Source organism: Nymphalis io, chromosome 2 (assembly GCF_905147045.1).
Source record: "Nymphalis io chromosome 2, ilAglIoxx1.1, whole genome shotgun sequence".
NCBI lineage: Eukaryota > Metazoa > Arthropoda > Insecta > Lepidoptera > Nymphalidae > Nymphalis > Nymphalis io.
The window spans coordinates 4,503,394-4,785,830 of NC_065889.1; the positions used below are offsets into that span (position 1 = coordinate 4,503,394).

At 32.1% G+C, this 282,437-nt stretch overlaps 21 protein-coding genes and 1 long non-coding RNA gene across 31 annotated transcripts; 7 read left to right on the forward strand and 15 right to left on the reverse strand.

Annotated features, from left to right (window-relative positions):
* Positions 1–403: 403 nt before the first annotated feature.
* LOC126779457 (ATP-binding cassette sub-family F member 1) lies at positions 404–11,141 on the reverse strand. Its single transcript, XM_050503436.1, has 17 exons — positions 10,783–11,141; positions 10,579–10,695; positions 9,900–9,998; positions 8,601–8,720; positions 8,079–8,186; positions 7,872–7,969; positions 7,338–7,521; positions 6,305–6,592; positions 6,145–6,221; positions 5,497–5,645; positions 5,234–5,317; positions 4,920–5,157; positions 3,980–4,160; positions 1,778–1,956; positions 1,194–1,427; positions 927–1,085; positions 404–534 (listed from the first exon to the last, which is right to left on the reverse strand). The coding sequence occupies exons 1-17, from the start codon at positions 11,015–11,017 to the stop codon at positions 433–435; spliced, it is 2,652 nt and encodes an 883-aa protein (XP_050359393.1). The 5' UTR covers positions 11,018–11,141; the 3' UTR covers positions 404–432.
* Positions 11,142–11,975: 834 nt separating this feature from the next.
* On the forward strand, positions 11,976–12,977 carry LOC126774651 (trypsin-like). The gene has a single exon (XM_050496180.1). The coding sequence runs from the start codon at positions 11,976–11,978 to the stop codon at positions 12,975–12,977; it is 1,002 nt and encodes a 333-aa protein (XP_050352137.1).
* A 1,925-nt stretch (positions 12,978–14,902) lies between these two features.
* On the forward strand, positions 14,903–21,823 carry LOC126779536 (uncharacterized). Of its 4 annotated transcripts, none has more exons than XM_050503628.1 (8): positions 14,903–15,109; positions 16,443–16,624; positions 16,906–17,019; positions 17,219–17,628; positions 17,717–17,851; positions 18,088–18,336; positions 18,416–20,236; positions 21,457–21,823. In XM_050503628.1, exons 1-7 carry the CDS (start codon positions 15,086–15,088, stop codon positions 18,544–18,546), a joined length of 1,245 nt encoding a protein of 414 aa, XP_050359585.1. In that variant the 5' UTR covers positions 14,903–15,085; the 3' UTR covers positions 18,547–20,236; positions 21,457–21,823. The 4 variants fall into 4 exon arrangements, with proteins under 4 accessions (XP_050359585.1, XP_050359595.1, XP_050359564.1 ...); XM_050503638.1 differs by having other exon boundaries at positions 14,903–15,001; positions 17,264–17,628; XM_050503607.1 differs by having other exon boundaries at positions 14,904–15,001.
* A 351-nt stretch (positions 21,824–22,174) lies between these two features.
* LOC126779761 (anaphase-promoting complex subunit 15-like) lies at positions 22,175–23,374 on the reverse strand. The gene is made up of 3 exons (XM_050503906.1): positions 23,056–23,374; positions 22,668–22,773; positions 22,175–22,447 (listed from the first exon to the last, which is right to left on the reverse strand). The coding sequence occupies exons 1-3, from the start codon at positions 23,173–23,175 to the stop codon at positions 22,269–22,271; spliced, it is 405 nt and encodes a 134-aa protein (XP_050359863.1). The 5' UTR covers positions 23,176–23,374; the 3' UTR covers positions 22,175–22,268.
* A 694-nt stretch (positions 23,375–24,068) lies between these two features.
* On the forward strand, positions 24,069–26,503 carry LOC126779590 (uncharacterized). 2 transcript variants are annotated; one of them, XM_050503719.1, is made up of 4 exons: positions 24,069–24,220; positions 24,603–24,753; positions 25,495–26,177; positions 26,250–26,503. In XM_050503719.1, exons 1-4 carry the CDS (start codon positions 24,182–24,184, stop codon positions 26,496–26,498), a joined length of 1,122 nt encoding a protein of 373 aa, XP_050359676.1. In that variant the 5' UTR covers positions 24,069–24,181; the 3' UTR covers positions 26,499–26,503. The 2 variants fall into 2 exon arrangements, with proteins under 2 accessions (XP_050359676.1, XP_050359685.1); XM_050503728.1 differs by having other exon boundaries at positions 24,210–24,357.
* A 10-nt stretch (positions 26,504–26,513) lies between these two features.
* On the forward strand, positions 26,514–29,789 carry LOC126779678 (DNA-3-methyladenine glycosylase 1-like). Its single transcript, XM_050503841.1, has one exon. It carries the CDS (start codon positions 29,167–29,169, stop codon positions 29,752–29,754), a length of 588 nt encoding a protein of 195 aa, XP_050359798.1. The 5' UTR covers positions 26,514–29,166; the 3' UTR covers positions 29,755–29,789.
* Positions 29,790–34,067: 4,278 nt separating this feature from the next.
* On the forward strand, positions 34,068–34,685 carry LOC126779739 (nucleoside diphosphate kinase). Its single transcript, XM_050503885.1, has one exon. The coding sequence runs from the start codon at positions 34,181–34,183 to the stop codon at positions 34,640–34,642; it is 462 nt and encodes a 153-aa protein (XP_050359842.1). The 5' UTR covers positions 34,068–34,180; the 3' UTR covers positions 34,643–34,685.
* A 129-nt stretch (positions 34,686–34,814) lies between these two features.
* On the reverse strand, positions 34,815–41,424 carry LOC126779519 (zinc finger protein 235-like). 2 transcript variants are annotated; one of them, XM_050503573.1, is made up of 11 exons: positions 41,291–41,424; positions 40,728–40,913; positions 40,290–40,599; positions 39,960–40,085; positions 39,443–39,586; positions 39,177–39,326; positions 38,048–38,351; positions 37,440–37,530; positions 37,058–37,134; positions 36,125–36,282; positions 34,815–35,763 (listed from the first exon to the last, which is right to left on the reverse strand). In XM_050503573.1, exons 2-11 carry the CDS (start codon positions 40,857–40,859, stop codon positions 35,633–35,635), a joined length of 1,623 nt encoding a protein of 540 aa, XP_050359530.1. In that variant the 5' UTR covers positions 40,860–40,913; positions 41,291–41,424; the 3' UTR covers positions 34,815–35,632. The 2 variants fall into 2 exon arrangements, with proteins under 2 accessions (XP_050359530.1, XP_050359539.1); XM_050503582.1 differs by lacking the exon at positions 41,291–41,424 and adding an exon at positions 41,032–41,181.
* A 2,527-nt stretch (positions 41,425–43,951) lies between these two features.
* On the reverse strand, positions 43,952–46,909 carry LOC126779573 (cyclic GMP-AMP synthase-like receptor). The gene is made up of 2 exons (XM_050503686.1): positions 46,792–46,909; positions 43,952–45,272 (listed from the first exon to the last, which is right to left on the reverse strand). Exon 2 carries the CDS (start codon positions 45,262–45,264, stop codon positions 44,113–44,115), a length of 1,152 nt encoding a protein of 383 aa, XP_050359643.1. The 5' UTR covers positions 45,265–45,272; positions 46,792–46,909; the 3' UTR covers positions 43,952–44,112.
* A 179-nt stretch (positions 46,910–47,088) lies between these two features.
* Positions 47,089–48,058, reverse strand: LOC126779778 (uncharacterized). Its single transcript, XR_007670401.1, has 4 exons — positions 47,996–48,058; positions 47,775–47,895; positions 47,457–47,492; positions 47,089–47,180 (listed from the first exon to the last, which is right to left on the reverse strand). It is a non-coding gene; the product is annotated as an uncharacterized LOC126779778 (long non-coding RNA).
* Positions 48,059–51,079: 3,021 nt separating this feature from the next.
* LOC126779750 (endothelial differentiation-related factor 1 homolog) lies at positions 51,080–51,872 on the reverse strand. The gene has a single exon (XM_050503896.1). It carries the CDS (start codon positions 51,766–51,768, stop codon positions 51,328–51,330), a length of 441 nt encoding a protein of 146 aa, XP_050359853.1. The 5' UTR covers positions 51,769–51,872; the 3' UTR covers positions 51,080–51,327.
* A 1,929-nt stretch (positions 51,873–53,801) lies between these two features.
* Positions 53,802–63,250, forward strand: LOC126779509 (probable nucleoporin Nup54). Its single transcript, XM_050503560.1, has 13 exons — positions 53,802–54,090; positions 54,192–54,311; positions 54,982–55,077; positions 55,369–55,598; positions 56,281–56,434; positions 56,744–56,900; positions 57,250–57,358; positions 57,482–57,665; positions 57,821–57,909; positions 58,067–58,234; positions 58,475–58,594; positions 62,688–62,775; positions 62,908–63,250. Exons 1-13 carry the CDS (start codon positions 54,030–54,032, stop codon positions 63,039–63,041), a joined length of 1,710 nt encoding a protein of 569 aa, XP_050359517.1. The 5' UTR covers positions 53,802–54,029; the 3' UTR covers positions 63,042–63,250.
* Positions 63,251–63,431: 181 nt separating this feature from the next.
* Positions 63,432–65,211, reverse strand: LOC126779557 (zinc finger protein GLIS3-like). The gene is made up of 4 exons (XM_050503662.1): positions 64,970–65,211; positions 64,657–64,883; positions 64,328–64,475; positions 63,432–64,189 (listed from the first exon to the last, which is right to left on the reverse strand). The coding sequence occupies exons 1-4, from the start codon at positions 65,096–65,098 to the stop codon at positions 63,467–63,469; spliced, it is 1,227 nt and encodes a 408-aa protein (XP_050359619.1). The 5' UTR covers positions 65,099–65,211; the 3' UTR covers positions 63,432–63,466.
* An 8,156-nt stretch (positions 65,212–73,367) lies between these two features.
* On the reverse strand, positions 73,368–98,449 carry LOC126779600 (uncharacterized). Its single transcript, XM_050503742.1, has 7 exons — positions 97,692–98,449; positions 79,756–79,871; positions 79,011–79,145; positions 77,768–77,921; positions 76,799–77,016; positions 76,262–76,375; positions 73,368–74,960 (listed from the first exon to the last, which is right to left on the reverse strand). The coding sequence occupies exons 1-7, from the start codon at positions 97,759–97,761 to the stop codon at positions 74,733–74,735; spliced, it is 1,035 nt and encodes a 344-aa protein (XP_050359699.1). The 5' UTR covers positions 97,762–98,449; the 3' UTR covers positions 73,368–74,732.
* A 292-nt stretch (positions 98,450–98,741) lies between these two features.
* Positions 98,742–106,863, reverse strand: LOC126779688 (NEDD8-conjugating enzyme Ubc12). Its single transcript, XM_050503852.1, has 4 exons — positions 106,688–106,863; positions 106,376–106,509; positions 105,401–105,568; positions 98,742–98,953 (listed from the first exon to the last, which is right to left on the reverse strand). The coding sequence occupies exons 1-4, from the start codon at positions 106,794–106,796 to the stop codon at positions 98,813–98,815; spliced, it is 552 nt and encodes a 183-aa protein (XP_050359809.1). The 5' UTR covers positions 106,797–106,863; the 3' UTR covers positions 98,742–98,812.
* A 434-nt stretch (positions 106,864–107,297) lies between these two features.
* LOC126779412 (daxx-like protein) lies at positions 107,298–114,859 on the forward strand. The gene is made up of 6 exons (XM_050503334.1): positions 107,298–107,535; positions 107,621–109,007; positions 109,695–109,860; positions 110,215–110,477; positions 111,633–111,816; positions 111,988–114,859. Exons 1-6 carry the CDS (start codon positions 107,470–107,472, stop codon positions 113,345–113,347), a joined length of 3,426 nt encoding a protein of 1,141 aa, XP_050359291.1. The 5' UTR covers positions 107,298–107,469; the 3' UTR covers positions 113,348–114,859.
* Positions 114,844–133,215, reverse strand: LOC126779400 (collagen alpha-1(I) chain-like). Of its 3 annotated transcripts, none has more exons than XM_050503326.1 (32): positions 132,555–133,215; positions 131,815–132,036; positions 131,521–131,680; positions 130,964–131,126; positions 129,580–129,928; positions 127,924–128,030; positions 127,430–127,552; positions 125,216–125,413; positions 125,062–125,136; positions 124,863–124,973; positions 124,500–124,760; positions 124,208–124,405; positions 124,016–124,132; positions 123,846–123,936; positions 123,659–123,756; positions 123,414–123,575; positions 123,215–123,259; positions 122,241–122,447; positions 121,846–122,097; positions 121,530–121,710; positions 120,962–121,104; positions 120,128–120,344; positions 119,737–119,897; positions 119,268–119,537; positions 118,802–118,963; positions 118,387–118,602; positions 117,031–117,289; positions 116,686–116,832; positions 116,196–116,350; positions 115,533–115,648; positions 115,345–115,447; positions 114,844–115,057 (listed from the first exon to the last, which is right to left on the reverse strand). In XM_050503326.1, the coding sequence occupies exons 1-32, from the start codon at positions 132,619–132,621 to the stop codon at positions 114,920–114,922; spliced, it is 5,274 nt and encodes a 1,757-aa protein (XP_050359283.1). In that variant the 5' UTR covers positions 132,622–133,215; the 3' UTR covers positions 114,844–114,919. The 3 variants fall into 3 exon arrangements, 2 of the variants coding, with proteins under 2 accessions (XP_050359283.1, XP_050359281.1); XM_050503324.1 differs by having other exon boundaries at positions 131,521–131,683; XR_007670351.1 differs by lacking the exons at positions 114,844–115,057; positions 115,345–115,447; positions 115,533–115,648 and having other exon boundaries at positions 116,243–116,350; positions 116,686–116,821; positions 117,017–117,289; positions 131,521–131,683.
* A 2,416-nt stretch (positions 133,216–135,631) lies between these two features.
* On the reverse strand, positions 135,632–146,560 carry LOC126779659 (probable maleylacetoacetate isomerase 1). The gene is made up of 5 exons (XM_050503818.1): positions 146,405–146,560; positions 145,945–146,131; positions 138,883–139,001; positions 137,350–137,567; positions 135,632–135,768 (listed from the first exon to the last, which is right to left on the reverse strand). Exons 1-5 carry the CDS (start codon positions 146,417–146,419, stop codon positions 135,654–135,656), a joined length of 654 nt encoding a protein of 217 aa, XP_050359775.1. The 5' UTR covers positions 146,420–146,560; the 3' UTR covers positions 135,632–135,653.
* A 782-nt stretch (positions 146,561–147,342) lies between these two features.
* LOC126779607 (uncharacterized) lies at positions 147,343–199,663 on the reverse strand. The gene is made up of 3 exons (XM_050503755.1): positions 199,460–199,663; positions 148,948–149,683; positions 147,343–147,807 (listed from the first exon to the last, which is right to left on the reverse strand). The coding sequence occupies exons 1-3, from the start codon at positions 199,466–199,468 to the stop codon at positions 147,596–147,598; spliced, it is 957 nt and encodes a 318-aa protein (XP_050359712.1). The 5' UTR covers positions 199,469–199,663; the 3' UTR covers positions 147,343–147,595.
* Positions 199,664–208,888: 9,225 nt separating this feature from the next.
* LOC126779623 (kynurenine formamidase) lies at positions 208,889–241,197 on the reverse strand. Of its 2 annotated transcripts, XM_050503776.1 has the most exons (5): positions 241,014–241,197; positions 225,890–226,025; positions 221,700–221,801; positions 215,581–215,794; positions 208,890–210,592 (listed from the first exon to the last, which is right to left on the reverse strand). In XM_050503776.1, the coding sequence occupies exons 2-5, from the start codon at positions 226,005–226,007 to the stop codon at positions 210,133–210,135; spliced, it is 894 nt and encodes a 297-aa protein (XP_050359733.1). In that variant the 5' UTR covers positions 226,008–226,025; positions 241,014–241,197; the 3' UTR covers positions 208,890–210,132. The 2 variants fall into 2 exon arrangements, with proteins under 2 accessions (XP_050359742.1, XP_050359733.1); XM_050503785.1 differs by lacking the exon at positions 241,014–241,197 and having other exon boundaries at positions 208,889–210,592.
* Positions 241,198–247,258: 6,061 nt separating this feature from the next.
* LOC126779548 (carbohydrate sulfotransferase 4-like) lies at positions 247,259–259,571 on the reverse strand. The gene is made up of 5 exons (XM_050503649.1): positions 258,511–259,571; positions 257,921–258,100; positions 256,315–256,531; positions 253,260–253,455; positions 247,259–252,502 (listed from the first exon to the last, which is right to left on the reverse strand). The coding sequence occupies exons 1-4, from the start codon at positions 259,233–259,235 to the stop codon at positions 253,345–253,347; spliced, it is 1,233 nt and encodes a 410-aa protein (XP_050359606.1). The 5' UTR covers positions 259,236–259,571; the 3' UTR covers positions 247,259–252,502; positions 253,260–253,344.
* Positions 259,572–264,113: 4,542 nt separating this feature from the next.
* LOC126779699 (tol-Pal system protein TolA-like) lies at positions 264,114–265,250 on the reverse strand. Of its 2 annotated transcripts, none has more exons than XM_050503863.1 (2): positions 265,102–265,250; positions 264,114–264,645 (listed from the first exon to the last, which is right to left on the reverse strand). In XM_050503863.1, exons 1-2 carry the CDS (start codon positions 265,139–265,141, stop codon positions 264,140–264,142), a joined length of 546 nt encoding a protein of 181 aa, XP_050359820.1. In that variant the 5' UTR covers positions 265,142–265,250; the 3' UTR covers positions 264,114–264,139. The 2 variants fall into 2 exon arrangements, 1 of the variants encoding a protein (XP_050359820.1); XR_007670377.1 differs by having other exon boundaries at positions 264,514–264,997; positions 265,102–265,240.
* Between the last annotated feature and the right edge of the window lie 17,187 nt (positions 265,251–282,437).

Below are 282,437 nucleotides of genomic sequence, written 5' to 3' on the forward strand. Positions count from 1 at the left end.
TCATAGGTCACCCCTTAATTTTTTAAGGTAATTAATTTTATATTTAAAGATAAGTTTCACTTTTAAGTGTATTTAAGTATATGTACATTACTTTTTAGTTTTTCCGAAATTAGTTGTTTTTCAATCATTTTTTAACTACCAATATGCACAAGTTATAATAAAATGTATAATGATATTAACAATTTATATTTATTTTCCTAAATATTCGACGTAAAAACAAATGTTGAATCAATACCGTATTTACACAGGCACTTGTGTTTTACAATATTAAAATTGCTTTCATTGACTTTATTATTTTTTCATCGATACTTAATAAAAAATAAATAAACACATTTATAAACAATAAAAGGACATATTATCGCCAGGAATCAACAAAAATATTTTATGTCTATAAGAAATAAAATTATGCAATAAACAAATGATTTATTTAATCTATTGCTGTACGGCCGCGTTAGCGATGATGGACGGCGAGTTGATGGTCTCTCCGAGGCTCTCCAGCAGCTCCTTACGATAATCGTCAAAGTCTCCATCGACCTGTACAAAATTTTAATTACGTAAAATAACTTTGCATAGATTTAGCTGCAAGTCTTAACATGATTTAGTACAAAATAGAAAAGAAACAAAAAATGTCTTTAAATTCAATGAAACTTGGGTTATTTTATCTTTAGTATAAAATATCGACAAAGGAGAAATAGTATTGTAATGATTATTTTAGACTAGAATGTAATTCTACTGCGGCATGGTTTGAACTCTAAAGGTAAAATGTCTATAAACATTAGCACTCTCTGTAATATTAGTTATTTCTTTCCGAGCATTAGATCTAATATTTAATGTCCTTTGTGCTTTTAATAACAGTGGCTCACTCACTCTTCAAACCGAAACACTCGAATTGTATGGTACCTTCCTAAGTTGATAATGATATTCACCTCGTTAATGGTCTGGTCTTCGATGACGTAGAGCGCGCAGTCCGTCTCCCGAATGAGTCTCTCGTCGTGCGATACGATGACGACGCCCCCCTTGTACTGGTTGATGGCCTCCGCCAGCGCGTCTATACTCTCTATGTCAAGATTGTTCGTCGGTTCGTCCTAGAGATTAATATCAATGATATATACATTTCATACAAAATCAAAATTAACTTTTTTATTTAAGCTCTCCAAACACTACCAAAGGAAAAAAAATTATAAATATCATACCAATATAACGACGTCAGGTGCCATAAGGGTGAGCTCGGCTAACGCAACTCTTGCCTTCTGTCCTCCGCTGAGATCCTTCATTTTGATCGTATGGGCGTGGCTCGCAAGGCCGAATGTGCCGAGGGCCTTCCTAGCCTTCTCGTACTGGAGGCCGAACAACCGCTGCAAGTACTCGACCGGCGATTCTTCCGCAGTCAAATGTTCACCAGAGTGCTGGTCGAAGCGACCTATCCTCTATAAAAATCAAAATTATAAATCCAGTGAAGTCCGCAATATCATTAGCGTGATTTATCAGATGTGTCGTGATGATGGGCATCTTCTTCTTGAAAAACCCTCGGAAGAAATTAATGTAATCCGTCGACTCAAAGAATATTGGAATGAATCGTTTATATATTATCATTCCTTTCATTGTTAAATATTCTTAAGTACATTACTAGTACATGTATAAAAATATCTTATAATCCATTATCATCAAATGTTCTAAAACTTTTGTAAGTAAATTACAACAAACTGTCGACAGCGATTACATAATTGATCAGCTATTACAATCGCCTTTTAGGAAAATGAACGTATAATTCACTTACCAGTCTATGATTTTTAATTAATTCGCCACGTATTGGGCTCAATTCTCCGACTAAAAGTTTCAGGAACGTGGACTTTCCAACACCATTGGGTCCCACGATAGCTATTCGAGAATTAAGATCGATACCGAAGTCCACTTGTTTGAATAGAGGCTTCTGTCCAGAGAAGTTGAAATCCACATCTAAACGAAAACAGTATACATTAAAATTGTATCTTTAATTTTTCCGAGGAGGTTTTTCTAAAGCTTGAAAAATATAATTAGAAATTTAAATAATATATATATATTTTTATAGAATAGGAAGGCGGACGAGCATATGGGCCACCTGATGGTAAGTGGTCACCAACGCCCATAGACATTAGCATGTTAGAAATGTTAACTATCGCTTACATCACCAATACGCCACCAACCTTGGGAACTAAGATGTTATGTCCCTTGTGCCTGTAATTACACTGGCTCACTCAACCTTCAAACCGGAACAATATCAAGTACTGCTGTTTTGCGGTAAAATATCTGATGAGTGGGTGGTACCTACCCAGACGATCATACACAAAGCTCCACCACCAGTAAATTATCATTAATGTTTTAGAACATAACATCTCATGTAAAAGGTTTAAGTTTAATTTGACCTCTAGGATACAACAGACGTTATAACATACTTTGTTCATGGAGAAAGACTTATTGGAACATCAGGGAGTGCACGCAGTTGATAATGAACACAAGAAAAGTTCACGCTACGATCAAATGTCATTCTCATCTATCTCTCTCGCGTACCGGTTAAGCATGTAACATTCGGCAATTGAATTTAGGTTGATTCTCTCATTGGACGTCCTAGCTAATGTCAGAGTTTTAATCCAATTAAATCGATATGGACTGAAGGGGTACGGCAGGTTACGTGGCACGAAATAAATAAAATAAGCAATGCAAAAAAAGCTTAACGATATATTGGAGACGAATAGACAGCCACAAATAAAAGAAATGTGTAAGCCAATGTGGTCAAGATATATCAATATATTATCAGAAATATTAAAAATGTAATACAACTATGTATTTTGAATTTGTAAGGATGATTAAGCCTAATGTAAATCAAAAAGTTATTAAATTATCAAAACTTTGTATATACTAATAATGTCCTCCAGACCGATTCCGGACACGGCGGCCAATCTCAAGATTGGAGAGATTAGCTAACTGCACAGGAGATATTATAGTGCACAAGTGTGTGCGAAAACACAGGTGCACTCTCTAGGGAATAACCTAACTCTCATAATCCGATGGGACGGCAATCCGACGCGACCGGAAAGAGTTCAGGTGCAGGACCAACGGCTTTACGTGCTTTTCGAGGCACGGGAGTGTAAACGCTTCCAACTTCAAAACCCAGGGCTGGTTGACTGAGAATTTTCTGACAGAAAAACCCAATAACTTTTTATTGGCCCGACCTGGGAATTGAACCCAGGACCTCTGGATCTGGGGCCTTACATCAAGCCACTAAACCAACGAGGCAGTCACTTTTTGTATATACATATATAGCAACATTTTTTTGTGTCATCTATAAATGCCTTGTAATCATGTACTATATTTCAATGCCAAAAGTAGTAAGGATAAATAATTCTTAAATATACATATTCCTTGTGATGGCTCTGTTATGTTATGTACTTTAAACAGTTCTTGATTAATATATATATATATATTATTTGAAAGTAAAAATTACACACACATATATATATATATATATATATATATATATATATATATGTGTGTAATTTTTACTTTCAAGGTACCACCTATAACAACCTTGCCGACCATGCTTTCACCATATAAAAATAAATACAATTTATAATTTCAGATCTTGCGCAATAATGTCAATTTGAGCAGAGAGTTGTTTCCTTATCTTTGCTCTTTCCGCCATTGAAAAAAGCTAGACATACTAATTGCACTATGAATAATTTATCTCATGGCATTACCCTAATTAATAATTTATTACACAAATTAAATAACATTTAAATTAAAAATAGTTAAAGATTTTAGTCAGTAAATAATGATATAAAGACAACTTAACATTTTTAGAGAATGTCATTGACCAATTCATTTCCATACAATGAGTCTTTCTCCAAGTTCTGTGTCAAAACATCGCGATATTTTTCTTGTCAGCTGTTTGTAAAAGTTGTAATGAAAGGAACATAACAATAAGAGTATTACTGGCACTCACTGAGTAACCCCAGTATGGGGGGCTGCAGCGGCGGCGGGTCGGGGAAGGAGAACTTGACGAGGTACTCCTTGGGGCGCTGCAGCAGCGCGACCGGCGCCGCGCCGTCGTCCGCCTCCTCGCGCTGGGACTTGCTGCGGTTCTTCTCCTGCTTGCGAGTGAGGGCCTCCTTCTGTTTCTTCTCCTGATGAGGTAGTATATATGTATTAGAGATGGAAACTAAGAAACGTTATATTCATGTATATAATGTAAAACATATTTGAATGTCGAAATTCGCCATACACTTTTTTAATATAATACAAATAATACGCAAATAAGTTACAACGTAAGGTATTAAGATATGCATAAAAAAAATACGACCGATGAAATAATTGGTAAATTTTCACCACACAGGAAATTTTCTCTCTTCCTATTTTTTTTATCTATGTAGCAAAATAAAAGTAATTACTATAATTCATAAAAAAGTATTCATGTATGATTTTTTGTATGTAATGGGTAATACGTAATGAAAGTATTACCCAATAATACTAGATAGATATTAATAAAGTATTGATAGCTTATATCCTAAAATGAATAGATAACAACATTCTACAACCATTTCCCCTTTTCCTATTCACTTATTTCTATTGTTAGAAAATACGTATAAACGCCTTAGAAGATATTTCCAAAAAAAAAAATTGTTGTAATCTATACATAACCAACCAAAGACAAAAAAGTTCTTCGTGCTCTGATTGTCAACCGATATTTTTTTTTTGTTATGTTTTCATATTTAATTTCGTATGTGTTCGTATTGCAGTTATTAACAAGTTTAAGTGCAATTAATAAAAAGAAAGTAATTAATCAAAAAAAAATATTTTGAATCATACAAATTCATATAATATTTTTATTAAAATTTTTAATAATGACTATGGTTGAACTATGATAATAATTAATCATCACTTACGGCTGCTTTTTTGGATTGTCCGTGCGCCTTCAAGTCCTTTAATCGTTTCTCTTGTTTCTCATATTCCTTGATCATTTCTTTACGTTTTTGTGCGTACATTTTTTTAAACATCGAATAATTACCCTTGTAATACAAAAGCTTTTGCTGATCCAAATGTATTATTTCATTGCATACATTGTCCAAGAACGATTGGTCGTGGGATACGACTAACAATGTTTTCTTCCATCCTTGTAAGTAACTACGAGTTATAAAAATAATATTATATTTTTCTTGTATATAATTCGAACGATATTAAATTAGAAAGTAATACTTACTTGTCCAACCAAATGACGGCGTTTAGATCTAAATGGTTTGTAGGTTCATCGAGTAGTAATAGTGTAGGTTCTATGTACAGTGCTCTGTAAAAATTAAGATATTTTTAGAATAATAAACATATTTATATAAAAACAGAATATAAAAACAGATTTGTGTGATATATATATATATATGTATACTGATAGAATGAATGAAATAACGCCTGAAATACATTATAAATGAGTAATAACTAAATATTGCTTGCAAAACTAAATATCGGCACCTGGCCAAGGAGACCCTCATACGCCAGCCCCCGGAGAAGTTCTTGGTGGGGCGGTCCTGCATCTCGCGACTGAAGCCCAGCCCCGCCAGGATGCGGCGCGCGCGCGGCTCGGCCGAGTCCGCGCCGATCGCCTTCAGCTCCGCGTACACCTGCGCACACGCACACGTTATATGGACACGAACGGTGAGTACATGTGCTAGCTTGTTTGTGGAACTAAATGGATAATATAAAAACCGCCTCCTTGTTCTTTTTTTTTTTTTTCTTTATTTAATTTAGGGACTTTTGTCCTACACAGGCACGTCAGTCCCATTGTGATGTTACATAAGTGATGTTACAAAATATGGAATCCCCTCCATTTATTGCTATTAGATAAAATTTCAAGAGCATCCTAGCAGATTCTGATAAAGGATCTGATAGAATGCTCTGAACTAATCCAACATCGAACAACCATACTTTTAAATTATTTAAGAGTCTCCTGTCTGTACTCTCTAAAACTTTACCTCGAGAAAGCTTTTCAACATGAAAATAAGTCGTATTATTGATTTGTGGCTGTTGCTCTTAAAGAGTTCTTAAAATAAACTATTGTCTAATAATGCCCTGGAAAAAAAACAACCAATAAGTTTTATTTATGTAACATAGTTATTTTACCTCATTTAACCTCTCCTGCTTTTTAAGATCTCCTTTCTCAATTTCAGTCTCCAGGTCCTTACATTCATTTAGAAGTTCTACAAAGTTGAATTAATATTTATAAATTAAGTATTAAAATAATAAAATGAAAATTAAATATATGTAATTTGATGTCACTCACCGGTTCTTTTAACATCAGACTCCAACAATGTATCGACAGCGCTCAAGTCGCTAGCTGTGACCTCTTGCTCGCAGAGCAGAATGTCAATATGAGGCGGCAGAGGGAACGCGCGTTGGGCCAAATGTCTCAAAAGCGTCGTCTTGCCGTGACCGTTCGGTCCGACGAGACCGTATCTACGACCATTCGCTACGAGCAACGTTGCGTTTACGAAAAGATCTTTTCCTTTAGCGCTTATTGAGAAATTTTCAACTTTAATATCGACTGCATTCTCTAAAGCTGCCATCTGACCTTGAAATTAAACACATTTGCATTTTTATTATTGTAAAATTTTATAAAAACCTACTTTCATATCAACTGCATTAAAATAATCTGTGTATATTCAATTATAAACATTGATTTACCTTGTAATTGATATTTGTTAACATATTAATATCTATATTTTCATAATTAACCAAGTTTTTGTTTTGAACATATGAGCACATGTTACCATTACTCTGACGTTTATACTAAGGGTTTGTGTTTATTTTATAATAAATCATACAAGCAATTTAAAAAAAGCTAAATACATATAATACTTGTGAAAGATCACTTTTTGTCTCAAATGCCTTATCACCAATAATTTCTTTTATTTCAGTATTTCTTGTATTAGTCATCTGCTTTTCTTTTTTCTTTTTTATGTCTGAGGACTTATCGTTTTATTCGTTATGGCTGTATATAGTATGTATTTATATCATATACTTATAATTTTGTATGTACTGATAATATAATTTATTTATGGATATATGTATAGTATGTGTATTTTATATTTACATTTAATAATTGGTTTAATATAAATATCCTATCTGTAATTACTTACACTCGGTTACCTGTGTGAAGAGATCGCTGTGTAGCGGTAAGGTCGCCATAATTGTACATTTATTTAGGCAATATACATGTTTTGTATTTTCTCTTTGTGGTGTGATGTACAATAAAGTATTAAAGTAAAGTATATTGAAATGTTTAATAATTACACACAAAACTAACTGCTACTAACCTGCAGATTTTTGTGCTTGACTAACTGTAAAATTGGCATCCAGTTCACTGTGCCCCTGTCCACCCTTTTTAGTGAGCATTTCCACCTGCTTCTCATATTCCTGTTGTTTCTTTAGTTTCTTCTTCTCTTTGTGACTCATTTTCTTCTCTACTACTTCTGATTTATCTTCAATAACTTTGGATATCTAAAATTATATTACATATTTTGTATTATGTGTATTTTATCTGAAGATCGAGCTCAGAGTCATTAGAGAGGCCTGATCGTCTCATCATCTCATTTCATCCAACAGTAGACGACAAAAGGATGATGATGATGATATTTTATATTTCAGAATTTCTTTATTACATATGTCAATAAATATTTCCTCATGATCCATTTAAAGAGATTAATTTAAACTAAAAATAAATTAAACTCTTAAACAACAAATTTGGGGAAATTATTGTTAAAAACTCTATTTTACATGTTAGCACTCAATTTCAATTAGCAAGATAATCACTTACATTTCTCTGTCATGTACATACTATAAAAATATACCTTATCATCTTGTTTTTCCTCAGGTTCTTCCTCCTTAATTTCAAATTTCTTTAATTCCTTTTCGATGTCGTCAATATTGTTTTTCTTTCTGTGTTTACCTTAAATTACATTATATATTGAGTTTCAATAAATATTTCAAAAATATTGTATTATTTAATAAATACTTTATAAAAAACTTTTATAAAGATAGTAAAGAAATGGAAATACCTTTACTTTTGACAATAGGTTTTAAAATATCTTCATCATCTTCGGATTCCATCTTTAATTCCTTGTCACTTTCCTCTTCAGGCCACTCTTCTTCTTTCTTGCCTTTACCTGTTTTAAGTAAATCCTGTTTTTATCAAATTGATAAGAAAACGGTATTCACATATCAAATACAATTTTTGGCATTGGCAATCTAGAGTCCAGATGACATTTTTCATTGACTGTGAACTTTTAATACAATATAAGCCCTTCTAATTGACAATTTTTCTTTAAATACAAAAAATAAATCATATTTTTATACATAATAAATAAATTGACACCGAAAATATGCTATTATGAAAATTAAAAATTCCTGTCTTCATTTCTTATACTTGGTAATATAGAAAGCCATAAACAAAAAAGAAGGTAAGATGGCCCTTTAAAAGTCAGTAAATTTTAAATGTAATCTATAAACTTAGAAAAAACCCATAATTATTCTGATGCATCTCATATTTCTAGCCTGTTATATATGGAAAGATTTATAACCTTTTTTGCTTTTGGACTTGACTGGTTGTGCATTACTGGACACATTGCTAACTGATTTTGAATCATCTTGATCCTCGTCATCTGATGATTCAGCTGCTATGGATTTTTTCTTATTTTTGCCTGAAAGAAATACAATTTATGTGATTTCATATGAATTATAGGACGTAATAACAAATTTAAGCACTTCTATTGACAATTGTGTTTTTTCAGTAAATGTAATAAATTTTCTCTTAACTAATGTCAACTAAGCCGAGATGGCCCTGTGGTAAGAACGCGTGAATCTTAGGGTCCGTTCACACAGACCGGCTCGGAGAGCATCGGCCTGCTTTTTTCTTTTCACACAGACCGGGTCGTATACGCTTGGAATTGGCCGGAGCGGAGCCGCCAACTATTTCACATCGACCGGCTGGAAGAGATCTGAAAGCGGGTGCGAGCGAGAAAGAGCACGCAAGCGGAGCCGGTCGGCTCCTTTTATTACTTCACACGAAGCGCGTTCAGGCATTTTTAATGACAAAAAAGGTGCAAATGCAAAAATAAACTTTACTACAATCACTCAAAACACTGTTTCCAACGTGATAAAAATCTGCTCTCCTCTCCGAGCCGGTCTGTGTGAACGGACCCTTAACCGATAATCGTGGGTTCAAACCCGGGCAAGCACCACTGAATTTTCATGTGCTTAATTTGTGATTATAATTCATCTCGTGCTTAACGGTGAAGGAAAACATCGTGAGGAAACCTGCATGTGTCTAATTTCACTGAAATTCTGCCACATGTGAATTCTACCAACCCGCATTGGAGCAGCGTGGTGGAATAAGCTCCAAACCTTCTCCTCAAAAATAGGAGAGGAGGCCTTTAGCCCAGCAGTGGGACATTCACAGGCTGTTACGGTAATGTCAACTATACAGACACGGCATGTAAAGCTGTTTGTCCTGCACCTCAACTCTTTCCGGTCGTATGGGATTGCCAATTATGAGAGCTAAGGAATAGAAAGTGCACCTGTGTTTGCACACACACTTGTGCACTATAATATCTCCTGTGCAGTTTGCTAAGCTCTCTTGAGATTAGCCACCATGGCCAAAATCAGTCTGGAGGACATTATTATTAGGAAAATATTGTAAAAAAACCTCCATCTGTTGAATGAAAAATTTCACCATATGCATTCCCTAACCCAGTTAAGTTTCAAAATTTCTCCAAAAAAGAAGAGGGGGGCATAGACCAGTAGCGCAATATTGTGTTGTTGTATTGGTGTGGTGGTTGCTTTAATTTTAAATGAAAACAGGTATGTACTTTCCCTCCTACCTTTTTTTTTGCTGACCGGCTTAGCAACTTCTTCATCTGAAGCTTCTTTGAGTTCAACGTCACTGTTTTCATCAGACCAATCGTCTTTCTTACCTTTTCCTTATAAAAAAAGATTCATATTAAATACACAAATTAAAATTTAGTAAATGGTGGAAGACTTTATCTAATAATATTTGTATTTTACAACCAGCGAAATAATAATTCATTTTTCATTATAACATGACTGAGAAGACATGTATAGAAGAGGTGTATATAATAGGTCCATAGATATACAACAAACAGAACATTAAACCTACCACCCGTAGGCTTTAGAAATTCACATCTCGATTTTGGGTGGGAAATGGGGTGGAAGGGTATGGAGGCTAAAGCCCCCCTAGTATACTAGTATTCATTAGTCTAAGGCAGAGTAGGTATCAATATCAATTAAGGTAAGGGGCTATTTCAGTCTAAAATGATAGAAAATGATAGTTCGGAGGTCACTAAACCTCAAAACTTTAATCATGAATATTTCGGTAACCATGGGTTGCCGCGTGGGTACAGGAGGGTTGTAACCATGGGTTGCCGCGTGGGTACAGGAGGGTTGTAACCATATACCGTGGCCCTCATCCCCACCTCCTACCCAAAATCGAATTTCTAGGGCGTATTAAACAGTAATTTATCAAAGTATTCAAACAGTTACCCTTCTTTTTCTTATTCTGTTTCGAGGCTGACTTTGATGCTGTACTAGTCGCATTACTAACAATCGACTTGTTTTCATCCTCTTCGTCATCAGATGGTTCAGCACCTTTCTTCTTAGCTATAACAGTAACAAAAATACTTAATAAATGGGAGTTTGTTACGTGTCATCTTAAATCTACTTTCATAACAAAACATCTTAACTAACCTTTCTTTTGAGACTTTTTAACAGGTTTCAACTCTTCTTCCTCGTCTGATATTTGAGTTTTATTTATAACTGGCGGTCCATCATCACTATCGCTCACTTCAATATTCACTTTACCTTTCTTTTTGCCTTTTCCTTTACTTTTTGAGGTTATAGCAGAAGTATCATTTGAAAGCTTATTCTCCTCCAAATCATCACCAAATTCTAGATTTTTTTTGTTCCCCTTCTTTTTTGACATTTTGATTATTAATTCTATAAACTAATACAACAATGAATAAGTATAAAATTTAAACCAATATGTTTGAGTGTGTAGGTAATTAACCAGCTGTAATAACTACACAATTTCGGTCTAGACAACACTCAACACTTGAACATTGACAAATTCCACAGACTCTACCAAGAAATGGTGGTCTGTGTACTACACAGAGTACGTAGCCACTTGAAAAATTCAAATAATTATTAGCAAGTTAGCAACCTCTGCCTTTCCTTTTTTTATTATCTCTGGATTGAGATTAGTTATTAAATAAATAAATTCTGCCATTTATGCAAGAAAAATATATAAGAACTCAATTAAGCAACGATTAAAAATCAGTGTACCTATTCAATGTTCCGTTACATACTACGCGTCAGTTTTGATATTCAAAATAATCAAATCAAAATACTAGCATTGAAATAAATAAGTGAATAAAATAAAAATACGAAATTGAAATATTTATTTAAATATTACTTACACTTATCCGGTTTCGTTTCATGCTATTTTAACCAAACGTTGCCTAAGATCGATATAAACGATAAATTATTTAGATTTTCAATAAGATATATAAGCAGAATAAATCAAACTATCCGATTTCCGTCAAATGTCAAGCTGTCAGATTGGTTTTAAAAATTAATACATTTTGGCGGGAGGCAGCGCAAAATACGGTCAGGCTTATCACTGATATAATTTTTGTAAAAACAATTTATAAACCAGATGTTAATAAAAGTATTAAGTCAATAGTTCTTATAGTTATTCAATAAATGTATTAAAATTCATTTTGTTTTGTTTGTAATATATAATACTTACAACTTAAAACCTCTTTAGCACGTAAGAACTGGCAATAGCAAGTTGACTGCATTAATTTTAAAGTATCTGAGAAAAAAGAAGGACTTAAAATAAAAGAACTAATCTGTCTATCATCTGGAAAAAAACTGAAATCATGAAGTACGGAGTAAATTATTTGATTTTCGTTTTATTTTTATTTAATTTTGCTCAAATATGTAACGGTGCATATGTAAAAAAAAGTGTAGAAGACAACCGAGACGACGATATCACAGACGAATCGTTAGAGATAGCTGGCGAAGCAGAAGTTAGTAATGTCACAAGCTGCACGAGAAGAAAAAATAGCCAAATGCATGAAATTAACAAGGCATCTGAAAATCAATTTCCATTTATGGTAGCAATCATGTCGCCTCGCAATGAATACGTGTGTGCAGGTTCCTTAATCTCTAATGGGTTAATACTTACCACCGCTCAATGCACTGAATCTACAAGTTACGTGTTAGTTAATACTACGAGTGATAAAAAAAATAATAACACTATCTCATTGCATATAATTAAAAACGAAAAATTTCCTACCTATACTGGAATCCACTCGATAAAAGATGTTGCTGTTATTTATACCGAAAAACATAACAATACAATTGCGTCAAAAATCAACATCAGCAATTACACTAGCTCGAATACTTTAAGCGGTATAGAAGCCCTTGGATTTGGCTTAAATGTTGACGTTGGCCATATAAGAGAACTTCAATATGTCGGTGTAGATGTAAGAGATGTTAGTGGTGACAAAATTAAAGGTTACATCGATTGTATTGATACAAAAGTCCCCACCTGTTTTAGAGATAAAGGAGGGCCTCTGATTTTTAACAATGAACTTATAGGCTTAATAACTACAGGCCAAAATGAATGTACAAATGAAATTTTTTCAACTTATGCTATAAACAAACAATTAGTAGAGGCTTTGCCAGCATTCACATTTAAAGCTTGGCTAGATGAAAAAATTGCCAAAAATGCTGAAAAAGAAGAAGAACTTTTGGAGACATATCCAATGAAACCTATAACGCGAAAGGCGTCAGTCCATGTCATGACTAGCGGAGGGGAATTAAAGAAAAGTACTGTCATGTCTATTTTGATGTTATTATGTTTAGAATTCGATTAACTTTTTCCTAATCTATTAAAAATATTTGTGATAGTTTTTTTATTAATAAAGAAAAAAACGAAAAAAATATTTTTTTATATTAAACTAATATTGCGTTCTCCGGGCACAAGGAATTTATAAAAAAAATTGGCCACATTAGATAAGTTTAGGCCATCGTTTAAGTTGACATGAAATCATAAATAGTCGCTTGTCAAGCGCTCGCTGGGGCAACCTTTAGGGCTCCCACACAAAACCCCGAATTCGCATCGCATCGCAAATATCTGCGAATTCGCACGAACGCACCGCAAGAATTTCCGATCTGCTTCGCATCGCACATTCCTGCGATATTACGACATCCTTGGTGACGCCATTTTAGTCCGCTCTGAGACAGCTTTAGAGAAAGACGCACGGCGCCTGCGCCGCCTTCTTTGTTTATAAAAAAATGGCGGAATATGATATAGATTTTTTTATTTAGATTTTTTTATCTTCTTCAGTTCTCAACGCATAGTACTTTTGAGTAAAATAGTTCCCATCAGAGTTCATAATCGTAATAAATGGATGAACCCAGAATCTTCTTTTTCTTTTATATCTATTTAACAATAACAGCAGTGCAATAATCTTTTTGCGATCCATCTTAAGCTTCCTAAAAACACGTCCAGTACGGCTGACTACACTTGAAGGAATGGTCGCCCTACCAAACGGTTTGCCGCACTAAATCGTATCGCAGAAATTCGCATCGCAAGTTCCTGCGATGCGAATTCACATCGCATCGCATCGCAGTTTTGTGTGGGAGCCCTTAGGGTTTGTACACAAAACTGCGATGCGACGCGATGCGAATTCGCAACGCAGAAAATTACGACACGAATTGCTGCGATGCGATTTCGTGCGGCAAGGCGTCTCCCAGGGTGACCATTCCTTCGACGACCGTTAACCGTACTAAACGTATTATGAATTGAAAACTAGGTCGTGACATGGATCGTAAAAAGAAGTGTGCACTTTTATTATTGCTTAGGAGATACAGGAAAAAGAAACAAAGATTTTGGGTTCTTCCATTTATTACTATTATGAATCCCGATGGAAACTATTTTCTTCAAAAATATAAAGCTTTGAAAACCGATGAAAAAAAATTTTTGGAGTATTTTAGAATGAGCATATCTTCATTCGAAGAGCTTTTAAGTTTATTTTCACCATATCTTCAGAAACAATCGTACAAGGGGAAAATTCCTGTTATGCCTCTGGAAATGATTGGCCTCACTATCCGGTAAGTAAAGTAAAACAATAATTGTTTACATTAGTTTTTATTGAGAAAAGAGTTTTTAAATATTACAATCCATAAAATTTACGAAAAATCAAAGTCTTCTTCAGTTGAAAGTGTGCTTAATATGCTTGAGTTAGAAAAATCATTACTGGGTGAGTAATTATTTTTAAAGTACACGTCTTGCCCACACGCTGTCCCTGAGCGAACTAAAATGGCGTCAACAAGTGTGACGCAACATCGCAGGAATGCGCGATGCGAATCAATTCGCAAGTTCTTGCGATGCCTAGAGGGAGCTCGCAGATTTTTGCGATGCGACGTCGCATCGCAGTTTTGTGTACAAGCCCTTATTACTAACCAAACCCTAACATTTACTAAGTAGGGCTTTGTGCAAGATCACCTGGGTAGATATCGCTCACTCTACACATATTATATAGCAGTATAATATCGTAGTACACATCTGGGATTCTGAAGCTTACCCATTTTAATATTATATAATTGTGTATTATTATGACTTAAATAATTAATTCAAATTATATCTTTGTTTATTGCGTAAAGAACTTTTAGTTTCGATTAGTGGAATTTACATTACTGATATTTTAATTCATAGAGCTCTCGAGCGAAATGAATAATCTCTCAAAGTGTCAAAAACTCAAATGACAATATCAAATGTCAATGGTTTTTTTTTTATTAAATATTGCCTCTCTTTGTATTGTCGTAATTTGTATTGTTATGCCTTTTGTGAAGTTAAAAATTATTGATGAATGATCTACCTTCTAATAATCTAAAAGTATGTGAAAAAGTTAAACATTAGTAACTCTTTGTAATCAATTATAAATTAATATAAGAAAATAATTTAAGTTTTGGGACTTAAATGAATTGCAATACTTCGAATGTCGTAAGTATTTCTAAATTAAAGTGAAAAAGAAATTAAATGATGTTACTATCACAAATGATTTCTAAAACAAGGTACTAAATCGAAGAATGTTTGTTACCAACGTTTTCAAAAAATACTTGAGTTTACAGACAAAAAAAACAGCCAACATACATTCATTTACTTTTTATTTACAATATGAAATAGAATTACTATATATTTACTTGGTGGTAAGCAAATGCCGAAGGTTTTGTGCAATCTCATCCAAATAGGTACCATCCACTTACAAGTATTCTACCACCAAGTAATACTTAGTATTTTTGTATTCCCGTTTGAAGAGTGAGTGAGCCAGTATAACTATAGCCACGGGGGTCATTAGTTCCCGAGGTTGGTATGGTAGGGTGGTTGGTTGGTTGGTGGTTGGCGATGTAAGAGATGGTTATTATTTTTAATAATGCCAATGTACACCTTGCCATTTTTCCGTCTGCCTACCTAATAAAAACCATATATACCTTGTACAAGTTAGCTTGATCTTTTTTACAGACAGGTTAGTTGGGAAACAGAAAATATCTATCTAAATATCAGCTAGATGGAAAACAGAAAATATCTATAAATAGTACTCCAAAAAATAATGTTTTATAATACTTGTAACTGTGACGAGATGGTGTGGTTGTATTATGTGTGAAATTCTTTATTGCACTACACATATAAAATATTGGGTAGATAAGCGACGGTGGGTCAATATTCATAATAAGTACCTATTTAATATTACAGGGCTATTTTTGGATCTCCCGCCAATTAAAATTTAAATAGGTGATTCAGACCATGAAAGTAAACAACTTTCCCAAAGAAACACGAGTCAAATTTTTTTTTCACTTTTAGTAATTCAAATTAGAATTCAATTTTTATTATTTTACCTTATTTTTCTAACAAGAGTTATACTAGCTAAAGAGACTCCTACCAAAAGGACCCCCGTTCGTAACAATAACTTAACAATGATCTTTAATAATGATTTTTTGTAATCGATATTTGTAACAGTTACTGCCTGTTATTCGAGTCCCATCTGTCCGACCGATGTAACATTGTACAAGCGTCTATTATTTTTAGTGTTCCTATTTAAATTTTACTTTGAAGCAATAAAAAGTCATAAAATTTTCGGATAACGCTTGAATCTTTAGGGACTTTTGTGTTATATGTATTTTTTTAATATTTTTACAATTTTCAAAATCTTTAAATTAAGAAAATAATATGTTCGTCATTGCAAAGTTATGTTGATCAGAAAAATCAAGCTAACTTGTACGGGTATAGTAAAATCAAATATTCCTTGCACTGCTGAAACACTTATTCTAAATTACAGAATGAGGGGATGAATATAAAACCATCTGCAAGAAAAAGTATTCACAGTAACTGTAATACATGTAATATTCATTGTCATAAAAACATGGGAGTGTATGGCTTGAAAGTACACAAGAAGCGAGAGGAAAAGTCTGAAGATACATTACAAGAACAAGGAGTAGACGAAATAGACAATGTCATGAGGTATTATTATCATATTTTAATAATACCTTAAAAATAAGAAAAATACTATTATATATAAACTCTTATTTTTATTACATTTCAAATAATAAAACTTAATGATTGTAACTCAGTATAAGCTACTATGCTTTCTATTTTAAATTGTATTAAATCTTCTTCGCCTTAATGATCAATGTAATTTTTTTATATATGGCAGGTACTTTTTAAAAAATTTAGTCGATTATGCATTTTATTATTATCTTGAGTACTAGATGATTGAAAATATGTTGTCAATTTATTTTTAGTAAGATGGCTCGACAAGCTAGTCCTATTCCTATGAGAAGAAACAACGATGAAAAATACAGAAGAAACTCATTCGGCATTGATAATGATGATTCTAGTGATGAATCAGATAATGAGTAAGTGCTATTGTAAAAGATGATCATAATCAACATACATTACCATCTCATGCTTACTTTAATTTGCTTTCAACATTAAAATGTCACCTTAATTAATATTATAACAACATTCAAATGTCACCTTAATTAATATTATAAAAGAAGTATATCCAAATTTTGTATGGCAGACAAGATGTGAGCTGGTAATGCCTGTTTTCAGAAATATATTATCCAAATCTTCTCCTGCAACATTTTCATATTCCAGTGAAGATTTATACACCAGTGCATTGCAAAATGAGCTTCAAAGAAGTAGAAATGAATCAAGCCATTCCATCAATAATATGTCACCATTTCGAATACAGAATATCAGTGCTGAGATACAGCACATAAAATATCGTACTTCCTTAGGACAAGATGTAAAAACTAATTCACTAAGAGAATCAAGCAATCAATTTGTTATAGCAATGATCATTTTACTTCTTGCTGTTATAATGTTTCTCTACAACCAATATGTTGTTGATCAGGCCATAACAAACAATGTATATGATAAGTTTACATTTGATAGGGATGTGACAGATTTGAAAGAAAAGTATAACATAAAAGAGAACTCTATCTTGCAAGTAAAAACAGGTGATTTTTTTGAAATACATATCACTATTAATAATTTCAATTTACTAACTTATTACACAAATTGACTTCTTAAATTTTTTATTTGCAGGTGTGGCAGCAATTTTCGATAACCAAGATACAGCATCTTTTATATTTGTGTACAACAGTGACAGTGTCAACTTCAATCCAATGAGATTTAACAATTTCGTAGAAGACATTGCTACCACTACTTCTAGATATTTACGTTAGTTTTAATATGTCAATTTAAAAAAAAAATAGCTATTTGCTTGCTTTACTTATATAATTTTTGATTGAATTTACTTCTACTACTTTATTTTTGACTTGCATCATTAACAGCAATTAATTTTGTGTCATAATTTTTTTTTATTTCACAAACTACAAACATAAAAATTGTGAAAGATTATTTCATAGGTACATGACCATAGTTCATATTATAACTAATAAGTTCCTTAATTACAGGTAATGAAAGTAAGGAAGTCCATGTGACTGTGGATACATCCAACCTAATGGAGCAAAGTACAAAAGATTTTATGAACCAATATCAAGATAAAGTAATTAGAACTGGTGTGATGCTTGTTAAAGATGTTGACACTGTCCCATCCCAGCTTGCTATGGCCTTTCACTATTATTGTGATGAATACAACCCTTTGGTCAAAAGAAGTGCTATATTCTTCACATTGAATTTAGCCAACTGTTCTATTATCTCTGGTAACAATAATGATTGAAAATGTGTTCTATTATACTTCATATATTTTAAATCGATCTAACATTTTTTTTTAATTTGCAGATAAAAAATCAAGTCATTATTATGTTGAAAAATGTCTAGCAAACAAATGGAATACTGTAGGTGAAGAAAAGATTGGACCTTTGTTGACCAGAGTGGTCAATATTGTTGTAGATGTAACCCAAACATTTTAATCCTTTAATTCTAATTGAGCATGAATTATTTTGTCATGTTCAAAAATTATGTTATTTGATCCAATAAGTATTGTTTTCTCGTTCATGAGGCATCTTCCATGTACATATTGTTCATTTCTACATAGTCTTTACATAGACTCAGTTACTTTAACAAACCAGGTACTTTGTGAATGCTCACTAATAAAAATATTTAATTTAACATGCATTGTTTTAAACATTGTCATTTGTAACAGAAATATTTTAGATTTGTGCAAAATCATCTAATTAAGATTTTTTAATAGCTAGTACTTGTGTTATTGTTTAAGGAAAGCTTTATTTCATAATATATGCTATTTACTATTGTGATAACAAAAAAATAATACTTTTTTTGTGATTAAAATAAATAATTTATTTTAATTGTATGCATGTTGAATTATAAAATATTTTAAATAAACATTTTATTTTGATTTCTATATACCTTATATGAATTGAATATTCTAAATAAACATCAATCAATAATGTAAACAATATATCTAAAAGCACATCTATATTAAATATATATTGTTAACAAGTACCACATAGCCGCCCAGCTGTATAGCCGCCATATATAATTTTACTCCCAATGATATTTATCTCTGTGATTTATTATGTCACCTATACCTTATTATGTCAATAATTCATTATTAATAATTTCGTTAATCATCATATTATTAAATTACGTTGTAAACCATAGTTTATTAGTTCATAAACTGACTTCCGATTATTTTTGTATAAAGTGGGACACGCCATATGCTCCTCTGGCGTGTCCTACCCACTGCATTCGTGTTAAGAATTCCTGGCACCACGTTACGCTGTCTATTATAAATTAAGTGTAATAATTTGACTGTTTTTCATTTCATAAAGCCCACAAGTGTTAACATCTCAGAAGTGGGATCGTGTTAAAAATGTCGGGACCATATGTAAACGGCTTGGGGCAACGTAAACGGAAAAATAGCGATTCAAGTTCGTCTGAAGATGAAAATAGAGCCTTTTTTTTCTCTAACGACACGCGTAGGGAAAACGTGCGCAAAAAAACGGCACGTTGCACCCAGTGATGCTGAAGTAATTCCGAAGTTCAGACCAGAAGATACCAACATTAACATTATCGGGTGGCTTCACAAAATAGACCAGCTAGGCGACATCTACGGATGGGATCAAACCGACCGAATGTTTATTATGCAATTACGGCTGCGAGGCTCTGCACGAGAATGGTACGACGACCTTGAAAATTATAACCTCTCTTGGGGTGAATGGAAGGAGATGCTGATGGTTGCATTTCCACGATCAACAGACTACGTGGAGAAGTTGGAACGCATATTGGCTAGAAAGAAAGAAGACAAAAAAACTATGAAGAAGTATTATCACGAAAAACTATCGTTACTAAAGAAATGCAGTATCATCGGTGGGGATGCAATCTCGTGTATAATACGGGGTTTTCCTCACGAATTAAGGGCTAACGCCAAAGCATATAGCTGCGATACTCCTGAACAACTATACTTTCGACGTCGATTCATCAGCTAAAGCCGAAGCTTCGTGTGTCGTTGGGCGGATCATGAGGCTCGAGACTGCAGGCAGCAGCAGCGTTGCGAGAACTGTTGGCGCCGTGAACATACAACGGCAGAACTGGTTTGGCGCCGGGAGCGCTGGGGCTTCGCGACAGCAACCACAAAAGGTTAGTCGAATAATGCACATTACCCACAATATTTATGCTGATATTTATAAAAGAATAGTAATAGTAAATGGGCACCAGCTTAGAGCATTTACACAGGTAGTAAAATGAATATTCTCTGTATATCGCAAGCCGAAAGATTGGAAATTATAATCAAGCCTAGTACTACTGTTATGCAAGGTTTTGGAGGAGTATGTGAATATTCACTCGGTTCAAGTTACTTAAGTGTGTTAATAGATTATACAATATTGTACGGGATAGTTGAACTAGCTAATTATATAACAACGGATATTGATTTATTAATTGGTCAAACTATGATTAATAGCAATAATGTCAGTCTAGTAACTTCAGCTTCTTCTATACGTTTTGTTCAAAGTCAACCACAAGACTTATTTGCAGATATGAAATTTGACTCAACTGATTTTCTTGTAAAGTTTCTAGTTTATTTAAAGTACAATGTTAAAATTCCTAAGCAAAGTCAGTATCAATATGTAGAATCAGTCACTATATGTAGAAGTACATGTCAACCGTAACAAAAGTAACGAAAAGGAGCACACATTTTGTAACGAATACGGTTTGGGTACAGTTAGGAAACATTACATACTTGATACACTCAGCTATTATTAAATCATGTCATTCTCATTTAAAAAATTGTCAATTCAGGCGATACTGATATAGTATGGGAGGCACATAAGCTTGTAGCTAGGGCTGAGATAGCAACAATACCAAAGTGCACGCGCTTAGTAGAAACCCGGTAGCTAACACAATACTCGATCGATAATTCTGATTGGTTAAAAATTCTTCAGCTACGGGATGATAATATTCAAAACATTATTTCTAGACTTCGTGACAATCCTGATTCTAACTTATTTGCAAACTACACTATTAAAGAAAACATACTTTTTCGGAAAACAGTTGCTGGTGAGCGTTTTGTTATTCCATAATTAGCAAAATACGGTCTACTACAAAAACTTCACGATCAAATAGGTCATCCCGGGTTCGAAAAATGTGAACGACCTATTAAAGCTCGGTTCTGGTTTGAAGGAATGGCGAGATTCATTAGAAAATATATAAACAGTGTGATCAAGTCTTTATTTATAGAGACTGCTGTGTGATCAAGTCTATTTGTGATAACCACTGTGTGATTGAGCTTTACATTTATCCATATTTTAGAGCCTACATTTAAAAAAAAAACCAAGTTACTGCTTTACAATTGTTTTCAGGACTACGGGCTGGCCGGTGGAGAACAGAAGACGGGCCGCGGGCCTATACAGGATGTCCGAATGTTAACAAGTACCACATAGGCACCCAGCTGTGTGGGATATAATAACTACTCCCAATGATATTTATCTCTGTGATTTATTTACCTTATGATATGATTTATATACCTTATTATGTCTATAATACATTATTAATAATTTCGTTAATCATCATATTATTAAATTACGTTGTAAACCATAATTTATTAGTTCATTAACTGACTTCCGATTATTTTTGTATAAAGTGGGTAGGACACGCCATAGGAGCCCATTCGTGTTAAGAATTCCTGGCACCACGTTACACTGTCTATTATAAATTAATTGTAATAATTTGACTGTTTTTCATTTCATAAAGCCCACAAGTGTTAACAATATTAAATCCATTTTGTAAAAAAATAATAACAAAAAAAAAAGACTAAATATTATTTCTTTACAAATTTTGTTTTCTTAAATTAATATAAATGCTTTCATATTATTTAAAATTATTGATTTAGAATATTCGTATTTGATCAAAAATTGTTTCAAGTTATTTAATAGTTGGCTACATTATGTCTTCATGCTTGACTTAAAATTATGTATCCAAATTTTTTTAATGAGCCAGATCATTCTTGAACAAAATTTTAAGAGCTATTTATTTCAAATTTTGTAGTCTTAAAACTAGATTGTAATTTAAAACTCAATGTTGGTTTCTTTTAAATTTAATTTTGCTTATACATTTATACAGAAAATATAAAGATATTCATACACTGATAAATAAGATCATGTGCATGTCAAAGTTACTGAATAGGCCAAAGAGCACCTTGGTCAGGATTGTTGTTGTTCTCTGGGTTTTCATTGGGATCTTCTAAAGCTTCAGGCTCTAGTATATTATTATTACTTAAAGGTGAATAAGCACGTAGTTCTTCCTCTTCATCTTCATCATGTGACTCCTCCGATTCATCAGATTCATCATTAACTGGTATAACAAGACAATAAATGCAATAAGTTACTTGAAGCTACTAATAATGTGTTTTTATTTATAGTTAATAATTATCCAAATATTACTATTAAAAAAACTAGTTTGAAATCCATTTTTAAAATAATTTAAAGTTGAAAACTATAGTTGAACTAAGTTTCAAGAATAATAGGATTTAAATTATTATGTGAATGGTGAAATTTTTATTAAAGCTACATACCCTCTTCTTCTTCTTCTTCATCAGACTCAGCCTCTTCCTCCAGGGGTTCCGGATCCACTTTACCCAATGGTGGACGTTTCATATATTGCTGCCCAATGGAATTAAGCTGTAACAAATATTACAATTTTTTTTTTTACTTTATCACTCTATCCAAAAAAAAACCTATTAATTGGTCACTTGAGTTATTCATATAACAAACCAAATATTCGGAGATCATATTATTGTTTTATTTTGATAATTTTTTAATAAACTGTATCATCCTTTCAATATAACATTCAGCTACGTAATAACCGAAACCTATAATAATATAAATCTTTTATTTTACGAAGTGGTAAAATTATTTGATTTTATTCCACAACAGACAAATTTGATTTTATTTAATTATTACCCATTGTTGATGAGCTTGTTCCATGTTAGTTAATTCGGCGTCCTCGTCACAGGGGCTGTCGGCGCTAAACCAAGAAGGATCCACAAAACGTGGAAACAATAATGGGAACGGTACATTCATGTTTAAATTTCAGTTTTCGCACAATTATTGTATTAAACAAAGGTTTTTCCTTGTTATAATTTATGTCAATAAATATAGATATCCAAACGACTAACTAGTAGGTATACTTTTAAATCAATGCCATTTTGTTGTAATAGTCAACTGTCAATGTCCGTTATTAACTTGAAATCAGTGCTGCCAATCTCTGAGAAGCGTCTTCCACTAGTACCACCTTGAAGAAATAGGTTATCATGGAGTAATAAAGATTTATTGGCTATATCCATTCTGTCTTGTTTTTAGTTACCTTAAAAACGATAAAGTTGTCAGAACTCCATTCGTAAAAGAGCCAAATAAAATGAACCTACAAGATTATCAGTGTCTTGCATATGATGAAAATAATATGTAGGATATGCATAATTCTATGAAAGTTCAAAATTATCATTTTGCAAATTATACCGTCACTATTAATGCAACAGGAATGATGTGATTCATTTTTGTACCTACTGTCGTCGGAATAATATAAATTAATTAAAATATGAGAAATTCAAATTTACTAGCAGTATTGCGGTTATATACATAACCATATACAATATGTAGAAGGCTTTACCAGCAGTTCGATATTTACATACCTACTTTTACTTTGCAATAAGTAACAGTCAGTAAATATCCAGCAGCACCTCTCTTTATAAGTAGGAGATTTTTTAAAGTTTATTTATTAAAATGTTACTTTACTTATTTATTGAAGTAAATTTTATTTTCTTTTAAAATGTCCGAATAAGGTTAAACATAAAAGAACAATACGTAAAATGGTCTTTTATTTTTAATGATAACAAGAATGCATGTGAAATTATTATAGTTAGACTGAGAATAATTTTATCGCAAAAGTAAACTGAAATTTAACGATCGTTTGTTCATTGTTGTTTTAGTAAACATTTATGAGATAGGTAAAATCTTTTATGAGAAATTACATTGTAAGCATTCATCCGTGATATTAGATAGGTACGTGAAAAAGAACTAACAAGGCATCATGATAAATAGTCTTGCTACGATCATAACTCTAATAATTGTAAGTGAATTATCTAAAAGTTTTTTGTTATAAATATGTATGTAGTTACATGTTGTACTGTAAACACTAATTTACCCATGTAGTCGTTTTCTCCACAAAGAAAGTCTTTAATAAGCAACTTTCTGAAAGTTAGTAAGGTAGTATTATTATTTATTTATTTATTTAAAACTTTTTTGACCACCACAATATGTAGTTGGAACAAAAGGTGGACTTAATGCCTAAAGGCACCTAATACTAGTATAAAATATAAATATAAAATTGTCTCGAAAGTAAATTTAGGGGTACATATTAGTAAATGTATATTAGGTAGTAGTAAGAAAGATCGGATGATTCAGAGAATGTATGGAGTATAGTAAATAGTAATAAATAAATTGTATTATAGATTCAAACAGCAGATTCAATGATAAATCGAAAACATAACTTTTTATTGAGCAACAATAATCCAGAAGAAGACATAGTGAATTTTATGAGTTCTAAGGGCTATTTACGAAATGATAAAATTTTGCCTCGGTTATCAATAATGAAGAACACGAGTGAGTGTTTGAATTGCCTATTAATTAATCATTAAAAGTATTGTTTATTATTACATTTATGAAGAAAATAATTTAAACAGAAACTAAAAGCTGAATCCGTATTTTTAAGAGTCGTTTGCATAATTATTATCTATCAATATAACTGGAGCATGTTGTATTATTATATGGATATGGTTATTTATTTCTTATATAAGTTATAGTAAGTATATGTATGTATGTATGTATAAGTGTATATGTATATTTATATATACGGATTCAGCTTTTAGTTTCTGTTTAAATTATTTATATATATATAGGTTGATATATTACACATTTGTATTAAGCTTCTTAAATTTTAAGTATAAGTTGTTAGTCGTTAGTCGCACACTGTGCCCGATCCTGGCTAAAAAACACATAAACATTTCTCTTTACAGAGGTTGCCTGGAAGAGATCACTATAAGTGATAAGGCCGCCTTTGCATACTATATGTTCCACTTGCTATTATATGTTACTAAATGTTTGTAAAGTGTGTGCAATAAATGATTAACAAATAAAATAAATTATAAATAAAATGCTAAAATAAAATTCAAACACTAATCGTCTCTGTATATGAAATATTTTATGTTACTTTTGCAATTCTTCTTCTTCTTCTTCGAGTGCCACTCCGACTAGCGAAAATTGGCAGTCAGCTTTGAATACTCCTTCTTGTTCTTCGCGAGGCGAAAGAGTTCACTTTTGCATTTCATTTTTATATAATTTCAGAAAATGATATTTCTTATATATTATCTAAATTAACCGATGAAGAATTAATAAGGTTGTTAAATGTTGAGCCAAATAAGAATGTTTATGATTTAAATGATATTGTTAGAATAGCGGTGGGCGGTACACAAATAAAACAAGCTTATATTGACGATACGCTGACAAATGTTGATAATAAAAGCTATCCAATACCATATATCAGTAATGCTCAAACAGCATATCATAAATTGAATCAAAAAGAAATATTTCCTCAGAAACAAAAAAATAGCGCAAGTTTTTTGGCTTTAAAAAAACTTCATAATCTTATACATAATCGATCCCAACAAGAGCCTCAAGAGGAAAAACTAAGCGACGAGAAGAAAGAATTATTATTTGATATCCTCGTTGCTCAATTAAAAACATTATGTTGTAAAAGTACTTTTAAAAAACGGAACTCGCAATTTAACGATCTTCATACTGATATAATTGCTGAAAAAATGCCTATACAGTCTCAAAATAAACCACAACCACATACAATAAATAAAAAAAATTATGAATATATTTTTTTAATTTTAAATGACGAAATTAAAAATATGGGTGATGATGATTTAGTAGTTGTGGATCCTGACACCCTCGAAAAAAATAGCAGCGTTTTGATTCTAGGACCAGTTACATCTCCATTGGCTGATGACCAACTGAAAATAGTAGTATGTATAATTTAATTATTTAATAGAAAAACATATAAATTTCAATCTATCTAAAAATACACATTGTTTCAGATGAATCGCATTTCCCACGAATTATCAAAACCCGAGTATATTCCATTAATACAACAACTTTCTGATGGGACTATTGGTGATAGTAATGTTAATGTTTTGAAAAATTTCATTTCTGGTCCTGAAACACGAAGGTACATAAAAGCTCACAGATGCAATCATCAGTCAAAACTGGCAAAAATTTATGGGGGGCCAAAATGGTTAATTTGTACTGGCTACTTAAATATAAACACACCGAGTCTATACGATTAATTACTGCGGAGCATTTTATTTTTTACTCCTATTTTTTTAAATAAAAATTTAGGCACGACAATCAAATGTGGAAATACATAAGAGAATTAAGACTGTTATAGAAGCAATCGTCTCGTAATTATGACGAAATAAATGAGAACACAGCTTAAATTAAAAAAATTACACTATCTACAAATTAAAGATTTTAACTTTAGCAAGATTTCAAGCTGACATTAAAATAAAATCATTACTGAAATTAGGATATAATTTAACTAATATAACATAACATAATCAAAACTCATTTTCGCAGTAAACCTATATAGCAAATTATGAACCGCAGATATTGAAACTATATTTCACTGTATAAAGAAAGATTTATCTTGTTTTTTTTTTTAATATTTTAAGCAGACACTCATAACTACACTGGTACGAATTATTTTTAACTACAATTTAACTTGTAACTAGTAAGTTTATTTATTTATTTAAGCATAAATATAAGTTAATATATGGATTACTATATTGATAAAAACTATTTTTTTTCCAACTCAAAGGAATACGGCACTGTTATTCTTTATTACAGGTTATTCTGTAGCTATTTATATCTTATAGGACAGTACCTAAACTAGATAGAATAGCACCAGAGTTGTACTGTGTATACAGTGTTTATTATTACTTTTCTGATTTCATTGAATTGTACAAGTACATCTTATAAAATAAAGTTGTAATTGTTAATTTTTAGGTAATTAACACCAAGTTTCCGAATACGCAAATTTCTTCAGGAGCGAATTCCACTAATGTAAAACGTTTATTAACGTTCTCGATTCGATTCCGATCCAGCTTCGACTATTGCTCATAAAAAATGCCTCAGCTGGATCGGAATCGAATCGGTCCCTACGTCCCTTATCGCCTAGTGTAAAATGTCATTGTTCTAACATAGGTAGTTAGTCCTTAGTATCATGACCATTTGTAATAAAAAGTAAAAGTGTTCTGTGTTTGTTACAACGTTACATTAACCCATAGACAGAGAAACGAATAGTCCAGTCAGTATGGACAAAAATTGTGCTTTGGCTTGCAAAAGGTAATGTAGTTACAATTTTGAAATATTCATCAAAAAAAATCATTTATAATATGTCGTTTAGGTTTGTACTCTGATGAAAAATCCAAATTTGTAACCTTGAAGTGTTGCCACTGACACCACCATCTTGGATGTAAGTTAATAAAATCTGTTTTTTTTTTTCAATATAATACCTCAACCGTTGATCCTACGAATAAAAACGTTTTATATAAACTTGAAGAAATTATAATGTCACACATTTTTTGTTATTTTATATTATTTTACAGCTTTTCCACACCAAAATAAGATTATATGGCGAAATGTATTCCACATTGTAATGTCTATTATTATTAATAATACGATAATCAGCATGAACATTTAATCCAGATAACAGCTAAAGCCTACCTAGTATGCTAGGTTTAGTATTGAGAGTAAGCAAAGATTTTAAATGTAACTCAACATTCGTTCTTTTGTATAAAGCACTGGTTCGATCTATTTTGGAATATGAATCTATAATTTGGAATCCACAATACAATTTATACATAGAGATGTTAGAAAAAATTCAAAGGAAATTTATAAGATACCTTAATTTTAAATATCGTGCAACAAATGAAATTTTTCCAATTACCCTACTAGTTGATCGTCGAACGCTGAGAAATCAATTATTTTTGTTTAAATTAATTAGGAGTGATTTAGATTCACCATAACTTCTTAATTGCTTAGTTTCAGGTGTCCTAATGTACTTACACGAAAAAAGGCTTTGTTTAGCCCTTTTTAAGAACTAATTATGCGTATATATATAGAGTTTGTTAGTAATATAAATCAATCTCAAACTTTAAGAATTTTGTGTTAAGAGCCTATAAATATAATTCTTTAATTTAAATTTACCCTTTTCTCATGATTTTTTATTATTATTAGTTTGTCCTGCTCTAATTATCTTTTATTTATAAGTGGAACTTGACTGGTATGTGTGTGTGTGTGTGTTAATATTATACATCATCATTATCATCACGATCATCGCTCCCTCTGCTCAACATTCCATGCTCGAGAGTGCACCTGTGTTTGCGCATACACTTGTGCACTATAATATCTCCTGCGCAGTTAGCTAATCTCTCTTGAGATTGGCCGCCGTGGCCGAAATCGGTCTGGAGGACATTATTTTTGTTATATTTAATTTTTATTTGTATTTATTTAAGGCTTTAATGTATATAATTATTACTGTATGTCATGTTGGTGATCCTAAATAAATTAAAAAAAAAAACATCTCGTTTTGTTTTTAATCCTGAAAATAATTTATCCCCCAAAACAAGGAATGCAGTTAGTATGACAACATTATACGCAACATTGACAGACTATCTCTGTTTTAATCATGGTTTCACGGTCCATAATCCATTGGTCTATTAGTTTCTCTGTCTACGGTTAAGAGTTAAGACTGTCATTTATTATTGCTTTAAGAATTCAAGACCTATGTTATTATAAAATGATTCGTTTGGCTTACCTACTACTAATACATATTTATAACAATAATTAAACGTGCAATGAATGCCTAGTGTTTGATGAAAATATTAGTTATAGATTTTTTTTTAATCTTAAATAAATTAATGTAAAAAAAGAGAAATATTCAGCCTACAACCAATGTTGAGAAACAGCTCAAACAGACTAAACGAGAAAATAATTAGATGTGGATGGTTAAATGATGATCCACTCTATATATCTTACCATGACAATGAGTGGGGCAAGCCAGCTTATGATAATATATACCTCTTTGAAATGCTTTGCTTGGAAGGACAACAAGCAGGATTGTCATGGATAACAATTTTGAAAAAAAGAGACAACTACCGTAAACTTTTTTATAACTTTAATCCAAATGAAATTGTTCAATTTAATGATAATGATGTAAAAAGGCTTTTATCTAATCCTGATATTGTTAGACATAAAGGTAAAATAGAGGCAATTATAAAAAATGCAAAATGTTATATTGAAATGAAAATGAATGGAGAGGATTTTTCTAAATTTGTTTGGAACTTTGTCGACAATAATCCAATAGTTAATAATTGTACAAATGATCAAAAAATGCCATCATCTACTGTCACCTCTATAGCACTTTCTAAGGCTTTGAAGAAAAAAGGGTTTCAATATGTTGGTTCAACCACTTGTTATGCTTTTATGCAGGCCTGTGGCTTAGTTAATGACCATGTTAATGATTGTATCAGTAAAAATTAAAACTAGTATTAAGTTTCTTGAATAAATAATAAAAAAAATAATGACTGAAATTGTTTCAATGTCTTATGTTTAAGCATTCAAAGATTCAATAGTTTAATAAGAGTAAAAGGTAGGTAAGTTAAGTATTTTTTTTTCAGATTGTGTTATAGCTAGGTAATATTCTTAACATATTGCAAAAGGACTTAAATGAATAAATTTTCTTAAATTTTTCATTATATATCTCATACATATATATTTTCAAGTATTATAATTTTCTTTAAATATTCAACCTTAATAAGACATAAGCATTAAGATTTTTTTAATATGAAATGCTTAACACTTTAATAAGAAACATTTTTACTCTTAGAAAACATACAATAAATCGTAGTAATAAGAAAGAGATCATAACATACATTATCATGCTCTATCTATCTTCTTAAATATGACCAGTTCCTGAATTAGAGATCCATGGCACTTCGACATTTGACACCTTGGCAGGTTGTGCTTTGGTATAAATTCAGGGTTGAATATGACATATTTACACATATTATTTAAAAAAGACAATAGCTTGTTCTCTGTTTTGCATCTACAAATCTAGCTATTGTTGATTTTATTTTATTTTTCTAATACTGACTACTAATACTACTACTTTTTCTAATACTACTTATAACTTTTGATTGAATTTTATTAACTTTTTATCATAACAAAATATGCATGTATGCGGTTGCATTAGCGGGGCATCTAGCAATGACTCACTGAAAGCAAACTACAACAAAACTTCCAAGTCCTGTAGGAAGGCAAACACGAGAGAGGATGCACAGCGTATTGTACAGATTGGTCATGACCTTGTTTCGCATCCTAGGGCCTCCCGTAGCTTCTGGCGTCTGACCAAGTCTATGCAAAACAATTTCTGCCAACCTTCGCTGCCACCGCTCAGAAATCTGGACGAATCGCTAGCTCACAGTCCGCAATAGAAAGCAGATCTCCTGGCTACACTCTTTGCCGATAACTCCGTGATCGATGATTATAGTGCGCTGCTACCAACAATACCTTCATGTGGCCATACGATGCCTGACGTCAAAATCAGGCAACGTGATGTGCATGCGGAGTGCTCTTCGGGATGTGTGCCGGAGGTTTAGAGAAGAACAAATGTGCAAGCGGTTCCCAAAAAAAGGGGATCGGTCTGACCCGGCAAATTATCGGCTATCACCTTCCAAGCAACCAACTGATCCATTACCTAGAAGATCACTGTCTAATTAATGTTCGGTGATCTTTTAGCGTACGTAACACACCTCTGGGGTGAAGCTATCGACAAGCATGGGGAATCGTTGGCTGTCAGCCTTTCTCTCAGCTTTCGACAAGGTCTGGCACAGAAGTCTTCTCTCCAAGCTGCCGGTATATGGTCTGCCTGCTCAGTTTTGCACCTGGATTGCCAGCTTCCTACACAAGCGTAGCCTTTGTGTTTTAGTTGATGGTTGCGCTTCACAATTCTATGTAGTGAACGCTGGTGTCCCCCAGGGATCTGTGCTATCTCCCACACTCTTTTGCATTTCAATGATATGCTCTCTCTTGGGAACATACATTGCTATGCAGACGATAGTACAGTGCATGGTGGATACCACGGACGCGCAGTGGCTGGGCGAGCGGAAATTGAGGAGAGGCGGAAGGATCTTGTCATTGAACTCGATAGGACATTAGAATTCATCGCCAAATGGGGCTCTAATAATCTTGTTGAGTTTAAAGGCAAGAAAACACAGGTATGCGCTCTCACAGCGAAAAAGTCACCATTTTCCCCTGTTCCCTCCCTCTGTGGTACTCCGCTGGTGATAAAAAGCAAAATCGGCATGCTGGAGATTGACGTTCGCTGTTACCTTAGTCCAAGGGCTGAGGCTGTTATGGCTGTTATAAAAACAGCTTCACGGAAACTCGGAGTTCTGAACAAGGTGCGGCGTTTTTTTACGCCACAACAACTGCGCCTGTTATACAAAACACAGGTACGGTCTTGCGTTGAATATTGCTCACGCCTTTGGGATGGCTCCGCTAAGTACCTACTGGAGGCCTTGGATCGGTTGCAGCGACATCCGGTCCGCATTATTGGCGAAGTAAAAGTCACAAACACCCTCGAGCCTTTACAATTGCGTCGAGAGATAGTAGCGCTGAGCGCTTTCTATCGACTGTATCACGGCGAGTGCTCTGAGGAATTATTCTCTCTAATTCCTGCTTCCCCCTTCCTTCATAAGTCTAACGCGTGCTTGCTCTCGATGTCACCGCCTAACTGTGACATCAATTCCATCGCGCACAAAGAAATTTGGCAACTTCTTTCTTTGTCGCACTTCAAAAAATGGAATTCCTTACCAGCTCACGTTCCCCTCTTACAACCCGGGTTCCTTCAAACGAGGCATGAAGAGGCATCTTGCGGGCCGGCAAGGCGAAGGCAAGTGCAGAACGTCGTCGCGTTTGGACTCTACTACCACTTACCATCAGGTGGAGTAGAGTCATTTGCCATCCCGGGGCATATAAAAAAAAGGAATTAATAATAAATACCATTATGGTATTCTTTGTTAATTGTAATAGTATTACCATAGATTATTTAAGGACTCAACCAATTGTATCACATTAATTCAATTTCAAAGTTGTTAACAGTCTGACAAGAATATTTTTAGAAAAAGGCAAATAAAAACATACAAGGATATTTTGACCACAGAACTCTTTTATTCAGAGAGGCGCTTTTATTCTGATTTTGGCGACGCGTGTCGAAGCGAAATGAACGTAGACAGAGAAACAAATAGACCAAGGGGCCGTGACACCGCGATTGAGACAGAGATAGTTTGTTAATGTGTTTTGGGAGATAAATCATTTTCAGGATTTCATTAAAACAAAATAAGTTTATTAAATTTTACTTTTTAATATTTACTACACTTTTTTTATTTAAATTATTTTTTTGGTTTCCAACTACACTCAAAAACTGCTGTATTGTTTATTTTTGTTTCCGTTATCAATAGTACTTCAACTTTATATGGTACTGGATCAGCATTCTCCTCAAAAGTTGAGATCTAAAACACTCAATTAAATTATTACTAAAGAAATATATTTCTATGTTAACCTCTTGACTCGGAATCTAATAATATTATAAATTCATGAAGAATGTTAAATAATGTTGTCGTGAGGAAATTATAAAAAAAGGAACGAATAAATTAAAAAAAAACATATTTACATATAACGAAAAACTTTAGGTTATTATTGGACGCCATATTTATTTGTTTACATTGTCGACGAGTCGATGTTTTTTATCGAAAATCGGGACTTTTTTTTAGCTTACGCTGGCAGACCTTACATGTTAAATAATTATAGGTTATGAATGATTAAAACTGGAATTTCCTATTATCTTCAGGATTTTAATGCAATACAATTCCGACGTGCTATGGCATAAATAAACATCACTGAGAAACTATATTTAGGGACAAAATAGTCGTACTTACGCGTAAAAAAAACCGCCGGCAACTTTCTTCTTGCTATCACTTTAACAATATATATATTTAATAATACGACAATGCACCATTGTATAACCTTCGGTATGATATAATTTTATTTTATTTTCTTTTTTTAAATTTTTTTTTTATTCTCTCCCACAGACAATAATGTTTACATTTTCTTTTTTTTATAATATATATTAACTGTCAAGTTTGTTTCGCTACTTGAGTACTTGAGTAGTGAAACAAACACCAAAACTGGTTGCGCGATAAGGGGCAAAAGGTTTGATAATTCTATCTCTGTCTAAACCATTTGTTACGTAATTTTCGTTCTCTTTCTTGTGTAAGTGAGAAGGAAATCGTCATTGCGTCTATTAGTTTCTCTGTCTACGGAATGAATATCGATATCTTGTCAAATGTTATATTTCAATAACCAATACATCAGATAAATGATACCATACCTAATTCGTAATCTTAATTAAATAGTAGAAAGTATATTTTGTTTTCTTCTTCTCTTCTTTAAGTGAATTAAAACACCGAAGTTTACCACAATATTTATACGTAACAAAATGAAACATATGAGCTTAATAGTGATTATTGATTTAAATCAACACTATTGGCTCAATATATAAAATACCCAAGATACACACTCAGCGTCACAAAATTGTTTATGAGTGTTTATAAAAAGTGCTTGATGAGAAAAATAAGTTAGTAAGTTGTTTATTTTTATAAAAACTATATTTTCTTGCACCTTTTAAGGATTTTTGTCGACAATATATTTTATAATGCTTGACTTAATAATCAGCATGTTTTTTGTATAATCATCTGACAACACTCAAAATGACATAATATATGTCATTTCCTTTTCCTATCTCTTTGTCATTGACCGGCTCCAGCTGCAGAATTATTTCTTTACGATCTTTCCACGCTACGTGTGCTTCAGTAACCTATACAAGAAAAAAATAGTCTCATCTAACATGGGCGAGCAACGTGAAAGGACTTTTATCATGGTTAAGCCAGACGGCGTGCAACGAGGTCTCGTCGGCACGATTATTGAAAGGTTTGAGAAGAAAGGTTTCAAGCTTGTAGCTCTTAAATTTGTATGGCCGTCTGAGGAACTCCTACAGAAACACTACAGTGACCTTTCGGCACGACCATTCTTCCCCGGTCTCGTAAAGTATATGAGCTCAGGACCCGTAGTACCTATGGTATGGGAAGGTCTTAACGTTGTGAAAACCGCACGTCAAATGCTCGGTGCAACTAACCCCGCTGATTCTCAACCCGGTACCATCCGTGGTGATCTTTGCATTCAAGTCGGCCGCAACATCCTTCACGGTTCAGACAGTGTGGAATCCGCTAAGAAGGAAATTGACCTCTGGTTTACCGAAAAGGAAGTCGTCGGATGGACTCCTGCTGCAGAAAACTGGGTTTATGAATAATTCCATTATAATTTAAGCAACAAATAAATCATATAATTAAAAATGCTTTCGTTTTATTTAAACTTTTGAAATCTGTATATGTTAGTTTCTTACTAGTTCACATAACTAGTCAAAATACTAACTACTAAAAAATGCTTTTTTTATAAAGGAAAGGACTGAATAAAACAAAATATGGTTTCTATTTCACCTTACTATGTATTTCGGTCATTATTACTTTTTAAAAATTTAGCCTTAACACAGTGAAGCATTCAGCTTCATTCTGATGTTGTCTGGTTAGACGTGGGATGATTTATTTTTATTACCTTCGACCATAATTATCTACAAGAATTGTAAAAAAACTATACAATTTTTTTATTTATAATTATTAAGTTAGCAAGTTCATCCCATTTACCAGAGTTCCTTGATCCATCTAATATAATTAAATCGTCATCTTTAATCTATACTAATCTATCATAAACTAATATTTACATGTGTGAGAAATGTTACAACAGTACCGTGTTTTCAATTTCATATCAAAAGATGATGATATAAAACCCATTTTCTTAATTCCACAGCCAATGATAATCCTATTATTAATATATTACATGAGCTCAAATAACCAGCCTTCCACAAAGCCCATCTATACAGATGTTAATAACATACACATATGACACCTAAAATACAAAAATAAACCTGTCAATTGGTTTTTTATCTTCTCACACTTAAATGTATTGGCAGTGTTGTATTGCATATGCAATCGATTTACTTGTACACTTTAAAATAATTTGCTAAATAATATAGACTACACAGTAATAAATCCACTTTACTATATTTCCTGATTTCTTCCATGTAAAGTATTTACATTGACACAACTGACTCCTATTCAATTAGAATTGATTCTATGAGTTAAATTATGTACAGTTACATAAATATGTGCTTGTTATATTTACGTAATATAAATCTTATATTGTGGGTGGGGAATAAATATAGAACTTAAATTAGTGACTAAACTCATAGAGTTTGATCATTTCGAAGTTCAACTTCAACAGTTGTCTGTGTTCCTTGTTGTTCAGTAGTTTGTTGCTGAGACCCTTGTTGATCTTGATTTTGTTGTATTCTTGAAGGTAATGGAGCCGTTTGACCTAGAAGTTTAAATATATTAAATAAATTCTTATGTACATATTTATGTTCATCTACCATGCAAAGCAGGGATGATTAGCTAGTATATGTATAGTATTGTATTTCAGAAACAAAAAAGGATGTGGTGTTTAAGTGTATCTGAGTAGGTATTTAAAATAAGATGCTTGAATAACGCCTGGGGATCAAGCTTAATTAAAAAAAATATTAAAGCATAAAAATATATAATGTTGCATATAATAGAAACTTATGTATGTTTATCAGTTTCTTTGTTCGCATATACTATTTATGAACATTTCAAAAATGGATAAGCTATTGTATGAGTTACAATAAAAACTATGCAATATAATAATAAAAAATGCTAACCATATTTATCGTGTATCCCTCTATGTCGCTTCAATGCAAAGCGATCCGCAAATGCAGCAGTACAAATATCACACTTGAAGGGTTTCTCCCCGGAATGCACTTTTGCATGGTTTTTAAGATGGGCCGCCTGACTGAATGCTGAGCCGCATGTTTCACATCTATAACAAAGCAATAAAGAAGTGAAATTAATTATCTAGTATGGTATGGAATTTTTAATTTTCTAGAGTATTGATTAGTATACATTTAGATAACAAATATTAAACATTTAGAAAATATTAATAAATATCTTAAATACTTATTATTAGTAAATATTAATAAGAAAATAATTGCATTCACTTATTACTGATAAACTTGGGCTAGCTCATTATAAAATTATTGTTAAATGGGTTATCGGTTTATCTAAAACAAATATTTTCTATATGAAACTAAGGGTTAATAATTTATCTTATAACCCTAGACGCATTTCAGCATTAATTATATAATCTCATTGCCTGCCTCGTTGGTCTAGTGGCTAGATATAAAGCCGCAGATACCGAAATATTAGGTTCAAATCCCAGTTCAGGCCAATATAAAGTTATTAGATTTTTCTGTCGAATATTCGGTAGCAGCCTGGAGTCCGGAAGTTGGAGGCGTGTACAGTCACGAGCCTCGGAGATCACGTAAAGCCGCTGGTCCTGCGTCTGAACTCTTTCCGGTCATGACAGATTGCCTTCAGATCGGATTATAAGAGTTAGGGAATACATAGTGCACCTGTATTTGCGCACATACTTGTGCACTGTCCTGCGCAGTTAGGTAATCACTATTGAAATAGGCGACCATAGCCGAAATCGGACCGGAGGACGTTATTTTAATCTCATTTATAAATAACTTATTTTATGATCTAATAAAATAGTGACACCGGTAAACACAAATAAAAGATATATTTATACTTACTTGTAAGGTTTCTCGCCTGTGTGTATACGACGATGATTCCATAATGTCGCATGCCTCGCGAAACCTTTATCGCATACCTGCATTATAGAATTATAACTAATGTATTATTTATATCATATAAATAATAATATTACTTTTTATCTTTCATAATATAAATATATATTCCAAAACCATGTTAAGTATTAGTAGAACTTTAGCAAATTCAATATAACTCTAAAGAGTTAATTGATGAAATCCTAAAGCAACATGTTCTTTTAGTGTTCATTTAAATTATCATGTATTAAAAATAATAATAGCTTAACTTAAATTGAAAAAAAGGCAAATTTAATATAATGAATATTCCTAAGTTTCTGCTATTAATTATGATTTTTCAAAAACTTACCTCGCACACATATGGTTTCTCCCCTGAGTGTGTTCTTTCATGATTCTTTAAATGTGGAGACTGTGAAAATTGCATTCCACAAGTTTGACATCTAATAACAAACAAAAACCTTTTAGATAAAATAATGATTGTCAATAACATAAAAACATCAACTACACACATTTAGATGATTTTAAAGTTTTAACTACAGGCTGTGGTCATATTTTATATTAGAAAAATAAATAAAAATTAAATGAAACCAATTAAACAATTCTCAATATAAATTATTCTGATTTATATCTCCTTTTTTATCTTGTTTTTTTTTTTTGTTAACCTGTACATTATAAATGTAATGTTCAGTACTAATTATATTAAAACTATGATATATTCTCGAAATCGAAAAAGCTTTCCCGTTTTTTTTTTGAATTTCATATGACAAGCAAATATCTTGTGTTCAAATAAATATATGCGATTAAAGAAATCATTGTTAAATAATTAGTCATGGTTTATTTAAGACACTTCCATTTTTTGTCATAAATTATTTATGTTAATACTCATGTAAATAAAACCATTAAAATTATAACCATTTATAACCATTAAAACCATTACACATTAATTGGTGATTTTACCTGTATGGTTTTTCTCCTGTGTGTATCCTTGAATGATTTTTAAGATATACAGCCTTGGCAAATGCAATCCCACAAATACCACATTTAAAATTTTTTTCACCAGAATGTAACTTTTTATGAGACCATAATGATGAGTATCTTGAGAATGAGCCACCGCATATGTTACAATGGAATGGTTTGTCCGCATTGGCTTGGTTATTTTTGTTTTTATTTCCACCAACAAAAACTATACCAGAGCCATTGCAATTTTGACATTTTGTTACAGATGCTAAATTTCTTTTTTTCACAGGATGATGTCCTGGTACTGAAAATACAATATATATATATATATATATTTTAATTAATATGGCAGGCAAATTGGCGAATGGGCCACTTGATGGCAAGTGGTAACAACCGCAAATAGATATTGTAAGAAATATGAACCATCACTTAAATCACCTTAGGAATTAAGATGTTATCTTTCTTATAGTACCTGTAGTTTCATTAGTTTTATTGGCAGTACACAGGACTGTTGTTTAACACTATTATATGTAATGATTGGTTGGTATCTACCCAGACACACTTACACAAAAGTTTATGAGGAACTAGTGTCCGCCTACATGTTAGTTAAAGGGGAAGAAGTTACACTGGAGGAGTTGTTACAAAAAGAATGGCCTATGTGCTTCCTCAAAGTACAAGCTTTTTTATACCAAAATTTAATCAAAATCGTTCTAGCCATGAATAACAGAAAAACAGTTACATTTCGTATTTATAATATTAGTATAGATTGTGTAAATTTTAAACAATCAGTTAAAATTATTTCTGCTTTGACATTTCCAGTTTCACCTATTTTTTTAATATTTTATTGAACTATATTCAAGAAGGCTTTAAGTTTTTTGCTCGTAATAGGCCTTTGTGCATAGGACCCTCCAATTATGCCCATCACTCAATCATGAGTTATTCCACCACCAAACAGCAAAACCTTATACTGCTAAATAGCCATTTGTATGGTGAGTGATTATTAAAATATCAATCGCAAAGAATATGAATTAATTTTGCTATTGCACCATAAACTATTTAACAAGCAATCAACATTTCTCATTCTACAAAAAAATAATGTTTTCTGTAGTTTCAGATTATTTTTTCTTACAGGGTTTTTGTTGTTGTTGCTGCTGTTGTTGTTGCTGTTGATTACTTGGTGCTGTTGCTAAAGGATCAGTTGCATTCTGAACTCCGCTGACTCCACCCACTTCAAATTTTACATTATTTTCTGTTGCTACAAATATTTGTGTTGAATTTACTGAAAAATGAAAAAGAACCATCAATATTTAAGTCACTTCTTCTATAAAAGTGTAAAAAAAGTTGTCTACTTTATTATTTCATTAGTTAATTAAATGATAAAAGTTTTTAACTCACTTTGGTTATTTCTTTGTTCTACGGAATCTTGAGCTATGCAGTTTTCACATCTAATTAGTTTAGGTCCTTTTCTTTTGGGATTATTAGCTATTGGTCCTCCACAAGTAATACACTTTTGGACCTTATCAATTATTACTGGTTTAGCTAAAAATATTAATATTTATTTAAAAGTAAATTCAATAATGACAATATTCAAAAAACACTTGATAATTAAATAAAACAATGTAAGAATAACCAATAAAAGTACTGTTGTTTGCCAAATTCAAAATTTGACCATAATGATTATTGGTAATTTGATGAACGCATATATGAATTAGCATGTTTAGAACATTTTTGATAAGTAAATTTTAATTATTTAATGAACTAAATAGTAAAAAATAGAAATAACACTGATAGACGAATTTACTAGTACTAGCAACATAATATATACTAACTAAAACTTTGATGAAACATTTGTCAAATATAATATAAAAGTTTTTTTTTTTTGTATAGTCTTTATAATTAGTATATTACGTACTGTCTTGAATCTGTACATGGTGTTGTTGCTGATCATTTGGATCTGTAGAAAGGATTTGTATATGAGGTGGCATTGTTACTTCATTGGCTGTGCTGACTCCCGTAGCCACGACTGTTATATTGCTATCTGAAAAGTTATAAATCAAATAAGCAAAGTATAAAATGTTTTCATGAAATATTATAAATTAAAATTTTAGATTTTATACAGTAACAGATCTTTTCAGAATTCATGTCATCAGCAAAATATCCATATAATCTGTTTAATACAATATTTATACACTTAAGAATGTAAATAATTGTTATATTATGAATAAATTTAATAATGATTTACCTGCATCTTGTGCATGTATCCTTTTATGAGCATTGAGTAATGTAAGGTGGCCAAACATCAGTCCACAGACATCACATTTAAAACTAATATTTGATATTGTGTTTTGAATACCATTTGGTGCAATTTGCATTTGATTTACAAGGGCATAGTTGTATGAAAATGGCTGAGCTATGTAGCATGTCTTGTCATCACTGGTAGTTAATTGTGCAATGTTCACACCACCAGTGACTCCCCCTGTTCCACCAGCTGCCCCAGTACCAATTTTGCCAATCATATTAACATTAGTTGTATAACAGAATGTTGGAAATTCCTTAAAGATAAAACACACCTCAAATATAAAAGTATAGTGAAAGCATTTATTTTTTGTGTAAAATAATTAAAAAAAATATTTTTTATTGCTATATTCCAAGTTTGTATTTTCTATTCAAGGATACATACCTGTTGTGTTTGTTGTGTCTGTTGTGTTTTCTGTTGAACATTTTCAATATTTTTTCCTTGTGATTTTTGTGGATGCTCTTGGTATTGGAGGGTCGGAACAGAACCGGCTTGTACAGCGTTAGTGGTGAACATTGTAGCTTTATCTCATCACACTATTATAAATAACAAATATTGTCTCACAGTAAACTGTAAATAAAAAATCTTAATACAGTTATATGATGGTTTTGTTGTTTAATGAGAATTAGTTGACAAATTTAAAAGCGCGGCTAATTGTATACGCGAAAGAGAAACTCCCAAAACATACAGTGCGAAGGTAACAGGGAATATTTCTTATCATTCTACTCTACTCGTAAAAAGATCATTCGCCGATGAAAGCAGTGTCTCCGTAAATAGTGTCGATATAATGTAAGAAAAGGATGACGGACTATCTATAGACGCGCTTCAAGTAAACTATAGTCGCCATTGTTAATTTCTTTGCGACTGTTTGATGAATGAAAGGTCAAAAAATCATCAAAGAGCGGCTAAGAAGATGATAAAAGGGGAAAATTATAATATTCTCTTACCTAGATATTAATTAAAAATATTTTTATTACGAAATACAATGAATTCAGAGATATGATTTTATTATTTCTATCTCACTTTGAAATCTTGAATTCTCCATCTCACTGAATAAATGAAATGGCGATACAAATAAAATGGCGGCCAATAACTATAGACAATTAAGATTAAAGATCCAAGTGCGAGCGGTAAAATTAATATTGTGTTTGACTTATTATGCTAGACCCAGATAAACTTAAGCTATTTAAGTATGTATATTACTTATACACAATTTTATTTTTTTAATAGTTTAAGCCAATATAAAGGATATTGACAAACCTAAACTGACTAAATATACCAAATATTTAAAATATTTTAACTCTAATACACTAAATACATATTAAATAAATAATATGATAATAAAAATTGTTTAAAATAATACTTAAAATGAAATGAAACGATGGGTAAAAAATTAATGGCATTCAATAAGGTCCTCTAGACCGATTTCGACCACGGCCGTCAAACTCCTAAAAAAGATTAGCCAACTGCGCAGGAGATGTTATAGTGCACAAGTGTGTGCGCAAACACAGATGCACTCTCTATTCCCTAACTCTCATAATTCGATGGATGGCAATCCGACACGATCGGAAAGAGTTCAGACGCAGGACCATTTGGTCCTGCAACGGCTTTACGTGCTTTCTGAGACACGGGAGTGTACACACTTCCAACTTCCAGACCCCGCGCTGCTACTGAGAATTTTCAGATAGAATACCCCAATAACTTTTTATTAGCCTGACCTGGGATTTGAACGCAGGACCTTCAGATCTGCGGCCTTATAACTAGCCACTAGACCAGCGAGGCAGTCAATAGTACTGTAATATCAAGAAAAGTAAGAAAAGCTGTAAAATTTGCATTTGTTATTAGCATAAATATGAATCTGTCAGACCTTTTTCTTATTTCTCGTTTTTTTTTTGCTATTAAAAAAAGTTTTGAAATGATTGTAATTAAGCTTTAATATATCTCATTTAATTAAATAGATATTATCATTTGGTTTTTGAAGACGTACCGTTGTATATAAAATAATATAAATACGTTTTAATATTTAAATTGTTTGTTTGACATTGTATTTATTATCGAACAGGCTGGTCTTTGCTTTATTATGTTCACTTTATATACATTTTTTTAAATCTACGAATGATGATAAATAGTTCCTTGACTTTTTTTAAATATTCAATTTAATGTAGGTATCGTAAAATCACAAAATGAGTAGGACATTTTTCTAAGCGTACAACCATACATTTAATAATAAATTCAATATTCGCTCTTACAGCGGAGTTTCGTAATAATAATAATAAAGTGAATGCGCGATTGAACGCGCTACGCATCCACTCCTGACAGAAAATATGCAATGAAAGGCAGAATGATATTAAATAATGATTTCATGTTACGTTTCACCAGTCTGAACGGACCTTTATATCTTTTTGATTTCGATAATATAATCTTTATTTTTTGAGTTAGTGATCTAATGAAAATATATGTTTAGGTAGGTACCAAATAGGTAAAAAATGATTGTGTAAAAACAATTGCACAATACGAAACCTTTGTGTGTTTGAAAATTATAAATGGCTGGTCATCTTGACAGGCCATTTTTTTTTTGTTAATGATTTAGGTACTAAATATTTAAACAAAGGTACTAAATAGGTACTAAATGCTGGTAGTATTTTAAAGCTCTGATCTGTCACTTTGTACAGTCATTTTGAGCACGCGATGTAGCGATGAACGTACTTAAAAGTTTTCATAAAAAAAACATAATATACGCTCTTTATCATGTATTTAGAAACATCTGTCATCTGTTTTGAATGTATTGTATAGTGATAGACGAAGCGCAAAAAAGTTGGTAACACTACTAAAAATTTACACACAATTAAGGGGTCTGAATTATTTAGAGAATGGAGGCCCGCATAGAGGGGGGGGCGTCAGAGCGTCACACTCCTCGTTAAGACGGAAAGGGTACCGCTGGTTTTTTAGTGGGTATTCCGATGTTCGGGGCGCACTCGGCGACTTGGACACTAGCGAGCCCCACATACACCCCACTAAAATTAGATTAAAATAATGTAAAGTTATAATACTGCTTCTATTTTAGATTTTATAAAAGAAACTTCAGGCTGCTAACTGAACAGTAAATACTATATAAGTATTATTTAAGTGAATATAAAAATCGTTATCGAGAATTCGATTACATTTTGCCCAAGTCTGCCACGTCCTTAAAATATTACTTTCCATTCTCTAATAACCTAAATTTTTGATTAGTTAAATTTTGTTCGAATTTAAGGCATTCATCAAGATGGTGTTTCAAAAACATCAATAATAATAATGCATTTGTATTAATGTTTCTGATAGTATTCTATTTACATGTGTTAGAAGTACTTATTTATGCACTTCACTTAACATATTTAATAATTACATATTTCTATATTGTATTTGATTTAATAAAAATTTAATCGGTTTCAGAACGTCATTGGTATTGTTTGGTAAAAAAGTTAACAAAATAGTTTTCCCGCTCGTATATAAAAAAAGAGGAACTGAACGATTGTCATCGAATTAACAATATATGATATTTTGTTTTAATTAAATTTAAAATATAAGTTATTATATTAAATATATTAAAATTAACAAATAATAAAATTTATTACTTCTACTGGTGTATTTATTACATGTAATCTTACGCCCTAAATTAGTTCAGCATTAAAAGTAAACATTATAATTACACTAATGGTATTTGGTCATTATAAATGACTGATATGACCTTGGTCATTATAAATTATGTTTTAATAGCTTAAAGCTTGTATTAATATTTTCTTATAAAATATTCAATTATAACGTCAGGATTTTTACTGCTTCTATTTTCTATATCTTCTATTATATGACGTATACAATTGTGCCAATTTTGGCAAGTTTCCGGTTTAATCTTTTCTAAAACATTGTGACTTGGGCACCAAAAGTTCATTATACAGTGAACACGTAAACTATCTTTAAGTTTTTTCAACATATTAAGTACCAAAAAAGATAATGAATGCTTTTTCCAGTAATTTTCGTCGTTGTTAGTACATTCCCAAAGAAAGAGAGTTTTAATAAAATAACTAGAAAGTTGGGTAAAACACTGTACATCCCTGAAATGTTTAATTAGCTTAATTGTACTTTTTAAATTATTTCTATTTTTTAATAATTGTCTTTCTTGATATGGAAATGATAGTCGCCAATTGAAATCATCAACATTTGGTTTGGGGACTACAAAATAGCTAAATATTTTGGAATTTTTAATTTTTGTAAAGTCTACATTTGAGTTAATCGGTGTTGTTGGTAAATCGAACGTAAACGTGGGAACCAAATCAACATCAATAATATCATTATTGTCTTTTATAATTGTTATTGTGGTAGCAGGGCCAGATAATCTCGTGTGTACTTTATATTTATTATTTAAATTTATGATTCTCATTCCATCTTCTAAAGGTAGAGTGTTCAGGGCGACGTCGATCGTGCTCTGCATCCATGCTCGAAACTTTGTCATTGACAACTTATACTCTTTATTACACCATAAGTTAGTTTTTAAAAATCCCTGATCAGCTTTAGCTAATCTTCGAAACTCTGATGGCATTATTATAGCTGTGTAATCATTGGGCGAGTTACTCGCGTCCAATTTAATTTTACCATAATTCACTGGAAATTTTAATATTATATTGATATCGTATTCATTCGGCTTACCAACACGTAACCCATCAAAATAACTGCCCAAAAAATCCAGCTTTGGCTTTAAACTATCAAAAAGCTTGTCATTTCTTCGCATAACATCGATCAATTCTTTCAAAACTGAAAATAATATAGCAGTGTTTTTTTTTCTCTCATTCTTGTTCAATCGTATGTAACGTCTATTAATTTCGTGAAATACAGTCTCACATTTCTTTTTTTTTGCATGGATTTTAGTTTTCGACTTTTGAGGCATTTCTTAGTCTGAAATAATGACACGTAAGATAAGTTTTTCTATCGTATTCATTATATTAAATTAAATATAACGTTAGTACAACGACCAACCAACCAACTGTAACACAAATGTAAATTGGAAATTACTAATATAATAAATAAATAAAAAACAATTTTTAAAGAGAGTGAGGATCATTTGCTAAAATGGATAAGTGATTAACTATAAGAACCAGCCAGATAATAAATAAAGACATATAGATATATAACAAATAAACAATTTACTATTTAACTTTGACAGACAACATATTACATAAAAGGCTGGAAGAAAATGCTGGAAGCATTACCCAAAATCGGAAATCTCATCACTTGAAAGAAAGCTTGCTAGAAAACTGTAGTGGGTTACATAACAATTATATAAAAATCTGTATATCTATATACAATAGTATTTACTGAATAAACATACAATTACAAAGATAATTAAAAAGTGGATCATTAACACAAAACCAATGAACTATTACAGAGGCTTATTAAAGCATTCATGTGAATCCTTAGGGCATAGATAAGTAATTATTGATATATAATAGACATGTTATAACATTACGTACCTACGTTATATTTTGTAAAGCACGCAAAGCACTTTATTACGGTACTATTGCAAAACAGCAGAAAGGATACATTTATTAAAAAAATACACAATTAAGCAAATCTAAGTTTAAACATCTTACTTCGTACAAGCAAGACTTCAAAATGAATTTATAGCATCATTCAGTGAGTCCGGGAATTTATTTAGTGATACCAAACGGGGATTTACCATCCATTGACAGTTATACATATATATATATTTAATGATTTCAAACGGGGATTTACCATCCATTGACAGTTATAGATTGTGGTTGTCTAAGAGTTGGTATACACTTTACAAATTATACCTTATGATATATATTTAGAGAAATCTAGTAAGGCTGTACTAATAATAACCGTCGTACGATTAAGAGCTGGCCTAAAAGGCGGAGTTTTCAACCTACTGACTAGTTATACTGTAAATAAAAACAGGGTTGATTGCCCCTTTCGAACAACACCCGCTCCTTACACTGCGGAGATGCTAATTTTTTTTATGAGTTTGAAGTTACTTGTAATGGAACATTATGTTGCGTTTACATGTACATCTATTAAGCAAAACGTGTAAACATATTCTAGAATTTGAAAATATTCATGTAAGTGCAAAATAATGTTCCGTTATTCTAGAACTTTAAAAATGCGGGGTGAGGAAGTTTCGTTTGAAAGGGGCAACCAAACCCTATAAAAACTAACCTTATCAACCCCAAATTCGAGATGCGAATTTCAAATGCAAACCCAAAATAAAATTTATTTTAATTATTGCTTAATCAAATGGTGAATTAACAGTTCGCAATCATTTAAATTGTTGATAACATTTTATTATCAAAAGTTTTGTAATCGAGACAATAGTTTAGCTGTCCATATATTATAAATATTAATTAATCTTATCATATTTTTAAAATTTTTTTAAAGAAAACAAAGTTAAGCATACTAAGCTATTGATTAGAATTTGTTGCCCACTCTTTTTTGAATTTTTCTATTGCCTCTTGAATGGTCTTAAAATCTGCCGGTTTTATTGCATCATTTGTAGAAGAATCTGTTGCTTCAACAGTATGGTCCGTTTCTGTTTGAAATAATAATTGGTAAATATGTATATATTTATAAAGTTATATTGCATTGTTTAAATTAACTTAAAGTCATACAAACCTGGTTTTCCTTCTTTGTGGGTCACATATGCATGTTCTACAGATATTAGTTTTCTTGTTTTACATAAGTATTTTAAATTTTTTTCAGGTAACTTGTCAAATAAAGGATCTGCACAATGAGGCGATGGATCATCTTCAAAGAACATATATGTTCCTAAAGGATTTTCTATTGTACCTGAAATTTAATATAATATGCAGTGTTTTTCATTATGGTGTAAATTTCGGTTAACATGATCATTTTTAAATAAATAATACTACAATTGGTCCATATTATGCAAAAAAATATTATTACCAGTAAAAAAGGTGTCATCTAGTTGAAAAATTGGATTTTTGGTGTCAATGCCTAATACATGAATATTATTATATTTTTCTAAATTGACACTGTCTTCAAATTCGGCATAAACTAATATTTCTTCTACATCATCTGAAGAGGTTTTTGTGTTATTCATACCTGTATGACTTAAGGTTCAATATGATTTAAATAAATCTGAAAAAAGAAATGTTAATAAAATTACAAATGTTATTTTGAGTAAATTTATTTTTCAAAATAACTAACAAGTATAAATAAAATAATACAAAAACGCCATTGTCAACGAAACAAGTTAAATTTAAGACAAAATGTATTTATTAATTAAATGTGATATTATACTATTTCACAATGACTTTAAATTTTGCTATCCCTTGAATTTTTTTCATTGTTCACACAACCGGAATAGTGTTTTGATAATATAAAGTGACTAATAAAATAATATAATTAATTATAACCCACCAGCCAGGTGAACCGATGACCTTAAGAAGGTGGCGGGCACCAACTGGATGCGGAAGGCGGAGGACAGGGAGCTTTGGCGCACCTTGGGAGAGGCCTATGTTCAGCAGTGGACAATGATTGGCTGTTGATATAATAAAATAATTACATTAAGAGAATTATTAACATTCGAATTTTCAATCCAAGTCTAAGTATATTATTATATGGGTTGGTTAGGTGTTTACCTGGGTTGGCTTTTAATTTCCGCACATTGTTTTGATCTTTTGACAAGTATGTCAAACTTCAAAATCAAGACTAGATGCCTATACCCTGTACATGTTAGCTTGATCTTTTTGACTGTAATGTCTATGGGCAGTGGAGACCATATACTACCAGGTGGCTTACTTAGCAGTCTGCATTCCCTAATCCCTATACAATAATAAAAAAATAAATAATAATAAAATATTTAAATATGGGTGTTATTGTATAAAAGCCGATTTTCTATAAAATACTGCCCAACTGATATTTAAGATATAAATTAAATAACAATTTAACAATCAACTAAAAAAGACTAGTAGGCATCTACTAATAGAAAAGAAACAAACAATTCAATAACTTGTATATTTCTTTCAGTTATTTGTTTCTTACAATTACTAAGTTTTTTAAAACAGTCAAAAATATTAGTATGTTATTCCTAACCCCTACGTGAAGTGAGCCTCCGCCTTGCAGTCATACAATTTTATTATAACGTTCACATATAACAATATTTGACGTTTTTAATGCAGTATTGTTCTGAATTTAAAACATCTCTTTGCAACAATAAGCTTTATTCAAGATTATAAAATAGAAAAGAATATGCTTTATTGTACACCAAAAGAGTTACAGAACCATTTTAAACATAAACACAAAAGAAACGGAAACTATTTTGTACAAAAGGCGGTCTTATCACTAAAAGAGCGATCTCTTTCAGACAACCTTTGGGTGAAGGACATGAAATAAATAAATAAATAAAGCGGTAAGGAGGTGTACTAATCATCTCAATTTTTTATTTTTAAATGAATATAAATATATATGTACACAGTACTATAGCTAAATATACATACATATAAATAAATAATATATACATACATAATATATAAAACAAAACATTAAAAAAAATGTTATTATGATAATTATAATAATAAATAGCAATAAAGTGCGGCAGACAATAAAACAACACTCCCTGATAATTATAAAGATAAATAATATGCCTTGAGTCGGATTTTAAATGTGTAAACCCTACTGGTGGTAGGGCTTTGTGCAAGCTCGTCTGGGTAGGTACCACCCACTCATCAGATATTCTACCGCAAAACAGCAATACTTGATATTGTTGTGTTCCGGTTTGAAGGGTGAGTGAGCCAGTGTAATTACAGGCACAAGGGACATAAAATCTTAGTTCCCAAGGTTGGTGGCGCATTGGGTATAAGCGATGGTTGACATTTCTTAGAATGCCAATGTCTAAGGGCGTTTGGTGACCACTTACCATCAGGTGGCCCATATGCTCGTCCACCTTCCTATTCTATAAAAAAAAAAAAAAGTGTTAATAGTTTGAGATTGTCTTAAGTGGAGTGGTAAAGAATTCCATAGGCGAACTGCTTGGACAGAGAAAGAATTGGTATGAAAAGAAGAAGAGTGAGAAGGAATTTTAAGAATTAGATTATCGTCAGATCGTAGAGTGCGGCCGTGCGAGTCCTTAAGGAATTCAAAACGGTGTTTAAGATAGTGCGGAGATTGGGAGCCACTCGAGTTTTTTGCGAAATTCAGAAATGTGGTCATATATCGTTGATTATCGTTATTAATTAAAATCGATGTATCTCATTTAAAAATTACCTTTTGACTTAATGTGGTCAGAGAATATATTGAGAATTGGCAAAAAATAATTAATGGGAATTAATTATGGTGCTATTGACACGTCGCTGAAACTAGCCGACAGATGACATTCCTGAGCCTAAACTTTTCTACGCGACTGTACTGTACTTTATTAATTTTATTTTAAGCATTTTTTTTTAATTTTTCCTGCGGTAAAGGGAGCGCGTTTAAAATGAAATTGTAAAAAACTATATTTAAAATTTCTGTGCCGCATTTTTGTGATTATTATTTCTTTAAGGTACCTTTAATTAACTAGCATATAAAATTTCAAGTTTCTAAGTCAACGCGTTCAAGAGTTATATGCTTATTGCCCATGATCAATAGGCCGCGCTCCCTTTACGTCAGAAAATGTAAAAAAAACTATATTTAAAATTTCTGCGCCGCATTTTTGTGGTTATTATCTCTTTTGGGTATCCTTAATTGACTTGTATATAAAATTACAAGTTTCTAAGTCAACACGTTCAAGAGTTATATGCTTATTGCCCATGATCAATAGGCCGCGCTCCCTTTACGTCAGAAAATGTAAAAAAATTATATTTAAAGTTTAGGCTCAGGAATGTCATCTGTCGGCTAGTTTCAGCGACGTCTATTGACCAGCAACCAATTTACGTGATATTAAATAATAATACAAAGAGCCTTGCATCTGAGAACTGGCTGATTGCGTCCTAAGCTGACAAGCAACCCAGAGCATTTTGGCAAGATGCTATCACAGTCGGATGAATTATTGAAATATTATTTTTAGACTGGTTTTAATATATAAATATGCCAATTGAAATTCAAATTTCATTTCAATTTTTACCAAATTTGTATTTGAATAATGAATATGAATAGTCTCTTTATTAATTTCTGTCTCCCTATACCCCATTATTGTCTTGGTTATCATACTTATCAGTTATTGATTTTTAATTAGTTCTTCAACAAAGTTTTGTTTATATGTACTATCTTTATCTATATTCAACTTTGTTCATGTATAATATCTTTGTCATTCTTAGACCAACACAATTACCATATTCACCACATAATATTTTTTTCTGTACTTTACATTTAACTTGTACAAACATAAACTAACGAAAATATGAAATATTATCGTGGATTTTGTGTGGGTAGCCCATTAAGCACCTCAAGAAAGGAATGCTGTTATCGAAATTTTTATTTGACTAAACTAATAAAAATCTCTAACCATGGCAATAATTTACATACAGCTGCTATTATGGATTCATTCTGTATATGTAAACATAGGTACTTTTCGATATTATTGTGATAATATAGTATGATGCAAAAGTCGGAAGTACAATGTAAATAAACAAACAAAACGTTCCTCTTAAAATTTTTGAACACAAAAAAATAATATTGTAAAAAATATCTATTTACCTAAACCCTTAATTGTATCACCTATGTAATTTTCTTAAAGAAACAAAATATTAATCATAAATAAAACTATTTTATTGCATATCACATCCACATTCACGATCGCGGCATTTATGAAACTTTTTCCGAATGGTAACATCATGAGAACTTTCCAGAATCTATACAAAGAAAATAAATGCGTACATCATTTAACACGACGTTATTAATAATATTGTAATAAAACAATTTCAACAGCAAAAATATGACGAAAGATTATGCAATAAACACATCGGAGTAAAGTCTTCGCCTCCCAGGGAATCCGTTATTTCTGTCCTCCAGGAGGCTGTAGCGGTTGGCCACGTTCTTTTCCGCGTAGTTTTATTCCAATTGCCCTCTCAATTTTACCCAGGACAATATTATTTGGAATACCGCGACCAGCTTCGTAATCGTTTACAATTTGAGGCTTTTCACATATTTTTGTTGCTAGATCTTTTTGACTCATGCCTTTAGCCTGTCTACCTTGCATTATAAGTTTCCCTAAATCAAGGGGTATTTTCTCATGTCGAAGTTCCTCAGTCTCTCTGTCGAGTTTAGCAGTATTTTTTGTTGTAACATGTTGTTTATTAGTTCCAGCACCAAATTTCTGTTGAGTATCCACTGGTAAACCTTGACGACGCGCAGCGTTAACGGCTTGTTCAGTTTTTAGTGCCGATGCCTTTGGAGGTTTTTTTCGAAGAATTGTTACAGTATCCCAATCAGACATTTTTAAAAAAGTATGTAAACTGCTGATCTAATGACGAAATAACCAAAATTTTATTAACAGTATTCTTTTCTATAACAAAATGTGCAAATACACAGATTATATTAAACGTTAACGATACCACAGATTATGTACAGTAAAAAAAAATGATACAGACAAAACTAGATAAGTACGTGCCTGCACGTGATTATCTGAATTAATATCTTAGTTAAATAAAAATATCATCTAACTTAGAATATTTTAAAATTCTATAATAATTTCTTAGCTTATATGTTTGTAATTAATTTGTATAAAATTAATTTAACATTAACGAAGCGAAGCGAATTCTTATTTAACATTTGTGTTATTAGGAAGATGGGGAATTTTTTATGATCTTCAAAAACCATATTTAAAATATAAAAAATACTGGCAATTTTTTTTTACGATATCTGCAAAATTGAATTTTTAACAATTTTTTAAAGTTATGAGATCTTAAATTCTTTTCTGAAGCGACCGATCGACGCGTGACGTCACATCGCCCAACGTCGCTAGCTCGCCCATACAATTTCGCCTGTATTTTCGCGTTATTCTTGATTTTATTTCTATTATATGTTTTATATAATAACGTTTATATATTTATTATACAGCACTTTACCATACTAATTCAACCAATAGAACTCAGGAAAAATACTTTTTCCATATATATATTATCAACAAAAACAAGTATATAGATATTTTTGTGATGAGCATTTTAATGTAAGTACCTTAGTAGTAAAATTTGTCGTATTTATAAGTTTTTAGTTTGAGGATCAAACATTTAATTTTTACAGACTACTTATAGGTATTCGTTTAATATAAGCATAATCCAGAATGTTCGTAATATGGCCTTGATACGTTGAATACCGATAGTGTTGTCATAAGAGTTTGTATCGATGAAAGATGCATTTCAACGTTAATCTTAAGTTTATTGTTAATCTTGAAGATGATTTGTGAACAACGCCGTATCGCCAATGGTAATAATAATAAATATATAATAAGTTGAAAAATTCAATGACTGTGACCCATTTTAATTGTTTCTTAGCATATTATGTTTCTTTGAAAGTCAAATACCTAGTCTAATATAATACGTACGATACAAATGAAATCAAATAATTCTTTATTCAAATAGACTTATAAAGGCACTTTTCTTCTAGTTTATCTGACCGACGGGCTGAAGCAGTTGAGTCTAAGAGACCACCTCTTGGACTCAACTACAACAAATTAGCAATTAATCTGGGCATAGAAAAAGCCTTTTATAGGTTTTCAACGCCATTTTTAAAGCATTTCCTGCTTCACACAGCCCCTCTGTGGAACCATATTGCCCGGCGTTTTTTTCAAACCGTTATGACATAAAAACCTTCAAGAAAAGAGCCTACTCATTCCTTAAAGGCCGGCAACGCGCCTGCAAGTACTTCGGTGTTGCAGGTATCCTTGGACAAAATAAAAGTACGGACTTATTGCCGATCAGTTATGATCAATCTGCATTAACAACAGATAATACAAACAATAATAATAAGCGCACTAATATATTTCGTGATTTGTGAAAGAATTCGCAATCATAAATTCGACTTTCGGTACATTATCTGTTAATCTACGGTAAAATACTGCTCTTATTTTAGCATAAAATAATATATAAATAATCGTTTTAAAATATTATTATAAGTGGAAGAACGTATGTGGGGCGTCAAATCACAAAGAATAAATAAATATGGAATTATCAATGCGCGTATCGCAAAAGAGTCGCCCGCAATAAGGATTGGGTGAAGTGACGTCACAGTCAAAACTCGGACGGAGCATGAATTATACGATTTATATAAAAAAAAGTTTAAATGGTATAATCATAATTTTTTCACATGTTATTATAATCATTTAAACATTACTTAAGAGCAAAAAAAATTACATTTTTTTATTAATTTACATCTTCCTAATTTTAAAATTTTACTATTATCTGCATAGAGAAGTATTACTAAGGATTATCTGTAATATGTAAATGATTCTGTTCTGACTCTGTGCACATAATTATTTGAGTTTGATTTTTCAGATTTTGTTTCTTGAATTCTTACACAGGGTACACCGGTACTTACCTACATAACCAATTAACCATTATGATATATCGTACTATGCAATTACACAGTATTAAATCACCTATATATATGTAGAATAATTGTCAATTTAACTTATTGGTTATTGGGAAAGGAATGTTATCTTTAGCTTGTCTATACTTTTCGTAGGTTTTTAAACAAAAAATGTCGTTTTCATTTGGGTCTAACACATCTCAAAGCGCAGGTTTTGGTTCTGCATCCAAACGTAAGATTCAATCAATTTTGATATATGTTAAAAGCAATGCAACACATATATTTTCATGTTGTTATGGATCATTTGCATATTGTAATTTGTTTAAATTTCAGCAACTTTTTCATTTGGAAGTACAAATACTGCAACTACCAGTACTGCCGGTTTTGGAGGGTTTGGTACAACAACATCATCGTCTGGTTTTGGCACATTTGGTGCTGCTACATCCAGTGCAGGTTACTATTTAATACATTCTTTTAAAATAAAACTATGTTAATAGTTGTGAGATCACATGTTAAGTCATTTGATTTATTTAGTATCTATGAAAGCAGCTTCAATATTTATAGTGACCCAATCAATGTTAGATATATTTATATGTACAATAAATAAATTGCTAGTTAAATAAGATACTAGTTATCAAGGGTTTGGTAAGTGCTTAAATGTATTTAGTATGGTGGTGTTCAAAAAAATATTATTTTTGATGTTATTTTATTCTAAATGTAATCGACATGTACTAAATAATTTAAAAATAATTTAATCTTGTTTGGAGTTGTGTTTGTTAGATCCTTTACTAGTATTGTCGCACATCTCAGACACTATCATTATATGTAAAGCAGTATACTATGCTTACTTTAATATGAAGTTTATTTAAATGCACTTTAATTTTATTCTTTTCTTTACTATATTTTTAATTAGATATATTTCTTTTTGGTGGATTCGTACTATTATCTGGTTATTAAGTTTCTTGATGAGTAGAGATAAGTTATTAGAAGTGCGCTGTTTTCCTCATATTTTTTTGTATATATATGTACATACATATATTTTTAGTGTAATAGAGGTGATGTGTTGTAATTAAATAAATAAACATTTCAATATAGCTTAATTGTGATTTATATTTTGCTATAGCAACTCCATTCGGTGGACTTAATACAACTACAACAACTGCGCCAACACTTTTTGGAGGATCTGGTTTTGGAACTACTGCAGCTAAACCAGCTACAGGTAAGTTATTTCTAAAAGGAGTGACATTTAACTTTTATTGTAAGGTTAAATATTACTATTTTAAGTAAAGAGCTTTTTAAGAAGATAAAAGACAGAAATCTATTTAAAAAATTAGAGAAAAAATTAAAAATATTTGTTTCTCAATATTGTGTTTTATAGAATCAATAAATATTTGAAATATTTTGAATATCGAAAACATATTCTAAACTTTGTATTTAAAATATTTAATATAAATATTTAATATCTCTAAGTTTGCTTTATTAATGTTAAACTGCACACAATTTCTTTTAGGATTTGGAACAGGTGCTTTTGGCACAAATACTTTTGGGACTGGTGCAGGTTTTGGCACTGGTACCTCAACATTTGGTAGTGCCCCACCAACATTTGGTACTAGTACTGTTGGTGGTTCTAATTTTGGCACTGGATCCACATTTGGTTCAACCTTTGGTGCCAAAACTACAACTACTGGTTTTGGTGGTTTTGGAACAGGGCTTGGAACAATTGGTTTTGGTCAACCACAGGTAATGATTAGTTTTCTATTAAATAATTCCTTTTATTCAATTCGGGGTTGTATATTTACAGCCTAGTCTGGGAAAAATGCCACTTAAAAGTATAAAATTTGCTTCCTATGTTCCCATTATTGGGCACTGCTATCCCAAACTTTACTAGGTAAGGGTGGGTTGTTACCACTTACTCATCACCTCCAAATATTTATACTTAATTATGAATTGTTCTAGTTAGAAGGGTGAGTGACCCAGTGTAACTACAGGCACAGGAAACATAACATGTTAGTTCCATAGGTCGGTGAAGCATTGGTATCCCAAATGGAGGGATCTAAGGGATCATTAGTATTTCTTCCGGGGCCAATGTCTATGGGTTGTGGTGATTACTTACCATATGGTGGCCTAATCGCTCATCTGCCTACCATTGTCATATAAAAAATGGGGAAAAACCAATGGGTTTTTGTATTCAAATATCCTTAAATGATAGGCATTGCTGATACGTAATATGAGTCATGATTATATCTTATTTAAGTTTATTTTTTAAAAACAGCTGTTTTATATAATATATAAATATTAATGACATTTTAATTTATTAAAGTAATGTTTGTTGGCATGTATTTTTTATGCATAAATAAATAAGTCTCTATAGTCTTCATTGTAATGCCCAATGCTTATAATAAAATGCTTGTTTTAATTGAAGCAACAACAAATACAACAGCAACAACAGCAACAACAAGGGCCAACAAATGCCCATGAAGCTCTGGTTGCAGCAGTTTTTAATTGTTGCGTATTTGGTGATGAGAGGGACCAAGTGTTGGCTAAGTGGAACCTTCTTCAGGCTCAGTGGGGCACTGGTAATTACTTAACATTTGTACATTAATAATTATATAGAAAAATAAACAGTAGTAGCAATTTATGTAAGGATTAGTCACCCAAGTTTTAAACAAACTGCCAAACATTGCTAGTTAAATAAAATCATTAAAATTGTATCTTATTACAATTCAAATCTTTAAAATAGTATCTTCTTGCATTAGAAACAATCTTTGCCGTTTAGCCCATTCCCTATTTTACTAACACAATGTTTCAGTTGCAGATCAGTCGAAATTAGATCGAAATAGAATCAGGAATGTATCGTAACTGACCTCCTGTTCTCTTATTCCCAGGTCAAGCATACTACAGTCGTACTGCTCCACCATTAGAGCTCAATGAACAAAATCCTCTTTGTCGTTTTAAGGCAGTGGGATATTCAAGATTAGGAGGGAAGGAGGATAAAGAAGGGCATGTAGCCATGGTGTTCAATAAGTCTGAGCCAGAAATAAAGTAATTACACATTTTTACAATATTTAAACTTGCAATAGATAATATTAGAAAATATTGATAAAGCCTAAATGTATTTTGCGTAAAATATGTATTTATTTCCTAAAATTATACAAAACATGTATATGAGTTTAGAGATTGGGTTTTTTCTTATAAGAACACACACTGGGTTATATATTCTGGGTTACGCTACTGTCCATTCTGTGCAATTGGCTAGTCTTTGAGAATGTCCACTAAGTACTGTTGTTTTGCAGTAGAATATCTAATGAGTGGGTGGTACCTACCCAGACGTGCTTGCACAAACCCCTTCCAGCTAATATCCTTTGCTTTAATTTTTTTTTATGGTTTTTAGGAACAATCAACAAGCATTATGCACTTCATTATCCGGTCTTTTTGGCAATAAGCCCAATTTGGCGGTCAACATTGAATCTGTTAAAGCTGTATCAGAAAACAAGACTCAGGTATAATGACTTTTTCAATTAGTTAAATATCGTAATTTATTTTGTATAGAAATAATACTCTGTTAATACATGTTATTGTTTTCCTGAGACTGGAGCAATCTGAGTGAATATTAATATTTACAGGTGGTAATATATGTTGTTGACAAAGGAGCTGGTGGACAGCACATAAGTGCCTCAGAGTTGTCTGCATTTCTGAATACAGGTGTTGCTCGAACAAACCTCACTAATGCAGGTTGTTCCAGCATCACACCTGTCACTCGACCCACACCTCAGATGCTAGAGCAATATTTGCAAAACCCACCACCAGGTAATTTTTTATCTTAAGTATTATTTACAATATTGCATAATAAATAAGTTCAATGGATGACATATCCGGTCTTTTTGGCAATAAGCCCAATTTGGCGGTCAACATTGAATCTGTTAAAGCTGTATCAGAATTAATCTGATTTGTTTCTTTCGTAGGTATGGACATGCGGCTTTGGAAGCAGGCACAGGCTGATAATCCTGACCCTGAAAACTACATACCGGTTCCCATTATTGGATATTCAGAGGTACAAATTATTTCAATACTTATGTTAATACATATTTTCTTTGGATTTCGATAAAATATACTCCAAATCAATTTTACATAAAATAATAATAATCTTTTTTTGGGATTTGAAATTACACTTTAAACTTCAATGCTAAAATAAAGCAATTGGTTTTCAGATAAAGTTCCGTGCGCGATGCCAAGGCGAGGAGGCGGCGTTACAAGCGAGCTGGTTGAGGCGCGCTGCCGACACGCTGTCCGCACTGCGCACGCGCCGCGCCGCCGCCACCGCCTCGCTCGCGCGACTGTCGGCCTCGCTGCACGCGCTCCGACACACGCTACTGCAGGTACACGCTCACACCTACTGCCGACACGCTGTCCGCACTGCGCACGCGCCGCGCCGCCGCCACCGCCTCGCTCGCGCGACTGTCGGCCTCGCTGCACGCGCTCCGACACACGCTACTGCAGGTACACGCTCACACCTACTGCCGACACGCTGTCTGCACTGCGCACTGGACTTACGATTTAGTAATTTAGATCAAATAAACTCAATAAGGACTTATCACTTATATATAATAATATTGCAGGTGATATCTCGCCTGGAAGTCGTCGGTCGTGTGGGTATTGCTTTGAGTCCTGAAGAAGAAGCGGCCAGAGCTCGTTTGCAAGAGCTGGCGTCTCAACTGGCTGCTCCACCATTGTACAATGTTAGTTTTAAAATAATACTATACTTTTTTTCTTTTTTTTTTTTTCAGCCTTTTGCCATCCACTGCTGGACGAAAGAAAAAAAAATACTATACTTACTTTTTTGAAAATATTTGACGGTCCAAATGATTTACATAAATAACAGAGTATATAATATAATACTAAATTCTTATACTATAATTCAACGCCTAGTAAATGTGTGTACTAAAAGGCCGGTCTATTGGTATTGCAATAGGGTATACCTACCCTATTGCAATCCAAGTATGAGTAGAAAGAAGTAAACAAAACGTAGATTTACAAATTGCATGCGATTTTCTAATTGTTCCGTTGTATTAAGCACTGTAAACCGTCCTTGATTAATTTACCTTTATTTATAATACAACACTATTCCACATAACTTATACCATTCCATTAATTTACCACAATAATTTTCGATGTTCCGATTATAACTTCGTGGACATTGAAAACGCGATTTTATTGTAAGATAATCATAGATTATTAGTTTGTCATAGATTATTCAAGATCTCGACCAATGATATCGCCTCAATTGATATCGGTGACAAATGATATCGGTGGCAAAGTTGTTTATTTGGGTTTTCTCCTTTTGTAGTTGGAGGCTATAAACTATAGTCCGAACGCGTAGTAAGAAGAACTTCGGACCTTATAGTTTTGCTGGAAAATAGCTGTTATTAATAAATATTGAAAACATAGTAACAATAAATGAAAACAAACCAAAGAACACATGCACATAAATAAATATTACTGTTTAGGGCAAAAGGTTCGCAAATTCTCACGTGATTCGCGATTGACATACAAGTTATGTCGGGTCAACGTACTGAATTATTCTTATTTCGCAACCATAGTGGTATTTTTTTTTTTTTTTTTTATAGAATAGGAAGGTGGACGAGCATATGGGCCACCTGATGGTAAGTGGTCACCAAACGCCCTTAGACATTGGCATTCTAAGAAATGTCAATCATCGCTTATAGCCAATGCGCCACCAACCTTGGGAACTAAGATTTTATGTCCCTTGTGCCTGTAATTACACTGGCTCACTCACCCTTCAAACCGAAACACAACAATATCAAGTATTGCTGTTTTGCGGTAGAATATCTGATGAGTGGGTGGTACCTACCCAGACGAGCTTGCACAAAGCCCTACCACCAGTAATATACCTTGCCTTGATTTATATCTTCCCAAAAAACAACGATAATGTATACGTCGCTGCCAGACCACGTTGATTCGAAATAACTAAATATATTTTGATGTTTTGAATCGTGCGGAAATTGAATATAACTCATATATCAAATTTCATATGATGATGTCATCATATGTTAAACGTAAAACCAGTAACCACGAATGTTATCGTTTGTATGTCTTGTATATCGTTATTTGTGTAATAACCAGAAAAAAATGTTTTTTTTTTTTTTTTAGATTTTAATTCAATGAATTTCCTCTTGATGTATAACTTAATCATGATACATTATCATGAGTAAGTTATACATTAACGAAGCTTTCGTATTTAAAGCACTCAAGTGCGTGTTCAAAATATCGTAGATATGTGATATTGCAAGTCTGGACGTGATACGTGAATTTGGCAATACATAAGTTATTGATGAACTGCGAATGAGTTTGGTCGAGTTTTTGTACACACGTTGACCGCGTGCCGTCTTTATCTGCATCTTATCAGCCCTTATCTCCAGACGTTTTATAGACAATGTATGCTGGGGATAGGTGACTTGTACATGATAGTATAAGTTTTGTTCTAATTTTGGCGTTCTGTGATCGATATAGGACTTTTATCTCTATATAAAATCATCAATTCATATAACATACATATAGATTTAAATAAAGTAAAAAGTAAAGGTAACATCGAGTCCCAACTGCTGAACTTAAGCGTACCCTTCTCTTTAGAATAACTTTGGTCCAATTACGTACGTGATACACAAGTGTCAGAATTTTATTCGAAATGTGCATGTTTTCTCACAATGGTTTCTTAATCGCCGAGTACGCGATGATTTATTACCTACAATTAAGCACATGAAAAACTCAATTGTTGTTAAGATTTAGGTGTTATAGTTTCTCGGCTATATTGGCTCGATGAAATGAAAGAAAATAGCTCATTATTAAACAATAAAAGCAAAAGAAAAACTAATGATGAATTATATCTTAATTATATATAAAGTTCCAGTTAGTATCTAAAAGCAATAATTAACATTCCCACTAAAACACAACAATTATCATTAAGTGTAGGACTATTATGGAATCGATAGTTACGTCTTTGTATCACCGCATTGTTTCACTGGAATACTAGCCACTTTTAATATAACACATTAAAATGTCATTATGTACTTATGTAACTTACATACCTGTTTACAAATAATCAGTAATTAGGACGCTGGAACGCGTGTAGCAATATCAATGTCGCTTATCTACGTATCTGGTTATAACCGGCGCGGTAGGTAAATGTCATGACGAGTAATTCCTTGATTGATGCACTAAAGTTTATTGCTTCAATAATCACGCAGTAAATATATTATTGTCAAGTACCTAAAATGTATGGTGCTAGGTAAAGTGTTCTTTGTTTTAATGTCAAATTTATTTGTCTTGTACAATATTTATTCTGAATGCTATTGGCATAGTACGTTTTAAACGGTATCGCTAAAGTTATTATGTTTGTAGTGTCAGAAAAATAATTGGTTTATTTAATAAAATAAATAATTAATATTTTTTTACAAATAATGTAAATTATACAACATTTCTAAAAAATACATAACAGCGTAACAATATAACAGGGTACGTGTTTTGTATTAAGTAATAAAAAAAACCAGTCGAATATCAGAAATAGAAAGGTTTTATTATATATACTTTATTGTTACGGTAACTAAGGCACACCAGTAAGAATAATTAAAAAAAGTAATCACATAATTCCTCTACTCCACTATCACGTGTCTCTTTCTGTTTCAAACGTACATTATATGTATCATTATCGTTTTCATTATGCGTTTTTTATTATTTTGCCCGATGTGTCGACAAAGTTGCATCTGTCGTGATCACGAGCTACTGGCATACAAATTGTTTACAATAAGCATTTCCCTGACACGATTGTTTAGCACTCATTTTGTTGAAAACCATAAACCACTGTACCATTACAATGACAGCGATAGCGCTGCTAACGGTACATAAAAGTGTCAGGCGTCGTATGACGTCACTTAATCCTAATAGATTTTGGAACGGATAATAAAATAAAGTACATTCCCAAATCGTAAGGGATTTTGCTGCACCAACCCATGAATACATATTGCATAAAAGTCGGGCCTAATGGAGAAATAATTTTCTGCCCGACAACCCTAGAAACTAGTGTATTTGTTTGTACGTACATTAAATTGAACTCGAGCTATAGCTAGATTACATTTTTTTTAGTACACAAATAAACTACTTATTTATTTCTAGAGATAATTTCGGTATCGACTTAACGCTACATATTATAAATAATAATTACACGCAAATATAAACAAAAAAAAATATAAAATACATACGAAAACTTAAAAAAAATTTGGACAAAAAGTATTAATTATGTTATGTATAAATAATTATTTAAAAGTGTTCAGTGTGAATTGTTGTGGCTTTTTTTTTAATTTCTTACACATAATATTTAAAAAAAAAAAAACAAAAGATCTGTCAACTCACAACAACTACTATCACAACCTACATCAAAATATTTTGATTAAATTAATATGATCTTGTAAAGGGACATTGTTCGTTATGGTCAGATTTTTTAATGTTACTTTAATTGTGGAAGGTATAGGTCACCTATATCTATTGGAATGGGTCACCTTCACCAATATATATCACTCTACACAATTAATGTGTCCAAGTGTCCAATAAATGTGTAAAATTGTAATTTTATAAACCATCCATATTTCATTTGTGTCTAATTGCATTTGCTCAATCGAAATATAACAACACAGACATCAATAGCTTTTGGTAAAATAATTAATGAGTAAGTGTATTAAGCGTGATTAAGTTTGTATAAAGCTCGCCTATTATCCATATGTTAATGTATTAAGAAATCTAATATAAATATTTCTCTAGGGTCGATTAAATGAACTTCTATGCGCCGTTCGCCTACAACGCAGCGCGAGTGCGGGGGCACCGCATGAAAGATACCACTTAGATCCAGGTGAGATTATTTATAATCCAGTCTAATATACAAGTAAATTCTTGTTTAAAAAACTATTTTTTTTTCCTTATTTTTCAGAAACGTGTAATGGGTTTGTAATGTGCTTAAGAATTTATTGTTTTGTTTTTTTAGGTGCACAAGAAGACGTGAAGCAATTTTTATCTCTACAACAGCGTGGGATGGCTCATTTGCTCGACACGGCTCGGAAGGACCTGTCCGCGCTCAACACTATTGCTGAAGGAATGGCTCGTCTCGTGAGGACTTAGCAGAGCGTACAACCGACGAATGACTATTCCGCGCATTTCGTTGAATGGTTCGGTTGAATTGTGAAAAACTTTTCCGCTAGTGAGATACTTGTATAAACTGTAAGGTTTATTTTGTAATGTTCCTTCTATAACATTGTCTTTGTAAATATGATATTCCATTGAATCAACTGTAATTTTGAATTGAAATAGACGTTTCTTATTAAAACTTATATGACTTTGCATATAAAATCCATTGAAGTGTTGTCTTATCATACAACAATAATGTTTGATTTTTGTATCTCGATGATGATATGCTGAACGTGTTGGTAAAGAGTATTGTACAAACATTGTATTCCGCGTACAATGTTTTACATTGTAGTCGATCAAAGCAATTATATAAAATTAAATAAATTTTAAAAGGAATAAATATACTTTATTTTCAATACTTAACTTTTAGTACTTAAATCTAAAGGCAAGTCTGTATGTCTGACTAGTTCTTCCATAGGTTTGCAATCTATGCGTTTGACACAGATTAAATTTAGGGGTACATCCTCGATGCATTCATACTTCTCAGATGATTCTTTAAATGTATCTCCAAATGTGTTTGGTTCTTTCGGGAACGCCTTTTCGTCAATTGTTGGTCTCAATACCGAGTAGTTAAGGCCACATGTGTAATAATTTCTATAAGCATGATCGTACATTTGGGAATATTCTAAATATGACATTTCATGTGACGGGACTCTGATTGGATACACTTGTTTAAGAGGTCTCATGTAAGTGAGTCGGTCCATAACGGGAATATAGCTTAAAGGCGCGCCCAACGCTGACGCTGTGTATGAACTAACCGATTTGAAGGGCGAAGTAGGTGATACGATACAAGGGGGGCTGTATGATATGGAGGGGGGTGATGTAGGCTGTTGGTTGTAAATGCTATTTTCCCGTAGCGGGGAGTAGCTGTCTGAACTTTGCCTTTCGTCAGATGATTCCCGCCTTGGATTATCCTTTTCATTTATGAAATGTTTGTACGTCTTGACGTGTTTTCTGAGACTCGATGGGTCTGTGTACCGTTTGTTGCAGCCAGAGACCTTACAACAATATGGCTTGTCGACTGTGTGCGTGCGAGTGTGTTTGAAGCGGTCGCTTGAATTTGAATAGGCTTTGCCGCATCCCTGTTGAAAAGGAAACATTTTTTATTTACTTCAATAAATAACATTTTAACTGAAAATGCAATATTTTTGTATATTTTCAATAAAATATTTATTTATGAATATTTATTATTATGTAAATATGTGTATTAGATCATTTACCTCATAAGGACAAACGTATGGTTTTTCTCCGGAGTGTGAACGGAGATGTATTTTCAAGTTTTCAGCCCTGGAGAAACTCTTTTGACATTGGTTGCATGTGTGCGGACGCTCGTTGGTATGTGTCCGTACGTGTACCAACATTTTGTACCTGTCCAAAAATAAATAGACATAATTATATTTATGAAGTCGCTATAATATATACATATAATTTTTTACCTGTTAAATTAATTTGTTAATTTAAATTACAAAATAATAAATTTACTATTTCGCTCAAAAGTAAGTAAACTATAATTACATCGTAAAAAAAAGAACTTTGCATAAAAACCTACCTCGCGTTAAAACCTCTTTGTGGTCTTGAACAGTCTTTCCAACAGCAATAAAAGAGGCCATCTCTGTGTGCGTGAGCGTGAACCCGGGCGATGTGTGCGGACAGGCGAGCTACGTTTGGGAACCTCAAGCCGCAACCCCTCCATCCACACGTGCCTTCACTGATTTCAAACCCAGAATCGCTTGTGTGTTCTGGAGACGATCCTCCTAAATAATCTTCGTCATCATCCTATTAAAACAAAAAGGATTAAATATAATCCAATAAATTCAAGGACGTGATCAAATTTTTCACTTTTAGTCCTAAAATAAACGCACCTTTGGTGGAAGTTGAGGTAAGACATTTGTCCTTGCAAAGTAAGGAGCGAATCTTTCAGCCGGTATCCACTTTGACACCCTACATCCTTCATCGCGTATCTGCGGTCTCATTTGCGGGAAAACTAACATTGTTTTTATGTTTACAAAAAATATAAATTACTCAAAAGATACAACTACTGTCCAACGCGCGTTCGGACCGTGTAGTGATGGCTCGCGCTCGCGCTGTCTACTTATAAAAGGTCTCACAGCGCTGATAAGCCGCCGAGTCCCCTGCGAACACGCCCGTTCTATTACTAACACCTTTCTCAGAATTTGATTTCAATTATCACTTCTTACTAACTCGTAGGTATATTGGGAAAACAAAATTCTGGGGATTTTAGCAATTTAGTTTGACTCGTAAACAAGATATTCTATATGGAACAGAGTTACGCCATCTACTAAGTAGCATAGCGATGTAGGAACGTTATCAGAAGCCGCCTGCCGCGGCTATAGTCCAGTTTTTACCAGTCTGATAGGCCCCGGTTCAATAGGTGACTGATATGATCATGTTTATGTGAAGCGACCTCTCTCATTCGTTTAGATTGGTTTTCTAATATACTTAAAGCGTTTATTTTTGTATTTAAAAGAAGTAATGCTTATACATATTAATTATATCTATAATTATCGAGGTTTTAAAAAAAATACTATTCAGAATGTGTTTCATTACCGTTTGATTTAAATAACGCAATGATTTAGCCACCTATTAATAAGTTTCAATCAATAGGTTCCTATCAACTGTTTTATTTTGTTGTTAGCGTATTAATTTCTTCATATTTATATAAACGATAAAGATTAAATTATAAAAAAATATCTTAAGACTTGAGTTGTTCCTAATGTTTTTAGAATAAAATCACTCGCAGTGCACGAGAATGATAGATAAGATTAAAAACCCTGCAAGATTTGCATTGACACTTGTATGTTGTGACCGATCGTATTTGGAACGGTTGGCCTATTTTTTGTCTTAGATTATTTTAGTAGTTTCATGATTCTTAATTCTTTTATGCGTTTATTATGCTAAAGGTTTAGATATAATAGGAAAGTTAGACGTTGATGAAGAATATAGTCCAATTTTTTTTAAGGAATTACTAATGTACCTATTTACCCCTCCAATTAACCGTAAAACTTGTATTAGACGTGATGACGATAATAGCCCAAGGGGTTAGGTCGAACCTGCGACTCCTACGTCGCTAGCGGCCCGTAAACCATTGCACTATTGTCGCCTCCAATTTCATAGATCCTTAATTCAAAATAAAAAAATCGAAATGTTTTTTTTTTGTATTTTTCGATAATTAAATATCGTACTGTATTTATATTTTTATTAAATACTTAATTTATTTGTTATGTCAAAATTATATTTTGAAATAAAAAACGTCATATCTAATTGTACTCACTAGACGCGATTTAGATTTATAGAACTTATTTTATCATAGAGTCAAACTTCTGCCGAAACGCATACCTATATTATATATCACGTTTACCTTCAACAAAAGTGCGACTGCGTGAAAAATTCAAATATATTCTAAAATTCGATGGATATTCAATCTCTAATGTTGAGTTCTTTTATCTTACTTTATCGTTATAAAAATTACACTGACAACACGATATTCGATGAACTATGTTTTGTTTTAGAAAGTCCAAAGTCCCTTGCCAACCATACGTTTACGTTTGATGCCGCCGAACTAAGCTTTATATATTTAACGTAAATACGTTGGTAAACATCAGTCAAACAAAGAGAGATGACAGCTCGTGCAGAGTGGTATACCTATATTTAAGAATGCAAATTTGTGCGTCATTATATGGCACTCATTACATTACTTGTTTGAACGAGTAACTTCGTCGTCCGTTATCAGCATCTACATTTGTGTGTGAGGTTGATAAACAGTAAATGTTTGTTTGTGTGAATGCGGCCCCCTGCGGCCGGCGCGAGTACTGGTTTCAGCCGGTTCGCTTATCAGCCGACGGTTCGTGTCACCGGTGCGACAGTGGAACAACATTATGAAGAACCGAATGGGACGTAAACAAATGCTTGATATTATAATGAGCATTAATTGTTATGAAATACTTATTCGTTAATAAAATTTATTGCTTTATTAAAGTAAAAAAAATTAACCTTATTTATATAAATAATAGAATTTAGTAATGGATTTTTAAACTAGCTATTCAAGAAATTTACAGAAATGTATTTTTTTATTCTTACCTACTTTTTCCTACATGATACGGTTTACATACTATCGGCCTATTTATGCATTTATAACATGATGCTATCGGAAAGTCCGTGGGACACGAACACGAGGCAGTTCCGAGGGTTAGATTGAACTGGTTTAACGTTATCTACTCGTAACCAAATACCATTTGCTTTTCATCATTAATATCGAGAAAATAAGAAAAATTAATATCTTGATAAAAAATATTAAAACTATACAAAAGTATTTGTTTTGTTTGTTTAATATTAAAACTTAATTACTTAATCTTATACGTATTTACTTAAGTAATAATAAGTAATAAATCTTTATTGTTATAAACCTTTGTCAGCTAATAAAAAAAAATTGAAACAGTTTTCGTATTATAAATGCTTAGAGATTTTGACATAGTTATCATCAATAATAAAAGGGAAATTGATAATTGTTCGCATTTTTCTAAGATATCACGGCGACGAATACACGGATATTGTAAGAATTATCAGACGATCTTTAACAGAACTGATAATATGAAGGTAACTTTGTGGACTTTTACCGCCGGGATGTTTGAGTCGATAATATATCATATTACCTACTTAATCATATTTATTTACATAATTATAGTCAATTTTGATGTAAGTAATTAATATAAGAAGAAAAATAAATATATATTTTTTCCAATTCACTATTTACGTATTCTTTGTGAAAGAAGTATCCGGACAGCTAGCTTCGGGGGGGAGGATCAACATTACCTTCGCCCCTTAAAGAGTGCTTCGCCGACCCACGAGCGGATGTACTATATCGACACGATCCCGCAGCCTCCATCCATGCCGAGGATTCGCAGTGGTTTTAGTGGGTAAGAATCCCACATAACCTGGTTCCCCCGCATAAGGGAACTGGGTACCTTTTTGAATGTTTCCATTGTATGAAAAAATAAAGGGCTTGCTTCGGATACAGGACAGCTATCTCCTCGTGGTGCATTCTAGGTATGATCGGTAAGTATTTTTCGTAGTTTTTATCTTTTCTAGTGAAGACGGCAGTCTCAGCAGCGTATGCGTTATGTCAAAAAGTCAATCCCTTAGCCCGTGTAATAAATGGCCATCGCAGGGGTTTTATCGAATAAGTATCCCATAATGCCCCAGTCTCCCGCTCCCATAGGATATGTACTTTTTCCCCTGATAATAAAACAAGAAGCTACTACAGTTTCCGAGAACCTGGGTTCAAGTCTCGGTGCTTATAAGTTTACAGTGATTGCGATTTATGATTATAAAATTTAGTGAATAGAGAGTGCATGTTTATTTACACGATTACCTGTACACTATAATATCTCCTGCGTAGTTAGCTATTTTCTGTTGAGATTGAACACCGTCACCGAAATTCGGTCAGGTGGTGATATAATATTGTTTTTAAATTAGGAACTGTCTTAGACTCTTTAATATCACTGATGATTTTATTAGTTTTTAAATTTATTTAAGTTTTTTTTTTATTATACATAAGAAGATACGTAATATAAATATATTTTGATAGTGCCTAAAAATAGTTTTCTTTAAATATAAACAGCTAAACTAAATACTTCGATTTAAAAATGAAAAGATTGACACCTGAAGTTTAGAGTTTTTTTATTATAAGTAAATTTTTTAATCTTAAACCAAAGACGTTGTTTAAATTTGGCACGTACAAGACAGACAATCCTATCACGTACCGATGGTGATAGCTTTGATAAATGATAAAGATTTAATCCCCGTCTGAGCATGTGGACTGCATGATCATGAGCACGCGACGGGCACGTGAAGTTTTCCGGGTTTGAATTTACTTACCTTATATGGAAAGTAACTGATAAGACGTAGTTATATCAACTGTTTATTTATACTAATGAGATTAATTTTGGGTGCATATGTTCTTCCACTTACATATATTTTCACTTACATTGTAAATGAATCATAATTTAAAGTCGGACAGTCTTATATTTTCCTGCCTTGATATATTTGATATTCATTTTTAAAAGTTTGCTATACAAATAGGTATACCTAGTTCAAGGTATACACCTGATTTAAATGAAATATCTATAATAAATAACCTATCAAATAGTTCGTATATATGCGTTAAAAGCCATAACATCCTGTGACATAATAAAAATTTAATATAGCGCGTTACGAAGGCCTGCTATTTTTTTTAAATTTGTAATTGTGGTGGTCGCTTACGTCTCATTTCTTTTTGGAAGTTTATATTTAACTTCTGAGCTGCAATTTATCACACAATTTAGACGTGCGTAGTCCTACAACTATAAACTATCATATTGTGAAATTTTCTTATCACTTGGTTTTAATACTTGGCTTTTGTTTCGTGATTCCGAAAAAAAAACAAATAAAAAAAACATTACGTCATTATATATATATTACTCTCGAGACTTCATCAAAGTATTAAGGAAATGTCTTGTCTTGCCCGGACATCTGTAGTGAGGCGTGTTAGTTTTATCAGATCACTAGTGAAGTGTAGCTTGGATCCGCAACAACCAAGCTTAGTCTTGATTGTAACTAGTCCCCGCCAATAAACGGGTATAATTTATAGATAACCTGATAAACGTAAATGGAAATATAATTTTATAGTATAATTTTATGAGCGTAATGGAGTTTATGTTTAATTTATTAATTACTTGAGGTCATCCTCCTTCACTAGTCATACTTAAATTAAGCTTTAACAATCAACTTTTAGTGTTAATAATAAATAAACTAATTACCATGACTATGTTTTAGTGTATATTCAGTGACATAAACCTGTGCATCCACACTAATATTATATATGAGAGAGTGAGTTTGTTTGTTTGTAACGCTTTCACTTCTTAAATATCCTAATATTTAACTGACTGCCTAATACAATATATTATTTTCTGTGGCCCTGGTACAAAATAGTAGTAGTTGTGAATACAAAAATACATTGTACCTAACACCTGCTCTCTCACGCGGAAGAAGACGCGGGCGAGAACTAGTTTAAAATATAATAGAGATGTTACATTAATACTAGTAAATTCTAGAGACTGTTAAGTTAATCTAGATTTATATTAAAATGTCAAACCTTCGTAAATCTTCGTTAGTTGTAAGCGTTACGTTTTACGCAAGAATAAAAGGGTGGATTCAAAGATTAAGAAAAAATTGATCAGTACTTACGTTCAGATGGTTTATTTTTAATTTCTTTATAATTAATATTTAAAGTTACTATTTATTTATATTATGTGAACGTTTCGCTAGCAAGTAATAAAAAAAAAACTCACGCCTTTTATAAAGCTAAGTATGTAATAGTAATAAAAAAATAATAATACGAGTTGTAATTATAAAAGTTTCGTGCCTACTAATATGAATTGTTTTTTTAATAACATGCATGACTTACCATTTTACTCCTAATTTTTTTTGCTTATTCAGAGAAAGCAGTTGCACTGGTGACAATCAGTTATTCACTGATGACGTTTACTTTCCCGCCAAAAGATCATAGTGCGATCGACCACACGCGAACTACGCCAAAATAAAAACTCGAAAATAGCCACCGCGATTATGCGGCGGCGATTATTAAAATAGGCGTTCAGTGGCCTAACGTTTGTAAATAAGCTTTCCCCCCAACAGAGTCTTCACGTATGAAATGATTACTTCATAAATTGTTGTCATTAACACTAAATATTGATAAATTTAATAGTAAATTAAAAGTAAAGTAAGTACCAGCCTGTAAATATCGTACTGCTGGTCTAAGGCCTACACTTTGTTTGAGGAAAAGAGGCCTTATTCCACCACGCTGTTTCAATGCGAATTGATGGTTACACATGTGGCAGATATTTTACTGCCTTAATGTTTTCCTTCACCGCCGAGAACGAGATGAATTATAATCATAACTTAAGTACATGAAAATTCAGTGTTGCTTATCCGGTTTTTAAATTTTAAGCCCACAATCTGTAGGTTACAGGTGTTCTTACCACTGGACCCTCTTGGCTCTATTAAAAATACATTTTTTTGTATCGGAAATAAACCTTTAATATTTAAAATGTTGCAAACGAGTATAAATTGCTGTAGAAATCATATAATTATCTTATAAAATAAGAGATACCTACTTTTCTAAGTTTTTTTATTATAAGAACCGAATGTAAAATAAACTTAATACGCGTTAGATACGAGAAGTGTCGCTACCGTTCACGAAACCGTACGGTAACTTCGTATCGCTCTCACCACTTTGCCTCTGCAGTCTTCGCAGAAAAGCCTTATTATGACGAGCAGTAGAGCGACCACCCTAATTGGTGTACCATACAGTGCCATAGAGCGCACCACAATGGCGTATAGGCGCCAGTGTGGTGATTCCGATTCTTGGCCCTCCCACGTTGGTTAGGAGGGAGTCGGCAGCAGCATTGATGAATTTCGGGCCGAAGTGCTGCCCGAAGCTCTTTTATATTCCTTCATGTACTTCATCTGGAACGGTGATACATGTGAAGGCCGTTCCTTGAACGGTAATACGCTACGTCAGGGATACCGTCAGGACCACGTCTCTCGAGCCACTGCCTCCGTGGTCCGCGTTTTCAAGGCGTCAAGGGCGTCGATGGTTCATCGACCCGCCCTGAACACGTAATGACCCTCTGAAAGAACCGGCTGCACCCCGTGAAGGTGCTGAATAAGATAGGCAGCGAGAATCTCGGTGAGTTTGCCCGTTTCATTCAGGAGCACAATTAGTCCGTCAGCCGAATGAGTAATATACTTAACATATATTATGTTGAGCTAATTAATTCTCGGGTTTTATCTTTTTCTTCGTGCGTTAAAAAAGTGTATAAGTTTTGTTTGTCTAGAACAAGACAAGGGAGTTATTCCAAAAACATCGATAGGAGTATTTGTGTTTTTTTTTTTACTTTTCTTGTGAACTTTTACATCTTCTGCGCAATTGGATAGAGTCCGATTAGACAGTAACCCCGGGGCCGAAATAGGTCAGGAGAAACACATAATTATGAGAGAACACCAATTATGTATTATTACACAGTATACAGCTTAAACCTTAAAAAATAAAATAAAATAAATAACATTAAAATTTAACACCATTCATTTTTCAAATACCTTCTTTCTAAACTATATGTATATATATAAATGTTTAATATATGTTATGTCGTGGAACCTTAACACGTAAATTTTAAAAATGTACTTGTTATGGTACCACAATACCACATTTCGCGTTTGTTAGCCAACCTCTTTTAAGTTTTAGACAATGCATTTTAATGAGATTTTCATTGTTTGATTATTTACGATTAAGATTTTGGTATATACCTAAATTATACGTATTTAATTGAGAAATTTGATGTTTTGTAATCTTGTCGTTGAACAGTGCTATTATTACTGTCTAATATATATTTATAAAATAGGAACGTGTAAATGGGACCATTGATAGTAAATAGTCACCACCGCCCAGTTTTTTTTCACTTCCTTACATCACCACCAACCTTGGCATTGGGTTGGTGCATTTCGAGCCTAAATCAAAACAAGAGTGCATGCATTAAAAAGTATAGGGGCACATATGATAGGAAGTTTAAGGACTCGGAAACAATTATTGCTTGGAACTGTCTCTTTTACTAGCTCTTATTTAATTTTGCTTGTTAGGATATGTGGCTCAAATCTTGCACGTGCATCTTTAATAGTAACTAGTTAATAAAAGTGGTAATTGTGTATAGGCAAATCTTAAGAGTCTTTGGTTAGATCCATATTATTATTTATCAATATAATTTGGCGTACAGTACTCCAGACAGTTATGCGAGTAGTCTATACTGCGTGCTTAGTGCCAGTAATTTGATAATTCGACAGCGTTGACGAAAACAGCGCTCTCTAGTAACAATTATCAGAATTCCATACTCGGTTAACGTCAATAATATCGAATAAGTAAAAAGACTCGCACTAGTCTCTGGATGACTGGATGCCCTGACAGTAATAAATACGTATATACCATATAGTACTTCTTAATAGTTGTACGAGACTTATTGTGATAATAATACAAATTGCACCAATACTTTTAGTACTGGAGGCAATATAACGAAGAATATAAAATAATAAATTGTGTTTATTTTAGCACATGGATAATGGTTAAAAGAAATAAGTGTTTTCAGGGGTTTTTTAAACTTGATAAATTTTGTAGTGATCATTTGAGTTGGTTTAGTATAAAGAAAACGTTGCTAAGTAATCAAATATTTAATTTCAGTTATACAATTTCAACAGCCAGATTAAAGTAGGCATTTCACACCGAATTATAAATAAATAGGTTTTAATATAGGGTTGCCAAAAATCTAGCATAAATTCAATGAAAAACTAATTTAACATTACAGTTGAAATTGATTATATTATCTTGATTTTTAATTTAGGAAAATTAAAAAATAAAATGTATATATATGGCAACCCAGATCTTGCCAAAACAACATGTCCACATAAGACAGTCATTTTAACAAAAATTTAAATTCACTATTGTTTTACAAGTTATTTTTACTACTTAAAAATCTAGTTTTTAATAATGGATTTTGTCATTTTATTTTATTGTTTAATTACTTTTGAATACTTTTACATATATTTTTTTAACACATTTTAAACATGTATAAATAAAATTTTGAAAAAAATAAGTAAATTGTTACTGTGCATTTAAAACATTTAACAAATTTTTTTTTTTTTTAAAAAAGTAATTAAACTTTTATCACCATTTTATTTTAGTAAATACTTTTTTAAGTACAATAAAAAGTATAAAAAATGCTTCATACTGTTTCGTAAGAGTCCAAGGAAATGATTAAGTACTAATTTAATACAGTTTTTTAAAGTTTCAATGTCCAATATATGTCTGGATTATATTTAAGCTAGAATAGAAAAAAAGGAATAATTATATATTCCTATTTAAGTACAGATAACAAATTGAGCTATCAATTATATCTCACGATTTACTTAATAAAAGTAATAAGTAGGCGTGAAAAATAATCATAATAATAAATAAAAAAAAAGTTTAAATAAATCTTAATAATATGAAATGCAGAAGCAAGAACACAAGACTAAACATATATATTTAATTAAACAAAAAAAGCAGAAAATTGCGATCACACGTCGCTAATTGCTAAGTACTTATAATAAAAGAAAGTCAAAAGAATACATTTTCAAAATAAGCTCAAAAAACGAATTCGCAACTAGGTTACATATAAAATAAATGTCAAATCTGGAATGATATAAAAATCTTTGAACAGGTTTTGAGCAACAATGCCATTATATTCTTAATACTATTGCATAGTTTAATATCATTACTAGATTCAATTACCCCGATGTCGATAATGTAAGTTTTTTTTTTTCAAATTAATTTGTGCTTCTTTTACTAGTTTTATTTTTGTAAGGTATTAAGCTCCAGATAGCTGCATGAGAACGTCATGTGACTAACGTTGTGGTCGTTTGACAAGTGTAACCCTCGACTTGTACATTAAGCTAGCCGATTATTTCGTTGAATCGTTAAGGAGAAGCATGACGGCGTGCCAGCGTTTTGTACGACGCGTCCTTCCCGCTGTCCCGCACTAGTCACGCGTACGTTTCCCTAAAACGCTTCTGGAGGTGGTGCGCTGCGTTGAGCAGACGGTGGTGCAGCGTGAGGTGCGTGTGCGGGGTGAAGGCGGGCGGGGCGGGGGCGGTCGCCACGCGGGACAGCGCCGGGATGACGGCGTCGTTGTCGGGGTGGCAGAAGAACGCGACGCAGTGGCGCCCGCGCGCGCGCGCGTACGTGCCCGACGGGACAACCACGCGGTGCATCTGCTCCGGAAAATTGTTACATTAGAGAAGAAGGCTTTGATTTCATTATACGTAGTAACTCACCAGATCGCCTTTGAAAATGTTGAAGTTTTTAAAGCTTTGTAGATTTTTTAATTTGAAATGGATTTCTTAAATAATATAAACAAATCGCATAGGTTATATTATTATACTAGGTTTTTATTAGCATAATGAGTTTAGTTTTAAAGATGAGTTTTGTTACTCTAAAATAAGTAATAATCTTTTGGTTAATATTACGAAAAAGTATTCATGTATGTTTCGCATTAAATTACTCGCGTCTGAAATTCTTATTACTGATTAGTCACGTGTTATAAAATGTGAAGTCATTTATATACGAACATTAATTACCTACATATGCATTATTAATTTATCTTTATATGAATATTAATTTTTTTTTTCGAAAAAATTAAAACATTATGTTGCAACTTCTTTTTATTTGTTATTTATATATGTTTAAAATTAGAACACGGAAATTATGGCATTTGACCTTGTTACATATTATAAAGGTAAACGTTGACTTTTATCTTATCATTTTTAAATAAAATAAAAAAGTCTTGTTTAACAGAATATATTTTAATTGAAGCAGACTACACATTATACACTTTAATTTTAAAAGCAATCATTATTTAAATTTTAAAGAGAAAAGGTAAAGGAAACATTGACAGGAACACAGAATGTTTCGGAAATAATGTGACTTATTTGCAAATAGCAACTTGCATTGGTTCAATGTTGTGTTTTATTTTATATATGTATACTCGTATATTTTCCTATCTGTTTTTAATCAAATAAAACGAATCTTGAAGTCAAATACTTTCTGCCACCCATAGAATAATTACTACATGCTCAGTTGACGGTTTTCTGTCATTGTTTTAAACAGTTATGAAAATAAATGGTTGATTCTTGGATTGTCTACAATCTTATTTCGTGTAGAGAATTTTCTTCTTATGAATGGTTTAGCTAAACTATATCATGTACAGATTTATTGAACCTGGTTGTTTTATTTTGTTTTTCTACTATCTTTAATGTTGCAGCGAATAATTCATTTTGATTCGCACGCGACATTGGCAAAATAATCTTTGCCCGGTATGCACAGATTATTAGATATAACAGTTGTCATCACTTCTTGTCATATCTTCAGTATCTCGTTTCGAGTCCTATCTCTGAATCTATATTTTTTTCAAACAGTTCTCTATGGGTTTAGACAATAATGTAAAATTTCAGAATTGATAAAAGACAAAATTACATACTGAAAATATGTTTTGTGGATTTCTTATATAACTTACAAGAGCTGGTAGTAAGTTAGTTGTCCAGGAAGCCAAAAGTTCTCCAGTTTGGACGAGTATTGCTCCTTGCAAATGTCCGACGGCCTGCCACTTTTCGCTACCGTTGAGTTTGACCTGAAATATTTGAGATAAATAAACTCAATTAAAAACATAATTTAAATAGTTTTTTCTATTGTATAAAAATATCATTCAAGCTTTTCGGCGACTAACCTCAAAGTCTAAATACTATCTCCTTATACAAATGCAAACATCCTAGATCTAGTCTGCTATTGAAAATTCCTTGACAGAAAAATCCCAATTACTTTTATTGTTCCGTCCGGGGATTTAAGGTACCTTAGGGTGTTTAGTCGAATAAGCTAGCTACTAGACCAATTAGCATTTAAAAATTCTCTAAATCTTAGTATAAACTAAGTATTTATCATACTATATGTAAACATGAAAGCATATGTGTTTATAAAAATGTGACTTGGAGGTTGGATGATTCTTAAAAAAATAGACAAAGTTTTGGAAATAAAATAAAGCCCAAAAGTAAATTACCTCGAGCCCTCCTTCTGAGTCCTGTGCAACTAAAGTGAAGGTGCAGCTGTCGGAATGTGCCCCGCAGCGGGTGTACGCTATGCCATCGCCATGGCAACAGGGCCCCTCGTCCTCGGGGGGCACCGGCGGGTAATACAGCAGCCGCATCGTGGACGGATTGCAACCGTCGCTCTTCAGCATCCCCGAGTGACATGCGAGAAGTGTTGCCGGGGGAAGACCTGAAATAGCAAAAATAATAATAGGATTAAGTACATTCTTCCTAATATTTGAAGATAACAAATTACTCTTATACATAAAATTTACTGAATTTTTATATAATTATTATATTATATTGAATTTCAACAATATCTATAAATACTCTCAAATTAATTTTCAAATTGGTCATATACAGTTTATCAGAAATTCAAATGCTTTATTGAAACGTTTTTTTTTTTTATAGAATAGGAAGGTGGACGAGCATATGGGCCACCTGATGGTAAGGGGTCACCAAACGCCCTTAGACATTGGCATTGTAAGAAATGTCAACCATCGCTTATAGCCAATGCGCCACCAACTTTGGAAACTAAGATTTTTTGTCCCTTGTGTCTGTAATTACACTGGCTGACTCACCCTTCAAACCGGAACACAACAATATCAAGTATTGCTGTTTTGCGGTAGAATATCTGATGAGTGGGTGGTACCTACCCAGACGAGCTTGCACAAAGCCCTACCACCAGTGAAATATACGTTATATTTACTATTTAGTTATAGTATGTTATCGGCTTTACCTATAAATGTTATTTAGGGGGTGACTACTTAAGCAACGCTTTGTATTCTTCTTTAGAATAACCAAACAATGATGTTAGAAACAGAGCCATCATATTTAACTAGACGCCTGTAAAACAACGTTTATTAAGGTCGTATAAGTTTATATTATAAAGTGTTTTTTTTTTTATGATATTCATTGAATTTATAGAAATTTATATTTACCAAAAGCGTAAGCCAAAGCTTGTAAAAGAACACGTGAGAGGTTGGTTAAGTCTTGCGCGAGAGGGATTGTGTGCTTAAGGAACTCCGGTACCTCCTCCTGAGCAGGCATCGCCGCTGCCGATAATGTCGTAATGTTGAACGAATGACGCAGTTCCTAAGAAAATAGAAAAGAATAATGAGCAACGCTATTGTTGACACATTCAGAAAAATATTACGAGGATGGGGTTCTTTCATTTCATTCTCTTTCAATCTATATTGTCACCTAAATTTCTTAAACAAATATTCATTTATCTATTTTCCTTTAGATTTGTGTCTTCGATATAAATCAGATAAATTGTCTTTTTTATTAACACAAAGATATATATTTTGGTATACTATGAAATCGACAGAAACTAAAAGTTCCTAAGCTTTAAAGTCAGTCTTTCGAGGCAAAATGTTTTTATACCTACATATGTCAAAATTTTATTAATATTATTCAGTGTATAGATGTAGTGTAGTGGGTATGTAGGTTATTTGTTACGAGCTGCCCGTACAGTTAAAATAATAATTATAGATAGGATTTGCATTATATCCGTTCTTAGTAAGCGTCTACGTCGAGAAAGGAATAGTTATGTTAAATGTCAAGTCTATCGGACGTATATTTTTGGAGATCTTGTGATTAGTCATTCAGGCTTTTTTAGCCTTCATTAACTTTAAAATAACTACCTATATTGACACTTATAAAGCCCGATTCTGTATTTTATTGTGTGTTTGTTACTATTTAGTATTTTTAAATTGTAATCTTTTTATGTATAATATGTTATTTAGCGTTCAGTATCAGAAATTTATAATGAAATTGTCCATAATTTAAAAATAAGGAATATTATGAATTTTATTTACCTATTGTGTACTGTTTTAATAATATTTGATTTTAATTTTATCATTGTATCATGAAATATAATATTTAATTATTGACACAAACATTTCAAACACGTGACTCATGTGCTTTTTTCGATATAGAATTCATCAAGCTGCTCAGCGGCGAAGGAAAACATCGTGAGAAATCCTGCACATGTTCGATGAAAATTCTGCCACATGTATATCCACTATTCTGCGTTGATGGAGCGTGGTGGAATAAGCTCAAAACCTACTTCTCAAAGGAGAGGAGACGTTTATCAGCAAAAGGATATTTTCAGGCTGTTACTTTACTTTATTGACATATACATATAATGAGATCAATACCATATGGATTTTTATTTTTTACCTTTTTAGTAGTATCAAATTGTTCCATTCCGGGTTTTACGTAACCGTGATTGCTGGCTGGATTGCGAAGGTATTGCGCTTGACAACCCTCGGGTAAAGCGCAAAAGTTATCCAAATCACCGTAAACCGCTTTTAGCTATATAAAAAAAATAAAAAAAAACAGTCTTAATAAGGTTTACATAATTTTTTTTTACTTTTTTAAAGATCCTTTAATTACACACTTACATATAAAAGTATGATTTGGTCAACTATACTTTTATAAAAAGCCAAGATGGTCCAGTGGTAAGAACGCGTGAATCTTGACCGATGATCGTGCGTTCAAACCCGGGCAAGCACCACTGAATTTTCATGTGCTTAATTTCTGATTATAATTCATCTCGTGCTTTACGGTGAAGGAAAACATCGTGAGGAAACCTGCATGTGTCTAATTTCACAGAAATTCTGCCACATGTGTATTCCACCAACCCACACTGGGGCCGCGCGGTGGAATAAGCTCCAAACCTTCTCCTTAAAAAGGAGAGGAGGCCTTTAGCCCAGCAGTGGGACATTCACAGACTGTTACGGTTATAAAAGTATCTAAAATAAAACATGCAAAGTAAAAATGTTATTGTTTTCTATTTCTTATTAGGTTAGGTACATACATATATTTTCTTGGTAGTCGCGATTAAAGAAAAATATTAACAAAAGTCATAAGAGGATATTTAAATAACGGATTGGAAAGAATGCGTTTATATGTAATATTTTACCTTCTCGTCGGCAATGCCATGATTAACAAGCATGGCAAGTCCCTTATTGTTCAAAGCTGCAAATAACTGCTGACCAATACGCCTCACCACAGACTTCATGGGACAAACATCAGTACCTAGAAATAAAATTAAAATAAATGTAATTTTATAGATAAAACAGTCTTAAAATATTTATTTGTTAAAAAAGAGGCAAAGGCCGAAGGCTCGATTTGCATTGCCTATCACGGTCGTTATATGCTTAGAATCCTGTGAATGTAGATGTCGTCCTTCGTTCTGAAGAACTGACCTCATAAATAGCATGGAGATGGCGATATCGAACAAATCACATGGAAAAAGTTAAAATAAAACCTTTATAAACTAATAAAGAAAGCATCAAATTGAAGTTATTTTGTCTTATTCCTCATATGCGGTAGCTTCTTTGGGGCACAGGGTCCACAGGCATGCTATAAGAGAGATTTTAATGACAATATATGTTTTAAAAATGACTAGGTATAGTCGTCGCTTCAGACATAAATGCCGCAAGTATTTAATCATTAAAATGTTTGTTAATTTATGTGCACTTATAAATACACACGAGAGTCTACTTGAGTCGAAAGCTGACGTAATAAATTTAACTCTTATTACATATTCATTTATTTTTCAAGCATCTAATTGTAATCTTACATAAATTTGTTAGTTGCATAAATAAACATTATGACGGAACAGACATCGCACGTAAATAAAATAACTGTTAACAATTTCGTGTGTACTCGTTGAAAACATTATTCATAAATTATTTTGTTTTTATCTCGTTAATCGTCACCATTCCGGCTTAAAACATAAATCACCTTCGTTTGGTGAATTTATTTGAATAACCTAATTGTAACAGACGTAAGTGTGCTGCTCAAGCAATACAAGGGAAGAAGTTACAAAGTATTTTTTTAACTCGTTTTAATTTACGCAGAGGTAACGGGTATAAGATGACGAATGTTAAGCTTTGTCAGAAAATTTTCAAATGAAAACGTTTGCAGTTATTTTGTTGACCCTATATTTATTCATTAATCCATCGGAATTAAATAATGTATCGTTACTTTATTTTCAAATGGTGAGTTACATTTAATAAACTTAAATTATAAATATAAATTTTTAATAAAATACAGTTTCTAAAAAAAATAAACTAATTTTAATTATTTGTAATATATACAGTATCACCTTTTGGATCCAAGAAATAAATCTATAATAAAAGGAATCATATTTTTTTTTTAATTTAAACTAGGCGAAATCATACCAAGTAGTGACGTCACGTTAGTTACAACATTACTAGCCTGTTAAATTTTAATGTGTGTTAAAAGTCATAATAAACAAAATTCGAAATATAAACATGAGTCCATTATTGTCCGTTAACATGAAAACCGACTTTTAGATCATGCTTAATTACTATTAGAGCACATGAAACGTTTTAAAACAAATATAACCTACTTTCTTTATAATGTATATCATATTCACATTAAGCCGGTTTCCTGTGAACACACAAGTGGTTCGCATCTGCACTGAGCTTATTCCTATATTGGGATATAGAGCAACTGCTTGACCTATTTCGAAGATGTTTAATTTATTCCAATACACATATCTACGTCATTTTGGTTTCCGTCTATATTATAATGCTTTGATAAAGTACTTATAAGGCTGCAGATTCTGGTGTCAAGACGGTAAGAAGTTATCGAGTTTTTAGTCATGTAGTTATTGACAGAGAGACATGGCTGTCATAACTAATGTCATAACAACATAAAGTCGTTGGTCCTATGTTTGACGTGCCGGATTCGCCTCAGACTATGCGAGTAACGGATTCTATATGCACATGTATTTGCGCGCACACTTGGCCACTATAATATCTCCTACATAGATAGTTGGTCTTAGACAATTGCCGCGTGCCCAAAATATGGTCAGGAGAATACTATCATTAAGTTTTTAAATAAGAAATATTTCATGCAGTAATTTTGTGAAAATGGAAAAAGAAAAAAATATTGCTTCGATCCTTAAAATGAATATTTAAATAATTATTTTTATTTATAAATTAAAAAACAAGCCAAAAGAAAAAGTAATATATGAAAGTTACATTTATGTAAAAATTGTGCATAAACAAAATACATAATTGGGAGCAAAAAATATTTATGTGATTATGAAAATCTACCACGCGGACTGAGACGAACTTGCATATGTAAATAATTTAAATGACTTCTGATTAAAGATCACTACATAATTATTTAACATATTATGTAATCTTCTTGAAATATACAATTAAAAAGTAGATATTAAATTATATTGTTTACACATTAATAATGATTTGTTATGATGCTGCGACAGCGTTTATACGACGTGTTAAGTAATTACATCTCATATTATTCCAGATGAAATAGAACCTTAAACAATAGAAATATTATCATTTAATTCGCGTAATTAAATACATAGTCTATTCCGTTCACGCTCAGAGCTTCTTTTCTTTATTAGGTATCAAAACATTAATGTAACACAACCAGATTCTTTTATCTACCTATTTCCAAGTTTTTCAAGACTATCAAGTTTCTAGACGCTACGTTGGTTTTGAGTTGAATTACTACTTCCTTGTAAAGCGAGTAAAGCTAGTTTCTTAGTATTTATATGTACTTGTGTTTCAATAAATAAAGTTTAATGTTCAATAATAACGCTCGTCTTATAACGACCACACACGTGCACAGTATTTATGCATGTGTCATTCACTCACAATAAGGTTTTTAATAATTATATTATTTCATGCTCATTAATCTAGTATGTAGTTACTTCTGTAATACTTTCATACATGCAATGGAATGGAATAAAAACGATTATGTTGGACAGTATAAAATTGATGATAGTGATCAATCATTTTCCCATGTTAAATTGTACAGCGAATGCAAACGATGTTATAAATTTAATGTTTGACACAACAACTCAAAAGATTAATAAATGTTATATATGTGTAATAAACACCAAAAAAATAAAATTTAAGTGATTGCTTGCGTAAATCTTTTTTGCTTGGAAATAAATTATACTCAGTTTTATTATTACAATGTCATGACGTTTAAAAAATATTTTTATTTCAATAATTAAAATGAACGTATATTTATTTTAAAAAGTTGGTATTTTTTATTTCATTAAAGTATGTATATATATTTTTTGACATCACATATTTTTTATCAAAATAATTTGACTTCCTATTTACGATATTAAAATGACATCTCTTTTTCATGTAAGGTGCTATGATAAGTGCTGGGGAAATGTGTATTTTACGAAGATTGTAACTTCTACGGTAACTATTTTTAAGCTACATATTATAAAAATGTATTTAAAAAAAAGCCTTACTAAAATTGCTGTGCTATTCATTATTGATATTGTAATGAAAGTTTTTATGCATGCTATACATGATTGACAAGAAATTAAATTATGCAACTTGTTACATAAGAATTGAAATTGGACTAAGTCTCGAGTCTGTTGAATTGTGCTATTACAAAATAAAATTGCATTTAATTATTTAGTGTACACTTTAAAAATGCCAGTTATTACTTTGAGCGATAGCGAATAGCGAAAGCTTATATAGCTTTCTTTTATTTTATTTATTTTATATAGGTTTGCCTATAATTTGTTCAATAAGTTTTTTAAATAAATAAATATTGGGAGCCGTCCGATCAAAAGACTCGACAGTTTACTTGTAACCATTAAGAAGTTCCACAACCCAACTCTTGGCTTATCTACTCAAAAAGTGAAGTCAGTTAGCTCCGTCTGAGAAGAATGTTTTGGAGCTTTTCATCACCACGCTGTTCCCACGCTGAATGAAAATATCCATTATCGGCGCTAACTACTGCTCTACTGATAAAGAATAATAATTGTATTATCACCAAAATCAAATACTCTAATATTTATTTATTATTTATTTATTTGGGTTAAAATAGAATTCCTTACATCCTAGTTTTGTCTACCTTCTTTATTAGTTAAATACTCGTAAGTGAAACTAATAAGCATATAAAGTGGCAAAGTATGCTTACAATTATAAAAAAGTATTTTATATCAAATGTGAGACAAGTGTAGAACATGTAAGACGTATGTATTTGTACGCGGAAGTGCTTACGTTAACCTTATCCGTATGTTAGAGTCTTATAACAAAGGTCTCTGTGACGAAACGAAGGCCAGATGTTTTTTTAATCGTTTTTGTATTGTTAACAGCTCATTAAATGTTGATTATTTTTTTTGTGGCTTGTCGTTAATTATCTTGGAAAATTCATTAACATTGCATCTTAAGCCAACTGATATTCAGCATATTTTAATAATCTATAAATAAATAGGCAAATATAACCCAGTTCAGTACCTCCTCTCTAACCTAACAGTTTTTTACTGAGTTTTTCCAACCGATTTTCTATTTTTTTTTTTTGTAGCTATTGACGATCTTTAGTGATATCATTTTTATTTAAAAGTAGAAATAATAATTTAATGTTTCAGTCTCAATATATAATGATTGTGGTCTGGTAATTCGACGTCTGGGCGAACGTTAGTTAATATTCACGTAAACCATCATTATTTGATTTCTATCGTTTTTTTATAAATATCGGATTCTATTATTAAGCTTTGCATAGAGGTCTAAGGCAGCCCTTTTAAATTATGAATATAATTATTGTGTAATCAATTGTTGAAGTGCATTAATCGAATGCAAGGCCGTTATGTCATTTTAATTATTTATGCAATAATAATAATTATCGGAAAAATCTATAGGAAACCTTCGTAAGTTGACATATACATATTTCTATATATATAAAAACATTTCTGTAACATTTTTTTTTAAATACAATACACTACACATACAAATATAATGTGGAATTTACAAGCAAAATAAACGATATATTTATTTAATTAAGAAAGGATTTCTTTGAAAATGTCACTTGCGGTTACTTTACGTTACGTCTTCGTCTACCTACATTCGTTAACAATGTTAAAAGAAATCACGAACATACACTATAAGGAAAAAGTAAATTTTAATGACAGCGTTCCAACGATCCACAATATTAACATACAAGATATGTATAAGGAAAGAGGAAAACAGAAGCTTAGATCATGGGTTTTATGCACCGTGACGTAGCAATATGAAAAATAAATATTTAATATCAATCTATCTTATTTATGTGGACATTGATGTTTTTAAAACTTTAATGAATGTAAGTTTCAATCTTACAGCTCCTTGCGTATTCTATCGAGTTATTACTAATGTTAAATAAAAAAACATTATATTGTTTACATATGAAAATAATATCGTCATACGGATATACTAATTCTCATCTCACAAATCAAAGACAAAATAAAAAAATCTAAATTATAAATAATAATAATTTTGCTAATTTTCATGCAAAATTATAAGTTATTTTGTTTATTAACATACTTATGTAATCCGATACCTATAAATTAAGACATTCGTGTCGGAAACTAGTAATTACCGTTTTTCTTGCCGGTACTTCTAACATAATCTACATTTCGTACCAGTGGTAACTTTAAATTGAATTTTATAAGAGCCTACATGAATGAAGTATTTAAGTCTTTCAGAAACATATAATTCTGTTATGTAATGTGATGCGCTTTAAAAATTCAAATAAGTTTATTTACATCTGAAAACAAGGTGACACGTATGCAATGCTATGTAAGTGGGTCATTGGGTGATATCATGTGTACCCGAAGGTTGGTCGTAATATGTAGAAATAATCATCATAGCGATGTATTTAAATTTTATTCAATACGTTGCACTGTCTAGTAACTCGCATGAGCGCAGCATTTAGTTTTAATCGTTCGTGAAAAAAAGCCAATATTTCATAAATTAAATAGTTAAGTGAATCAATCAAATCAAATCACTTTATTCAACATAAAAGCACCAAAAGTCTTTATTGATTGTCAAATTAGAAACTACTATTAGTTGGGGAATGATATACCCTGACCAGAGAAGAAACAGCTAAAGAAACTCAGCGGATATTTTTTCAATTATGAGTAAAGGTAACCATTAAATGTCCTACTGTTGGGCAAGGTTTTGGGGCATATTGGAAGGTAAATACATAAGACAGAATTTTATTCGACATATGCAGGTTTCTTCACGATGTTTTCTTAAACCACTTACTTAAAGCACGAGACGAATTGTAAACACAAGTTAAGCACATGAAAACCCAGTAGTGCTAGTTCGAGTTTCACGTTAGCCGATGGGTAGAACCCAAATCATAAATATGCTTTGTCATACTATACCTAAATCTATTTTGTTGGTTCCTGTATGACTAACAGCAGGAATCATGACTGGAATTTCCCTTTTTTTGGTGCGTGTTAGCTTTCAATTTAATTAAGCCTCCTTCATATATTATATTATGATAAGAGGGATATATTCCGATATTATAAGACAAGAAATTAGATTTTGAGCTAAATTTTACAATATACTGATACGATGCGCTAATTTTAATGTACAACACCAAACATAGCACCAATTTTGATAATGGTTTTATAACCACAGATAAAAAATCGGCGCAGGAGTTTAATTAATAATATTACGAAATAAAAATATTGATATCTATATTGTTTTAAGCTCAAGTAATAAATACTTAAATTATTTGTAGATTTGGTATTTATTTTATTTTTCTACATATATTTAAAGACTAGTTTTGTTTTTTTTTTTAAACAGTGTGTTATTAAAAAATATAATTATTTCTTAAACCTATACTTAACATATAAACGTTAAATATGCATGCATTGGTGCATTCTCGCAGAAATAATATTTACAGTCATCTGTTTTATAGCATTGAACACGTGTGTCAACATTAATTTTCTTATCATACCATTGATTAGTCGTTTTGGTAAAGTTGCTTTGCATAGAATGCTTTTAACGTTTTACGGCGTTTCGAAATTAATAAATATGTACTTAAGGCAAATTAGCATAAATATTGTTGTCTTCCAAATTCTGGTATTCTAGTTTGTTTTAAATAGTTTATGATAGGAATCCAATACCTATCTACTCTATAGTAGATATTAGTATTGTGAATGCGCACGCACCTACAGTGTCAACTCTTAAGTCCGGTGTCTCATACTCTGATACAGACACTGATTCAAGGAACACTTTGATGATGTTTATTTATTTGACGTTTTGTAAATATATACATATCCTTAAAGAACGTTTGGTTGACTTCAACAGAAATACGATTCCGCGTAAATTGGTTGATTTGCTTCGCTAATTTTAAATTTAGCTAGCTAATAAAACATTATCTCAATAAAGTCACATCAAACAAAATTATGAAATACATATTAAGGAAAATGGATAAAGAATAATTATGAGGTCATTAAACGTGCTTACCGAACCATTGAGCAATTCTTAATCAGAATTTGAAAGTCAACAAACCTTTAGCTTTTGTTTAGTTTGTGTCACAAAAAAATCTTGGAAACCATTTAAATAGCTGCAAATTAAGCAATTTTTATAATTTAAACATAATGAATTTCTTACATATAAATAACTATTATATTTTATTAAATATTTATAGCTATGATATAGTATGTAAGGGTACAAAATTCGATCAAACATTAGGGACCACCCGAAGGATCTTCAACAACCATAGGTTACACAAATTTACTTTTGAAACAGATTTTATCTATTGTGAATAAATAACGATTCGTATATGTAAATTGTACACCAACATATATAAAATAAAAAGGTTATTTGTTTTCTTTAGTGACACAAAACAAATAACTCATCGAAGTGGATTTTTTATCAATTTTTGCGCAAAACATTTTACATTATCAGATTAATGGCCACTTTTATCGTATAACGAATTACCGATAAAGTAATGAAATCAGAATTGACTAAAATGCATTATTATATTAATTTTCTGAGAATTATTATTCTTTAATACTTTATCATTTCGTTTGTTTCGAATGCTTATTAAGTAGATGTAAATAAAAGATAAAATAAATATTATACTCAATATAGCGCAAGATACCGACTTAAGCAAAAAGGTTTTGAATACTCAAGAGCATTAGGCATTATATGCTTGTATGCGCGTGTCTGTATATGTGTGAATACTGTTCAATCTGGCCACTCCTAATTAATTTTTATTATAGGTTGTATTTTAAATTACTTATAAAAAAGTCAATAAACGTTAAATTTGGTCTTTTGTAAAAAAAAGAAATCAATCGAAATGAAACTAATAAAGTCATTATTCAATTAAAAACTCAAAAAGTAAAAAAAACACAAAGTTTGACAAGGATGAAAAGTGAAATCTATTTTAGAACTGCCGTTCTCTTTCCTATTGCATTGATATTGCATGAAGTCTAAATTCGAACAACAATTACTTTTTGTCGAATGTTCATTGTCTACAGATAAAAAATGTAGAAAAAGAAAAAGGCTTTTTGTGTCCATTGTTAACGGCTAAATTATACAAATCTTGATTCTTACTATTTGTTTCTATAAATAACTGTATCGTAAATAGAAGGTAAGCAATAAATGACTCAAATGTATAGTCGGTATAAGTAAACGTAGCGTGAGTAAGTTTTTAATGGAAATTACCACTACATAAATATTGGTTAGCCGGTTGGCGTGGTTGGTAGAACACTTGCCTTTCACGCCGAAGGTTGTGGGTTCGATTCCCACCCAGGACAGACATTTGTGTGCATGAACATGTCTGTTTGTCCTGAGTCTGGGTGTAATTATCTATATAAGTATTTACAAAATAAAAGTAGTATATGTAGTATATCAGTTGTCTGGTTTCCATAGCACAAGCTTTGTACAAGCTTAATTTGGGATCAGATGGCCGTGTGTGAAAAATGTCCTAGGATATTATTATTATTATTATGATACGATACTGAAAATCTTCGTTAAAATTCCAAAAAAATCGTTTTAATCCCAAACCTAACTATCATGCAAAATACAGATTCAAATGTTATATAATGGTTTATACATTTATTTGAAATTGTAATCTTGCGACAAAATATTTAACACTTTCATAGAATTATTATTTAAAATGTAACCAAGCTCCATCTTGTCCCAACAAGGTCTTCGATCGCAGAACAGAAAAATAAAAATTATATCGGGCGAGTTCAATCATAATTGACTAATTGCGTTGAAGTGTTTCGTGTCTGACATCATAATATAAACATAGTGTACAATTTGTAATCGGAATAAATACAGAGACAGAATGAATTACCTGATTTTCGAGACTCGGGAATATAAACATTGCCACTTTTTAAACTTTTTCGAAAACTCCGCATAAGCGCCGTTAGATGGCTTTTATTAAAATATATACACTTTTAATAGCACTTGTATCACGAGAAATTCAATTTTTGGGAAAAATACTTACATTGAATACGTATTCTCAAATATATTTCATATGTTAAATATGTTTGATATGAATATACATTACAAGGTTTGTCTCGTTTGTTCAATGCCATAAGAAAATAAGACATCAGCTGACGACAGAAATTGTCTCACAAACGGTACCAACACACTAATATTTTATTTATTTTATCAAATATGAAGCCAACGTTATATACTAAGAAAAACATTGTCTCATTGCACGTATAAAAGTATTGTAACAAAATATACATCAATTGTAGGCTAACAAAACATTAAAAAAAGAAAAGAATACAATAAATAAATTAAAACGTTAATCCTATAGGTTATTGCTTAATGATATATTAACCTTAGTAGATTGTAATGAAATTACGGTATGCAGTACAAAATGTTCTGATTGGAATAATGTTAGAATAATATGGATAAAAGATAAGATTCTCGAATACGTAATTGTAATGTTTTAGTATGTATAAATTACTCATGAATGTAACGATTCACTACTAAAATAAAGTTTATTTTAATATTCAAATTACTAACAGCGAGTATATAGTACCTAACTAATTAGATATATAGAAACGTAATTAATTTGAAAACTTGCCAGACAAAAAAATATTAACATTAGCCAAATAGGTCGGTCTTCAAAAGATTGCATCATTTCAGCGGCTTCAATGTTATTTATGTTCCAGTTTATTAACACGAGGGGAAATCTGAACGAGATATCAGACTGGCGTATGTATTCGTTAGAAAATAGGCTTTATTATACCATTAGCACGTAATTCAATAAACTTTTGAAAATAATGTTTTTATAAATAATATCGGGATCTAATTTTTAGTAATATTATAAGCCTTATGAGCTGCTGTATTTTCGAACGTCTTTCGAACGTCGATGTTGGTAATGAATATACATTATTGTTCATTTCCCGGAAAAAACCTTCCAATAATTTGTCGACCGACAATAAAAACTCTGACCCTACGTATGACTGTGCCATATAACATTTATATATACCTAAGTATATGTATTTGGTATATATTTTAAAGAAACGTTAACTCCTGTTAGCCGTTAAAAATAAAATATAATTTTAATGAATACTAAATTGTTAAAAATTTATATTTACTTATGTCGTTTCTTCTCAGTTCAGTGTTATTTTTGCGGTACCGTTTATTTGGCATTAAATGCTTATTGACTGTCACACAAGTAAGTAATCATTTAAAAAAAGTAAACGTTACAATTAAATTTGATGTTAGAATTCCTAATAATATACAAATGCACTTTCGAGTAAGCAAGTGATTCAAGTTTCCAATTCCTTTTATACATAAAGTAATTAGTGCAAATCTTGTCCAATAAATCATTTCTCATTATAACTTTGGTTCGAAATTTAATATCTGAAATCAAGTCGAGAGTATATCATGACTACTGTACGTTGTGTGCAATAAATTGATAATAAATCATATTGGCCCAATACGTTGAACATTGCACGGGTGCAATCTATGTCGAATCAATGGAACGGTGATTGGATGCGTTGACTAAAACGATTGTGAATTTTAAATAGTTTATTGTTTCATTAATGACGTACTTATCCATATAAAATCGGCGCAAATTTGGTGTAAACAGACGGACAGAAAATACGATAGAAATCACCCGTCAACAGCGTGTTACGACTTTGAGGACAATGGCATACCATGTGCTGTATTCATGATTGTTACTCGACAAACATGGTTTGCGCAAATTGGAACTATTTCAATATTGAAACAAGAACATAAAAGGCTTTTATTATAATAATGATATTGACAGCGTCAAGCTTAACAAACAAACTGTATGACGATAATAACTGTCGTCTTATATATATTTTATACCTTTTTTATATTTCTTAATTCGGCAATGTGTTCGAGATATCTTTTATTGCATTCAGTTTAAACTATAAACAAAAAATGTTTAATCATTATTATAAGAAATAAAACGGAGTAAAAACATCTTATCTTTTAAAAGTTTGTATTGAAATCACGTACAAAAATATATTTTTTCGCAACATATAAATACACCTTCGTTTAATTTGATATAGGTGGGAGTAATTTCTATCGTCAGCGATGATGTAAAACTATATCAACTTCAGTGAAAACTTTCAGCACTTTGTTTTATTACATATGTTTATTTATCTATACTTATTATATGACGAGTTGATGAGTCAGACAGATGGTTCATTTATTAAAGTAATAGACTATATAACTTTACTCTATGGTCTACGAGGGCTAGAGAAGTAATGTTTAACGCGAGAGAGAAACTAAGCCGAGAAGTTAGTTTGTGATTTAAGTACTATTTTTCCTATGAAGCGTCTCTCAAAACTGATGACCCACTAACCGAGTTTGTAAATCACCGACTGCCAAAAGATAAAATAAATAATAAACGAGTACATTTCGCGGAAGCAGCGGCACATGTTACCGTTTTGCAACATGACCTCCTGTATATTTACTGTTATGTCTGGTCACGGCGTATTCGTCTAGTAACTGATGTATGTTACATGAATTTACACAAGCGATAATTGCCTAATCATAAAAATAATCCTTGTAACGCTTGTATTATTTGATATCTTGTAAGACAAGGCAACTATTTCACGCACCAGAGATGTTATATTATACTTAGGATCTAGAGCGTAAAACGTTTAAAATATTGTCACTAGAAAATGTTTTTACGTAATATTTTATTACTAGACGGAGTCCATGATACATACACACAAACATACCTACATAAATTCAGCTACACTCAGACAAAGGAACCGATGATTCATAGCCGCGCATTATACCCAAGCGTCAAAACAAAGGACTTCCAAAATAGTATAATTGAATATAAAACGCTGGCATTAATAGGTTTAAGTACAGAATGAAAAATAATACACAATGATAGTGGATAAACACCTCTAGTGTATTGTATTTAAAAGAGCTAAATATGTACGCTATTAAGAGGTTGCCAAATTACTTGTTTTCAAAACCTATTAAAAATACATTTGATATAACAATTGTTCATGCTATATAACGATTGGCAACGACATAAAATATAATTAAAGCGGTATCTAATTATTTCTAGGTAATTTATATTTTGAACAAAAATATTGTATATAATTTTATAGATAATTTCTAATCAAAATTAACAATGGCTGATATTTATATAAACCGCACTGATACTGACTTATTATTATTGATTAAATTATCATATTACTCTTAGGTTATTTTAAAAATTATTATCTATACCACCACTGAGTTTTCATGTGCTCAATTTGTTTTTATAATTCAAATCGTGTTCAGTGGTGAAGGAAATTGCAAGTGGCGGTGTAAAATCTGGTATAAAATTTGTGTATCCACCTATGGTAGGTGGACAATTTGAATAGCGTGATGGAATAAATTTCAAAGTCCAAATCTTCTTAAGTGAGAGGAGGCCTTAGCTCAGCTGTGGGTCATTTATTGGCTGTTACAGACTACATTATAAAGACAGACCTTTACTTTTTGTATATGTACTATATAATTACAATGTCATTTTCGCAATAGATAGTTCTTACTTTTTGTATGAATTGTATTGGACTTAGCTCCTTTCTATTAGTGAAAGTGTTCCGTACTTAGAAGATAAATTCTACATTTTAGAATTCTATTTACCATTATACCGTTCCATTGGAGACTTTTTTGCTTCTTCCGAGAATTTGTTTTGGAATAAAAAGAATTATAACCGATACTTTCCCAATTTTTATAGTATTTTAGAAACAATATATGAATAAATATTGTTTATGTTAATCGTCCAAAACGATTGTACCACGTTATCTTACCTTTATTATAAATGAATATTAAAACATTACGAATCTTTTGCAGTTAACTTATTACATAAACTATTTACAAATAACAAATAGCAACTAGTAATAATTTATGATGATGATGTACTCCTGATCGATTTCGGTCACGGCGGCCATTCCCAATGGAGAGTAGCCAATTGCGAAAGAGATGTATTGCTCGAGTGTATGCGAGCTAACACAGGTGCATTATCTATTCACTTATAATCATAATTCGATGGGACGGCAAATTCGTAGTAACTAGAAAGAATTCAGGCGCAGGATCAAAGCTATATGTGCTGTTCGGGGCATTGGAGTGTTAACTTCCGAATTTCGGAGTGAATATTTCATGGCAGAGAAATCGAAAACTTTTTAAAGTTCTAACCCGAGATTTGGACCTAGGGCCTCGAGATCTTAATGAATTAGACTAGACGAGGCAGTCAGTAATAACTAATGTAAAAAAAAAACCGTTTAAATATACAAGGTAACAATTGATTGAATAATCATTAATTATTATAATATTAAAATGTAAAAACTGGTTCATTATCAATAGTAAATATGTCAAGTATAACATGAATGAAACAGAATGTGGGTCAGTCGCCGCAAGGAGTCTGTGACCGCCCAATTAACACCGAATTGCGATGAGGACGCGACATGAGCGTTCGCCTAAACAAATATTTGGCATTTTCTAAAGATACTCTTAGCATTATTACTAATAATTTCTATAACCCGTACATAGCTAAGCTAGGTGCTACAAATTAATCTTAATAAAAATTCGAACGAAGTATAAACACTTTTCACGCGCAACGTAAATATTTATGGTACGTAAGAGAGGTACGTGATTTTAATAGCTAAATTGTTATACTTGTAAAGATTAATGAATAAAGCAATAATATAAGTATTTGATTGATTGAATGTTTATTCCACGTCATTTATATATTCCAAACTATTTTATATTACTAAATTTTTTACTAATTAGTTTAATTAAAATAATATAATAACGAAAAATATTACAAATGAAGGATAACAAAAGCATTATGACGTAACATGTTTTTATCAAGTAGAAGTTTGACCTTATAATATTTCGATAGCGCAGTTTTGCAATACGAGTTTGACTACCTCTGTATCTTATCATGTTCGTACAAACTTAGTAAGTGACCTTCAAAGATTTACTAAACGTTGAACAAAGCACAAATGTTAAAGGTTGCATATTCGATTCTTAGAGGAACATGTTACCCTCGTATTTTTGTGTAAATTTTTATGTTGATTGCGCATAAAAGTAACATGTTATGTTTTCAAATATGAGTATATGACTAATTTGGTGATAGTTGATGTCCAAATCCGAAACTACATAGTATAGTAAATTGTTCAAGGATCCTTGGGAAGAGAAGGAGTATGTAGATGAAAATTAAAAAAAAAACTATGACGAAAACTGATAATGCACGCATAAGATGTCAAGGGACTCAAGTCCGTTTATAATTTATAAAGAAGCGCCAAACCAAAAAAACGCAAGAGCTTATTTCAACAACTTGATTAACGTTCAGTACCTTACCGTAGGTACTAATTATTCCTCCAAATTATGATTAGCTTCAAAACACGTGAACTAAGATTATCTAACTAACTAAGATATAATAAGCAGGCACGAAAATATAACTTCTGGCAAGTTTGTTTACGTCACATCGTTATTTTTGTAACTAAACGACAATTCGTATTTTACTGGATTTTTAAATGTTTCGTATCGTACATAATATGAATCTCCTTCTTTTATTTCGTGCTTATTAAATCTTTTAATTTATTTTACTTATTATAAAAAGGAAGTGATGAAAATTATATAATTCATCAAACTCGATAGAAATTGAGCACGTTTTTATAAAAGGCGAAAGTTAATGAATATTAGCGATATTAGTGTTCAAGGCATTAGTTACTAATTTTCTATGTTTCTCCTCAATTAAAATTAAATTAGTTAATTAGTTTTAATATTAAACCGTCAACGCTATTATCATACCAGTTTCTATGAGCGGGTATGATAATAGCCCAAGGATGAGTATCGAACCCGAAGAACACCATTACCATATGAAAATATAATATTTTAAAACATCGGCGAATATAGTCGAAGTGTATTTTATGTTGAGCTCGCATTATACTTAGTATGTAATTTTTAAATGATATTAGGATGTCCAATAAGTTTGAATTAATGATAATAACAAGATTATTACGTTTATAAAATACGTTACGAAAACCATTTAACACTGTAAGTTCATAATTATTTGGAGTAGTATTGTTTGTTAAAAATGTACAATCAAAGTGTCATTAATAGATAAACAAAAATAAAAGGAAATAATTACATAAAACAATATTTGTAATTTCATTTCCTATAGTTGTCGTTCCTGTGCATAAATACCCATACGAAGTATTTCTTATCACTTGCCGGTGTATAAAATCTATCTGCAAAAATTACGTCGATTGGTTGTTCTGTTGTTTAGTGTGTGGACAAAGCAACAAACACACTTTCACATTTGTTATATTAATAGGGAAGTTCAGTACAATTATATATTAATTGTATTGAATATTCTTTATTATGTTGAGTAGACATTTAACAGAGGTCATTATATTGTCTGAAATAACAATCAAGTCGTGATGGGTTAATGTTTAACTTTAGTATTTACATAAACAAGTATGTTACGCGATTTCAGTCAAGGCTTGCAATCTACACTAATTGACGTAAGCTAAATGTTACACAAGGCGAAGAGTAGTTAGACAGAAACATGAAAAAAATAAAAACCTTGATATTTCTCAATTCTATGTGATTTTATTTGCTATTTCATTATATTAGCAAGAAATGTACGTTTGGACGTGCTTCTCCTCGAGACCTATCAAGTCTTATTTCAATTATAATTTGCCTTTTTAAAATAGTTGTGTATTTAATTTACTTGACTTAACAATTTAAACGACACTCAGAGTGTTAATAGTTAATATGTACTTTTATTTTCTTACAAATAAAACATGTAAAATATTGAGAAATCTTTTAGCAGTTTAAATAATTTATAACAAAGGGACACAAATATTTATCAAATCAATTTCAATGAAAGAAGAAATTTAGCTCGAACAATCTTCTTAAGTTATACATACTGTAACATGTCCTGTTCACACAAGCAAATTCCTTATTCCATTTACTAATTAAACTGTTTGAATAATGTTGCTAGTTTAGATGAATCAAAGATTTTTAAATCGAGATATTCATATAACATGTCATGTCATTGTAATATTGCTTTGTAGGAATATAACGCGGTAACAGGGAATAGCAACTGACAGATGGCGAGGCAATGTATTGCGTGCGAATGGGGGGCTACAAAAGCCCGACCGGCCGTTGCCCTCTCTACTTAACTTTTTTTTCTGTCTGCCGCCTTTGAATTATCTTCGTTTCCGATTCAGGTATTAGTAAAGTAATTTACAATATGATTTGTGTACTTACGTCTTATTGCAATAATCGAGTTCGTTTTAAACATAGGTTCTTAATAAATAGGAATTAAACAGTGACAGTAATCCATGTTTTATCTTATTCTCACTTAATCACTTAAATGTGTAATCCGACAGTGACAAACTATGGGTTGACTAATTTGTAAGTGTTTTTATTAGGATAACAGAATTATTTCTTTGTTTAAAAAAAAACATTGTAAAGTGGACGCCGAATTTGAGTATCGATGCAAATATTTTATCGATATGTCAAAATGATTGATTGTGCCAATCTGTAATGTTATACATGGCAGAATTTATCTTTACTTCAGTGTGTTAGGTAATAAGTTTCTCTTTTCAACAAACGCTCAAAATATGTTCATTAAAAAATTATTTTTATATGCGTAATTTATTAAGGCCGTAAGAAACTACAACAATAATTATACAATGTGCCTATCTACTTAGCAAAAGTCCTATAAAATTATTATTTGTAATATTATACTTTTTATAAGGCTTTCACTTTTTTTAAATGTAGAATCAATTATACTGCATGTGGCACAAGTAACAATCGTGTAATATTTATTTCGTAACAATGAATTTGTTTTGATAGCAAGCTATTGGTACTACTGTTTACAACTATTGTTTACTACTGGATTTTGTTATTTTTATGAATATTATTTTAAAAGCATTCCAAACATGAGGTGTGCTCTACTATCCTAAATATAATCAATTAGATCTGTTGATTTTGTCTCGTTGGGAATTAGTAACGGTTTATGTTTAGATACGAGGCCTTTAACACTAAACGACTTCTTAGTCATCATTATTTATTTTAAACCTGTTACAAACTCGTACTCTATAATGATTTAAATAATACGAAACTCTCTTTTAGTGAAGTTGATTGAGTGCAATATATTTTTTGCATTCTAAGTAAAAAAAGAAGAATCTAAAAAGAATGTTCCGTGAGTGCTTTGAACTCTTCACCGATTGATCTGGATGCATTTGAAGATAATGTTTCAAGATTTAATGGTCTGCTACAGCCGCAGCTGCTGTCGTTATTAAGCTCGAATGCCTTTCATAATAATTGGGGGGATGCACGCAGGTAAGCTAACCAGTTCTTTGTGAATTGGAAAAGAGCTACAAACTCAAAGAATAGCTTCAAATATAATATCTATTTACCTCCGAGTTTACTTTCCACTATAAATATATTATTATTCTGTTGTTTATATATAGAAGTGTAGAAGCATAAGATAGTATAAAATATCGCTAAATGCTCAGGAATTAAATGTTGTGATAGAAGATAGGAAATGTTCTAAAGGTTCAGGTCTTACCTATATGCGCCAGGTCGATGATAGGTATTTCGCAGCGCGATAGTAAAGTCTCCTCTTGCACGGCCGCCATCGTCGTCGCCTGCTGGTGCCGATCTGCGATCGTCGTACACTCGTCCACCGATCTCGCGCCTTATCACTCGACTCCAGGTAATTAGCAATTAGCGATCGTGACACCGAACGATAATGAAGGATAGGTTTACGATACAGATAAGCACTTAGTACACAGAATAGGACCGAACGTTAAAGTTTATTAAAGTTGTGAATGGTCTTTTGATTACCCCTGGTATAGAAGCGTTCAGAACTCATTTGCATAACCTTGTAGTTCCTGCTCGAAGCGTTCTGCGATCTGACGTAGCAGCAATAAGCTAAACTGACTTGACACATTAAAAATTGGTTTCCGTGACTCTCTCACAGTAAGTATGCGTAGGAATCGTTGCTCCCGCGTGTGCGACCCGTCGGCGTCGCGCGCCCCCCGTCCCCGGTGGCGAGTTTCGAATGTCTTTGATCTAATAAACTGGCTCACCGTGCGCGATGAGCGTTACCCTGGCGTCCGATGTTAGCTCTCACTTGTATATCATCGCGCAGACTTTCGTAACCGAATGGCGTGTCGAAACAGCTCTGCCTTGAACACACTGCACAGTAGAGAAAGCGTGGGACAGGTTAACTGCGCGAACTACTCGACGTTCGGATTGAGACTGACTGACGCGAAGGGGCGCAGCGCGGGCCTCGAGCTCTAACCGACTGACTCACGCGGCTACTCGCCGTCACCCGCTCGCCGCTCACTTCACGTCACTAGCGCGCCGAGTCACAACACCTGACACCGATAGTAAATAACCGAACAAAAGTTATGCTCCTTTATTTGTAATTGTAATATAATACGCAGAAAAATCGACTAAAGGCACAATCATGTTATTGAAGACTATTTCATCATTTAACATCTATATCATTCTTACAATATACATCATATAAACCATATGTTTTAAAATACAATGCAAACAGTGCCATCTATATTTGATAATCGGTATCCGGTAATAGAGTCAAAGATAGTCATAGGTATATAAAATGAATGAGATTTATTTATTTATATAGAGCTTGGAGAATTAATTTACAATAGCGTGTGATCATTTGAGGCACCGTTCGAAGTATGAGGAACCGACGTAACCGCCGCGCATCGCTCGCTGGACGTGCTGTTCGAAGAGTCGTCGGTTACTTTGTAATTCGTCGGCTGCTTCTTTATTTAATGGGTCTTCAGGGTTGGGCTCCTAGAATATAGCAATGTACAATAATTATAATTTCATCTTTCATACGCAATTTTTAAAGATATAATATTTAATATAATTCGCAACATTTTTAATACAGTAGAAAATAATTTTAGTTCAGATTAGTTTGGTTTTCTATAACTGCTAACTTACACTATAGAGCAGTTACATACCTATTCGATATAGATTGGTGGTTTTTTGTTTGAAATGGTTATCTTTGCAGATATGGACACACTTTTAAACAAATGTTATATGTCTATATAATATTAATAATATATTTTTAAAAACTAGTTAAGGTGGGCGTGGCCTTTAACACATTTTATATTTCGAGATAATTGTTTCTTATTATATAATTACCCGAATGGTACTTACTTAACTACCTAATTAAGTAAGTACCATTCGGGCAAATATATATTAATTTGTCATTAAAAAGCAGGTACCTATTTACATATATATGTGTTAATAAAACTTTCGTTCGTATGTTTTTTAAAAAAAGGAATATTAAAAAATAGCTATTTAAATAATAAACTCCTTTTGATCCTCCTATCGATGTGACTTATATTTTTGTTTACTTTTACTTTCTCTCAAATGGCCTGATCATGGCCCGCATCGCATGGTAACGACCGGAAAAGCGAGTTTCCTAGTGGTAGTGCCACGCTGCATGCTTTCAGGTTACATCCAAATGGGACGTCACGCCCGGGGAAGTATCACTCTCTCGGTTCGGTTTGTGAAAGTCCCGGAGGCCCAATTCCCCCACACCCCACTAACTTGATGATCGTGCAGAATTCGGTTTTGCTAGCCCACCAGGGTACCCATAGCGATTGCGGTGGAGTATCCCTCGCTGGGCACCCATGGGCACCCAGGACGTACACCACCTGAGGATGCCCAGTTTGCCCTCTGAATTCTTTTCATCAATTTTGCGCTCAATGATCAGGGCAGGAGCAGGCATCATAAGGCAACCCCTTCCACCCTCGATGTGGACTTTTGCAATATAAGGCTGAATTCTAACTTGAATATCGTTCACTTCCATCTTGAGACGGCAAAGCTGGCTTTGCTCTTTCTAACCGAGACCCAGATATCCGCTCCGGCTGATACCTCATTTCTCTCCTACCCGGGGTACAAGTTGGAACATTCCTTTGTACTGCGGGCTGGGGTGTGTGTTTATGTCAGAGAGAATACTCGCCAGCCTTGAAGGGAGGGACCTATCCATTCTATGGCTGCGCGTAGACTGCGATGATCATACGCGAATCTATGCGTGCCTATATAGGTATGCCGAAACTGACCGGCTCGTTAAGCACATCCAAATAGCAACAGATTCCATGCTGCACCAGATCTCTTATCTCGTTATTCTTAATGATTTTAACGCCCACCATGCCGAATGGCTTGGATCACGTACCACCGATCATGCGGGGAGATCTGTTGTTGTTTTCGCCTTGGCATATGATCTGACACAACTGATTACCTCGCCAACGCGAAATCCAGATGTGGAGGATCGTACACCTTCTCTGTTAGACCTTCTGCTGACCTTTCATCCGGACGGATACCATGTTTCCGACGAGCCTCCGCTTGGCTCATTGGACCACTGTCTTGTCCGGAGTACAGTGACGATTACACGCCCTTCACGGCTTCGGTTCGGGGGCTGCCGCCGTGTGTGGCACTACAGGTCAGCAGACTGGGATGGGACGCGGTCTTTCTGTGCATCCTATCCATGGGGGCGGATTTGCTTCTCGCCGGATGATTCAGATGTCGTTGCTGACTCGGCCCCTGATGTAGTTCTTCAGTGTAACTCTTCATTCCATACTCTGCAATACCCATCGGCGTCAGATCCCAGCCCTGGTTTTGTCGCTTCAGCAAAATGGCATTACGCCGAAAGCGAGAATGCTCTAGCAGCGTGATGTAAATACCAACGCAAGAAAAACTGAGCAACAGAACGACTGAGCGTATTGGCAAGATTGGTGAGAGATTGGTGCGTCATCCTTCGGGAACACGCGCATTTTGATCTTTCGCTAAGGCTGTCTTAGGGAATTTCTGTCACCTCTCTAGGGATCTCTGCATCTTCTATCACATATATCACGGGGCAATGTTATGAGGAATTGTTTGGATTAGTTCCGGCTGCTGAATTTCACCATGGACGTCGCGCCACAACTCGAAATTCCATCATGACCACCTCGAGGTCTGGAAATCTACAACAGCGTGATTTTTGAGGCATTTCCTGCCTCGCACAACCACTCTGCGGAATCAGCTTTCGCGAGCGACTTTTCCGAACCAATATGCCATAGCAACCTTTAAGAAAAGAGTGTACTCATTCTTTAAAGGCCGGCAACGCACCCACAAGCCCTCGGGTTTTGCAGATGTCCATGGGCGGTAGTAGTCACTTTCCATCAGGTGAGCCTCCTGCTCATTTTCCCCCTCTTACAAAAAAAAAACGACTTTTAACAGATCGCGCGATATAAAGATGGCTAATTTTCTTTTATGTAGTGTGATACTACGAACAGTCACAATGGACAAGAATCATCGAATAGTCATTGACTAATCAATCATCCATTAAATAAAATACATTGTTCGATCAAAAGAGACAAAGAAATATTAATACCGTAACCGTAACCGTAACAGCCTGTGAATGTCCCACTGCTGGGCTAAAGGCCTCCTCTCCTCTTTTTGAGGAGAAGGTTTGGAGCTTATTCCACCACGCTGCTCCAATGCGGGTTGGTAGAATTCACATGTGGCAGAATTTCAGTGAAATTAGACACATGCAGGTTTCCTCACGATGTTTTCCTTCACCGTAAAGCACGAGATGAATTATAATCACAAATTAAGCACATGAAAATTCAGTGGTGCTTGCCCGGGTTTGAACCCACGATCATCGGTTAAGATTCACGCGTTCTTACCACAGGACCATCTCGGCGACAATATTAATAAGCGTAGAATAATTCACTAGATATTTTTCTTATATAATAGGTAAGTGGACGAGCTTATGGGCTACCTGGTGGTAAGCGGTCACCAACGCCCGTAAATATTGGCATTGTAAAAAATGTTAACCATCGCTTACATCGCCAATGCGCCACTAACCTTGGGAACTAAGATATTATGTCCCTTGTGCCTACAATTACCCTGACTCACTCACTTTTCAAACCGAAACAATCCAACCCAAGCCCTACCACCAGTAAAAGAGCTGTAAATTTGCTTGATATTCTTAATCTTGATTGCTTATGTTGATTTTTTGCTAAAAATAACTGAATTTGATGTTAAAAATTATTAATTTAAGAAACAGAAATATGTCCAATAATTAAATTATTAACTGTAACAGTGTTATAGCAATAAATTTATTTAAAAATATTTATTATTAAATAAAATAAAATCACATAGAAACCCAAAAATAAAATACGAAAAACGTATAATGTTTGTTTGTTTTGAAATTCTTATTTAAAAAAGATAAAATAAATTTGAGAAATATGACCACAGCCGTGACATGAATAACTTTAGAATTTTTTTTATTAAAAATATTATGTTATGTTTTTATCTTAACCTAGGTCATGTAAAACGATTGTTGTGATGACATTATGTTTGTTTTTTTTTAAGTGAAAACTTCTTTAGGCGCGTTGCGCTGTTTTATCGTAAGGGATAAACTCATGGTTTTGCGTCCCCGACATGCTAATATTGGTATAATAAAAGATTCAGTACATAAATTTCATTCCTCCGTGTAACTATTAGTTGGCCTAAAGATCAGAAATATTACGATTTTTCGAAGTGGACCGAGTTCGATTCCGATCTAAAATTATAGCTGCTATTATATTAAGTTGATATTTTTGTTTTGAATATTATAGATTATTAATCTTAAGTTTATTTTTGCTTTTTACTTATTTTCTTTGATTATCTTACAATATTATACAAATTATCAATATCCAAAAAATATGGACACTATTCGAAATACAAGGACGTCTAATAATATTCTATACATTCTGAATCGATATTAATCGATCATCATAATATTACATACGTGTTTTCAGGGGTACATAAAAGGACATATGGTTTTTAATAATAAAAAAAGCATAAAAGATACCTAACAAGGTCTCCCATGTCCTATGTCATACGCTGCGAACGAAAATTAGTTTAAGTATAAATTATTTCACCATTGTAAGAAAGAGAAGAAACTGTCTTTGAATCTCTTTCTTACATTATAATTTTGACAACGCCGCATTCACGCACGTTAATTCACTGGAATTGAAAAAGTCGGCGCAGTGCAGTAGGTAATTTGTAGACAATATAGTCAGGAAGGCAAAACTTCATCAACACGCTTCGGGGTTCGAAAATGTTTGGCCCCGACTGCAAGATGAATATCGTGAAAAAGAAAGTTATAGGAATGAGAAATATATCCACGGCCAGGAAATCGAAAAACTTAGCAATATTCACTTCAAGATTATAATTAAAATTGTCAGAAACAGGGGACGTCGTAACGTTGCACAACGAACCTGACGCCAAAAGTATTCCAGGATTTATATATATATTATATATATATATTTTCATATTAAATTTTATAAAGACAATTATTATATAAATAAATTGTTATAATAACGACAGATTTATTTTTTTATTTTTTAATATAACTTATGGTGTCCTTTTTTATTTATGTTAAATAATGTAATAAATATATAAAAAATGATAAAATTGAAATAGTAATTATGAAACTATAGATGACTATCATGTATAAAAATGGGCAAGAGTTGTATGCTAAAATGTATGTTTATTAATTAAAGATATGATATGTTCAGTTTTCCTCACAATCTTAATATGTTATACTTGAATGTTCTTTAAGATAAATATTTTTTCTAATAAAATATAGAATCATAAGAGACATCAAGCGAATTTGTTAATAATAAGTTATTTCGAATTGAATGAAACCAATCATTTGACAAATAGTTTATATAGTATAAAAAAACTAGTTTAAGAGAATTCTTGCTAGTATTTATTTGCAAATAAATTTATATTTAATAATATTTACATTTTATTCCTCATAAGAATGGGGTGCATGATAGTGACAAGAAATTATACAACATGAATGGTGTCTTATCAAATAGTATTTGTACAGAACCCTATAGAATGAATGCCGATATGTAAAATGTGTATATATTTAAAAAAATTTAGACAATGAGCAGCCAAGTGTATTTTTTAAATCTTGACCCTTACACTTAGTAAGGGCCAGGATTGAACCGACAACATTTACATAACTATATGTCTACTTCATGTCTTTATTGAATTAAATATTTTTTGTATGTTATTAACTTGTTATGGATGTATTTATATATTGACACTACCTGTCCTAACTCCAACGACATGTTTATGTACAATAATAATTATATTTATCTATCAACTAACTTATAATAAAATATTATAAAGGAACCAAAATCATCAGTTTCAAAACCAAGATATATAACAATTATAATATTAGTATTATTAATAATCATATCATAGTGTATACTGACATTTACATTCACAAAAAAATAAAAAGAGTTGTTTATACATATATCTGAACTATTGTGTTTTAAATAAAATAAAACATAAACATTTATAAATTTAGAAATAAATATTATTTGCACAAACCTTTTTAATTTTTGCTAAAAATTTTATTAAGTATTTATTATTGTTATAATAATAAGTAAACATCTAATAATAATGTTCTCCAGACCGATTTCGGCCACGGTGGCCAATCTCAAGAGAGATTAGCCAACTATGCAGGAGATATTATAGTGCACAAGTGTGGCCGCAAACACAGGTGCACTCTCTATTCCCTAACTCTCATAATCCGATGGGACGGCAATCCGACACGACCAGAAAGAGTTCAGGCGCAGGATCAACGGCTTTACGTGCTTTCCGAGGCATGGGAGTGTACACACTTCCAACTTATACAATAACTTTTTATAAGCCCAACCTCGGAATTGAACCCAGGACCTCCGAGTCTGCGGCCTTACATCAGTCACTAGACCAACGAGGCAGTCATCTATTATGCAGTTAATAAAAGTTTACATATGAGATACAATTTTATGTATATTAAGGCTTTTCAATACTAAAGTAGAGAGTAATATTAAATGAAGTTTTGCTCTTTATGTGATTAAACTTAAAAAAAACTGTTTATTTTTTACTATCAATAAATATTAGCAACACTTGTTAAGTCATGTTTTATGAGAAAGTACAAAGAGATATGCAATTGTAGTTGGTATTATCAATTCAAGAGATTCAATGACTAATCATCTCCAAGGGATATATGAAAAGTTTATAATGAATGCATGACTAACTTTTAATCATTAAATAAAATTATATGCAAGGATATTTATTAGGCATACTATACAAAAAAAATATTGAGTAATTTTTTATTATAATAGATATGCATACTATAAATATCTGTGACAAGATTTAAATTTAGAAATATAGTAAAAAAACAAAACTGATACTTACTAAGAATAAATATTGGAGACCATAAACTATAGAATTAACTGTGAGCACAGGTTTCCAGTCTTCTCTAAGTATATTCAAACACACATTCCCCTCCAAATCTATATTTGGGTGATAAACAGCCGTTTCGCATTTAACTTTTGGAGGTTCATGTGGATAGTTTGGTCCTACCTGGAATTTATAAATTTTTTTAGATTTTTTTATAGGGTAAAAACATATTTTCTACAATTACAATAATTTGTATCAAATAATATAATATTCTAACACCTTATTTATACTAACCAAGTGTTTAATGAATCATAAGAGAGTAATGACAACTGTGTTCTATATATATATCCTATCTTACCTTTTATAGTAAAAGTAAAATAAGTTGTAGGTACATTGGTTAATCCTGTCAAATTGTATAGTTTATGTAAAACACATAAACTATACTAATCTAAACTAAAACTATATTGATCTTACAGTCGCTTGGATTTATAATATTAGTCTTTTATCATATTTGTTACAATAAATTTAATTTTGGTCATCTTGTATCTTATACTAGCCAATATTAAAAATAAAACATTAATCTTAAAACTTAAGTTGCTGGTTCAATGTCATAGATGAAATCAGTTTATAAATATGTGAGTGCAAAGGGTCCTTTGTAGAAACTTATATTTATTACATATATTATACATTAACATATATATAAATATACTTTACATTATATTTATAAGAAATAGTAAATATGGAAATAATTATGGAAACAGAAAAAACAAATTGAGAATAGTTTACTAATAAAAAAGAAGTAAAAGTCCATTTTTTATGCTATTCTATAGAGAACACAATCAATATTTTATATATGACCTATTGCACTAACAGCAAAATATTTGATAAATACGTTAAAAAATATCTAGGCATAAATTCTTAAAAATTTTATACATCTGTGAATTTTTAAATAAAATATAGTAATTAGAATAAAGTATTATTTTCTTTTACCTTAAAACTAAATACAAATCTTCCTCCTCTATAAAAACCTTCATCTGGACATATTATCAACTTGAAGTTAAGTAAATCGTCTGAATCTGGAAATTCTGTGTTACAAGTTTTAGGTAGATTCAGTTCATTTAAATCTGTAATTGAAATTATATTCATTATTATTATTATTTAAATAACATTTGAATCATTTCATGTCAATATGAAAATTACGAATTCCAGCAAAAATTATCATTATTTTGAGTAAATGGGAAAAGATTATAACGACAAATTGAATATTTATACCATATAATACCGCAGTTTCATATTTTTTACCTTTTGTTATTCGCAATTGTGCTGCTGATGCTTTCTTTTGTGATCCACCTGCTCTAGCAGAGCCTTCTTCATCTTTTTTTTGTTGTTTTAATGAAAAAAGTTTAATCATTGTCCTAGTTCGACCCAAAGAAATTAGAAATTGATTTCGACAAGAATTATTTTGACAGATAACTATACTTCACTCAAACTTGAAACTTCAAATTAAAGGAGAAGTCAGAAATGTGGCTCGATAAAAAAGTTTTAAGTGAAAATATGTTTGTATTATAAAACAGTTTTTTTATTATATATAATTATTCTATAGTGGGTCTTTATTTATAATGGTTATACTTATTACTTTTTTGTTTTGTATATAATAGTATGAACAATATTAAAAATTTGTATGACTTAGTCCTCATGATGAACTTACTTAGGTAAAAAAAATCTAATGTACAATAGGTCAATTTCATACTTGTAGAAAATATTAGCCTATATTACTATATATTATAAATATTACTATATATTACAAAATTAATACATTCATTTTTCTTATATTTTCTATGGATTAGATTTTGACAATGTCAATAACATAACATTACATATTTTTAATCTGTTAGGCCAAACATTACTGCTACACAGGAGCTAGCAAGTTGTACCACAAATACTACAAATAGCAAAAATTTGATATGTGGTGTATTACTTCAATAAAGTGTATAGGATCAATAAATGACAAAATAGATTCCGCCTATTAAACTGTGGGCTGGTCACCGCATGTAGGATATAATTAATATATACTTTATTTTAAAATGGCTAGCGAGGATGTAATTGAATTGGGTTCATCTGACGATGAAACCCAGCCTGCACCAAAGAAGGTCGTGGTTTTATAAATTATTGTACTTAGTAATTTTAATGTTGTGTTTTTATATGTATGTTCATTGTAATCGTTTTAATTTTCAGAAAAAACTAATGCCTAATGCTATGGTTAATATACCGACAAAGCTACCAGGAGTTACCATAAAACCGGCAAAATTTAATTTAATTCCTGCTCCAAGGATTTCAAGCAATCCCTCTAAGGCCTATAACGTCCCCAAGGGAATTTTGTCAAAACCAATCATGATTGGCAAAGGTAATATTAGCTTTGATCGCAATATTAATAAATATAAGCCCTCTCCTGCAATCTGTGTTCCTATCTTGAAAAATAACCCCAAGGTCACGAGACCTGTTACATCAACTCCAAACAGAAATTTCATTAACCCAATAAGTATAGCAAAAAATTTAAAAAAGTCTGAAACTGTAATTAAGAAATTACCACCAAGTAAAAAATTCAAAAGTCCTGCAGAAATACAAGGGCCCAGACTATTGGATAATTTGCCACCAGGAATTACTATCAGACCTTTAGCTCATGCTGGTGTATCTGGATTCAATAAAAATCGTAATGCTAGTATTCTGAAAAATTCTATTGGTGAAATATTAACTGTAGAAATAGATGATGAAGAATCAATTGAGTCATCAATAGGTAGTCCGCAATGGTACCTGAGACCTGAAGAGCAAATAGATAACAATTTGCCCAAAGAACATGATGAAGTTGTAAATAAGTCTTATGGCAATATTGAGCTGTCATTGGAAGAACAAAATAATAAAGAACCAGAAATTAAAAACTTTGTGGAAATAACTATAGAAGATAGTCCTGTTAAAGGTTTGCATTTAAGAGAAAGAAGTCAGATTGGAAAAGAGTTATCTATAACCGTTGAAGACAGTCCAGTTAAAGTAATTGAAAATAAAGACGAAGATAGAGATGGTAGATTAGGACTGGAGAAAGCACCACAGAGTAAAAAGAAATTGGAGTACCCAACAAGAAAAGTTATCAAAGATGTACGACAAGTAGTGGAAATTGAAATTGATCTCATGGAAACGGGTCCATTTATATGTAATGATAATAATGATACAGGTAATGAACAAATTGAATCAAATTCTGGTGAACAAGGTAATTTAAAGCATAAAGAAGCTTATGTTATTAATGATTATTCTAAAGATAACTCACCCCAACGTGGTGATGGAGAATTCCATCCAGTTTATCAAAATTTTATAGATTTGTGTTTTGAGCTTGAAAATTCTGAAGACATGAGAAAAATTGTTGAGAAGAAAATAAAAGCATATTATAAACAATGTCCAAAGGAATATGTAGAGTCTGAAGAGTTCATTGATATGGTTTCTGGTAAAATAGTGTCAATGGGAGCTGCACCAGGGAAAATGTATTTATTTATTAAAGATGTAGTCGATGAATTGAATTTGCAAAGGAAAATGTCCAAAACATTAGGCCCGAAGACAACAGACATTATACAAGGTATCTAAAAGATTTAAATACTATTTTGTTTATGAAGTAATTCATATATTATTATTATAATAGATTATATTATTAATGTTATAATTCATATATTATTGATGTATCATAGGTTAAGATAGTGTGAATATAGATCTCCTATCCAATGAGTGTTCTAAAAGGTTTAGGGAATATTTGTTTAGTGCGAAGCTCTCATTATCTTTTTTAACTATGTTTACTCAAATGGTGGAGTTGTCCGTAGCCTTCTCTTCTACAGTTAGGACCTGCTATAAGTTTTAGCAACTGGATCTACTTTTCTTGGTTAATTTGATCTTGGAAAAAACATTTATAACTTTTTTTAGTTTTATGTGTTTAGTTTCATTTTATTTTTGATTACTCTGACACAGTTCAGAGATTCAGTTTACATAGCCATATGTGATACAAGGGGAAAATTAAATTTTATTAAATTTCTTTTTACTATGTAATGTATGCATAATCTCATTTAGTGATAGAATTTTCCCTTTTCCCTTTTACTGTCTTTAGTGTTAGGTCACTGCGAGAGATGATCTTTTTATTGCCTTCTTTTGATTGAAAGTATATTTCAAACTCTTTGTACAAGGTAAAAGTTATCCAACAATTTTATATTTATTTAAACTATAAATGAATGACAAATTATATTGTTTTGTTTCTCATATTTTATTTTATAATCAGATAAAATAATTGCTGGAGACGAAAGTGAATATGACTCCAAGAGACAAAAACAAATAAGAAAATTAGAGAAAACCATAAAGAAATTACACAGAGCAATACAAAAACTAGAAGAACAGGAGGTAGATTTCGAAGATGAGGATGATTCAGTTTATCTATTGACTGAAAGGTAAATTTTGTCTTGATTTAAATGTATTTTGAAATGAATGAGTGTTTTATTTATTTCTTTCTGTTCTGTTCACTGTTTGATAGATGTTTAATTTTTTAAACTGAAAATAAATTTTTAAATCATTGTAATTTGTAAGATTTTTAACTTTGTTGGTATAATTTCATCTTGTAAAATGATGGTTTCAGAAGTGTTGTGTTGACAGTTATACGGGCCTATGCCGTAGTAATAAACACAAGCTCTGCTCATCTAGTTAATAGAAAAATAAACATTTATTTATGTATTGTAGAAAACCTTTCCCTTTCTCCAGTATTTGCATATTAATTATACATTAAATATTTCTGATTTTAATTTAAGGTATAAAGAAAGAATGGTCCGTGTTTATGCAAAGTTTTGCCAGTTGACAAATACTAAAATGCCATCAGAACCTCGTATAAACTTAGAAGTTAGACCTGGACGCCCCGTAGGCCCTGCAAGAAAACTTGAAAAGTGGATAAATAAAAAAGTGCCAATAGGAACACCATTACCATTCCCCGACTTTCATGATGTTATTCGTTGTGTTCGGGAGGCTAATGGGGAAGATAATTTGGGTTGGAATGAAGTTGATATAATGGAGGAAGGTATGTTTATGACAAACAAACATTCTATGTATAATAATTTTGTCATTGTTAATTTATCAAACATTAGCCTGTGAAGAGCTAGAATAGCTGATAGAAACAGTTCATGTAAAATCTGACTCTTCTTTATAAAATATTGTGCTGCATTTCAGCAAGATATTAACCAAAATTAATACGTGTAACATATGTTACGTGTTTCAATTGTTCATTTAGTAAATAAAATAATAAAACCATATGTTAGCATGTTTGCTGTGCCAATAAATGTGTGATAAAACAATAAGAGTACTTTATGTATTTAATATTTTGTTCTGGTCAAAAGAAATGTTTTAATGATTACTTTTATCTACAATATATGTTTATAACTTATTTGGGCGAATTAATTACTCTTCTCAAATTTTCAACCTATTATTTGGCTTAGGTTAGTAGAAAAATGTTTACAAAAAGAAAGAAATCGTAAACACTTATATTCGGTGCATAGATTCGGTATTAGATATTACTTAACTTTTCCTTTTTTTTTATAGCATAGGAAGGCGGTTGAGCATATGGGCCACCTGATGATAAGTGGTCACCAACGCCCTTAGACATTGGCATTGTAAGAAATGTCAACCATCGCTTACATATCCAATGCGCTACCAACCTTGGGAACTAATATTTTATGTCCCTTGTGCCTGTAATTACACTGGCTCACTCACCCTTCAAACCGGAACACAACAATATCAAGTACTGTTGTTTTGCGGTAGAATATCTGATGAGTGGGTAGTACCTACCCAGATAAGCTTGCACAAAGCACTACCATCAGTTAAGCCTGCTTGAAAGGTTTTCTTTTTGTGTTTAATTGATGAGAATATATTTAACGAGCCGGTTGGCGTGGTTGGTGGATGCTTGCCTTTCACGCCGAAGGTTGTGGGTTCGATTCCTACCCAGGAAAGATATTTGTGTGCATGAACATGTCTGTTTGTCCTAAGTCTGGGTGTAATTATCTATATAAGTATGTATTTACAAAAGAAAAATAGTATATGTAGTATATCAGTTATCTGGTTTCTATAGTACAAGCTCTGTACAAGCTTAATTTGGGATCAGATGGCTGTGTGCGAAAAATGTCCCTGCAAATTATTATTATTTAAAATTTTCAAATTAATTCATTTCTTATTTGCGTAGCTCGCGACTTATTTACGAGATGTGGTAAAAAACTCCAAAGGCGCCGACAAGAAAATGAATGGAGACTGGCTATTTCAAGAATATCTCTTGATATAGATCCGGCAGTGGAAAATGTTGATCTCAAAAAGAAGCTGGATGAAAACCAATCTTTGGCGTCTAAAAGAGAGACAGAGCTTTTGAACAAGTAAGTAAATGACAAATAGTAAAATTTTATAAAGAATAGTTTTAATGAAACATGTGTGTTTTAATGAAATATATGGTTTTTGTAATGTGACAGTTTTATTAGGAACATATATTAAAAGAAATTTATACTAAAAATAACGATATACGATCTAATTGATATTGTAATTTTTAGGTATGTAGATAGACAGAACCAATTGAAGCTTGTAGCTGAAGAAATTGGAGACAAAGAAGCAGAAGAGTCTCCAGTAGAAAGTGAGGAAGAGGAACTTGTTGAGGATAACAATTCATTAGTGAATAAACAGAAACGTAAAGAAAGGCTTAAGAGACTACTACAAGAAAAACATAGAAAAACAGAAGAAAAAGAAAATGATCCAACAAAAGAAGAAAACAGTAATATTAAAAGTAATGAAAAACTGGTGCAATCGAAACCAGTAGAGCCAGACAATAAATTGCCAGAGGACAGTCTAAACAAAATAGACATTGCAGATAATGACAATGCTCAAGAAATTGAAGAATATGTTGTAATTGAAAACACTGATGAAAATATAATAACAAATAAAGCAGAAGATAAGAAGGGTGACAGTGATGTATATGACTTTGAATCTGATATAGATGAACTACATCTTTTACAGAAATTGCACTCTGAAAATGAAAGTGAGTCATCAATTCTTGAGTCTTCTGATTCTGATACGCCCATAGCTATCTCAGATACTTTAGAATCAGACAGTGATACAGAAAATAAAAAGCCTTTCAGCGATGTAATAAGTATTGAAAATTCCAGTTACTCTGAATCTGAAGTTACTGCTGATGGTTTTTCAAAAGAATGTGATGTAAAAAAATCAAATGTTGAAAACTTAGTGAGCTCTGCTTTCGAAGTTGAGTATTACGCAACCAGTCCTGCGCGAAAAGGAAACGAAAATATAATTGAAAATATACTTCTTGCTTCGTCTGACGATGACAGCTCAAATAATAATACAAGATATGACGAAACGTGCATAAATTTAAAAGACGACGATATATCTTTCACAGAGACAACTGTAGTAACAACAGGAATAACTGTCAATAAGAACTTGTTTGAGAACAAATCCTTCACGGAAACAGCAGCTGTAACAACAGGAATAACTATCAATAAAAACTTGTTTGAGAACAATAATGCTTTAAAAATACGAGAGGATATATTTGAAAATGTCAATATGAATAAGTTAATCAACGAACAAGGAGACAAACAAAGTACCAATAGTATGAATACTGTTATAGAATGTTCTGATGTTGATGATGTTAATAATTTATGTGAGGCATCAATAGACGAGGTAGAAAACAGAAGTATATCAGATGATGTTCATTCAGTTGAAAGTCTCGATACCCGAATTGAACAAAACGAACAAGAAATAAACTTTATACAAGTGGAGAGACATAAGGAACCATTTAAAATTATGGAGCTAAGCAGTGAGAATATGAATAATGACATACAATCGAATGACTCACCTGCCAATGTCGAGACTGGTAATGCTAATTCTATGGAAATAGAATAAAATTTATATAACTATCAAATAAAAAACACTTAAACAATTGAGCTATTTAATTGTATTGCTTATATTCAGTTTTTAATTTTATGCTGTATATAGATATTAATATTATAAATATAAGAATAAGACCTATTTAAACAATAAAAAGATGGATAAGCAAGAAGTAGATTGCAACAAAATAATTGTTTTATTATTAAGAATCATCATATTTTAAGACTTGTATACAGAAATTTTTATTATAAATGTAGTAAGTTTCGGGTAAATTAAATAAATGAAGCTGAGCTTGTGTTAACAGAATGTATCTCTGTTTACATATGTATTAAATTATATTTCGACGAGTTAAGTAAGGAGAGTAGCTGATATATAATCAATTATGTCAAATTAGTCAAAAATATAATTTTATTTTAAAACAATCTGGAATTAAAGAAGATTTTAGTATATGTTAATTTGAGTAATTGCTCTATGGCTTACAATGATATCTCGAAGTAAAATATTTCTAGTTTGTGATTTTGTTTGATAGAAACATTGCACAATTTTAAGATATATCTAATATTATATTCAATAGTTATTGTAAGTTAATCTAGACAAACTGATTGTACGCAAATGTGTTATAAAATAATTAAAAAACTAGTAAAAATTGTATTAGCATTTCCTCACTTGTTGCATAAACTACGAAATCAACATTGTCATGTCCTACACATTGTGTAATGTTCTCAATGTCTGCTTAGATTATCTTAAGTAAATGTTTTAGATTTAATATAAGCAGATAGAATGGACTGAGCAATTGACGATTGTCTAATGATCTTGCGTTGAGCGACCTCTGAATATAAATATATGCCAATTGTAAAAACTCCTATGATAAAATTAATTTCAAGTATATTGTTTTTAAATGTGAATTTGTACAGGGGGTGTGAGGTCTGTGGCCACGTGTATCCACCTCTTAAGCGATGCGAGTGCTTTCCGAGGCACGGGAGTGTACACACTTCCAACTTCCAGACTCCGGGCTGCTGCTGAGAATTTTCTGATAGAAAAATCTAATAACTTTTTATTGGCCCAGCCTGGGAATTGAACCCAGGACCGCCGGGTCTGCGGCCTTACATCAAGCCACTAGACCAACGAGGCAGTCAAATTTATCCTAATAATAAGAATTTATCCTAACTAAATATGTTTTTTTGTTTGTTACGCTTTTACTCAATATTGACCATCACGAAATTTTGCGTACACATCAGTGGTACAGAAAAGGACATTGGTACTAACATCATCCATCACACGCGGGTAAAAAGTAGTATATTTATATGATCTCAATTGTATGTTCTGTCGAAGATCCAAACATTCCGCGGGAGTCAAGGTTCACTGGTTGGCATGTCTTGTTCTTGAATGTCTTTTTGGCTTATGGTCTCTCAAACTTTTTTGTCCATATTTAATTAAAAGGTAGTGATTGCTCAGTCCAGTCCATGTCTATAGATTTCAACTACAATTATTGATGTTTAAAAAATAAACAGTAATATTTAGTCGTCACAACATTTATTTACAATATTTACAATGATCAAAGCTTAAGTACATAATGTATACATTCCTCTAGTTGAAACATATTGGTCCAGCTGTAAATGAGAACTCATGTTCAGCGTCTACAAACGAGAGTGGCTGAAAATCACTAATTGGCAATCTATCGCTGCGAGATGTCTTCACTTCAAGAACTATTTCACCGGTTCCATCCTGTGTAATATATTTAAAATACAATAAATTTTAAAAAAGAAAGACGTTTTTGAATTCTTTTTATTACCTAATTATTACTAAAATGCCATTGGTGGCAATCGAAAAAATATAATATAAAAGGCTGTTTTTTTGATATATAGATTCTTCGTGGATTGAACTGGTTATACAAATGTGTCTTCTATTAGTAAAATATACAATAGAACTAGCAAATTAAAAGACTTGAGATAGACAAATAGTAAAAGCTTTTTTTTTTCAAATTAAAGTTATGCTCTTGACAAAATACAAACCTTGCAGTTGTCCTTTATTATCTTAGGCTCTTTAAACTCTACATTGTTTTGTCCAAATAGTTTTAGTTCATTCACTCTTATTAAATCAGACGGTATGTCTGACCTGAAACGAAAAGTATTTGTTAGTTGATATATGATATGATAAATGGCCGTCATGCTTATAATTTGTGATCGTAATATATTCCCACCTCTGTGGAGCTTGGGTGTTAACGCAGGTGTAGGTGAAGTTCTGTCTCGCACCGTTTGAAAGTAGTCGAAGAAAACGAAGTTGTATGGAGCCAGAACCTTCGCTATCATATGTAATCTGAAATTAAAAAGAAAACGTTGTATTATAATTTTATTCATGTCATTACATTTTTTTATGCAAATAATATTTTATTGTTTATTTTGCCAGAAACAACAGAAAAAAATTAATTTTAAAGCATAATCGTTTATTTAAATCGACGTTAATATATATTTTCATATTAATTTTAAAAACCATTAGGGTTTAATTAGACGTCAAAATTACCATTAGGTGTGTTGTTTTCGTGTTTTTCTATCTATATATAAAATTTAATTTTTCATCATAGAATTTGTATCAACCATTAGTTTAGGTAACATCCACTCAACACGTATTCTACTACCGAAAAGCAATACTCAGTATTGTTCTGGTTTAAAGTGAGTCAGTGAAATTACAGGCACGAGGGACATAACATCGTAGTTCCTAAGATTGACAATGTAAGGAATAGTTAATATTTCTTACAATGCTAATGTCTATGGGCGGTGGTGACTAGTAACCATCAGGTGGCCCATTTACCCGTCCGCATACTTATTTTATATACAAAAGACGGAAATTACTAATAATAACTTACCCTAAATCCATTTTCTATTTGTGAGAATTTATGTGCAGAAGCATCGGAATATAGTGAAGGATTCATATGGTCAGGAAACAGACAGGTATTGTGTTCTTTGCAGTACACACGAATTGGACGTCCACTGCCCCCTCGTGCGTCAACCCAGTAGTAACCTGTAGTACAAATAAAAAAGGTATTAAAAGATAAATCTATGGGAACACTTATAAAAATCGAGAATAAAGAGGTTTAAAAATTACAAAATATATTTTAGTAAAATCTCTTTTGCTTTTGCGCAAATACATGTGGTATTTATGTACATGTTACATAACAATTTAAATTGATGTACGCATTTTGTAGAATAGGTATTCTAATTTTTTGATAGATCTTGGTTATATATACTACTCTGTTTTTCTAGAAACATAAAGAGTTTTACAATCATTGATTATGTTGTTAATCTCTTGTTTTCTTTATAATTCAGTGTAACAACAATAGAATAAAGTTTACATACCGTCAGTCAAATTAACATGTGAAGTCCGTAGATCTTTGCAAGAGAGCGCAGGATTGGATCTCGTACCCCAGGGCCTTCTTGCGGTTTCCATAGCTGTTCGTGCGGCGATAACGCCTGACATGATTTCATGCGCCCACTCTTCTTCGGCTAAAAATCAATATAATCCATTATAGATATCAGCATTAAAACAACATTAGGAGAAGCATCCTAATATTTTGGGTTGTCTGGGGCGACGTTTTTATATTAACGGAAAAATATGCCTTATGACCGATAGACGGTTTTAGGTTGGACGTAATATTACGCCAACCGGGTGAAAAGGGTTCATTCGAACTTAAAATAAATTACCGTCATCGAAAATGTCTTCTGTCGCAGTCTCCAAAGTCTCTTCATCTATGCTCCGTCTTTTTCTACTAGACATGAATAACCCTGCGGGTAATTGTGGGGCTAATGCTGGAGGTCCTGGAGGTCCAGGAGCTCCTGGTGGTCCAGGCAGACCCGGTCGACCTTCAGGTCCAGGTGAACCTTTAGGACCGAGAGGACCTTCTGCTCCGACTGGCCCAGGAGCACCAACGTCACCTTTACCACCCGCAGGTCCGATAGGACCCTAAAATATATAAGATTTATACCGTAACAGCCTGTGAATGTCCCACTACTGGGCTAAAGGCCTCCTCTCCTCTTTTTGAGGAGAGGGTTTGGAGCTTATTCCACCACGCTGCTCCAATGCGGGTTGGTGGAATACACATGTGGCAGAATTTCAGTGAAATTAGACACATGCAGGTTTCCTCACGATGTTTTCCTTCACCGTAAAGCACGAGATGAATTATAATCGCAAATTAAGCACATGAAAATTCAGTGGTGCTTGCCCGGGTTTGAACCCACGATCATCGGTTAGGATTCCCGCGTTCTTACCACTGGGCCATCTCGGCTCACCAAGAATAAGATTTATAGCAGAGAAAAAATGACCCAGTGGTTAGAACACTTGCATCTAAGCCAAAGTTGTAGGTTCAAACCTACTTTTTTTTAAACGTTTATACTCGGCAGTGAAGGAAAACATCGTGAGGAAACCTGCATTGTGTTGGATAAAATCTGTCACATATATATCCACCAATCCGCATTAAAGCAGCGTGGGGGAATAAGCTCCGAAACTTCTCCTTAAATGGAGGAGATGGAGGCCTTAGCCCAGCAGCGGGACTTTTACAGGTTGTTACTTTATAGAATACGCTAGTTTCTACATTTTGCAATTGTTAATAATGTGATAATAATAATAATAATGTCCTCCGAATCGATTTCGAGCACGGCAGCCAATCTCAAGAGAAATTAGCAAACTGCGCAGGGCATATTATAATGCATAAGTGTGTGCGTAAACACAGATGCACTTTCTATTGTCTGAATCTCATAATTCGATGGAGCACGATCGGAATTCGACACGATGGGAAAGAGTGCAGGCGCAGAACCAAAGGCTTTACGTGCTTTCCGAGGCACGGGAGTGTACACACTTCCAAATCACAATCTCGGGGTGCTACTGAGAATTTTTGACAATAAAATTCAATAGCTTTTTATTGTCCCGGCCTTGAACTCAGGGCCTCCAGGTCTACGGCCTTACACCTAGCCACTAGACTAACAAGGAAGTAATGTGAGACAATAATGTCCTAATTAGTGTACCTAATTAATATAGATTAAATGTATTTTTTCGATGATTACCATGTCGCCTTTTGGTCCAGCAAGGCCAATAGGACCCTGTGGGCCTTGTTTTCCTACTTCTCCCTGATCTCCTTTAATACCCATTGGCCCAGTTTCTCCAATATGCCCTTTTGGTCCTCTATTTCCCTTGTCACCCTTCATTCCTTGTGGGCCTGGTGGTCCAGAGATACCTGGTGGGCCGGATGGTCCCATAAATCCAGGTGGTCCTACATCACCCTAAAATAATTTATCGGTATAAATATATATATTAAACGATATTAAATATGCGATTTACAATACTTTTACTAAAAAATTTGCAATAAATAGTGAAATTTCTTCAACTACTTTAATTTTTAAAAATCAACCGTATACAATTTCACTGTAACTATATATGTTATATGTCTATAATTTAATTTAACATTAGGAAAAACTTTACTGGTGGACCAGGAAGTCCTCTTAATCCTCGTTGACCTTCTGGTCCAGGCACTCCAATCGCACCAGCGGGGCCCACATCACCCGGAGAACCTTTAGGACCAGTATCTCCCTTTTCACCTGGTAATCCAGGGCTTCCTTGAGCTCCTGCTGGACCTTCTGTGCCCTGCAAAAACATCGAGTTTATTAAAAGAAACTTATTAAGAATCAACTTTCTCTTTTTTCTCGCTTATGCTTTTTATTTTCAAAATTTGTGGATGGGCAATAATACCAAACTTTGCTCTTGCTAAAACGATGGGCGAAAGAAACAACTCATCGCGCTGAAGTAAACCTATCTCTGCCGGTCAATCTCGCGAGTTTTTACAAATCGATGATACGCGACGCAAGAAAACTTTACAATTAAAGGAACACTACAGGTATGATTAAATATAATTATTTGTTTAAATTATTTTTAACAGGTTATTGCTTACGGGGCTGCCGGGCATTCCAGTTTCGCCTGGTTTTCCTATTGGTCCAGTAGGTCCAGGTGGGCCGGGTGGTCCTGTACTACCCTCTGGGCCATCTGAACCTGGTTCACCCTTTATTCCTTGTGGCCCTGGTTCGCCTCGATCTCCGGGAAAACCAGGTGGTCCAGGGTCTCCTTTAGGTCCCTCCGGTCCAGGAAGTCCTTTAGAACCTGTTTCACCTTGGAGTCCCGGTGCTCCATCATCCCCTTTTGGTCCTGCAGGTCCTCTCGGTCCCTTTTGTTAGTAACAATAAATTATACCTTAAGCACCAATATTTATTAATACGAAAATAATAAAAAATATTTATATATTTATACATAAGGTATTTACCCTGGTAATTAGGAATTTTGATATTTGGAATTAATTATGATACCTTAATTTACATCTATAAAATCATTTTTAATTTACAGTTTTCCTTAATTAATGTGCTTACATTTTTTCCTTCTGGTCCTTGAGGCCCTTGTGGTCCAGTAGCACCTGGATTCCCTACTTCTCCCTGCTCTCCTACGGGTCCTCTAAGGCCTTGTTCCCCCTGATTTCCCTTTGGACCTCGTCGCCCAGGAGGCCCAGTAAGACCAGCAGGTCCAGGTGGCCCTATTAAAATGTAATTTTTCGTTTTAGACAGAACAATAGTACTAATAAAATCTTATATTTTTAATTATTAATAAAATATTTTAGCGATCAGGATCAGGATAGTCCTCTATAAATAAATAAGGTAATTTCTATATTCACTTAAAATATCATCCACTTCAATACTTATTTCTTGTTTTTGAAATTCGTTCTACACTTTATTTTAGAAAAAGGCCATGATTAACTGGTTATACCTATAGGTCCATTATCTCCTCTATCTCCTTTTAATCCTTGATCGCCTTTAGAGCCTTCTGGTCCATTTTTTCCCGGAGGTCCAGCGGGTCCTCGAGTGCCGTCAGTTCCAGGGATTCCAGGTGGTCCGGGATCACCTTGTGGACCCTTATCTCCTGGTAGTCCAACAGGACCCGGCTCCCCTCTTAAACCTTGTATTCCTGGTGAGCCAATGGGACCCTGGAGGTGTAATTTTCAGACACTTATAAAATTACTAAATTAATTGTACTTATTATTTTATTAAATGTTTCCGTACGTTAGTAGTACGTAGTCTTCCTGAAATTTGCCAAGTCAAGAAGCATTCCCCGATAAATAACGTAAGTATTACCGGAATATTTAATAAGAATAAAGTTAAAAAAGATACATAGTCAAGATCGTTTAAAATTTTTTATTAACATTAAAATCAAAGTCATTGTGTAAACGTTACTTATCTAAATCGATATATCTTTTGTACAATTTCATAATGGAATTTGCTCAAATCTTGTACATATCGAAGTGGTTGCAGTGACAGAAACACAATAAGTTTTACAGAAACGAGCCTATGTGAATAAAGTTTATATCGCTTTAAACTCGTCACTTTTTTCAATAAAATACTGTGCTGCTATGTATTGGAATATCGGGTCTTTTTTCACACAAATTATATGCGACCTTAACGAACTAATTCTAATTCTAATTCGAATCGAAACTAATTCTAATTCGAATCGAATATAATTAATAAAAGATGAAGAATAATTGATGATTTTTTGGACATCAAATAAAAGTTTAATAAGGGTTATGATAATTTGATATAAACATACGGGTTCTCCCATTGCACCCTTGAAGCCCTTTTCTCCTGGAGGTCCTGCGTCTCCTTTGTCACCATCTTCTCCTGGGGGACCCACAGGACCTGGAGTGCCAGTCAATCCTCTTGGTCCAGGTAAACCGTCTCGACCGGCAGGACCTTATATGATGAGATAAAATATTTTTAGCAGAAATAATACTCAACATATTTATCTGTAATCTATACCATCTAAGGCAACTGAGGTAGAGAATTCATTTTAATTATAAATTTAAAATAGATTCATTTAACGACGTTTACTTCATCATTTAACAAATTTGAAAAAAATGTTTTATATACAACTTGAATTTAAAAATCTCTACAATATTTTAAATAAATAAAGAAGAATTTAATGAGGTATTTACGAGGCCTGAAGAGACATCTTTCGGGCCAGCAAGACGGGGGCGGCTAGTGCAGATCATTATTTTTGACTGTACTGACCGTCATCGCGTTTGGACGCTACTACCACTAACCATCAGATGGAGTGGAGGCATTTGCCACCTCGGAAATTATTAAAAATAAACAAAATTTTTAACTGTATCAATTACCCATAGGTCCAGGTTCACCAATTTCTCCCTTTTGTCCACCTGGCCCTGGAGATCCTCGTGGTCCTTCGCGGCCCGTAGGACCTTGTAATCCTTCCTGTCCAGCCTCTCCTTGCTCACCTTTTTCACCTCTTACACCTTGTGGACCTGGTGGACCAAGGTCACCTTTAGATCCAGGTGTTCCCTGCAAGTAAATAAAACGTGTTTTTTTCAATCTGCTTGTTTGCTTGCTAGCAGAAATCATTTCAATTATTCCTTTATTATAAATTAAAGCCTTTTAGCAGGTAAGTGCAAATTATTCTCAAATAAAATAACTTACAGGCACTCCTGGTAATCCTGGTTCACCGTTAGGTCCGGGTGAGCCCGGAGGACCGACAGGTCCAGGTTTACCCTCGGGACCAGATGGTCCTGGGGGACCGTCTTTACCCATTTCACCGGGCGCTCCTATTTCTCCTGGTGTTCCTGGTATACCAGAAGGACCTTGAAGTCCAGGTGGTCCAGGATCACCGGATTGTCCTTGTGGCCCAGTTAGTCCAGGAGGTCCAGGTAACCCCGATGATCCGATCTCTCCCTTTAAAAGTATTATTAGGGTAATATTACTACTTTATAAATAATACGTATATTATTATTTCAGCTCAAGAAAATTACTTCTTAGAGAAATATTTACAGGAAAAAAAAACAGTTAAATTTAAATACTTAACAAAAAGTAGGTACCGTAGGTCCCCTTTCTCCTGGTGTTCCAGGCAACCCGGGTTTGCCATCTGCGCCAGGTGGTCCCATATTGCCAGGAAAACCGCGTGGACCTTCTAATCCTTGGGGGCCACGTTCACCAATAGAACCAGGGGGACCAGGTTGCCCCGTATCACCTTTAGGACCTGGCGGTCCATCGGATCCTCTACGTCCACGTGGACCTCGATAACCCTTAATAATAAAAAAAAAAATAATAAAGAGAAAATAGTAATTATTACTGGAAGTAGCTTGAGTTGTTTCTGTTACTTCGTTAAATATGTTTTTTTTAAATAGGCAATATGACATGAAAGTCTTGAATCATAACCCAAGATAAAAATATATCACATGATTTAAAATTTGAGTTATAGTCAAAAGGGATAGAATTAAAAAAAAGGAAACAAACTGTTTGCTAATATTGTAAATGCAAAACAATGTGGCGTTTGCACATCTTTTATTTATTACGCTAGATCGCTCTTTATATATGTTTCAATAAAATTCAGAATTCATAGTCATTGTTAGTGATAAATTTTTACATTTAGTTACAATGTGGTCGATATGTAAGAGTATGTGATCGCCATCCCCATCGCTTGGATAAATTAGTCTTTTGAGTATATTCAGCATCGTATTTTCCTAAGAGAATGGGGGCGTACGCACAGAAGCGGTATGTCTAGATCCGACACCAACATAACTCGCTGTTACCTAATTTTTGCTAAAAATATTTAGTGTAAATACTTAACCATTATCAGGACGAATTAAAAGTGCTATTAAGCATCCGCTTGAATCATTTTATTCCGTTTTTTTTTCATTGCAATATTGACTCCGGGTTATACAAAGGAATCCTTGTTGATATCCGTTTATGTTATATGTAGGATAAATGTGTTCATATAAAATTCTAAACATAAATAAATTTACATAGCATGGTGTCTTTTCCATATTATTTAAAGTCTCGTATTGCTTACCCTCGGTCCGCCTTCACCACGATCTCCAGGTACTCCAATCAATCCCTGCCAATTAACGAATATAATAGTTTATTATAGATAAGTGACAAAGTATAGTTTTTATTTTTATAAAGTAAAGCTATAATTATTGTAAATGGTTATTAGATGAATTCGTAGTTCAATTAAGACATATACATTTATTAAGTAAAATGTTTTTTACCATTATTCCTTTTGTTCCTCGTCGTCCACGTCTCCCAGCCGCTCCTTTGTCTCCCTTTTCTCCTTGAGTTCCAGGATATCCAGAAGGGCCCTGAGGTCCAGTTGCGCCCTTTTCGCCGGAAGGACCAATAGATCCCGTTTCTCCTCTAGGTCCTTCTGTACCCTATAAGTGATGTATCAGTATTTTATTTATTTATGTTTATTAAAAAAAAATATATTAATTATAAAAAAGTCAAATTTGTTTACTTTTTGTCCTTCAGGTCCTTCAATGCCTGGTGGCCCAGACTCACCAAGTAATCCACGTTCTCCTTTAGGTCCTATTTCACCCTTTTCTCCTTCAAGTCCTATATTTACAAAAGTAAAATAATATGTGCATCTTGCAAGATTTTGTTTTGTTTTTGTAAAAAAATATTTTTGATTTCTTTTTTTATACCTCTGATTCCTTTGTCTCCTTTTTCACCAGATAAGCCTCTTGGTCCTTCGTCGCCTTTTAATCCTCGAGACCCCGGAAAGCCTAACATTCCCTGTCAATAAATGATTATTAATGTTATACACGAGTAGTGGAAGCAATGTAACATTGTGAAATGTCTTGTCTGCAATTACCTGTGGGCCTGGTGATCCTACTTCACCAGGTGAACCTTGTTGTCCAGGTGTTCCAGGAGTTCCTGGTGAGCCTTCGGGGCCTGGAAGTCCCGACATGCCAGGTTTACCTTGTGGACCCTAGACAATTATTATGAGTTATAAAAATAAATTATGCAATGCAATTAAATCAGCATTGTTTTTATATTTCTATACTTGAATGCCTGGAGCACCGATAGAACCCTGTGGTCCAGGTGAGCCAGCAGGACCTATAGGGCCTGGTTGGCCTGGTGATCCAGGTGAGCCAGGCTGTCCTGCTGCTCCTTTAGTTCCTTGTGGTCCCTCGTTACCCGGTATACCGGGATATCCGATTAATCCCGGAAATCCTCGAGGGCCTGTGAAACCTCTTGGGCCCTGTTAAAATATTTTTCACATTATTTATTTTAGTTTTGTTCTTGAAAAATAAGAAAATATAAGCAAATAACTATTTACAGGTTTATGTTATTACCAGTTCACCGGATAATCCTGGTGGTCCAGGTGGTCCATCATCACCCGGTGCTCCATCAAGTCCAGGAGCACCAGCTTCTCCTTGTTGCCCTGGTGTGCCTCTCTCTCCTTTATCGCCAGGCATCCCTGTTTGTCCAGGATATCCTTGATCCCCTTTCTGGCCAGAAGGTCCGGAAGATCCCCGTTCTCCATCTCTACCTGCGTGGCCTCTTCGACCCAATCGCCCCGGTGGTCCTTGTGAGCCTCTTGGGCCTGGTGGTCCCTAGTGATTTTTTAAATTATAAATAAAAAATTCTAAGTAATACTATATACTATAATACCCAATTTTATAGTTATTTGTAGTGGCTTAAAACTATTTTTTTACTGGTTCTCCTTGATCTCCCGGCTCGCCCTTTGAACCTTCTGGCCCGATATCTCCTTCTGGACCAGGTGGTCCGGTAAGGCCCATAGGGCCCTCAGCTCCTCTCATTGCTGCCTGTTAAAATTTTCCCACGTAAGAATGTGTATTCAAGCTATTATTTTGGTTTAGCTATAGGAGATTAAGAAGATTTTTTGTTAAATACCATGTGTTGAGTAAGTATTTGACGAAGTGCTTCAGATTGTGCATCAGGTCCTTTTTCATTGCCCGGTTGTTGTATCTGTAAAAGTTAATAATGTATTTCGATTTAAAATAATTATTTTTTGTAAATTAATAACGTATACAACATAAGTACTAACTGGAACTACAAAAACATGTCCTGGAGCTCCAGGAAATCCTTGTTGGCCCTCTCCACCGGGCTTACCCGGTTCACCTTTAGGCCCTCTTGGACCTTGTGGACCTGGGGGCCCAGGATATCCACGTGGACCCATATATGTCCCTGTACTTCCATAGTCGTAGTAAGTATCCGATGAATCGTACCTTGATGATCCGTTGCCCTGTACGAAATACAAAAATGTAATAGTTGTAATATTTATTTATTAGATATTAATCACCAGATTTTTTCTGATTAGTAAATTTATTTATTTTAATATGTACCCTTTTAAACATAATCATATTAAAATATGTTAAATTAATATCAAATACTTTATGATATATAATATATTCAAATAACATGTGACAGGACGATTAGTTGGTTTTTCTTCTAAATAATCGGAATTGCGATTCAAGGGGGGGTGCATCTAGCAATATTGCCCCTATCTCGGGCAGCCATCATTAGTAGATATTTTTAATTCAGATTTGCGTAATTATAAAAGTGCTCTTTGTAAATAATTCCTGTACTATAATTATTTAATAATATATTATTACTATTAATAAAATTTAATTCTGTGTTATTTTATGGTATAAATTATTGTCCCTTTTTTCTTTTGATTTAGTGTCCTGTTGAATTTTTTTTTATTATTGTTTTTGCACAAGAAATGAATAACTATAATAACTGGTGGTAGAGCTTTGTGCAAGCTCGTCTGGGTAGGTACCATCCACTCATCAGATATTCTACCGCAAAACAGTAGTATTGGTATTGTTGTGTACCGGTTTGAAGGGTGAGTGAGCCAGTGTAATTACAGGCACAAGGGACATAACATCTTAGTTCCCAAGGTTGGTGGCGCATTGGTGATGTAATCGATGGTTAACATTTCTTACAATGCCAATGTCTAAGGGCGTTTGGTGACCACTTACCATCAGGTGGCCCATATGCTCGTCCGCCTTCCTATTCTATAATAAGCTCAAGTATACCGAATAATCAGGAAGTTAGGATTTAAGGTTTATCAACACAGTTTGAACCTTTTGTATTATAAGATTTCATACAAACATTTTCTATTCTAAAATAATCTTAAATAACGATACGAGTACATTTTTAAAAACAACTCGTTTTGTCAGTGTTTAAAAATCATTAATATTTGCAAAAAAAATATTTTGCTTACTTTAGAATGACTAAATTTTCACTCCAATTATTTTATGCTAAATCCTAAAAAAATTAACACAATTTTCGAAGTTTACGTATCAATAAATGTATGTATGTGTCTCATTATCTATAACCACACTCTTTTGATGCCTAAGGCGTTGAAATCGATACGCGTCTCATTATTTTTGTTGCGATTTTACCATCCTACGTTTCAAATAAATTCGTTAAAAAACACAACTGTATTGTCACGTAGTTTGAATTCTAAATAATTTTGCTAGCATTTACAGCCGATTGTCTTTGAAGAACAGTTGTACAAAAATGTATATTAGTGTAAAGCTTTGGCAGAAAATAATAAATTACAGTAATTCCATGCTATGCGCTTGTCACGCCTGTTGCAGACTATATGCCTACTAAATATTGCTATTTAATCAAATAAAAGCCGATTTTTTTTACTTTAAAACAGTTATTGTGACTTATCTATATATGTATACATATAAGTTATGTGTATGTCCGGTTGTTTCAGTCCAGTTTGTGTCATAGTTTTGTCAACGAAATCGAAGACTTAAAATTAAAAATTACATAAAATATAAAATCATACACATTTAGTAAATGATTTGTCTATATTTAGATCAAAGTATAACGTTAGGGATTGAGGGGGCGCACTCCTCTCTCGAAATATAATTTTCCTAGCTGGGTGAGTTATTTTATATTTAACTAAAAATTTTAGTAGCTTAAAATAAAATAGAGATTTACCAGAGAATACCAGGATGCAGTATGTCTAGCCGAAAAAAAGACGGCGTTTATGGTGGTTTATATCAGAATAACTTGAAGAAAAACTTAAGTACATTCATAATAAAAAAAAAAAATTACAGCGACCAGATGATGAATGAATATATGAAGTTTTAACTATTCTGTTGGTTAACCCGATTGCGCTCAATTCAGAATAAATATGTGAGATTGTTTTAGAAATATGATAAAAGTTCATTATTATTTTTAATTACTGTAATTTATTGCACCATATATTTGGTATTATATAACGATAAAATCCTACCTCGATAAAGCTTGGTGGATGTGTAAGCCAATCCGTATCTTCGGTCGTTGTGAAAGGCGTGTAGGATGATTCCGTCGTGGTAAGCGTAGGGGTTTCCGTATCGCCGTCGGTATCTCTTTTTGGCTAAAACATTATTCATTGTTATCACCACCAGGGTATAGGAGGGTATATATTTATATATAAAGTAACCTAGACATTGTGTTGGCACGAATTTTGTAATTGGTTTAAACTTCCAGTTTCCGAATGCGCGTGGGGGAGTCGGTCAGGTGTTAATTATTCTATATCCTTGGTTTACTTGTGGTGATTAGTTGAGTAGTTAAAACGTGGATTCGTAATAAACAAACAAATAAACAAACACACTTTGCATTTATAATTTTAGTTAGGATTTAAAGTGACGTATTAGAAATATTAAAAATAGTGTTCGTGACGGAGTGAGAGTAATTTTTACGTCAACGGATATTATTGTCTAGTATACATACATATATATAGCTTACCGTAACGGTGACAATACCGGAAGATCCGGTAGGACTGACTTCAATACTAGAGGGTGTTGGATTGTATTCGTCTGTATCCGTAAATCTGCCAAAAATGCTGTTTTCATCTGCAAGGAGAATTGCAATTTAATAATTTCAAAATTAACTGTTAGATACATAGTCAAAAACGTACTGACATCTTAAGCGTCAACGTAGAAATAACTCTTAAATAGTTTTATTAATAAGATTCAAGGTTCACTGAGCTTTAAATATATAAAACAGGGCAAGGAGCAGATCTACTTGCTCACTGTTATTTGTTTTTAACTTTCCTGAATGAAAATGATCAAAAAGACATATGATTCGATAAAAGATTATATAAATGATAAAAACGTGTGGGGTAAATTATTAAATTGTATTTAATTAACATCATTAATGTCAGAAAAGATTCAGTACTGAGATTATATTAGATGAGAGGTAACAATTAAACTTGTACATTGACGATTTAAAAGTGCTATTAAGCATCCGCTTGAATCATTTTATTCCGTTTTTTTTTCATTGCAATAATGACTCCGGGTTATACAAAGGTTCCTTCTTCCTTGTTGATATCCGTTTATAGTATATTAAAAATCGCCAAAATTGTAAGCTATTATATTTATAATAATATTTATATTATATTTATAATAATAAATATATATTTTATTTAGGCTGTATCCAAGTTTTGTATTTTTTTTTCTCTGTGGTGAACAATAAAGTATAAAGTAAAGTAAAAATTAATGCTGATATATTACCATTAATCATAATTATTTTAAAGATATAATTGAGTTCTCATTTATATTGTTGTTTTTTCCCACTTTGTTCTCAATCATATAATGCTCAGGCCTAAATAGTTCCATTAACTACTATTGACAACCACTATCTTATAGGATAAATAACTATAATTATCATTCTTAAATATCAAATACTTAAGTCATAATCTTGCTTTAGTTGATATTGATTGGAAATCTACGTTTGCGAGTGATATGTAAAAAGTAGGTAACAGACATACCATTACAATATATTATATAATGTGATTAATAAGCGTACCTATTAAAGAAAGATTGTGTGCTGTTGTTTGTGGAGCGTTAATTTATAATTGAAATATAATAAAAAAATAAAAATATATAATGATTACGACACATTTTCTAAATAATCCTGAAAAAGATACAAGATGAATGATTGAAGAAATATTGTTGCATTGAAATCCTACGTAAGAAAAGAAAAGTAAAATGTTATTAAAATATATAAAATCATTAAATCAAAGATAAATTATAGGTACACGTTTTCTTGGTAGAGTAAATCTTGACATGACAACAACCTAAGATGGCATTAAAATTATTATTCGCTTAATATATTTGCAGTTTGTTTTTGAATCTTCATAAAGGGAAACACACGTTAGTGTTTGTGTTCACGTTTAATGGGAATTATAGTTTGTAAATCCATTAGAAATCATTACAATTATAAATACGTCATAGAGTGAGCAAAGCTATCAACAAGCCGAGTTCCATTGAAATGTAATTCAATATTTTTTATATACTGAACTGAATTTATTTAAAAAAAATCGAGTTGTATATTTACATCCTTATATATCTAATATGTGAATATTGTGCTGTTGTCATAATTGATTGTAGTCATCCTTACCTTCGTCGGTGGAAACTGGATAAGGTGCCGTAAAACCATAAGAATCAGGCACTTGCCAATATGGCCTTGTCGTCGTAAGATCTCTGCTAGCAGCTGCCCATAAGGTTTCAGATTGGTTTTTATCAGTGAATAATCTTTGTCCAAATTTGTCATATCTCTCATTTTCATTAACCGATGGTTGTGTAGCATGCACAGAAACATCGTAATCAGGTGTCTTATCAAATTCATTCCCCGAATTCAATGATCCATAGTCGTATGATCCAAATGATCCGCAATCTGGTGCTACAGTTATACACATGTCGTACGCAAGGTCCGGTTGATTAGCGAACTGGAGCAATTCAATATCGCCCTGTAATAAACAATTGGTGAATTAAGGTTGTTAAAATAACGGCCATCATTTCGTCACATCGAAAGAATTTAAATTGAGGCAAATCAATGTTGATTATATTGGAAAACAGTAATAATAATAATAACGTCCTCCAGACCGATTTCGGCCACGGCGGTCAATCTCAAGAGAATTAGCCATAGGAAAACAGTAGCGCTGATTTCAACTTATTACATTTGAAATATTTTTAAAAACGATATGGTTTCATGAATGTATTCTTGTCAAAATCCATACGATTTTGATGAGGGCCTTCTACTAACAAATTGGCACTTTATAGCAATCGAATAGAAGCGTAATCGTTGCGGTTTATCAGTTTTCCTATTGTTTAATTTAATTATCGACTATTGGCATAAAAGTTAACACTTAAGTGGACACACGGGACGTATCCTTGACGTATCGTAATCGTTATAGATTAGTAGAATTGGCCCCCTGATATTTTGTAGGATTGATGACTTGAATTTATAATCATATACATATTAAATAGATAGTGTTGGTGATAACAAATCAAATTAAAGTTTTCGTTCTATATGTAAAAATATTTAAAAGAAAAGTAAAGTAACGGCCTGTAAATATTACACTGTATAAGGCTTGTGCTCATTCCACCACGCTGTATATCCAATGCGGATTGATACACACGTGGAAGAAATATAGTTAGTTTTGACGAGCCGGTTGTCGTGGTTGGTAGATACTTGTCTTTCACACCGAAGGTTGTGGGTTCGATTCCCACCCAGGACAGACATTTGTGTGCATGAAAAAGTCTGTTTGTCCTGAGTCTGGGTGTAATTATACATACTATAATTAATTACATACTATAATTATATTATAGCATGTATTTACAAAAGAAAAGTAGTGTATGTAGTATATCAGTTGTCGAGTTTCCATAGCACAAGCTTTGTACAAGCTTAATTTGGGATCAGATGGCTCTGTGTGAAAAATGTCCTAGGATATTATTATTATTATTATTATAGTTAGCTTATTAATATTGGACGAAATCATTACCTCATAATACTGGTCAGGTGTTACTTGTGTGCCGACGACTAAAACTCCAGCTAAATTAAAGGTGCTGCCAGGATGTCGCCGTAGAGGAATCGTGCCTCTGATCTCGCAGTCAACGAGTAGTGTTACGGAATCACCTTTAATGCTAACTGCTACTCTATGCCACCTAAATATTTTATAAGTTATTATAATAAGTAAAATTTAATATTATTTTCATTTAATTATCATTAAGCAATTGTTTAAGAAACCTATTTATAGCTATAAAATAAAATAGTAATTACCGTCTTTTCTTTCTTTATATGAACTAAAAAAATCAGCAATAGAGAAAACCTTTAAGCATGAAGCCCTCATATTTCTGACTGTATCATTGCTTTAATTAATAAAAGCTAGTGAATGTAACTGTCCGATTTTTATGTAGTAAATTCTACATCGTGACTTTTCATGATATGATATGATATGATACTACTATAAGAGACATTTTTTGGTGATTATTTATTTCTTTAAGGGAAATTGCGTTTTAAGCTATTTATGAATATAAATTACAATTAATTAGTCCGTACTTTTCATCAGCAATATTAACACGATAGGTGAGCAGCTCGTGATCTTCAGGCTGGCCTCGTGTGTCCTCGTAGTACAACTCTATGAGCTCACCAATAACCAACTGCAATTGTTCATCGCCAGCATCCGAATACAGAACAAATAGAGGATTCTGGTCTGTACCTGCTTAGAAACAAAAAAAAAAAATTGAAAATTTGGCTTTTCTGTTTGCAATAAGAGCAAAAAAACTTATGAAAAAAATCTAAAGACACTTAATCTTCAATTGCATTTGATTAGAATTACAAGACAATATTTACCCGGTAAACGTACAACTGCTAATATTGAGAAGTCTTCAGGGAAGGTGTTAAAGAACATCCCAGCCGCTAGTTGGTGAAGGGTCGCGTTTTCGTTGAGAGAGAAGGCCGTTGATTCGTTTTCGGGTGTGCCAGGCGACTGACAGCGGCCTGGCACTCTTGTTACTCCTTCAGGTAATGTGCCATCTTGCACCACCGAGAGTACGTCGAAAATTTCAAGGCTTTCTATAATCAGACATGGACGTGACTACATGTCGAATATTATGTATGTATATATATATACATATATAAAGAATAACATGGGTTAATCCCTATGGGTTTTTGTCGTCTGATGTGCCTTCGAAATACATAATTGTTTTTTGGCCTCAAGCTCTGTGTGCCTAAAGACGTCCTTGCTGTACTTTAGTTATAAACTTTACGGGATGTGTGTGTGCTTTCAATGATTTATAACAGGTTATTCAAAAACATTGGTCAAAAAAAGGTTCGATCTAAAATTTCTTTACGACATGATATTCTACGATTTATCAAATATTTAAAATAAGATATTTTTAAAACATTTTAAAATATATAATAACTGTTATGTGAAATATAAAAGTGCCGTATATCCTTTAAGTAAAATAAATTACAATATATTGAATTTTCATATAAAAAGAAAGAAATAAGCACTTTATTCAACTTTTATACGAAAATGTGAATAAACAATAGAATAGCTAAATTTAATAAGATAAACAAAATACACTCACCGTTCCCAGTTCCAACGCAGAGTACGCAAAACAATATAAGGAGGAGCCCTTTCATTTCAAGAGCCATTGCGGCCCGAATAAATATGTCAAAGGGATAATATTTACATTTGGTCCCATCCCGGTAGTAAAGGGTTGAAAGTTATAGGTGGTTCTGTAAGACCCCTTGGGTGGAAGGCATGATGCGCCCCCGATGGGCACCGTTTGACTGATTTAAACGCGTGTACAATTCAGCATCACACATCGCTATGTGAATTGCATTGGTGTCAAAATAATAAATATCAATTACTGAATGGGAATAAATGTTCTCTTTAGCGTTGGAGAGTTTAAAGTTATGTTTGTTGGGAAAAGTAGAGGGTTCTTGTACACTTTATATTTAGGTCATACGTTTGCGGTGTCAGATTATGACGGTTGTTATTTATCAATGTGTACTTGTTATATAAGCAATAAATATAGGATATTTTTCATTCTTTTTATTTTACTAAGCTGTCTTGTTGGTCCAATCTAGTGCCTAATAAGACTGCAAACCCTAGTACTAGGTTCAAACTCCAGGGCGGAATTTAAAAGGGGTTTTTCTGTCGAAAATTTTTCAATTCGGAAATCATGGCAGTGAATATACTTCCGTGCTTCATAAAGCACGCAAAGCCGTTGGGTTCTGCGCTTGAACAACCTCCAATCGTTTCGTATATAATAATAGGAATAAATATACATTTATTAAATATGGATCTGCGACGGTTGTTGTAGCTCGGAATTAGAAAGTTGTCAGTTTATACTTTCGAAAAGCATGTAAAGCCTAACCTGTGCCGGATTGCTGTCCCATCGGACTATGAGAGTTACCTACCTGAGAGTGCTTTGTTTGCACTCACATCTACATGCGCACACACACAAAAATATCTTCTGCGTAGCTGGCTTTTCCTTCAGATTGGCAGCCGTGGCCAAAATCGACAAATGACTAAGGACTATGAGACTGGTATATTTGACATGATACATTGTTGAAAAACACAATACATAGTATTTTTGTAGAATAAACGAATGTGAATATTTAATTTTACAAATAGCATTCATTCACGTAAATCTCATTAAATTCGAAGTAGATTTCTGTGATACAAATGATTTGATATTAAACATTTCCAGAATTTGTTTTGAGAAAAGGTTATTGACATTTCGCGACTAGGATTCAATCAAATTGGACGCCTCGCGAATTAGATAGACACTCTTGTTATGAGAGCAGACGCTTTCGTTGTTAAATAGATTAAGATTTATTTTCTCTGAGTTGAGAATGTTGACTTCATTAAATATTTTTACGTTTCACGGTTTATGTGCAAAACACTTTTCTTAATGTATTTTTTATTGTTATTTCATCTACTTATTTATTTATAAGTTTAACAACTCATACACATAAATAGTAAAGAAATAATATGAGTGATGATGATGATGATGATATGTCCTCCTGACCGAAGAGAGATTAGCCAACTGCGCTGAAGATATTATAGTGCACAAGTGTGTGTAATCAGATGTGACGGCAATCTACAGGACATACGGTAGTACGTTATTTCCGAGGCACGTGTACACTACGTACACAGTTCCAACTTCCAAAAATCGGGCTGGTACTGAGAACCTTCGACAGAAAATCAGTTTTTTATTTCAATCCGTATATATTAAGCTAAGTCCTCCTATGTAAATCAATATCTGTGAATAAAAATTTTTATATTATTTTGTTTGTATGGGAAAGTTTTCATTATATTTATAAATTTATTTTTATATAATTTTACTGGTATATGATATAAAATGTAACAGCCTGTGAATATCCCACTGCTGCGTTGAAGGCCTCATCTCTCTTTTTGAGGAGAAGGTTTGGAGCTTATTCCACCACGCTGCTCCAGTGCGGGTTAGTGGAATACACACGTGGCAGAATTTCAGTGAAATTAGACACATGCAGCTTTCCTCACGACGTTTTATTTCACCTTAAAGCAATTAATAAAAAAAAATATTGTTAGTAAATGTAACAAATAAGTAGTTCATTGTGAGCTAATTATAGCTTAACTTACCTGTAATAATGTAAATTTCCTTATAATATGCTATTAGGATTTGCTTTTTAATGAACCCGAAGCTATAATAAGTCTTTCCATTATGATTCGATTACAATTTCAGAGGCTTTCGAGTGCCACTTCCCTAAATGTAGGTCAGCCTTGACACACTAATCCAAGTCAGATACATATCAACTTCATTTGAATAAGCTGTATGCGTAATTATGACAGCTTTGATGTATTGGCCTAAAGTAACCTAAACTCTTAAATAAGCTATTAAGGTCATTCTTCCCCATTAAACGTTTATGAAGGTACATGTATTATTTTAGTGATAGTATATATAATAACATATTTATATATTTTAATTAAAGTTATATGTAATTATGTAACAGCCTGTGAATTTCCCATGGGTGGAATAAGGCCTCCTCTCTGTTTTTTAGAGGAGAAGGTTTTGAAGCTTATTCCACCATGCTGCATTGGTGGAATACAGATGTGGTACAATTTCAGTGAAATTTGACACATGCAGATTTCTTCAGGATGTTTTTCTTCACCGCCAAGCATGAGATTATTTATAAACACAAATTAAGCACATGAAAATTCAGTAGTGCTTTGAACCCACGATCGTCGGTTAAGATTCACGCGTTCTACTGGAACTCAGCCATCTCGGCTTTACATATAAAATAACAATTAAAAAACTAATATACGTATTTCTTACGATCTTAAAAATAAATAAATACTAAAAAGTCATTTTTAAAAACACACCGTTTGTTTACAAAATTTCTTTTAATTTATTCTATGCTATCAATCATTGAAGAGTATCTTCGCCTGGATCCTGGGTGAGGAATCAAGTCATAGCTTACTCCGATGGATAAGAGGAAGTGGTTCTGCTTGCAAGATTGGACCTCACTTAAAAATTTGTAATAAACGTAAGTAGTATAATATTTTATATTAATTTCTTATTCTTGCTTTAGATAATAATATGGTAAATCCATTTTAACTTAACTAATTTTACGAACAATGAATAAGGCAACAAATTGAAATAAAACTATTAGATACTTTTCTTAGTAAAAGTTTATTACATATTTTTCGGTTTGATGTTCTCCGGGTGCGTCTCACTGAAAGTTTTTTCTCTCAAAAGTGCCTCGTAAACTTTCGAAATTGTTGGGAACTTATCCAAGCTCAACTTGTGTCTGTAATGATATTTGTAAGTTAGTTGCGTCCATTTAATTCATCAGCTATTATAACCCAATGATTTTCAAGGCCGGAGCCGACGCAAAAAAGCTGGGGACCGATTCTACTAAAAAAACTGTCGCTTTATCATTGAAGTTTATCTGTTTTCCTATTCTTTAGTTGGTTAAAAAATTAAGTTTGGTTTTGACATAACGATGTATGCTAACATCATATTGTCAAAGTTAAATCGGAATTAAATCGGGAACATATCCTAATCGTTGTAGACTAGTAGAATTGGGACTCTTAAGCGAAAAAACGTTGCAAATATTCGTCTCTTATTCCAAATTATGTCTTTGTACCGTTTGCAGATGAAACATTTGGAGTACCTACTAACTAGACATATGAAATAAATAATTAATTAATTGCAATACATAAATAAAAGAAATATTACTTATTGCTTATATACCCTTATCCTAATTATCTCTATAAATAATAATACGAAGAAAGCAAAACAATAAATCATTTAATAAAGATATGACCGCGGTTAATTGAAAAGTAGGTCTCTCTGAATCAGTCTAGGATGGTACTTGACAAGTCTGGTATTTCTGTCAATATGTCCAATATTTATTAAGATACATCACTAGTTATTAACTTAATAACAAGTACAGATGTTTGTCCTATAAATTTCCCAACGGAATAAAACGATAATTTGATTTCATTTGTATTACAAGTTCATAAATTATCTTGGGAGTATAGTGACAATCGATATTTTAATGGTTTTTTTTTTAACACATATACCTACTGTTTAAGTGCAATAACGTACAAAAAGGTAAAATAAAAAAAAAATAATGAATTAGTCTAAGACGAATTGTTAATTCAAATAAAACAAATGCCTGAAGCGACAAAATTAATAGCTTTCGTTACGTATTTCACGCATCGTAACGAGATGTAATGTGGTTAAAAGATTAATTTTATTGTTTAATTAATTTAAACAGCGTTTTTAAATTTTATGTGCAAAACAATACGGATACAAGTTGCAGTAAGTAAGTTCTTTTGTCATTTTAGTAACATGATAAGATTTTTTAGATCGTGTTTGTAAACTGGTTAATATAGTACATACGGCCTTAATAATAATCGCTTAATAACGTTTGAACAGTTACCGATGTCCCATTAGTAAAAAGCAAACTTTAGAAAAAAGAAGACAAAGCATTGTGTAACTCTATAGTTACAAGGATTTATGTTTTATGAGGATTTATATTTTTTTATAAGGTTTTTTTGTAAGGATTTATATCCTACCAATAACAAATTAAAATACCAAGACAATATGTAAATTAGTAATATTATAAGTAGTTTCTTTTAAATTTTATAAATAACATTTCTCTGTCTTTTTTTTCTTTACCTAAGGTTGCCTGTGATGTTGCGGCCTCTAGTACGTCTTCCTTATTATTAAGTAGGTATTCTATGGTTAAGTTTCATTGATGTATAATAAAAAGTATCTTTGTTTGAAGCACTAATCCAAGTCAATGTAATATTAATCAAATTTATTTTATGTTTAATTAAACTACAACTTCACTAATCTTGATTACCTAAGCTAGTTTTACCTTGTAACAGCATTGTACATCTGAGGCACCAGACACAGATCAGCCATGCTTAGCTGGTTCTCGATACAGAATTGACCTGATGATTTCTGCAGCAGATCCTCAAGTATATACAGTCCGCGTTCTGTCCAATACTTAGTGAAGTTTTTGTATTGATCCGTAGAATCGAAATGGCTTAACAAACCTACATTCTGTAGCGGCTGAATGCCAGAGACAACAGTCTAAAAAACAATAAGCATTTAAATGAAAATTAAAATACATGATTTTCAATTTTACAATTTCATAGTACATTGTGATAATAACTTAAGCCAAATCTTTGTATTTTAAATACAGAACCGAGTGAGAGAAAAATTTTATGTAATATTTATTTCGAATGAATTTTGACAACAGCCGCCCATCTCTATGACCAGATGACTTAACAGTGCACAAGTATAAACGCGAACATTTCATTCATACAGGGCGATGGGATATGACCGGGAAAGATATCAGGCCCGAGGGGGTATAACATCATCAACAGGTGGGGAACCTAGGGAACTAAGATGTATCCATTACATCTGACAGGTGCACATATTTCTAGAACTGGTCAGACGGGAACTAATCCACTTTCCGAATGAATGGAGGAGCAGAGAAATCTACTGCATATGGACTCTTTTACAAGTACGGGATGCCACAGTAGCAGTCCTGGAATCTGCCATACTATCACAATGGAGAATGGATGAGAACAGCACGGTCCCCTATGTCTGTAATTATACTGGCTCAATACCCTTTTCAATTGAGACAAAACAAAAAGTATTATTATTTGATGGTAGAATAATTGAATAGAAGCTTTTGTAGCTTGCACAAAATGTTGTTTTTTGTTCCCACGCATATAATAAACAATCAGCTGTGAATTCAATAATACCATAGAAATACAGGAGGAAAAGATTTTACATTCAACTTCATTGAAACAAATAAACGGGAACTATTTAATATTCTAAGTAAACAATTTTTTACAAAAATAAATCACTCGTTTGATACATTCTATTATAGTTTTAATTAGCTATCGACTTCGCATAGGAAAAAATAGTATTGTTCATGATGCATTGAAAGCTTATTATTAAACAAAAACTCATTTTTTTCAATAATATTATTTTTAAACAAATATAATAATGCAATCAGTATTTAGTCAAGCGATCATGATGCATACGCCCGAAAGTACTGTGCTAATACATATATTATTTTTTTTTAGGTTGCGTCCTTTTCGACGAAAAACCTTAACTTGGCACGCAATTTTCGATACTGCCTATCTTGCAAAGCTTTATACTCATAGCCATCAAGGCAGAAACACATCGCAAGCGTTTTCGTCTTTCTGAAATGCGCATTTCTAAAATAAGGTAAAATAGTAAAATCGAAAGTAAATGGCTAATTGATACAATTTAAAGATCTAAGCAATAAAAAAACAGTATAATAAATTAGATGTTTTGAGAGATTCAGATCGGTATACGGTCCATAAACCGTATAGTATTGACTATTGAGGCTTAAACGAGTAACACTTACCTCACAAATTTCTCTCATACGCGCTCTTAATATAGGCGTTCTTGGCATGAGGCTAGGCTTAGGACGAGTGTCTTCTAGATATTGAAGTATAGCCATCGACTCAATTAATGTTGCACCATCTAAACGTAAGTAAGATCAATTATAAACAAAGATATTATATAAGTAATCATTATCTAAGCGCATATAGTTAGTTCAATCCACGAAAACACGCCCCACGATTACAGCTTACACTCGCATTGTAGCGATTGAAAAAAAATAATGGGGCGCGTCTTCGTGGATTGAACTATCCATAGCAGCGCTTATGTCAAGTACCGCTAAGACTGCGCCTACATAAAATTATTACATTATCTTTAGGAATGTTGGATTTACCATTTCATTAAATAATTTGTACCAAATATTAAGCAATATAAGCGATATATAAATTGTATATTATTTAAAGTAACGAAACCACAGAGTACCTGTGACCGCAAAGCTGCTGAATGGGTCACGCTTCGATTTGTGATAATTGAAAAGCTATTCGTGAAACCGATTTCGATAGTGATAACCTCTGCTGGGATTGTTTATAGTTTTACGTATTGATAAAAATAAAAATCAAAATATGCGTTACTCCAGAAGCACTTTGGAATTTTAAACACTTTTAAAATGACATTTTACGAGATAAATTAAAGGTTTCGAATGTAATCTGTACTGAGGAGAACCGCCAAGAACTTTCTCATATTTAAAGAAAATCATATAAGTATATATTTTTTATTTTCTCTACATCGGACCCATATACAGGCAATTTCTAATACTATGTGTACATGTGTCAATTATATCCCTGTAAGTTTCTTCAAAGGTTAATAAGAAGGTTTAGAAGTTTATCCTACCAGGTCGCTCAACTGGTGGAATATATATTTGAGAAGAAGTTCATTCTATATTAAAATAATTTAAAGGTTTTATCTCACGATTTTTTATTTTGCTTTACACAATACGAGGAAAGCCGAAAATGAATTGGTATAAGAGGCAGTTTTTTTGCTAAAACAGCTATCCCTTCCACGCAACCAACTTGAATTTCACCGGCTAAATGAATTATATAAACAGTTATATAATCTTATAATGGCTTTGTGTATAATAATAATATATTTGTTTTATTAATGCGATTGCTCATTCATGCGATAACTGGGAATGTAATCAACTTACTAATTAGTTCTATATTAAAGAATCAAAATTACAATATAATTATGTTGGTATAGTGCCAAAAAAATATAATAAAATCTGTATCCTATAGACGACGGAGCTATCGTTACATGCTTTGCTTGATTTTGTATAATACAATGGTAAAATTGTAAATTTACATTAAATTAAAAATCTATGAGTATAAAATAAGTAACTATTTAGGTCATCCAAGTGCTTCACAATTCAATGAAGCTATTTCCTTTAGATTTATTGAGCGTCACATTCGTTGAAATGAGAAGTTATTGACCCAACCAATTAAATGCTGGCGCTGTTTGAATCTACCTCATAGACTCTTTGATTATTCAAATCAGTTTGTGTGTTCTGTGATTTATTACTTAGCATATTTTAACTTATTGTAAATACGACAGATTGTATTTTGCCTTCGTTATTTTGTCAATCACACTGGAAAGTATGGACGCATTTAAATACAATTTGGCATGAAATTTCTTTATGTCTTGGAATAAGATATCCAGTAATATCGTATATTCCATTTGAAGAAGGATTAGATTAACCAAACCTTAGATTTTCATATTCCATGTGATATGCTAATAGCTCTGGTTAGTCAAAATTCAATGTCATGTCTTCACTCCTGTTGTAAAAAAGGTTATAATCCCTTGTAAAATATCCGACTGCAGTGTGCAGATGATACCACCAAGTTGCTACAATGCGAGTTGGTATAGCCGAAATAAAGTATAGCGAGTTTGTATTCCGTTCAGCCACTGGGCTTATCTGCTTTTCGGTTTAGGTTTTAAGACATTTATTTTTATAAAGAACAAAATATTCAAAAACAAACAATAAGAAATTATAATTTTTAAATTGCTATAACATTTAACTAAAAATATTAATACTAAAATTTAACGAAAAGCGACGTGCCTTTTATTAATCAGATCAACGGTTTGTTGTCAACCAGATGTACACAGACGAATATTAATTATTATATTAAGAAATATACATGAAGTCGTATTAATTTTTTAAAAACTAAATACGAAGCCATATATATTTCTTATTTTTTCTTGCTATTAATAATAAGGTTGTGAAGATAAACACACACTTTAAATCATCGTTTATTAGCACACATATGGAGCGCACTAGAACCATAATGGCCCTATGAGATCAGCGCTCATTGAACTGTACCCTCACGCTAATAACCCCAATTATGACGTATTGTCTTGTAATTTGATCGTCAGATGCATCATTAATTCACCGTGTTGAGATAATCGCATTGCATAACTTATAAAGTGATTATTTCTATTGAATAGGGATTTACTATATTGTCAATAAAGGATTGGTAATAGGGAGCTTATGTGATCCCTTTACAGACTCTGCTATGAGATGAAACGAATGGGTTGTGTTAATCCAAGCGTAGCCGAAGGAGATTATTGAGATTTGTGTGTCACACAGCATATATATTTCGTTTAGTGTTATATATTATGAAGCTCAGTATGCAGCACTAATAAAAAGGAACAGCTCGTAAATGTCCAACAGCTGGGCAGGAGATTTCTCTCCTCTTAAAGAGAGGGTTCGGAGTTCCAGCTACGTTGCTCCAATGCGGTTCGTGGTTATACAAGTGACAGAATTATATCCATTAGATTTCTTTCTTTACCGCTGATCACGAGAATACGAGATGAATTATTATGAACACAAATAAGGCACTCGAAAAATCTGTGATAGGTAGAATATTATATATATATATTATTAATTAGCAACATATATTATTCAGTAGAAATATATGTTGCTAATTAATTAATTCTGAATTGCAAAGATTAACCTTTGGTATCTACATAATACACAGAAAACAACAAGAATTGTATTTCAATTAAAACTTATAACATGTTTTCAATGATGAAAATTTGAAATTTCTAGTCATAATTTCCACATATGTTTACTTCGAGCTGGAACAAATATCAATAAAAACAAAATAGTTACTGGTAATTGTGAAATACATTTGGAAATTTTCGCAATATCACTTTACGGGTGTGTATTTGAATTTAATACAAAATGTTTAGCAACGAACACAGCTTGCATTGTCATAAATATTTTATATCAGAGAGTATTAGAAAATTGAAGGATATACGCTCCTGTTTAATGTTATATGTTTGTTTTGATTGTTTAAATTTAATATAATGTTCTTTTTATTTTTCGATCAATATTAAGATTAATATATTATTTATATTATTTTATCCTGGGGCAGTATTCACACACAGCCATCTGGGCCCAAACTAATCATAGCTTGTACTATTGAAACCAGACAGTATAGTACATATACTACTTTTCTTTTTAAATATATATATTATATTATATAGAAAATTACACCTAGACTCAGGACAAACAGACATGTTAATGTACACAAATGTCGAACCTGGGTGGGAACCGAACCCACAACCTTCAGCGTGAAAGGCAAGTATCTATCAAGCACGCCAACCGGCCCGTAAATATATATATATATATATTCGAAAACAATTTACTTTATTCAAAGTTTGGAATTATGAGCTTTGACATTAAAAAATAAAAATTACATTCCAATTATTTTTGGCGTTTTTTGTTAATAAAAAATATAACAAACATAATTATTTGAATAAACATATGTAAAACGACGCGGTCATGCGGTTAGGTGTACAGTACGAGCAGATAGGTTGCTTTCTCTGCTCGATATTGTTTATATTTTAAATAATGTTGATATTAATGTCATAATATCACCTCATTATTTAAAATATTGGCACGGGTGAATATTTTATTGTACTCTTACGAAGCCTGTACGAAGCCGAGGCCTGGAGCAGCGTGGTGGAATAAGCTCTAAAACCTTCTCCTCAAAAAGAGGAGAGGAGGCCATTTACAGTAGTGCGACATTTACAGGCTGTTACGGGAAGCCTGTATAGAATATTATAGTATTTCCCTTGAATGAATTGACGATTTGACAGTAAATATATTCATATATCTTTAGTAAATTTATAGGTTAATAAAACCACTGATTTTTGTCTCTTCCAAAAGTTACGATTTTTGTGTTTTGAGCAGCAAGAATTACAATCTTAATCTGGTCTTCCTGGTATTATATATTTTAATATCTATTTGTGATTCATAATATCAGTTTAAAATTTCAAATTAGCAATTGTAAAAAACAACTGACTTTTTAAAATAATACGAATATTTTATAATCTTTAGAATAGCATGCAATAAGGCCACATCCACACAACTTTTTATGCCCTATTTTATATTTTATTTTAATTTTAGGTGTGCAATGAAGACTATATAAATAAATGAATATGACAAGTTTTTTGATTTTTTTATTAAAATTATTATATGCATAAAATAAAAGTTTTTAAGTACGTAGGTGCCAAGCCTAATAATAATGTACTTCATTTAATGTAATATAATTACAAATAATGACTTACAAATTATGTTGTTGGATAATTACGAAGGCGCGAGAAGGCGGGATAATAATGCTTCGTATGTTAATGTACGAAACATGTTTGAAATTATTCTAGATTTTGGTGTTGAATTCAACTATTAGACAGTATGATTCACGTGTTTTTTTACAATTTACTTTTTGAAATATGTATATAATATTGTTTCTATAAATACGGCCATAATACGGATAAACCGTACGGATAAACATAATTAATCGGATTATATTTTGAAACAATCAGAGTCAAGCAAATAAGCTATCCGACCGTATTTAGTGCTAATACATCTCACTGTATCTTTATATTTGTTATAATTTTTTTATGTTTTTTTACTAAAAATTGCATTTATATCAATCTTATGCTATAAGTTGAACTAAGTTTATCGAGGAGCAAACATCGATGACAGTCTAGTAAACATGTTTGTTTCTAATTTTATAAAATACACTCGTATTATGAACTGTCTTGGGATTTACTTTATGAAGTTTTATGGATTTAACTTTATATTAGAATAATGTTTGATTCATCGAATCAACCGAGTCGTTTCGGGATAATCAGTGAATATGTCTCTATGAAAAATATACCCGTAGAACATAACCTTTTTTAATTCTTATTAACTCTATTTCTTTGGCTCGATCAGGAGCCACGATATTTCGTGATTTTTTATATTTACTTAGACATTTATTTATTTATTTTAATCAAGTATGTTGCGAAGCTGACTAACCATAAGCGTTGACAAATGAACGGATGAAATTTCACTGGAACTTCGAATCTAAAGTGATTCCCATAATTTGATAGAGTATAATTAAAATCGTCAAAAATTCCCAAGGTTTTTAAAACGTTAAATAGGAATATTACCAGTAATAATGACCTCAAATAAGTCCTTGTATGCTTTTTTTTGCACAGACTTAAGTCTTTTTTTTTTATAGAATAGGAAGGCGGACGAGCATATGGGCCACCTGATGGTAAGTGGTCACCAACGCTCTTAGACATTGGCATTGTAAGAAATGTCAACCATCGCTTACATATCCAATGCGCCACCAACCTTGGGAACTAAGATTTTATGTCCCTTGTGCCTGTAATTACACTGGCTCACTCACCCTTCAAACCGGAACACAACAATATCAAGTATTGCTGTTTTGCGGTAGAATATCTGATGAGTGGGTGGTACCTACCCAGACGAGCTTGCACAAAGCCCTACCACCAGTCTATATAATATCGAAACTATGTAGTTAAATTCTTAAATAATATCAATAAGATATTTTATTGTTTTAACAAACGTCTCATTTATAAGACAGTTATATGTTCATATCATTTGAACTTGTTTATTATTATATGGTTTGGACTCCACTACCACTTATCATCTGGTGGAGTAGTCATTTGCATTCCCGGTATATATAAAAAAACATAGCAATACTTTTTTTAAATAGTTTTTCATAGTGAAATGGAAAACACAATAAACGAAAGAAACCTTCGTTTCGTTTGTTTACTCGGTTTTCAGTTTAATTTCACTATTATACACGATTCAATGATTGCCCGAATTGATCACATCTCGATTAAATTGAACGAATATTAAATAATATTAAATATACTTTTATATGTGAGTGTGATATTCGTAAGTGTTTCATCAATGTCGATATCTTATATAGAATTTTTTACAAAGCGATATCAGAATTTCATTTAGAACGTCTCCTCGTGCTTAATCACGTTTATCGCGAAAAGATATTTCGTAGAGTAAAGTTATTTTTCTTGCCTTTGGGAATTAAATTTGGCCCTACATTGTGCTGTATAGAGGTTTTCTATCGTAACTAACGATATCAAAATGAATATAACGTTATTTCGTCGTTAAAGTAAAAATTATAAATTTTAATATGGTATTGTATGATTAAATGAAAATAGTTTCAAAGACAACGTAGCTAAAGAAAATTGGATTTTTTAATTTTTACTTATAATTAATAAAAATATTATGATTAAATCCCACAAATAGCTAGATTTCTTGATTGAATATGGAGTAGATATAAATGAAGCTATATATTAAACATTTATAATAATTAAGTAGAGTTTCATTAGGATATTTTTCCAAAAAAATAGAAAAAATACAGCTAAGTTTTTATGAATAGTCTATTCCAATCGAAGAAGGGGTAAAGATTAACTAACTTTAGACTTACATTTTCTTTTCTATTTGTCAATAGCTCTGCTATATTATTCATTACAAATACATTGTTCTTAATACTTATATCAATTTTAATTTTATCCCAAATTTCCGATAAAAACTTCGCCGATATTGAAAACGTCATTTTAAAATATTCAATGAGCATTCAAGTATTCAAGCATATATAGATTATTCAAGGTCTCGTACAGTGATATTGTGTCATTTCAATGTCAAAGTTGTTTATTTGCCTTTATTCTTCCTTCGTTTGGAATAGGTTATATGTATATGAATCCTTACCAATAATTAAAGCGGGAACCTTCTGCGAGGGGTTAATGACACGGTACTCATCAGTCAGTTGTGAAAGTTTGTTGACGATGTCCACTGATCGTTCTACATAAGAAATACCTTTAAGGTGTAAGGCAGCACGAACCCGCCAAGAACATGATGATAACCAAAATCCATACAAGATTGCACGAGTCTCAGTCTAAATAGGGATAAAATAATTTTTTAACAGCTTTTATGTAGATAGGTTGGCTTTTTGTGTGGGTATTTTTTTACAGTTTTATTAAATTTTATTTTACACGGATCATTCAAAATTGAGGTTAGAAAAATTATCTATGTTGTTTTTTTTTTAAATATCTCTAATAATAACATACTACGAGTATTAATGGAAATTTAATGAAGTTATATGTTATAAATTTGTTATTCAATTAGATAAAAGATTGAGAATAGGTTATTTTTAAATTAATTAACTTACTGTCATCCTTGCCATCTTCAATGGTTAATTTAATGTTAGGTTAGGTATTTTAATGTTCCTTGCAAATAGATCCTTTTTGACGTTAAATGACTTCAGTTATAAAATACTTTAATCATATAGTAATCTAAACGTCATATTACAAAACATAAATAAACAACTGATATCATTTTGACCTGTCAGCTGTCATGTTATCTACTTCAATTGAATTTTCAAAGTGCGTCAATAGATGGCGCTGTACGTTGACACACTAGCCTTTTTTTGAAATATATGTAGATATGTGTACTTTAGAAACTTTAAAATGTGTATTTATATTGAAATCGGGTAGATATGTGATATTTACGTAAAATAAAATAAGGGTTGACTGATACACATGATGTTTATTTACACGTACTAGATTATAGTTATAATTGTTATATATGTATCTAAGTATATTGTTATTATTACATTTTTAGGAGCACAGCACTGCTGCACTAGTGTTTAATGAGGATATAATATTATAAGAATACATAGAGTACGCTAAATTTTTTTTTGTAATACGTAGCTTAAACAATTCTACTAACCTATTTCGATTGATGCTTATACGGTAGGTACAGCCATAAGAGGTTACTGAATGAATAGTAATTATAACAATATTATAAATATATCAGCTAAAAAATGATGTTATTAAACATGTTTTAAATTTTAGTTTTTTTTTGCAATAATATACTACGCACATAATCTTTTTATTATCTATTATTATTAAATAGTTATAAATATTTGATATAGGTTACGAAATTCCCTTAAGACTACTCTAAAATGTATTGTTGTTTCAATAATTATATCAATAAATAGACTATAAATTAATATACAAAATATTTAAAATAAATAACATAAAAATATTTTTTGTAAAACAATATTTATAATATAAATATTGGTCACATTATTGTACTATTCAGCTTCTTAATGATGCCTACTCAAAATTGTGAAATATATAATATACAAACAAAAATCAAAGGATGTATTCTTATTGCGATAAATAAATGTGTTAAAGGACATTTTAAACTATTTCTCTATTAGTTACAGAGGTAAAAATATTTGTTATGCCTTATAAAATGTTTTTTATAGTATTTGCTTTTAACAAAACGGTAGATAGATACTTTTCAGGCAAAATTTCGCAGTTCCATTAAAAATCCTTTTTATCATTGTCATATTTTAACCCCATCTTAAAGGCGAGCCGGGTGGTCTCATTAACGTAGCTCTCGTTTCAGCCGTAAGGGCACCGCCACCATCTTCTGGAAGGCCATAGAACGCGTACAAGTGCCTCCGGTGATGGAGCTCGTGTCCTCTATGCGAAAGGCTCTGTAAACGACTCCATAGAGAGAATATTCGCTTCTTTACCGATTTATTTTCGTTTGATGAGTTTTCTGTAAAATAATAAATTTCGATACATGTGAAATTAAAACAAAAATGATATACTTTTATCTGAAAATGTAATTTAAATTTATGTACTATATAAAATCTACTCCTTAATAGAAAACTATGTATGTATTCAGACTTAAAGCGCTTTTAATTTCTTATTACTAGTATTGTTTTGTGACTTAAAAAACAAGTGCTTTCTTTTTTTAAATGACAATTGACGGCTCACAATAGTTTCGTTAGCTCTGTTTCTTTATATTTTCAGTTTCTAATGTGAGTCTACATTAGAAATTGAAAATATATGTAGTTTTACACTATCATGTTTATATCATAACGAGGCATTACACAAATATCCGTTCTATGTACCGTAAAACTGCTACGAGTAATACGTTAATAACTTTTGAAAGCTAATTTTTAGTGTGTTTCACGAACTAATCTCTTTCTAAAATACTAATAAATTAAACCAAAATAAAATTAATTCAAACAGCCTCTAATACTAACTTTGTTCCGCGGTTTTAGTAGCGTTAAACTTAGATTGTTCGTGCCTTTCATACACGTAATGAGTTCTACAGCTTACTAAATTGGATGACCTTTCTGCTTACTGTCGCTTACGTCTAGTTACACTCCTAGATAAATTTCTAGACTCGTATAATAACCTAAGCTTTTTTAATAAGCGTACGTATTCAACGTAAGTATTTTTATTTTTATATCGTTAAAACTTTGGAATCTAATTATATCGATTTATCTTCATTTATATATCTACAGGAAGTATAGTTAATTAAATAAGAAGATTACTTATTTTCTCATTACAATTTTCTCTGAGTTGACTCCGTGCCTATGCACGAGGGACTACACAGTTATACAGCCTCACTCAACTGATGAGTGGGTGGTACCTACGCAGACGAGCTTGCACAAAACCCTACCACTAAATAAACGCAAGTACGCTTCGTAAAATAGATATCAATAACTACGAAATGGAAGACAAATAGTTTGTTTTCTACTAAACTAATACATTAACTGAAATATTATATTATTATAAATACTATTGTTCATGTATTACTTTAAAGGAACTAAACAAATTAAACCGATTTAAAATGCCGTAAATGAATCAAAACTAAGTATTAAGCTATTAATTAATTAGAAATTACCTAAAAATGACAAATCGTCGCTGTTTAGTTTTTCCTTTCTCTTCACTTTTACCACAGGTTTGTCATCGTTTTCAAATAACGCGTCATCTTTTGTTTTATCATTATCAGTTCCTGTTGTCGATTCTAACGGTAAAAAGTCAGTGTACAAATATTTATTCACAGGTGCATTTTTTATATTGTCAGTTAAGTACGCTAATTTTATCTTGAGGATAAATAGCGGGCCAGCAATAACGTTTGTATCAAAGTTATCATAAATATCATCGCTTATGGAATGATACAGGTTTCTGGAATCATCGGTTCTTTTTAATTTTTCCAAGTCGTCATTATTGAGAGCTTTTTGAAGTTGTTTATCAAGTAATAAGTTTTTATTAAGTCGATCTAACTGTCTCGGGTAGTTGTGCCATTGTTCTTTTCTAAAACCTTCGTCATCATAGTTAATTTCATTATCCATTACTCCATTGAAAATCTTTCTTTCCTGATTATTGTCATTGTCCAAATACTTTAGTCTAGCCATTTGCGATTTCTTCGGTAAATTATCTTTAGTTGTTCCAATAAAAACTTTATAAAAAACATTTGGATTATCGGTATGTCTGTTGTTATTTAAAGTATTGTCACTATCTTGGTCTTCCAAAAGGGAATCTGAATCGAGTTTGTTTATAGATAATATTGGAAGAACGTTACTTGAAGAAAATGTTATTGTTGTCAGCAGTACTACTGGAAGCAACGACTGGCGAATCTGAAACAAATAAAACGAAGTATTGTTTTTTAATATGTATATTGACTTTTGTATTTGACTTGTTTTGACAAGTTGTAAGAGAAGAAAATAAATTATTAAATAAATTCAATAATTGTATTTTTTGTTAATTATATAATCCAAGAAAAAAAATCTTTAAGTAAATTATATATATTTATTGGTTTGTAAGTATTTTGCTGTTTCAGGTAATATGGAGTCATATTTAAAAAGAAAGAAACAAAGACATAGACAGAAAATAGACCTTAAATCACAATTTTATAAATACAAATAAAAATTAAAAATAGTTACTGTACAAATCGTGACCGCGTGGAATGGTGGCAAGAATGCTAGCAGCATTTTCCATTTTGATTAGTAATTTATACAAATTACTAATCTAACTACGTAAATATAATAATTTTGTGTATAAAATTATGTTCTTAACATTTTTTGGCATATCTAATTGGTATACGTTGAAATCAAGTTGACTTGGTCAAAGTGAAATCATCTCCATCCAAACCTTCTCCTCAAAAAGAGGAGAGGAGGCCTTTAGCCCAGCAGTGGGACAATTACAGGCTGTTACGGTTACGGAAATCAAGTTCGTTGTAGGCGTAAACGAAATTAACATTTCTTGAATTATGTTTCTATTATAATTGTTATGTTGCCATAGAATTAGTATGCCGTATTATTATTACTCTGTGTACCTTCAACAAGACAACGTATTGTATATCTATTTAAGACTTTATTTCCAGTAAAATAAATATATTAAAAACGTAATTAATGCAAAATTATTTCGAAGGAAATATAAATAAATTGTATCATTTTGTCATGTGAAACAAACAGCTGTACCTATTAGTTAAAGGAAACAAATAGAAATGAATGTATCGATCTGATTAAGAATTAGTGGCACGAACGGCACGGTGAAAACTAGGACACGGTAAAGATAATTAATGAGTTGTAAAGCTCATTATTGGCGTCTGTCAGTCAGGGAACTCTGACGATTGGGTTAAAGGTCGATATAATAGACGTAGTAAAAATGTGCAAAGTAAACAAATAAGTAGTTATAACAATTCAATGCCTTGTCGTTTTAGTGAATTATTTGTAGTTAGAGACGACCATTATCATTTAAGATTGTCAGCTACCGGTATGATGACAGGAAACCAACCTACTAACAAAAGGATTATTTGTCAAAGAGCGGTGGTGTCAGGCAAGCAGCTTTTTCATGACTTCAAGACTATTCTTTTTCCGTGACTGGGTAAAAGGAATAAGGGAATGTTTTTCGATAAGTACTTTTTTTATATGTTTTGTTGTATTTTTTTAATTTTTACTATATTTTTTTGACATTACTTAGGATAGTCATTATAAGACAGGGTAAGCATGATTGAGTTTTACGTGTTTTATTTGTACATGATACCTTGTGTAAAACTGCGAAAAAACCTGTTTTAGGAAGAATACTGCCATATGTATATTATATATACTATAATTTCTAAACAGTGTTGCGGCATGGTAGAGTAGTTGTAGTAGAGTTGGCCAGACATGGGATATTTATGGGCTATTAGTGTTTTTTGGTACCATACCCTTGATTATTAATAAACTGTAATGTATCTTCCCTTTATCGTAATCTTATAATATTATATTTCAATCTATATCTTGTACCTTTGAAACAGCTTTATCAATTTGGCTTAAATGTTGTATTTTTAATATTATTTTGCTTTTTAAGTTTATCTATTATATTGTTTTATGAAAATTCCTTTTTCGCAAAAATATCATTTTTTTATAAGTAATTATATATTAGAGCCAAGAGAACGGGCCCAAGTACTAATGTTCTACTTAAATTGTGGTTTATAAATAATTATTACTATTTAGGCTCTAACTCGCATTTATTTTTTATTATCATTATTTCTTAACTATCATTGCTTATTATTACTTATAATAAGTAATAATACTTAAGAAACATTAATATCTAACTTGCGTAAAAAGTACTTGTTTCAGCTCTTATTTGAAAAATTTTATATGAATTTCCGGCTTCACGTTTATGAATTTGAAGCGGACGGTATAAGGGAGTCCAATATTTTCAGATTTCATTACAAAATGTCAAATAGACGAACATTCTGAGTATTGACTTATGAAACGGCGGATCAGAACTCTCAGTAAACAACTCTCAGGGGGCTCAATTATTTGAAAATGTTAATCAGAAATATACTTCGTCTCGTTTTCTTTCAGTAAACAGAGACAAAATATATATTTTTTTGTCTCTGTTTACTGAATTTACATGTTTAATGAAAAAGTCGACAAATATTGAGTTATTTTATTCGAGTGTCTTAAAATAATTCTTTCACTCATATATATTTTAAAGTTATGTAGTTGTTATTCTTTAAATTTGAGCTTAGCTAGCAGATTCATTATCTCCATAACATACAGTAACACTGTGGTAGTAAAAAAAAGCAATATACGCTTTGTAACAGTCACAGCGAGCCGTGAGTGTGATATGTGAAACCGTAATAAAATCGTGTAATGCGTTGTATGAAAAATCTCTTTGTTTTACGACTGTCAATCAAAATAAACATTTTATATTAAAAGTTATAACTTAGTTTGGAAATGTTTTTTAAGACAATTCTTTCTTTTGATATTTTGGATTAAGGATCTGGTGCACTAAGCAGAAAATAATTTCAGGTTACAGTTAAGATCTATTCAGGATGAGCTGAGAAATAATAATTGTGCTGACTTATTAATGAATAAATAATAAGAAAATGCATGAATACGATAACAAATAGAGTTTTCATTTATTTTTTGTTATTGTTAATAGTTAATTCAATTATAAAACATTGTAACTGTTTTATTATTATAAGCATGTCATGTGTTCAAATGTGCATGTGTGTGTTGGCTTAGGACCAATAGATTTACGTACTTTCCAAAGTCGACAGTGGGAACACTGATTATTGCTAGACTCCGGGCTGTTGACACAAAAACTTTACTTTATTTACTTTTAATGGAAGGCAAAGTAAATATTTGTATACATCTGTTTTAGGATCTTATCTAATTTGTTACTTCTAGAAATAATTTCACTGTAGATTTCATCTCTTATGTAAGATAATATTTCGAACACTTTATTTATCAATATCAAAAATAATATCTGTATTATATATTTTGTCTAAGTTTAGCATGATTGCGGTTGCGGTGATATTTCATCATTGCGGTATAACATTATGTCGGCCATGTTTCATGGGCCATATGTCACAAGGGCGGTTTCATCAATTTCTTTGGATTTACTTGTAATAGTATAATTATCATCTAGCTTAGTATTTAAATGTACCTCATATGTATATATCAATACATGATATATTTATATTGTATATATTATAAAAGGAGATGCATTATATCATGTAAAATACTTTTCACTTTGCGGTAAATATAGAGTAAAAAATAAAATAAAAAATTGACGAATTTCGATGTTAGTTAGTATAATATTATTAATTATATATTTCCGTTAATCTAACTTCTTGTTTTTTTTTATTTTAGTAAGTATATCTGTTGTTTGATAGCCTAAATAAACAATAATGGTGATACGCATGATCATTTCATCATTTTCCAAACGGTCGCCAACATCCTAGGAAGCCTCTACAAAAAATATAGATCCCTCGCCTTTTTTCCAGAGTATAATTATAATCCATACAGAAATGCTAACTAAATGCTTTATTATACATACAACCATTATAAATAAGAAGATGTATTTTTGACCTTTTAATTTTTCAATTAATTGATAACTTGTAGAAGATGTGTTTTAAAGTTCGCTTTTTATTATAGCAATGTGAATTCATTATTTATTCCAGTTTCGTTTATATTTCGTATCTCAGTGAACTAACTGAAATTTTAGTTATTAGTTTTCATGCTACATACATATTCCAAGGTCCTGTTTTTTTAAATTAAATTACGATTTCTCACACGGACAGTGCCTTGTGCCTCTGTGCCATTGGTTTTATTTTATCAGCTGCTTTTCTCGGCTGATTTTCTTGAAGGCTTTGGTTCTTTTATTATAAATAACTCGTAAGCTACGAAAAAATAACTAAAATATTGTCTTCTCTTAAACACTTAAGAATATGATGCGTGTGTTATGAATATAGTTGAAATAAATTGTTATAACGATGTCAACTATCACTTGCCTAAATTTTTATATAAACTAAAATTTAATAAACCGCGGAGCTGAGCTGAGCTTTATAATAAGCTGTATAAATAAAGTAATCCTTATTTTCTTGTTTAATTTTAAAACACTATATATAATTCTAGGAAGCCATCGATTCCCAAATATTGTAAAATAATTTGAAAAGTGACTGAGTTATTTTTTTATTAGAGGTATTATTAAAAACATGCGAAGATAAAAGAAATGTATTCCAATGTTGAAGGCAATTCCGTGAGACCTATTTCTGTAACAAATGCTAGTTTTTCAATGAATGTGACCGCCTGTCCCCAATACGGTGCTATCATTTATCGGGTAATAAATTGTGGCTCTTGGATATATCGATTGATTACAACATTTTTTTAGATATGATTTATTTTATCACATTATATTTAAATATTCACCTTTAGACATATAATGTATCATAACTTTATGTCCAAAAGTAGTTACTAAATATTATTAAAAAAAGTTCAATCTTTAATAAAATGTTTTACATTTATTGTTCATTCATAATATCATGTTATCATTTATTAATAACAAATTACCAACCCTCGCCGTAAAGAGAAAGAACAATGACCTCTTGTTAATAGCTAGTCAATATAGGTTTTGCAGATGAAATAATTCTCGGAAATCACCAAACGAATTCGACCAAACTCTACATTTGCATGATTTAATTGAAGTTTTTACCAATAGTCTGCTTATGCTAGATGAGGGGTGTCCGAAAATCGTCATCATATTTTGAACACATCAATCATCACATTTTATGAAAATTCTCTTTTTAGACAACAGATCATAAAGATAAGAATATTTTATAAATTAATTATTATGATATGATAGTAACAAAAATTAAAAATAATTATTGCACAAATCCTGACCGCGTGGAATGTTGGTAAAAATGCTACCAGGCTTTTTCCGTTGAGTCGCAATTCCATTCCTTTGAGCGAAATGTCCCAACTCTCCTATTCACTTATACTTCAAGGTTGTATTAATTCTCTCTTACTTGCCCTTTAAACTAAAACACAGCACTTTAAAGATTGGAATTTTTAACGGTAGAATAAATGCTGAGTAGGTGGTAACAATGCAGATGGACATGTACAATCCTATTTTACGTTGACTAATATATTTATTTTAAATGAAAGTTTTAAAAACATGGTTTACATTAATTTCTGTTTCGAATCTGTACTGTCATAAAATACCATAATTTATAGGATGGTAATATGTTCCAAATATTTCATACATTATTCAATTACTACATATTAAACAAAGATCCCCGCGGCGTCTGTCTGTCAGTCTGAATGCGATAAACTCAAATACTACTAAACGGATTTTCATACGGTTTCCACTGGGCAGAGTGATTCATGAGGAAGTTTAAGGTGTATAATTTATCAACCGTAACCGTAACAGCCTGTGAATGTCCCACTGCTGGGCTAAAGGCCTCCTCTCCTCTTTTTGAGGAGAAGGTTTGGAGCTTATTCCACCACGCTGCTCTAATGCGGGTTGGTAGGCAATTTATCAAGGGTTTGTGTAAATTGGCTGAAATATGACGATAAATCTTGAAGATATCGAAAAAAACATGTCGACTTGGAGTTTTACTGGCGAGTGTCACGTAAATAGGTACAGATACAAATACATACATTACATACATAATATTATATATATAGTTTATTAAAAAAATAACACCAGAAATACAAATAGTGCTTTTACCAATGAAAAAATAATTACGAAATCGTTCTTTTTAAGCCGACTTACACACTTGGAAATTTACAAGTTACTTCCAAAAAATTAAGTGCGTTCTACGCCAATGGCATTAATTTTTACTATTTAACTGAATATCCAACAGACATTTATTATTTACCGTCAGATAATTACACTTTGATCTTTATATGGTTGGCAGGAGTAGGTTTAAGACGTCGTGTTAACGTCAGCATGTATACCTGTCTATTGAACCCATTGAATTAATTTCCATTGTCTTTATAATGGGTGTTTGTTAATTCAGATAGAAATTGTATCAAATTATATTTTAAATGAAATAAGCGAACACGTATTAGTTTATCCTTAAATATTACAGCTTCAGTTATACTAAGGTTTATTATTGACGCATTCGTTTTATTTAAAATTAACTTATACGGATTAGATATAATTAGATGTTGGACCTACATGGAGGTTTGTTTCTGACAAATAGTTTTTACGTGATAACTTTTATAGGTCTACCAGCCCGCGCTATGTGAAGGGGTGGGTGTTGTATAGCCTATGTCCTTTTCTGTATACTTGACAACAACTGCGCAAATGTAAACCTATTAAAACAATAACTTGGCTTCTTTATAAATTGTCTTATTAAGATAAACAATCATTCTCATGAACACAATTTAAATCTTATGTTAAAATAAACATTAAAGGCCTTAGTAATGCTGTGTCTTCTTCCTTCGAATGTCAAATCAGCAATGATAGAAAGTTGAAAAATCAGTGTTTAATAAAACAGCCGCTAAGCAACGTTTATAAGTTAGGCCATTATAGATAGGGCATAAGCAACACATGAATATATAAACGATAAAAAATCGAAAAGCTCGTATTCATTGATTTCTATACGTGAACGTTATTCTGTAAGAACAAAATCCAAAATCACCGCATGAAACGGTCGCGAAATGTCAGAAAGTAATATGCGACATTGACCATAATAATTATAACATTTCAAGAATATACGCATCAAAATAGTATATCACTATACGTCGGTTGTAACATTTCACGGGTGAGTAATGAAAAATTACATCTTACGTAATAACACTGCAGGTTATATAAATAAAAGTAACTGCATGTAGTATATGTATTTCATTTGAGAAAAAAATAGGTAACCACAGAATTTTTTGATGCACTACTCGTTAGAATCTACATTTTGCACTAAAGTTAGCCTTTCAATCAATTTAATCATGTAACATAATGGATTCAAAACCATTTATAAACAATAATTTTCTCAAGTAGGCTCTTATTTATAAGAATAAGAAGTTATTCTTGTTTTTAAATAAAAGGCGTAATCCTCAACAGCTAATAAATCAATACGACTAATAAATTTGTTCTTTAAATATTAGGTGGTAATTTTAATAAGTTCAAGAAATTATTTATAATCTAAAGATGACCTGAGTCACAAAGGTAAAACGTTATACAAACAAAGGAAAATAATTGCTTGCAGTTGTTCCCCATGATATCGTTTGATAAACATTTAATTCAAAGAAAAGGGCCTACGAAATGTTTGACTTTGTGTAGGAACAATACGTTCGAATGTGACCTACTTATAAATACAATGGACCACATGGTGTATGTAATCTCAAGCAATTATAACTTCTATACGCTTTGCGTTAAGAGTCAAAAACGTATATTTCTGTGGCTAAGTTTGTAATCCCGGCTTTTTGCTTCAATAGCACCATTCCGCCTTCGTTCTGCCATAACGCGCATTGGAGTGGAACGAGTCATATTTCAAGTTTCCTTCAAACAACCAGCCCAATAATATGAAAAAGTGTACATTTAAGCCTTTTATGGGTCGTAAAAATATGGATAGTTTTTAAATTTAATTCCAAATACATTACGCAAAATTAAACTAAATTTATTATTTACTATTGTATTATACGTGTGATGTGGCGTATATTAGAAATATTAAGATAATCATAAAATATTCTTTATTAGTAAACTACGTACAAATATTTTTATGAAACACAAAATTAAAATTAAATTAAGATAATTGCTTTTATTTACAAAAAACGTCGTATATTTTGTTGTTTTTCAACTAATTGTTTTTGTTGTAATTTTCATTTATATAATTATAATCGGAGTTTAGATTTCATAATATCGTAATACAATTTTATAACTAATCTCACACTGATTAAGTACTTTATTGACATCACCGGCCCTAGCCCTTTATTAGGGTAGTCCGAGAGTCAGATACTCTCGGACTACCCTAATAAAGGGCTAGGGCGTCCTTTGGTTCTTCACCTTTTTAATGACATTGTCATGCTTAGTTATAATCATGCATAGCTTTAGCATATTTGTATGTCATCTTAATTAGAAATAAAACTAAGAAGCTTTTGTCACTGGAGTCTCCACCGCGCAGATGATGATGTAACGAGACATTTTAACTATGCTTACAAAATTTAATTATTCGATTGATTTTTTTTCCATCTGGCGCTTTAATTTAATTATTCTCAACCCTATGTAATAAGGCTTGTTTAATGTATACGATTTGATTAAGTGTAAAAAAAACACATATTTTACACATTTTTACGAAGCTGGACTTGGTAGCTAGCAAAGTATTACTTTACCTAAAGAGCAGTGACTTAAACGTCAACTAATCTGAAAAACTAACGGTATTTAGATAATGAGAAGCATTTATCTGTGTACTTATTATAGCTGTGTATAAAACAGGTATTCATTTTTTAGTTTATAAGGTTGCAGATTCCGAGACTCTCGATTCAAAATCGCGTGTCGAGCTAATATTTTTATTAAATATACAGCAGAAATTTGGAAATAAAGAGGTACAGGTCCTGTGCCTCAGAAAGAATATAAAGACGTCGATGATGCGACAAATATGTGATTCTTTTAAAAGATAAACATTTTCAGTGCGACTACAGCTTAATGAAATCGAGTTCAGTTGTCAGTTTAAATACATTTTAATGGCACTGGACAAACATTGCTGATTTTTATAGGTTTGGTTTTTTATTTCAGTCGTGTTTGCTCGATTGAAATCTTTCCCCTAGTGTTTTTCCATCATTGACTATCCATTAGTATTATAATTGTCATGTATGTATTCCGATTTAGAAATTGATTTTATTAGGAATATTACTTAGAATATACATATTATTATTTAGAATATATATATTTACTGGTGGTAGGGCTTTGTGCAAACTCGTCTGGGTAGGTACCACCCACTCATCAGATATTCTACCGCAAAACAGCAATACTTGATATTGTTGTGTTCCGGTTTGAAGGGTGAGTGAGCAGTGTAATTACAGGCACAAGGGACATAAAATCTTAGTTCCCAAGGTTGGTGGCGCATTGGCTATAAGCGATGGTTGACATTTCTTACAATGCCAATGTCTAAGGGCGTTTGGTGACCACTTACCATCAGGTGGCCCATATGCTCGTCCACCTTCCTATTCTATAAAAAAAAATATTCTTCGCTTCTTGGAGAATTATGAATTAAACAGCATGTGAATGCCCTAATGCTGGGCTAAGGTCTCCTTTCCCTTTAAGGAGAAGGTTTTAGCTTATTCCACCACGTTGCACTAATCCATGTTGGTGGATACACATATGGCAGAATTTCAGTGAAATTAGATACATGCTAATATCTACACCATGTTTACTTTAACCACCGACTATGTGAATTTAAAAACAAATTAAGCAAATGTAAATTCTGTGGAGCTTGCTTAGGTTTTAAACCGATTAAGATTCACGTGTTCTAACTACTGGGACATCTCGGCTCTTCCCTTGCTAATGAGGAATATGAACTTATTTTTTTATGATCTCAAAAAAACATTTTTAAAATATAAAAAGTCCTGGCGAAAGAATTTTTACGATATCTGCAAAAATGAATTTTTTACAATTTTTTAAAGTTACGAGTTCTTAATTTTTTTTCTGGAGCGACCGATCGACGCGTGACGTCACATCGTCCAACGTCGCTCGCTCACCCATACAATTTCACCTGTATTTTCGCGTTATTCTTGATTTTATCTATATTTCGGTTAATATTATATATAAACAGAAATATTACAAATAGAACTCAGGAAAAATACTTTTTCTATATATATTTTCAATAAGAACAAGTAGATATTTGCGTGATGAGCATTTTATTATAAGTAAGTATTTATAAGTTTTTACTTTTAGGATCAAACATGTAATTTTTACAGGCTAGTTATAGGTATTCGTTTAATATAAACATAATCCGAAATTCAGAATGTTCGTAATAACGGCCTTGATGCGTTGAATACCGATAGTGTTGTCATAAGAGTTTGTATCGATGAAAAATGCATTTCAATGTTAATCTTAGGTTTATTACTAACAACGCCTTTATGCCAGCAATGATATAAGTTGAAAAAATCATTAATGACTGTAACCCATTGAAATTGATTTTTACTAAATTATGTTTCTTTGAATGTCAAATACGTAGTCTAGCATAGTACATATGATACAAAAGACATTTAAATAGGCTTATAAGGGAACTTTTGAAACGCCATGTTACAGTATATAATTAAACGTAAAGCTGCCACCTACTCTGCTTCTTCTATATTTTTTATTTAGCATCATTAAATGTTGGAAGTCGACAGTACTGTAGACGCCTTATATACCGCCCGCGCTAATATTTGTCGGGAGCACGTCGATGAGTATAAACTTGTGTCTGAAATAACAATTTTTTATTAACCAAAGCTCGAGATTGGGGCCAAACAAACTTGGTACAACTCAATTACAATACGACACAAGTTAGCGCGATGACTTCTAAAATGACATCTTTTGACCGCGATGACTTCTAAAATGATCATCCCCTCATTTTGAGAATACCGCCTCACTACCAAATACAGCATCAGGACGTTAGTTCCGCGGTCTATTGGAAGGTGAAGCCAAATTAGCCTAAAAGCTTTGTGTGCTCAACAAGGTAAGTCAGTACTTCACGTCAGCTCTTCGCCTAAAATTCTACAAGGCAAAAACTCAGCCCCACATGGAGTACTGCTCTCATTTCTGGGCGGGAATTTTATATGACTCTGCATCTTTTATCACATCTTTTACGGAGAATGCTCTGAGGAACTGTTTAGATTAATCCCATGCGCTGAATTTCACCACCGGACATCGTGTCTATATTTTAAATTTAATCCATACCATCTCGATGTCTGAAAATCCACTACTACAGCGCTATTTTTAAAGCATTTTCTGCCATTTCTGCGGAACCATGTTACCCGGCGACTTTTCCGAACTGCTATGACATAGAAACCTTCAAGAAAAGCCTGAGCCTACTCATTCCTTTAAGACCGACAACGCACCTGCAAGCACTCCGGTGTTGCTGACTTGGAAAGTGGTAATCACTTTCCATCAGCAAAGCCTCCTGCTTGTTTGCCCTCCTTTTACATAAAAAGGTTTCATCTAGTAACAAATTATTTCATTAAAAGTAGGCTCCTCACATCGCTATGTGATCAATGACATAGTATGTTTGCATCCTTCACATTCGAGATTGTTAATTTTATTTGCACTTTTCAGTAGAGGAAAATTTACAATAATACGCCGTGGCTCTATATCGTAACTATTGCATCCCGAACTGTGTACGTAAAATTAAAATGTAAGAAATGTATATTATATTCTATATCGATATTATCTTCTATCGAAAGCGGAAAGCACTAGCATCTACATGAAGAATACGGACTTATTACCAATCACAGTTATGATCAACTGCATTAAAAAAATATATAAATAAACAATAATAATAAGTTCGCTAATAAATTTCGAGTGATTTGTGAAAGAATCCGCAATCATAAGAGCGACTTTCGGTAGATTATTTGTTAGTCTACGTGAAAATACTGCTCTTATTTTAGCATAATATAATATATTATTAATCATATGTGGGGCGTCAAATACATAAAGAAAAATAAAATAAAACAAAATTATCAACGCGCGTATCGCAAAAGAGTCGCCCGCAATAACGAACCAGCGATGTGACGTCACCGTCAAAACTCTGACGGAGCAAAAATTATATATAATTATATATATGATATAATCATAATTTCTTCACACATGATAGTATAATCGTGTAAAGATTATTTTAGTACAAAAAAAATAATTTACATCTTTCTAATTATTATTTATTCAAGGTTATTTCATTGTAAATATTATAGATTTATGTTAACCTAGTCCTCATGATTATCTTTGAGACAAACTTGTCTTCAAGACCAAGCCTATTGGTATATGAATAATTCCTAGTACAGCAAGGAAAAGTTATAAGCATTTGCAACATGTCATCAGTGACTAGAGCCAATCGAATGGCTCTATTTATTATGTAAATATCTCACTAAAGTCGCTTTCTTCATCGTTTTTTCGTTCACTCCGTCGGTGTAGAGACACCACATCCAGACTTTGGTAGAGACCACAACATCCAGACATCCCTACCGTGTGTACTGATCCCTAGACGAGTATAGAGTAATCTCATTATTTCAGAATTTCTTTCAAGATTTTTACGAAGTTTTCCTACAACTCAAGAAGAAATCACACTAATTTACTATCCGGATTTGAACGCGCGACTGGTTCTTCTCGGCCCTCTTCTATTCTATACTTTTTAATTATACAGTCACAGACTTTTATGTCCATGCATGCCATTTTCCGAATGTTTGTTCTATTTTTTTGATTCGCTTCGTTAATTTCAACTGCATGTACTTCTATCATACATATACATATTATATAATTTTAAGTATGTATCTATTCTTATAGTGTTTTATATTTATGTTTAGTCTTTTTGTCGACAGCCGTGGACCTCGCACCGCGAAATAACATTATTAAGACTTACATTCCTCTGTTTCATTCAGCATCCCGAAAACCACGATATTTCTTTTGTATAAAGCCTTTCTGAGGGCCTATTCTATACTTATAACTTTATAATATTCATTTATTCAAGGCTGCATCTTGTACAGATTATACTAAATTGTAGAACTACTTATAAACGCTACCTACTTTTACTAATATATGAGCCGAAGTTAGATAGAAGAGAACCAGTATTTTGATCCAATTATCTCTGAGTCCACAAGTCAGGAATTAGAATATTCAACGGAAAAAAACACCAAAAACTAGCTGAATATTCATATTGTGCGTTTTAATTGGCATAACTTGGTAACAAAAATACTAGCAAAAAGTTTTTATATTTCAAGTTTATTATAAATTCTGTATCTAAAATATTTTGATTAAACTTTAAACTCATATTATAAAATTACTTATTACAACTTCTTTCTTATACAATGTTTACTTCGTGGAAGTTAAATATTTCTTAATAACATATACTCGTAGGTATCTGATATTATTTTCATAAGATAGTTGCTATCATTTTGAGTAACGTTAACAATTATGCAACAGACAGACAATTTTGTTCGACTTACTTTATAATTAAAATTATAAAAAGATATTATAATAGTTTTTATAGATATTTACATGTATATGATCATATTTGTGCAAGCCCGTCTTGGTACCAACCACTCATCAGATATTCTACAGTAATACTTATTGTGTTCCGGTTTGAATGGTAAGTGAGCCAGTATAACAAACGACACAAGGGACATAACATATTAGTTCTCAGTGTAAGTAATGGTTAATATTTCTTACAGCGCCGATGATTAATGGTGACCACTTACCGTCTACTGGCCAATTCACCCGCTAACCTACTTATTTTATAAAAAAAAATATAGAATTAGGTCTAATATCTACAAACCATGTTACTTAGAGGTACTTATTGAATAATTCATATGGCTAAAGTTAGAAAATCTTCTCGTTCTTAACGTTTTGTAGTTCAAAAAGTAAACTTTTAATAATAATTCCAATTGAGTAATTTTTCAGTTTCTTAAACATTTCAAAACTGCTTTCTATTTCGGTTACGTCTTGCATTGTAGTCATTCGCGACTAATATTAAAAAAATGGATGAAGCTCATGCATTTAAAAGGCAAACCGTTGTGCGCTTTGTAACGAATTCTACATGTAAACAATGATATTGTTAAGTATTAACAAGATATAAGATTAGTGTAGGACTGCTAATGAGAGTAGAAACTTAGTCCCGTCGCTAAGTTTGTTCCACTTACTCACTTTGTATTGTGTTTGGATGGATATACAGACGAATGATTTCCTTTGTACCGTATAATGGTATATATATGTAAGTTTAATTGTACATACGGTAGATTTGTTTTGGTGTTGACTTAGCTAACACTACAACACGATACTAGATGCTTCATTGATTATTGCAAAACGTCTAACAATATACATACAATACAAATATAGTAATATAGTATATTCTATATTACCGTACCGTAACAGCCTGTAATTGTCCCACTGCTGGGCTAAAGGCCTCCTCTCCTCTTTTTGAGGAGAAGGTTTGGAGCTTATTCCACCACGCTGCTCCAATGCGGGTTGGTAGAATTCACATGTGGCAGAACTTCAGTGAAATTAGACACATGCAGGTTTCCTCACGATGTTTTCCTTCACCGTAAAGCACGAGATGAATTATAATCACAAATTAAGCACATGAAAATTCAGTGGTGTTGCCCGGGTTTGAACCCACGATCATCGGTTAAGATTCACGCGTTCTTATATTCTATATTATAACGAGATAAATAATTAATATTAGTCAAATATAGAACAATTTGGATAAAGAACGTAATTAGAGTTTAAGTGGCTAGGATGTAAAATTAAGTTAAACAATCTATTTTTATACTTATCAGTCTATTTCTCTATCTGTCTATTTATTATCTCATTATGAATAAACTACTGAACCGATCATAATTAAATTATACAATGAGGTAGCCTGGAACCTGAATAAGGAAATAGGTAAATTTACATTACGGAGCTTATAAAAGATAGAGATTATAAAAGATTATAAAGATAGAAGATACGGTACGAGATATTTCGTGGGGAAAAGCTAGATAATAACTAAAAATAAAATTAAATAATATATATAAATGTACAAATATACATTTCGGCTTAAGGGTTGCCAGTCGTTCATCAAGTTGACGGAACGAATTAAATTGCCTTCCAGCACAAATATTGTTAATTTTTTAAGCATCAAAATGTTTTCATCTCAGATATGACGGCTATGATCATTTGTTCTGTATCCACAACTACCAAAAATTATAATTCTCAGAAAAAATGTTTAAAATACTTTTTTACAAATATATTAATCACATGATCAATTCGTATAAAATATTACCTATTCGGTTTTTAAAATAATGACCGAATACCGACAAAACAGCAGAAGATGAAATCAGGGATATAGAAATGAAATGTATTATAAAAGGTATGTTTTTTGCTTCACCATTTCATTTTCCGTGACGCCGTCGAAGTGTTCGTACGAACTCATCAATCTTTTTGAACGTTTTCAGCTTAATCTTATCGAATCTTAGAATTGTGTGTCTGGCCACATTGACGAAGTTCTGATGACGATTTTATCGCTTTATATAATTGACTATTCTTATACTAACAACAGTCAAAATATCAGGATTTTATAGCTTATGCTTTGGTATGGATATTGATGTTAAAAAAAATCTATCAAAATAATTAAACGCCACAGCATTGTCTGTTTTTATTTAAAAAATCTAACGTAAATGATTAAAATAGTTGCCAGCGTTATTTGTACGAAGCCATTAAATATTCTTGTGTTTAAATATTACATTTGTAACGAAAAAAGGTACCTATAGTGAAAATATAAATGGTTTACTAAGTAAACACGTATCTATTATAAGTGTACACGTATATATTTATATTATTATAAAGTTTTTTTCAAACAAAGATCTTTAGTTATTGCATGTATCGCTATTATCATATTTATTTAAGCAAATCACATCACTTAGGAAAGGCACAAACGGGTCAAAACCTTTTAGTTCAAGTAATTCAATAAACGACCCATAATCTTATCTAATATTATGAGATCGAGACGAAAATTATATATTATACCAACTTTTTTTATCAAAACCTATATGAAAGGTTGTAAAAGTAGTGTATCATATTCTCACATTTTTATTGCTTTAACAACGTTTTAACATAATTTTTTTCTTTGACAATGAAATAGGTACGCCAAAAAGTTATACTATTTGTAGAAATGCGAAGGGAATAGATCTAACCCAAAAAACTTTTAGGTAACCTTTTCATAAGAATAAATTATAATTCTTCATAATAATTCTCTGGAAAGCACAAACATTTAATCTTTACTTATTCAGTTATTTTAACCGTGAATTATATCACGTAAAATAGAAATAATATTTTACTATCGGCTTTTATAACATTTTTTTTTAGAGAAGATTGGCTGGCCCTAATAAAGATAATTTATAGCTTTTTAAGCCCGTCAGCACAAATCTCAAGCTAGTATCGATCATTTATAAGTTAAATCTCTTGGTGGTTCATATAATCTCGTTATATTATTTTTTTTTTTAATGAAATGCTATATTTTTTTCATGTAAATATTTCATTTATATATTATATTTTCATAACGTCCCCAAAGTTATATGGAAATAATAACACTTAGAGATACACCTACATATGTACTTATAATTTAAAAAAAAGTTATAATTTGGTTGTATTTTGAGATAACATTTATTAAAAGAAAATTTCGCGCTGTCGTAACTTCGTAACTTCGTTTCAGGACGATATTGACGTATTAGAGTCAGCAGCTTATTCTTAAAACTTTTGCGAATACTTCAATTACAAGGAGTCGAAAAAAAAACGATCAAACTGTGTCTAATTGCTATTTTTTACTTTTTTATAATTATTGTTCACAAAAACTTTCTTAAGTTTTAAAATATCTAAGCAAACCCTATTAACTAATATCGTTTGTTGATTTTTACTCGTCCCGACTGTGGGGTAAAAATTAATTTAGTTTTTTTTTTTTTTTTTATTATACTATACATGTTACAATTGTAAAAGAATCAATATAGAACCAAGGAATTCGTACATTTTATGTATCTTGTAAGTACACTTATGTATCTTATCCCACGCCCTTGATCGTTTTTTCTTATGTTTCTAATAATATCTTGTAAAATCTAAAAAAAATATTGGTTGAAATTATAAAATGTAAATAAAAATTTGTATTATTTTTTATTAAGTTACATATAGAGATCAGCAATAATACGACATGTTCGCTTTTAGGCTTAAACCACGTAGGGTTTATTTGCCGGGGATAACATTGTTATACTTCATAGATAATAGGATTTTTTTTATACTAAACATTAAAAATAAGTTTGTTATGTATTTTGTTATGAATTAACACTGTTTGATATATATGTGTGTTTGCAAATTGGTTTGTTCGTTTTAGCAGCGTTTGCTTAGAAAGTGGCCCGACCGGTCGAATCTTCTCTCTGAATAGTTTGACGTTATAATAAATTATGTCACAAATATAATATAAACAATTTTAAAAAACTATGTCTGCTCTAATTCTATAAATTATTAGAATATGAAAGGATATGTCTAATTAGTATTTTTTAATAAATCCGCAAAAAAACATATCATAGTAGTAGTTATATAATATAATACTCGCAAAACCAGTGGCCTCGTCAGCGTGGAATTCAGTTTGTGACTAAAATCGTTTAAAATCTGCCATTTAACTGTACATAATGCCTGTTTGCATTAGGTAGCATCGGGCTTTAATATAAAAAAAAAGATTTTTTGGTTGGTTGGTAACTCTCAAATAGCCGTATTCATTATGAAAGAGGTGGTTATTTTGAAATCACCAATATCACTCAATAAAGGATAAAATAGTGAACAACAACTTATGTGAACTTTAAGTTGATGAAATAAGGACTAAACGTTATCTTTCATTACTCCTTATAATAATCCATTGGGGGGATATGTCATAATACGGGTTGGCGATCGCCGTAAGTTGGTCATAATACTCAGAGAGACGCTGCTGCCCGTTCTCTGGTGTATATTCCCTCGGGTCGACTTCGCCCCCCACGGGATGAAATGGGATGCGGGCAGCGCAAGACCGGCCAAAATGGAAATCCTTGGGGGAGGCCTTTGTCCAGCAGTGGACGTCTTTCGGCTGAGAGATGGTATAATATTTCAGTTATTTGCATTGGTAATTTTAACCGTTTTGAAATAGATCGACAGACAAAAAAAGATGATATCATCATGAAATCATACACAGACAGACAATTTTTTTATATAAATAGCCTATGTACATAACGTAATTTAAACAATCCTATTATCTACCAATCAATATTAGCACGAAGACATTAAGTAAATAATTGTTTTAATCTCAATAATAAGAATTTAGGGTTATTTTCAAAGTATTTTCTTGATATATACTTTTATTATAGTTGTATTTATTTTAGTAATAAATAGTTTCTTTGTGCATGTAATATTTAACTCTGAATGACCGAACGACCTTTTGAATAGTAAATAAGTTAATAAATAATGGTTGACTTGTTCTCGTCGATTAGTAGTATTTTCGAATCCTATTGTTATATTCTACTTGTGAAATTTGTTTTATGGAAAATACACGTGTCTTTATGAACACGGTATATTATTAATAGCAAGTTATAACTTACTATCTAATATTAAAACATAACTAGAATTTGCGTTATCCGTAAAAAACTAATGAAACTTACTCCTTTACAGTTTTAATAGTAACAGTTAACCAGTTAATATATTACTAACTATTTAAAATACTTACATTAATTAACAATGTTTATAAATCTTGCGAGTAATTTAAGTGAGTAATTCATTCAGAGGTAAGAGCATTATTTATTATGGGCGTATACATAGCCTCAAATGGCTTACTTTGATGCAGCATAACAATATTTTTTTTACAATTAATTACTATGCATATAATATGATTAAAACTGGAGATACTATTTGTTGTGAAAACAAGATTACTAAAAATTTTATTAAAAAAAAACGAACAAGCTTCAAAATAAATAAAAAATACCTCTTGTATTCATTTATAAGGTATACTTTACATTAACGAATGAAAAAGTTATTATAAATTAAATTTAATGGAATATGGGTACTGTGATACGGACTTTATTTTAATAACGAAGGAAGGTTATTTGTGTGTATGTTTTGCAACGACTTTGTTAACATTATGAACTGATTTCACTTATTTTTTTACTTAATACGATAAAACTTGAACTTGATAATATGTAAACTATAAATAAATCACCTATAAGGTTGAAATAAAAAAGATTTATAAAAATATTCCTAAAATATAAACAAATTTGAAAAAAGAGTTTTCCTCTTTCGGTCACTGGACTTAATTTAAAAATAATGAGATGAAGTCCCAACTATTAATGTAAGTCTGACGTTGACGTGGGTCAGCTCCATATTGGTGAACTGAATAGTCAAATATATAAAAATTTATAAGGGTTCTATACCGTTTTACTTACTGTTTCTCCATTAGTTCAAAAATATTTGTCGTTATTGTCAGACGTGTGTATTATACATTATTTTTATCGTATTAATTTTTTTTGTGTAAAAATCTATTGTAGATTAATTGGAATATCCAAATACGGTAATATATTAATTAATACCAACGTCATAATTTAAAATCATAGTCAATTACTTGGATCTCATTCAATCGTGATTTCAGTAATATTAATTTTTTTATAAACAATTATCGAATTCAGCATTAAAATGTTGACAGTTGCCAGAAGAAAGGCTTTATTATTGACGACCTGTTCTATTTAAGTCGATTGTAATTGTAATTGAAATTTCAAAAAAACGCATTTAAATGCCCATCATATATTATAACCGAGATATCGGAAAGTGGACCAAAGACTATCCCGATATTGAAAATCGCCTTAACGCCGAAATCGATATCATGGAACGATTTAAGTTGAAATTGTTCATCAAAGTTCACAATTCGAAATAAGAACGATAAGTAACGTAAAATTAAAAATACACTACATTTATATATAACTAGATTTCGCCCAGGGCTTCTCTCGCTTTTGAAGAATGAGGGAAGTGTTAGGTACGTATGATCCGTGTGTCCTATTCTATGACCCTGACAAACACGTTGTATGCAAAATTTCATGACGATCGTTAGAGAAGGTAAGTTACAAACAAACAAATAAACGAAAAAACTCACTTTTGCATTTATAATAGTAGTAAACCGTGAACTCTGCAGAACCTGTGGTCCTGCAATGCTATCCGCATTGCAGGACCACTGGTTCTCCAGAGTATTCAAGTGTACACAGGCGAAATAATTACCTGGGTGGGTGGCGCAAAAACGCGTAACTGTGAGCGTTGTGTGCTACGTCGCGCGTTCTTATATCGAGATATGATATTATAACTCAAATATTTAAAATGTGTGACAACCAAGTGTGACGTCATTTTTACAATTACTATGATGTCAGGAATGCATCGTTTTATCGAGAACGCACGTCATAAATCGGCTGCATTCTGTGTTGGCTTTACGAATGTATTTTCAATAACTCTTGCTATATTTTGTCTGGAACAAATTCTTATTATTCGTCAATTCACATTTCTTCGCGGTTTTCGTTTTATAATTTATTATAATTTAATTTCATAAGCATGTCGATAAAATTATTATACGGTAATGTTAGTTATGTATTTTATTAGTTTCCACACGCAGCTTCAACCGCATTTGAGGACAATATGTAAAATCAGTGCAAAAGCATAACAAACATGCAAATAGACAAACTCACTTTCGCATTATATATTAGTCGAAATCGCTGCTATAATTAAATTGTCTAATACTTTTTGCTATATTTGAAAAAAGTTTCAAGAATTTAATTTGAAGGCATGTTAAATATGCTACAATGTCACATAAACAAGATGAGATTTAGTCTGTATATTTATACTATATTAAATTGCGGAGTAAAAACAATTTCTTTAATCAAAAGAGCGAAAATAATGTACCGCGGCGTCACTTTGATGTTGTACTCAGCAGAGTGTGAAGACAGGTAAACTTTCAAATTATCTACACGTATAATATTTCTTTGTGTTACCCGTGAAAATATTCCCTCAACGTAACGTTACATATTTTTAATTCAATTACAGGAAACGAACAAACTTCATATGGTCTAGATATGTAATGAAGACAAAAGAAAGATATACGATACAGAAACGTTTCGAATTTGAATATTGAGATTTTTTAACTGGTAATAAAACGGATAAGCTACATCAAACTCGTGCCAATACAATACCGTGCAAAATTTTGCAACTAAAAAAACTACAAGACTACAAAGATGACGATGACAGGCCGATTTCGTCAACGGCGTCCATTTTCAATTGGACTCTGGCTGCTACCTAAACTCAATAACTACTTTTTTGGTTCGACCCAGGGATTGAACCCAGGGCCTCTAGATCTGCGGCTATAAACTAGCTAAATTTTTTTTTCACGCAGTGGAAACTTTCATGGGGGTTATGGCAACCGGGTTATGTGGGATTCTTACCCACTAAAAACACTCCTATGGCCGTCCTCGGCACGGATCTTGTTAATATAATGCATCCGCGGCTCTCGCGAGCTTTGCTCGGCTCGTGGCTCGGCGGAGCTCTCCACAAGGGGTGAAGGTAATGTCGCCCCCCACAGTCCTCGTTAATGCGCATAGGACACGTGAAGCCCCTACCTCACGCATCCACGACCAATCAATAATTAAATAAATACAATCATTTGGCTTTCCCGAACATTTCATATCCAGCAAAAAAAAAAAATCAAATGAAGAACTTAAAATAAATCTCCCAAAGACTTGCTACCATTAAATGTCGCTATTCATATTTTTTTTATAAATTCGCTTATCACTGTTGTTTGTGTTTTCGTTCCATAAGGATATACTAATCAATGTTTACAACATAAAACGGTTTGAAAATCCATCCGATTCTAGTACCAGAAATGTTTTCAGACCTTTTCAAAAAGGGTTATCAATAAAATGTCAGGAAACCGATTTCTAACTGACTATTCTTTCTGAAGTTTTGAATTCATCTTTATATACAAACGTACTCGTATATATTTTTTTTTGTGTAGGTAAAAAAATTGTGCATATTTATTCAAGATTCTTCTTTATTTAACAAAAATATAGTAAGGATGGCCTACGCGTATATAACATATATACAAATTATAACAATTATTTACCACGATAGGAAACTCATTTAAAAAAAATGTATGTAATTACAGTCCGAGAAGGTTATTTTGACACGTAGCCAAAATCGGAATTATTATCACCATCTTCTCAAGTGTACCATTTTGATAACTGCCGCAACAGATCAGTGAAACCATTTCCAATTAGAAATCCTAAATTCTCATTCAAAATAACTGATGTACTAAAATGAAATGTTTAGAATAACAGTAAGTATATTTTGTGTTCTTTGGGAGTTTGTTTATGAAAAGAAACAAACGAAAGTTTCATCCAGTAAATTGTTACATCAGTGGTGAATAGAAAACAAGGAAAAGCATTTTTAATGATAATTTGGATATCTATTTATAGTATAGTGTTGTAGATTATAACGAAAATGATTATAGTAAAATGGCCTGAAATACACTTTATGATTTTGTTTATATTATCCTATGTTAAATAAAAATCCAACAAAATACTGTATATATTAAATGATCTATTTAAGTTATTTAGTTTCCTAGATCGTTTTCAATAGTAAGAAATATAATAAACAAAACTTATCGAGTTTTGCATAAGCATTCATCTAGTCCCTAAAAGTAAGAATACTTTATATTAGCTGGTAACCCTTAAACTACAAATACTACTGCTGTCAATGTCTTTGGATTGATGGATCTAGAGCGAAAATGAATTTTGTTACCGTTGGAGAAATGTGTCGAATTTTTGTTTTATTAGTGAAAATATTTAAATAAAAATTATATCTGACTTTACAAATTGAACATGATGATATAATTTATTCGTATTTTAATTTTAATTGAGACTATCTCTATTATTCATAGCAGTTTCAAAGTTATTCAAAACCTTAGATAAATTATACGCATCGTTCTGACAATGTAATACGAGAATCGTCGGTTCGAAGGCTTTCCTAGCACCAAAACCTATAACCGATGTACTAAAACTTTGTACAATGCTTTTTACGTGTCTACAAAAAAGTTCGGTACGAAATTTACTACAAATCATGAACACGTGGCATGATAGCAAAAACATTAGCAGAACTTCTGTTAATAGTGGACAATAAGACTGGGCTTGACACTTATCCTTACTATATACATAACTACTGCAGTATATTGATGATTCATTAATGTAAAAATTAAATCTACGTATCGATCTAAATTAATATGCCGATGGTATTTCTTATATCAATAAATAAATAAAAGGTCAAACATTAATCGCCTTCAAGAATTGGAAAGAACTATTTTTAAAAACTAATATATTTAATATGTTAGTGTAAAGCTACATACGTGAACTACTAAAAACCTAAAATATTATATAATATATAATAAAAACCTTTGAATATTTGCAGTTTCGTTAATTATTCTATCAGTATACTATGTTGGTTAAGAAATCTAGGTTAAATATTATACATGCTTACAGACATTTAATGTTAAATCGATATTGTGTGTTGACCGTCCATCCATCCGGCTGTAAAAATTTAATGCGCCATTACACTATCGATTTTCGACAAGCTTTATTCCTGACATATTTGAAATAACTTCTATAGCTATGATATTATGATGAGCCGAGATGAGTACACAAGGATTTTCAACGAAGATTTTGGGCTCAAATCAGCATCATTGAGTTTTCATTTACTTAATTTGTTTGTTATTCATCTTGTGATCGATACGATTTCGATGATATCGAAAGTCACATGATTATGTAACCACATAACTGCACTCGAACAGCGCTGTGCAATTAGCCTCAAAATATCCCTTGTGTAGAGAGGAGTAGGAGAAGTATTGGGAAATTTAAAGGTATTAAACTTACTTTATAGTACTAATGTTAAAAACTTGCCTTCTTCAATTTTACACGTATTTTTACGTACACGTACACACGAACATTTATCACTAACGTAGCTACATTTATGATTAATGATATTTAAGAAATTTTAACTCAATGATGTTTAAATTTATAATTAAAATATTTAATTTTATATCAGCACATACGAAGAAGTTATATTAGCTACCGTTGGAGCTTACTTCAGTAAACAGACTGAATTGGCAGTGGACTGGTCAAGTTTCAAAAGAACGACCGGCCATTGAAACAGATGAGTTTTAGAGTCAAACCGAGGATCGGTAAACAGAGCAAAACCGACTGGACGAAGGACGGCGGAGTGGTGCAAGTGCAAGCAGTGCATTCCGATTGGCTAATAATGAAGATAATTTCATCACGTGTGTTCAGAAAATCAAAATTTAAATGTAGTTAACTCCATTGGAACCACTAGAGAAACATAAATTTTGAATATAAAATATAATAAATTTCAGATAATATAAGCAATAGAAGTATATTACTTGATTACTTTAAGTAAAAAATGTAAAGCTGTATAAAATTGGCATTAATATTAGTATACATTAATAATAATTTTTAATTTTTTACGCAATCGTAACGTCTGTATGAAAATTGTAAAGAAAAGGTTATCCATTAATATAGCTACAACCCGAATAAATGCATATATTATACTTACTGCTCCGCGCGGTTTCACCCGCATTAAACGTTACTGCTCCAACCACATAGATCGTGGCGGGATTTTATATAGTTTTACCATACACAAGGAGCTAACTGACTCAAAAAAAGGTAATAGGTCCTGAGAAATGTACATTCACAAATTAATTTTTTCTATCGTATAAATATTTCATAGATCGCATTAATATATTGCTTTTCGACCGAAATCTTCTTCTCAAAGTTAGGTCATTTCTAATGTTTGACGAACCACGAAATTAGGGTTAAACTTGTCTGCGGATTTCTCTGCGGTTTGTTTGTGTATTCCGTTTGTATCAACTGTATTTACTACGGATGTTTCTCGTCATGCTAAATTTGACGTATTTAACGCCCGTTTTATAAGCGAGTTGCCGTCGACGGTAATTCAAAGTTGTAAGTTCTTTAGGACGTTTAATCAGTTTTAATATATTATAAAATAAATTAGTTATAAGTAATTAAAATTAATTAAACCCTTCAAAATTTAGAGATAAGTTTGGGAAACGTATTTATTTTATTATTAAACAATAGGTAAGAACAGGCATGATGGAATGAATGGTAAAAAACGGATTATCCTTTTGTTTAAGGAATTAGCAAAAGGATTCCTTTTTAAGGAGAAGGCTTTGGCTTATTCCATCACAGTGCTTCATTTTGGGTTTGTGGACACTTAGAATAAATAACATTCGAACTATTTCGACTTCTTCATGATATTTTCAAGATAAACTGAAAACACATCAAAAACTCACTTTTAGGTTTCAGATTTAAGAAAACGTAAATAAACCGCTATATTTTATATATAGGTTATTCAGGAATTTTATGTAAAAGTTCACGACCTGATAGATTGGGTTATCAGGGACTGATCGACACTCAACCCGACCCTTCGGCAATTTCGACTGAGTGCGACGGTTCTGTATCAGGCCATTGAAAAAAACCCTCGTTTTAGAAACCTTAATCGAGGTAAACTCGGGTATATCAGATAAGCAGAGGCATCGTGGCTTCTCTATAATGTAATTTGACTTGATAATAAAAAAATTTGAATAGCATTATAATAAATAAACAATCTTAATGTACGCTAAGCATTTGTTTTGTAATTAACTCTTAGGTTATTATTGTAGAGAGAGCATATTCTATATTTATTTTTATATTTTACAAATCTGAATAAACATATATTTCAAGTTGGATTTATAAGGCCTTTGATTAATTTGTTGTGTGATCTTATTTAGTTAAAAAAAACATGAAAAAAGTAATTAAATAAATATATTATATTATACCCTTATGTGTAACCTGTGTGTGTATGTATTAGTACCGGTTTTTGTGTTGAATCAATATTCCTACGGTTAATTCGCTGGTGGCCTAACGTTTAATATAATCTTGGAAACTGATGGGAATATTTTCATTTTAATAATATCGAGAGCGGGAAGAATCTCCGAGTAAGTTTATTAGAACAATTTGTATAATGTGAATCTTTTTCAATTATAATTTCTCCCTGTTATCGATTAAGTAATTTTCGAAGTTTTTCTTCGACCTATAGTAGTAGTATGACGATTGATGCAGACTCATACAAATTATGTTAATTTGTTGACTGACATCGTGGACGAAAATTATCAAAATCGTACGTTTTTACTAAACGTAACGGAGCTAACCTGAATTTTAATTATAGCCGAGTGCTTTCTTACTTAAAAGACACGGAAGTTTTGGAGTAAAACCGCACTAAGATTTTTTTTAACTCCTTAATATTTTCATAAATTATGATTGAATTACCGCTAACCTATACTAGACTCCCGACTATAGAAAAAAGAATAAATACAAAGTATTTATTTAAGCTTACCTGTTTCTTTTTTTATTTATTACATTTTTTTATATTAAAGCCTAAATTACACAAATAAAAAATGAAAAATGCTAGCAGCATTTCTCAGCTTGCCTTTTCAATAATAATTAATTCTACAAGTTCTTTTATATTTCCTTCCTGAAGAATGGTGACTGGTACCTAGGATCAATCGAATCTTTAAATAGCTTTTAGTAAATTATCTACATAGTTATTATCTTTATTATAAAAAAACTAAAAGAAAAATTTACTGATTTTTTTTATTTTCAAGTCTTTAGTTTTTAATTTTATTTATCTTAGATTTGAAAATTTTCATAGCGAACAGTATTTTACTAGTAATTAGTACTAAGCCCTTTCATTTAATACCCATATTGAGGAGGTTGTGCAAAAATATAACCTGCCATATTGGATTTTCATTTTTTTCATAGTAAATTAGAGGTAGTTTTGAAAAAATACGTAATATGCCATTTTGCAGTGGCGGCCATCTTGGATTAACAATGATACTGAATGTATTAAATTGAATTGTCATCAGAACTAAAGGTGTGTACCAAATATCCAATCAATCTGTCAACAGGAAGGGGGTCAAAGTTCAGTTACTAAATTTGACCCAAATAAAACAAACAGGGCAAGCTAAATAAAACTGTTAAAATTAAGCTCAGTTTACTCGTTAGCTGCTTAAAGTGGTTAATGATAATATTTAATTTAGTTAGAACATGTAACTCATTCGTACCCGAATTAAAAATCTTGAATTTGAACTTTGAACTTTATAATTTCTTTTGTCATATAAGATTTGTTTGGTTTCGGGATTTAATGCAAGGCTGAAATTAGTGAAACCTAAATAAATATCTCTCTTGAAATGTTTCGAATGCATATTCTTAAGTTAATGAAAGCATATATTTTTTTAAATAACATTGAAACGACTCGTGTTATAAGATATGTTACAATTTTTTTTTTAAATTAATACTATTTTTTTTATTTTACCAAAATAAAAGTAAGAATATATAATTCGATAGTTTTTAGTTTTAAAGATATTATTATGAATGATCAGATTTCATTTACAATTGTTAAGTGTGATAATTTTGTAGAATTTTAATATTGTTTTATTCTTTTGATAAAAAATAAGTAGCCATTGTTGATTAAATAGTAATTATTGTCTTAATCGGCTCTTAATATGAAAAGATTCACTTTTGTTGCTGGTGCTAATATATTTTTAACACTTGTCTTCGCATTTGAAAGAACTTGATAAATTAAATCGTTTTTTTTAAGTTAGTTTATGTTGTTTTCTATATAATAAAAATAAAAATCAATGCTTCTATTAGTAGTTGTAGTACTTTGATTTTATTATTTAGCCGTTGCGTTTCATGTATTGAGTTAGTTAGCTTAAATGAAAAAAAAACTAATTCAAAAACGACAACTGGATAATATTTAAGACTTCCGCATAATTTCATCGTAAACGTATCGCTATGAAAAACTTTCAAGAAGATAGCTCTCATTTCATTTTAAATGCAGTTAGATGCAATCACAGAAATGCGATTTCCGTAAATCAGATCTGCAGCTTATTTGTGCACTCTACGACTTTAGTGATGCTTTTAAGACAAATCTACCGTCGACCAGTCTAAACGAATTAGCCTTTTTACATTTTTTTATATTAACGCATTCAATTATTCTTGATTGTAATGATCTCGTGAAAACAACTGTGCTTATATTTAACAAATACGAAGTTTTCGAGGCGTATTCAGCTTAGACCAATCTAAGTTATTTGCTTTATTTATTCATGGTAAGTATAGTTTTTAACTATTTATTTTTGTAAAATACTACTGCTCTTTTGCTTTTTATTTTTATAACGATATTTTTAATCTAATCTAATCTAATATATATTGCTGCTAGCTACAGCTAATAAACTTTGGCAATGTAAGAAATATCCATCGCTCACATTGTCAGTGCGCCACCAACATACAAAGATATGTCCCTTACACGTGTAGTTACACTAGTTCACATTTAATACTGAATACAACAATATTAAGTTTTGTTTTTTATTTAAATAATTCATTTTTATAAGAGGTAATATATCATCATAAATAAAGTGATTTTAATAAATTTTATTTTTTTAATGTAAGCTAGTGCTATTCTGGGACATTAAATTTAAAATGAGGCGAGAATTATTTTAAATTATAATAAGCCTGTGGACAAATTCCGGAAAAATATTGGGAAGAAGAAACTGGATATAAATGTATTTATTCCAATTCAATACATCAAAAATTAATATAAAGAATTTGATAACAGTATCGCAGACAATAACAAGATTTGTACGCGACTAACAAAGTGTGATAGAAATGCGAGGAAGGTCACAAATAAAAACGCGACGTTAAAGGTGCGCTTAGACGAGCAGTTTCACTTGCTTAATCCTTTTTTTATATTTGCCGGGAAGGCAAATGACTCTACTCCACCTGATGGTAAGTGATAGTAGAGTTCAAACGCGACGATGACCAGTACTGTCGGGAAGAATGTTCTGCACTAGCCGCCCCCGCCTTGCCGGCCCGCAAGATGCCTCTTCACACCTCGTTTGAAGGAACTCGGGTTTTAAGAGGAGGGGAACACGTGAGCTGGTAAAGAATTCAATTTTTTGGAAGTGCGACAAAGGAAGGAATTGCCAATTTTTTTTGTGCATTCCATCACGCACTATGATGTCACAAAATGAGAATAATCCTGGACAATGTTTGTTAATTACATACCAACTTCCAGATTTCATCTATGACGACAACATGCAGCAATTGTTGCTAGAGACCGTCATACCATACAAAGCATTGAAACGTTTTTATAAACTAGGCTATACATTCATACATTGGCAATTAATTTAAATAGCTTTCACTGGCCATGATAATGGGCTGTATTGTATGTTCTGCAATTCGTGTCAATGATCTTGTTTGTACTCCTGAAAGATTTATAGCCAACTATGCAGCAGCTGCAGCAGCTCTCATAATGCGACATCGGGATTTAAGTTAAAGAGGACTCAATTTTAAGCGCAGGGCTATAACCGCTTTACCTACTTTCCGAAGCAGTAAACACTACCAACTGCAATGAATTTTTTTTTTTTAACAATGCATAGGGATTGATCCGAAAGACCTATTATTCGTTTCACCAAGTGAAAGTTTTACGGCATTTGTTGCCTAAAAATAGCTCGTGTAAGCGTATCTTAAGATACCGTCTATTAAATGTAATGGACTCATTACCTTAAAAGATATCTTTTATCGAATCTCCACCGCTTAGTCGAGATGTAAGTGCTGGGACGATTAGTTCAATTTATCATATTTTTACTAGATGTATTTACGTTTGTTGTGATGATTTAATTCATTTGTATTAATTATTCAGAACTGTGGCTTAACAAGCGAATGTTGCTTGTATTTATGTCACTATTTTTGGCAGTCGTGTTTTGTTAAAGTAAAATAACGGCCTGTATATGACCCACTGCTGGGCTTAAACCTCCTCTCTTTTTGAGGCAGAAGGTTTGGACTAGGTTAAGGTGAATTGACACGTGGCAGATTTTCGTACACCACATGCAGCTTACCTTACGATGGTTTCGTTCACCTCTGAGCACGAGATAAATTATAAGCAAAAGAATACGAAATCATCGGTTAAGATTCACGTCTTCTAACCGCTGAGCCACCTTGATGATTTATACAGTATGATATACAGTAATTTATTTTAATATAGACATGTTTATTTATTTGTTTGTTTATATATCTATTGTATAGTATGTATCTATTATATATAATAAATAAAAAGTAAATGGATTAATCGAATTAAAGGCTCTTTAAAAACTATGGTTTTTTTTTATTTTGGTGTGGTCATATAACATTAGTCAAGTTCCATTTATCACTTCACTGCCACGTCTACCTGCCTTAAATTAAAAAAAAAAAGCGAAGTTTCTCAGCTTCGAGGAGCCTAGTCTATTTGGTCACAAAGCGTATATTGTAGTAATTTACAAAATTATATAAGATACATAATATTAATTGGCTATTAATATTATAAAACTGCGAAAATAAGTTTGCTTACAAATCTTCTATACTACAATAGTTCTATTTGTTAAGCTTTCAGGTAAAAACTATTAATCTATGTATGGGTTATTCCATTATGAAAAGTAAAAATTAAAGCCCGGACCTTCTTAAATGGGATCAAATATCACGTATATCCGTTTACATCTCACGGACATCCGATTCTTTTTTCGCTTACATGAATCTCTTCTAGGTCATTGTCGACACCTGGGGGTCGATAAAGACTGCTTTGGGTATCATTGGTCTAGTGGTTATCTTATACGACCGCTATCCCAAGATCCTCGTTTCAAACCCTGTTCTTTGGTTATTATTCAAAAAGTTACCGTTACAATAGTATGTTTTTTTTTTTTTTTTATAGAATAGGAAGGTGGACGAGCATATGGGCCACCTGATGGTAAGTGGTCACCAAACGCCCTTAGACATTGGCATTCTAAGAAATGTCAACCATCGCTTATAGCCAATGCGCCACCAACCTTGGGAACTAAGATTTTATGTCCCTTGTGCCTGTAATTACACTGGCTCACTCACCCTTCAAACCGGAACACAACAATATCAAGTATTGCTGTTTTGCGGTAGAATATCTGATGAGTGGGTGGTACCTACCCAGACGAGCTTGCACAAAGCCCTACCACCAGTAATTTGTATATCCAGAAATTCCTGGTAACTCGGAGTCAGAAACTCTGTACTGTTATCACTGCTATGCCTCGGAAAGCACGTAAAGTCGTTCTTGCGTCTTTTCGTCGGTCTCTTTCTGGTCTTTCTTACAAACTGTTAATCATTATGTGAGTTAATTTAGAAATATTAGGAATTAAAGTTATTGTTTCATTTTGTGCTTTAATTGAAAGAATGATTGGAACTCTTAGTAAAGTATTATTGTTAAAGCGTAAGTACAATACAACGTAAAATATATTAATTTATTATAAGTGTCCAGACAGAAAATTACTTGTTAATTGGCTTATAGTTTAATCAACGAATCTCCGTTCTAAATGCTAACGTAAATAGCATTACAATAATTATTTATTGTCGACATTAATACGCGATAATCATGTTGTCATGAAGCATAGTCGTTAGGCAATGTAAGTCCCAAAATAACTCATTAGTCTATTCGTTATATACGTTTGAAAAGGCATATGAACTGAGAAAGTCGATTTTTAGACTATGCTATATAGATATATAATTCCATAGAAATCGCAGCTACTGTTAAATTTCAGCTTTTTAATTATTTTTCACATCTCAGTTAAATTGTAACATGAAAGTAGGACTACCTTACAAAAAGATTTTTTTGAGTAGTTCGTTTTAAAAATAATTTTGATTTACAAAATAAGAAAATACGTACATATTAATAAAAAATAAATAGTTTAATTATTCTCGATGAGCAAAGGGCACGCTTGAATTGTGTATGGAGCTTTGAATTGCATATTTTACACCACACTAAAATTAATATACCTATCATATTATTTTATTACCTAATGTTTAATCAAAAAATAAAACATCTTTAAGCAAAGATCAAGCCTGTAAAGGCTTAAAAATTTAATGGCATTTAGTATGTTTTTGCTATTATTATATTCTTTGATATAAACTACTAATATACTAGTGTTCATAATTCTACGGTTACGGGTGGGTTAGAGTGTGCTTACTTAAGCGTGCGGATGTTCATTGAATTGTAGATTACACGTGTGTATAATTTATGTATATAGCTGCGGTATATTTCAGATAACACGTATTAACGTTTATATAATTTATATATTGATGACTGCCTCGTTGGTCTAGTGGCTTGATATAAGGCCGCAGACCCGGAGGTCCTGGGTTCAATTCCCAGGTCAGGCCAATAAAAAGTTATTGGGTTTTTCTTTCAGAAAATTCTCAGTAGCAGCCTGGAGTCTAGAAGTTGGAAGTGTGTACACTCCCGTGTCTCGGAAAGCACGTAAGACGCCGTTGGTCCTGCGCCTGAACTTTTTCCGGTCGTGTCGGATTGCCGTCCCATCGGATTATGAGAGTTGGGGAATAGAGAGTGCACCTGTGTTTGCGTACACACTTGTGCACTATAATATCTCCTGCGTAGTTGGCTAATCTCTCTTGAGATTGGCCGCTGTGGCCGAAATCGGTCTGGCGGACATTATATTGATGACATTCTTAAAAACTTTTACGAAAAATACAAGTTTTTAATCGTTGGTATACCCAAGATGATAATTAAAGCTAAATGATAATAAGCTAGTAAATGATTAAAGAAAACGGACAGTAGTTTTTCTTAATATTATTCTTTATACTAGTATTACTCAATATTTAATCTTTGTTAGTTAAAAGACCGACGGTATATATATCTAAGAGTCGAGGCCTAGTGGATACGTTGGTCCAACATAACCAAATATCGCAAGTTCATATCCAGTTTCTATGTGTTAAATTTTTGTTTTATAATTAATTCCGTAGTTGGGGATAAAAACGAAGCGTTAAGGAAACATCTTGAGAAAACCTGTATGTGTCACATGTGCTTGTGTGCGTGTTTTACATTTTTTATTTGCTTTATATTTAAAATTTGTTCTCAAGAGAAACGCAAAAATCCGTATGAAATCTCATCTAGAAGTAGACTTCGTGATAATTTAAAATCATTTCATCATTATTAAGTTAGCTCGTGACATTTCAGAGAGAACGTTTTCAACTCAACGTAAGAAGTAGCTCAATTTCAGGAGGAGTGAATGAGCTGCGCTCGAAATTTTAAAATGAAAATTAGATTTTCGGGATTGCAAATTAGAACTGCAAAGCTCATCTCAAAATGTTTGTCTTCAAAATTAGTAACAAGACAAGTGCATTAAGTATTTCGATTTGATAAGATATCGGAATATTATATATTTATGTTTAGTTTAATTTGTGATTTGTCTTTTAAATATATATACCAGATAATTTATATTTTTAACATTGAAAGACAGGATAACGCGTCTGTTGAGAGTTGAAAGTTTAAAAAAAATATGTATATTGAGTACATACAAATAATGATTTTATTTTTTTATTTAAGCTCCGTCTTTTTGTAATAAACAAAAAACTAAATTAACTAAAAATTAATTATTTATAAGGCCTGGAGGTGATTCTTTTCATTTCATTTTTCAAGGTGATATCATCTATAAAGTCTTGGTTATAACCTGTTGATCAATACAACTTAACTTTTGAAATGATCTACATTGTCGTTCCAGAAAATAATTGCTAACTTTATATAGTCGCGTAGCGGAGGTAACGCTTACGAATTTAACCTTCCTTATATATAAAAATCCCGCATGTTATACGAGCATCCATGACATTATTAAAATATATGTATATTGAAAAGTGACAGACGATATTTTTATTTCCTTAGTAAAGCGTAAGAGCCTCAAATAACCTTCTTCTGCGGGTTATATTTTCTTCGGAACGTTGATTTCAAATCATTTTTATTTTATTTACCTTATGGTACATTAATTTTAATATGCAACTTATGCCAATATACAACTGCATTTAAAAAATAAACTAGGAACTGACAATTGTAAAGGTAAGGGTGGCAAAAAATTCACAGATGTAAGTACTTAAAATATGTACATACGTGTGTCGCTTATATACAACATATGCACAATCTGCAACAAATTTACTAAACCATCATTCGCATTTTTGTAATATTAAAAGATTCAAACCAAAAATAATATTATTAAAGGCTTTTACAAATACTTTTGAATACTAACACCGGTTTGATGTGTAGAGGCTCTATCGATAAGCTACGGCAATAAACTCTAAACAAACCACATGCCAGCTTTATATATTTATATGTACAGTATGAAAAATAACGAACACCAACTCTACGCTTTTTATTCATCAATATATTATAGTATAGAATAATTTTAATTGATTTATGTTTTTTTTTAAATACTAGGTAAAAAAATATTACTGGATAAATGTATGTTGAGAATTATTCGGCTGTATATATTTATTTGTCTGACTAAGTTACTACTATATTAAGTTTTATTTGTCTGACTGCAAAGACACTAGACCTGATATTTATATGAAGCAATACAAAATGACTTGAACAAAAGCATCTATAAATAAAAGATATACAATGTTGCGGGCGTTATCTTATCGTGCTATAAATAATTTTCATTAACGGTAAATGGTATTGTGTTGATTAGAATGTGAAACCTTCATGTGGGTCTTTATCAACCAGCCAGACCAGAGGCTATTAAAAATATTATCGTAAGGATGTATGCGAAAATATTAATACAGTCAGTCTGTTGGCGAGGTCTTTTGCATTGACATAGTATATGGCCCAGAGAATGATATAGGTTCTGGAAATATACACGGTTCATTTGGACTTATATATTTTGTGATACAGAGCGCTATTATAAAATCACTGCCGCATGTTAAAATAGCAGAACCGATTTTGATAATATTTGGTGTAATTCCACACTCTAGATCTTAGAGCTAGCACAGCTTTTTAGCACAATTCTGAAGTGCCATCTTCGCGCTTTCACAGACAGGGTTTCTGTTATTCTTTAATTATTTAATTAGCGGGGGATTGTTCCTTATATAAAGACAATAAGCAACCAATTATTTAATTTCCGTAAATCCTTCACCAAGGGAATAAAAGGAAGAGGAACGTAGGCGGTGATATTTTCTATGTTGAGTACATTTCTGAAATAAATTAGGTAAATACATTCCATAAATAACCTAAAATGTTTTTTACATATCACAACTTCTAATAGGCGTTAAAAGTTACTTTTATTGCCAATGCGCTACTAAACTTGCAAATTAAGATAATATGGCCCTTGTCCCTAAACTTACACTGGCTAACTCACAAGCCGGAAAACAAACAGGAACATAACAAAAAAGAATATCTGATGAGCTGGTAATACCTATCCAGACAAGCTTGCACAAAGTCCCACCCTGTATTATATATATTTAAAAGATTCCTTAAATAATTCTGAACAATGTATTAGCATCAAAATATTAAAATAAAAAATCATTATCGATGTTGAATAATCCTAAATCATATCATATTTATTTAGTTGTAGATATAATAAGAAAGCTAAATAAATATACAATCATCAAATTAAAAAAGGATGTTTCCTTCTGAAATTTCCATTATGAAAATCCCATGTACGGAATGAGATTTGCCGAGTCCCTCATAACAAAGTATTGTTGAACCGTCCATAAACTCTGTGACGTGTTCAAGAAAATAATTAAGTCGGGGAATGTTTTTCAGGTATGCTTAGGGTGTGTTACAATAAAAACTGGTATGTTCTAAATTCGGAAGGTTTGGTGACGTTTTTAAGGAATTTCATTAACGAAAATAAAAGGTCATGCATTTTGAATAACAAAATACGTAGACTTACAAAATAACGCGACGAAATGTAAAAGCTTTCATAATAATGTGAGCTAATGGTAACATAAATGTCGACGCTATTTGGACGGATAAAAGATAATGGATATATTGTCTTTTACGCACGCCTTTGAGTGGTTTACTTGTTAGAATTGGATGATAACCACTAAAATTGGGTCACGATTATGAGTTCTTCTATTCTTTTGTAGAATTTTTTGTTATCATGATGAATTGTCGTTTGACTGAAGTCGAATATACATAGAAGAGAAACAGTCGTAGTCAGAAAGAGAAGAGTCGAGTTTTCCCAGTGATTAGAAGACATTATTCGATTAAGATTGGTAAATCTTAATCGAAGATTGCGGGTTCAGACCCGGGTAAGCTTCACTGAATTTTCATGAGTTTTGTTTATAAATCAAAAGAAAGCGGTGAAGGAAAAAATCGCGAGGAAACCTGCTTACCACCCTGTCGGTGAAGATCTGCCACATGTGTTTCCACTAACTCGCGTTGGAACAGCATGGTGGCATAAGTTTCAAACCTTTAGCAAAAATTAGAAGAGGACATAGCCGTCCAATGTTTTCAAAAATTGCTACTTTATTAATGTAAAAAACTGTTTTACATCTTAAATGGGATTGCGCCAAAAAATAATTAAAATAAAAAATATTAAAACTATTTTAAATTACTTTAATAGTATCTCATATCACCAAAATATGCGAAAAGGTTACAAAGAAAAGCTTTAGTTTTTCGTAACAGCACAACTATGCCGTTATACTTTTGTTCAACAAGAATTTATTCTAAGTATTACGTTGTATATAATAGACAACTTTTCAAGAAATATTCTAACCTAATCTTGTAGCGAGAAGTAATATATTCCGTAAAATGAATAGCTCCACTAAAATTATTATTAGCGTCTTAATAAATCTTAATTTCGGCCATGCCTTTTATAATTTATGACTAGTCATTAGCGCCTACTAATTGCTGATCGTTGAATTTCTTCATTCCCGCTGCCGTGGTAATTAATTTTCCATTTATTGATTTTGGCAGAAAATTCTTTTTTTTTTTTGTTTTATAGAATAGGAAGGCGGACGAGCATATGGGCCACCTGATGGTAAGGCGTCACCAACGCCCATAGACATTGGCATTGTATGAAATGTAAAGCATCGCTTACATCACCCATGCGCCACCAACCTTGGAAACTAAGTTATTATGTCCCTTGTGAATGTAATTACACTAGCTCATTCAACCTTTAAACCGGAACACAACAATACCAAGTACTACCGTTTTGCGGTAGAATATCTGATGAGTGGGTGGTACCTACCCAGACAAGCTTGCAAAAAGCTCTACACCAGTGAGAGTGTCGTTTACCATAATATATATATTATGCTGTGTACGGTGGTATATATGTATATCATATAGTAGTAAGACTGGCTTCCAATCTGTACCACTGAGTACCACTTAATCAAAAGTTTTTATACTGCCAAACATCAACACTTTGTACTGCTCGGTTCCGGTTTAAAGGGTGAGCCAGTCTAACTAGAGGCGCAAAGGGCAACCTTACCGTGGTAAAAGAAGTGTTCTATATTTTTTGCCTTTGTCTATTGGAGAAGGTGACCACTTACCATCAGGTCATTTATTGTTATAAAAATTATTTGTTATATAAAACAAACACCAAAAATATAATACTTATGATGGACTGAAATAAAGATATAGGTATATACATTATCATCTACTTTGGTGAAAATGTAAAAGTTTACTTCATATACTTTAAGATTACATAGACACTTGCATAGTTGAAGACATAGAAGCATAGTTGAAGGCATTCAATTAAAAGGCCAATCATTTTGTTAATTGACTTTTATTTCTGGAATTCATATCAGAAATAGAAATTTGAGTGGTGGTTACAATTTACCGTAAATGGTTTTTTTTATGTTATAGGCAGGTGGACTAACAAATACGACACCTGATGGTAAGTGGTCACCACTGCCCATAGACATTGGCGCTGTAAGAAATAATAACCATTCCTTACATTGCCACTGCGCCACCGACCTTGGGAACTTGAGATGTTAAGTCCCTTGTGCGTCTTGTTCCACTGGCTCCAACCAGAACGCAATAATACTTGGTATTGCTGCTTAGCAGCAGAATGTCTGATGAGTGGGTGGTACCCACCCAGACGGGCCTGCATAAAGCCCTACCACCAGGTAAAACATAGTATCCACCAGGTAATATCCAGACGGTGCTATGACAAGTAAAAAAAGTGTCGTTTTATTGTCTGAACATTACACCCAAGAAGATGAATACTTAATAAGCGTTCGACGAAACCATTATATCGATAGGTATAATGGTATAATAATTAAGTTAACGACATAAGCTATAAACGTTGTATAACCTTTGATCAATTAAACAATGCCGTGTTTTCTTCTTTCGAATGTCAATTCAATAATGACTCTAAGTCTTTAACTAAACAGTCGCTAAGCAACGTTTATAAGACCCTTTCTTATTTATATATTGGTTGATTTATAAATCATACATAGTATAATTGTTTGTCTAGTTCTATGAAACATTACCATTTTCGTGTAAGGTTGAATGTGTTTCTTCGAAATTTGTAAATCAAATTCAAATTATTTGCTGTCAGACTTTTCAAGAATAGCGAAAATACATTAGTGAAGAGTCAATCAAAATAAAACTGTATTAATTTTATAAAACAAAAATTTCATTTGAAAAAAATAGCATCTGTTGAAATTTCGCATAAAAACAGTAATATACATCTAGGAATGCTATATTATATTAGAATGTATTATCAAACGAAAAACTTATTATATTACAAATTTAATTACAGTCCGACTCGTATTTATTTATATAAAAGAAGAAGTATGACCAAAAGGGTTAAAAGTTTATATATTAGAACGAATATTAAACTTATTGAATTCGTGGATTATGGGTCTAACAATTTATTTTGATTCAAATAAGTTATCTTTGGTCATGCAAAGGTATTAAAAGCAAGTATGTACAAATTAAAACATACATATTGACAAGAACGGCGGGGATATCAGATTTATTAATTTTTCAGTCATTGAACATTTAATCCTTTCGATCAAATTAAATGGTTATTTTTGTACGCAATTTATTGGTCGATACGATTTATAATATATAAGATCTTATATATAATAAATGGAAATCGTCATGAATACGTCAATAGTCTAAATTTAAAGCGGTTGGAATTACGAAGCGTTAATTACATGATCAAATCATTTTATTTTATTCATTTGGTATTATATGTGGTAGGTTTTATGTAAATTTGTTTTGGTAGTTATTTCAGTTTTAGGTATTACAAAAGAAAGGTCTCCAAATTTATTAGTATAGATTCCTTATCGCCCTTTTTTTAATTGTCATATAAGTAATTGTCATATAAGAGTGTTCAGATTTTAGAGAGTTCATAGTTGATTTCACGAAAAAGACACTGTATTGTTTAACTAGCTGCTTGGCAGAATATATAGGTAAGTTTTTTATGGGAATTATCTTACGCATGTCTGGTGTTTTTATTTTAATTTATTTGAATGAATCAGCCACTAACATTTACATCTTAAATTGTATTTTTCTTCTGCAGTTTACTTTAGAAAGCAACTTTAAAAGTTTGTATTGAAAGTAATAAAACTAAATATACAGTTTACTCACTTTAATATGGATTATAAAAGCCTGAAGTCCTCATCACACATATAGTGTGATGAGGACATAAACAAGCATGGGGGTCGTCAAGTAGCGGCAGAGATAGGCACGGCATTATTAGGCCCGAATTTTCGATCAATTTTATTTAATTATCATTAGATTGTAAACTATTATTGTTGCATACTGTACTATTCATATGATTATAATTATTAATACCTTACATAAGCAAAACAATAACAATTAAAGCTTAGTCTAGCCAAAAACAGTTCTAACTAGATAAATTTGTATTTCAGGTATCAACGCTACACAGGAATCGTCCATTTATAGCTGACAGTTACTATGTCTAGCTTAGAAGACTTAATATTGCGTAAATTATAATTAATTAAAGTAAGTGATAAATATACATATATAATTTAAGTTCACCGAATGTGTCAAGGCTAACTGTGTGCATTATTAAAAGCCCCATCGTCAACATCTTAGAAATATTCAAAATTTTTAATATAGGTAGTTAAGTTTTTAGATAATATGTATTCCGACATTGTTGTGTGTTTGATCAGGGTGATAAGTTAGATCCGTAAACGAATAATGACTCAAAAGAAAACTTAACTTCCACGGTTCTAAATTAAAAAAAAAACCGTTGTACCTTTCGTCCTCCATTTAAACTTTTTAATGGATTGTTTTTAATAAACAGGTTCAATACCACTTGTAATTGTTAACAGAAGCTTATCAAAATCGTCAATATCGATATTTTTAACTTTAAAAATTATAAACTTTCGTCTTTTATTAAGGGGATTACCCTTAGGGAATGAATTTACTAAAATCAATTATTATTCCCAACCTACGTCATGTAAGGAATTGTTGTTCAAAATTTCATGATTTTATCCCCTCGGGTTTATGCTGTGCCTTAACTGTCAGTCATTCTTAGAGTTTTATTAAATAGACAATACATGGGAGATATGTCGCTTAGATTAATTATTGTTAAAAGCAACAAACATAATTATGTTATTTTACAACAATATACACATTTTTTTAATAAATTATTTTTCTTTGAATAGGCTTGTATCAAACAGTATTTTATATTTAAATTTCAAAGGAATCAATACAGACTGGTTACCCACGCTTCAATAAATAACGCAGACGATTAACTTAGTTGAAGAGAAGCTATTAGAGCAAAAGGGTACTTACAATAAGAAAAACTACCGCAACACTTGGATATCAGTCGTAAGCCTACTATAAACCTCAATTTATATAAAGCTAGAGTTGATGTTCAAACAAGATATGTACAACAAAAGATTTATGTATAGGCTTTTCAAGATAATACTAGACATTAATAATATTTGAAATAATATTGTTTTTATGATACAGATTAAAAAATATAATATTAAAAAATATTATAATATAATAGTAATATTTTCTATAATTGCATTGATGAAGACGAGTCAGCTCCTCAAGTGAAATACTTCCGTATTTCACTGAATATCAATCGAAGTTCAGCTTAGTTCTAACATAATATATAAGAGCATTTGTTTATTTATTTATTTATTTTTTTTTTTATATTCGCCGGGAGGGCAAATGACTCTACTCCACCTGATGGTAAGTGGTAGTAGAGTCCAAACACGACGACGGCCAGTACAGACGGGAAAAACGTTCTGCACTAGCCGCCTTCGCCTTGCCGGCCCGCAAGATGCCTCTTCACGCCTCGTTTGAAGGAACCCGGGTTGTAAGAGGAGGGGAACACGTGAGCTGGTAAGGAATTCCATTTTTTGGAAGTGCGACAAAGAAAGGAGTTGCCAAATTTCTTTGTTCGCGATGGAATTGATGTCACAGTTAGGCGGTGACATCGAGAACCAGCTCGCGTGGACTTAAGAAGGAAGGGGGAAGCAGGAATTAGAGAGAATAATTCCTCAGAGCACTCGCCGTGATACAGTCGATAGAAAGCGCTCAGTGCTGCTATCTCACGACGCAATTGTAAAGGTTCAAGGGTGTTTGTGACCTTTACGTCGCCAATAATGCGTACGGCACGTCGCTGCTACCGGTCCAAGGCCTCAAGTAGGTACTTAGCGGAGCCATCCCAAAGGTGCGAGCAATATTCCACGCAAGACCGTACCTGAGTTTTGTACAGCAGGCACAGTTGTTGTGGCGTGAAAAAGCGCCGCACCTTGTTCAGAACTCCGAGTTTCCGTGAAGCTGTTTTTATAACAGCCTCGATGTAATCCCTTGGACTAAGGTCGCAGCAAACGTTAATCTCCAGCATGGCGATTTTGCTTTGCATCACCAGCGGAGTACCACAGAGGGAGGGAAGAGGGGAAAATGTTGACTTTTTCGCCGTGAGAGCGCATACCTGTGTTTTCTTGGCATTAAACTCAACAAGATTATCAGAGCCCCATTTGGCGATGAGCTCTAACGTCCTATCGAGTTCAATGACAAGATTCTCCCGCCTCTCCTCAGTTTCCGCCCGCCCAGCCACTGCGCGTCCGTGGTATCCACCATGCACTGTACTATGATCTGCATAGCAATGTATGTTCCCAAGGGAGAGCATATCATTGATATGCAAAAGAAAGAGTGTGGGAGATAGCACAGATCCCTGGGGGACCCCAGCATTCACTACATAGAATTGTGAAGCGCAACCATCTACTAAAACACGAAGGCTACGCTTGTGTAGGAAGCTGGCAATCCAGGTGCATAGCTGAGCAGGCAGACCATATGCCGGTAGCTTGGAGAGAAGACTTCTGTGCCAGACCCTGTCGAAAGCCTTGGAGATATCGAGGCTGACAGCCAACGATTCTCCATGCTTGTCGATAGCTTCACCCCAGAGGTGTGTTACGTACGCTAGAAGATCACCTGTGGACCGTTTTGGTCGAAACCCGTACTGACGATCATTAATTAGACAGTGATCTTCTAGCTAATGGATCAGTTGGTTGTTTAAAATCCGTTCCATCACCTTACAAAGTACTGAGGTGATAGCTATTGGCCGATAATTTGCCGGGTCAGACCGATCCCCTTTTTTGGGAACCGCTTGCACATTAGCTCTTCTCCAAGCCTCCGGCACACTTCCCGAAGAGAGAGAAAGTTGGAACAGGCGCGTTAACACAGGAGACAGCTCCGCTGCGCACTTCTTCAGCACTATGGCTGGTATTCCATCGGGACCGCTAGCTTTCCGTACATCAAGTGATTGCAGCTCCGCACGCACATCACGTTGCCTGATTTTAATGTCAGGCATCGTATGGCCACATGCAGGTATTGTAGGTGGCAGTGCACTACAATCATCGATGACGGAATTGTCGGCCAAGAGTTTAGCCAGGAGATCAGCTTGCTCTTGCGGACTGTGAGCTAGCGATCCATCCGGATTTCTGAGCGGTGGCAGCGAAGCGAAGAATTTGTTTATTGATTATTAAGCTAAAAAATACTTTAGACCTGTTTAGAACTGAACGAAAGAATCTCGACAAAAATTTTACTTAGCTTGGGCTTACAACTAACTAATGCTAATGGCATTCAAATTATGTAGAAGTAATCAGTGTGGTTTCAATTAACAAAATATTATGAAAATATTCAGTTCTTGAGGTACATATAATATTTATGAAAATTGTAAATAACATTCAAGGAATTAACAGACGAGTTACATCTTGTCTTTATACGACGCTCTTATTACGATAGTTCTTTATTTTTATTGGCTCGTGTCACGTGAGAAACGCTCGGTATATGCTTATGTTGAACGCGATATAATAAAATTCCTTCAGTACTAGGAATCATTTTTTATTTATATTTTATTTTAAGTATGCAAACGAGCATAATGACCTCATGGCAAGTACTATTGCGCCTACGCGCAATTGACACTACTGTCAATAGGGCAAAGAAGAACAAATCTCTTAGATGTCTAAACCCTAGAAGTCATGGAGTATAAAATGTTATATGCTTAGTCCATCAACCGACAGTAGCTTATTAACTTTTCAAACTGTAACACTACAGTATAAAGTAATTATGTTTCGGAGAACTTTTATTTTGTGGTAGCCATCATTTATAGCTAAGAGACCAATTGACATCATTCAGTGTGTAAAGATTTATGACATGAAGTAACGATCAGAAATCTTCTATAATTCAAAGCTGAGCAAACATCGATTACATCCATAACTGCTGAAATATTTTTTCTCTAAACATAAAAGGAATTAGAATTTCTAACTGCTTAAAGATTATAAGCCTTATTAAACCTGAACAAAAACCTACCTAAGAAACATCTTTTGATGTTATCAGATTTCGAAGCGGCCTTACTTAAGATATTTTACATAAACCGATAAGCTTAGTACGTGTGATGAAGTTCCATGACGTTTGTTATTAATGTCACCGCCAGCGAATAGACGCAGGTGTTGAACTACTTAGGGAATCCAAACATATCAACTTATATGTATGTAGGTGTAAGTAATGGGCTGGTAATAATCCCTGAACCTAAAATAGTGCGACATATTTATAATTGTGATATGTGATTATTTTAGTTAATGTACACTATATTTCAATGGTCTAATCGAAAAAAGGAATAGCCTGTAAAAAGAAGAAGAAGGTTTGAATTTGCTTATTTCACCATGCTGCTTCAATTCTTCAACATTTTAAAAGTTGGCTAGTGTATACTTTCCTTATTTTTTTCCTTTTAGTGGTGTTTGACTGGGCTTGAACCTACAATATTTGGTTAAGATTCACTTGCCAACGCCACTGGGCTAACTCGGTTCACATATCACCTAGATTGCGTAGAAACTACATGTTATATCTATTTATTTATGAGACATTTGCTGTTACTGTGTATCTTAAAAAGTAAAAAGTGATCAAAATATTTTAAGCACTTCGGTTACTAGTTTTAAATTACATTTAATGACTATCTTTTATAATTATTAAAAAAAAATATTGCATATGTATGTCAAATTATTCATTAGTTACTTAATCAAAAATACGTTTAATTTAATTTCTGTTTGTTTGCTGTTTGTGATTACTTGGAATTTATATTTAGATTATCTGATGAGTGGGTGGTACCTAATATGAGTGGCCATGATGGTTATTTATCACGAAGATATTCTGCCACATGTGGTGTATTCGCAGTTAGATTTTTACATGCTATTCCTATTTTTTAATTTAAAACAGTACTAAGTTTCTGCTGAATTAGTAGCAGATCATAAAGTATTAAAACGCGTCAATTGACGCCGAAAAGTAAGCACCGCTTTAAGCCTAATCGAATGTAGAAATATGTATATAATATATAACTAACTACGTGATACATTATATGATTGTTAAGCATATAAGTCACCGTAAATGTCAGAGTTGCAATTCCAGACTGAGACGCTTCAGTAAACAATAGAGATTTACGGATCATTACACGTGAACTAAAATACGTTCTAGATTTGCGTCTACGAATTTTATTTTTGTGTGTAAAGTCAAATTGTAACTAAATATGTCAACGAAATGAGGGTGTAAGAGTGTTTTTCACTCAGTTTACTATGTATTTATATATTTTATTCTGTCTGCGGTTGTTCTGTTATATATAAAGCTCTCCAGGGTGTCCTAGGATAAAAATGTATCAAAACATCAGTAGTAAAACGGTGCAGTGCTGCACCTTCATAATATTAAAATATAATTCCATAAGCAAACATAACATAAGCAAATTATTATTAAAATAGTTGGGTAGTCCAGAGACATCTGTAATGTCCAAAACGAATTTACGAACGATTTTCTAGTATGTTGTAGTTTTACTTTTCGGTGTTGCTCGTATTAAAAAAGGTCTATCGGTTTAAATTTCATGTATACTACTGATACCATCTTCATATGATGATACTCGATGACAGCCCCTATGACCATTTCCAAGAAAGACTAGCCAACTGCCCAGGACATACAGTATAGATGTTTGTGCGCAAACACATGTGCACTCTTTTTTCTCTCGTTTTTTAATCCGAATAATGCAGGACCAACGGCACTTGAAGTACTTTTTAAGGTTTGAGAGTGTAAACACCACAAACATCCAGAATCTGGGCTGCTACAGAGAATTATATTATTATTCTCGAAAACCATGTTTAAACATAATATATTTTAGTCTATTTTTGTTCTTAAATATCATTATTTCAATAGTTTGATATCAATGGTTTTTTTGTATAAATTCGGAAAAGCAAAAAAAAGTTGAAAAAGTGGTTTGGCGTGCGCTTGATGGTGAGTAAAAATAGTATATGTTGTAAAACTATTAAAAAGAAATAAAGCCTAGTTTATTTACGAAATAAAAGAAAAATGTAGTTCTCTAGCACTTCTGAGCGTTCAATAGCGCTAATTATTACTTGTAAAGATTAATTGTAAATATGTATTTTTCAAAATATATAATCACATTAGATTTGGAAACAGTATTAAATACAGATAACAGAAACAGTAAATTATTTCAAAAAAATAAAAGGTAATTAAAATGTTTTAACATAAAGTAAGTTGATTGTAACTTTGTTTAGTTGACATTTACAATTATAATAACTTTTACATAATGTAATAGAAGGGGATTCTGTTATAAGAATTATGATTGCTATTTAATATAAATGAAGCTGGTATTGAGTATAACGGAATTGATTTCGAGTCACAAACATACGCACTAAGTTTGGTTGTAATCGAATGTATTCAATACAGCGTTAACGGGTTCAAAGCAAACAAATTATACCCTGAATCGGCTGTATACCGATTTCTCTTATGATTAAATGTTTAATAATAATAGTAACATTAATTTATATAACGTAGTAATTTGGTAAATCGCAAATAGTGTAGCAATATTTGATGGATTTATAAATAAAAACAACTTATAATACAAATAATGCTCGCCAGCGGTAAGTCCAAAAAAATTGGCCTTTTATACGATACGTTTGTATAATTCCATAAACAATGAATATGATGATTATGTATTTGTTTGCTAAAATAAATGGTACTTCGAATTGATTGGATCAAAGTTGAGGACAAGGTAAAATTTTGTATGCTTCTTTTTCAAGCTTTTTTTCTTTTCTTTTTCTTCTCTTCAAGCTTTTGTTATATCTATGTATAATTTAAGCTGTGCATTATTATTCAGTCAGTCACAACATGGCTTTTTATAGTCATTTAAAATGTTTAATTAAATATTTAGGATATGAAATTAGATTGGAGAAAAAGTAGTTACCATGTTTTTCTTGCCGGTTCTTCTCGTTAGAATTAACATTGCGAATTGAATGACAAACGTGAACATGACGATTAATAAGAGTGCTTGTAACTTATTGAATTCGTTTAATATGATGAATGAATCTGCAAGAAGTTTCACTGAGGATCGGTCTGAGTCTAACCTAACCTAACATAATCGTAGGTAAGGAGACCGTACGGGTGGTCAGCGATTATATCTATCTTGGACATTGTTTATCATTTGATCAGAAATCTCAAATACAGGAGATGGAACGACGCATTGGATTAGGGTGGGCTGCTTTTGGAAAGCTCGAAGATACGTTGACATCCAAACTCCCACAATGCCTCAAGACCAAGGTGTTTAACCAATATGTCTTGCCTATACTCACCTACGGTACCGAAACATGGACGCTTACTAAGCATAACATGCATAAAATAAAAGTGGCACAAAGGGCGATAGAGCGTGCTATGCTAGGCATCTCCCTCGTTGATCGTGTACCAAACGCAAAAATCCGTCGAAAGACAAAAGTTGAAGATATTGGGAAGCGTATCACGAGGTTAAAGTGGAGATAGGCTGGACACTTGGCCAGACGAGAAGACGGAAGGTGGACTAAAGTCGTCACGGAGTGGTGGCCTAGAGAAGCAAAAAGGCCAGTGGGCAGACCACCCGCCCGATGGTCAGACGATTTTAGGAAGATGGCGAGTGCTCAATGGATGCGACTAGCACAGGACCGGGAGAACTGGCGCGCCTGTGAGGAGGCCTATGTCCAGCAGTGGATTAATGTGGGCTGAATATGATGATGATGATGAATGAATGAAAATATAATAAGTAAAATTATTATAAATAAATATATTTTTTTTGTATAAATAAAAAGTTGCGTATTCTACAGGAGCAAGATTATAGTATTTATGTTTTAAAATACGAATATGTTTAGTATAACAATATATATGTGATTAGAAAAAAAATATTACTTTGATCCTTTCATTCTCGGATTCATCCGACATATTAAGGTAATGAAAATGTATTTGCACGTCTTTCATCTTCAATGAATTTACGAGTAGGATGGTCAAACATGTTTACGTTGTATTGATTTTGTTGATTACATCAAATTATATCTATAATTATATGATAGAGCTGAAGAGTTTGTTTGAACGTCATGATCATAGAATCTAAGTGTCCTAATTGTAAAAAACATTTTTTTCTTAGAAACATCACTTATGGAGAAAGGTTATTGATTACATAATGTGACGCAATAATCCATGGGAGGTGAGCAGAAACGTACAACGCGGGTGAAAACCGCGCGGAGCAACTAGGTAGTTTATTATTAATTATAAATTTCAAGAAGAGTATGAAATTGTAATTTATAGCTTATAATAACTTAGCTACAAATCTTTAAGATATTGATTTTTTATTTTAAAAATGCCACTAAATGGCATGTAAGTCTTTATGAGCCTTATATTCAACGACATAAATATTTCTGACATACAAGCATAATGCGATATAAAATTAAAAATTTATATTAACAATTTCATTGCTTAGGCTTACGTGTTAGACTGTAGTCTTATGGTTTGCTTACTGTAGCATTACGCTAAAGTTATAATATTATTATATCTACATCACAAATACGATCGTAATATTTTTTGTACCTACGTAATATTACTGTATAAACTTGATAATCATTACGTACATTTTTGTGTATACAAATATCTAGTTAGTGACAAGTGGGTTTTTCTTTATACATATATTTTAACAGGAATACTTATATAATAAAATTAATATGTTGTACTTAGAAATATTAAAAGTATCCAATTTTAAATTATATACAATCCAGCCTTTTTTTAATTTATATCAATTTAAAAATTCAATTTGAGTAGATAAATGTAATATAATTGTATCGTCTGTAAGCTTTTTACTGCAGTGTTTTTTATAAATATAATTATTTTTATTACCATATTCCTTGAAAATAATAAAGTGATATTTAAATATATGTACTTTTTGTTAAAAAATGCTTAAATATTTTGAGTTGATTTAAGGGTATATTTAAACAAAAACAACTAAAACCTTTTTTTATTAATTTCTTTTGTAACAGAATTGTAAACATTTTAGTTCTTTTATTCAATTCAATCTTTTTATTTAATTCAAATAGCTTTCCTCAATATAAAGTCACTTGTATGAATTCATCAAATACCTGTGAAGAAAAACAATTTTGTACAATTGTAAAACAATTACTCTTTGATAATTTAATTAGAATAAAATTGTTCATTGTAGTGATTTTGTGATGTACATAGTAACAGAAACACTAAGCTTTATATAACAAAATTGTAATTTTTATATTAAACGTTTTATTCATACGGTTTATATTTTATAGTAGAGATTCCGTTATCCATACAAAAACGTTTAAAAAAACATGCGCTAATTTTATACCGCCATTTTGTTGGTGGACAGAAAGGTAAAGTAATTAATTTGTTTATTGGCGCGACTTGTGATTTGTTAAATGAATTCAATTGTCTTATTTGAATTCTTAAGAGTTTTTGAAATGAGTGATTAAATTTCTATCAGATGAATTGAGTGAATAAATTTCTACAGTATGAAATATGTTATAAAATATGAGATCAACTTTTAAAATCAGTTCACTTCCGGATAATAAATTTATACTTCATTGTTTGTTTAACTTCAAAATAAACTTTAAATAGAAAAAAACATATGATTTTATATAGTTTGCTTTTTTGTAAGTGAGATAAAAGTAATTATAAAAATAAATATGGTGGATTTATAATGAATTAAATATTAAAAATTGGTTTTTCACCATTGATATGCGGTTCATGTTGTTCGCGTAAAACTACTACATCGATAATGGATACATCCTAGGTAATACATACAAAGCGTATTTACATAATGAGAATAATATTTATTTACACTATATTGTAACTTATTGCGTCACAAGTAAATGTACTTAGAATTAATTAATGTGTGGTAAAAAGAAAGAATAATTAGCCATTTACATTATTAAATTGATGATCATATAAAATCTGACGCGTATTAAGAGTGATATTTGTTGTAAAATAAAACATTAAAAGCAAATATTACCCTCATGTATAAATTATACATCGTAGTAGATTTTTTGTTTGTTTTTTAAGTAATGGGAAAGTTTTTGAAGTAAATACTTTTTTGTTTCGTTGTTATTCGTAACGGTTTAACTGCCTTTATTATTAAATTATTTTTCGGTTCGCAAGTTTGCGAAAAAAACACGCAATAAAAGATATTTGGATCTACGACTCACCTTAAGCATTTTCGACGAAAGCACAGGAACTATGATGTTAAATTCGTCGATATATATCTAAAATGTCTAAAAACCTACTCTACTGAGATTATTGAAGATATTGCTTTAGTGCCTCTTTTTTGGCGGTAAGTTTCCAAGTTAGTTTTGTAGCATGTTCGCGATCTTAGTCACACGGATGGCGAGTCACATTGTGTGGTGTGTCCGGGTCGAGTGCGCGAGGCGATCTGCAGGCAGTCGCGCCGCCCGCCCTAAAACAACTTGCAATTTGTAAGGCGAAAATCTTGCCTCCGTCACGTACATACTCTTTAATTTTTCTCTATTCGTGCGTATTACTTTTACACAACTTCTTATAACCCGTACTATTTACGAGTTGCGAAAGAAAATGGTGAACTATTTGATATGATTATATATCATTTTACTTTGCGATGCCATCCCCGGATGTATGCCTAGGCCTACAAAACTCTGGCGTAAGAGCCCCGCCAGCCAAGGGGCTCTCAGCCAAAAATAATTTATAATTTTATACTAACCAATTCGGAAGGGGTGCCTCAAATGTCAAAGTGTCAAAGAATACTTGGCCTGTTGAAAGTACGATAAAGGCTACAAGACGAAATCCTAAAATTGATTTTAGTCTCATTTAATTTGCAATTAAATTACAATTGTTATTTATCATATTTCAGATCAGATCAGATATTTATTACATTCCCCCGTTTGTATTCTATTTAAAGAGGCAAAAACTTGTTGTGTTTAGTCTAATATTCTTACAAATTCCGTTTGATTACTATTTGAATCACTTTCGAGTTTTGCAGCGCGTATGTAAGGCTATCTGAAGACTTCGTTGAAGGTAAATTATATTTTAAATGTGCGTAGCTTAACAAATTAAATTATGAAAGCACACACTATTAAGAAAGCGGTTTTAAAACGGTAATATTATTTTTTCTTATTACGTTTTTTATTTATTAAATTAAATTAAGTATGTAATTAAATTAAAAACTCCTTTTAACTATTTTTTTAAACCTAGCTTTTTGGTATTTGATAGCTAAATTCCCAGTTTAATTAGAGAAAATTGTAGGTACTTGAAAGGTAAAGGACGTTCGACAAAACTTTTATACTGACACGTTTGACACAGGTTTCTAATAAAACGCCAAATGATAGATAGACTTGATTTTTTATAACTGATCTATTTTATTGTCATTGCATCAAATATAGTATGAATAGAATATTTCATGAAAATACAAGACGATCAACCAAAAATGTTAAGGTACGTTTTTATTAGTTCAATAATTTTAAGCTAGAAAAATTATATCAAATACGATTGTTAGCCTAACCTAACAAATTTTCTGTAGACTTATAAAGTTACGTTTCTTTTTTTTTTTAAATGCAGGCTCCTTATAAATGTACTCCATTTCATTAATGAAGACAAATTTATGATATAATTGTACATGTATATATAAATAGGCAAAGAAAAAAAGAGTAGAAAAAAAATGTTTGCATTATGCAAATTCACATCCCCCAAATTTTCAATATAATTTATGTTCGAATTTCAACCACTGAGCGCACACTAATAGTTATTTTCATTTGAGAAGGCTACGTATCCTCGTACAAAATAGCGTATAATACGCATTTGTTGTTTCTAAATTATCAGCTGAGTAAAGAATATGGCACCAACACAACTTACAAAGTACAGGATGACAGCGCGAATATGATCCCTGATTAATAATTTTGGGGTTAATACAGCATCATTACAAAGCTTTCCCGGTAACGTAAATACAATGACATACGGCTGTTTGCTTAATTGAATTCTCGTATCGTTGATGAAATTTAATTATAATGTCTCGTGCAGCCTCCTATTACGTATAAATGATTTTGACTAAATATTATTTTAGACTTTGTGACAAACGGTTGTTTACTATTTTAATATCATGTGTTTTATTTCCATTAATATTTATTGTGTTCAATACGTTTTTCTGATACTGTAAAGTGGGGCTTATTGTTTAATTACGACAGAGCTTGTATTAAAATAATTAAAAGCATGATTATATGTATATATAGTTACCTTCATATTTTAATTGCGGAGGGCGTTTTGAATTCCCGTCAGGGCAGGTACCACCCATTCATAATGTATTATACCACCAAACAGCAATGCCAAGTATTGTTGTGTTCCAGTCTAAGGGCTGAGCCAGTATAACTTTAAGGATAAGGGACTTAAAAGCTTAACTTGCAAGGCTGGTAAAGCATTGACGGTGTAACAGATGGTTAATATTTCTAACAGTGCTAATGTTTCCAAGCCGTAGTGAACTTACCATTTGCCAGTCGGCCTCCACCACTGCAGCAGTATATTGCAAACAGTTGTTTAGGTATGCAACTGATTGACTGATCCCCACTTGAATCGCTGGGTGGAACGGAGTCACGGCACACTCACATTCAGGCTGAGGTAGGGACTTACCGGGAACGATTGCTTCGTTAGGTATCTGCACCAGATAGCGAGGCGGGAGGTCGCTCCTTCCTGCCATGAGTGCGGCGTGCCTTCGGACACGGCGCGTCACACCCTGATTGAGTGTGCAGTATGGGGTCTCAGCGCCATTCCCTAGCGCCATTATAGGCGGAGCCCTCTCGCTGCCGAGCGTGATAAACGCCATGATCGGTAGCGAGAGGTACTGGAAGGAGATGGTCTCTTTCTGCGAAACCATCATGTCGCAGAAGGAGGCCGCGGAGCGGGAGCGTGAGAACAATGCTTCCGCTGACTCACTAAGAACCCCTTAGAATTTGGTATTTAGTATGCGCAAGGGATCCCGTTGCGTCCCCCGAAAAGACGGTGTGGGTACCGCTGGTTTTTTAGTGGGTATTCCGGCACCATCAGCGTCGGCGAGCTCCACATACCCCCCAACTTCATATGGGGAAACGCGTAAACGAGTTTTTCCAGCGAAAACAAAAAAAAAATTTAAGGCGACTGATAGTAAACTTTTTCCATACCAAACAAACATACATTACATACGTGTATGTGAAGTTGGATAAATCATACATAGTTGGATAAATCATTTGTACTCGTGATCTAAATACGCCTCATAATATTGATAGTTATTTTCCCACCTTTTAGTAACTACTTCTTATTATTATATTTTTATAAATAATACGATTATTACAAATATTTATTGTTTCAGGTTTTGCAGGCGCTATTATATGTAGGTGTCTAGAAGATCACTATTTATTTATTTAATACTTTACTGTGCAGTAATACAAAGACAAAACACTTTGTACAAAAGCGGGCTTAATGCTAAAAGCATTTTCTATCATCAAACTTTATAAAGTGCAGAAATGAACGTAGGTGTGCAAAGTAAAAGAAATGATATTAATAGTATAAAAATACAACATATTAATCATCCTCAAACATACAAAAATTTAAATACGCATAAACATTCATATTTTTTTCGTATATATATCACATGAAATACTTATGTTGTATAAGATTGTATTAAAATCAAAATTATAGTATTTTCTAACTTTGCATTTAAAGGCGTCTCTTGAAAGAGCTTTTCATTTAAACTCTAGTAATGTGTTCTGATAGCGAACAGTTGATATGGCGAATGAGTCAGATGGAGAAATGGACCGATGTCGATTGTTGAAGAGTATTGAATAACGTGACGACCATTCATTCACGGGATAGAATCGTGGCTTTACGTCACCGACATGCTAATATTTATATATAAGTATATATATAATATTAGCATGTTATAATAATATAAGTATTGTGGAAATTAACAAGGATAATAATGATTGAAATTTATGTAAATACTAACAGTATATACTAATAATATAAGTGTATTTTAACTATTATTTATTTAAATTAAGCTGTATTAATATTTTGTATCGACATACTATGTATTTTGATGAATAAAAAGCAATACAACGTGTAAAAAATCCCTGTCTGATCCGAAAGGGACATATAGATATAATATAAACATTACTAAAAAATATATTAAAAACAAAATATTAATGAATATAAAAATGTTATTGTGCCATAATTCCCTAACATCGAGATTCTTTTTTGAAATATCACCAATTGGCAGGCGGCTTCTTTGGCCCAGCAAGCCCTGATAGCCCGATGGGAGGAAGATCTGAGGTCTCCCACAGCGGGCCTGGCGACAGTGAAGGTGGTACGTCCCCACTTAAATCGCTGGGTCAAAAGAAAACGAGGTACGCTCTCGTTTAGGTTAACGCAGGTACTTACCGGGCACGGCTGCTTCGGTAAGTACCTGCACAAGATAGCACGGCGGGAAATGTCACCTTCCTGCCACGAGTGTGGTGCGCCAATCGACACGTTGCAACACACCCTGACGGAGTGTGCCGCGTGGGGGCCCTAGAGGCTTTCTCTGGCGGCAGTTGTCGGCGGAGACCTCTCCTTGCCGAGCATCATCAACGCGATGCTCGGAAGCGATGATTGTTGGTCGGAAATGGTCTCCTTCTGTGAAAATGTAATATCGCAGAAGGAGGCCGCGGAGCGGGAGCGGGAAGAGGACGCCGCTACAAACCTGCTCCGCCGAAGAAGACTGAGGAGAAGAATGAGGCGTTATGCGCACCTTCTCCCTCCGCCGCAATAGGCGTCGCTGGGACTAGGGGGTTCTCAGTACCCTGGTAATCCCCATAGAGAATGGAGGCCTGCATACGCAGGCCATCCGTCAGAGCGTTGCGGTAGCATGCGCAAGCGATCCCGTGGCGCTCCTCGTTATGACAGAAAGGATACCGCTGGTTTTTTAGTGGGTATTCCGTTGTTCGGGGCGCACTCGACGCCTCGGACATCGGCGAGCCCCACATACCCCCCCACTGTTCCCGTGGGGGAAACGCGTAATGCGTTTTTCCAGCGTAAAAAAAAGGCGACTCCTTTGAGTGCTTTTGAAACACCACTGTCAAGTGGCTGGCATGTCACACTAAGCTCTACTCTAAAGTCGACCGGTGCGGCATATTGTCTGCCGACTGAAATAAAAAAGCCACAAATCACCCTAAGGAGTCTGAGCTACTTGGAAATTAACGCGTAATTTATATATTTTCTTTATTTAACAACCCAACTGGTGTTGCCCGCGCGCGCCTTTCCCCGGGGTCTGGCGGCTCTCTGCACTGGGTACTCCACTGGGTAGGGATAAATACATTCTTTACATATGATCTCAACTCGGACATATATAAAAAAGCTTCTTTTAGAGCTGCATCAAAATTCAGTTTCTTACTACTGTAACCCAACGATTAACAGCAGCTGATCAACTGAGGTCATGACCTCCTATCCTCGCTACCCGATAGGTAAGTACCTGGCGAGCGTTATCGCCCGCAACCATGTAATTTTCGTCATTTAATTAAATTAAATTTTAATTTTATTTGGGGTAATTTTTTTAACATTAGTATTTTAAAATGAGCACATAAATAGATTCGAATCACAATACCTAATAACGGGTCGGACAGTGTTTTTTTACACAGTGTAAAAAGAGGTTTTTTTAAAAAATATTTTTTTATATAAGCGGATGAGCGAATGGGCCACCTGATAGTAAGTGGTCACCACCAAAACAATACACGCATTGAAAGAAATATTAACCATCGCTTACATCGCCAACGCACCACGAACTTTGGGAACTAAGATGTTATGTCACTTGTGTCTGTAATTAAGGTGACTCACTCTCTTTCAAACCGAAACACATCATTCCCAAGTATAAGAATATCTGATGAGTGAGTGGTACCTACCCATACGAGCTTGCACATAGCCCTACCACTAATAAAAGATAGAATTATTACTTGGAGTGACAATAGATGTGGAAATTGGACAAATATATTTAACCGTTTCAAGTTTTCACTTCTTTAGGCAGTCCCTATGACTACCTGGTTTTTTTTTTGTTTTAGAATGTCAGTGTAATTTATATTTATAAGTTACCTTCAAGTTGAATAGAGAGGTCATTTTACCCAGGATCGAGATATACGAATGCAAATTGTTTTGCCATTTGAAACAAAAAAAAATACTTTTTTTTAAAACTATATTACACTACGTTTAATACAATTTTGGTGTCGGATAATTTTTTAATTAGAAGAAATTTAATTTATAGTAACTCAAGAACAAAAAGTTTGTGGTTTCAGCGATGTGGATATAAGACGCAAAAACTCTTTTAATGTCCCATTCAGGGAGCGGATTCTTGTGAACTAATTACGTAAAAACCGTCGACGGTCTGGCCAGACAATGCTTCTTTTGTCACCATTTCGTTAAAAAAACGCCGGAATTTGAATACCTTATACCCATTAGCTGTGATTACTCAACGTTCTTTTTAATATGAAAAAGAGGTACATATCTGCAAAAACTACATTTAAATCGACACCGCTCATATGCTTAGAGTATTTTATTGAAAACTTTAAAACGCATATTAAAATAATTTGTTAGGTTAACATTAAACATAGAAAGTTGTATTAAAATGTGCTAAATTGATCTTTTTTTTCCCTCAGTGGAAAGCTTCGAAGGTACTCGGCTCCTTGGGCCCCCCCAAGGAGGGTTGTACTTTGTAACAATCGAGTATTTATACAGAACGAATGTCTAAAAATCTTGGACTGTCTCTTGGTATCTGTACCAATAATAAATAAAATAAATCAGCAAATCTATATATATATATATATATATATATATATATATATATATATATATATAATATACTTGGTTTATATTAAATTAGAATATTCTATTATTTCGATATAACAGATACTACGCTGTGGAATTCAAAAACAGCCTTGGTAAGCAATTGATATTTCGATATAATTATCTTTGTCACGCCACCATTGCTTGTTGAAATATGTATCGAAGTGAATATTGAGTGGTATGAGAATTCTAACTATATCAAAATAAATATTATTACTTAGGCTGTAAAATGTCCACAGATATCGTTTGATTATAATTACTTTTATGTTGAATCAAAGTTAATACACGTAGTATATTATGCATACTTTAATTATATTTTCTTATCACTTGTATACAAAAGGACGTTTTTCTATAATTGGTTGCCGCAACCGGCAACATCCATACATCAATGCAGCCATGGTTGTCTTCGAGAATAGGATGATTGAAGGTGATCAACAGTTAAAGAACTTCATTGAACAATTTTGTTGAATGTGATAAATACATGGTCGGTTGTGGCGTAGTGTAGTTTCATTTGTTGTATGTGTTTTTTGAATTTTTAATCTCTTAGCGTTATACAAATGGAATTTGCTTCCATAACACTTGACTTTATAATAAGAAACCTAAAGTAAAGCTGTAAATGGCCTACTGCGAGGCCTCATCTCCTTTGAGAGGAATATTTATAACTTTTTGATTATTTGGCGTATATACTTATATGTATTACAATTTCATTTGAAACTTGCAGATTTCCTCACAAACGGAATACATATAAGTGAAATATATAAATGACCTCAATCCGATCCGCATATATAAAAGTTCTATTTGGTTGTTGCCTATAAAGAATAAATTAAGTATTCAATCAATTATATAATCGATAAAATATATTTGTTTATAGTCGATTACGCAAGTTTACATAACTTAATCGAGTCTGATTCAAAGTATATCTTGCGATTGTTAGGTCAATATTGATATTGTGGAAACAGAAGAGACCACTGAACAGGACTATGATACAATTTTCAACTGTTTTATTACTTGTTTGTAAGTAAAACGCAAAACAGGTAAATTAATTACGTCTTAAAGTAAGGACATGCCGTCGGTCGTAAATTTTCTTAGACCTATCAAATACTTTTACGAGAATATAAATTGTGCTTATAAAATATTGTAACATTTTTTGACAGCCTAGGCATATTTATATTCTTCTTGCTGCTTCCCCCTTCCGTGTGCTGGCTCTCGATGTCACCGCCCAACTGTGGCATCAATTCCATCGCGCACAAAGAAATTTGGCAACTCCTTTCTTTGTCGCACTTCCAAAAAATGGTATTCCTTACCAGCTCACGTGTTCCCCTCCTCTTACAAGCCGGGTTCCTACAAACGAAACTTGAAGAGGCCTCTTGAGGGCCAGCAAGGCGGGGGCGGATATTGCAGAACATTCTTCCCGACTGTACTGGCCGTCGTCTCTCGTTTGGACTCTACTACCACTTACAATCAGTTGGAGAACAGTCATTTGCACTACCGGCAAATATAAAAATAAAAAACAAAATATGATTAACATAATAGAATACATTTTAAGTTATTTAAAATGACCGTCTTAATGCGTATCACAAAGATAATTTTTTTGTTTGTTTATAAATTTTTATTAAAAAAAATGTTTGATGATAATTTGTTTATTGTCTTAGATGTAAGTTTTTGTTCAAAAATTGTGTAGAAGATCACGACGCTAAAAACAATTTTTATACTACATTATATAATCTATACTGAGTATGAGTCATAACATGCATAAAATAAAAAAAATAAAAACAATCAATCAACGTTACTTATTTTACTTTAATTATTACGAACTGTTTATAATTTTTCTTAACTGTATAGCTTTCCTGTTCATAGCCAACTCATAGTATGTCCTTGTAAATGAAGGTGTGTTTATAAATTCGTCTTCCCGCTCAATAAGCCATCTGCCGCAACATTGATCTAGTACAGTAGCCTGTGAATATCCCACTACTGGGCTAAGGCCTCCTCTCTCTTTTTGAGTTCTCCTCAAAAGTAGCTAAAGTTTGGAGCTTATTCCACCTCGCTGCTCCAATACTGGTTGGTGGAATACACATGTAGCAGAATTTGATAGAATATGGCAAACGACACATGCAGGTTTCCTCACGATGTTTTCCTTCACCGTCAAGCAGGAGATGAATTATAATAATAAATTAAACACATGAAAATTCAGTAGTGCTTGTCCGGGTTGAACCCACGATCATTGGTTAAGATTCACACGTTCTTACCAAGGGGCCATCTCGGCTTTTTTATAGATATTGATCTAGGCCAGGATATTGTTATCCATATGTTAGGCTAGGATATTGTTATCTTAAGCGATGAAGACCATCTTGATGTACAGAAGTCAACTCCAATGAATTCCGTATTGGTATTAAGTTGCGCTATATATATATATATATATATATATATATATATATATATATATATTATTAGTAATAGATATTAATTTTCCCAGAAATTATGACGTACATACTGTTAACACCAGGAACAAGTATAAACTTACAATCACTGTTACCAGTTTACACAGCGTTAGTAAGTCTTTTAAGGGACAATATATACGCTTTTACAACAGGATCCCAGAAAATGTTAAAAAATATTCAATTGTGAAATTTAAAAGAATCCTTAAGGAACGCTTGTGTTTAAAAGATTACAGTACTTGTGTTTAAGATCACAACCAATGATTTTTTTAAATGATTGCACACCTTGAGAATGAAACGATCGCCTCCAGGTTATTTCAAATTAAAAAATATATTATTCTGCTATTGTTTTTTATTACTTGTAATTGTAAAGGATGAGATATAAAAACAATCCTGCTGAGTTTCTTTCGCCGGTTCTTCTCAGGTCTGAGGTGTTTATTTCCGAACCGGTGGTAGATTTATGACAATTAATAAGTTAGTGTATATTGAATAGATTTTTGACTTTGACTTTGAGACAAATTTACCTCAAATTTTCAAAGTTACCTACCCAGACGAGCTTGCACAAAGCCCAACACATGTAAATTATTGTAATTATTGATGCGTCAAATCTCTTTCGCAAACCAAAATTATTAATTAATTTATGTAAATTAAATAAAAAAATATTTTATATGTACTTATGCCTATAGTAAAAAGAGTGAGCTATATTAACAATATGATTCTTTTAATTCAAGACATATAAACGTGTCCTGTAACCAAAAGATGATTTTAAGCAATTTATCCATTACGTTTATAGCTATTAAAGTTTTATAACGTGATAATTAAAGATGATGTGTAGTGACTTCAAATATTAATTGAAGTAACAAATTCTAAAGCTTAAAAATGTGACATAGAACCTTTATATTATTAAGTTGTCATATTTCTATAGGCCTGAAGTTCCAGTATCATTGCTATGTATACAGTACCCAGTATAGAAAATACGGTATATCGATCAAAATAAAAAATAAGTTACGGATGGTATTAGCGAAAAAATAATTTAGAATATAAACTTTAATCTTACATTATCAAATATTCTTAACGTAACAAGATTACATTACATTGTAACGAGACAATTACATTATTTTGACAACAAATGCAAATATTTTAACATTTTATAATGAAATCTTAGTAACAATAATTATTATAACTTAACCCAAGCAGGGTAATAAAAATAAAGCACATAATGATTATGTTATATTTTTCTTAAAGATATAAAAACGTTTAAATACGTTATAATATCGAATCTTATTTTATAGTGTCAATTTTTAAAATACATTATTTCATTTGATTTGAAGTAGTTAGAAGTTTTTCTTTATTAAATTTTTTGAATTTTTGCCATTATAAAAAACACATTGCAAGTCAACAAAATGATTACTAAAATATTTATAATGGTTTAAAATAATTAAGCACAACATAAAACAACCGAATTAAATAATATATTTTAGATTATACTCTATTGTATAGGTATCGATAGCGTGTAACAATATTAATATATTGATATAAAATCTACACAAATGTTTATATAACTCATATAATGATTTTCTAATTTATAAATGCTTACGAATATCATGTACTAATAAATTCTTCAAATAGTTGTTGTTATTCGCGAAGCATTCGACGATATCGAAATGGTCCATATCATCTTTTATTTCTAAATACATGTTTTGCATTAAGCAAGTGTTATAAAGCAATTCGTAGAACTCTCTGGATTGTTTCTTGAATGTCGGACTGTCGTTTTGTGCAGCTAAAATGTATACCCTTACTTTTCTAGCTTGGAGGTGGGTGAAGCAGTCGAACTGAGGCGAGAGCGGGACAGCCCATTCTCGTGGGAGCTGAACAGCTATATTTACGGTAGTGTGTATTAATTCCCGTAAGTCAAAAATTCCGGAGATGAGGAAAGCTCCTTGAAGCCTACGAGACCCTGGTGTGTTCTCGAGGAAATCTGAATTTGACAGCAATTTTGCAACCAGATGCGCTCCAGCAGAATGACCAGCGAAATAGACACCCCTGAAAAAATTAAATAAGATAAGGCGAAGGACTATTGATATCTTTACTTAATTATTAAAATAATATTTTGTGTACGATTCATACATTTATTTTTTATTTATGTTTTAGAGCATAACAAAATGCATCACATTTCATGAAATATTTTAATCACTGCAACTGCGCGTAGGATGAGTCATTCATACTACAAATGCGAGACAAAAGATATGTACACACATACAAACACACTCATCATTTGTGATTACAGTTTAAATTTTTAACATTCTCTGAGTGAAATAAACTTTCGTTGTTTACTTTAAACATGCCGGGAAAATTACGAAAATTAGCTCTGGCGCCTCAATTTGACCATTGGATTACGAAAAATGTATGAAATAACAGAATCGATTATTGGTCAATTTTGTTAACAAGCACAGTTACATATAGACGAACAAACCATCACTATATATGACACTTTTTTTGCAACAAACTCTTGCTGCTAAACACTACAGCCAACCTTTAACCGTGACTGGTCACGGTAAAATTGGTATGACTATTAATGTAAAACATGTGCAAAATTAAAATAAAAGGAATAAATTTAAATAAGAATAATATTTTATTTGTATTTATTTTATTATATTTTATATATTATTTTTTCGTCTATATTCCGTAATTCAAATTAAAAATAATTAAAATCGAGGCACCAAAAATATCACAATTGTGTCAATATACCATAAACTTTATATTTTACTGGTTGTTATCCGCGGTTTCATGCGTTTTATTATTAATATTTATTTATGTTGAACTGATTTTTTTTGGTCACTGGATAAACGCATTTACGCATTTTCTCAACACGAGGTGGGGGCGTTGTGAGACTTGTCGGCTTTGAAGGCACCCGAATACATACTAAAAAACGAGCGGGTCCCACTCCCTCTTTTCGAGAGACTTCATGGGATCACTTGCGCATATTACCGTCATGACCCTGACGTGATTGACGTATTGAACAATTTGCCTTATTGGTTGACGTTAATAGTTATTTATTCTTTTGTTTCCTGTTGTCACTGTACTGCTCCATAGAGTCGTGACGTGCAGTTATATAGACTATAAGCCACCTTAATTAATGGATTGCCTATCGCAAAAAGATTTTTCAATTCGAACTATTCCTCAGATACACACGTGCACACAACCTTACGAACTGACACAAGGACATAAACAAGGACTAAACATGGAGGGCAGAAGGAGGAGAACTACAATACCATCTCGTCGACCCCAAACGCCAACCTCACCTGCCCGTGGTGCCCCCTGCTAGATAACTGTCGAGGCCCTGGGGACTGAGCTGTGCAGTATAACAACTAAGACCTGGCTGGGTAACCTGACAAAAGAGGCTTCAGCAGCCTGGGGGTACAAATAATCTCCAAAAGGATTGGTGCAGAAGGCAAGGGGGAAACCACTGCAACTATGCTTCCCAAGAAAGTCGTACGTAAGAGTACGATTGCCATGCGACCTGCGTAGGAACCGGCGCCATTCTGCGTCCGGGGCAGGCGGTGTGAAATATGTTACCAGCTACGGGGCAGCAGGGAACCAGGCTCACCATGGAAATTCAGCAACTGGAACGTATGTCAAGCTACGCAAAATCCAGACAATAGAGACATGCAATGTGCACGGACTACTCAGTCCTGGGAAATTTACTATCTTGGAAAAGGAGATAGCCAGATGTGGTCTTAACATCTGTGGACTCAGTGAAACCCACTGGAAAGGCAACGGCTACTTCGTCATTGATTCCCACGCCGTATACTTTTCTGGAAATGACACCAGCAGCCAGAATGGAGTACATACATGTAAGGAAATGCCCGCGAAAGCCTCGAAGCCCGTACTATTTATCCAGCCAGTCAGCATTTGTTGTTTTTCACATTATTTTTTTAAGTAATGTATTATATAATTAATATGTATTACATATACCTAAGAACAATTAAGTGAAAATCATAAATAATACTTTTTTTATTAAATAGAGAATTAGTAGAGAAGACCAAGTAAAAAAGGGTCGCGGTTACAATAGATGCGACACCTTTTGTGTCACCTAATTAGTGGGTACTTTCGAAACAAGATCGACAGGTATTGTTTATTGAATTTCTCTTTAAATATTTTATATTTTCAAGTGAAGCGATAAAAGTGAAGTGACTTTTAATTAAGATCAAATCAATTTTGAATTAATTTGGTGGTTTTGGTACAAAAAACTCAGTACAAATATAATCAATTATCTCAAAAATATTGTAGTAGTTTGTCATATCAGATATTGTATTGAATATCGTACTATCATACTTTATATTTTATATCATTACGACGTTAGTTTTATTTGTTTTTTTTTCCGTTTCTCGAAAAATTTACTATACACACCTATACTATAGCACACCTTGGGAATGAGACAACCGCCTCATGGTTATTTCTCTCCCTTTTTTTGTAAAGGAAACATGATAGATGTAAAAAAACCCTCTGAGTTTCTTTCGCTGGTTCTTCTAGAAACACCCAGCCCTGGCTGGGTGTTTCTTTTCCGAACCAGTGGTAGTTTCTGGACTGACTATAAATAAGCAAGTGTAATGCTTCAATATTGAATAAATCATTTTGATTTTAACATAACAAAGTAGAAACCATCGCGCGAAGCCGAGTACTAGCACCATAGCACTATCATCAAGCTCGAAAAAAGAAGAGAAAGATATACTGTCATCAACGCTAACAACGATTAGTTAGATTTTTAATAATAGTGATTGTTTTGTTAAGACTACTATAAGAATAATATTTCATGATTGTGAAGGCACTTAAATTATAAATGAGTGAATTCGTGTCAATTCTATCGAACCGCTATGTACGATTCCCATCATAAAGCTCATATGTTCGTCTCGGCCACCATAGACACGACATAAAAAAAAAAAAGCCGAGATGGCCCAGTGGTTAGAACGCGTGAATCTTATCCGATGATCGTGGGTTCAAACCCGGGCAAGCACCACTGAATTTTCATGTGCTTAATTTGTGTTTATAATTCATCTCGTGCTTGACGGTGAAGGAAAACATCGTGAGGAAACCTGCATGTGTCTAATTTCATTGAAATTATGCCACATGTGTATTCTACCAACCCGCATTGGAGCAGCGTGGTGGAATAAGCTCCAAACCTTCTCCTCAAAAGGGAGAGGAGGCCTTAGCCCAGCAGTGGGACATTAACAGGCTGTTACTGTTACTGTATAAAATGCTGTACCTACCTACTTGTTGTTACGATTTTTTATACTATAGATATTTATTTTAAGACTGGATTACAAATCATTATGAGATTTATATGACTATTTCGTGGCCTACGTAGTTGGTTGATGTTGTTGTTGCTGATAATGATGATAATGATGACGATGATGGCCTTCTTGTCGTCTTAACATCAAATTTTGTTAGCACCTAGGATACGAAGATGGCTTGCGAAACCAGATTTAAAAATACAGTTGCAGGGCGCACAGTGCTTTTAGCCAAAACAGTGTAGATAAAAGAGTAGGAATCTTCGTGTGGATTTTTTATTAAAGAGTCGTATTAAATTTAATCGATGTTTTTCAAACGTTGTCACAGTCTTGTAGACAGAATTGCGGCACACTTGCCTATGACGCGCAAGGTCCTTCAAATCTCTCATGCATTTAGATGGCGTTGAGAACACCCTTGTAGCCCAAAACTTAACGTTATATAAGCATAGCTTCTACAGGTTAGGTATGCGGTCGGTCACATAACGTGGAGAATGGAGAGATTTTTATAAAATTAAAGATGTCAAGACCATTTATGTCGTTCATGTTTGGGTGGCATAAAGCAAAATTGGTAACTGGTAAAGCAAAATAATACAAAATACTATAAAAGAAAAAAACAAGCTAGTCTATGAACATTTTTATTAAATTAAATATTAATGCCGACCTATGAAAAGTCTTAATGAAATTGACGTCGGTGCCAAAATTGAATGCATAAGATTCGATTGAAGATAAATTCGATTAGAAATGAGTTTGACAGCATAAAATTCGAGCGGTATTTACTTAAATTATAACCGTCATCATGTAGATAACTGAAAAAGATCTGCATTGAGGAGTAGGTATATTAAACTTATGCCCATGGCTTTGGCTGCGTAGATTTTGTTCATCTTTATTTCGTGTCTCGTTACATTCATCCTCAGGGTTATAAAACAAATATTTAAGTATTTCTTATGAATTATAAATTTTCAAAATCACCTCTCATTATTAACTTTAGCAATAAAAATATTTATCTTGACTGATGCTTATATAAATTAAATCGTTTATAACTTCAAATAAATCGCTGGGTAACCTAACTAATCTGCTATTTGCTGCCTAATCATTTGATTTTAATCAAAGAAAGGCTAGTTAAGATATGAACACCCCAAAAATAACTGATTGAAGTGATTTTTTTTTCGTACTAACATTTGATTTATAGTTATTAAATATATTAATTGAATCAATGAGTTAAGAAAGCGTTTTGTAGAGATGTGTTGTTTTCTAAACTTAGTAGTGGAGATATTTTTATTGTAATTTACATTAAAGTATAATTTATTATAAACAGGTAAAGAGAAAAAATAAAATAATATACACACAAGTGACGTATAAATTGTTGTTTCTTTTTAAAATAATGTACGTCATTAAAATACGTACTTAAAACGGTTTCCTTTCGCTGATTATTTATTTATATATAAAGAAAAAAATAATACCGAACTGATAACTTCATCATTTTCAGAGTAGGTTTTTTAACCATAATTTAACGATAATAAAATAAGGAACAAAACTTCTAAAATAGTATATAGATACTTGTAGCCAACTAATTGAAAATCATAGCCGCGTAAAAAAATTTCGTCCTTTTACCGATGTAGGCTTTAGCTATATTATTGTATTCATGCAATCTTTTTAGATTCCTTTAAAAGAATTATTTTCCCGTCAGTCATAACTTACCCGTATTTATATTTTTATAATTTTTTTGATATATATTTTAATTACCTTGATCCCATTTTCTCAGCATATTCGAACACGAATCTTGCTGCATTCAGTATTTGGTTGACGATTTCTGGCAGCGTAGCGACTGGACACAAATCATATCCAACAACGATCGTCTTAATCCTGAATCTATGTAGCGTCTGTGCTGGATACCGGGACACTTCTCGCGAGAGCTCCTGCCAGTAGCCACCGTGAACGAAGACCAGTATAGGGGAATCTAAAATAGAGAAATAAAACTTCTTAAAATCAATTATGGCGTGGATCGGAGAGGCTGTGGATTCGTTTTAACATATACATCCGTACTCCTCAAGGGCCGTGCTCACTTCGTGGGTTGACGGCACTCTCTTCAGTTTCTTTTATATCGGGGCTACCGACTTGGATAAGGTGTGATGTAAAGGTGGTGATTACGCATCGAATCAAATCATAGAATCTAATAAATTTTATCCCTTGTGATTTTGTTATTGCTAATAACAAAATCACAATGGAATTCAAAGAGAAACAGCAATAAAAATATTATTACCTCCAACTCGACAACCGTCTATAACCTAACACCCACCCAAACGAACCTACCCAGACAGGCACGGAGCCCACTAGTAAAGTCTTATAAATATCGGTATTCCATTACGAATAGTAAAGTTTCTTATGTAATTATGAACTGTCGAACTTGTAAAATATTAAATTTAGTCTAATAGATTTCGATACATTTAATTACGTTATCATAACCAGTTTTTGCCCACGGATTCGACTACGTGTTGGGGTTTGGGCAGACGTTAAGTATAAAAAGTAGTCTAGGTCCTACCTTAAGAGTTCAAGCCTGGTTCATACCTAATTTAATAAAAATCAGTGCAATTGCTTAGCCAAGAAACCGTAACAGACAGACAAATTCGCTTTCGAAATTAGAATATTAGTATATATGTTTTAATGACTCCAAAAAAACGAAGACATTTCGATTTTCATTTAATAAATAGAAAACGTATTCGACATGTAACAACGAATACTAAGACGTTTGTTACATTGTCCTGTGTAATTAATTAGGAGGTAATACAGTTGTATATAATTATTAATGCAGTTATTTTCCTTGATAAGTTAATTAAAACAATATCCTGTTGAGGGAAAATGGATTAGCTAAGGTCATAATAATGAAAAGTTTTTTAATTTGGTCATCGCAACGATCAAGCTTTATAATACTAGAAATATTAGAAGCTGACTTTGAAACGTAAACGGGTGAAACGTCTCTAAGCGGGTGAAAACAGGATTCATATTTTCAAGTTCCTAACTTAAAAGAACAAAGACTTTCATATAAAGTTACTCTTCCCATTTACCATCGGGCCATTTAGAGTTGAAATTTCCAAAAATTCTATGTTCCAAATTTTAACTTTCTAGACACAATCAGTAGTAATATGAATGAAATGGATGTGAAATGAATTCTACAACTCAATCACGCTCAGTAGGCTAGTTGGAATCTAAAAAAATTTAGCTTGTATAAGTGGATTGTGTCATGCATACGATGTCGTATATGTTATTGATAGAAAAAAATTGCTAAAATTTAATTTTACGCCGAACGAAGCGGTTACGTTTTGGAAAAGTATATGTTTATTTTACTTGCTTATATACATAAAAGGTAGTTGGTGTAAACGATCTCGTGGCGTCCGTGGCGTGGCGTGGTGTAACAATATTGGGACGTAAATTATGGCTCTGTTTTGTAGGGGATAGTATCTAATCTAGGCGTCCCATATACCATATCTATTAGGTGGGAATACGTAGAAGCGTTTTTCAATATGTAAAAAGTAATTATTATAAAAATATTTTTAAACTTAGATTTAGTTGATGCACTGACGTTTTGGGTTATCGTAATTTCTTGACTCCTCTGATTATATTGACTAGAAAACATTTTTATTCGATAACGTAATGTTTGAAGCTACTTATGAGTTATAAGTTCTTACTTAAGTTAAAGTAAATATAAATTTGCCGAGTAAAATTAACGAGCTCTGGCAATTTATGCAAATTATATTTAAAATGATTTTTCAATTTATTATAACCCTGGTTCCTATTTTTATTTTTAGTCTAGAGGTCGTTAATTGAATCGACCTGATGGTGAGATGTTACAATATCATAAAACACGTTATATTAATGTATTTGTTTTGTACGATTGACCTTAACTTGAAATATTGGTGTCGAATACAAAAATATCCGTTGGGCTGCCTACTTATCATTTATTAAATATAATATTCATTTTGTCAAACTCTATAACTCAAATTAGCATTTTTATTAATGGCATTATCAGCTGCATAATTTATACAACCTGTTTGGTCTGAGATAAATTTGGAATTTACATTGTAATTAATAATGGATTTGTCGTTACACTTGCTTGTTCAATTTATAATGCGAAAGATTTTTCACCCTTAACTGTTTTGTTAGGAGTGTTTATGCCGGATCACCGATTTACACGGGTTTGCTAAAAGAGGGGCATTTTTTTTTTAATTTATCAATTATTTAAAAATAAATGATTTACAAAAGTTTAGTCTCTTATTAAGGGACTGTTTGAAAACCTTGATAAACATAACTGATATGAGTCAGATTATTTATTACTAATTCAACTTTTCGAAAATTGTACAAATCAGTGTGATTGGCATATCAATGACAGAAATTGACAAGCGGCAATTGGAATAAAACATGTAAAGCCTTAAAGGTAGACGTATTTATGTATTGTATTGTAGGAGTTTGACTCACAATCAAACTCCTTACTATATGAGTTTGCTACCTAAGTCATTGTATAAATGTTTGGCGGCGATGAACTATTATAAAATATAAACGGCGTACAGCTAATTTAATTATCACGAGATAAGATAAGAGTCCGCTCTCTCTATCTGTGTTTTTTATCTGCTCCATTTTTTATTTTAGCATAAGTTACATATTGTCATATCAAACTTTATTAATTGTCATATTATTTACATACGCATTATAATTTTTAAATATACGCTACACTGTAAGAATATATATACATCACATTTAATGCGTTGGATAAATTGTCTATTATTTGTGCATATTGTTTATGTTTTTGATAATTTAATGAAATAAAAAAACCGTGGTGTTAATTTTCATTTAGGATATAGGTGTGATTTTGTAATTTAATTTGAAAAAGACTAGCAACTGAGTTGTCACTTCAGTTCTCGGTAGAATCTACATTTCCAACCTTATATTGAATTAAATATTAAATTAGTAAATTTACGAATTCAAAATACTTTTCATGTGCTAAATTGAATGAACTATAATTTCATTTCGATGATGATAAATGCTTTCTATTATAAGTTTTATTTAACAATAACAAAAAAAGTTGTGCAACTTATGCAGTTGTAGATTGGTGCTATACATAAAAAAAGTATTACGTAATTTCCCGATGGCACTTCCCATTGCACTTAGCAATTAAGATCAGTAGTCAGAATTATTTAATAACATGTTTATCTAGAATTTTTATAATTGACATATAATTACAAAACGTTTATAAAGTATATCTTAATGATAAACAAATTAGTTCTATTTTTAATGACTATTTATTGGTATGAATGTCGGCCAAGTTAACAACTTGAATACGAAACTATGGACTTAAAATTATAGTGAATATAAGTAATTAATTGGAATAGTGTTTTATTATAAATAACTATAGTTACAGAGTTCGTATACGGTAGAATATATGATGAGTAGGTGGTTCCAACCAGATAGGCTTGCAAGAAGTCCTATCACCAAGTAATTATTACTCCAATAAGCGAGAATAATGCTACTGAGATGTCGACTAAACGCAGCAAAAAGTTTTTAATAATATTTTTAGCATGAACACAGCTAAAAAAAAAGTTTTTATTAATCATAGTAATTTCGCGCCAGACTCGTCTTTTTCATAAACAGCCAGCTATCACTCAGCTGAAATAAATTGTACCGCAAATCCTACGCAATATATATAAGTGAGTTTGTGTGTTTATAACAGTGCTATGAATTTATTTCTATGAATCTTATTAGCAAGCTAGCTGTCACCTTGACAATAGAATGAAGATTTTTATAATAATTTTGAATAACATAAATACTTGAATAGCTAAAATAGCACTAAGCAAGAATTTACTATTAGCCTAAACATTTTGTGTAGTACAAGTGAGTTAATGTTTAATGACAAGTAAATCATCTTAAGGTTTTAGTTTTATGGTATTATAATCAATAAAAAATGATCATTCAGGTCCGATTTGACCTGCTCGTATCGACTTTCCTATTTGCATAAAATACGCGGGTCTCAAGGACATTTTTCAAGAACATTAACTGGTGATAGGGCTTTGTGCAAGCTCGTCTGGGTAGGTACCGGGTGGTACTCATCCTATATTCTATCGCAAAACAGCAGTACTTGGTATTGTTGGGTTCTGGTTTGAAGGGTGAGTGAGCCAGTGTAATTACAGACATAAGGGACATAACATCTTAGTTCTCAAGGTTGGTGGCGCAAAGGCGATGTAAACAAAGGTTAAAAATTCTTACAATGCCAATGTCTATGGACGTTGGTGACCACTTACCATCAGGTGACTCATATGCTCTTCCGCCTACCTATACTATAAAAGAAAGAAAAAAACAAAAAAATGATCCTTGAGGCCGAACTTCGGCTTAGGAGGAATTCTGTCACAATTGTATTTACCATGCCGCAATGGAACAATGCGATAGACTAAGCTGGTGAAGTTTAATAACGTAGTAGCTCATTTAATTGCTGCTACTTTTTATTGCATTAACAAGAAATAAAAGTAATTATAATAATCCTATGCTAACAACTCAATAAGTCAATATCATTTACCCAATTTAAAAAAAAGATAGCAAACCAGTTACAACACTGAATGTAACCTCAATTAAAGAAAAATGTATTTATTCGAAAATTCAATATTTTTGAAAACATTAACCTTGGTTTGTCGATTAAATAAACTAACGTAATAATTTCGACCTTGACTTAAAGTGTACAGTGTTCTTTTTAAACCGAAACAAAATGCACATTTCGTGGCTAAAGCAGCTCTTATACATGAGAAATTACCTACAAATTAATATGTATTAAAAACAAACTTATAATTACAAAGGACAAGACATTAAAACATGATGATAAATGGTACATACTGTAATTACTTAATCTTTGTAATTTACAGTTAATTAAATACAAACTTGGTGGTAGGCCTTTGTGCAAGCCTGTCTGGATGGGCAGCACCCAATCATCACAGATTTTAGGGCTAAGCAGCAGTGTGTAGTATTTTTATGTTCGGGTTTGAAGGGTGGGAGTCAGTGAAACTACTGGCACAAGGAACGAAACATCTTATTTCTGAAGGTTTGCGCATGGGCGATGTAAGTGATGGTTAATATTTCTTACATTTCCAATACCTTTGGAATGTGGTGACCACTTACCATCAGGTGGCCCATTTACCAGTCTGCGTATGTATTTTGAATAAAAAAATATACAACATACCAGCAAAATCAGACATGCGAAAGATTTAATTGGTTTCACAGGCTTTATTAACGTGTCGGAATAGTTTAAAAATATTGACGGCAAAATGAAGCGTATAAAATTGTTGAATATTTGCCTTGGTTCATTTGTGTTAATCAAACATGCCAGGTATAATATTTTATGAATATATTATTTTAAATTCAGCAATTACGTCTTTTTTATGGTATTGCGGATAACAATTAAAAGGTGTTAATATTTTGTTTATTAAAAATCAAAAAAACATTTGGTATTATGTGTGTTGACTGATTTTATTTTTATTATTTATATTATTAATATTTAACTACTGGATATAATATATTATATCTCTAGTACCTGTAAATACACTGATTGTTTTACAAATTATTAAAGAATTAAATGTATTTAAAATAAATTAAAAAAAGAGGAAAGTATATGGGCAAAAATAAGAACGTATTTTCAAAATAAGAATTGCTTTATATTATCGTAAAATATATTTTTTTAATACCGAGGTTAAAAACATTTTGGAAATAACGTCTATCTAGAACCTATTGATTGGATACCTTGAAGTGGTGACATACTTATACTTTTACTTTTTAATTAATGGTTCCGATTAAAGTAAAAACTAATTGAAAACTTAAACAATAAAACTCACCATCTGGAAGATCAGTTCCCAATATGTCCAGTTTCTGTCCAGGAGTTGAACCATATTCGATTTCCGATTTGTGAGGTATGTTGTTCATAACTACTTCGCTTGCTGTAAAATCAGAAACACATACATGTCACAAAATACTTTTTGTTTAAAAGAGGGTCTGTTTTAAAAGAAAAATATTATTTTTATATAAAATAGGTTGGCAGATGTGCAATGGCTACTTGATAGTAAGTCACACCAACGCCCAGACATTGGCGCTGTAAGAAATATTAACTATTCATTTCATAGCTAATGTGCCATAAACCTTGGGAGCTAAGATGTTGTCTCCCTTATGCCTGTAGTTGCTTACTCACTCTTCAAACCGGAACACAATACTAAGTATTGCTGTTTGGCCGTAGAATATGGATAAATCGTTAATACCTGCCCAGACAGGCTACCACCAAGCACTCTCAAATTATTAGCTAGAAACATACATATTTTTTTGTATAACCTATAACTATAGAACTAAGGGATCGTATTTTTTTTTTACATAATTTTTCTGATCAACATTTCTTTAACTGTGACATTAATAATTTGCATTTTATTTTCCTGTCATTGTCTTTCTAACATCGCCTGTTGTGAGTTACTTAAAATACGAGCCTTGAAATACTTTACTATGGACTAGATTTTGCTATAATGCTGTCGTACCAAATTTACATGTCAATCGACTGAAAATAATTTAAACATTTAAAATGATAATCCGTATATATATATATATATATATATATATATATATATATATATATATATATATATATATATATATATATATATATATATTCAATTAAACACTCGTAATGTATATTATATTACGGCATATATATATATATGCCGTAATGTATATATATACACATTACGAGTGTTAAAAACAAACGGCCTTGCTTAGCGGCTGTATAGTTAAACACAGATTTATCTCTATCTGTCATTATTTATGTGAAAGAAGAAGATACATCATTGTTTAACTAATCACTCTCTAAACAACTTATAAATAAGACAATCATTAATAAGCCACGCAATAAGTATTTAATTATTTCATGAATTGTAGATGATGATAAAAAATAAATAAACGCTCTAGGGTTTATTCAACGTCTCCTTTTCTGTAGGTCTATTCTGTAAGAACAAACACGAAACTCACCACAGAAATTGGCCGTGAAATGAAATCATAATATTTCAAGATTACATGCATTAATAGTATATCAAAATAAGTCAGTTGTGAACATTTCACGGGTGAGTAATGAAGTGAGTTTTTACAGAAACGCACTGCTGACCGTATCAGGCCACGCTGTCACAAGGTTTTTGAGGGTCTGAGGAGGAGAATTTTTAGAGCACAAATGAATGTGCATACATCTTAATATTACTCCAGTCACATGACGGTTAGATGGAACATAAATCTTAAACGATCGGAGACAGATCTGGCGCGAGACTATATGCAGGATGAATATGTTTCTAAGCAGTTCTAAGATTGACTGATAGAATCTCTTAATAAAAAACCAAATAAAGTTTTTATTACTGCCCAATTAGGGATTCGAACCTCCCCTCGAGACCTGCCAGTTAAAGTAGACTCCCAATAAATGCTATTAGTAATTTATAAAAACCACTGTACTTTGTCTAAATGCAAACAGAAAATCTGCTCGGGGTTTTATTTGCATATCCTTCAAGTAATTTGCAATAATTAATATTTATAAGTGAGAGCAAAACATATTTATTAACCTAATAAAAACTTCGCTTTCATAAAACATATACGATGTAAATTTATCAGATATTATATGCTTTTATATTTATTTTGTTATTATATTATATTTATGTCCGATGGTTGGTAAGTAGTGAATTAAAAAGAAAAGTTATAGCCTCTGTCAGGCTAAGGCGTTCTCTTAATTTGCGGAGAATAGGAATTTATTACACCACGCTGTTCCAAAACGGTTTAAATACACTTGATGATACCTCACGATGTCTTTTAAAGTTTTACTGGTTCTAACCACTGTATCATATTGCCTCGGTAAGTACGAGGTTATTTAGGATATATGAAATTCTTAAATTACTAATGTATTAAATGAAAATAAATAACACAATTTACAGATTATATATTATGAAATTTATTTTAAAAGATACCTCGATGTAATAAGCATGCATGCATTTAACATTGCACGCGCATTGCGATATAATCTAACAAAATCGAAAATCTAATACCTGACACATAAATTCTTTATCTATGAGTCACTTTACACGTGGTAGCGTATAAAAACAACACAAATAATTGCGATGGATTTAATATTAATTATACAAATCGATGTACCTTTTCAATCCCCGAAGGTAAAGAGGATTGGGAATTATACAATGACGGTTATCGATTTTATATCGACGAGTGTACCATTGAATAGAAATTTACGTATAATAAAATCATTTAAAGAAATCTGTTTCGACTAATCTTATGCCTGATGTAAGGTATAATTAATATGTTATTTTTCCTCTACTAATGTTAAGAGTAAATGTTTTTTTTTATGTTTTGTAGAGAAGATATAATTTGAAATACGTATGTGTCATTAATAAGATTCAAATAGCAATTTTGACAGAAAATGGAACTTTCGTTTTATTAACTTAGTTTTACATTCGATGACAATTCAATTTGACAAATTTATTAACAACTAGCTCTTCCCCATGACTCCGTCTGTGTGCAGTAGCGGACTTGCTTTAAGGCCAACAAGGGTCAGGCCTTAGGTGGCCTAATATAAGGAGCCGCTAATCAGCGCGATAATTGCTCGACAAAAGTGAACACTGAGCGTTAGCTCAGAAGTTGATTCGAAACGAAAGATAAAGCTTTTTTATATAAAATACGGACGGCGAACGAGCATATGAGCCACCGGATAAGTTATAGAAATGTTAAACATCGGTTATATTGCCATTGTGCCACCAACCTTGGGAACTAAGATGTTATATCCCTTGTGCCTGTAATTATACTGGCTCACTCACCTTTTAATGCCAAGTACCTACCCCGACGAGCTTGCACAAAGCCACCACTAGCCACCAGCTACTTCCTGGTGACACTATAGGTGAAATAGATTGCCTAATTTTTTCAATTACTATTTTCAAAGTAGCGGAATTTAAAGGAGGCTAGTAAACGGCCTTGGGGAACCAAAACAGCTTGTCTTAAGTCATTTCCGTAAATCCCGCTATTTATATGACATTATTGTGATTGTTTTAAAAAAAAACACATAAGAGTTCTTTTCGCATATACTATATGATATCAAAACGTTCCTTCCTTTCATTCTCTCATTGTTTGTTGAATTATTTTTTCGAGTCTTAAAGACAGTCGATGTTAGAATTGAGTAGGTAAGTACTAAGGTTTTATCTGAAATATTATTCAATTCATCATATCATTTACTTTATTTAATTTAAGTTGACAAGTAATTAATGTATCTAAAAGCGGATAAAAAAAAATTTATATATATTTTAATGAAATGGTAGGTCAGACTTATACTAAGAAAAATGACAGTTATTGAATTAATTGTTGGTAGATGGTATAATTATATTATGACATATTGTTCTAAATATATATATATATATATATATATATATATATATATATATATTGTTATATATATATATATAACAATATATATATGGTATTATATATATATGTATATATATATATATATATATATATTGTTGTAATAAAGAAAATAAAGTAATTAATTTAACGAATCGTTTGTTTTGATTTAAATTAATTATGAAATTATTTTTAAATGAATGTATTGTAAGACAAAAATATTTAGGTATTTATCTCTGAAATCAAATGCTTAAAAACTCATTTGAACCTTTACGACTATCAGAATCGTTTAAGATAGGCACACACTGTGACATTTGTAACAAATTTTCAAGTTTAAAAGTGATTCGGAAGTACGGACTAGACCTTAATCACGCTTTTTTTATAATAATGTGTGGAATAAATAATATAAATTAAAAGTAATTTAGCTTATGACCATACAGCTGGTAGATCTACGAGTATATATTGTTTTAATCAAGTCATACTTGCCAGTTTGCACTTTAAAAAATATTACTCTTATTATTTATCTTTTTAAGCGATTATAATTTGTTTTTTTTTTATCTTAGATTTTTTGCAAAAAAAGGTTCAGTACAAAATTAACAATAAAACATACCTGAGGTAACGAAGTTAATGTGATGCTGAAGAACGTCCTGGGCTGAAGGAAACCTCGTCGACCACATGCTGGGAGAGTATTCTCTTTCCAGATCCATATTTTCTGTTATGAGCGCCATTTTTTTCGGTTCACTGATCTGAGAATTAAATTATTTGAGTGTATATTTTTCCAAAACTTTTTCTTATTTTAAATATGATCAATATCTAACCTCTTCTGGGATAACCGATGTGTATGATGTTTTACTTTTCGAAAATACATTTGAAATGTTATTTATTAAATGTTTGAAGTATTTGTTTTCTTTATTTGTCATTTCAACGGCACATTCACGAAATTATGTTTAGTGAAACGAAGAACAGATAACGTTAAATGACGGAGGTAAACATAAATATCTTTTGAGATAACATAAAAAAAACCGCTACAATTTCGTGCTATCTATTCAGCGTTATATAAGTATAGCTATTTGCTTCGAAATATTAACAAACAAAATATTATATTAACTACCAACTAACACTATAAACGAACGTCATATATTATACACATAAATATTGTAATAAGCACTTTAAAATGTTGCATTGAAACCGTCTTTTTAGTACAATGTCACGATCCAAAATGAACACGAGTTTTCAAAACATATTAATAATGAATTAACGTACTTATTATACATTTATTATCTTCTATTTAACCAAACATTGTTCTCCACCCATTAGCGTTACGGTACTCATTATTCTATAAGTAAATAAAAAAATAACGAGTCATATACAGTCGCCACCAATGTATGATATTCAAGCCGGTTCTCTTTTCGTTTTATTTTTTTAATTCTTGTAGGTAGAAGCTTTAAATAAATTCCTTACAACACCATTGTAATGTCTCGAACCAGTGATTACACTGGCTCACTCTTCCACAATACAAAGTATTGCTGTGTGGTGGTAGACTGAACGATGAAATAATACTTAAAAAAATCCCAACTAAATACCACATATTTTGATGGAACACGTAAGAATCCAGTTTCACCTAATTAGAGCAATTTGTTCGTAAGAAAAATCAGATTTAATCAATTATAATCAGATAAATAATCAGACAGCATCAATTGTCTTCTCAGATAGGCGTAGACAATGTCCACCAGTTCGTTGACGTTTAAAACCATTGCTTTGTCACAAATCAAGGGTTCATTGACCTATGATGAAAAAAATGTATCTCTTTAGAATATGATAAATGTATACATACATTTATGTATTTTTTGTTACGGTGGATAATTTTTGTACCGATGTATATAGTGATACTAAAGCTGAAATAGTAACACAATATTTGGGATAATAGGGAGCTTAGATGTTAATTTAATGGCTCAAATAAAAATTGAGTTATTTGAAAAGGTGAAATATAAAGAAATGACATTTACTACATATTTTCTTTTATAAACATTGCAAAAAAGTATTGATAAAAGTTTAATTATACACTTGTACTTGGTTCATGGGTAGCCAGTCTGGTGATGATATAAATGACATATTATGCTTCTGATAAAAATATCGTTAAATGCGGAAATCATTATTGCGTTAAGAATAAATACTGATATTTAATTTGTATTGTTACAGCTACTCGTAAATAATATGATTCAATATATTGCTTCCGTCAAAAGTGAAATATTTGTAGCAATTATAAATACTTAGTAAATAACATTATGCATTAACTTAAATACATTTAGCGACAATAGCGTAATGGTTTAGGGGCCGCCTAATGATGTAAAATTCGATGCTGAACCCTTGTCGATGTCGTTACCTTTTTTTTGCGCCTCGAACATCGGAATACCCGCTAACATACCAGAGGTACCCGTTTCCGTCTAAACGAGGAGCGCCATAGAATCGTTCGCAAGCTACCGTGGCATATTGTCGTCCCCTCGCTTAACAAAAGCTGTACGCTTAATTGGAGGGAAAATTATCTAAAAAAAGATACGAACGAACTTGGTTTGGGAGACAGATTATTTGGAACTCTAAAGAGGCGAATGTATTTGGCAAAAAATATAGTCTTAATAACTGCGGTGACATGTCTCCAATTAATGAACAAACGTGCACTAAAGCCGCGACAGATTATTATAAAAATATAATAAATTTATATCTATATTTTTAGCATAACATTGGTCCAACCTTAAAACGTATTGTTTCAGGACTTATCGTATATATATATATCGTTTTATTCGTTGTTGCTGTATATAGTATGTATTTATATCATATACTTGTAATTTTGTATGTACTGATAATATAATTTATTTATTGAAATTTTATATGTGTATTTTATATTTACATTTGTTTATTGGTTTTGTTTTAATTAAATATTTATATTATTTTATTCATACCACCACCGACCTCATATCCTATCTGTAATTACTTACACCGTTGGTTGCCTGGAGGAGATCGCTATGTAGCGATAAGGTCGCCATAATTGTACATTTATCTAGGCAGTATACATGTTTTGTATTTTTCTCTTTGTGGGACAATAAAGTATAAAGTAAAGTAAAGTATATGATAAGATTTCTTTGTATTGGAAAAGGAATACTTTTCTTTCTTAGTGTGCTTCTATATTACAAAACGAAAGTTCCTACCGTATTTCAAATATTGTACCCATGTCTCATAGTTCAAGCTATGCGCTGATAGTAGTCAGTTAGAATATTTTTATATAAGAATGCATACAAGTAATATACGCCACGACATATTAATAACAAAGAAAGTCATTATACAAATTAGTAATATCAATTAAAAAATTTCTAAATTCATTTCAGATATTTTTATAAAAACAAACGTAACTCATTGAATGAGCTAAAATTCGATCTTAGTTCGTATTTTAGTTTAAACTTTTTTGATGTGTAAACTCAATTTTTGGCATGGTTCGAAAAGTCAATGGTAATTCTAGGTAATATTTTTAATGCAAAAGTGAGTTCATTTGATTGTTATACTTCCACATCTGAACTACTCAACTGTTGATCTTGAAATTTTTATAAACTTGAAAGGACACAAGACTAACACTTGGATAAATAATTGGTTGAAAAACAGAGGAGAAAAAGAAACTGAAATGTTTTGTTCTTTGCAAATTTTGCGTACATATATTACAAACATAGACACAGGTGCTTCAATGCTAAAAATATATTTTTTTATAATCGGACATGTGCATTTCATCACTTGATAGCAATATATCTATTATTAAAATAACAAAAATAAGAAAATGTTGATTGAAACGATAAATAATTATTTATTTATCATTACTTATTATTTAATTGTTTATAGAATTATTTATTCAGTCATACCTATTGCATGGAATTTTAATTAATATTTTATTTTATTATTATTTGTTATTAATAATATATAAGTTGTCACCGTCTTAATAATCTGTTATGATAAGAAACTTTGATTTACTTATTTGTGATGACAATTAAGTCGGCTTGTGATTTATTTTTATTTTGATAACTTGATGTGTACTTTGTAACTGTTTGTCTTTCTAATAATAAATAATATTTATCATCCCTTCTTCTATAATAATGCTATAATCAATATTCGAACTTCTATTATGAATGCAATTGAGACTTCAGGTTCTCCTTCCATCTGCGAATCATCAATCGGCTTGCTGGTCTGATGTGAGAGTGTCTACCCATGTGGGTGCAACATACAGTACCATGGAGTGCACTACAACAGCGTACAGGAGCCGGCATGGTGATTCCGGCCCTCCCACGTTGGGAAGGAGACGGCCTAAGGTGGCAACGAGCATTGATGAGCTTTGGGCCCAGTTGGACAAAGTGCTGCCCGAAACTCCATCTTCCGTCCAGGATCAGGCCCAGATACCTCATCTGGGCCTAATGTACGTGAAGTGACACTGGTTTTCTCAAAGTTTGACAGTAGAGCATGCCGAGTGCATGATGAGTGGATTGTATCTACCCAGACGGGCTTTCACGAAGCCCTAACACCAAGTAAAGATTGCTTTAAAACGGTATGTATACTCTTCAATAACAACTCCACTGAAAAACGTTATACGATTAGAGTTACTGTCTATTATCAATACTAGACAAAATCTTCAGTGCATGCAACCGAGTATGAGACGCACTTCACAAGTTTTATAAATATAGAGATTTCATGTTACTTTTGAAGGGTATCGACCTACATAATGAGTATCGCATTACTGCTAATGTAATTTTATAGGCCTCCTGCTAAATGTATGTACGAATCAGCAGATTCTTTACAAACCGTACCGAAAATACGCTTGTAATTGAAAACATGAGTTGATTATATTTATTTGTTATTTTATTTTATGATATATGTAGGCGGACGCCCGTAGATTTTGGCGATGTAATAATATTAACCATTTCTTACATCACCAATGCGCAACTTGAGAACTAAGATATTTTGTCTCTTTTGCCTGTAAATGAAGTCATAAATTTGTGGTGGTAGGGCTTTGTTTTGATGGAAGGGCTTTGTGCAAGCTCGTCTAGGTACCTACCTATGCTACCCACTCATCAGATATTCTACCGCAAAACACAGTACTTGGTATTGTTGTGTTCCGGTTTGAAGGGTGAGTGAGCCAGTGTAATTACAGGCTCACGGGACATAACGTCAAGGTTTATGGCGCATTGGCGATGTAAGCGATGTTTAACATTTCTTACAATGGCAATATCTATAGACGTTGGTGACGACCTACCATCAGGTGGCCCATATGCTGGCCCGCCTACCTATTCTATAAAAAAATATATAATTTTATAGAAATGGGCATAAACGTTTGAATTCTTATATTCAATATTTAAACTTATGTGTTAATTTGAGATACAAATACTGTGTTGGGTGGCAGTGTTGTAGTTTTACATTACCGAAGAAAAATTAAATAAACCATAGAAAAAATAGATTAATTAAGTAAAAATAAGAATTTATTCCGTCGATTCATATAAACAGTAAGTTAACCGTAACAGCCTGTGAATGTTCCACTGCTGGGCTAAAGGCCTCCTCTCCTCTTTTTGAGGAGAAGGTTTGAGCTTATTCCACCACGCTGCTCCAATGCGGGTAGGTGGAATACACATGTGGCTGAATTTCAGTAAAATTAGACACATCCAAGTAAGCTAACAAATATATATTTTTTAATACATTCAATTATTTATTTTATTGAATCACATGAAAATAGTACAAAAAATTGCTTACGAATTAGTCCTTTCCACTAGAGAAATTAATAATTCTATTTGTCGTGGTCGCCATGAAGTAGTACAAATTGTTCAGCGTAGATGTTATTCACCTTACGAGCCTTCGCCATATGTTAGGGACATAGTAGTGAGCCTGGTGCATTCATGCAAAGGACCGCCAATATTTGTTTTTATTTGGTCAGTCCATCGCATGGGCGTCCTTCCACGTGGTCTGGTGACATCCACCTTGTTCTGAATGATAAGGCGCTCTATGTCATTTCCTTGTCGGGAGACGTGTCCAAAAAATGTTAATATGCGCTTTCGAACCAGCGCCGAAAGACCCTGTTTGATGCCGAGTTTTTGAAGAATGGAGATATTGGTGCGAAATTCGATCCACGAAAGTCTTAGCATTCGTCTCCGACACCACATCTACAGAGCATCGATCTTCTTTTTTTAAAATATCTAAATAAGCTTAAACAAATTGAAATTAAGAATACCTGATGTGCAACGTAGAATCACAATAGAGATTCTCTGATCAAAAGTTAACTTGCCCTCCTGTCGCTGTAGGACGCTTGTTATAAGTTTAGCACACCACGGCACCAAGAAATAATTAGCGGTGTATTGAAATTGCTCCTATTGTTCGTTTTAGCATTTCCGCTGCGGCTCCGGGCTTTAACATTGTTACCCTGATATGAGACGGGGCTAATGACGTGTCAACACATGTAGCTTTGTTTCCAGGAAAGGGGTATAATAATTATAATCTATGAATTTTGTTAAATAGTCTGCTACTGTCAAGAGAGTTGACCACCTTTTTATGTAAAATTTTATTCTTAACCAATAATGGCGATCGAACAATTTGAGACCGGTTCTATAGAAAGTCGGCGTATTGAATACAAGTTCTTGCTTGTTATTTTGTACGTAAGATATTAATAAGCATGAGTAATATTGTTGTTTTTCATTGATATAAATAGAGCTAAATACTTTTGTACTTATATACTATATTTCAAATGGAATTTAATATTACATTCGGTTTTATTAACTTCACTTATTAAAAACGTTATTATACAATCAATTGTTTATTGTTGCCATTGTAATAAAATAAGTGTAATATGAATTGTAATAAAAGTAAATAATATATGGATCCTGATAAGTTTTACAGGATGGACTCTTCTTGTACATTAAATATAGGATACGTTTGGAAACAATAGGAACTAATTCTCCTTCGAGCGTTAGGAACAGTGTAATATAATTTAATCTTCTATCTTAAGTGTATGGTACAATAAACACAATCTTATAATTTATTAGATAACAGTCGTTAAGTAGAAATCGTAATGACTCTGTTATTAATTATAAGTATGTACACAAACCCTTAATCAACATAAATATATAAAGTGAAATATTATTTAATATTATTACAAAAATATAACAAGCTTTATTTAAACAAAATTTTACATACGTGAAACGTGATAATAAAGTGACTTTACGTCTGTTAATGCACATTGACTTTTGTCTCATTGTTTAAAGTTAACCAAGTCATCATATTTAAAGACATCTTAAATAAACAATTTCTCTGACATGTTATTGAACTTATCATGGTTATTACTTAATCGCTTACCTATTATGAAATCTAATGAGAAATAACATATAATAAAAAACATAATAATAAAATTTAGTTTTTCTTTGCAATATATAATTATAATTAATTGATAGAAATGACAACTTTTTTAATAGTGACAAACAAATAAACATTTTAAATACCGGAAACTTTTTGGAGATTGTATTAAGAGATATGAATTAAATTTATTTTGAATAAATAATACTAATTTATCTGCCTCATTAGTGTAATGGTTAGCTTATGAGACTGCAGATCCTGATGTCCTAGACACAAATGCCATGATGGGTTATTAAACATTTTTTTTTCTTAAAAAAAACTCAAGGGCACCCCGGATTTTTTGGCAGAGAGTGTCGCATTGCCTTATAAGAGTAAAGGAATAATTTTAGGATAGGATTCCATCTCCGTTGAAACTATGTCCTGACCGATTTGAGATTTCGCTTATCATGTCAATGTAGTCATAGAAATAATTGTCGTTTCGGACGCTTTCGTCTTAGGCTGCCAACGGCCCCGAAAACTTTAAGCAAGCAAGCTCATCTGGGTAGGTACCACCCGCTCATCAGATATTCTACCGCAAAACAGCAGTACTTGGTATTGTTGTGTTCCGGTTTGAAGGGTGTGTGAGCCAGTATAATTACAGGCACAAGAGATATAACATCTTAGTTCCCAAAGTTGGTGGCGCATTGGTGATGTAAGCGACATTGGTCTATGGGCGTTGGTGACCACTTACCATCAGGATATGGGCCACCTGATGCTCGTCCGCCTTCCTATTCTATAATATAAAAAAAACTCCTCCAGACTTGACCCAAAGCCCTGCATCTGTATATATATATATATATATATATATATAGATCAGTGGTATTTCGCTTATATATATAAGCGAAATACTACTCATCAGGAGATCTCCTAAACTATGCGCCTAGTTTGACTAGAAAGGTAGTCACTCCTTTCCCGACGGAGACGCTCACTAAGAACGGATTTTTCTTTTTATCTACCCGTGCGAAGCCGGAATGATTATCTAGTTTTATTATAAGCAGAATAAGCCGAACTTTTCGAACGTCATGTCGTCAAGCTGTCAGATTGGTTTTCAATTTCACTTTTGACGGGAGGCAACGCGAAATACGGTCAGGCGTATATTCACGAATCAATTTCTGATTATAAAACAGTTATTTTGCTTATATGTACACAAATATCAGGCGGTGAATCCTTAACCTTTTATCCATCCGAACTGTTGTTTCGTAGGTAGTACATAAAATATATTTTGTTTTTATTAACAAATAGTCATTTCATATTTTAAGGATATAAAATAAGAGTTAGTTTGCAATATTTTCCTGTCAGAGTTTCGGAATTAACGATATAATACTACTAGAATTCTTCATTTCATTCTTCATCAGTCCAAGCAGATAAATTTTCATTTACTTTAAATTTTGATTTGTACTATACGTGGTGATCATTCAAGCCTTTTTCGTATATGTTAATTAATTTGACTTAAAAATATAACTATTAATTATTTTGTTCAATTGATTTAATAAGTGCGTATTATTTTAACTAACGAAAAGGTATAGGAACAGCAGTTGTGCCGTTTAATTTATACTAGTACAAACAAGTTTTTTGAACAATGATGTGTTCTGTGCTCGCTTACACAAAAGCGACTAATTAATATTCGGGCAAACTTGAAACTTTCCTTTTACGACTGTCTTGAATACGTAATATCGATTACTTGTTATCATACAAATATTTGACATCTAGAATTGCTAATGTGACCTCGTAAACGAATTGAAAAGGTACGGAGTAGGAAGGTCATTATATGGAGATTACGTGAAATAAAAGCATTCATGAAAAAGATCAAAGATTCTTGTTTTTAATAATTTTGTATAATTTAGAATTGTACCCTCTTTGAATATTTCACTACAGAAAATTATTGTTAAAACATACATATGATTTATAATATTTTTTTTTACTTCCACCATCTGATGGTACATCAGCGCTCATAAACTGGCACTGTAAGATCTTATAACTATTCCTTACATCGCCAATGCTCCACCAGCCTTGGGAACTAAAATGTCATGTACTGCCTTTTTCACACTGGCTGACACACCTCTCAAACTGAAACACAACAATACTAAGTATTGCTGTTTGGCGAAATAATATCTGAAGACTGGAATATCTGATGGTGGCGGTACCTACCGAGACGGGCTTGCATAAAAGCCTACCACCACGATTTTTTTAGGAATATATATATAAATGAGCATTATTATTACAGTTTAATATGTACTACAAGTTAAAAATAAATCTATCATTAACGTTACTTTGAACTTTATATAATATATTAGGCCATATTAAAAGAATGAAGAAAGTGAAGACGAATTGTTGTACGAACTATATATGTACTAAATTTGAAACATTAATTTTAGAAACCCCCTACGTCACAGTTTATTAAGCCATCTTAACAAATGAACTGATGTGGAGGATTTACGTTAAATATCTCGGGAAATAGCGCTCAGGTAACAGGTGTTCTGAGACATTTCAATTAAGCGCTCAAATAAATCTAAGGACAAGAGTTTATGGTTTGCCACATACTCATGCCTAGTCTAAACAATTTGGTATTTAAATTAAGCAATTTTCTATTTATGAGCCGAGACGGCCCAGTGGTACAACACGTGAAGCTAAATCGGTGAGTGGGTTGTTGACTGTGTGTGCTTTATTTGCAATTAAAATTCATCTCGGCTTTGAAGGGTACAACGTGAGAAAACCTGCATGTATCAGAAAATCTGCAGCATTAGTTTTCCAGCCTGCATTGGAGCAGTGTAGTGGAATAAACTCCACGCCTTACTTTTAATGGAGGGGAGCTCTTCTCAGCATTGAGACAATTAGCTGCTGTTACTTTTTTTTCTATTTAAGGTAAATGTTTTAGCAAATGAAAATATTTTTTTCATATCATTTGGTAGTAATAATTTTCAACGTGTACGTAATAATCTAAGTGTCCATTCTTCTTTAATTTTGGAACACATTAATCGGTCAATATAGATACCACAGAGAGAAATAAACGCATTTTTGAACGGAACGGAACACAATACGTACATTAATAACTTTTAATAATTTGTTAACAAAATTATCTTTAAATAATATCGATTTCATTTCTAATTTCACTTAATATATAACAGTGTAATAACTGAACACTAGAATGAATATTTGTTACAATCGATTAACAATATTATATATTAAATGATTAAAAAAATGTATCAAAAGATGAAAATTGTTGCTAAGGCCTTTAAATGGGAAGTGGTGTGTCGAGCACAAATAGGTGTCATTTGTATGGTTAGGTTTTAATAAATTTAAATAGATCGAGACTCAAGGTAATTGACCTCATATTGACAACTAATTTGTTTCTTATACATTTGATACAATTATTTGAAAATGAACCAAATCAGAAAATCACCAATTTTTGATCATAAAAGCTCCATAGAAATTATAAAAAAATAAGGTACTAATATTTAAAAAATAATAATAAAATGCGTACAATTATAATGTAAAAAAGTTTAGTCAATTTCAGTTATAATCTTCTTTTTATTTGTTTTTTTTTTATTGATTTGATTTGGTTATGATTTGCGGAAATTATACCCATCAAAACCCCTGCGATAAGCGAATATAGATACTAATGAGAGAATGCCATACTCCACTCGTGGCTCGACGGAACTCATCTCAGAGTGATCTTAAACCCCCGCACCCCTCGCATGTTAACTTGACGGAACAGGGAGCATGATTACCCCCAGGAAAAATATACAAAATATTTAATGTAACTAATATCCGATTTGTATCAATAATTACTATTACTAAGTATTTGAATGAAACAATAAGTACAATAATATACCATTGACATACGTGTTGTTTATATCTTTAGTTAATAATCATTAATAAATAAGGCACAAGTAGTATTACTCAACAAAACAATGTCCTCCAGACCGATTTCGGCCAATCACAAAAGAGATAAGTCACTACGCAGGGGATATTTTAGCACAAATGTGTGCGCAAACACAGGTGCACTCTCTATTCCCTAACTCTCATAATCCGATGGGACGGCAATCCGACACGGGCGGAAAAAGTTCAGACGCTTCCAACTTTCAGACTCCGGGCTGCTACTGTCAATTTTCTGACAGAAAAATCCAATGACTTTTTACTGGCCCGACCTAGAAATTGAACCCAGGACCTTAGGGTCTGCGGCATTACATCAAGCCCTAGTGGTTTGATGTAACCAATGAGGCAGTCAAACAATATTATATAGAATAAAGGTGCTATTGCTATTGATTAAATAGAAAAATGGTAAAAAAATATCTTAAAATATATATTCAGGCAACATATATTTAAAGTCAATTGACATAATGCGGTAATTTATTGATAGAAAAAAGTAACTACAGTTTCTTGTCGATTCTTCTCGGTAGAATCTAACGAAGTAAATTCGAACCAGGAGCTTTAAATTTTATTCCGGGAGAAAGACGATTCAAAAGTACTTGTTGGTGGGCTGTACTTGATTTTGGTATTACCGGGTACCTTATATTATGTATTATGTAGGTGCATCTATTTGAATTGATAAACTATAGATACGTGTCATCTTGCGCATAATTAATTAATTGACACATTAGCTAACTTTAATGATATTAATATATGCATATATTAGATTTCTTAGTATTACGATGTAATCAATGTTACTTGTTGCTTAGAAGAAATAATCTTACAATAACTGTTTTTTTTTATTGAAAATATTTTAAATTTTAATGTTTATCAATATATCTACTTGTATAAAATATAAATAGGTTTAACCTTATTTTAGATTTTAATTTGTCGTCGTTGAAAAAAAATTGATTATTTACCAGTTTTTTAAGTGTGTTATCTTGTAAAGTATTTAATTGTACCAATATTATAATACAATGTGCAAGCACTTTTAAATTTTCATTCTGAATTCTTCATTTCACGCTTTTTATGAGCTGTATGTAGAATAAGTCGGCGGATGGTCAAATAGACCACCTGATGGAAAGCGATCACCACCGTCCATAGACACTGGCACTATATAAAATATTAGCCATTTCGACATTGCCCATGGACATGCCCATCAACCTTAGGAACTAAGATGTTTTAGTTACACTGGTTCAATCTGCCTTTAAACCAGAACAAACGATGTTAAGTATTACTGTTTGGCAGTAGTGTGATGAATAGCCAGGCGGGTGTGCTCAATGCCCTCATCAAAATCGTGCTTTGTCTTTAATTTTTTTAATACAAGCTTTAAACTGTCAAGCGGCAAATGTAAATTATACATTTAAAATGCCTGTGTGTAGCACCGCAGAAACGCAATTTAGTCGTTAGGGGTCTTGTCTACAGAATTCGTTTATAACGTAAGTTTTCATAGTGACGCTGCACGAAATTAAATTCCACACGAGACTAGGATTTTGAAGGAACGATTATAATTTAACTATATACTCGTACTATTGTTATAAAAGATAAACTTCTAAAAACAAGAATTTAATTAATGTAGAATTGTCGATATCGAGCATTTTTTTCATCCGGCGTTTATAAAGCTTTGACTTGGTTAAGTTTCGTCGTTCAACACAACTTCTGCTGAACACATCTTGCGAGGTTAGCTAGTCTCCATTGAAACTGGCCGCTCTGATCGAAATCGTTTAAGCTATCATATAAATAAATGTTGCACTAAAATTCGACCTTCAAGTTCACTCAAATGTAACATAACGTCCATGTATATTTCACTTCAAAATGCATTGGCTTTCATTTCCCGGATTAAACCTTAAAATATAAATAGACATTTTTTGCTTGTCTCTAAAACTTGTTACTGTTTTGAGTTTATAAATAATTTGGAACCAGTTCCAGAACCGAGATATAAAGTAAAAAAGTTGATAATAAATAAATGAAAGACAAAAAAAAAAGTACATAAAGAAGAAAAATCATAAATATAATAATTTACATACATAAATCAAATATCTTATTTTTGGCCTTTAATTGTATTTGTTATTAGTTGCTTTTTTATAACTTTAAATATTATTCATTACATAATTGTTTCTTTATCGAATTATAATTAATTGGAATTTAAACACATTTTGTCATTATTACATCATTATTTAGGTACCTATGTAGGTATAAAATTTGAAATATATACAATAAACCATGATTGCGTTATTTTATCTTAATTGTTTTGTTTGGAAAATTAAATCAAATGTCTCTGAGAACTCGCCACGACCACTTTGATCGTAATTCACTTTTATACGTGTGCTTAATATACTTAATCTCAAAATTACCTCCTATTTATAAATAATTTACAATATAAAAACATTAGCTATTAAGCTATTAATTAAAAGAATAAGACGAAAATTAAAACAAACGATTTAAAACGATCCAACAGAGTGAGAATTTGATATATTATTGTAATAACATCTGTTCTTTATTAATTCCGGAAGATCGTGTTTACTGACCCTAAATATTTATGTTGAATCTTCATATGTTAAAGTTCATTTCGAGTTTATATGCATAATTGAACCTCTTTATTTTGATATATTCTATTATATTCTTGTCGAGATCTACGCTAGATCAAACAATGAGTTCTTATTTATCTATGTTTAAATATGCAAGAACAAAATATTTCACTCAACTAATTAATAGTTAAACTAAGCAATTTTACTAAGAAATTGTTACAATATTGAAATTAATTGTTGCCGTTTATCCGTTTTCCTATGCTTTAATAATCAACTATTGGGACAAAAGTTAACAATTCAGTTTGGTTTTGAAGTAACGTTATACATATGTGTCAGTAATATCGTTTCGGTTCCGATTCTAATAAATACAGAATAGTCAAAGTTGGATTCGAACTGTTTTTCTCCCCTGTTTCTCAGCCATTTTTTTTTGTTAGGTAGCTATTAACAAGCTTTAGAGTGTTCGAAACATGCAAATTTATTTATTTTTTTCTCAAATTTCCAATAATGATGACGATAAATAACTATAATTATACTAAAACTAAAAAAACAATAATAACCACGCGTTACTAAAACCCCAGTTTTCATGCAACAATTTAACTCGTAGGTTGCTTTTTTAAATATTATGTAATTATTTTTATTGTAGTCTTAACTTATACAGATTGAGTTTTCCGGAAACATGGTTCAACGTCAGCAAGGTTTTATCTTGACACCAAATCCTACCAGAATTTTATGGAGCTCTCAATTTTATATATCTGGACGATATTTTTTATGGCATAAACTTCGAAGTTAAGTATGATATAAAATCTTTTATGCTTGAGTAATATTGGAAACTTGTATTTAAATATTAAATGTGACATCTTTGTCTATACTTACATGTCGAAATATTAGAAAAGTAAATTGTAGTTTTAAAAGGGGCTAATATATAGTTTTTTTACGAAAAAATTAAAACGAGAAGAAAGTTGCCTAATCACTTTTTTTAAACAACGTTTATTTTAATAACGTTTAAAAAAAGAGATTAGACAACTTGCTTCTCGTAACGTTATTTAAATAAACGTCAATAATAAAAAAGCTTTAAAAAATAAAAATATTATTTTAATGCAATTGAAATAACCACTATTTTGGAAATATTATTCATAGGAAAAAAGCTGAAAAGAAATGGCAAGGCAACATTTTATAAAACGTAATCGCAATTATTGATTTCTGTTATCGACTGTTTTATAAATAAAGTACCTATATTATTTTGACTGACAAGCCTTTTTTTGTTTATGACGTCCAGGACGATAGTTATTTAGTGCAAGTTAATCTGCAGTGTAGTAATTGGCACATTCTTGATAAATAAATATTATTTCCGTTACAGACGCAGCAGTTCCAGACTTTTAAAGATTATTATTTTTAAAATATAGTCATACATTATACACAATGTAAATACACAAGAGGGTCCTCTGACAGAGCTATTTTGGTATTCACAGGGTGGTATCCATTTTAAAATATAACTATTCAGCCTATTCTTTTTAGACTATTTTATCTAAAAGCTGTAAGCAGAGCACCAAATTAAAAATAAATCTATTATTTATATTTGTATTATTTTTGATAATACTTTAAATAGCTTTTGTTCGCGAAAGCAACTGCATTTATTTTAGTTAAATTTTGCACTATTTTTATTTTTATCATTGTAAAATACCGTCAGTTCGAAATCACTTAAGTTCAAAATAATGTATCTGAATTTAAAAAAAATAATACAAATTAACATTGAAACTTGATGCGTTAGACCAGTATGACATAAAAAAGGATACACGTGCATACAATTCTAAAATTAAACCTTTTTTATTATAAATATTTTAACCAGTTATAAAAGTATTAAGTACAAATACTGAATTAAGCAATATCGCTTACCTCCAAATGCCCGTATCCACTATTCAATGACAATTTTGGTGAATGGACGCGATAAAAAATCGAGGGTCAAAAAGAATAAAGTTGTTTGTAAACAAAGAGTAGGTAACCGACGCACATGCGCACGCGCAACTCTCTCGCCGGTCGGAGTGAGACTCGTACGTGCGTGTGACCACGCCTCCGCTCCGCGCCAAGCATCGTAACCGATCGGCTCGATACACACTTTAAGTGCAATAAACAAAGAATATATGTAATAAGTTTAATATAACTAGTTTGTTGTTAGTCATTTTTAATAAGAAATAAAAAGGTCTTTAATACTAACAATATCTTAATATACTAATACTACTAACAATACTACTAATAACAATATAATACTATAAATACTAATAATAATAATCTTTCATTACATAACCTTTTTTTCTTTACATAAATTACATTTCTCTAACCACAGGTGTTAAAGTTATTAATATAAAAAATCCACAACATTAAATAAACACTTATAAATGACTCATTGTAGTACGACTTATCCAGCGATTGATTTATGACGTATATTAATAAAACTGTAACACAATCCTTTATAGTATAGAGCGAGCTTACCTCATCTTATTGAAACTTGAATCTCCATACTGGTCTTAGTAGTAACTGCCCAAGCAACTTCATATATAGAGTCTTTGATTGTAGTTTAGAAATAAACGCAATTTATTCGTATATTTTAGAGCACAGATAAAAAACAAGTTATCGTGGAAAATATTTTTAACGAGTTTTTCATAGTGCATTTTATATAAATTATGTATGTAACTGACTTAAAATATAAGTTGACAATAGGTTTTGTTTTCTTTATATAAATAGCTGCATTATAAACTGTATATTACTGTGCATCACTGCATTATAAAAGTAGTATTTACTCATGGTATTAAATATATTAATTTTTTTTTTTTTTGTTAAAGCGAAGTTGGCTGTTTTATTGTGAATAATTAAAAAACCTAAGATAAAAACGAACCAAAATCAAATTTGAGCAGAATAACATATATTGGGATAACTATCATACTTTAACGTTTAATATTTAGAACAAGGTCAAGTCAAATGCGTTTATTATATTATTTGTTTGTTACGCCTTCACGTGTTAACTTTTTTTTTTAACCCGGCGCTGAGCATGCGCCGGAATACCCACTAAAAAACCAGCGGTTTATCACACTGGGTAGCGACCGATAATCGATCATCACAGGGCTAGCGTAGCTATCGCTGTATCAGCCCTATCAAAGATACAGGCTCCCTATATACAGGGGCCTCGAACCTCTGTAGGCAAAATTTTGTAAAATATTATCTAAAATCTCACTCGAACTCTAGGGCCGTACGCAAAATTTTGAAAATACACATTTGAAAAATAAATTTGAATAGCTAGTTGAACTCATTGACGGTCAAATCGGTAAATTCGCGTGGCTGGGGGTTTGTTTATTGGCCAGCAGAGGTGTTGTAAATATGTTAATCTTTATATGAGGATGTCATTTTATACTTCATTGGTAAATTGCTTCAAATGTAATAGAAATAAAATATGTAAAAATATAGCGAGAACGAAATAAAGATTTAAAAAATTATGCAGAAAACAATGTATATCAATGTATCACGAACGAACGCCGCAGTTAGTAAGAACCCCCCAAATTTTGATAAAGAGCCCATCAAGAGCAATCTACCCCCCTGGATCATCGTGAAATTTTGCACACACATTGTCAGAGATACAGAAACATAGGGTGCTTAACATCGGATTCCCCCCTCTCCTACATACACGCAAGTAAAGCCTCTGACGTAAGCTATACTTAAAAAATATATTTAAATTCGCCGATGTATCTGTGAAATGTTTAAGTAGCTTAAAAATAACTTTATTTAATTTTCAAAACAATATAGAAAAGTAAATTGTAAGTTAGGGATATAATGATAAACAAAAATACTACATGTATATACTTACATACTTATTAGAAGAATCAAATTATATATACAGACAAATCGTCAGTCAGACAATTAGTATAGAGATCTAAACAAAGACCGAAACTGGTGCAAGATTCTGGTTAATGTAATAATAGAAGTGTATCTTAAGAGGTTATCTTACGAGATAAGTAAATGGATAAGTTATCGATATAACTAGATACTGTTATAAGTTAAACTAGTTATACTAATTTTATGATTATTATATTTCTACAAATTATAATATGTACCTACTTACATTCTTAAATACAAAGTATTATAACATTAACCGATTAGTTAATCTTCGGTAATAAAATTATATGTATCATGACTCATCTACGCCCAAACCAAATAACTGGATTTAAAAATTATTCTAAATAACTATGAAGGTTTAATTATAGACATTATAAATAAGGCATATTCCATTGATAATAGTGACAAAGAGGGATGACGTATAGTGTGGAAGTACCGTTAGTTTTGAAGTGAGACTAATGAAATTTGGGAATGGTAACGGCTCTTCTTGCAAATGAATGAAAAAAATATTTACAGTTTTTTTATTTTAATTCAACTTTAAACGGTTTGAAAATTTGTTTTGGAGGTTTATCTGTGTTTTCGCATGCACCAGTCAGTTGTGACTTATTATAACACTTGCGTTGCGTTATACAGTTTGCTAGTCTCCTTCGAGAATCTGTCAGCCGGAATTGGGCAGCAATACGTGTGTAATTCATTCTTGCAAAAGCTAATGAATATTATAAGGATGATTATAGTTAAAAAATACTTCAATAAGTTGGTTGATTCCCTCAACCTTTTTCTATAATAAGAATAAATATTTTGTCATTACATAATTAGGTAAATTTACAATAATATATATATGCATTATGTATATTATTGTATATAATTTCGTTGGTCACATCTCTAGAAGTGATCTTAAAATTTCCATTAAGCGTCTAGTGGTTCAAGGAAGTGTAGAGGGCACCAGAGATGGACAGATCAAGTGAGAACTATAATGTATCATCCTTTACGTGAGTGCGCAAAAAGGCAGGTGTCAGAGTAGTATGGAGACAAATTTTCAAGCGTGCCACAGCACCGGACTGAAAACCACGACTGCTCTGTCAAGAGCGAAACGACTAAGAAGAAAATGTACTTATTTATAACATTTTATGTTCCTCGAGTGATGCTTTGCATAACTTTCGTATTCCTTACTTCATTAAATTATGATCTTATATTTATCAGAACTATAACATAGGCTGTACTTTACTTCAGCCCACAAGTGGCACGTTAGTAAATCTGCTTCTGATTATGACTATATATTATACTTTCGATGGTATCTAAACTACAATTATTTCATGCTTCGAAAACGAAAGTAATTAAGTCATATAAAAAAATAAGCAAATAAATATTCGCTTAATTTAATGATGTACATATAATAGAATTTGATAATGATGATATACGGTTTCCAAAAACTGCTATCTGTACGTAATTATTAAAATAATAGCAAAACAGTTAAGATTGCAATATAAAACTGAATAAGACTACATTGTTTTATCAAAATTGTCAACTAGGCTATTTAATTATATCAGTGTTAATATTTGTTAAATGCAGTTTGAAACCCAATGCAGAAATAGGTCGTGAAATGTGAAAAGGTGATATACCTCATTGACCATACTAATTACAAAATTTCGAGAATACACGTATCAAAATTCTATATCAAACGTATTTCACGCGTGAGCAATGAAACGGGTTCTTATAGCATTGCAGTAACTGTATTTGCCAATGTCAAGGTTGATAAATTAACGTGTTCTAACCACTGGCCCAACTCGATTCGTCAACTCTTCGAATAAGAATGAAAGATGCCGCGAAGTTGTAATCGGAAGATACAACTTCGCGGACATTTTCTCAGACAGACATCTTCTCGCGAATCCATATTATTTAAGTTCTCGCGTCAATTCGCATTCAAGGTTGTTTATTTTGTTAAAAAGGCATATACAATATTAACACACATACACAAATTTTAGTAAAAATTCGACTTTGATATCTTAAATCGAACCCGAAGATGTTCTACTTCAAAAAAGGAACCTATCAAACTACCATCTTTACTTGTTTAACATAATATTGTTGAAACATCGAAATTGTTTATGAAATTAACGCTAATCAAAAGATATAATTCTTCTTCGTAGTGACACTCTTGTCAGAGCGGTCGTGGTCGCCATGAAGTATTATGAATTATTCGGCCCAGATGTTATTCGCCTCACGAGCCTTCGCCATATGTCCCTGTTAGTGGTGATCCTGGTGCATTCATGCAAAGGATCGCCAACAATTGTTTTTATTTGGTCGGTCCATCGCATGGGCGTCCTTCCACGAGGTCTGATGCCATCCACTTTGCCTTGAATAACAAGGCGCTCAATGAAGTCATTTCCTTGCCGTGAGACGTGTCCAAAAAATGTTAGTATGCGCTTTCGAACCAGCGCCGATAGACGCTGTTTGATGTAATGGCAACATATAAATCGAATATGTAAATTTTTGGCGTTCAGTATAATCAATGGTCTGTTTAAACACATTTGCTATCTGCGAGTGGTCAGGAGCAGTAGTTGATAAATATTTTATTTAATACGTACTTAAATGAATATTACGGTTAATAAATAATAGACAATTAATCAAAAACATTCACACATGAATTTTAAACAGTAACATAAAATTATAAATAACAATTGCTACAAGAATTAGTACATTGCGACTGGTTTCTATATTAACGCTTCGATTCCTACTTTTGACAAATATTTAAATAGATTTTCCTAATATATGCATAGCATAGAATGATTTAAATATATCTGATTTATTATGTAAAGGTATATTTTATCTCCTTATATAAAGTCAAAAATAATTATTCTTTTAACAAACGTTGTACTTTCAGGTTATCGTTTATTATTATAATCACATACCTTAATGCAGGTTTGTCTGGAAGAGATCAATATTTGAGTGATAAGTCCGCCCTTCCATGCATCATAATTATTACAATTCGCATTTATGTTTATATAGCAGACTATTCTTAAGCTTTTGTTTTTCTTTTTTTAATTGTATAAAAGGCAAATACATTTTCCTTGTATGTCTTTTTTCCTTGTATTTGTCTTTTTTTTCCTTGTAAATGTGAAATAAAATTAATAATAATAATATCTACAATTAAATATAATTAGGCTTTTAAAATGGGAGGCAATAACAACTGGTATGTTATGTCCAATCTTATTCTTTATTAATGTTTTTTCACTATCCCTTTTGTTTTTTTACGTTGCTAAGCATGACATTCTCATTATTCGGGATATCATGGGCAACAACTGTTAAACTAAATACACTAGCGAACGACTTTCCGAAATGCGCGGATTGTCTCAGTCTATATGCTCTTTTATCATAGTGAATAATCTAAAAAAAAGTAAAGCCTGCGAATGTCTTACTGTTGAGCTTTAGCCTCCTCTCCTTTTTGAGAAGGTTTTAGAGCTTATTCCACCTGGCTGCTCCAATGCGGGTTGGTGGAATACTCATGTGACTGAATTTCAGTGAAATTAGACACATGCAGGTTGCCTCACGATGTTTTCCTTTACCGACAAGCACAAGATGAATTATATACACAATTTAAGTACATGAAAATCCAGTGGTGCTTGTCCGGGTTTCAACTCGCGATCATCGGTTAAGATTCATGCGTTCTGACGACCGTGCCATCTCGGCATGTAGTATAAATAAGTTAGTAATTCACATAAACCTAGACGGTATGTGAAACGAGAAACCAGCCCTTTCCTTGTCTCATTGAAATATTATTATTATTGGGCTTGCTTGATCTTGTATTGCGTAATAAGCAAATTTATACACGAGATTTAAGTTAATTTTACACTCACCAGTAGTGCTTTTCTGTAAGAACTTGAAATCTATCGCATTAAACGGTCATGAAATGTCAAAAACAATATGCGACAGACTATAATAATTATAACATTTCAAGAATAGAAACATCGCAATAGTATATCGCCATCAATAAAGCAGACCGGGAGCTTTGGCGCACCTTGGGAGAGGCCAATGTTTAGCATTGGACAACGACTGACTGTTGTTTGATTGTTTGATAAATCAGTTGCCAACATACTAATTGCACTACTTTTAACTATCAGAAGTACAAAAATCACGTTTTGACAATTTTTCTATTCAATAACTGTCAAAATGACGTGTATTATATTATATATCTGTATAAACAATTTTATTATAAAAAAAAAACTTACAAAATATACTAAACTTATAAAATGAAACAACAATTCAGTCTGACCTTAGACTAGTAACCTTTATTAACTTGAAATAAAAATTATACAATGCGATAATAACGCTGGCCGTGCTATCGTCTACGAGTAAAATTCAACATTCTTTATCAACCAATCATTATTCTTATTCTAATAAGGCTACCCTTAACTCTACCTTCCACCCTAAATACGTCACGTGGTACAATGCAGATCCAATTCTATTATTGCTTTCGAGTTTTCATATAATTAAAATTGACTTAGGATAAAGTAAAATTATTATGCAATACTGCTAAATAAATACATCAAAATCTTTTAATTAAACATAAACAAATTAAGTAATCACTTTTTAAATCATGTCACACTTATTTTTAAAATAAAAACAAGCAATCTATTCCAAAACATAAAACAATTAAACATTTAAAATCTTATTTTTAAAACGTTCTCGAAGCTTAAGCATACATTACATGAATATAATGTTTTATATATTTGTTTATATTTTGATATGATAATGATATGATACAAAATCTACACTGGTACCAGCCAGTCGCCACGGCTCTGGTCATAAAAATAAACAATTATCACGGACCGAGTCCATTTTTTGCAAATAAATATAATACTCATATAATTTTTTTTTTGTGACGTAGTAAACGTAATCGCAATTAAATATTTAAAATATGTAAATATGAGCAATTAAAGTATGTACCTCCTTTTTCAATATAACGAGTTCTGTGAACAGTCTATTTCTACGAATACATTTTGTCTGTATGCATCATTCAGAGTTAAAAAAAGTTGATGACAACGTAATAGAAAATTTCAAAAAACAAATTATTACTTTTCGATTTGCTAAAATATATCCTAACTCTATGGTCTAAGCTCCTCTATAATCTATATAATATAACATTCAAAATTGTGCGTATGAAATGTCTCATGTAACTGTGATTTTTATGAGACAGAGCCTCTATAATTACAAATAATTTATCATGTTAATATAATGTCCCCTAATAACTAGCATGCAATTAATATATCTTATTAGTAAAACTACAAATATTTCGTTAAGGCATAACATAATATCATATTGTCAGATCTATCAGGAAGCATGTTTCTTAATTAGTAATTGATGACGTTTATTGACTTACGGTTTACATTTTAACCAATTAAATTATTATAAATTATCGCAGTATTAATTACAAATACTGCAATAATTTATAATAAAACTTATTTATAATAACAATTCAAGTCATTAGTAGCCATTCGAAATTGTAATGGAATGGCGTGTACGCTGTACGCTACTTTTAAAGCTCATAGTACTTTTAACAAAAAAAATATTCGTGTATAATTATAAATATAATACGCCCCGCAAAGTTGCACAATAAAACATGTTCTTATTTTAATTTTACGTATAAATGTTTGAATAAAACAGCGCTTGAATGCGCTGTGCTTAAATTGTATAAATTAAACTGACACAATACATGCAGATATGTTATAATATAGATTAAAATAATAATATCATAATTACGTATATTTAATAGTTGAAATTATTGCAATAGTACTATAATTCCAATATATCAGTATATAATTTTAGGCTGTAGAATGTTTGACTTAAAATAAAATAGTATTTGTCAGAAAAAAAAACTCCTTTGTTTAAGAAAAATAGACTAATTCTATGTTTAAATTGATACATGTAAATTAAGAACATAGATCTCGTTATATGAGAAAAAATAAAATATTACACATAACCTTATAGTTTTTTACTTAGAGATAATTAAAATATTTTAGCACAATGTTACCACATATAAAATAATAATATATCACACATTTAAACAATCCCTAGTTGAAATCCCATGTATGAAGCTTTCATATTCAGTAAACTGTACTTAATACTTATTGCATAAAACCATCAACCTTCGAAAATTTCTACGCGTGCTTCTAGTTCTCTCTCTCGTCTAATTTACTTCCCTAAACATTATTCAATTTATTTAAATATCTAATTACTGCCTTATAATCAAGTGCACTTAGAGATTTCTCACTACACTATAGTTCAGTTTGTTCGATTTTTATTACAGCGTCCTTATGTCTAATGAAATAAAATTATATTTCATATAAAATACGCTTGACCAATGACAGTCCAATTCTAGTGCTAATATCGAGTACGTATACGCGTATAGGCGTCGAGATATGATATCTGAGCATAACGTATTAATATGTAAAAAACAGTATGCTTTATTGTAAATGTAGGATTATTTGTCACCGTGAAACATTATTAAGCATTCGATTCAATGAACCTAATAAAGTCGAACGGACTTTTTCATAGACTAATGTTTTTTTTTTCTCTTAATAGAGAATTTAATAAAAATGAGATTGTGTTCTCCGAGATTTTTTGTTTCGATAAAGTGATAACAATTGTCTGTTTCACTTCATATATTTATTAAAGGTAGCCAATTAATAAATAATTAGCCAAATTATTTTGAGTATTGACTTCATATTAAAGTAATATTTCAATCAAAATCCTTTAATTTCGCTTTAATTCGTTCTGAGTAAGGACAGAATCAAAATATTAGTTCTATAATTTGACAGTCAAAAATGACGCCGAATAGGAATCATCGCATTATATTATCTATGGTAATTGTTAAAAGGATTTTGATTGGTTGAACTGCGTAACGAGTTATCAATATTCTGGGGTTTATTTGTCACGTTCAATAACTTCATTATGGACGGAGATTACATTTACCCAAAAACGTACCCCTTCCTTGTATATAAAATTGATTCAATTGTATATGTGTACATTCTAAGCTACTAGGAGCTACGCAGAGTGCATCTAGAGATTAGTCTAAGCCACGAATGTGCACGCCACGTGCTAAAATTAGTCTTTGAATATCATTGTAAAAATGATAAAAATTTATTTTCAGACACGTCACATTCTAAAATAGTATTACATACATGATACGAACCTTTTTTTTAGTTTATATGTTTTAAATACATCTTGAACGAATATGTATCAAAGATGGCGCCGTGTGTATTTCAGAAATTACAACATGAGTAAATTGAATAGTGAGAAAGATAATTATAATTAACATTTCCATTCAATATTTATGACGACTTTATGGCACCTTTGCCTTTTCCACGAGGAAACAATCAAACAAAAAAAAAAAACAATAGCTATTATCAAGTGACGGTTGAATTTATAATATTGTTTACTTTTTAATTATTATTTGCAAGGATGTTATTAATTAAGAAATTTATATCTTTCAATGAGAATGCTTAGTAAAACAAGCCCAACCTCAACCTATATTTTTAGTCCATAATAATTTTAACTTTTTATGTTATACAATCGATATTACTGGGAAAGAGTTCTGTTATCGTATTTTTAGAATGTAACGTGTCTAATATTAGAGAAAAAAACATTAATTCCTATTAGTTTTACAACAAAATAATATATGTACTGAGGCGTTCAAAATGTAAACATACAAATGCATTGAACGTGCACGTTCGCTACACTTAAAGAGGCACTCGTTTTACTGCGTTAATTATCGTTTGGTGTTATAGCGTTTATATTAAAAATCACTGGAGCGACATCGCATCGCATTAAAGCCTAAATTGTCATGTGCTAAAGCGAAGACTTATGTAAGGTTCGATGGTCCCTGCTTATGTAAAATATTGTATAATATATTTACTTTAATAATAATAATATATTGGTGTATGTATTGTTAGAACTAATTCGGTTATGTTAAAAGTTAACTACATAAGCAGGATCCATCTCACATATATATAAAACTATTAACAATAGTGTCTAAATGGAAGCATTGATAATTCAATTCCGTGAGTGCTAAAATTAACGAGTTCTAAAGCCTATATAGAAACGCTTAGTGGAAGAGGTGAAAATTATTACAATCAAATTGAGTTATTATTAAAAATCACCTCAATATTTATTGTTCCGAGGTTTTTTTATTACCTAATGGTCCGTCTTTTGCGTTTTGATATAACACACCCGTTGCGTTTACACGATCCACGCTCACTAATCACTATAACTATAATCTTTATTATCTTTTTTTTTATACATATATTATAATTTGAAAATCATCTAGTACCTTCTAGAACTTAAGGTTATATTTATAGTTTTCGATTAGCCGGCTAAACTAGCCATAGATCCTGATATTAATATATATATTGTCAAATTATACATTTTATTTAATAATATTTTAATTCAAATTATGTTGGCAGGCTTGCGAATGGACAAAGTTCAAAACTTTCTTGTCTCTTTTATACCATTGATTTAATTAAGAACTTATATTACAAATTCCTTCTTGTATATTGAATGTCAAGTGGTTCATTATTTTATATATATGTCAAAGATAATAAATTTAAGCGGGTATACGACGTCACTTATTAGAACAGCAACACCACACAACGTGATGTATGTCATGTAGGTTGGTTGGTTGTCAGACGTCAAGTGTGAAAAATATAAGACGGGTGCCTATTTTATTATGTAACCGACTGAAGGAAATATAAAGGAGTATGTTCGTAGCGCGTGTGATCATTTTGTCGAGCGACCCCCTTGGTCTCTTGCTCTCAGGACAGCGCCGGACGTGCGCACTGACTGATTTAATAAAATCAACATATCGAACGACAATGGCGGCCATTTAAATGACAATCCATTTGAATCCGCGACATATATACTAATATTATAAATGCGGATTTGACTGTCTGTTTTTCATGGCGACACCACTGAACCGATTTTATTAAAATTGCGAGCCTTAACTTTAAAGCTTCATATGCTTCTTTTTTATAACTTACTCCTTCCCTACGCCTTCCTCAATATAACGCGGCGGGCGAAATCTAGTATTATGTATATAATAATATGGTCACATTAAATCGTTTAATTTATGTAAAATTTACAAATTTAGTTACAACTCTTTGGGTTACTTAGCCAGCTAATCTCTCACAGTGATCATCAAACCGAAGAATGAAAAAACAAACTCCATTAAAAAATTAACTTTACATCAACTTTATGTATAAAATAAAGAAATATAATTAAATTAAATGTACTTACGTTTAAAATTTCGATATAGAGATAAAACTATAATTTATTACAATTTTTGTTTTAATTTAAACTTTTTAGGTTTTAGCCTTTTTTTCTAATATAAAAACGGGATTATTCGAATTCCTTCCATTCCAATGTTCTTGTAAGAAAGTAAATTAAAATATATATATATATATTAATGACGATTAAAAATACTTGCTGATGTGAAAATAATGCAGCATCATCTGTAAATAGACAATATTAGATATTATACAGGTGTTCCAAATTAAACAATAATTGTTTCAATGCTATAAAGTATATGACAAAAATGAGTCTCTAAATAATTCTACTTAATGTAACATACTTCATGTTATGTGAAATTATAAAAAAAAAAACATGGTAATGCTAGGAGATTATAAATAATTTTAGCTTCTCCGTCGCCACACCGCCGTGTAACGGACTACGTTGCGTGTTAGGCTATGTTTATCCCGTTAATATGTATATGAAATTGAAGGCTATGAAACGTAACGCAAACATAACACACATATTCACACGTTGGCTACTTTTTATAAAAAAACGAGGAACGGAATATTCTCGAACTATTCGACGGGCAAATGCATTTCGTACAATTTTAAGTTTAGATATATTTTAATGATATAATAAAATATAAGGTCATATAATATTCATATCCACAAGTTATTTTAAATACAAATCGAATTTTTCTCTGAAGTCTTTTATACTTTCGTGTAATGAACACTTAAAAAAAAGATAGATTTGTTGTGCTAAATTAACCCCATTCATAGAATTTGAAAAATTGCTATTTGACAACTGGGCGTGGGAGGGGTTAATTAATAACTACTAGTAAAAAAATAATAAGGAAATTACAATAACAAAATAGCTGTTAAACAAATATGCAATTAAAAAAATAATTTTTTATAATTTATACAGATAATAAATATTAAATCCATAAAAAATATATATATTGAAAATATAAAGGCTCACCTTATAAAATTATTAATATCCGTAACGTTGACAATATTTTGTTCAGAATATATAACAGTTAATTAAATTAACTTTTTGAGTAAACTCACTGAGTGAGAGAATATTGATCTAGGGGGTTAAAGTCTTTGCTTGTCATGTGCGTCGAGTTATGTGCCATGCGGTATCCCCACAGAGACATCGCTTCCTTGCACGTTACCTGAAATTAACAACAAACATACAAATAAACATTTTTTTAATAGGTGACTTTAGACTTATTATCAAATTAATTAATTATAATTGAAATAGGATATTTTTACGCTGACCGTTGCGATTGCGAGCGGATAACGTGTGTCTGTGTGTGTGCTTGGGTGTGCGTGTAAAAATACCATAAAATAGTTTTACATATTATAGAACGTCGATTGGAAACTATTTTAATGATTTATAAAAAAATCTATTACGGCTGTTCTATTTGATTATGTACAGTAACAGTACAGTAACAGCCTGTTAATGTCCCACTGCTGAGCTAAGGCCTCCTCTCCCTTTTGAGGAGAAGGTTTGGAGCTTATTCCACCACGCTGCTCCAATGCGGGTTAGTAGAATACACATGTGGCAGAATTTCAATGAAATTAGACACATGCAGGTTTCCTCACGATGTTTTCCTTCACCGTTAAGCACGAGATGAATTATAAACACAAATTAAGCACATGAAAATTCAGTGGTGCTTGCCCGGGTTTGAACCCACGATCATCGGTTAAGATTCACGCGTTCTTACCACTAGGCCATCTCGGCTTTTTATTTGATTATGTAACAATACTATAATGGGAAATATACTGTTTGAAATCTGGCATTAGTTCAAACCATACCTTTGGTATGATTAATGGATTATAAAATTTCTAGATGTTTTGATTTGCGCCGTCAATTTTCGACAATAGATTGACTGCAATAGCGGTCTACAAACTAGCGACAGTCACTCGTCACTCGCTTAGCGATGCCGTATCATGTTCTCTTTTCTAAGAACGGAGTTAACATATCGAAAAGTTGTTTAAAACACATTTGCGTAATCTTTTTTTATTCTAAAATAGTTTTAATTTCGTTTAAGCGTTGGTATATGTAAAATAGCTTCATTTAAGTTACACTGATTCATTTTCTCACGATAATCGTCACCAGAAACAGATAAAATATATATACATATCAGTTACATCATATGTAACATGTCCTTTTAATTTAAAAACAAAAAAAAAATTACATGTGAAATAAATAATCAAATAACTTCTGAATTTGTTATTATTGGTTTTTCTTCTTAAGCTCCATCACAAGATTTTTTTAAGTAGATCGGAATATTAAGTACCACAATATTAATGCAACCTTCGTTTTATTTTTGCAGAACGTTACCATTTTTCTATAGGTAATCGATACGCGAAAATCGATGTAACTCCCTGGGGTTAAAAAATCAATCAAATTATCATCGTCACGGACGTGACGTTGTGCTGAAAGAACCAGACACAAAAAAGAAGAAGACACTTCCGTAAACACAGGTCACAGGGCGGTGTGAGGTTTCCGCGCTTCTTATTTATCGGTCAATTCATTTATAAGCGTTTGATATATAAATCTCGCTTTTCTTCCAACTATATTGTTAATTGCCTATCTTTTATTAAAAGTGCACCATTCTATCCATCGGTTTAGTGAAGCCCGTCAAGGTGTTTGGTTAGGTCTCAGCACGAATTATTACGTTAAACAAATTGATCCTGTAATGTTAGCCATCAAACCATTTTGATTAAATCTTGGTTTAGATCTGCGGATGCTCGATTAACAATAAGGTGACAAGCCCTAGGCTAGATAACTCATTTTATGAAGTCACCATTTTACACAGTTACAGTGACCTAAATATGGCAAACAATATTCATTGAGTACATAATATGTAAATATAGTACAGACAACCTAATGTTTAAATCGCAAGCTGAGTTTACTCGCTGTTTTTTACCCGACTTATATTGTTTGAAAGTATATGCAAAAAAATATTGGGTGTCATACAAAAATAGCACATATAAATATTTAATCAGGTCAATTCTATAGTACACACATCTCTAGACAGCGCATATACCGTTGAAATAAATAATATCGGGTTATGAAAATTTTGTACAATATAAAAGTAATGTTTAGATTTAATAACAATGCCGGTGTATGCAGATGAAAATTCAACGCTTGATCTAGATTGTTCTTTAGGTAGATAAAATAGATCAAGTGCCCTTCGAAACTCGAGTTCTCTCGAAACACAAGTCGACCTTGTTTTAGCACTCTATTTAAATCAATGTTAAAAGGTGGTTTTTTTTGACAACCTTTTTACAAAATATAAATGTAATGACAGATTATTTCGTATTTATTCAATAAGCATATATAATACCGATTAATAATAAACAATTAAAAAAGACCTTGATGTTATCGTGAGGCCTTTAAAAATAATATAATGATTATGGAATTAAAACTGCACGAATTTTGAGTAATAACAAAATTGATGTGTTCAGCTCAACCAAGTTTAAAATATATCTGCAATTTTATTTATAGATTAAATATAATGTCAACAATATGTTAAGACATTTCCTTACTTTTTAGCCTTATAATTAATTATCCTAGTATATCTAAATTTCTTTTTAATTCAAAGTTATCATGGATAAACTTTTACATCTGTATCATATCTAGTCCATTTTCACTGCCCTAAAGTTACTTGATAGTAATCACTCTACAGAGAAAAGGCCATTTTTTTTTAATATAACTTTTTTTTTTGAAGACATTGAGGTGATTCATTATTATTACATTTATGAATGTGCCCTTATATCATAATACATTTGAAAACTCCATATATAAAATAAATAAAACCATATTCCAATAAAACATGTTTTCTGCCAGTGAAGTGACGTGAAGTGAAACCTCATTGGTTTAATAACTCATGATACTGTTCCATGAAGTGACCTCAATTTTGTTCATGCATGACTTTTTACGCCCCCATTTCCATTCCTTATTAATAAGTATGATCAATTTATGCCTAACTATAAGAGAATTAGAAAATTAATAAACTCACCTGAATTTCATCAACATAATTAAAATCTAATACATTCCTCCATCTGAAAGGCACATCACGGGAGACTCTAAACGTCGAACTCACTCCAGCCACTTCGACATTCGTGTGGGAATGGAGAAACTCATCGACAGATTGTGTTACATCCAAACGTAGGAACTTTAGTAGGTCATATGATGTGCTACTTGGATTAAGTGCCAGTTCTTCATAACGTAAAGCCCTTAAAAATAACAAAATTAAACCAAGGCTGAATACAATGAACCTCATGTCATTATTAAGTTAAAACTTATTAAAAATATGTTAAGCCAAATAAGGTGAAAATGCATTATGCATACAATTTTATTAAATAAGATAAATTCTAAATAAACATTAGGCAATCAGTGTTTTAAATAGAAAACATATTCTACATTTGCATAAATTTATTATATTAATATTTAGGGTAGAGCATTTACAACTTCAATTATACCAATGTATTTGTTTACACATTCTATTTAACCAGGATGTGGTTCATTATAAACATTGAACTAATAAAATTGGAAGCTCTCTTTGTTTACATAAGCTATATGTGGAAATAATTGGATTAAAGCCAGCAGCAATATCTGCAGCTTTTAACTAATTATGTGTTATCTGTAGCAACCTGAATTTAAAATTTTAGTTTGAGAATTGATATTATTATAAAATTACTTTAATTTGTAAGGAACTTAGTATTTTCATAAATAATTATTATATATATTGAACTCTTCTAATCAAAAAAATCCTATTCAATTTTTTTCATGAGAAACTTAATTATTTTCTTTGTATATTATAGAAAAGGAAGGCGGACGAGCATATGGGCCACCTGATGGTAAGTGGTCACCAACGCTCTTAGACATTGGCATTGTAAGAAATGTCAACCATCGCTTACATATCCAATGCGCCACCAACCTTGGGAACTAAGATTTTATGTCCCTTGTGCCTGTAATTACACTGGCTCACTCACCCTTCAAACCGGAACACAACAATATCAAGTATTGCTGTTTTGCGGTAGAATATCTGATGAGTGGGTGGTACCTACCCAGACGAGCTTGCACAAAGCCCTACCACCAGTAGATATACAACAGAATGTCTGTAAGTCGAACTTGAAGGGAGATGCCAAAAAATTCGAGTTATAATGTTTTCGACTTGAGCAAATTTTGTCAGGAAAAGTTTGACTTGTAGAGGTTAAGACTTATTCCAACTAATTTTGTGTTAGAGTAAACATGTCAACATCTGTTATAAGTTCCTTATCATTTCATAGTATTGGTTTATTGTATACAAATTTAAAAAACTCGAAAAAAAAATCGAATTATAGTGGGAGATTATGTACTGAATTTACTCGTAGGGACTCACTAATTATTTCGACCTATAGCGGGGTCAGATTTCGAGCAATGGAACTTTTGGGTTTGAGAGGTTTATGACTTATCTTAACTTAAAGAGGTGCTACTGTAATTAATAATATATTTGTAGACTTATATACTAGTTATATATTAGGGCTCGAAGTTCTACTTAAGAATATGTATATAATTAACGTTCATGAATTACATATAACTTGTATTAAATCATTATCATTCACGATTAGTTGTTAACTTACATAAACTTATCTGGATATTGTTGTAGGAGACGTCCAGCTGCTACATAGTCACTTATCATGTCAGCACAGAGCAGTTCAGGCTTCCAGCAATCAGGTGCCGGCTGGCAGAAGTTACGGTGCTGCCTTGACTGCATCACTCCTCGAGGATCCCGGATTAATAAAATAACTTTCAAATTAAGCCTGAAATAGCCAACTTAATATAAACTATGTATAAAAAGGACTTTATAATCATATTTTAATGATTATGGATTATTATGACAGCTATATACAAAAATTTATATATCAGTAATAACTTTTCCAACTGGCAAAGATGAATTAAAAACTATTGATGGAGTGACTGAGGATTGAGGATGATGAATATGGTTATTGATTAAAAATGACCTTAAAGCTCTATTTTTTAATTCTCATCCAACATATATAAATTTAATTGTTATTTATTTATTAAAAAAAGATTGACTAATAAGGCCTTTTCTTTAGATAAGGATCTACATTCTGAACCAGTGGCAGTTTTGAATAAATATTATTTTTATGTGATTACATTTTAAGCTTATGTTTATTTAATTATTATTGACTAATAAATAAGTACTCACTCTTTATCTTGCAAAAGTTGTTTAATAAGACGTAGCCTAACACGAACTACTTTCATACTTTGAAATGGAAATAGCCTACACACCCTAGAAGTGAAGTCTGCATCAATACACAGTTCTTTCTTATATTTACAATGGTCCCATAATCTTGTGTTATGGCTGAATTGGTGCCAATGGTTTTTTCCATAGTCAAAATAGTCTTCCATATCGTCATAGTTACATTGAAACATTTTCTTAATAGTTCTCAATGCCTTGTCAGATTCTGGTGTACCTCTTATTTGTATAATTCCATAGTTTAAAAATGGTTCGTAATGATAGAAATTTCCTGGCACGGCATTTAAAACTTCACCAAGAAATGTTGTACCAGACCTCCATGTAGATATAATCAAACTTATTAAAGGTCTTCCTCCTGACTCCATCACTAAATCTTCCAGCTTTTGTACACCAGATATACTAAAATTATAAGCCCACAATTCATGTTTAATTTTAAGTCTAGTTTTATCTAATATTTTTTCGATGTCAGGTGAACCATCGTAAGGGTTTGTCGGGATCGGCTGCAATAAGTTTTCGTCCACGTCTTCTATTTTCAAGAAGTTTTTTATATTTCTTCGACCCTCAGAAGCTGGACGGTAATTAGTGTTATCTGTATATCGACTTCCAGCAAGAATTAATAGAACACTGAGACCGAAAGCAATGCATATTGAATAAAAATTAACTCTTCGCAACATTACTAATTAAAAAACACGAATTAAGCTGATCACTAAAAATCACAAGGGTAGAATAGGTGATTTTTTAAAACAAACACTTCCAATATACAGTTAATATCATTTTTTATAAGGTATTTGACTTTTTTCAATCATGATTCTTGCTTTCGCGTTTCCGCGGAAACACCGCATTGCACCTTCAACGCCATTTTGAAAGATTACTTGTCAAATGTATTATTTGTCAAAAACTTTTTTAATTATCCGTCACTGTCGTCTGCCGTCACGTACTACTTCGTATAGAGATAGTTACCTACTTCATTAATATGAACTTAAAATTAAAGACACTGCGATTTTAAGGAAAATGATAACTTTAAAAAACTAGAAACAAATGTTAACTTATAAACGTCTTCCCCAACTAACATCCTCCTACTAAATGCACATACAGTGTACCTTCTGTATAAATTTAAAATTTGAAAGCTGAAGTAAGCGCATTTAATGTAATTCGAACTAACTGTTACTGGCTTCTCGCTATGCTTTTTCTAATCTATGTTGGTATATAAAGGACTAATAAATTTGAAAAAAAATGCTTATTACTTTGTAAAATAAATACTTAGGTCGACACCCACCTCATGATGATGATATTATAAAACGTAATGAGAATTTAATATTTTAATCACACAATTATTTTCATTTAATGATACATTTGTTATTTGACGTCTTATTGTATCTTAATTTGATAAAGATTAAATAACACGTCATTATTTTTTGTAATGTTTTCGCTGTGTTATATATTTCATTTCTTTTGCATTAAGAAACTATTGATGAGAAATGACAAGACTTAAAAACGTTGGTTACTTATAAAATAGATCAATCAAATCCTTTTAACGCTGCCCCATAAAATATGAAGGTATGTAAAACTGTAGTATACAACTGGCAAATAGAAAAAAATATGCAGTATATAATATTTTGTAAGACTAGTCAACTAAGAAAAGATAATATTATTTTTTTTTTTTATTAACTTAGTCGTTATTCTAAAGTATATGCATTTTATATGCCTACATGACATTTTCTAATTAGGTAACTAACAGTTAATTTCATGCTTATGATTGATTATTCATAATAATCTTAGTCACCGTTCCTGATAGGGTTTCTACATTAGGTACTATAACTTTTAAAGATACAGACAGAAAACTAAGCCCTAGTTTAAAAATAAAAAAAATATTTATAATATTTACTTTAATGACATACTTTATTAAAAAAAAAAACAAATCTATGAACACTCATATTTAAACTTTATATCCAACAATATGCATTTTTCCAATGGTCTCTCCTAAAAAAAACCACAACAGTACTTCCAAGCTGACTAAGAAAAGAAGCCAAGCTTGTCTTACAGTAATAAATTTATAGCAACCACTTTTGATGAACTCCTTCACTAGGAGAAAATCTTCTTGTAATTTCTAAAAAAAAAAAGAAAAAAATAATAATTCTTCCTGACCCTGAATTAATAAGGTCTTTTCTTTACGAACTTAAGTCATAGGATTATGATTATGATTTTTTCAAAGGTTAAATAATATTATCTGCTAGAAATTTGAAAATCCTGTCATTAGTAAATTACCTAATTGATACGAAATTTCTTTAACGCTTATTATTTATGAAAATGGAAATTGAAAATTCAGTTATTAATAATATTATATGAATATGCAAAATAATATATTAATATAATCAGTATGCTATTCAACCAGTCTTTCGTCTGGGTAGGTATCATCCACTCATCAGATATTGTACCGCAAAATAGCAGTACTGGGTATTGTTGTTTTCCGGTGTTAAGGGTGAGTTAGCCAGTGTAATTACAAGCACAAGGGACATAACATCTTATTTCCCAAAGTTGGTGGTCCATTGGCGATGTAAGCGATGGTTAACATTTCTTACAATGCCAATGTCTATGGGCGTTGGTGACAACTTACCATCAGGTGGCCTATATGCTCTAAAGAAAAACTCTTTTAAACATAGATTACATCAAATCATCATTATCATGTTTTTTTTAATGGTGATGATGTCGATAGCCGAAAGTGTGTGTGAAAACAGATGCACTTTCTATTCCTTTCCCTCTCATAATCCGAAGGGACGGCTAATGCGAAACGACCGTAAAGATTTCAGAAAGCACGAAAAATGGTTTAACGTACTTTCAGAAGAGTATTTTTTTGAGCATTTTTATATAGATTTTTATAGATTCTATTAAATTTTCCATTAAGCTGCGGGCTTTATCGAAATTCAAATGTACGAGTTCAAGATCAGACATTATCAGTCTATCATATTGTATTACTTAATTGAAATATTAATTAAAAATCATATTGCTTACCTTCATTTCAGCAGACTTTGGTAGAGATATCTCCAATTGATAAAATCCCTTCGCAACACTTATTTTTCTACCCCATTCAGATTGCAACGCTTTCGACGATTTCTCTTTTAAAAATTCTTTCAACTCAATGTTTCTTTGTCGAAATGCTGGCATGTTTATATTACTCAGCTCACTTAATAATATCGACTTAAAACCTTTAGGAAATAATGTGTAAAAATAAATTTAATAAAATTGTTATGGAGATGACTAACGATGAGTAAATTAGAGTAGTTAATTTAAAGCGTCAAGCCGCCGAGGGATGTAAAACTTGCAGGGTCAATCTGATCTCTTGGGCTAATGCTCTCCCCACTCCTCACAGAAGGTTTACGCTTAATTGAAAGGGTAAATAGGAATATTAGTAATTCCTTAAAAATAATACGATATCCTCTTTTTAAATTCTACTAAAGGGAAACAACCTTGGCACAGCAATTAAAGTGTGTACCCATAAACATTGGCGCCGTAAAAAATATTAACCATTATAAGATGTTATATCCTAAAATCCCTTGTCCTGACTGAGTGACCTGACTCACTCACACTTCCAACCGGAACACAACAATACTAAGTACTGCTGTTTAGCGGTAGGATATGTGATAAGTGGATGGTATCCATCCAGACGGGTTTGCACAAAGCCATATAGAAATATTTGCCGAATACAACTAACATTTGGTTAAAAAAGCGTTATCGCTACGCAAACACACAAAAATAAGATATATAAAAAGATCTATTGTTTTTATAGTTTCGGTTTAAATCAAATTTAGTTAAAAATCTTACGTAAGAATAAGTTGGCATTTTTAGCCACATTACTTCCAATCGACATTTTCAGATAATCAACGTGTTAATTATATTTTTATTGAATATTAATTTTAAAATTGACACCAATACCAAGTTTTTTGTATGTGTCAATTAATAAATATCTATTCACATATATAATCTTTCAAAAATAATGAACGTAAAAAATGTGCACAAACTGGCCATTTTTAGTTTTGATTTTGATACCGAACTACTTACAGATAAATAAAAAGTTATTGGTCTTTTCTGTCAGAAAATTCTCAGTTTCAGCCCGGAGTCCGGAAGTTGAAAGTTACACACTTTCTGTCCTGTCACTTTTGGTCCTGCACCTGAATTCTTTCCGGTCGTGTCGGATAGCCGTCTCATCGGATTATGAGACTTAGGGAATAGAGAGTACACCTGTGTTTGCGCACACACTTGTGAACTATAATATCTCCTGCGTAGTTGGCTAATCCCTCTCGAGGTCGACCGCTGTGGCCGAAATTGGTCTGGAGAACATTATTACTTAGAAATAATGCTTATTTTTATTTTATTTTTTTATATGTCCCGGGATGGCAAATGACTCTACTCCACCTGATGGTAAGTGGTAGTAGAGTCCAAACGCGACGACGGCCAGTACAGTCGGGAAGAATGAACCCGGGTTGTAAGATATTAATTAAATTTAATAAAGATACATATTTTTTCACATTCAGGATCACTCTGTAACAGCCTGTTAACGTCCCACTGCTGAGCTAAAGGCCTCCTCTCCCTTTGTCAGGAGAAGGTTTGGAGTTTATTCCACGCTTCTCCAATGCGGGTTGGTGGAATACACATGTGGCAGAATTTTAGTGAAATTAGACACATGCAGGTTTCCTCCCGATGTTTTCCTTCACCGTCAAGCACGAAATGAATTAATTATAAAAACAAATGAAGCATATGATAATTCAGTGGTGCTTGCCCGGGTTTGAATCCACGATCATCGGTTAAGATTCACGTGTTCTTACCACTGGGCCATATCGGTTTTTTTTTAGATCACTCACGATACGGAAAATTGACGATTTACTTTTTTTAAAAGCTTTTGTTTATATTATATTATATATTTTGAATCATATTAACTTATCTATGAAAAAATAAATAATTTACACTTACATACTCAACTATTTAAACTTATAAGTTGTAATATTTAATTTACGTTATAATTGATAGATTTTTTACTAAGTGGTAATGTTGTAGGGTTTTGTGCAAGTCTGTCCGAGTAGGTACCACCCATTCATCAGATATTCTAACGCTAAACAGCTATACTCAGTATTGTTGCGATCAAAGGACATGACATCTTCGTTCCCAGGGTTAGTGGCGCATTGGCGCTGATTGGAATGGTTAATATTTCTTACATCGCCAATGTCTATGGTGATGGTGACCACTTAACATCAGGTGGCCCACTTGCCCGCATTTCTATAACATAGAAAAAAGTTTTTATCTAAATATGAACATAACATTAAAATTTTTCTAATTTATGTAAACTAATGTTAGGAAAATACCATAAACTAACTTCTGATTATATTAATAGATTTGTAAAATGGATTTGCAAAGATTTAAAAAACTCACTTTCTTTGCTTTTTATCTATTTACTTTTGAACGATTGTAACCTAGACTAGCATCTTACAGAACTCCATACTACATCAGGCAAAACAAAAACAAATTTACTTTTAAAAATTTAATGAGATTAGCATAAAATAATAACGATAAATTGTATTTGTGCAATTTACTTTTTTGCCTTTGGTGGACAATCTTTTTTAGGTTCACAGCTTTTGGCAGTCTGTTTACTTTTAACCACGTCAGGTGATTTTTTTGTTTCCTTCTTTTGTTTTTTGTTTGTTTCCTTTTCATCTTTAGTTTTCTGTTTAGCCTCAGAGGTGGCTGAAGCTGCAGCTTGAGCCTTCTTTTCTGCTTCAAGTTTAGCTTTTTTAGCGATTGCTTCCGCTTTTTTCTTAACTTCTTCAGCTTTCTTTTTAGCTTCTGCTTTTTTCTTTTCTGCTAATGCTTTTGCAGCAGCTTCTTTTCGCTTTATTTCTCTCAATTTTTCTGCCTCTATATCATCTATACGACTTTTTATTCCAGCAATAAAATTATCAGCTGCTTTAGAAACTCTTTCTTCCAAATTTTTTCCCTTAGGTCCATGAAAGAAATTTAATGTCAATGGTGGTACAAGTTCTGTCTTTGCATATTGCCATACATTTCCTAAAGCTGGCTTCAATCTTTTACTTGCTTCTAAAAAAAAGTAAAAAAATATATTTTAAGCAAGTTTAAAAATAAAAGCTTTCTTCTTCTTTTCTAGACTTTTTTGTCTCATCAACATCGACAAAATATTAAAGTTTCGTTTTGGATATTCTCTCTTTAACTTTTTCCAATTCTTTCTCAAGATATTTTTGTTCTTTAGGTAGTTGACGATCACGAATTGTGGTCATTGATGAAATTAACTTATTAGTATATTTATCCAACACTGCTTCTGTCTTTTCCACGATAGAATTCGAAACTAAGGATTTTGCTGATGTATTTTGTATCAAGTTTTTTCCGTAGACCCATATTTTTGTGACCAACGGTCGAACTGTTCTCAGAGAAACTGCAAAACAAATTTGCTTATTAGACTTAAATATTTCATTTTCATTTTAATAAAATTTGTTTTGCAATGTTTCTTTGAGAGATAACATGTTAACTTATACTCACCCAATGCCATATCTAACGCTATTCTTGTATATCTCGCCATTATTGCTTTTTACGTTTGTTTCGTCCCAAATAAATTTATGAACTATGTATAAAAAATATTTACGCAAGTGAAGTTGTATTCTGTCATATTTGACGTCAGTGACCGTCCCACACTGATTTTATTAAAATGAAAAGATTACAAAATGTTTTTATAACATGTCAACAATACCAATGTCCAATTAAATGTTAAAAAGGTAATCTGCAGACATATAAACTATTTTGTTGTTGAAATAAAGATATTACATATCAATAATACTATACCTGTAATTAATTATATAATTGTTTTACGCTGACTCAAAATTAGTTAAGTTACCAACATAAGCTTAGGATATTAGTATCTAACAGAACTCTGAAGAGTTCTATCTTTCGATATCCTTGGTCGAGATCTAGAACAATCTATAATATTTACTACGGTTTCGCGAAAAAGATGGAGATTTGAATGTTGGGGACAAGTTGAAAATGGGAAATTTGGAGTTTAATTAAAGTTGTTATAAATAGTCAAGTTAAGGAAGATTAAGTGTTATATAAAGTTAGGAGTAAATAAAAGTAAATTAACCAATAACTGTTTATAGTTTATACTACAGTAGAACTATTAGTACTACTATTAAATCGCATGGAATAAGTAAGTCTAAGGCTTTCACGATTGGTAGTATCTACTTTTATTTATTCTATGACTATGGTCAAAACCAATCTACCGGATAATTTGATTAAATTATGTTGAAAAATCGATCGCGTAACATAATAAAGAGATTAACAAAAAATGGTAAATGTACGATAAAAATGCAGTTTTCGGTCTCAAATGCATAATTAAGAACGTTGAATTAAATTTAATACCGTTTGATAATTTTATATAATTATATTTTATATAACGTTAAGGTTTTTTTTTTATTTACTAACAACCAAATTCGAAGAAACGTAACTCAGAAATGAAAGTCAGAAATTACCATAATAATTAAAAATTTTGGTTTCCGCTGTACTGAGATGGAATAGATTTAGTATCGGTTGGTCTATAATTTAATGAAAACTTGTTTGTAGCTAGCATTTATATTATTCTAAACAATATGAACGGTTTTAGAAATTATATGAACAGATCAAGATAAGTATTCTGTAAGAACAAACTTGAAAGTTATCGGAGAACAGTCTTGCAATATAAGAATATAATATTTACCTAATAAACTAATTATAATATCTATACAGGATAACCACTGATGGAATTATGTGAAATCATTTAAAAAGTGCTAAATAGTCTATGGTTTCATCATAATATCTGTGATTAATTGGTATTGACAGAACGCCACGCTAAGTGTGATTACTGTCATAATTAATACATACGGCGTACATGGTGAATTAGCTATAGATAAATAAGACAGATTGATACAGTAAGATATCCTTTCATTCTTAATGCGCTACCAACCTTGGGAACTAAGATGTCACATGTAAATACAACAATACTAAGTATTGCTGTTTCTTATAGAATATGTGTTAAGTGAAGATTTAGGTACTAAATAAGAAGATTTAGTTATAAATAAGTGACATCAACGTGGAAAAAATTTAATAATTTTTATAGATTGATTACCGCGTATCGTGTATATGTATTTACTGGTGGTAGGGCTTTGTGCAAGCTCGTCTGGGTAGGTACCACCCACTCATCAGATATTCTACCGCAAAACAGCAATACTTGATATTGTTGTGTTCCGGTTTGAAGGGTGAGTGAGCCTGTGTAATTACAGGCACAAGGGACATAAAATCTTAGTTCCCAAGGTTGGTGGCGCATTGGATATGTAAGCGATGGTTGACATTTCTTACAATGCCAATGTCTAAGAGCGTTGGTGACCACTTACCATCAGGTGGCCCATATGCTCGTCCGCCTTCCTATTCTATAAAAAAAAAATATATTATTATTTTTGAAATTTACTTAAATATTTAATGATAATATTTAAAATGTTTTAAATTAAGTACAAGTACCGGCTTATACATGTAAACTTATTATAATATAATTAATGATGTCTGTTATATAAATCTTTTTTAAATTTGTTTCAACTTTTTTTTTTTTAAATACACTATTAGAAAAGAAACATCATAAATGTAGAAAATATCTTTTGACTTTTTATTATTGGATTATATGTAGTTAACCTTTTTTAGTGGGGCTCATGGGCACTGAGTGCACCGGAACAACCACCATAAAACCGAAAGCCTACCGAAACCGAAAAAATACTACCACGACGCCCCGAGGTCCGCAGAGATCCTAATTTCTAGGGAAGATTACTAGGGTACAGAGCACCCAATTGTCCCAGCGATGCTTACGGGAAGGAGGGAAGGTTCGCATAGTGACAACGCCTTCTATCCGGACTCCTACGGTGAAAAGTGTCAGCAGAGGCTCTCTTCCCATGCTCCTTGGGTTCCATTTCCAGGTCGGGCCAATAAAGTTGTTGGGCTTCTCTGTCAGAAATTTCTCAGTAACAGCCCGGAGTATGGAAGTTGGAAGTTTGTTCACTCCCGTGCCTCGGAAAGCAGGTAAAGCCGTTGGTCCTGCGCCTGAACTCTTTCCGGTCGTGTCGGATTGCCATTCCATCGGATAATGAGAGTTAGGGAATAGAGAGTGCACTTGTGTTTGCGTACATACTTGTAAATATCTCCTGCGTAGTTGGCTAATCTCTCTTGAGATTGGCCGCCGTGGCCGAAATCGGTCTGGAGGATATTATTATTATTATTTGCAAAGATTTATATCGAAAAATGAAACTTCGTTTAGGAACAATGATTTACTCTTTTAAAATTTCTGTAAATTTTAATGTAAAAAAAATGCAAAGCAATTTCCTTTTCCTGTTTTTGTTATTTTTAATGGCTTTATTTTAACTTTTAACTTTATTTTATTTTATCCTCTTTTCGCAAAAATATAAATGAAGTTGTGATAAACAAGACGGATCGATGCCAAATTAAGCTCTTCCTAAATAATATAACGTAACAAAATGTAATTGATTTTTCAATAGATTTAAAACGATTAATGTCAAACATTTGATACATTATATTCTATTATCCAATGAGAACCAGACTCGAGGATCGTACGATCGTTATTAATCTGTGGTATGCGGTTAGAGTTAATGTGGAGCAAATTATTCGATTCTTCGAATTTTGTCTTTTTTTGGGTCGATGACACGTATCCTTGAGCAGTTCTGGTTATTGAACTTCAATATAAAGCAGCTTAAAGCTTTTTATTGTCTTAGTTCTTTTATTTATGTTTTATTACCACAATAAGTCATCATTTTCTTATAATATCTATTAATAGAGGTACGTATTAATTACTCCAAAGGTATCCGACATAGACACTACACATACATAGCCTTTTGGCGTACTGTATGATTAATATTAAGATCATCTAATAAAATATCTAATCTAAGACATTAATATGATCATAAAATAGACTAGTGACTAAGTTTTAATTAATAACAAATATTCCTAACAAAATATTGTTTAAAAAAATTATACTTTACAATGTAAATAAAAATGTAAATGTCCTTGCTGACGAAAGAAGAGGTGTTATGAAAGCAGCTATAAAATGAAGCCTTTTGATATTTTCCTTTACCACCGATCTCGAAATTAATTATGAAAATATAAATAAAGCACACGGAACTAATTGTTGCTTATCTCTATTTGCCCCCGTGATCTTCTTGGAGGATTCAAGTGTCCTATTCACTGGGTCCTCTGGGCTCAACAATGTTAACTCTGGACTCCATTGGGATAAAGTTTGGTCGACACCCATTTTGAATTATGTAATGTGACGAATTATATATATAAGATATGTAGTTTTTTTTTACTATTTGGTAGAAATAGACAAAATACTCCGAATCAAAGATAGTCAAAAATAATTTATTTCTCTTTCTACATTTTTGATGCACGCATTTCATTTGTAACAGACAAATATTTTTCATTATAATATTTGCTACCAAACAAAAACAGCCTACATTTTAGTTAAATCAAATATAAAGCATTGTTTGTTAATTATGATTAAATTAAATATTTGTCAGATTAATTAAATATGTTTACATTAGTGGAGCTCCGCCAATACACATTTGGCCTGCTTTGCTTGTTGTGCATAAAGCGGTCTTTCATCAAAACTAATATAAAACTTGTTTATTTTTGAGTTATAAGCAAAAGATTGCTATTTGCCATTCATCCTTTCGAAATGTTCGTCTTAAATCTATCTCAATCTAGTGAACAGTAGGCAAATACACCTACATAAAACAATAATTTCACTGTTATTTAATTATGAAATTAAACTTGTGTATGCCATTTAATTTATTTTTTAAATAAACTTTAATAACCACAATAAATAATAACAAACAATTCCATGGTATAAAAGGCCTTGATGTCGTCATGTCATGGCTCTGCCTGTCAATTTTTGCCAATGCAAAGTAGATATGCACGATGTAAGTAACAGGCTGTAAATATCTCGTTTCTGGACTAACCTTTCCATTTGAGTAAGGTAAGGAGCTTATTCCACCACACTGCTCCAATGCGTACAAATGTGACAGATGTTCATCCGACTCATACAGGTTTCTCACGATGTTTTCCTTTACCGCTGAGCACGAGACAAGTTATAAATATAAATTCAGCATGTGAAAAATCAGTAGCGCTTGCTCGGATTTGAACCTACAATCTTCGAAAAGATTTGGCCCATTTCGGCTCATATTCAAGATGACATGGTGGCAAATATTTAAAATTTAATAGAACTTCAACGAAAGTTAAAATTAATATAGTATATAAGTATAATAAAATGCTCTAAATCAATAACAAAACATCAGTTTAGGCAAAATAATATACATATTAAACTAGAAAACTCTGGTAGAGGTTATCCTGCATGTGAATATGTAGTTATATACCAATACAAGTTGAAGTGCTACAGCGCCATCTATTGACGACTTACAACAAATTGGACAGCAAAAAAATCTTTTCCATAAATAAAACATATAAATACTAACTTATAATGTGATCGGACAGTGTCGGAGTCTAATTATATCAAACACATATTAATATCCATTTTATATAAAAACTGGCTCTCTACCCACGGCTACGCTCCCGTCATAATTTAGATTTGATAAATACCATATAAACATAATTTCCACCAACCCGCATTGGAGCAGCGTGGTGGAATAAGCTCCAAAAACCTTCTCCTCAAAAAGAGGAGAGGCGGCCTTTAGCCCAGCAGTGGGACACTCACAGGCTGTTACGGATATAAACATAATAAAGTTTCAATAGCTCTTTTTTATAGAAAAGGAAGGCGGACGAGCACATGGACCACCTGATGGTAAGTGGTCACCAACGCCCATAGACATTGGCATTGTAAGAAATGTTAACCATCGCTTACATCACCATTGCGCCTCCAACCTTAGGAACTAAGATGTTCTGTTCTTTGTGCCTGTAATTATTATGTTTCGTCAAAAAAGGAATTTTAATACAAACTTTCATTTCTTTTTGGGATACCTTAGGGGTTAAATTTTCAAAAATCCTTCCTTAGCCCTACTATGTAAAAAGAACCCTTATCTAAATTTGTGCGAGCCACAGTAGTTTGGGCTGTGCATTGATGTGTCAGTCAGTTATTCTTATACATAGATAAGAAAGCGTGATACTCGTATATCATAAGTCACAACAAGCTCTAATTATTGTATCACAATTCGTGTCTCTGTGTATCAGTTTCGCATCACAACTCGCTAAGTATACTTATTACCTAGAAAAATATTCACGGCAATGTCTTCAAATTACGTCACGGATAGCTATTGACATTTCAAAAATATATAATATACTATGAGCACAAGAAGTGCAATCATTAATAATATATAGTGACTGTGAAAGTAAGTCTATTCGTTTATTTGTCCTTATTTTAATATTGTTCAATATATATATTAAAAAAAAAAATACATAGAAGCAAAGTTTAATATCGATTGAAAATTGTTTAATTATGTACATAACAAATTATTAAAATTTTGCTACTCCGATCGAAAAAGGAGTAACGATAAATATTCATCAGATTTTCATACTACATTGGTATTTCCTAATAGCTAGCTTCACATTTCAAACTATTATTGATTCATATATCTTAAATTATTACTATTCTACCAAACTATCTACTTTACTTTTACTTCCATTGCTCCGATGACAATTTAAAAAGCCAATAATAATGAATACCATAGATTACTCAAGATCTCTACCAATGATATCCAGTCAATTCAATGTCAAAGGTTTTTACTTGTCTTTACTCCTCTTGTAGTTGGAATAAGCTGTTTCTTCTAATTCTAATGTTTCTACAACTTCGGAATTAAATAGACATATTTTTCATTAGTATATAGTTTTATAATAATACATAATTTAAACGACACCTTATATTTATACATACAGAGAAAAATAACCTTTTTTTATAATCAAAAAGAATACGTGTCTCGATTTCGTACGGGTGGAATAAGTACTTTTTTTTGTTAAAAAAAATCTAGAACGCCTTCTACGAGATCAAATCTAAGCCATTCAGGGACTCACACACAGACAAATATTCTTAAAAATCGGTGCAGCCGAGTAGCAGGAGTTCAGTGACATACACACGTACAGAAGAATTATATATACAAAGATAAAGATCGCATATATTTAAATAATTTATATATATAAAAATGGCATGGTAGACGTTTTTGCAACGGAAAATAAAACGGTTAATAAACAAAAATCTGTCACCTAACTGTTTCGATAGCTATCGCCCACGCAGAGTCGGAGGCGCATCTGACAATATATCTTACGAGAAAAATTACGTAAGACACATTAAAGTAGAAACTGAAAGATAGATTGACGTATACTATCCAGTATAGTTAGCGAGTTTAACGTCATTTCAAACTATTGCAGTATTAGAATACAAGTGTGAATGGAACAATGCGTGTGTATCTTGTAAACAATAGGATATAACACTCATTGAAGGTGATTCTTATACAGCCGTGACTTGCTTGCTTTAGAGGCTAATCAATCAACCTTACCTTTTTGTCAAAAATGTTCGAAGAGTTTTTTCTTAGTACGCTATTACTAAATCAATAAATATATATTTTTTAATTACTATGTCAGGGAGTGTTTGTACGATTAAGACCGTAACACCTTTTCATATATAATATACATTATTTATAAGGTAAATATTCTAGTTAATACATATACATATTACTGATACGGTTTTGCATAGGTAGGTATCCAATTTTTTAACGAAGAATGTATTTTAGAGAATGTAACCGTCGTAGAAGAACGGAGTGATTTAATGTACCATAATAATTGTACTGATCAAAACTCGGTTTAAGAGGCGGAATACAGTTCAAAGTTTTTCAGCTTTTAAAGAAGTGACATAATTATACCATATTTTACTGTATATATAGGTCAAATAGAATAGAAATTAATAAAATGGTAAGTCATGTACACATTCTTTTTTCTTAGCCCATTTTCCATTTAATTAGTGTAAACGGTATAAACATGGATTTGGCAGACTTTTATAATTTGTGATTATAATTCATCTCGTGCTTTACGGTGAAGGAAAACATCTTGAGGAATCCTGCATGTGTCTAATTTCACTGAAATTCTGCTACATGTGTATTCCACCAACCCGCATTGGAGCAGCGTGGTGGAATAGGCTCCAAAACCTTCTCCTCAAAAAGAGGAGAGGAGGCCTTTAGCCTAGCAGTGGGACATTCACAGGCTGTTACGGTTATAATCAGCAGCCTACCTGGCTACCTTGGGAATACTTCTGTCGGGATACTGTTGGAGTGTTTACTTTATTAATTGATGCAATTAAAATTTTCATAAATCGAACTCCGGTTTAAGACGGAGCACCTGTATCTACAAATTTGGAATCTATTTCAAACCTACTCCTAAAAAAGAAGAAGAGATCTTGGCCCAGCAGTATAATATACAGGCTGTGACTTTCTTTTTTTACTAGTCTCTTTCGGAAACCCGGTGGAATAATTATCAACTAAAATATTATTAAGTTTTTTAAATATGTAATAATTGGGTTCTTTTCGAAGATGCAATAACTTAAAAAACATCAATGAGTCATTAATCAGTAATCTATTTACTTACGACATATATGAGTTTAGCTGATTTTAGAATGTACATATGTTAATATGATCATTATACTTACGCAACAAAGAGCTTATTATTGTCATGATTTCCAATGCATAATGGCTCGGCTAATAGAAAACTATTTGACATAACTTGTAATTGCAGCGATTAGTATTAAATATGAACGAGCTCAAGTAATGGTTTGCTATCTGTTTCGTAACCTAAAGTCTTTAAAGGTATTTATTAGATCTGTAACAATATTAGTATTATGAAGTGTAAAAAAAATGGTTCTGGATACAAGCTTTTTTCATACTGACTTTAGTTTTTAATAATTTTTTTGCCTCAGACCTCTCACAATCAACATTTAAAAATAAAAAAGGACAATACCATTTCAATTAAAGCCATCTTATTAAGTGTTTAAAATAAATTTAATGCATAAATTGTTACAAGTAGGTTATACCTTGTCGTCTATATATATTTTAAATTAAATTAATTCGTTTAATCAATATAAAAAGATAATTTGTTCACTATAGATATATCGAGTAATAAAGAAATATAAAAAGTGACCTCATTGTAAACGAATTGAAAATTGCAACTATGTAATATTCTCGAACAATTGATACAAATTGCTAATGTCGATTCGCGAATCGATTTGAAATTACATTTGTATACTGGTTATACTGAAGTTTCTGGACGCATCGTCATCGCCGTGGACACATTTTCGTCTCCCAAATGTTTTTGTTGTCTGTCCCCGTTCAATAGTTCGTTGCCTCCAGCGTCTAACTGGAAAGTTTTTTGCTTAACAGCAAAGACCTCGATAGCATGAAGTAGCGGGTGCGGCGCCATACCATTTTTTACACCGGTTTCAAGTGTGGGTAACGCTAACGACATTTTTTTGCGTCTATACAAAATTAGTCTCGGTCTTGAATTGTACATCAAAGTAATTCATTTAATATGTTATTAATTTAAACTGCGAGACAATTTCAACTAACTTCACCTGTCTTTTAATAGCAAGGAAAGAAACTATTAGGTATTTGTTATTTCTATAAGAAATAATTGTTCGACTATTCAATATTTGAATACACACAACTATTAAAAGTTTTCCGTTCAAATTCAATGGAGTACTGTGAAGTAGATTTAAAATTGGAACTCAAGCACTCAAGGTTCAAAATGTACGCCTGCGCTGAGTGCCTACTTTGAGCCCTACAGCTGTATAGGGTTTAAAGTTAGAGCATCATTGAAAAGGGGAGAAGGTAAATCAATAAATCAATTTCCTGACACTTGTAGACGTCGCAATATTTAAAATTTTTGCTGCCTTCCGAAAATTTTTTTTCTACATCCAAGGTCCATCGAACGAAGTCGAGGATGTTAAAGAAACTACGTATACAAACATACCTCCTGTTACGTAAGTTTACGGAAACGTACGATTAAATAACACCTTGGATGATCAAATAACACAATCAAGATATACATATACTTGATTAAGCATAGCGGATTAAATTTCAATACTCACGTTAAATAGTGTTTATTTTTGCACATTTATTTCACAACAATATAATGCCAAGATTAATAATTAACCTTGCTCAGTTATTTATTAATGACACGAATAAAAACTCTTCTATTAAATTATGCAAAGATTTTTATTACCTTATATTAATTAATCTTTATATATTATATCTTTTAGGATAGTACATTTATTTTTGATTTTTTAATTTATGTTTACAAAATGGCGGAAATCGTCGCCATGTTCGCATTCAGTTTACTTTAACAGTAACCAATGGAATTGACGAAACTAAATAAATCGCAGCAACATTTTTTTAAGCAAATTTTGATTAATTGTTAATCAAATAGTAAAGTTCTGTAAAGCTCCAACCATACGGTACGAATACCACATTATTTGATTACAGAGCTGTAATAGCTTCATTAAAACATTACCATCCTGTGCTTGCTTTTACTATACGTACTCACGTATATGGTATGTCCAATGGTACAAATGTAATTAACTATATTAACATTACCAAATAAAATAAATTTAATAGTGGAGAATATTGGAAAAGAATTGTTCTGGCGAAGTCTCATGCCTCTCAATATTTCAATAAAATTGAAGTCGCACGACATTGCAAGGCTTAAAACAAACACAGCGCAATGCTATTTACAGGGTATTGTAATATGTAATATGTTAATGATTATATTAGAAATGTATTCAACTGGAAGTAAAAATATCTAAATAAAAAAACCTGTGTATGTTAATAAAATACACGGTTCCATTTTGGCCTTGGTTGGAACCCTATTTCTCTTAACACTGTGGCTATTGCTTTTGTATGACCTCCCCTCTATATAAACGTAGTCTTTATCGCTATAATTCCAAAATACATTTTATCCTGTGTTAAAAATATATCAATAAATATATATATATATATATATATATATATATATATATATATATATATATATATATATATATGCTACTTATATTAAGTTATGATAGAAAAATAAATACTATTTAAATCGAATATTTCAATCATTACAAGCGATCATAGTTTGTACTGGTTATTTTGTTATGTATACGTATAATTTAAATATGGTACATACTATTCTTACGTTCTTTAACATATAATATTTCAATAACGCGTGATTCTGATGCAAATTTTTCTAAAGATGATTATAATTATAAAGCACGATTCATTAGCATATAATATACAATGTAATAAAAACCTTTGAATACATCCAGTAATCGTGACATATGAGACCTAGGCGCCCATCGGTCACGGAATGCTTTATTAAAGAAATACAAAGATGATCACACGGTATTCACATACTCAATGTTACACACATACCCTAACGAACTGACAACACATTTTTTTTTACCACACACTTCGCGACTTTGAGTACTTCCTTACCGAAGATATTTTAATTGATTTTCGTGATCCTAGACCGTAATACATTGTACAGCGTATTGACATCATATATACGTATATAGCGTATCCAGATTTCAGAATAATGCAAATGCTCCACGTGAATAATACTAAGTACTAATATATTAACGGATATGCTCACACGTTTCGGTGAGACAATAAGACTGTTTACGTTGGTTCTTCCATAGGACAATCGTGAATAGATGGGGTTTTTAATGTTATAGGTAGGAAATGGGCCACCGATGGTAAGTCACTACCGCTTATAGATATTGGATATAAGAAATATTAACCATTCCAACTTTGAACTAAGATGCTATGTGCCTTGTGTCTGTAGTTATCTCACTCACCCTTTAAATAGAAATACAACAATATTAAGTAATGCTGTTTAACGGTAGAATATGATGAGTTGGTGGTACCTAATCAGACGGGCTTGCACAAAGCCGCACCACCTAGTAAATATAGGCACATTTTCTATTTTATTCTAACTAATACTCGGCATCTTTAAAATCTATCTAACCTATAAAAGCAAAATATTCGTTACTAACCGGCTTCCACATAGTACATAGCATATGTCAGAATCACGCGCGTAAGAACAAAAACATTCCAAGCATTAGCAACCAGTTAACAAGTAGATAAAAAAGATTATTGTTAATAAGAATGCGAAAATAAGAATTCCAAAAAAAAAAACCAAAAAAAAAGCCGCAGTGTAAAAATCTAAATGAGAAGTTTGTTAGGCTATGGCTTACCGTTATTCTAAGCTAATCATCTCTACATACATTACTCATATAATATTACGAAACATAAGAAACTTGCGGCCTCTTCATTCTTAAAATAAAACCGCACGCACGCAATCGCGGCGGTTACGGGCAAATATTGAAACGTGAATTTTATCAAATACAAAGAAAGAACAGCCATAAATGTAGGTCATTAGAAAATAAATAATTTGTAAATAGTATTTAAATGTTAATTTCAATAATAAGTAGCTAAACTTAACCATCTGCTCAGGACATACTTGTGTACTATACACAAGTGTGTACGCAAAGACTTTTGCTCTCTCTATTCATTCGCTATCAGAGCTCCATATATCCGGGAAATACGCTGCAACTGCAAGGAGTATCAGACAGGCGCAGGATCAAGAGCCATAATTTCTGAAGCACGGGATAAGAATTTCAACAGGAAACCCCAATATTTTTTTACTGCCCCGAACCAAAATTTGAAACCATGACCCAGGGATCCACATCCCTTTGGGGCTGTGGACGCGTGAGGTGAGGCTTTGCGTGTCTTACTTCAGACGGCTCTGAGGAAGATGGTAGCCAGATGGCCTCGCATTGCAGTAAGTACCAGCGAGGTCAGCGGGGGACGAGATCACCTTCGCCCCCTCAGGAAAGCTCCGCCGAGCCATGAGCGGTGCACATCATCATAGTGTGATATATTCGACAGAAACGTGATAGTATTTCACTTTTCAATAACGCAGTGGACTTGAAAACCGATAACTAACACTTGTAGGTGCGATGTCTCGTGAAGTATATTTTTTTAGTTCTGTATTATTAGTACTGTATTAGTCTTGAGTGTATTCCTAGACCATTATAAGTAAAAAGTAGGGTAGAAGTCTTTACTTTGAGGAAAAGATTTTAACCATTATACCATTAAACCAATAAATGTCTACAGAGTGGAATTATATAGTGACTTTATACATTTTAATGTTAAAATCTCAATCAGAATTAAAACCATTTTATTATTAGTTTACGCTCGCAGCTGTGCAGCACCCCTGACAGTATAAATTTCTACCACCAGTAATGTATAACTAATTAACACGTCAAAGCGTATAAAGTAAGCTCACTTTCGCATTTATAATATTATTTAGAATTACAAGATTTGATTAATAACAAAAAGTAACATAAAAACTATTAAAGTAATTTAATGCATTAGTTACGGAATGAAAACAAGCGCACAGATTACATATTAGAAGCGTAAACTTTTATTTTTATTTAGCTTCATACTTATTTCCTTCCCACGGAGCAAAACGAGAGGATCTCATACATATATCAATTAATCTCGGGGCGAAACAACGTAAATTATAAGATAAAATACATGAAGAAACGTTTGATAGTCGTTTATTGAAACTTGTACCTTCTTAATTAGTTTCCAGTTTTAAATTGTCTTTTTATCAACATTTTAATGATATAAAACTTATTTACTTTTTTTATATAAAATATGTACACGGGCAAATGAGCCACATGACCAGCATGTGGCTCATTTGCCCCTCCGCCCGCAGACATATTTACCATCCTGGTTATCGTCAATGCGCCACCAACCATGGCAACTAAGTTGTTATCTAGCTCGTACTTGGTGGTGGTGATGGTGAGTGACCCAGTGTAACCATTGGGTCATTCCCCTTTCAAACCGAAACGCAACAGTACTAAGTGCTGCTGTTTTGCGATAAAATACCTGATGTGTGGTTGGTAGGTACCCAGAAGACCTTGCACAAAGCAAATTATGTTTTAACGATAATTATTATCGTTACAACGTAATTAATGTTATCAATGATGTAATTGGAAGGTCATTTACAGGTTATAAAGGTCAGCTGTGTATTGCTCTACACAAAAAACTCGTCTCTATCGAATTCTTAGCTACATATACGTACAGATTCATGATGGCATTGGTAAAAGTCTACTCATAGTTAAAAAATAATTCAATATCCATATAATTAAATATTAGTATTTTGTTTAATTAATCTACTTAATATGATAAAAATGACTGACAGCCTGATATGCACAGCCTAAATCGCCGGATCTAAAAAAAAAACATTTTATCTTTATTTATTTATTTTAGACAGGAATTCCATGGAACGTAGGTGAGCATAAAGAAAGGATTTTACAAAATTGATCTCCTAAGTGAGTTGAACGGGGGAGAAAATTTACATGAAAATTCGTCATTTCTGATTTTGGAAATATTAAAATATGTATTTAGGCTTGTACGTAAATAACTTTGGAAAGTCTATTTACTAGAATAAGTTGCTACATACCATCGCCGTCTTCATATGGGTATAGGGATTGTGTATGATTTAATCTACTTCAAACGTTTTACGCCGGACATTTCAGAAAGTATTTCTTTGAATTACAAAGTTAATACGATATTTATTAAAGATACTTAAAATTTCTATTAATTTAAATGGTTTTATAAATAAGTAAATCCAAAGACTGTTATTTTTACTTTTTTAACTTTATTTACACAGCAATTACGAGTATATATAAATATATATGTATATATATATATATATATATATATATATATATATATATACATAAATCTTATCTGCGTCTGTTATAGCCTACAATTTATAGGCTTATCACAGACAGCTTAAACCGGTGGGTCTAGAAACATATTATTTGCTTATTTACAACGTAGGTGTAATAAGAAAGGATTTTTGAAAATGTAATATATTATAAATAGAGTACGTATGTACTAGTTTTCATATAATATAAGGTTTATTATGAAATATGCATACATGAATATATATATTAAAAATTATACGCTACAAGTGACGTAAGTCTGGGTGAAAATTTTATCGTCCCCCCAGGTGGCGCGCTTGATTCGATTTTCTCAGGTTTACTCAATTTTGAAGTCGCAGACATGATTTTTCCTTTAGTACTTGCATTTCAATATGCTTTATATACTATATAAATATACTAAAAAAAGGAAAAAGACCTGAAGTTTTGAGCGTATAACCAAGTTAATTCCTTAAATTAAAACCAATAAGTTGCCAGCGGACTAGGTCGTCGGTCAATTTACCTATAGCCTATTCTAACCACAGTAGAAGTAAGAATAAATAAAAAACATTGAACTGACGCGATATCACTGGTCGAATTATTAAATATAATCTATGGCACTCAATATTCGAAAAAAAAAGGCTTTTTGAATGTTGGCGGTTTTGTCGTAACTTTGTAAGTAAAATTAAAGTAAATATAAGTAGTTAAGTGAAATAGAGGGTTATTTGTATTATAAATAAATATATATTAATTTAGAACTTCAAACAGCTATCAGCAAATCGCATGTAAATCTAAGGTTTGTTTATCTTTACTCCTTCGTTTGTAAAAGGGTATGGACATGGACGGGTTCGGCCTTGAGGATATATCGATTAGAACAATTATTGTCGGGCGTACCTATCTTCCTAGACCGTATATATACGGTCTACATTTGTTTTATTGCCAAATAGCAATTATTTGTTTCGCTGATTTCTTGTATAGATAAGTGAGCCAGTTTAATTTCAGCTTATGAGAAATAACAGCTTGAAGCGCATTGATCGTATAACGCTGATTCCAATGACAATCCTATTCTTTTTATGGTAAGAGATAACTAACCATAAATTCAGACATTGCTGGATCGCTTCCCTATTAACAATAAAAATATAAACTGTATATATACAATTATATATTATCAAACATAAAACATTTCAGTACCTTTTTTTCCTCTATATGACAACCCATTTATTTTAGATAAGTAACTTTGGTGCTATCAAAAATTGGAATTATGAGTATTTTATTTAATAGATATGGTTGAATTTCGACCACTAAATCAATGACGTTTATATATAATGCATATTGCGAAAAATAACAAAAATATTCGCACAATACTAAAATTTTAACGTAGACCAATATTTTAAATACATTTTATGCGGACATCTATAATTGTAATAGCTAAAATAATAAATTTACTTAAAGTTTTTATAGGTAAACGTTTTTATCATACAACTTCCATGGTTTGATGACTAAGGCGGTCAATGCAATTTACTATAATTGCCTCATCACGGGTTTTAACTTGTCTTATCCTAGCATAAACAGCGGATGACGTCAAGATTATTAACAAAAAATTTAACGTATATCATGTTGATGATGATCGCATTTATATATATAGAAAGAGTATAAATAGCTCAGTTACTAGAATACGCGAATCTTAACCGAAGATAACAAGTTCAAAACTGGACGTGCACCATCGAGTTTTCATGTGCTTCATTTGTTGTTGTAATTCATGTCGTGCTCGGTGGTGAAAATCACATATGTATTCAATAACCCAATAATCTCCGAAATATTTTATTCAATAGAAAAATCTTTGTCCAGCATCGGAACATTAACATGCTGTTCTTAATCGATTGCATTTCATGTGTACCTTATTTTTTTCTGATTAATTTGAATCTTTCACATCATGATATTTTATAGTTTCACCACAGTCCATAAGCTATATAGTTTATTTATATGCTGCACATTTTTGGAGATATAGCTAATATTAAATAAAAATAAATAAAAAAAATAAATATTAAATATAAATTGTTTATTTCTTTATTTTACGTCTTGTTTTAAAATTCTCGCCACAAAAACATTGTGTCTAAAAATGTCGATAGCACACGCAACAGTTTATTGTCTGCTAGCTAAGAAATTCTTTCATGTACATCAATTATTTCTTATATTATAAAGATAAAAAATATACCTACTGTTAAGAACTCTTTTAAACATCTTTTCATTATTATTTTTTTACTTAAGGATGTTTATATTAGGTATGCAATTATTATAGACTTCGTAGTAAATTCTTAATAATCTTTCGCAGGGATTCATTACATATGTGAGCAAATAAGCGACCAGATTCTTAGCAAAATGTTCCTTTATAACGGCGAAGTGTTTACTGGTTTTGCTACTGGGTTACGCCTATTAGATAAGTATTACGCTCGCTTAAGGTATTTCTTACCGTGATTATGTTATCAAGTGAAAAACATACAAGCTTACATATCTTTCTTTATAAATTCAACGCTTCATTAATTCTGTATATATAAATATCGAACATCGAAAATTGTTAGTATATTTTTTGTATTTATAAACTTATGTTATATTATATTTATGTACTTATAATATGAATTATTTACAATGAGTACGTAAATGTATTTTCAAATGAATTTATGTATTTATTATAAAAGAGGGGAAGGTAAATACGAAAGGTAGGTTCGAAAAAAGAATCTAATTTCGTGCCAAAAATACAGAGACGAAACTAGTTTATTTTTAGGCAGTAAGTAATTTCATTATTTGTGCCAATGTCTATTGTTTCTTAGATGTCATTTACTATATTAAATAAAAAAAATGGAAGAATACATGCATGATAAATACGTATAACCGCAAAATAGTAAGTCAGCTTGCTTTCAGCATTTCACGAGTTAGATATAAAATTAATTCTTTCAGAATAACACAGTTCGAGGCATCAGATTACTCGGAATAAAGGAAAATGTTTAGATTAAACTTAATTCAATGATATTTTTTTCCTTTTAAT

Bases quoted from the DNA above. Each gene is read 5' to 3' on its own strand.
- LOC126779457 (XM_050503436.1), bottom strand. From the start codon at position 11,017: ATGTCAAAAAAGAAGGGGAACAAAAAAAATCTAGAATTTGGTGATGAT. The intron at 8,187-8,600 runs GTTATAAATCTT...TACTTAAAACAG, and splicing joins CAAGTCCAAAAGCAAAAAAG to GTAAAGGCAAGAAAGAAGAA. The intron at 4,161-4,919 runs GTAAGTGATGAT...CTACCTCATCAG, and splicing joins GACAATCCAAAAAAGCAGCC to GAGAAGAAACAGAAGGAGGC.
- LOC126774651 (XM_050496180.1), top strand. From the start codon at position 11,976: ATGAAGTACGGAGTAAATTATTTGATTTTCGTTTTATTTTTATTTAAT.
- LOC126779536 (XM_050503618.1), top strand. From the start codon at position 14,972: ATGAATGATCTACCTTCTAATAATCTAAAA. The intron at 16,625-16,905 runs GTATTATTATCA...ATTTATTTTTAG, and splicing joins GAAATAGACAATGTCATGAG to TAAGATGGCTCGACAAGCTA. The intron at 18,337-18,415 runs GTAACAATAATG...TTTAATTTGCAG, and splicing joins CAACTGTTCTATTATCTCTG to ATAAAAAATCAAGTCATTAT.
- LOC126779761 (XM_050503906.1), bottom strand. From the start codon at position 23,175: ATGAATGTACCGTTCCCATTATTGTTTCCACGTTTTGTGGATCCTTCT. The intron at 22,774-23,055 runs GTAATAATTAAA...TATTTGTTACAG, and splicing joins AACAAGCTCATCAACAATGG to CTTAATTCCATTGGGCAGCA. The intron at 22,448-22,667 runs GTATGTAGCTTT...TTGTTATACCAG, and splicing joins TGAAGAAGAAGAAGAAGAGG to TTAATGATGAATCTGATGAA.
- LOC126779590 (XM_050503719.1), top strand. From the start codon at position 24,182: ATGATAAATAGTCTTGCTACGATCATAACTCTAATAATT. The intron at 24,221-24,602 runs GTAAGTGAATTA...ATTGTATTATAG, and splicing joins CGATCATAACTCTAATAATT to ATTCAAACAGCAGATTCAAT. The intron at 24,754-25,494 runs GTGAGTGTTTGA...ATATAATTTCAG, and splicing joins ATCAATAATGAAGAACACGA to AAAATGATATTTCTTATATA.
- LOC126779678 (XM_050503841.1), top strand. From the start codon at position 29,167: ATGTTGAGAAACAGCTCAAACAGACTAAACGAGAAAATAATTAGATGT.
- LOC126779739 (XM_050503885.1), top strand. From the start codon at position 34,181: ATGGGCGAGCAACGTGAAAGGACTTTTATCATGGTTAAGCCAGACGGC.
- LOC126779519 (XM_050503573.1), bottom strand. From the start codon at position 40,859: ATGTTCACCACTAACGCTGTACAAGCCGGTTCTGTTCCGACCCTCCAA. The intron at 39,587-39,959 runs GTACGTAATATA...TAATATTTTTAG, and splicing joins CCATGTACAGATTCAAGACA to CTAAACCAGTAATAATTGAT. The intron at 36,283-37,057 runs GTAAGTATAAAT...GCTTTGTTATAG, and splicing joins ACAGGCGAGAAACCTTACAA to ATGTGAAACATGCGGCTCAG.
- LOC126779573 (XM_050503686.1), bottom strand. From the start codon at position 45,264: ATGCCTCAAAAGTCGAAAACTAAAATCCATGCAAAAAAAAAGAAATGT.
- LOC126779750 (XM_050503896.1), bottom strand. From the start codon at position 51,768: ATGTCTGATTGGGATACTGTAACAATTCTTCGAAAAAAACCTCCAAAG.
- LOC126779509 (XM_050503560.1), top strand. From the start codon at position 54,030: ATGTCGTTTTCATTTGGGTCTAACACATCTCAAAGCGCAGGTTTTGGT. The intron at 55,078-55,368 runs GTAAGTTATTTC...AATTTCTTTTAG, and splicing joins TGCAGCTAAACCAGCTACAG to GATTTGGAACAGGTGCTTTT. The intron at 56,901-57,249 runs GTAATTACACAT...TATGGTTTTTAG, and splicing joins AAGTCTGAGCCAGAAATAAA to GAACAATCAACAAGCATTAT.
- LOC126779557 (XM_050503662.1), bottom strand. From the start codon at position 65,098: ATGTTAGTTTTCCCGCAAATGAGACCGCAGATACGCGATGAAGGATGT. The intron at 64,884-64,969 runs GTGCGTTTATTT...TTGTTTTAATAG, and splicing joins TACCTCAACTTCCACCAAAG to GATGATGACGAAGATTATTT. The intron at 64,476-64,656 runs GTAGGTTTTTAT...ATTTTTGGACAG, and splicing joins CAAAGAGGTTTTAACGCGAG to GTACAAAATGTTGGTACACG.
- LOC126779600 (XM_050503742.1), bottom strand. From the start codon at position 97,761: ATGGCGGCCGTGCAAGAGGAGACTTTACTATCGCGCTGCGAAATACCT. The intron at 77,017-77,767 runs GTAAATATAAAT...TTGCTATTTCAG, and splicing joins AGCTTTGGCTTACGCTTTTG to GTCTTCCCCCGGCAACACTT. The intron at 76,376-76,798 runs GTAATTTACTTT...CAAATATTTCAG, and splicing joins ACTCAGAAGGAGGGCTCGAG to GTCAAACTCAACGGTAGCGA.
- LOC126779688 (XM_050503852.1), bottom strand. From the start codon at position 106,796: ATGATTAAACTTTTTTCATTAAAACAACAAAAAAAAGATGAAGAAGGC. The intron at 106,510-106,687 runs GTAAAAAATATG...TTTCAATTACAG, and splicing joins ACAATTGCGAATAACAAAAG to ATTTAAATGAACTGAATCTA. The intron at 98,954-105,400 runs GTAAGTATCAGT...GCTATATTCTAG, and splicing joins GTCTCCAATATTTATTCTTA to GAGCCCAACCCTGAAGACCC.
- LOC126779412 (XM_050503334.1), top strand. From the start codon at position 107,470: ATGGCTAGCGAGGATGTAATTGAATTGGGTTCATCTGACGATGAAACC. The intron at 109,861-110,214 runs GTAAATTTTGTC...TTTTAATTTAAG, and splicing joins GTTTATCTATTGACTGAAAG to GTATAAAGAAAGAATGGTCC. The intron at 111,817-111,987 runs GTAAGTAAATGA...TGTAATTTTTAG, and splicing joins GAGACAGAGCTTTTGAACAA to GTATGTAGATAGACAGAACC.
- LOC126779400 (XM_050503324.1), bottom strand. From the start codon at position 132,621: ATGGCTCTTGAAATGAAAGGGCTCCTCCTTATATTGTTTTGCGTACTC. The intron at 123,757-123,845 runs GTATAAAAAAAG...TTGTAAATATAG, and splicing joins AGGAGACAAAGGAATCAGAG to GACTTGAAGGAGAAAAGGGT. The intron at 122,448-123,214 runs GTAAGCAATACG...TTTATTATTAAG, and splicing joins GTGGTGAAGGCGGACCGAGG to GGTTATCGAGGTCCACGTGG.
- LOC126779659 (XM_050503818.1), bottom strand. The intron at 139,002-145,944 runs GTAAGGATTCAT...ACTTACGTTTAG, and splicing joins GGTTCCCGCTTTAATTATTG to ATGGTGCAACATTAATTGAG. The intron at 137,568-138,882 runs GTAAGTGTTACT...ATTGTTTTTTAG, and splicing joins GTATGAGAGAAATTTGTGAG to ACTGTTGTCTCTGGCATTCA.
- LOC126779607 (XM_050503755.1), bottom strand. The intron at 147,808-148,947 runs GTAATTTCTAAT...ATTATTTTACAG, and splicing joins CGACGATTTGTCATTTTTAG to AAAACTCATCAAACGAAAAT.
- LOC126779623 (XM_050503785.1), bottom strand. From the start codon at position 226,007: ATGGCGCTCATAACAGAAAATATGGATCTGGAAAGAGAATACTCTCCC. The intron at 221,802-225,889 runs GTATGTTTTATT...CTGATTTTACAG, and splicing joins CATTAACTTCGTTACCTCAG to CAAGCGAAGTAGTTATGAAC. The intron at 215,795-221,699 runs GTGAGTTTTATT...TCTCTATTTTAG, and splicing joins GGGAACTGATCTTCCAGATG to ATTCCCCTATACTGGTCTTC.
- LOC126779548 (XM_050503649.1), bottom strand. From the start codon at position 259,235: ATGTTGCGAAGAGTTAATTTTTATTCAATATGCATTGCTTTCGGTCTC. The intron at 258,101-258,510 runs GTGAGTACTTAT...TGGCTATTTCAG, and splicing joins CAACTTTTGCAAGATAAAGA to GCTTAATTTGAAAGTTATTT. The intron at 256,532-257,920 runs GTAAGTTAACAA...GTTATTTTTAAG, and splicing joins CAATATCCAGATAAGTTTAT to GGCTTTACGTTATGAAGAAC.
- LOC126779699 (XM_050503863.1), bottom strand. From the start codon at position 265,141: ATGGCGAGATATACAAGAATAGCGTTAGATATGGCATTGG. The intron at 264,646-265,101 runs GTGAGTATAAGT...ACTTTTTTTTAG, and splicing joins AGCGTTAGATATGGCATTGG to AAGCAAGTAAAAGATTGAAG.